Source organism: Dama dama, chromosome 25 (genome assembly GCF_033118175.1).
Source record: "Dama dama isolate Ldn47 chromosome 25, ASM3311817v1, whole genome shotgun sequence".
Classification (NCBI taxonomy): domain Eukaryota; kingdom Metazoa; phylum Chordata; class Mammalia; order Artiodactyla; family Cervidae; genus Dama; species Dama dama.
Genome location: NC_083705.1, coordinates 40,398,982 through 40,687,339, shown reverse-complemented (window position 1 = coordinate 40,687,339; position 288,358 = coordinate 40,398,982). Strand labels below are relative to the sequence as shown.

The 288,358-nt window shown below is 39.0% G+C and overlaps 2 protein-coding genes and 1 non-coding gene across 3 annotated transcripts; 1 reads left to right on the top strand and 2 right to left on the bottom strand.

The window, feature by feature from the left end:
- Window positions 1–75,440: 75,440 nt before the first annotated feature.
- On the bottom strand, window positions 75,441–254,516 carry PLCXD3 (phosphatidylinositol specific phospholipase C X domain containing 3). Its single transcript, XM_061129595.1, has 3 exons — window positions 254,361–254,516; window positions 140,551–141,259; window positions 75,441–75,594 (listed from the first exon to the last, which is right to left on the bottom strand). Exons 1-3 carry the CDS (start codon window positions 254,461–254,463, stop codon window positions 75,441–75,443), a joined length of 966 nt encoding a protein of 321 aa, XP_060985578.1. The 5' UTR covers window positions 254,464–254,516.
- LOC133046458 (ATP-binding cassette sub-family E member 1-like) lies at window positions 82,279–91,430 on the top strand. The gene is made up of 4 exons (XM_061129295.1): window positions 82,279–82,304; window positions 84,190–84,381; window positions 87,135–87,370; window positions 90,026–91,430. The coding sequence occupies exons 1-4, from the start codon at window positions 82,279–82,281 to the stop codon at window positions 91,087–91,089; spliced, it is 1,518 nt and encodes a 505-aa protein (XP_060985278.1). The 3' UTR covers window positions 91,090–91,430.
- Window positions 254,517–270,746: 16,230 nt separating the features above from the next.
- On the bottom strand, window positions 270,747–270,835 carry TRNAY-GUA (transfer RNA tyrosine (anticodon GUA)). Its single transcript is given in 2 exon segments — window positions 270,747–270,782; window positions 270,799–270,835. It is a non-coding gene; the product is annotated as a tRNA-Tyr (tRNA).
- Between the last annotated feature and the right edge of the window lie 17,523 nt (window positions 270,836–288,358).

The window sequence follows — 288,358 nt, the reverse complement described above, 5'->3', positions numbered from 1 at the left end:
AAGCTTAGAATCTTTCAAGAAGATGAACAGTAAACATTCTTGAAAAAACAAATTAAAATACTTTAGAAGCAGTGGAGAAGTATGGGCGGAGGAGCAAATTCTGTAGTTATGCTACTTGAGTTTGATACGGGACAGGTTCAAGGCTTTCTAACTGTGATGCTGGCAAATTTCTTAACCTTATCAAGCCTTACTTTCTTCATTTGTAAACTTGGAATAAATTTGGTCATCATGAAAGTCAAATTCAAAAAATGTAAGTTGCTAGAGCTTAGAGGGCTCTCTAAAGTACTGACAATTAAGTTGAGTAGATACATTTGGAATTTTAATAACAGTCACTAACAGGGTAATGCAGAAGTGCAGGGGGGCGACAGTGGTGGGGCAGAGAGAGTCAGGGACGTTTTCCTTAGGAAGTGAGAAAAGGAGGGACTTAAAAATTAAATGATGGGATTGGAGGTGGAATTAATCTACAGAAGATAGAATTTTACAAGAAGAGCAAGAGTTATGATCTGGAAGAAGAACAGAGGGAGTCAGGAAAGCAGGAGAGGAAGAAAAACACTAAGTTCTATTCCCTGACCTTCTTCGAAAGTCAGTGAGTAGCAGCTATGACCAGGGAAAGGTCAGGAGAGAGCCTGATTTTATTAAGGACAGGGGATAACGAAGCTGTGAGAGGCTTGTTTAAAATGGGAAATATTTAACCTAAAACATATGAAGAACTCATCTTTGAGTACCACGTATCAATGAGTGATGGAAAAGGAAGTTACTTAGGATTCAGGCAAACAACTAGACTAAGTGTTGTTTAAAAAATATATGGAATGGCTTTTATGTGGATACGTCTTATGATTTAAGGGTACATTGTTTTTCTATTTTTGTAGCATTATAGGCTTTACAAATAACTCCTCATTTGATGATCCATTGTGTTAAAAATAATTCTTGTCCTTGGCCCTTTTAAGCTAGTATCATGCCTCATAATAACACATTAGCTTTTAAAGTAAAATTTATTTAATTTAGTTTATACATTTTTAAAAACTTCTTTTTGTTTTATAAAGCTCTTTTGGGAAAAACAGGACCAGTTACTGAATTAGACCATTATTATTTAGTATTTCCTATCTGGAGTGTGGGTGTAGCAATAGCTATGTAGGGCCAGCCATATCCCCTTAGCTCCGCACACCAAAACCTTCTTAATGAATTTTCTGCTACTTTCTGCTGGAGGGCTCTTTCTAATCCTGGGGAAACTCTTAGCCTATGCAAAAGGCAAGGCAGGAATGCCCCAGAAAATTTATGCTGCTGGAGTAGCCCTCCACCTTGGACAGTGGGGGGAGTTGATGGAAAGATACTCTAACTTTCTCTATTCTCATTTGGGATAATCCCAAGATGTGTTCCACATTGTTTTCTAGAGATCCAAGGTGGAATTAAATCACATTTGTTCACAATGCTAACAAGATGTCCAGATGATAGTGACCTAATTCCTTACTCTGTTTCACTCTTAATTGCCCTACCAATGTTTCTTGGGATCACCTCCCGAGTAAATTATGTGCACTTACTTCCTCGTCACTGGATCTGCTTCTGAGAGAACACAATCTAAATTGGTGGGGAAATAAAAACTATAAAAAGATGCTTTTGACCTCAATATAGTAAAAATAGAGTTTTATAATAAATATGCAAAAACAATGTTATAAATGTGAAAGTTCTAAATCACAGGACTTTCAGGTCCTCTCCATATTTCATGCTCTTTTCTTTTTCTCAAATAACAGCAGTAATAGCAAAAACTAAAGTTTGTAGAATTAAAAAAAAATTTTTTTTTCATTTCTTTTTTTAGTTGGAGGCTAATTACTTTACAATATTGTAGTGGTTTTTGCCATACATTGACATGAATCCGCCTTGGGTGTACATGTGTTCCCCATCCCGATTTTCCCTCCTGCCTCCCTCCCCATCCCATCCCTCTGGGTCTTCCCAGTGCACCAGCCCTGAGCACTTGTCTCATGTGTAGAATTTTTTAAATTAGACAATAATGAAGTTAGCATATGCTAGGCCATTTTTTAAACATTTGACACATAAAATTCCCATAATTCTCGTAACATCCTTGTAGTATTCCCTCAAGTAGATGTATTGTAATGATTGGTATATCATCATTCTAATTTTAAACAAGTAAAGTTAACAAAGTGAACTACATCAGAAAAAGAGAAACAAATATCATGTATTGATGCATATATACAGAGTCTAGACAAATGGTATAGATGATCTTATTTTCAAAACAGGAATAGACAAAACACATAGACATAGAGAACAAATGTATGGACACAAATTGGGGCAGGGGGTAAGATAAACTGGGAGATTGGGGTTGACATATATACACTATTAATACTATATATAAAATAGATAACAAATGAAAACTTACTGTATAGTACCGGGAACTCTACTTCATGTTCTGTGGTAACCTATGTTCTGTGGTGATCTAGTGAAAGTTGCTCAGTCGTGTCCAACTCTTTGCGACCCCATGGACTATACAGTCCACGGAATTCTCTAGGCCAGAACACTGGAGTAGGTAGCCTTTCCCTTCTCCAGGGGATCTTCCCAACCCAGAGATCAAACCCAGGTCTCTTGCATTGTAGGCAGATTCTTTAACAACTGAGCCACAAGGAAAGCCCGTGGTGACCTCAATGGGAAAAAAATACAAAAAAAGGGGGGGAATATATGTATGCACATAGCTGATTAACTTTGCTGTACAACAAGAAACTAACACAATATTATAAAGCAACTATACTCCAATAAAAATTAATTAAAAAAGGAACTAAAGTGAGAAGTTGAATTTCTTGCCCAGAATCTTAATGCTAAAATGTAGGAATGACTCAAACAGTGAGATTCCAAAATGTGTGCTCATAAACACCACACTATGAAACCTCTGTGCAACCAACCATGTCTGTAACCATCACCTCAATAATCTCTTATCAACCATGACTCCAACATTATGGCCCTATTCATACCTGTTTATAACCTCCAGAAATACCAACCATCTGTCCCCTTGGATTCTCTTCTTAGATGAGAGAAAAACCAAAGCCAGAGCACTTCAAATCAGATATATTAGATATATTAGAAATCAAACAAATGATTTTTCCCTCCAGATCTAATTTTCTTCTACATGCCAAATTTTAGTTAGTATTGCCAACATTTAACCAGTGCAAACACAAAAATATTGAGGATATTACCTTCTATTTCTATTATCTGAGCTTTAATCATGAATTAACGTTGATTTGTTTTTAGATGTTTTTCTACATCTAACGCAATGATCATGTGGTTCTCTCCTTTATTCTATCAAAATGCTGAATCACCTTGACTGATCTTTTTAATACAATGTAGTTGATGTACAATATTATATTAGTTTCAGGTGTACTATCTAGTGATTTGACATTTGCATACATTATGAAATGATCACCACAATAAATCTAGAAACCATCTGTTCGGCTGAAAAATTATTACAATATTATTGACCATATTCCTTATGCTCTATATTACCTCCCTTGGCTTATTTATTTATAACTGGAGGTTTGTACATCTTAGTTTCCTTAATCTGTTTCACCCCATCTCTCACCTCTCTCCTCCCATGGCAATTACCTATTTGTTCTTTTTATCCACGAGTTCCTTTCCATTTTGCTTTGTTTGTTTGTGTGTTTTTTTCAAGATTCAACATGTAAGTGATATCACTTATTTCTCTTTCCCTGTCTGATTTATTTCATTCTGCATAATACCTACTAGGTCTATTCATGGTGCCGCAAATGACAAAATTTCTGTTTTGGCTACTGCAAATAATACTGCTATGAACATGGGGTGCATATTTTTTTAAATAATGTTTTTGCTTTCTTTGTGTGTGTGTGTGTGTGCTCACTTAGTCATGTTTGACTCTTTGTGACCCCATGGACTGTAGCTTACTAGGCTCCTCTGTCCATAGGATTCTCCAGGCAATGGAGTGGGTAGCCATTCCCTTCTCCAGGGGATCTTCCCGACCCAGGGATGGAACCCATATCTCTTATGTCTCCTGCACTGGCAGGTAGATTCTTTACCACTAGTGCCCTGTTTTCTTGATTTGCACTTATTTAGCTATGTGTGCAAAGCTGATTTCTTTTTCACCTTGTAGCCAACAACTTTCAACCAGGGGCTAATTATCTTTAGCTAATGTTAACAGAAACACTTAATATATGGATCTGGCTTTTTTTGGCATTTTGCCCTATTTAACAGTGCACTCCACAATGCCCATTTCCAATCCTGCTCACACCTCAGGCTTGGGGTGGATGGGCAACTTGAAGTTATGCTCTCTGATAGAAAAACCACCAACATGTGGATCTCAGCCTCCCAATCCTTAAAATTAGCTGGAAGGTTTAAGTGACCTCTAAGAACTATTTTAGAGTTGTTGTTTATCCATAAATGGCCCTGGTACCCCACTCAGCTAACATCTTTTAATCACTTAACTTGTACCAAGTTATATTCGAGACTCTGAGATAAAAAAATAAAAGGACTTGTCTCTACTTATTGGTAGCCATGATAGATTGTATTACTAATGAGCAAATAATAAAAATAATAAAAGTGGACCCACTTTCCCCTTCCACCACTCTGTATAAGGAGAATGCCTCCCTGACCCGTTCATGTTCATGTCCCATTCAGGAGGAGGTCACTGAGGGGATGTGGTCACTAGTTAATCTATGAGCAGGATCCAGGCAATCAGAGGCCCCTCACCCTCCTTTTTCATCCCTGAAATGTGCTTTCTGCCCATTGTTCCCACAGTGGGAACCATTTTCAAGGATGCAAGCTTGCGGGAGCAATCTAGTGTTGAGAGACCACCTGGATGATATATGTGACTGAACCCAGTGAAGGCCTTTATGCAAACTCTTAAGATGCGATGGGCAGGTATGGAGACTGACTCATCTTGCAGCCACCTATAACAAGCCTCCCATGTAAGTTCCCTTGCTTATTAACCCTGCCATCTACTGGTCTAGAGTGGTCTGCCTCTTTCCTCAGTCTCTTCTTGTTCTCCAGGTACAGGGGTCACTTTGTGTACCCGCATCAGTGGGATGTGAACTGACCTAAAGTACGCAGGCTTCAAGTATCATCCATTATTCAAAGAGAACCACTGCCCTCTAGCTGGACCCCAGAATAAGAGAGCATGGAGCATTTCTGACTCGATCAGATGACCCTGGTGAGTCCAGCCAAGCCACAGTCAACTTTCAGACCTAAGAAAGAGAAATAAATGTTTACTGTTGTTAGTCATGAGATTTTGTATTTGTTTCTGGCTGTAGCAGACACTGGATAATATAGTAGTTTATAATCTAGTAGGGAGGAATATCATCTTCCCATAAATAATTTTAACCTAATATGAAAAGATTTTTTTTATATTTATAGCCTTTAAAGATCTTAATCTGAACTGCTTTACTACATTAGTTGATTTAATTCCTCTGATTATACTATTATGCTTTTCTTCTACTTGATACCTGAAGAACTTGAAACTCAAAAAAGATGCATTACTTGCCTCAGATTCCCCAGTTAGAGTGGGAGAAGGTTTGTTTTGAATTCAAACTCTGGGTTCATATTATATATTATCTTTCTGCTTCTGGCATAAGTATTTTAGTTGTTATATATTCAGTTGGGTTTATACATGCAGGCTCTTAGAGAAACTAACAATGGCTGATTTGGGTCAAAAGAAATTTATTTTAAAGAGACTTGAATAACTCAATTAAGCAGTGAGCAGACTGAATTGTCAAGCCCAGAGCAGCCTGAATCCGTATCTGAATTACCTCCAGAACCATGTTTTTGCTACCATGCTCCAGATGCAGTAGATTGGGCCTGGTGAACTCTGCTGGCCTGACATCTCTGGACTCCCAACTCTGTTTCCTGAACTCTGGGAGACTGCCAGTCTTCACTCGAGTTTTCCTCTCTGTCTTGAGGCCAGAAATTTTTATCCTGGCTGTAAACTGGGCTCGCCTCATTTACTTTTCCTCTCTCAGTTATGCTCCTACCTTGCCTGGAATCCAAAATCTGAAGGTCTGTTGTTTTATTTAGTTGGTCTGTTTTTCAGTTGTTTCACATAGGCCCTGTTTCTCCTTCTGGGCCCCAAACTGAATGTAATTGTAATTCTGCAAATAATCTGTATTATTGTCTTTAACAACAACAATGAAAAGTGTGTGTTTTAAAAATACATTGTTGCTGTTTCTCCGAAGCTGTAATTAAATTATGTGCTTCTTGACAGTGTTTTAGATTTGTGAAAATCCATTGTATGCAGCAATGAAAAAATGTATTTGATGACTATACCCAAAGGCAATGTGTGTAAGAATTTTGGAACATTTCTATTATCTAAGCATAGACCCTCACCATCACCCTTAACAGTTGCAGGATGGGGAAATTTCACACAGTTGGCTTTATTTGACAAATGCTTCTAGGGATGGTTGGTATATGCAAATAAATCTCTGTATATATTACATAAAATAGAATAGCTGTATGACTTCTTTCTCTCAACCAGTAAAATAGAGTTTCTGAAAAAGTACACAAATTTATAGGCTTAATTTCTTTATTTTAAATTTTTTTATTGAAATATAGTTGATTTGCAATGTTCTGTTACTTTCAGGTATATAGTGAAATGATTCAGGTATATATTAATTCTTTTTTAGATTCTTTTCCATTATAGGTTAAGATAACTAGTACAGTTCCCAGTGCTATATAGTAGGTCCTTGTTAATTATCTATTTTATGTATGCTGCTGCTGCTGCTGCTAAGTCGCTTCAGTCGTGTCCGACTCTGTGCGACCCCATAGACGGCAGCCCACCAGGCTCCCCCGTCCCTGGGATTCTCCAGGCAAGAACACTGGAGTGGGTTGCCATTTCCTTCTCCAATGCATGAAAGTGAAAAGTGAAAGTTAAGTTGCTCAGTCATGTCTGACTCTTCGCAACCCCATGGACTTCAGCCTACCAGGCTCCTCCGTCCATGGGATTTTCCAGGCAAGAGTACTGGGGTGGGTCGCCATTGCCTTCTCCAATTTTATGTATAGTAGTGTGTATATTTTAATCTCCAACTCCTAATTTATTCCTCCCCTTCCTTCCCCATAAGTTTTTTTTCTATTTCTATGAGTCTGTTTTGTAAATAAGTTCATTTATATTATTCTTTTAGATTCCACATTTAGGTGATATCATATGTTTGTCTTTCTCTGTCTGACTTACTTGACTTATTATGATAATCTCTAATCCATTCATGTTGCTGCAAATGACTTTATTTCACTCTTTCTCATTAGCTTCAATTCTTAAGTTTAATTAAGATATTACTTATAGATTGTATCTCTAGCCTCATTATATATTTACCAAGAGCAGACAATCTTGATTACTCCATTCACTGCATCTTTAAAATTATTTTGATCATTGGCTGATGGATCAGAGATTATCACTGAATATTTTAGCTCAGTATGAAGTTCAAAAAATTTCCCTTAGTAAGATAATCATAACATAGTGTTGGAATAGACTTTATTCAATTTAATAATGTTAAATTTTCAAGAATTTTTGACTAAGAGCTGCAATCTAGAAAGAAAGTTATGTAAGGAGTAAACAATGAGAAGACCTGTCACAGGCTTATGTAATTTTGTACTTTGGATTCTCAGTGACAGCATCTTAGTGTCCTAGAATACTTTTACAACAGAGTAGACAGTATAGAAAGAATGAAAGAAAGTCACTCAGTCATGCCTGACTCTTTGCAATTCCATGGGTTTTACAGTCCATGGAATTCTCCAGACAGTATAGAAAGAATGAAAGAAAGTCGCTCAGTCATGCCTGACTCTTTGCAACTCCATGGGTTTTACAGTCCATGGAATACTTGAGTGGGTAGCCTTTCCCTTCTCCAGGGGATCTTCCCAACCCAGGGATCTAACCCAGGTCTTCTGCACTGCAGGCGGATTCTTTCCCAGCTGAGCCACCAGAGAAACCCAAGAATACTGGAGTGGGTAACCTATCTCTTCTCCAGCAGGTCTTCCTGACCCAGGAACAGAACCAGGGTCTCCTGCATTGCAGACAGATTCTTTATGAACTGAGCTAATAGGGAAGCCCATAGAAAGACTGGTTTACTTCAAATTTCACAGAAAATTGTGGAACCATTTAGAGTTTCATCACACAGATGTTTGCCTCCTGGTTATCTACACCATTTTTCCAGAGAAGGGATGCTTTGAGGGGCTTATGAAATTATGCTTAACAAAGAATCGATGTCGTGAGATGATCCTAAAGGATACACTTTCAGTATTTCACACTCTTGGAAGAAGGGAAGTTGGACTCTGGTTTACAAGTAACATAAGCAATGGCTATTCAGAGGAAATTGCATATGATGGGACAAGAACATTGATTCTCATGGAATCAACAGCAGCCATGAATCCAGTACACATTTCCACTTCTAATGGCAATCCACCCCAGTATTCTTGCCTGGAAAATCCCATGGACAGAGCAGCCTGACAGGCTACAGTTTATGGGGTCACAGAGTCTGACACAACTTAGCAAAGAAGTTCAGCTATCATATGTATTCTCATACATCCACAGACTGGTTTACCCTGTTCAGTCTACGAAGAGGAAGGCAGCATTCCATAACTGAACTCATATGATACAAGTCACTCAAAGACAAGGACAGATTGACAGTCCCAAGTCTTAATTCCCAGAAGAGAGAATGTCAAATCCCAAGTCTTAATTCCCAGAAAAGAGAATATGAGTAGCTATCTTTGTCAGGAGTTCACTTACGGTCCCATGAAAGTGAAATGAAGTCGCTCAGTCGTGTCCGACTCTTTGCGACCCTGTGGACTGTAGCCCACCAGGCTCCTCTGTCCATGGAATTTCCCAGGCAAGAATACTGGAGTGGGTTGCCATTTCCTTCTCCAAGGGATCTTCCCGACCCAAGGATCAAACCCGGGTCTCCCACATTGCAGGCTGATTCTTTACTGTCTGAGGACCAGGGAAGCCCAAAGTGAAAGTGTCGGTCATGCAGTTGTGTCCAACTCTTTGTGACCCTGTGGACTGTAGCCCGCCAGGCTCCTCTGTCCATGGGATTCTCCAGGCACAAATACTGGAGTGGGTTGCCATTTCCTTCTCCAGGGGATCTTCCCAACCATAGGGGATTGCATTACTGTGAAGAGCTCATCCTTTCAGATTATTATCTGTAGAGAGAGTAGTTCCTGAAGGAAAGATCATTGTGAAGAAAACGTCTCTGTGCCTATGAATCGAAATGTATTAACGGAAAGGGAAGAGGAGGGTTATATTATCAATCTGAAAAGTTAATGTCATGAGGATGCTGTGCAGTAAAAATAAATAATCTGTTAAATTTGATTTAGGGCTAAGAATCTGACAATTCTATAAAGTCCTCAGACTGGACTATATTATCCAGTCAGCCAAGGTCCTCTCATTTCTCACCCCTTCAGTGACTGAAATCAGAGGGCTTCTCTGCTGATGAAATGTTGTGGTTTGGCAGCAGCTAATCTGTTTATCATTATCATTGTTTTTGTTTAGTTGCTAAGTCATGTCCAACTCTCTTGCAACCCCATGGATTGTGGCCTGCCAAGTTCCTCCAACTGTGGGATTTCCCAAGAATACTGAAGTGGGCTGCCATTCCCTTCTCCAGGGAATCTGTATGTGATACACTGGAGTTTCTCAACCTTGAGTTTAAATTGTCTGGCATTAAGCTTGTCTGGTTTTATGCTAAGATATCATGCCTCTAGTGACATTGATAATCTTAGCATACTCCGTATGAGTCCTTTTTTTCTTGAGCTTCTGTCCCTGTGAGCTGTTATTAGAGAAACTGAAGGCTGACCAATTCCTTGATAAAAGAGTACAGGTTTGGCAAATGTGCAAAAAGTTGGACACGACTGAGCGACTGAACTGAACCGAACTGAACTGAAAGGAACTCTTACCTCATGATGTGGTATCAGTGGTTTCCTATACCCCTTCCCGCTCAGACCAGCTTCAATTTTTTTCTTTTGGTTGTCTAGATGAGCTAGGCTTTCTGGAATTCAAACGAAAGCTTTCATCTTTACCCAACAAATACTTCACAGACTTTTAATGAGTTTTATACTTTCATGTTGCAGAAGAGAAAGGCTACCCACTCTAGTATTCTTGCCTGGAGAATTCCATGGACAGAGGAGCCTGGCAGGCTACAATCCATGGGGTGTCATAGAGTCAGACGTGACTGAGCAACTAACATACACATATACTTTCATATAAATAAAATATCTGAGAGCAGACTTCTTTTATTGTAAGGAAGAGTTACCACTAAGAAAATCTTAATAGAAGTTACCAGCATTGAATTGTCCACAAACAGCTACCACCCCCTCTACCCACCTGTCTGCAGCTGTGTGCCCATACTCAGCCCTCACTGCTCTTGATGGTCTTGACAGTTTATTTTCCCATTTAGGGTCAGATTTAACTTGCTCTTGCATAATCAGGAAGATTCCTTTGAGAGATCTACCTTCTTTTTTGCTAATTATTAAATTTTCTTTCTGTTGGATAGCTCCTATCAACACATATACATACTCTCATTTCTCCCAGTTTAAAACCAAAACAAAATAAAGCAATCACTCTAATTTTAACCTCCAGCTACCCTCCCATTACTCTGCTTGTGTTTTTGTCAAAACTTGACATCACCTATTTTTCCACAAGTTTTTCTCTTTTCATCATTTAATCTCTTCTTTTTCTTTGACAGATACAATGATTAAAAATAACAAAGAAAATATTGTCAGCACAAAAACTTTTTAATCAAATTGAAAACTTCACACAGGAAAACGTTTTTACATAAACATTAGCATTTTGTTTTCTATAAAGCATATGCTTCCACTGAATTATAAAACTTGATATAATTTTGAAAAAGAAAAACACCAGAGAGATGGTCCACAAAAGCAAAATTTTAAATTGCTTTACTTCCCCTGATCACTCTATAACATATTTGTGGTGTCATCCAAATCTTGGTTGAAAGTTCTTACTAATGTGTTAGGGCTTCCCCAGTGGCTCAGCAGCAAAGAACCCACCGGCAGTGCAGGAGACGCAGAAGACACGGGTTCGATCCCTGCATTAGGAGGATCCTTTCGAGAAGGAAATGGCAACCCACTCCAGTATTCTTACCTGGGAAATCCCGGGGACAGAGGAGACTGGAAGGCTACAAAAAGTCAGTTGCGAAGAGTCTGATATGACTGAAGCGACCGAACATTCCCACGTACACTAATGTATTAACATTAGAAAGAGAAATAAGTGGGATGATCTGAGAGAACAACATTGAAACAAGTATACTATCAAGGGTGAAACAGATCACCAGCCCAGGTTGGATGCATGAGACAAGTGCTCAGGGCTGGTGCACTGGGAAGACCCAGAGGGATGGGATGGGGAGGGAGGTGGGAGGGGGGATCAGGATGGGGAACACATGTAAATCCATGGATAATTCATGTCAATGCATGGCAAAAACCACTACAATATTGTAAAGTAATTAGCCTCCAATTAATAAAAATAAATGAAAAAAATAAAAACAGAAATAAAAAAAATTGAAAATCAGTATTTTTGTATTGCCTTACTGTGTCTAAATGTCCAAAAGAGAATTATGAAGTCAAATTTTATAAATTTCCTTATTCCACATGGAATGGATAAGGATTTTGCTCCTCATTCCATTTTTTTAGTGTGAAGTCTGCATTGTAGTAGTTTCATCATTTTATTTAAAGCTTTTATTAGCTAAAATATAAGGTAATTGCATTTAAATGAAAGTGGGGAATTTTCTTTGAAATTATAAGAAAAGCTTCAGGTTGGAAGGCAGATCTGTGCCTTTCCAAATGTTAGATCTGGGACCCAGTCATTCAAGTGTTACAATGATGTTTTTGTTTGGTTGCTTAATTGTGTCCGACTCTTTGCAAATCCACGGACTGCAGCACACTAGGCTTCCCTGTCCACCATCTCCCAGAGTTTGATCAAACTCATGTCCATTGAATCAGTGATGCCATCCACCCATCTCATCCTCTGTCATCCCCTTATCCTCCTGCCTTCATTCTTTCACATCTTCAGGATCTTTTCCAATGAGTTGGCTCTTCACATCCAATTGTGTAGCTTGGAAATAATACCATCAACCAAGAAGTATTAAACCTAGATAGGTTGAAGAACCTTCAGTATTATTGCCTTGAGAACCGCGTGAACAGCATGAAAAGGCAAAAAGATAGGACACTGAAAGATGAACTCCCCAGGTCGGTAGGTGCCCAATATGCTACTGGATATCAGTGGAGAAATAACTCCAGAAAGAATAAGGGAATGGAGCCAAAGCAAAAACAACACTCAGTTGTGGACGGGACTGGTGATAGAAGCAAGGTTTGATGCTGTCAAGAGCAATATTGCATAGGAACCTGCAATATTAGGTCCATGAATCAAGGCAAATTGGAAGTGGTCAAACAGGAGATGGCAAGACTGAACATCGACATTCTAGGAATCAGTGAACTAAGATGGACTGGAATGGGTAAATTTAACTCAGATGACCATTATATCTACTACTGTGGGCAGAAATCCCTTAGAAGAAATGGAGCAGCCATCATGGTCAACAAAAGAGTCTGAAATGCAGTACTTGGATGCAATCTCAAAAATGACAGATTGATCTCTGTTCGTTTCCAAGGGAAACCATTCAGTATCACGGTAATCCAAGCCTATGCCCCGACCAGTAATGCTGAAGAAGCTGAAGTTGAACAGTTCTATGAAGACCTACATGACCTTCTAGAACTAACAAACAAAAAAGATGTCCTTTTCATTTTAGGGGACTGGAATGCAAAAGTAGGAAGTCAAGAAACACCTGGAGTAACAGGCAAATTTGGCCTTGGAGTACAGAATGAATGAAGCAGGGCAAAAGCTAATAGAGTTCTGCTAACCAGTACAGAATGCACTGGTCATAGCAAACACGCTCCTCCAACAACACAAGAGAAGACATTACACATGGGCATCACCAGATGGTCAATACCGAAATCAGATTGCTTATATTCTTTGCAGCTAAAGATGGAGAAGCTCTATACAGTCAGCAAAAACAAGACTGGGAGCTGACTGTGGCTCAGATCATGAACTCCTTATTGCCAAATTCAGACTGAAATTGAAGAAAGTGGAGAAAACCAATACATCATTCAGGTATGACCTAAATCAAATCCCTTATGATTATACAGTGGAAGTGAGAAATAGATTTAAGGGACTAGATCTGACAGACAGAGTGCCTGATGAACTATGGACGGAGGTTCATAACATTGTATAGTAGACAGGATTCAAGACCATCCCCAAGAAAAAGAAATGCAAAAAAGCAAAATGGCTATCTGAGGAGGCCTTACAAATAGCTGTGAAAAGGAGAGAAGCGAAAAGCAAAGGTGAAAAGGAAGGATATACTCATTTGAATGCAGAGTTCCAAAGAACAGCAAGGAAAGATAAGAAAGCCTTCCTCAGTGATCAATGCAAAGATATAGAGGAAAACAATAGAATGGGAAAGACTAGAGATCTCTTCAAAAAAATTAGAGATACCAAGGGAACATTTCATGCAAAGATGGGCTCAATAAAGGACAGAAATGGTAAGGAACTAACAGAAGCAGAAGATACTAAGAAGAGGTGGCAAGAATACACAGAAGAACTGTACAAAAAAGATCCAGATAATGGATCTGGATTAATGACCCAGATAATCACGATGGTGTGATCACCTAGAACCAGACATTCTGGAATGTGAAGTCAAGCGGGCCTTAGGAAGCATCACTATGAGCAAAGCTAGTGGAAGTGATGGAATTCCAGTTGATCTATTTCAAATCCTAAAAGATGATGCTGTGAAAGTGCTGCACTCAATATGCCAGCAAATTTGGAATACTCAGCAGTGGCCACAGGACTGGAAAAGGTCAGTTTTCATTCCAATCCCAAAGAAAGGTAATGCCAAAGAAATGCTCAAACTACTGCACAATTGCACTCATCTCACACGCTAGTAAAGTAATGCTCAAAATTCTCCAAGCCAGGCTTCAGCAATACATGAACCGTGAACTTCCAGATGTTCAAGCTGGATTTAGAAAAGGCAGAGGAACCAGAGATCAAATTACCAACATTCGCTGGATCATCAAAACACAAGAGAGTTCCAGAAAAATATCTATTTCTGCTTTATTGACTATGCCAAAGCCTTTGACTGTGTGAATCACAATAAACTGTGGAAAATTCTGAAAGAGATGGGAATGGCAGACCATCTGACCTGCCTGTTGAGAAACCTGTATGCAGGTCAGGAAGCAACAGTTAGAACTGGACATGGAACAACAGACTGGTTCCAAATAGGAAAAGGAGTACGTCAAGGCTGTATATTGTCACCCTGTTTATTTAACTTCTATGCAGAGGACATCATGAGAAATGCTGGACTGAAAGAAGCTCAAGCTGGAATCAAGATTGCCAGGAGAAACATCAATAACCTCAGATATGCAGATGACACCACCCGTATAGCAGGAAGTGAAGAAGAACTAAAGAGTCTCTTGATAAAAGTGAAAGAGGAGAGTGAAAAAGTTGGCTTAAAGCTCAACATTCAGAAAACTAAGATCATGGCATCCAGTCCCATCACTTCATGTCTAATAGATGGGTAAACAGTGGAAACAGTGTCAGACTTTATTTTTTTGGGCTCCCAAATCACTGCAGATGGTGATTGCAGCCATGAAATTAAAAGACACTTGCTCCTTGGAAGGAAAGTTATCACCAACCTAGACAGCATATTAAAAAGCAGAGACATTACTTTGTCAACAAAAGTCTGTCTAGTCAAGGCTGTGGTTTTTCCAGTGGTCATGTATGGATGTGAGAGTTTGACTATAAAGAAAGCTGAGCATTGAAGTATTGATGCTTTTGAACTGTGGTCTTGAAGAAGACTCTTGAGAGTCCCTCAGACTGCAAGGAGATCCAACCAGTCCATCCTAAAGAAGATCAGTCCTGGGTGTTCATTGGAAGGACTGATGCTGAAGCTGAAACTCCAATACTTTGGCCACCTGATGCGAAGAGCTGACTCATTTGAAAAGACCCTGATGCTGGGAATGACTGAGGGCAGGATGAGAAGGGGACAACAGAGTATAAGATGGTTGGATGGCATCACTGACTCAATGGCATGGGTTTGGGTGGACTCCAGGAGTTGGTGATGGACAGGGAGTCCTGGAGTGCTGCGGTTCATGGGGTCACAAAGAGTTGGACACGACTGAGCGACTGAACTGAACTGAACTGAGATGCTTGTTGTGAGGATTAAGATAATGCCAAAGAGCTTTCTAACACAAAACCAAAATATGTTTCAACTAACTGTAACAAAATAGCCAAAACGCAGTTTAAAGTCAAGTAATTATTTTATCTACTTTACTTTCCAGCATAACTCAAACAATTGAGAAATACACAACTAAACCCAACCTCATGGTCTTCTCTGGTGGCTCAGACGATAAAGAATCCACCTGCAATGTGGGAGATGTCTGGGTTCAATCCCTGGGTTAGGAAGATCCCCTAGAGGAGGGCATGGCAACACTTACGAGAATCCCCACGGACAGAGAAGCTGGCAGGCTACAGTCCACAGGGTCGCAAAGAGTCGGACACCACTGAGTGATTAAGCACATGCACAGACACTAACCCAACCTCACCATAAAGGATTTACAAAAATATTTTTGAAAGCCTTCACAGGGGTCTATTTACATGAAAGAGTTTTAAGGATGGAGACTTATTGGGTAGAAGTACAATATCTAAACAGAAACAAGATTAATCAAGATGTTCATGAGCTTTAGTTCAGTAATAAAGAACTGGATTCTGGGTTACTATCACAGGTGAGAAATTGCATCTTAAAAGCTTATAAAAAGAAAGAAGGTAATAGATTGATGTTGCCTTTATGGGATACTGCTTTAATGGACTTGAAGATGTTAGTTATTTACTTTACTTGAAAAACCATTAAGTCAAAGATTTGATGAAATTTTTAAAAATATGAATCCCACGTTGGTTCTTAATGGAGGAAAGAAATGATAAAAATGCTTACTTGGTCAAGAATGAACTAAATACATGGTTTATTTTACCCTTGGCTACCCAGGTGGTGCTAGTGGTAAAGAGTCTGCTTGTAATACAGGAGTTGCAAGACACTTGGGTTCAATCCCTAATCACTCCAGTATTCTTGCCTGGAAAATCCCATGAGCAGAGACACCTGGTGGGCTACAGTCCATGGGATCACAAAGAGTCATACATAACTCCTTGGTATATGTATGGAATTTTAGTCTCATGTTTACTCCATCATCAATGTAAACAGTGGTATCTGGGCTCTTAACAGGGTTAACTTTAATTTTAAATCCTGTTTTTCAGGTTCAACAATATTAAACCTTCACAGTTGTCTCAATTTTGAGCACTTGGAATCACAGAAAATCTTTTGTTTTCTGAGATATTTTTACTATTTTCCTATGATAAGATGAGCAATTTTCAGTGCATCACCACCTTACACAAGCAAACCAGCAACCCCCTTGGCACAACTCTTGAAAATTTAAATTACCAATTGCTTACAGTGGTTATTAACTATGATTTAGAAAGAGGAAGTTTCTTTTTCATAATTAGTTCATTGTATCTGCCTGTGGCTGCATGCCCCGCCCCCCCCCCCACAAAAAAAAAGAAAAGAAAGTGTTATCCATTCTAGTTTCCTAATATCACCCATATGTCATACCTGTAAAGATGGACGCCAATGGTTCTCAACAGAGGTACTGTTGGCATCATGATGTGACAGTTCCTCATTAAGCCAGAATGCATTGTATGCATTGGGAGTTATTTCCCGTCTCTGACCTATACTCACTAAGTGCCTGGGGCTGTCTCCAGTCCTTATGACAGAAACCTCCTCCACACATTTCCAAGTGTCCTCTAGTGAGCAAACTACCCCCAGCCGGAAACTGAAATCTCAGAGGAAGAAAAACTAATTTTTTTTAATGTGTCTGTTTATTATTTACTTATGAATAAGGATTTCTAGGTTATTCACAAATTACAACCAAAATTTTCTATAGTTTAGTATTTTTGTTGAAAGTACTTCAGGCTAGCATTTTGTTTTTATTCTACTATGAGCTTAATATAAACCCTAAACTCAAGTTGAATATCTTTTAAATTCTCATCCTGGGCAAATGAAGTGGTTACCAAAGGTAAGCTGATCGGGCACACCTAAAAACTCAACTTTGTGACTCAGTTACATAATACCTTTCAAATTCTGTGTTTCTGACAGGCTTTTGAAATACATAACATTTGAATTAAAAACATCCCATTGAGTGCAATATGCTAAATGCTGTAAGAAGCAAAACACCTTCTTTAGAGGTGACAAGAACTGCTACCAAAAAACGTTCCATCAATATAAGTGAGCAAGCAAATTCTTTCTTTTAGCCTTCTTTCTCATTCCCTTCCTTTCTTCCTTCTTCCCTTCCTTCCCTCCTTTCTTTCTTCTTTTATCCTTTCTTCCTTTCAAAATCCACTTTTCCTAAAGTATGTTTCACATAATTGGAATTGAAGAAGTAAGGTGGGCAGAGAAGGAGGCGGAAAATACAGTCAGAAAATAAAGAGGGATAAAATTGTAGCAAACAACTTCTAGACTCCAGCTGTAGTCAAGGTGGGAGAGGCTGCTTGAAGACATTTAAACTGGAGAGGAGCTCTGGTCTGTGCTGTGGGATGCAGACCAGGGAAGAATTTGCCCCCTGAAACTCAGGAAACTTAGTGTGGAAACTTCTAATCCCACATCTTGCTGCCTGCTCCATCCTCACCTCTGTTCTACTGCTTCACTCTTTTGAAGCACTTCCTGATACTCAGAGAGAGCAGCAAGTTCGAGTTTTCTGGGATAATTTAAAAGATCTTTTTAAAGATGGTGTGTGTCTATGGGTAGTGCTTATGTAACTCATTTTTCAACTTTGGAACCAATTTCAATCATTTTTTAATATTTTCTTTTTCAGTCATCACCAGAAACTTGGAAGGCATTCTTTGATTTAGGAAAACTGAGATTATTAGAAGTTTTACTCTTCTGAGTACTGTCACCTGTTTTGGGAATGAACTTGATATGTTGCTGCCGTTTGAGTCACTCTGAAAACTGTCATTATGATATTATGAAAAGACTTATTGATGATAAATATGTTTGAACACCCAATAGAAGGTATAAATGTGAAATGACTTAGTTTTATCAACTATCTGAAAGATATTCTTGTAAACAAGGGGCTTTTCTAATAAACTTGATTCCTTATCCATGGGCCAGGAGGTAAAGTAACCAATTTTATTTTTCAAATAATTTTGGCTAATTGCATTTTTCTGGTGGTCCAGGGTTTAAGACTTCACCTTCCAATACAGGGGTGTGGGTTCCTTCCCTGATCAGGGATCTGGGATCCCATGTGCCTCTTGGCCAAAGAACCAATGTGCAAAACAGAAGCAATACTGTAACAAGAATTCAATAAAGACTTTAAAAATGGTCCATATTTTTAAAAAGCTTTAAAAAATTATTTTGGCTAAGGTGCTGTCATTTGGCCACAATCTGAGGAAGAAAGGAAAATTATTGCAATAAGAAATGCTGGAGTATAAAGGTCATTGTTGCTTTTGTTTTTGTAGGTGGTCTTGGGTTGAAGCATGAAGTCATTCACAGGGATGTAATTTTGAAGAGACCAAGATGGAGAATTAGCAGAGGAGCAGAAGATGATTTCATGAAGATGGCTCCCTAACAACTGACCAGGGAAGAACTTATAGTTCTTGCAGTGACCTATAGACCAGGTGACCATGTACTGATCATTTATAGGTCAATAGTCCCACTCACTGTTCCATTTGAAAAGGATAAATGAAAACTTCAGGTAAGTTGGCTGCAAGATGTTTGTCACTTTAAGTTTATTCAACTTTTTAAAAAGTGTACATACAAATTTCAAATAATCTATCTGAAAAGATTTATTCTTTTTAAGGGCATTTGAATTCCTCAGAGTTTACATTCAAATCAAAGGTGAGCTTTCCTTAAAATTGGTCTGTGGCACCATTTTACCTTATCTGTCATCACTATCATACCTCCTCTCCCAACTTTCCCTATGGTTTCCCCTCTCCTGGACTTCTAGTCATTTCTCTCTAATATCACGTAGGCATTCAGACCTTGAGTGATAAACCCTGAGTATGTATATAGTGCCCTTATTTTACAGCCTAAAAGATCTGAACTAAGAAATCTTTCTTAATTTCCTTCTCTATCAAAATATCGTGCTTTTCTTTACGGATTTGGATGCAAGCTACCTAATCTTAACCAAAACTGCTAAATTGCTCACTGGGAGTCAGTGGGTCAGTATATCTTTATTCCAGGTAACATTCCTGTGTTTTCATGGAGTTCACTTGGAACCATAACACATAAACTCAAATAGGGATGGGATTTCCTTCTCTCATTATCATGGCCCAAATGTATAACATTGGTCTCAACAAGGACTAATGGCAGTAATATACATAGTTCTATTATTCATCTACATCACTGGAAAACAGTATGGAACCCGTGCATTTTCTGTTGTATGATTGTGAAGTTATGGGGAGGGGCTCAGCAATTGCATTCGTATCCAAGAAAGACAGACCAGTCATTTTCCTTTCATAACATTAACCAGAATCAAGTCTTTGCAGGCCAATTTTGAATTTGAGGCAGATTATGTTTCCTATATCCTGCCACTATTTTTCTCCCCAGCATGTGCTCAATGAAGATAAGTCCTATGAATAATTATCTGACTGCATAAAACCATTAGGCCAGATTCCAATGAGGCACCACAGCTGTGCTAGGGACCAGATAATAGAAGCAGTCAGAGCTTCTCATATCATCTGTCTCTGCCACGAATAGTGTAGTGGAGAGAAGATAGGACCCAAAGTGGAGTGTTCTCAGCTTCCTAAGGGGCTTTGAGACACCAGACACATGGGAGCCTGCAGGTGAGGAGAGCCAAGGGACTGTTCTCGGCTATATATCTCCTAAAATCTGGAGCCTGGGACAATTCTGTCTTTCAGTCTATCCTCATGCAGATAGGATGCAGCCAAGATATTACAGTTAACTTTCGTCTCTAAGGTAATGCCCAAGTATAGGATGAGCTCAATGATTTGGAAATATATACTCTGAAGTTCTATCTCTGGAAGTGATTGTGGTGGGTAAATCCAAACCAAATCTTTGGAACATGCATAATTATTTCCTAAAAAAAGCTTAAATTTGGCTAAGGTGATATTGACTGTATTGCCTCCTCTGATCAAACTGTGATGTTTTGTTTATTCAGTTAAAGGCTTTCTTTCTCTTTAGGCTTGTTGCCACAACCAAATGGAGATTTCTCAGTCTGCCAAAAAGATGAATTAGGCCTGTGTGCTTATATCCTTGAGGCTAACTTTTTGCTTTCTCTGTCTAACTTTTTAAAAGCTGTCTTAAAGACATGACTCCAGGCTACATTAGAACCATAGGAAAGTATCAGCAAACCCCATTGAGAAGAGCAAGTGAATAGACTCCAGGGTTTGTACCCAAAATGTAAGATTTAATCCAATAACATTTCTGTCTGAGAGTCAGAATTAGATTATTTTTGAAAGATCTAGGTGTTTTCTTCATAATTAGGTAAAAAACGTTGAATCCACTCACTGGGAGCCTATTTTTAAAATAAACTAAACACTTCCTATCCAACTCAAAATACAGGTAGAGTCTGGCGAGGTCTATATAACGTCAATACATACAGAATAAAAGTGAGCTATTGATTTTTTTTCTCAGATGATTGTTTTATGAAATATGAACATGTGGGATGCCTGAACAATGTCCTATCTTAGATTTATGCTGATACCTGCAGAAAGGAAAACATGAGAAAGGTCACAGGAAGGTGAGAAAGGTCACAGTAAGTTTAGAGGGAAGAGTGAACAAGAGTTACAGAAGACTTATGCAGGAAGATTTGGTGGTCTCTGGGGCTAAAAGATGTCCTTTTCATTATAGGGGACTGGAATGCAAAAGTAGGGAGTCAAGAAACACCTGGAGTAACAGGCAAATTTGGCCTTGGAGTACGGAATGAAGCAGGGCAAAGGCTAATAGAATTTTGCCAAGAGAACACACTGGTCATAGCAAATACCCTCCTCCAACAACACAAGAGAAGAGTCTACACATGGACATCACCAGATGGCCAACGCTGAAAGCAGATTGATTATATTCTTTGCAGCCAAAGATGGAGAAGCTCTATACAGTCAGCAAAAACAAGACGGGAGCTGACTGTGGCTCAGATCATGAACTCCTTGTTGCCAAATTCAGGCTTAAACTGAAGAGAGTAGGGATAATGACTAGACCATTCAGGTATGACCTAAATCAAATCCCTTATGACTATACAGTGGAGGTGAGAAATAGATTTAAGGGACTAGATCTGATAGACAGAGTGCCTGATGAACTATGGACGGAGGTTTGTGACACTGTACAGGAGACAGGGATCAAGACCATCCCCGTGGAAAAGAAATGCAAAAAAGCAAAATGGTTGTCTGAGGAGGCCTTACAAATAGCTGTGAAAAGAAGAGAAGCAAAAAGCAAAGGAGAAAAGAAAAGATATTCCCATTTGAATGCAGACTTCCAAAGAATAGCCAGGAGAGATAAGAAAGGCTTCTTCAGCGATCAATGCAAAGAAATAGAGGAAAACAACAGAAGGGAAAGACTAGAGATCTCTTCAAGAAAATTAGAGATACCAAGGGAACATTTCATGCAAACATGGGCTCAATAAAGGACAGAAATGGTATGGACCTAACAGAAGCAGAAGATATTAAGAAGAGGTGACAAAAATACACAGAAGAATTGTACAAAAAAGATCTTCATGACCCAGATAATCAAAATGGTGTGATCACTCACCTAGAGCCAGACATCCTGGAATGTGAAGTCAAGTGGGCCTTAGAAAGCAACACTACGAACATAGCTAGTGGAAGTGATGGAATTCCAGTTGAGCTATTTCAAATCCTGAAAGATGATGCTGTGAAAGTGCTGCACTCAATATGCCAGCAAATTTGGAAAACAGCAGTGGCCACAGGACTGGAAAAGGTCCATTTTCATTCCAATCCCTAAGAAAGGCAATCCCAAAGAATGCTCAAACTACTGCACAATTGCACTCATCTCACACTCTAGTAAAGTAATGCTCAAAATTCTCCAAGCCAGGCTTCAGCAATACATGAACCGTGAACTTCCAGATGTTCAAGCTGGATTTAGAAAAGGCAGAGGAACCAGAGATCAAATTACCAACATTCGCTGGATCATCAAAACACAAGAGAGTTCCAGAAAAATATCTATTTCTGCTTTATTGACTATGCCAAAGCCTTTGACTGTGTGAATCACAATAAACTGTGGAAAATTCTGAAAGAGATGGGAATGGCAGACCATCTGACCTGCCTGTTGAGAAACCTGTATGCAGGTCAGGAAGCAACAGTTAGAACTGGACATGGAACAATAGACTGGTTCCAAATAGGAAAAGGAGTACATCAAGGCTGTATATTGTCACCCTGTTTATTTAACTTCTATGCAGAGGACATCATGAGAAATGCTGGACTGAAAGAAGCTCAAGCTGGAATCAAGATTGCCAGGAGAAACATCAATAACCTCAGATATGCAGATGACACCACCCGTATAGCAGGAAGTGAAGAAGAACTAAAGAGCCTCTTGATAAAAGTGAAAGAGGAGAGTGAAAAAGTTGGCTTAAAGCTCAACATTCAGAAAACTAAGATCATGGCATCCAGTCCCATCACTTCATGTCTAATAGATGGGTAAACAGTGGAAACAGTGTCAGACTTTATTTTTTTGGGCTCCCAAATCACTGCAGATGGTGATTGCAGCCATGAAATTAAAAGACGCTTGCTCCTTGGAAGGAAAGTTATGACCAACCTAGATAGCATATTAAAAAGCAGAGACATTAAAAAAAAAAAAAAAAAAGCAGAGATATTACTTTGCCAACAAAGGTCCATCTGGTCAAGGCTATGGCTTTTCCAGTGGTCATGTATGGATATGAGAGTTGGACTATGAAGAAAGCTGAGGGCTGAAAAATTGATGCTTTTGAACTGTGGTGTTGGAGAAAACTTTTGAGAGTCCCTTGGACTGCAAGGAGATCCAACCAGTCCATCCTAGGGAGATAAGTCCTGGGTATTCATTGGAAGGACGGATGCTGAAGCTGAAACTCCAATACTTTGGCCCCCTCACGCGAAAAGTTGACTCATTGGAAAATACCCTGATGCTGGGAGGGATAGGGGGCAGGAGGAGAAGGGGTGACAGAGGATGAAATGGCTGGATGGTATCACCAACTTGATGGGCATGAGTTTGAGTAAACTCCAGGAGTTTGTGATGGACAGGGAGGCCTGGCGTGCTACGATTCATGGGGTCACAAAGAGTCGGACACGAGTGAGTGACTGAACTGAACTGGGGCTAAATGAAGAGGAATAACAAAGAGACTGGTATGCCACCACTGAGCACAGATGTGCTCACTGCAAGGCCTAGCTATTTCCAGATAGTTTCTGCTCTGCTTTATCATTTGTCCACATTAATCTTGGCTAAAGTTATATTTACCATTATATATGATGTTAACAATTTCTTAATTTGGAAAAATTTGATGAAAACATCTGTAACAAATAGCAATGGCTCAAGGAATTTCCAAAGCAAACCATTTTGATGTCAACAAAGCATTTTTTGAGGCAAATGTGAAACTCCTCCCCTTTGTCTTACTTGTATTAAGACAAATTACTGTTTGACTCTCATCCAGGGCTTATCTATATAGATCATTTGAATCGCTTGAGAAGAAAATGTTTTTGTGAATGAGAGGGAAGGGTAGATTTCCAAAGCTTTTCTCTGATGTATAGCAAATATTAGCATTTCTCTGGGGAGGAGAATAGCTTCACTTACGTTTCTTACATGCATCAAAAATTACACATGTAAATCCATGGCTGATTCATGTCAATGTATGGCAAAAAACCACTACAATATTGTAAAGTAATTAGCCTCCAACTAATAAAAATAAATGGAAAAAAAAAAAAAGAAAAAAATTACAATATAATCTGAGGATATTCCAGCAAAGTTGCTTCATTTAGACACAGGCAATGCTTAAGAATTAGAAAGCTGGACTCCAAGCTCTCATGTGCGTCTATGTGAACGTAGTAAAGGCTGCTAAGTTCTGGTCTCAGCTTTCATATCTGGAAAATGTAAAGGCTGACTTAGAAGTATTTTAAAATTGATTCCAGTGCTGCAGTCTGGAAATCTATGCTTTTCCCTAACAGCCCGGAGGAAGAAAACAGGCTCAGAAAAGCCATGTCTCTAGTACCTGTCTTGTTGATTATGAGTAAGAAAAAGGTAGTCTAATAGTATGGTTGGGTAATAAAGGAGCATTTGTGAACAACTGTATTTTCTAAGGGCTTCCCACATGGGATTCCCTGGCAGCTGAGTTGGTAAAGAAACCGCCTGCAATGCAGGAGACCCTGGTTCAATTCCTTGGTTGGGAAGATCCACTGGAGAAGAGATAGGCAACCCACTCCAGTAGTCTTGGGCTTCCCTGGTGGCTCAGGTGGTAAAGAATCTGCCTGCAATGCGGGAGACCTGGGTTTGATCCGTGGGTTGGGAAGATCCCCTGGAGAAGGGAGAAGCTACCCACTCCAGTATTCTTGCCTGGAGAATTCCATGGACTGTGCAGTCCATGGGGTCACAAAGAATTGGACATAACTGAGTGACTTTCACTTTCACTTTCCCAGGTGGTGCTAGTGGTAAAGAACCCGCTTGCCACTGCAGGAGATGTAAGAAATAGGGGGTTCGATCCCTGGGTCAGGAAGATACCCTGGAGGAGGATATGACAATCCACTCCAATATTCTTGCCTGGAGAAGTCCATGGATAGAGGAGCCTGGCCGGCTACAGTCCATAGGGCTACAAAGAGCTGGACACAACTCAAGTGACAGAACACATGCATGCATATTTTCTAAGCTCACCCCAGTTAGGAATTACAGTGCAAGTCAAAGCAGAATTGGTGATCATGTGTGTTAGTGTGTGCACAGTTAGGGACCTCCCCCAATGGCCAAAGAAGTGTTAACATATCACCGTGTGAATTCCAGGAGTTCTAAAGTGGAGAGATTCAAGCTCTTTTCATCAAAGCAATACAAGAATTCTGGAGCAGGTGAACAAGATGCAATACAACTGGCAGAGCTCTAGCATCTCAGTAGGTAAAGAGATAATGGAACTAAAATACATCTTTAAAGGCAAGTAGGTCTGTGAAGGGCAGAACACACTGGCCTGGCCTCTTTGCCACGAACAAGCTGTGTGATGTAAGGCAAGTCCCTTCACCACTGTGTCTCAGTTTTTTGGTCTATAGAAGAAGAGGTTAGAGTGAATGCATTCCTAACCACTTTCAGTTCTAGATTCTTATGACTCTGTAAGAAGAGATTCAAATGCAGTCAACCACAAATTAATAATGTACACACTACAGATACATATTTTAAATCCTTAAGGGAATAATTTCTTCAAAGACACTCATTTACATATAAATTACTTATAAACTAATTTAAACTCATAGAGTCATACAAGTTTAGATATGAAATAGACCTAACAACCAGTACTGTTGTAAAACTGTGCATTATAGTTACATACAATGTGCCCCTTTCCTTGTGAGTTCTTTGAGGCATGAATCATCCTGTGTTTGTTTCTATCATTAAAACTTAGACCAGAACAGATATAGAGTAGATACTAAGACTAGTTAAATAAAATTTTCAGATAAAGAAACAGAAACTCTGAAAAGACCTGCTAAGTTGTCCCAAATCCCACAGGTAGTTAGAATGAGATGTTGCTTTTTTCTAAGACTCAACCCAGGAAAGGAGTTTTTTTACAAAGGCCAAACTGAGATGGTTTTCCCCAAAAACATCAGCAATAACATCTATTTCATGTAAAGAGGACTTCTAAGGGCTTTAAGGCAGGCCAAATAAATTGAACAGAGGGTAAGGCCTATAATGAATATTCAGTAAATAATCACTGACTGATTTAAGCCTGAATCAAGTTACCTATCTTCTTAAAAGAAATAAAATTTTACTTCTGTGCTTAGCTATCCCCAGAATGGCAACCTTTATTTCTTCTCTGCCTTTGTTTATTTCTGCTACTCCTGATGGAGTAGTGTCAGGAGATGGAGTCTATTCCTCCACACCCTTGAATCTAGCCCAGCCTGTCGCTGCTCTGACCGATAGAGCTTAGTAAGAGTACGCTAACTACAGCAGTTCTGGTCCTGATCTTTAGAAAGATATCAGCTTTTGACTTGGTCTCTTGGAGGTTGGAGCTGTTATTTATAAAGTTCAGCTTCACTACTGAAGAAGTTCTAGGACTACGTGGAGACCAGAAGGAGCCCAGCTGGGTTCAATCTCCCAGCCACCCCTACCCAGGCATGAGGCATTTCTGAGAAAGCCATGTTGAATTATCCACCACAGCTCAGCTAGCTAGAAAGCTAAATACCACAAAGCAACCACAGCCGATGACACATGGAGTAAAGGACACAGCTGAATCCTAGGTGACCTCCTGGCAGACAAAATTAAAGGTGGTTGTTTCAGGTCACTTAGTTTGGAAATAGCTTATTTGCAGCAATAAATAAGTGAAAGAATTCCTTATTTTAAAAGTATATAATTCTCCATTCTCCATAAATGAAAAGTTTTCTTATCTCTTACTCTTATCCCAGAATAACACACGTTGTAAAGACTTAATAGGGCTGACCATTTCAAGTTCTGCTATTTTAAGAATTTGTACAGGATGTCAACATTAAGAAAGCTATTATTTATATTATAGAAAGGGAGTTTCTAAATGGTATTCATGATATATAAGCTATAATTTCAGTTTCTTTCCCCATAAATCTAGGCTTACCTTTTATAAAGAAGTCAACTGATGCAGCAAAAATTTGCCTTGCACAGGTGTATTTGTTTGGCAAAAAGGATTTTTAGAGGATGACTGTCATTTGATGGTTCAGTGGGTAAAGGATCTGCCTGCAATGTAGGAGACACAGGTTCAGTCTCTGGGTCATGAAGATTTCCTGGAGGAGGAAATGGCAACCCATTCCAGTATTCTTGCCTGGAGAATTCCATAGACAGAGGAGCCTGGTGGGCTACAGTCCAGGGAGTAACGAAGAGTCGAACATGACTGAGTGACTAAGCAAGCACATCATTTATAGTCTGAGCACTATCATTTTCTTTCTTCCTCTTTTACTAATCTCTGATTTACTGTTTCTATTTTCATTCCAGTTGCTTCCTTCACTTACATATGGATTCTTTCAGAAAGCCTTTATTGCCTCCCTTCTGCACTCCTGACATATTCCAGGCACTGGTGAAGAAGCCATGATGACTAAGAGATAGACATGTCCCTCTAGGGGCTCGCATCCTATTAGGGAAGACAAGTTCATAAACAGGGCCCATGGGGTAAAGCAACTACTAAAATGTACTAAAATAGAATAAGTACAAAGGAGAATAAGAACTTAAGAGATGACTACAGTGCCTACAAAGGTAAGGAAATTCTTCCAGAGAAGGTGAATTTAGATCTTAGAAAATAAATTTTGCAGACAAAGAAATGATAGAGGACATTTCAGGGAGAGAGAATGACATTCGCAAAAGCTTGAAAAAATAAGGCAAAAAAGGCAAAGCTCCCATTGTTGATGTAGCCAAGGATCGATGGGGGAGGGCAGGGGTTGTGCTTAGTCACTCAGTCATGTCCGACTCTTTGTGACCCCATGTACTATAACCCACCAGGCTTCTCTGTCCGTGGAATTCTCCAGGCAAGAATACTGGCATGGGCTGCCATGCCTTCCTCCAGGGGATCTTCCCAATCCAAGGATCAAACCGAGGTCTCTCACATTGCAGGTGGATTCTTTACCATCCTAGCCATCAGGGAAGCCCATGAATACTGGAGTGGGTAGCCTATCTCTTCTCCGGGGGATCTTGCTGACACAGGAAGCGAACCAGGGTTTCCAGCATTGCTGGTGGATTCTTTACCAGTTGAGTTACCATGTAACCAAGGATTAATGGGAGAAGGCAGGAGGAGGGAGAGATAAATAATGGATTATAGTAGACATGGCCTGGAGGCACAGAGTGGAAAAACTCCTATGCTGTAAACTTACAGCAGTTGGCCTTTGCCCAATGCTCCCTCTGGGGGCTTACTGAGTGGGTAGCATACTTATCACCATATACAGCTGATTAGACCAGATTGTATACCTACTGAAAGTCAGTCCATCCTTTGGCTTGGTTGTGATCAAGCAGATTCTGTCTCAGACATCTGCCTTAAGAGATATGGCCCGTGACTCTGCCTGACGATATAGTACTATACACTGGATCAAATGATCATGGAGACATGGGGTCAGCTTTGACCTCATGGCAAACTAAAACCACAAGTAAGTTGGTGCTACAGGGCAGCAGAAATGCTACAGGCCTGACAAAGTCTGCGGATAAGAAAATGGAGCTGTGATGCTGAAAGAGGCAGAAATGAAGGAGCGTGAAGTCAGAGCGAGAGTGAGAGTGAGGAGGTCATTGATGGAGACCCACAAAAAGTATCATGGGGAGAAGATCACTCCTGAGAGGAGGATATGGGACTGGACAATTAGGTCAAATATAATACAAGCATCAGCTAAATGGGGACCTGATTTTATCCTTTGGATTTGGGAATGATTACAGACCTCAGAAAGATTGTAGTTTCTGGGCATATGTGGCCCGAATACTAGACTCTACTATTAGGAGTTCTGAGTCTACATGGAGGGTCTGGGAAATAAGATGGATGCAGTGTAATGGATGCTGACGATTCATTCAACCAGCTGGTGAGGCTGCAGGCAATGGCTGCAAGGATGACAGGTTTCAAAACATGTTCAAAAAGGCTACCCCTCTCTAAGTATATTAAAGGTGGATGATCTCCCCTCTCCTCCACTCAATATCTCCTAATTTGAGGAGGAATTGAGCTCTGCCTTCTCCTGAGATGTGTTGTCTTCTTTATAGTTCATAGTCACAACAAATGTGGGTGCTGTTCCATCCACTTTATCCATGTAAAACTCAGCAAGTCCCCACTTTAGTCTGACTACTGTGCATATGTGGGCTTCCCACGTGGTGTTAGTGGTGAAGAACCCACCTGCCAATGCAGCAGACTTATGACATGGGTTTGGTTCCTGGGTCAGGAAGATCCCCTGGAGGAGGGCATGGCAACCCACTCCAGTATTCTTGCCTGGAGAATCCCATGGACAGAGGAGCCTGGTGGGCTGCAGTCCATGGGGTCACAAAGAGTTGGACATGACTGAAGCAACTTACACACACACGCACACACATGCACACTCTGCATATATTGAAAGATTAGGTGCAGGACCTGAGGAGACTTTACCTTTCAAAGAAACTTGTGTAGCCTAGGGCTGCAGAGAGATGGACTGAATGAATGTGAGCTGTGCTCTGCATTGTGATTTTTATACTACTGGGTTCCTTAGAGGGTAGCTATATTCTCTGTAGGCTGTGGCCTCATATTTAGTAGAACAAATGCCAAAAACATAATAAAACCTATTTTCTTATTGCTGGTGCAGCAGTTGATGCCTTGTCCATAGCAATTCTTGGCTATTTCTTCTGGTGATATCATTCCCCCAAAAGAGCAGGATGAGTGGATGTGACAAGGAGTGTAGAGGAGCATCTGTTATCTTGAAAGGATCCACAAGCCATTTGAGAACTGCTGTTTGCTATAATATCACATTTCCCATTAGTTACCCACAAAGGATATAGGAGGTAAAATCTAGGAAAATAGCTCTTATGTTTAGAATAACAGTAGCAATCTACTTATTTTCCATCTCAGTTTTGAAGGTTAAATGAGAAAGGAAAACAAAACAAAACAAAAGACAAGCAAGGAATGATGATCAAAAGAATGGGGAAAAAAAAAACCCAACAACAAAAGAATGTCCTCTGAGAAAGCCTGGAGTTGAGTTTTATTGGTTTGTTTATTCCTGGCTGCAATATAAAGGAACTTGAAAGAATAGAACTGCCTTCTTTGGTTAATATATTAGCCAAATATAGCAAGTCTGACCATCCTTTGCTAACCACCAGGGTGTACCAGTGCTTACCTTGTGGCTCAGTTAGTGAAGAGTCTGCCTGAAATTTGGGAGACCCGGCTTCACTCCCTGGGTCAGGAAGATCACCTGGAGAAGGAAATGGCAACCCACTCCAGTATTCTTGCCTGGAGAACTTCATGAACAGAGGAACCTGTGGGCTACAGTCACAAAGAGTCAGACAGAACTGAGCGACTAACGCTAAATAGTGCACTCTATGGAGTGCAATGGTGTTCTGGAAAGAATAAGGTTGTGGGGGGAGGGGGCAGGAATTGGACCTCTGAGGTTGTTGTTTGTTGTTATTTAGTCACTAAGTCATGTTAGACTCTTGTGTGCCCCTATGGACTGTAGCTCACCAGGCTCCTCTGTCCTTGGGATATCCCAGGCAAGAATACTGGAGTGGGTTGCCATTTCCTTCTCCTGGGGATCTTCCCGACCCAGAGGTTGAACCTGTATCTCCTCCATTAGCAGGTGGATTCTTTATCACTGAGCCACCAGGGAAACCCCCACCTCTGAGGCTCTGTCTATCGTAGCACTATGCTCGACTTCTTTGGATTTTTAAAATTACATCTTATAGTCTGTTCTGCTGCTGCACATACTTCAAAATGCAAACCAACTCACATTCAACCAGTAATTAGGGGAATGATGTCAGCATAACACAGAAAACAAATTGGACCAAACATGATTTTTTCTAGTGTGTTCATCATTGGAAGTGATTAAATTTCAACTTTTTCACAGTGCAATAAAATACAAACTTTAATAATATTTGAAGAGATTTGAACAAGACAAAAAGCTGAGAAATCTCCAAATGTTTTCCTTTAGTAGAAGCAGTGGCTGCTTCAATGGCATGAAGACCTGCTCTACTGTCCATTATGTTAAGTTAGCTGAGAAAGCTGTAAATGCAGGTTAAGAATCTGTGCAGACACTTCTGTGTGTTAACACAAGAAAATCACAACAAAAGGACAAACTTCTGAATTATGCTTTATTTTGGATATAACTTTTTTTTTTTAAGTGGCTGTTGTTAAAGATCTGTATCTCTAAATGGAAGTTTGAGTTCCAGGGTTTAAGACGTCAAAGGGGAGACTGACTTAGACTGTGAGGGCAAAGGTCAGTGGAGATATAACTCTGCTACTTTCTTCAGAAATCTTATAGTTTTTGTTAGTGTCCTGGTTAAAAAGTGCCGTAGGTTTTGTGGTATCTGTTCCTGACCCTATTTTTCCCATGAGTGCTATTATGTTTAGTGTGTGATTTTTCTAAAAAAGTGAAAAATGGATACATATGGTGGTATGGCAGAAACAGCTGTGCTTAGTATTTTTCTTGAACCACATTTATGTAAGACTTACAAAATGCCAGACATTTTCCTGATCATTTTACATATATTATCTCATTTAATGCTCCCAACTGATAATTCTATTACTAGCCTATCTTTGTGCTTCCCAGGTGGTGCTAGTGGTAAAGAACCTGCCTGCCAATGCAGGAGACAATAGAGACATGGGTTCAGTCCCTGGGTTGGGCAGATTCCCCTGGAGGAGGAAATGGCAACTCACTCCAGTATTCTTGCCTGGAGGATTCCATGGACAGAGCAGCCTGACAGGTTATAGACCATAGGGTTGCAAGAGTTGGACAGGACTGAAGGGACTTAGCACCCACGCACACATCCTGTCTTTACAAATGAGGAAACTGAGATTTAGAGAGAATAATGGAAAGCAAGAGAATCAATTTTTAAAGTGGATATGCATCTGGATGCAGAGAGGGGGAAGTCCTAGTCTTTAAGTTATAAAGAATAGGAGTTGAGGGCTATCTTAAAAGGTGAGTTTGCTGGGGAATAAGGTTCTGTTAGAATGAAGCTGTCATGTTAAACATGTAAAACGTAGCATGTAACCTTACTTGATGAAAATTTGCTTTCAAGTTTTGCCACATGTTTATATGCACAGCCAGTTTCCCTTTTAACTCATTTTTTCAAGCTTTCATTCAAATTGCCAAAAGATATTCATATGGAATAACGCTGTGTGTGATGCTTTGTAGCCATTATACAGGCTCATATCACTAAAACAGGTTATTCTGGTCCACTAAAGTTTCTCTCTAGTGGATTGCAATCTAGTGGATTCTCTCTAGTGGATTGTAGATGAACTGCAATCTCTTATTCTTTCCTTCTCTTATTCTTTCCTTCTCTCTTTCTTCCCTTCCTCCCTCCCTTCCTTATTTTTTACAAATTGATTGGATTAGCTACTGAGGTTAGCTCATCACAAAATGATGCCAAGCATGGAATGTGGAGTCCCCATAAACCTCTTGTATACAAGCTTCTGAAAGGCTCAGTTGCTTACTTTCCCATATATGAAACTGCTGCCAATAGAGAAATTCCTGCAGCAACTGATTTAATAGGAGTAAATGAAATTTTACTGGTAAACAGGCATTTGTGAGCTGCCTAAGGCACAGGCTTCAGGCACTAGCAGAATGTAGTAGGTGATATTATCATCAGCTGCCTTTCTGTGCATCTGAAGATTGATTAAAACCATTCTTGTTTTCATAATGTGTTCATAATGCAACAAAGTACTATAGGAGTTTGCTGTATCACCTGTTAGCTGCATTCCAGGCTCTGAAAGGAAAAAAATGTCATCACTGAATTAACATTTTATTTAAAATTTCACAATGAGGAGAGAATGTATAAAAGTACAGTAAATAATGCCTATAAATTTATAAGAAAATAAAAATGTGACTTTGCCTTTTATAATTCTCCCTTTCATTGCTTTATAACAGAAATGCTTCTCCTACTTTTTTCTTCAAATTTTGTTTCCAGTGCCAACTACTTAGGCTTAGTTGTAATTCCTCTTTTGAGAACAAATTTGGATTTTAAAACATTCCAGTAGATGTAGATCAATGTTTAGCAAAGTGTGGGCTGAGGACCACAGAATTACCTGAAGTGCTTGTCCAAAAAATGTGATTTCTTGGATCCAAGACCTATTTTCTGAATTAGAATATTTGGATGTAGGGTTCTGGGCCTCTACATTTTTAACCTGGTCTTCATGGTTTTTATACACACTAAGATTTAGTGTGTGTAAAATTTAGTTTTAAATCACTGATTTAGAAAATTCAAAGGATTCACAGTAGGTGTAATTGTTTCAACCAGGCAAAACAGCCATTGATTGATTGATTCACTGATTGGTTGCTTGATTACTGTAGACCCCAAGTTTTTCTCTGACAGCTTGAACAGGCTTTGTGTTGTCATCCAAATTGAATCAGAGTTAAATAATCTGCTCCATTAGTTGAACACTGAGGATCAAGTCAATAAATCAAAATCCAATCATGTAGCCAATCTCTGAAGTCTTATTTGACTGAAAAATGACATTGAAGACATCTCATACAAAGTTTATCAAAACAGTCAAACTGATTTATGAGTGCAGAAACAATCTCAAAACAAGAAGCTGGCTATATTTAGATTTATTCTAAAATCTTCAGTTGCAAATATTGTTACATGCAGGTCACTTAGGACCTATTTGTTGCTAAATCTGAAAGTCTCTTTCTAGTACTTAACTTGCTTGATTTCTCAGAAGTCAGTTGACATTATTGAATTCTCCCTCCTTTTCAAAATAGCCTCGTCCCTTGGATTCTATGATTCAACGCTGTGGGACTGAAGGGCATGCTTCTGCCTAAATCTAGTGGCTTAACACAAAAGAAGTTTATTTCTCACCCTGTAAAGTTGAATAGTGCTTTCCCTCAGAGAATGAGAAGGATTTCTGACTTTTTCTGGGTGTTGACATTGAGCCACTTGTTGGAGAAGAGAGAGATCATTATGGGAGATTTTTATGCATCAGCTTTGAAAGTGGCCTTCAACCCTTTGTTCCCATTCCATTAATTATGGGTTAATCATATGGTAACACTGAACTTCCTGGGAGGCTGGGAAAAAAAGGCCAGGAAAAAGAGGGAGCAGATTGGTGCTCAGGTATCAATCTATGCCAAACAAGCTCTTCTTGTTTTCTTCCTAAGATTTTGCATGCTATTTTCTCAGATGCATCTGTGACTTTGTTCTCTGCCCAATCCTTCAACATTGATTTTCCTCCTGACTAGAAGTCTGCTACTCTTTTTGTCCTTCAAACTTTCCCTGGTCAATATCATTCTGTCTCATGGCTTTAATGTACATGTCTAGCCCAGGGAGCTCCCAAAGCAAAGTCAAATTGCTACTGAAACTCTATCCCTCAGAATCTCAAATGGGCCTCAACCTCAAATGTGCCAAATCGAATTTGTCAGCTCCATCCTGAATCTTCTCTCCCACCAGCCTTCCTTGACATAGTAAATGGCACTTGTTGTTCAGTTGCTGAGTAGTGTCCGACTCTGTGCAATCCCATATCCTCCACCAAAATTGCCCAAATCAGGGACGTGGGAGTGCTCCTTTATTACCATAGCTCTTCCCCTTATCACCCAGTCTCTAAGTGCTCATAATCTCTAAGTGCCAAATATCTCTTACATTTAATCATATCTCTCCATCTCCAATATCTGAGTCAAGTCCATCATCATCTTTATCTCCTTCTTGGTTTCTGTCCCCAGTCTGGCTCTCCCACTGCTACCAAAGCCATTTATATGAAATTATCTTATGTTTACAACTTTTCTATGCTTTAAATCTTTCAATGGCTTCCCTATGTCATCACAATAAAGTCCAAGCCCTTTAACACGGTTTAGTGTTCTTCATAATTTCCTGTCTCTCTCCCCCTTGACCTCTAACTTCTCCTCTCTCATTATTTCCTTTAAACATGCAATATTATTTTATTTTCTAAGGTATACCATTCTCTTTTTCTTCTGAACCTTTTAGTACACTGTTTCCTGTATTCAGAACACTTTCCTTAACCTCTCTGAGAGTCTAAATCCAACTCAGCTGAAATGTCACTTCCTTTTGGAAATATAAAGAAATTCTTTAGATTAGAAGCTCTGCTTATGTTCCTATGATGCCTGGAATTTCATTGCATTTTCTAGGTTAGAGTGTTTATTTCCCTCACTATTCTACCATCTCTGTGAAAAAGTAGCTCTAGCTTTTGTACTCACTACTGTATCTCCAAGGTTCTTCATGGGCTCACAGAAATTTGTTGATGAATGAATAAAGCAATTGAGAAAAAATAAAAAATTAAAAAAAAATAAAACAGTTGAGAAATTCAGCCAGCCACTATCACATTTCTGCACAGTCTATGACACAAATGGTTGCTTATGTATCATAATTAAGCCTTCTATGAAACAATTCTCCACAACTTCAACTTCTAAGGCATCTTGATGCCCAACTCCAATCACTTTCTCTGATCGGAATTTAAAAAAGACAAGAACTACTCTTTGTTTTCATGCACTTGCTCATTTCCATTATGATCAACCTCCTCAAGAAACTCTGGCCAAGCCAAGGAATGATTTCCATAAGACCTCCCTGAGGAACACAATAAAGGAAATCAGACAGACATCTGTGCATTGTTTATACCTCCATTAGCCTTTCCTGAATTGTAAATTACTTAACAACAGCTGGGCAAGAGAGAAGGGCAAGATATTCTATTTGAAAAAGGAGGTATGAACATAACAACCAGTTCAGTGCTTTCAAGTTTTATTATCCACAAAGTTATGGTACTTTTATTACTTAGAATTGGTAATTATACTCCAATCAGGAGACATCAGTATATTGCACACATGCATAAAGCAAGTGAAGAAAATTCTAAAAATGTCAATCAACTTTGGGAAGTTAAATGGAGAAAATGTGTACCCTCTGCAGATGCTGTGATCCTCCTCTGGGATGAAAGCTCTTCCCCAGCTGGAGAGAGCTCTCTGCCTCTTTGACTGCCTTGAGGGAAGAGAGTCAACCTTGCCCAAGGTCACAACACTTTTGCAAAGCAACTTGCTCCACTGACTAGGTGACTTGGAGAAGAAAGAGCCAGGCCTATTGAACCAACTTGAAACAACTCTTAAGGATTCTTGGGCTTCCCTGGTGGCTCAGACTGTAAAGAATTTGCCTGCAATGCAGGAGACCCAGGTTCCATCCCTGGGTTGGGAAAATCCCCTGGAGAAGGGAATAGCTATTCCAGTATTCTGGCCTGAGGAATCCCATGGACAAATGAGCCTGGTGGATTACAGTTCACAGTGTCCCAAAAAGTCGGACACACCTGAGTGACTAATACTTTCACTTTCACTGAGGACTCCCAGTAAAATTTGGAGCTTCCAGTGGGCTGGCTGAGGTCTTGATGTGAACATATCAAAGCTGCAATGCTCCCTCTATCCAATACTAATTTCTTTTCTTTCCCTACTGCTGATCCCAGGAATATTCCCTAATAAGCTTCCTACCTGTTAATCTTCATCTCAGATTCTGCACACATAAGCTTTCTATTCTTAGGCTAGAAATTTAGCCTCAGATATGAATTTGTTTATTTTATTATGCCATGAGTTCTAGAAGGTATACTGGGTAGATTAAATATGAATTGTTTAGTGAGATTGGCAAGGAAGTAGACTAGTTTGGAGATGGAGGTGGGAACAGGAGCACAAGGCAGAAGAACAGACTGACTCCCATAAGCTTAAGCTTTCTAAGTGACCTGTGAGTTTTGCTATTAAAAGACACCTTCTCCTGTCTCTGACCTATGGGAAGCTTTGTGGTAATTCCTATAACTTTGCTTTTATATTTTACCTATACTTTGTTCACTGACATGTCTGAGCATAACAATTCCCATTTAATATAAAACTGATTACAGTTTAGAACTTTCTGTGTTCCAGGGACTCGGGAGAATGGTCCATGTACAATCTTAATAGAATGTCTGGATTTTGAAAAAAAAAAAAAAAGCACAACATGTTTTTTCTGTTTACTATATTTTGTTGTGCTTAAATTCTTTAGAAATTGGCAGTCCATTTAAGGACTAATTATACTATATTTCTTAATTAGAGTTATTGATTAATAACAAAAACTTAGGCCTTATACTCACCATATAGCAGGATGTCTAGTGCATCGTGAAGTCAGTGTTTAGGCTCAAGTGTTCAGCAGTGAGACCAGGTCTCATGGGAGAGAGCTGTCTCTGCCAGCCTGCTGAATCTTTTTTGACATTCTAATCAGCATTCCCTAGAGTCATTGCTGTTGCAACTACTTCTGGTTTATTGATGAAGGAAAGAGTTAGTTCCCCTTTCATAAAGGGAAGGGGAGCAGTCAAAAGACCAAGAACCACATCAAACTAGGAAAGGATTACATGTTTAAACAAACATGGATGGCTTGGCATGGAGAATGTAGAGGGGATCGCAAATCTTCAAATAAGAGAATAGATTAAATGTGGGTACGAGCTTCCCTGGTGACTCAGAGGTAAAGAATCTGCCACAATGCGGGAGACCTGGGTTTGATCTCTGAGTTGGGGTGATCCCCTGGAGCAGTGCTTGGCAACCCACTCTGGTCTTCTTGCGTGGAGAATCCCCACGGACAGAGGAGCCTGGTGGGCTACAGTCCACAGGGTTGTGTCTAAGCACAGTACGGTATGAACAGATCTCTCTGGGAAGAACAGGGAACTGGCAAGAGGAACTTAAATCAGCAACTCACTTCATTTTGGCATTTGTCAAGTCACCACTATCCAGATTCCTGGAACCATGCTCTAGTCTCTGCCCCAGGAGTCAACAGTGGGGAACCAATGGATACAAACACAGCATCACTATCCTAAGGCACGTACTGACCAAGAAGCGAACAGAGGGGATCAATACAATCCTGGAAGCTATAACCCATGTCCAAAAGCAGTTAAGCCAGTTCTCTCTCTGAGTTTTTTAAAAGGTTATTTCAGGATATTTCTTAAGGAAAAATATACCCTTGCATTGATCTATTGAGTTATATTTTCCAAACAATTTGCCTAAGAAAATCTTTGTCTTTAAGTAAGAAATTGCTGGGAGAAAATAAAATTTTCTTCTCCTACTGACAGTAGGTTTACCAAGTCATCTACTGTGAGCACAACTTTATCCACTTAAAAAAGAGATTACAGTCAGAACTACTTTTCAATAAAAACAAGGCTTCTATTTTCTGCATTTATTTATATAATGTGGTGAAAACCACCCCACACTTCTCTCCAATGTGTTTACACCTGCAGCAAGTCCCTGCAGATCTGAGAAGCTTCTACCAGTCTCAGAGGACGTAGAGAACAGGTAGAGGAGGGGCAGGAGGTGTGTCGACATAAAGTCATTGATTTCAAGATGCTCGCAACTCAGAAGGGAGGCAAGGGTGCAACTGTGGGATTTGTGAGCCTTACTTTCTGTTATCCATTCTTCTAATTATAAAAAAAAAACAACCTTTGGAGAGGGGAGGAGACGATGGCTCCTAGCAGATTAGGATTTTTTTCTTTTTTTTTTGAGACTGTGCCTTATAAATAATATTTCCACACATAGGAGTCAGTGTGTACAAAGAGCAAAGGCTTGAGATGTACACAGAATTGGGTTTCGTTTATGGTTCTGTCACTTACCAGATGTTGCTATAAAAGTTCAGGTGTGTCCGACTTTTTTTTACCCCAGGGACACTAGTTCGCCAGGTTCTTCTGTCCATGGGATTCTTTAGGCAAGAATACTGGAGTGGGTTGCCATGCCCTCCTCCAGGGGATCTTCCCGATCCAGGGATTGAACCTGTGTCTCCTGTGGTTACCACATTCCAGGCAAATTCTTTACCACTGAAACACCAGGGAAGTCCCATAAAAGTTCACATCCAACACCAATTAATTTAGTACCTATAGCCATCTGTCAGATTCCTTAGTTCTATGTGTGCAAAGAAAGCAATGGCATAAGAATTATATGTTTATTTATAATCTGAATTATTTTTGTAAATATATATACATATTTCCATATATATGTATTTCCATATATATATATATATATATATAGAGAGAGAGAGAGAGAGAGAGAGAGAGAGAAAGTAAGAGAGTTTTTAGTTTTTGTTTGGGTTTGGATTGTTTCGACTAAGTAGTTTTAGGATTTAAGTGTCAATGATTTAAGTCACAGTGGCCCTTTCCTATATTATTCCTTTTAAAAATGCATTGTTGCCTAATCAGCAAACTATACTAAATCCTGTAATTATATTTTTCAAAAAACACTTTTCTAAAAGTTTATAAAAAAAAACGTAACTGTAATGTGGTAATGGGTTAGTCTAGGGTGTAGAGAAAGGATGGCAGTCATCATGCCAGCAGCCTAGGGCAAAAGTCACGACTGCAAACAACCACTAAATCTTCCTCTGCTCCTCATGGTGGCGATTTAGTCACTAAGTGATGTCTGACTCTTGCGACCCCATGGTAGACCAGGCCAAAAGAAGCAAAGGCGGTGTGATACAAAGTAAACCTATCAGAGAAATAGTCTTTCTTGACAGTAATGCTACAAGAAACTTGTAATACATATCTTTATATAAAAGACAGGCAGTTAGATTTGCTACATAAAACAGGCAAAACAGCCAAAATAAAAATGGGTTAAACAAATTAGCTGCTATTTCTCTCCTATGTAAAGTGAATCTCAAGCTTCTTTGGAGAATCCTTATGGATTCACCAAAGACTCAGGCTCCTGTCTTCTGATCTGTGATCCTCAAGATGTGTGGTTTCCATCTTTTTGTCCAAGATGGCTGCTGGAGCACCATCCATCACATTTGAGTTCCAGGCTGTCAGCAAAGAGTAAGGCCCAAATTGTCCTTTTCTATTTATGAAAACTTTCCGAAAGTCTCACAGAACAATTCCTTATTTATTTTATTGGCTAGAATTTAGTCACCTCAAGCTTTTCCTGGATTGTAATGAATCCAGAATGTGTCTTTTTCTGGATTGTAATGAATACTGCTAAAAATATTTGAGACAACTAACTGGTCATCTCTGCCACAGAGAACAATAAAATGCACAATGTTTTCAATGACCACTTTACAGAAAATACAAATAGAATTTTTATAGAAATGTGCTATCAGAGACAAGGGACAAAGTCCTTTGTCCTACAAGAAAAAGTCCTACAAAGTCCTACAAAATATGGGTGCATATACACACGCTTAGCCCAAGTCTCTGGAAGTTCAGGAGAAATGATTGCTGAAACTCCAGAGAAATAATTACATATTAAACCAGCTGCCTCTAGTTCAAGTGGTCAGTTCTCTAGCGACCAACCTACTTTAAGAAAAATGAAATCTTATAGAAAAAACAGAAATATCTCTCTTTTTTTTTTAGAAATCTCATTTTTATTAAGGAGATGCAATCAATATATAGCTTTCTATTCCTTTAGTCTTCTAACAGGCATAAGATACACAAAACTTTTGCCTGCAGTCTAAATAATAATGTAATTGTAAGGGAAGTGCTTTGCTCAAAGCAAATGTTTATGTAGTCTGTGTGTATCTAGAATTCTTTCTATCCCCTAAGATCTAAAGAAGAATTATTTGGGCCTCATTCCCTGGATTTTGATTGACCAGAGCCCTTTCCAAGATGGCCATGAGCCCCAGAGGGACTTGTGTCTTCACGGTCACCTCTGGCTTGAGACACCTGCTTCCACCCCTAGGCTCTAATTTTATGAATCGGCTTGCTCTCTTGCTCATGTTGTTCCTCTCCCACTATGTCAACTCTGAGGTAGGACATGGATATTTTTCTTATTTTTTCACATACACAAAAAATACAACTCTGTTCCACCAAATGAACCAACAAAAATAAGCAAATTCCCACACAAAGTAATTTCGTGTGAGTAGGACTTTTCTGGGTTGTGTCAAGGTATACATCATATACACATAAACAAGTTCCAATTAAACTGTAGATATCTCTGGATAAGAGACCTTTACACTTTGCCGATAAAGGTCCATAAAGTCAAAGCTGTGTTTTTTTTTTTCCCAGTAGTCACATATGGATGTGAGAGTTGAACCATAAAGAAGGCTGAGCACTGAAGAATTGATGCTTTTGAACTGTGATGCCAGAGAAAACTCTTGAGAGTCACTTGGACAGCAAGGAAATCAAACCAGTGAATCCTAAAGGAAATCAATCCTGAATATTCATTGGAAGGGCTGATGCTGAAGCTCCAATACTTCGCCCACCTGATGTAAAGAGCCGACTCATTAGAAAAGACCCTGACGCTGGGAAAGATTGAAGACAGGAGGAGAAAGGGACGACGGAGGATGAGATGGGTGGATGGCATCACTGACTCAGTGGACATGAGTTTGAGCAAAGTCTGGGAGATGGTCAAGGACAGGGAAGCCTGGCATGCTGCAGTCCATGGGGTTGCAGAGCGTTGGACACAACTTAGTGACTGAACAACAAGCCCCCACACAGCTGGGGAAAGCTTCTTGGTGGCCTCATTCTCATTTCTAATTCATCCAATCCCTTTTTAACCATACACAACTTTGCTGGATTTTTGGCTCTCAAATATGGAGACATAAAGCTCTCTTTGGTCCTTATTCCCAAGTTTACTCTTGCATATTCAAGCTAAACTTGCATATTCAAGTTCCATAGAATGGCACAGCTGGACACAGTTATGGTTACATGTAGTGGGTTTGTAGGCATCTTAACTGCATTGGGTTACCTTTGGCCCCTGACCTGGTTTTAGGATCATAACAGTGAAAACGAGAGGATGAATACAAAAGGCAAATCACAGCGTCCATTAGTGAATACCTTGTAGTCATTTAATAAGCATTAGGTACTACTATTATTAGAGTAGCAATCTTCAACTGATACTGATTTTCTTACTGACAAAAACGTGGAGTCTTTCTATTCCTTTAATGCAAAATCATTTTAATTCAAACATAGGAGCCTCTAGAATCTGGATTTGGGGAAGGAGACTGTCAGGGGTCATATCCTGCTGGTTGTTAGGATAAGATGATTCTCTGAGTGATTTCATAGAAACACTGGCTGTGTTTCTCTGTTACCATACAACAGTGGTGGAAAGCAGCAGCTAAGCATACAACAGTCAAGCACATGAGCACTGGACAGCAGTCAAAAAACCAATTCATCACTAAGGAAATGAAATAACTAACATCTAAGATATCAAATAGCTAACTAAACTGATTGATGGGGCTTCCCAGGTAGCGCTAGTAATAAAGAATCTGCCTACCAATGCAGGAGACTTAAGAGGTGCAGGTTTGATCCCTGGATCAGAAAGATCCCCCAGAGGAGGAAATAGCAACCCACTCTAGTATTCTTGCCTGGAGAATCCCATGGACAGAGGAGTCTGGTGGGCTACAGTCCATCAGGTTGCAAGAGTTGGACATGACTGAAGTGACATAGCATGAAGCTGATTAATAATTTATTCTGAGCTTCATAACCCAAATAAACAATAAATGTACAACCAACCAACATCTTGGGAACAAGCCCTTTGAATCTTCACATCTGTCCTGCAGTCTTTTGTCTCTTACTCCTTTCATTCATTTTCTCCCTTAACCTATCCTGCTTTTCTCCCCCTCCTTCATTTTTTTAAAAATTCTTTGCCTCTTTAGATCCCTTGCTTTAATTGATTATGAGTTGAGAGCTCAGTTCAGTTCAGTCACTCAGTCATGTTCAACACTTTGCCACCCCAGCATGCCAAGCTTCCCTGTCTATCACCAACCCCCAGAGCTTACTCAAACTCATGTCCATTGAGTCAGTGATGCCATCCATCAATCTCATCCTCTGTTGTCCCCTTCACCTCCTGCCTTCAATCTTTCTCAGCATCAAGGTCTTTTCCAATGAGTCAGTTCACATCGGGTGGCCAAAGTATTGGAGTTTCAGCTTTAGCATCAGTCCTTTCAATGAATATTCAGGACTGGTTTCCTTTAGGATGGACTGGTTGGATCTCCTTCCAGTCCAAGGGACTCTCAAGAGTCTTCTCCAACACCACAGTTCAAAAGCATCAATTCTTCAATGCTCAGCTTTCTTTATAGTCCAACTCTCACATCCATACATGACTAGTGGAGAAACATCGCTTTGACGACATGGACCTTTGTTGGCAAAGTCATGTTTCTGCTTTTTAATATGCTGTCTGGCTTGGTCATAACTTTTCTTTCTTTCGTTCTATCTTTTTTACCGCTTTTCAGGCAGGCTTTTAATGACAACAACAAAAATGAACATCTGTGATATCTTTTATATTTTATAAAATATGAGCACATAGATGATGCTTTTATTTCCCGGGTAATAGAAATGATTCCATAATTTTTCACCTGTTCTAAAAGAAGTCTATTTGCTTCTAACACAGTTAAGGGCTTATGTCACTGAAATTTGGTTTTATCTTTTCAAAAAAGAGGTTTCTATATTGTGTCTGGAAGCAATGCTTCTACTTCCCAACTTCGATTAATGACTATTACCCAATTCTGAAGGGAGAACTCCGGGAAGAGGACATTTTCACAGTGCAGGACTTTTCAAAAGCAAAGATTCAGGGAATTGATTTTGTTTGGTTGGGAGAAGGTCAGGGGCAGGATGCAACTGTCCATAATTGCTACTCCTCCCAGCCTTCCTTCAGAAAAGCCTCCACTTGCCCAAACCCATGGGGGAAATACACAGAATGTCCCAGAGCTGAGCCATCTACCCCTTTGGGATAAGAGAAGAATTAGCTCTTGATTCTTGGACTGCAAATGGTTGGTAAGCAGCCAACATGGTTTCAGGGCTTGCAAATTACCATCTTTCAGGGGCATTTAGGCAGGAGTTAAGGAAGCTCTTAAAGATATGACATCAAGAAGTCAAATTTTTAAAAACTTAAAAAAGTCAAACTTGCTTCCCATCACCCCCCACCAGTAAGCTTAAGCCTGCTCCCATAACTTTTCTTTCAAGGAGCAAGCATCTAATTTCATGGCTGTAGTTGCCATCTGCAGTGATTTTGGAGCCCAGAAAAATAAAGTCATCCACTGTTTCCACTGTTTCCGCATCTATTTGCCATGAAGTGATGGGACCCGATGCCATGATCTTAGTTTTCTGAATGCTAAGCTTTAAGCCAACTTTTTCACTCTCCTCTTTCACTTTCATCAAAAGGCTCTTTAGTTCCTCTTCACTTTCTGCCATAATGGTGGTACCATCTGCATAGCTGAGGTTATTGATATTTCTTCCGGCGATCTTGATTCCAGCTTGTGCTTTCTCCAGCCCAGCGTTTCTCATGATGTACTCTGCATATAAGTTAAATAAGCAGGGTGACAATATAAAGCCTTAACATACTCCTTTTCTTATTTGGAACTAGTCTGTTGTTCCATGTCCAGTTCTAACTGTTGCTTCCTGACCTGCATACAGGTTTCTCAAGAGGCAGGTCAGGTGGTCTCATATTCCCATCTCTTTCAGAATTTTCCACAGTTCTTTGTGATCCATACAGTCAAAGGCTTTGGAGTAGTCAATAAAGCAGAAATAGATGTTTTTCTGGGACTCTTGCTTTTTCAGTGATCCAGTAGATATTGGCAATTTGATCTGTGGTGCCTCTGCCTTTTCCAAAACCAGCTTGAACATCTGGAAGTTCATGGTTCATGTATTGCTGAAGCCTGGCTTGGAGAATTTTGAGCATACTTTACTAGCATGTGAGATGAGTGCAATTGTGCAGGAGTTTGGGCATTTTTTGGCATTGCCTTTCTTTGGGATTGGAAAGAAAACTAACCTTTTCCAGTCATGTAACTACTGCTGAGTTTTCCGAATTTGCTGGCATATTGAGTGCAGCACTTTCACAGCATCATCTTCTAGGATTTGAAATAGCTCAACTGGAATTCCATCACCTCCACTAGCTTTGTTTGTAGTGATGCTTCCTAAGGCCCACTTGACTTCACATTCCAGAATGTCTGGCTCTAGGTGAGTGATCACACCATTGTGGTTATCTGAGTCATGAAGATCTTCTTTTTTTATTTTAAATTTTTTTGTATAGTTCTTCTGTGTATCCTTACCACCTCTTCTTAGTATCTTCTGCTTCTGTTAGGTCCATGCCAATTTTGTCTGTTATTGTGTCCATCTTTGCATGAAATGTCCCCTTGGTATCTCTAATTTTCTTGAAAAGATCTCTAGTCTTTCCCATTCTATTGTTTTCCTCTATTTCTTTGCATTGATTGCTGAGGAAGGCTTTCTTATCTCTCCTTGCTGTTCTTTGGAAATCTGCATTCAAATGGGAATATTTTTTCTTTTCTCCTTTGCTTTTAGCTTCTCTTCTTTTCTCAGCTATTTGTAAGTCCTCTTCAGACACTGCATTTCTTTCTCTTGGAAATGGTCTTGATCACTGCCTCCTGTACAGTGTCATGAACCTCCATCCATAGTTCTTCAGGCACTTTGTCTATCAGATCTAATCACTTAAATCTATTTTTCACTTCTACTGTATAGTCATAAGGGATTTGATTTAGGTCATACCTGAATGGTCTAGTGGTTTTCCCTACTTTCTTCAATTTAAGTCTGAATTTTGCAATAAGGAGCTCATCATCTGAGCCACAGTCAACTCCCAGTTTTCTTTTTGCTAACTGTATAGAGCTTCTCCATCTTTGGCTGCAAAGAATATAATCAGCCTGATTTCGGTATTGACCATCTGGTGATGTCCATGTGTAGCATCTTCTCCTATGTTGTTGGAAGGGGATGTTTTCTATGACCAGTGCGTTCTCTTGATAAGCCTTTGCCCTGCTTCACTCTGTACTCCAAGGCCAAATTTGCCTGTTACTCCAGGTATTTCTTGACTTCCTACTTTTGCATTCCTGTCCCCTATAATGAAAATGACATCATTTTTTGGTATTTTAGAAGATCTTGTAGGTCTGCATAGAACGCTTCAGCTTCTTCAGCATTACTGGTTGGGGTATAGACTTGGATTACTGTAATATTGAATGGTTTGCCTTGGAAATGAACAGAGATCATTCTGTCATTTTTGAGACTGCATCTATGTACTGCATTTTGGACTCTTTTTTTGACTGTGATGGCTACTCTATTTCTTCTAAGGGATTCTTGCCCACAGTAGTAGATATAATGGTCATCTGAGTTAAATTCACTCATACCAGTCCATTTTAGTTCACTGATTCCTAAAATGTCTATGTTCATTCTTGCCATCTCCTGTTTGAACACTTTTAATTTATCTTGATTCATGGACCTAACATTCCAGGTTTCTATGCAATATTGTTCTTTACAGTTTTGAGAGCTACAGTACTTTATTTTCCTTCAAATTAGTTTCACATATTTAATAAATAAGCATTTCCACTTTTTGAAGCAGACAATATTTTCCTCTCTAAATAAAATAAAACTTCTTTTTTTTTTGCAGTTAATTGATTTTCCTTTTGAGAATTCTAATCCTTAGGAAAATGGTTTATTCATCCTGGTCCAAATGTTTCTCCTCCAGGCTGTATCTTGCTCCCTCCTTGTGGTTTCTTGACTCTAGTTTCTCAAATTATTTATTATTCAACCACTTCTTAAGACTTATTATCTGTCAGACACTGGGACGGATGCTGTGGATTCAATAAACTTTGGCTCCCTTTCTGAAGGAGCATGTAGTATATTTGGAGACAAGCTGTAAAAACACACAGTGCATAGTTTAAGTAAGAGTTTCAAAACATTCTATATACATATCCATTATATGTCCTGTTAAGAGGTTTAACAGTTAAATCACACCAGAACCAGTTTAGTGATACAATTATATTGTTCTTAGCTCAGCTGGTAAAGAATCTGCCTGCAATGAAGGAGATCTAGGTTCGATCCCTAGGTTGGGAAGATCCTCTGGAGAAGGGAATGGCTACCTACTCCAGTATTCTGACCTGGATAATTCCATGGACTGTATTGTCCATGAAGTCACAAACAGATGGACACATCTGAGCAACTTTCACTTCACTAATTTTCTAGCTGCAGACTAAATTCTAACAAAAGATATCTACCACTGCTCTTTTAAAGGAAAGCAAACAAGTACATTCATTTTCTTTTAGAATGAGATCTGAAAAGGTAACACGGTCATGAATTGTATAAGCAACACTATTTTCTCTTTTTTGAGGATTATTATATCAGATATACTGCATATTCTACATTTGCTATTACTGGCACTCACTCAAAACAGAGTATCACTAAAAGGAAGACACTTCTTTCTTGAAATATATGACTAATATTGCACTTAAAATGTCATTTTAGATGTAATAGTCAAGTATCTGGATTCAATCAGGCAAAGATAGCAGTATTCTCTTTCAAAGGAACTTCAGGAAGGAAAACATAGGTACTTCTTTTTTAATGTAGAAAGGAAAAAATGCTTTCTTAGGTTACTCACTGGTTGTTGGAGATGGTGAATTAATTACATGACCTCAAAAATTCCTTAACCAGGAAGAAGAGAGCATCTTTCCTTTCTGACATGTTGGGGGCAGGTGAGCAAGGCTGACCTCTCTTTTCAAGACAATGTGTATTTTATGTGATCTTTGCACCTGAGAGACTCACAGAGATGTGACCTCATTGAGCTCACTGATCATTCTAGTGAAAGTCAGATAAGAATTAACAAAATTTCATGTGTTTTTCACTTATTCACTTGCATTTTAGCTTTTATTTATTTAAATTAATTTTTATCAGAGTATAGTTGATTTACAATGCTATGTTAGTTTCTGCTGTGTAGCAAAGGGAGTCAGTTATACATAAATCCACTCTTCTTATATTCTTTTCTATATAGGTCTATAGTTCCCTAAGCTATGGAGTAGGTTTTTGTTAGTTATCTATTTTATAAGTAGTAATGTGTCTAAGTGAATCCCAATCTCCCAATTCATCCCTTCCTTCTTAAATTATCTTCTAAGAAAAATATAGTTCTATATGGAGAAGAGGATCAGGAGTACAAGGTAGGAGAAATCGGTGTCCATATATTACCTGCTGGTCCTCAAAAATATTTTCCCCCCAACTTAGTTAACAAAGACAGCTCCCCAGAGACTTTATACTATCCTGAGCATGAGGGGAGAAGAGGTAGGAGAAGAGGGGTATAGCAAACAGAAAGCTGGAGATTGTAGGTATTTCAGATGCTGAGAAAGATGGTGCAGAAAAGGAAAATGGGATGAAAAAGAGAATGCTGGCTTGACTGGGAAGAGGAAATCATAGAATTTCAGGATCTCTGGTTTAGAGGGGAGCTAGATCAATGAAGGATCTTGAAACTAAGCAAGAATATTCTGTTTAGTGGGTGTGAGAAGTTTCTGATCTCTAGCATTTCTGCATTGTGTTATTCACAATTTGTGAAAATTACACATTTGTGAAAATGTCCCTATGGTCTCTACCTATGGTGAAAATATTCCTACAGTTTCTACCTCTAGCTCCTCCAGATCCCAATTCAGGAGGCAACTGATATTACCAGTTTCTTGTGTATATTTCTAGAGATATTTGATCCATCTATAATATGACTATATTTTTTCTTTGTTGTCAATATGGAGGAAGGATTTTTGAGTCTACTGTGTTGAAGATTTTTCTTACCAATTATGCCATCTAAAAGTCTATATGCTCCCTCTATAAAATAACAGGCAAGCTCAGGACCATTAGAACTGACTAGAAGGCCAACTCGTTTTTCAGAAAGATAATACAATAATTGGAGAAGTTTTTTTTTTTTTTTTTTTCTTTTCCTTTGCTGAAAAAAGAGCAATACGTGCAATTAGTTTTTCATGAGGGAGGGTCACTGTTAAGAATTTGTATTTGTCTATATTATGGAAAACATAAGGTCTCTGCGCCCTGAGTACTATTATGTATTATCACTGAATACAAAGGTAAAAGTGAAAAGGTAATGTGATCTAAGCAAAAAGGGGATCTCCTTCAGAACTATGCTGGATTATAGTTTAGGTAAGTTTTTCAATAGTTACTGTGTTATATTCATTTTCAGAAATTCAGGAGCATAATTTTGAAGTCATGTCCAGAAGAAGAAATGATTGCCTTGGACCTATTGAATTCTCACTGTCTATGGCTATGGTATAGCTTGTTCCCACCTTAAATTACACTCTTTGAAGCCAGTAGGGTGCTTTACTTATCCCTGTATTTCTTACCTAGCCTAATGTTTAGAACCTAGTAGGGTTAGTCGCTCAGTTGTGTCTGACTCTTTGTGACCCCATGGACTGTATCCTACCAGACTCCTCTGTCCATGGAGTTTTCCAGGCAAAAATACCAGAATGGGTAGCCATTCCCTTCTCCACAGCATCTTCCCTACCCAGGGATTGAACCTGTGTCTCCCGCACTGCAGGCAGATTCTTTACCTGTCTACTCTATAGATATATGTTGAATGAATAAATAGATGAGAACATTTATAAGTAAATCATCCATCCATCAAACAATCTATGATTTAATTTCTGCACTTTTCAACAATGAATATTTCCATTTAAGCTTTGATGAAAATAGAAAAAGAAGGCATAATAGTCCAGTTTTAAGAGCTCTTTATAACAACATTCCATGAACTATAAGGTGCAATTCTTATGTCAGTTTTGCTAAATTAAGATGTTAATGAAGAAAACTTCATGAGCCTTGAAATTCTTTATTTAGTTACCCTACCTTCACTTTCCAAAAGGGCAAATTAACATCTGTGTGTCTGGAACAAAAGACAAATTAAATAAGAGATTAATTAAGGATTGGATTGACATTTTAAAAAATTTAGTACTATAGAAGTGGGGGAAATCAATCATTTCAAAGTGTTAATTGAGGGTGTTGAATTTTATTGATTAATTTACTTAAAACCTGACTCGGTCTGAACAATTAGAATATCAGGCAAAGAACATAGGCTTTTACATATAAAACAAGCTTTGGAAGGGTTGTCCATTAAATACTATGATTGTTGCAAGAAGTAATAATCACATGCTTTGCACAGCTTTGTTATCAGGAGCCTTTGTATTTGACATTTTGGAAGCAAGGAAAGTGAATGTCTTGAAAAGTTGAAAAACCAATTCATCATGATGCCTGACATTTGGGAGCTGATATTATCGTCTGCGTTATAAAATTCAGAATTTCTAAAGTGCTGTCATATAATAGAGGCCAGAAAACAAAGGGTCTTGCTGAACTGTCTGCTCTTATCTGGGAAAGCAACATAATCACAAAAAGTTGATGGTTTTGAATTTGAATATTTATCCCTCCTCGTCTCACCCCTCAATTTTAGGAAATAATGAGCTGCTGTCTTCTGCAACCAACAAAATTCCATGTACAAGAGACAGATTTTATATAGGGAAACCCAAACATCTACTACAGGACCTCTGTTATTATAGTTAAGAGATTTTTCTTGATAATGCATCGTGTGATGTTTGTTGATCATTGTTTTCTTTATTTCTACTCAAACTATGCAAGCATATGAAATGCATGTGAAAATACCCACAGCTACTCTGGGCATTCTGCTTAGAATACCAATAGTAGTCTTGCTGCTGCCATTTATGCTGTGTTTATGCGTAAGCTTTCCTAGTCCAGAGATTACTGTCTGGTAACAGCAGAGGTTATTTTCAGTAATGTCTGCATCAGAATACATCCAGTTGGATATATTCAGATCAGCTTCAAGAACCATAGTCTCAAAGTCACAGAAGGTGCCCCTCAGAGTCTTGGGGACCAGATAATCTCCTTGGCCCTGAGCCTAATTATCCATTTTCCTTTTCATCAAGGGACACAGCAGTAGGAAGAGGAGAGGGATGTGAAATGCGCTCACTCCTTTCCTTGTCTGACATTGACAATCTTGGCACTTTCTGGGTTGCTCTGTGTACTGTGCTAGAGTTTTTTGTAGTTACTCTCAGATCAACAGAGCAAAATATTCCCTTTCTTCTTTCCTTACAAAAACATCAGGAAAAAGCACCCAGTGATTTGTACAATTGACAATGGCGATCATTGCTCCAGGGCAGATGGAGAAAAACTCATATTCTCTCGAACATAACCCAGAAGTGCCTGTTCATCTACCTCATGGCAGAGGCATGTATTTCATTGCTGCTCTGTGATCTAATTCAGAGGAGAGATAGTTGCTGCATTTTCAGTTGGTATATAAAAATAGCTGGTTGCACTAGACACCGTCTGACGTCAATGGAATCATTAAAAAGCAGTGACAGGTCTGCAAAACATCTCTGCAGAAGCCATTGAAGCTCAAGGTGCAGATACTTAGGCCATATCATTTTTCCTTTTGACAGACAGCCATCTTCTACTGTTGTAAGGTAACTTTCATCAGTCATTTAGCTAATATGTGGTCAAAGCTCAAGTTCTTTCTACTACACCACGGTGCATAATCCTGTATAAATTGTCAGCCACATTTGAGAATAGTTCATCTCCTGTGGAGATGGTGGGCATGGATAGTGAGAACCTCAGGAAATTTCTCTGTAGATGCTTAAATAAACTTGAGACCACAGCTTAACTCTTTGTATTGGTGTCCAACCCAGGCTTTTGTGCTAAAACTTAAAGGTGACAGATGCAGGAGGCCACTGACAACAACCAATACTGCAGTGGCCCAGATGGTAAAGAATCCACCTGTCAATGCAGGAGACCTGAGTTCGATCCCTGGGTTAGGAAGATCCCCTGGAGGAGGGCATGGCAACCCACTTCAGTATTCTTGCCTGGAGAATCCCCATGGACAGAGGAGCCTGGCAGGCTACAGTCCATGGGTTCGCACAAAGTCAGACATTACTGAGCAACTAAGCATAGCACAGCGCTGAGGACCACTTATAAATTCTTTCCAAGAGATGGAGCTCATACCAGGAATCTGATATGAGAATCAGTATGCCAGATGGGGTCAGGCTTGGGAGTCTGCCAAATCTGCTCTCCTGGAAAAACTTCTGCTGTCTTTCCTCCAATACCAAGTCCCTTTCCCATTTTCTAATTTCAAGCTAAATTCTACCCACCCTGCAAATGACCCTGAAGTCTGAGCAACCACCCTCGCATCATATTTTCTTTCCCCTTCCTGATCAAACTACTCATGGCCACTGCCCTACCTCAGACCTTCATCAAATTCTCTCTCTTTCGCTGTCACAAAAGAATACTCTCTCAGCTCCATCTTTCATCATTCTCAGGGCAATCCTTCTGAAATACCTTCTGATTATGATAGCCCCTTGCTCAACAACTGTCAGTGTCTCCCTATGTGAGAGCCCCCATCTAGATTCCCTTTCACACTTCAAACTCACCTATGTCCTAGCAAGAGGCCAATTAAACAAATCATTGGTTCTCTTTAGTTTCCTGGGGCTTGATGTGTACCCTATTCTTGCTTTTTGTTATTTACCTGTTCCTGTAACCACTTGCCTTGTGATATTCTTGACTTGGTTTAGAGTATTTACTCCTCACACTTGATATATTTGTGTTTGTTAATGTTGAGCAGTTGTGTTCTCTTTTGAACATAATTTGTCATAGTCCTGTGACTACTCAGGTAGCATTCTGTTCAACCAGTGTTCAGACCTAGGCCTCCTGATAGAATATCCCTCATCTCCCTCTTGGGAATAGGTCATATTCTCCCTCACTGTTGCTGTTGTTGTTTAGTCCCTAAGTCATGCCTAACCCTTTGCAGCTCCATGGACTGTAGCCCCACCAGGCTCCTCTGTCCATGGGATTTTCCAGGCAAGAATACTGGGGTGGAGGGCCATTTCCTTCTCCAGGGGATCTTCCTGACCCAGGGACTGAACCCACATCTCCTGCATTGGCAGGCAGATTCTGTACCACAGAACCACCAGGGAAGCCCATCCTTCCTCATAAGCTGCAGGATAGACCCCATGGCCCAGTACACAAAACTGCAATTCATTATTCCGGACTCTACTACCAATTCCCACCATACCTCTGCATAGCAGTCACTGTGCTCAGCACAATCTTTCATTCTAATATTCTTCCATTCTTTTGTCATGCTATGCCTTACATTTGTAAAACCCTTCTACCATTTTCCATTTGGCACATTCACCATTTAATATCCCTTGCCCCCACCAATATAATTGGTCCTATAGAAATGCATATTTATTACGCTTGTAATTATTTGAGTTCATCTAGTTTTTCCTCCACAGAATCAGACACGACAGAAGTGACTTAATAGCAGCAGCAGCAGCAGTTTTTCCTCCCAAACTTGACTTTCTGTAATGAAACTAATAACTTTTTTCATGTCGGTATCCTCAGATCCAGATGCAACCCAGTCTGTCAAATGACAGTTTCTTAGCAAGTGTTTGTTGACTGAACAAATAATCTACACCATATGTTTGAACATATCTTGATTTTTAAGTTTGCATCATTTAATACTTAAATATCTTTCATCTATGTATCATTAACTTTGATTACTCACAAACATGAAGTATAGCAGGCATTTTATTTATTGATTTAAATTTTTTATCAGAGTATAGTTGATCTATGACGTTGTGTTAGTTTTAGGTGTGCAGCAAAGTGAACCAGTTGCACACACACTTATATCCACTGTCTTTTAGATTCTCTCCCCAGGTAGGCAATTACAGAATACTGAGTAGTTTCCTGTGCTATACAGTACATGCTTATCAAGCATTTAAAAAGTACCCCATAGACAGCTATGTCGGTATTGAGAATTTATACTTGATGAACTGAATTATCTTCCTCGATATTAGCCCCTGATTTCTGTTTAATATATATTGTGATATTTTCATCTATGAATATATTCTTCTATACTTAAAAACCTAGCCTTTACCATTTTTTAGGGGAATAAAGTTCTTGACAATGTTGCTTTCGTGTCTTCATTCCTATTTGCTAATTGCTCAAATCCTATTCCAGTAGAACTGGAACACAAAGAAGCCACTTACATGATGGTGGATTAATATTGGTTAGGAAAGTTAACTGGAGATCTCATGTGGGAGGAGAATACTTGTTGCAAAGGATATTCATTAATGGTATTATCTCCTTTGTTCATGTCTGTATTCTGCTGTCATCATTCAACACAGCCTTAATGATTGAGAGGGAGCCTTGTTTCAATCCAGGTTCCATTCCTAAATGCATCTAGAGAAGTTCATCTTGTTCTTCAATTTATGTTTTCAGCCAGTTTACCAGCTATCTTGTTAAGAGCTACCCACTGCATCATACAGTACCTAAAATTCATTATGCCCCAAATTTGAAACAATGATCCAATTTTCCAAACGTGTGTGTCTTAGAATCGCTTCCATTTTCATAATTAGCACACAATTTCTTGATTTTCTCCAGCTAGAAACCTGAGAGTACTCTTAGACCCCTGTTTTTCTGACCCTCATACTGAGTCAAAGACCAAATCCTTTGTCTTTAAACCCACCTACTTTTCTCCACCTCCACTCCCGTTATTCTAGTCCAAATCATTATCACCTCTTTCCTGAATTCTTGCAAAATATTTTTATTTAGTTCTTCCAATTTACTTTCCATATAGCCTCCAGGGAAGTCTTTTAATAAGCAAATATGACTATTGCTTAAAATCCTATAACGTCATGAGACTGCCTTTAAAATACAGTCTGGAATGATGCTTCTTTCAGTTCAGAAGACCTTGAATAACCTCTTTAGCTCCATCTCAGTCTTCCTTCTCAGTCTTCATGAGCTTCACTGGAATTCTTTCTGATACCTAAGCGTTTCATGCTTCTCCCCAAGCTTCCCCTGAAACTTTATTCCTCTTTACCTAGCCAGCACTTACTTATCCTTGAGAACTCAAATAAAGCATCACTTCTAGGAGCCTACTATGATGCCCAGATTAAGTCAGGTAATTCCTTTGTATGTATATTTGCTTAAACTCATTACTTTCACTTCATATATCATATCCCACTTGTGAGTATGTAACTATTTGTGTGATACTTAGTTTTCATTTTCCTTGCTATTATGTAGCCTTTTCCTGGGAGGACAAGCAGGCTTATATTTGGTCTACCTTTATAGGATATAGGAGAGTACTAGGAAAATAGGGGTGTTCTTTGATAATTCAATCAAAGATAGATGAATGACTATGTCTACACTTTGAGGGTTGCTACTTACTGAGATTCTAGATTTTTAATTTAGGCTTGGGTGTATGGCTGTTATCTCTAAACTGATGAAAACAGGTAAAATGTTGGACTTCACATTACTTTTTGGCAAAATTGCCTTTTTTAAACTGCCTAGGTAAGAAGGTCTTCACACTTGAAAACAGCTTGTACAGGAATATAGCAGGCTCTACTGGGAGTTTCTCAAGACAAGAAGAGGCCTTGTGATTCTGAACTTGTGTTAGTTAATTGTGTAGCTTGGCGCATCACTGGCGAGTCAGACCTTGTCCTTTTGTTTGAGTGCCTCAATAAGCATGTGTTTATAACTTGTTGGGCAGACACACATTGTGGATAATCATTGAGAGCTACCACTAAGCAGCTGCCAGTGGAAAATGCATGACAATCAAATCAATTCAACAAGGATGGCTAAGAGCAATTGCATGAAGAGTTAGAATCACATTGTCTGGCTGTTTTCAGGGCAAGTAAAATGTGTTTTTAGCATATATACATTTACTGTAAGCTTATTATAAGTAAGTATTTCAGGACTCTTGGGAATAGAATAGACTTTGTGCTTTCTCTCTTATGACTTCTATTTTAGTGCAAAGAACATGAACTTTGGTGTCAGGCAGTTCTGGGTTGAAATTCTATTCACAAATTTTGCAATGCTTGGAACATTATCATCCTTTGAGAGGTCCTGCTTCTTCTACGTCACAGCTGTCAAGGTTGAAATAAGCAACATGTTAAAAGGGCTGGCAGATAGCAGAAGCTGGGTAAATGTTAATTTTCTCTTCCCACACATCAGTCCTTTGTTTCTCCCTTTCTCTTTCTTTACTTCAGTCCTTTTATCTTGGTCTTCCTGGTCTTTGAGGATTTGGGTGACTGTCTTTAATTCCCAGAATATTGGATGGCTAAAATATTCCCTTGAAGATTCTCCAGAATTCTATACATTAGGAAAATTTAAACCATCCTTAAACACATTAAGCAACTAGTGAAAAATTTCTCCTTCTCTGTCTTTACTGATGAAGGGTCTATTTCCATTAACTGAAGAGTGTAGGATCTTTCATCTGTATGCTATATGTCTGCAGTTAATCAATTTAAATTTTCCTGGGGCATAGCCATTCTAAGTTACACTTTTCTGGTAGATGCCCTGGAGGGAAGGGAGAATACTTAGGAGTAATCCAGCATCATCAAAATATCCAGAATCCCCTGAATGTCTACCAAGAAAATTTGGCTCATCTTTTTTCTTAGGCCATCTCAAGCAAGAAAACAATGGTCGGCCCAACCCCTAATCCACAGAACTGATCTGATGGCTATTAGACCACTGGAATTATGTGTGAAGTTGGATGAGCTGTTGCTAAAAACATTTTAAGAGACAGAAACAGAACCCACTGTTAGCCCCACCCCAGTGGTGCATTCCAAACAGAGGAACTGATTGAGCAGTGGTTTACCTCATCAGATTCTGCTATCTATGATACCCTTCCCTGAATTATTCTGTTCTGATTTATTCTGGTTACCAGTAAGCCTTGGTAATTGGAGTAGGTGAGATAGGAATCAATGTCTTAGACTAAAAGAAATCTAAACTTTTAAACAGAAAGGATGATTGATGACTATTTCATGCCCTCTTCTTTCTCTCTTTACCTTCAACACCTCCCCACTCATCCTTACTCTCAGCTGATGAATTTGCTTTCAGATTCTGTGAGTGGCAATCATAGAAGGTCCACAAGTTCCCACACTACATTTATCCACTGACCAGCACCTGCATCCTTATGCTCTGTCTTCCCTCTTGCTATTATAGATGAAACATCTGTGCTCCTCATAAGAACAACCTCTTCTTTTTTAATTTAACATTAATAGTGATTGTCTTTTGTTTATTCAAACTGCAGCAGGTCTCAGTTGTGGCATGTGGGGTCTTGCCTTTTGGCCTGAGGGCTTCTTCTCTAGCATGTGGCTCTGTAGTTGTGGTGCACTGGCTTAGTTGTCCCGAGACATGTGGCATCTTAGTTCCCTGACCAGGGACTGAACCCGTGTCCTCTGTATTGGAAGGCAGATTCTTAACCACTGGACCACTAGAGAAGTCCCAAGAACAATCTCTTCAATTATCCACTGCCAGGGTCCAGCCCCGGAGGAGTCCAGGGGTTCCCTTCGGATGAGCGGTGTCAGTGAAGAAAAGAAAGCGAGTCTTGGTTGAGTGCAGAATCAGAACCAAAGCCTAGGTTCATCAGAGGCTATAAGACCTTTCATGAACTTGAACTTTCATTACCTCATTGACTTAATTTCCTTTTATTCTTCCTATTGCCCCATCTGGCCTTACTACAGTGGCCTTCTTGCTGTTCTTTAGCTTACCAATTGGATTTCTATCTCAGGATTTTGTACTTCTTCCATTTGTAATACTTTACTTCCACTTGTATCTTAACTTTACCTACCCAGAAACAGGTGTGGAGCTTGTGTGATAATCAGTGTCCAGGCAAGCTCAGAAGTGGGGAGAACCAACGCAAGGACACAATGAGCTGGTTTCCACTGACTGCTATCAGTTGTTCAGTTCGCTGACTGCTCTTTGAGCAGCCATGTTCCTGGATGACCCAAAGAGAGAAGAATTTTTGTGTATGGTGTTAGAAAGTGTTCTAGTTTCATTCTTTTACAAGTGGTTGACCAGTTTTCCCAGCACCACTGATACAGATGGCTAACAAACACATGAAAAGATGCTCAACATCACTCATTATTAGAGAAATGCAAATCAAAACCACAATGAGGTACCATTACACGCCAGTCAGGATGGCCGCTATCCAAAAGTCTACAAGCAATAAATGCTGGAGAGGGTGTGGAGAAAAGGGAACCCTCTTACACTGTTGGTGGGAATGCAAACTAGTACAGCCACTATGGAGAACAGTGTGGAGATTTCTTAAAAAACTGGAAATAGAACTGCCATATGTCCCAGCAATCCCACTTCTGGGCATACACACTGAGGAAACCAGATCTGAAAGAGACACGTGCACCCCAATGTTCATCGCAGCACTGTTTATAATAGCCAGGACATGGAAGCAACCTAGATGCCCATCAGCAGATGAATGGATAAGGAAGCTGTGGTACATATACACCATGGAATATTACTTAGCCATTAAAAAGAATTCATTTGAACCAGTCCTAATGAGATGGATGAAGCTGGAGCCCATTATACAGAGTGAAGTAAGCCAGAAAGATAAAGAACATTACAGCATACTAACACAAATATATGGAATTTAGAAAGGTGATAACGATAACCCTATATGCAAAACAGAAAAAGAGACACAGAAATACAGAACAGACTTTTGAACTCTGTGGGAGAAGGTGAGGGTGGGATATTTCAAAAGAACAGCATGTATACTATCTATGGTGAAACAGATCACCAGCCCAGGTGGGATGCATGAGACAAGTGCTTGGGCCTGGTGCACTGGGAAGACCCAGAGGAATCGGGTGGAGAGGGAGGTGGGAGGGTGGATCGGGATTGGGAATACATGTAAATCCATGGCTGATTCATATCAATGTATGACAAAACCCACTGGAAAAAAATAATAATAATAAAAAAAAAAAGAGAGAAGAATTTATCCACAGAATTCTCTTTTGCACTAGTTGAAATGTATCCCCTTGGATAGCAATTCCACAGCACTTCAAATGGCGCATGTGTCGGTTTAGGTGCCCCAGGGTCTGCAGTGGTGAAAACAGAAAGCCTTGGGGCAGAAGCAAAGAAATTAAATCAGTCCAATCAGTTACAGTTCAGTACAGTTACAGTTCCCTGTAACTGTAAATCAGTTACAGTTACAGTTACATTTCCCTGTAACTGTAAATCAGTACAAGACATGAATGAAGCCAAGAGCATCTCAGGGATGCATAAGAGATGCCTGCAAAGCCCTGCCTGGAGTGCATTTTTCTTCAGACATTGCCATGGCTTGCTTTACTCTTAGCAAATGTGGTCTTTGCTCAGATATCACCTTCTCAGTGAGACTTTTCTCAATTTCCCGTTTACAGTTATAGTCACCAAATATTCCAAATCCTCCTTCCCTGGTTTATTTAAGTCTCACTAGGAAGGGCTTCCCTGGTGACTCACTAGTAAAAAATCCACTTGCAATGCAGGAGATGCAGGAGATGAGGGTTTGATCCCTGGGTTGGGAAGGTCCCCTGGAGGAAGAAATGACAACCCATTCCAATATTTTTGTCGGGACAATCCCATGGATAGAGGAACTTGCTAGGTTATAGTCCATGAGGTCACAGAGTCAGATGAGACTGAGCAAGCACAAACAGAAATCTGTCCTAGAGCTTAAAGTTTGTGAAGTGAAATTGCAAGTTTTCCTGATATACATGAATAAAATATATTCAACATTCTAATCAAAGCATAGGTCATGTGTTTACTTTGTCAAAGAATCAAATATTCTAGGCATTAAAAAATAGGATGGAGGTATTTCCTAGGTAGGTCTTAAAGCAAATTGCTGAATTGCTGAAAAGAATCATTCATGTCTAGTCATCAACATGATGTTTGCTTGCATAGCTTCCTTATTCTTCCAAGTTGCCTTTCAATAATTTCCTTTTTTGATCTGTTCCAATAAATCTCTATGGTAATAAGTGAAGCAAGTCAGACACAGAAAGACAAGTAACATATGATATTCCTTCTATGTGGAATCTAAAGAAAGGGGCAGTACAAATGAACTTATTTACAAAACAGGAGTCACAGATATAGAAAACAAAATGATGGTTATCAGAGGATAAGGGACAGGGGAAGAATAAATTGGGAAACTGGGACTGATCTATACATACTACTATTTATATAAAATAGGTAACTAAAATAAAAAAAAAAACCTACTGAATCTCGCAGAGAACTTTACTCAACACTCTATAGTGGCCCATGTGGGAAAATAATCTTAAAAAGAGTGGGATGCTCAGTCACTTCAGTCATGTTCGACTCTTTGTGACCCTATGGACTGTAGCCCACCAGGCTCCTCTGTCCCTGGGATTCTCCAGGCAGGAATACTGGAGTGGGTTACCATGCCTTCCTCCAGGGCACCTTCCCGACCTGGGGATCAGACTTGTGTCTGTCTGCTTCTCCTGCAGTGCAGGCAGATTCTTTACCCACTGAGCTACCCGGGAAGCCTGAAAAAGAGTGGGTATATGTATAAATTAAATAAAATCTGGCCCCTTGGGGAAAAAATGAGCTGAATCCATATCCATCCATGTGGATCACTTTTTTTAAAAAATTGTTATTAAATGAAGCACAGAGACCACGGTATCTTTCAAAAAAGAAAATAATTGCAAGGATTAGAGATAAGCCTATTACTTGTTTTTCCCTCTCCCACATGTTAACAGGGATCCCTGTGAGTCAAACAATGATAACAGAAGGCTTATGAACACTGTTTCTGAACAAAACAGAATGTGGAAACAAAAAGCTGCAGTGGAAAAAATAATTCCAGTTAGTCTCTATAAGCATACATAATAAGCATCGTGAGTTATGATGTGTGCTATTAGACAATAAACATTCTTGATCTTCTTTCTCTAATCTAACTCTTCTCTGCCATTGTTATTGCAGGGGAGGGGAGCTAAATAGTAGCAATGGCACAACTATTTTATATCTTTCTTATCATTAATATTATTTTATTCAGAGGGCTTTACAGGAGTCTGACAAGTTCTTGATCCAGAAATGCCTGCATCTACATTCTGGTTCAGTTGTCTATTAGCTTGTGTGAACCAGGGCAAGTTATTAAAGCCTTGGTTTCTTTAAATAAAGAAAGTAGAGATAATAAAAGTTAAACTCCAAGGTAGGTATTTGACAACTACAACTAAATAAGATGGTATGAAAAAAGCACTGCTATATACAAAATTTAATACAGGTTTAATCTTCCTAGTGTCAACATTTATCAGAAAGCAACAATGTAGTCATAAAGATCAAAAGACGCATAAAGTAAGAAGAAATAATTTAAAGTAGCTATAATACCGATTAGATTTCTAAATTAAAAATAATTATTTTATGTAATGATTTCAATGCTATTCATATTAAAGATAAAAATGGTATAATAGCCTAAGCATTGCAACACTGCAGGACACTATGTTGAAGTCTTACATACATCAGAAATTAATGTTTTTGGTCTCTAGTGTTACTATGTTCCCTGAGCATTTATATAGTTTAGAGAACCTCTTTCTTCTCTCTAACAGTTAGTTAGAGGTTTAGAATATCTCGTTAAGTAATAAGAGTTGTTAGTCTAAAAGTTGTTAGTCTAGAACATTTCACTAAGCAATAGATTCGGTTTGCAAGGTAGATAATTGATGTCCAGATGAATACATTTTTCAGAAGAATTGCCTGTCCCTTCCCTCACAGTAAGAATTTCAGCATATTATCCAAGCTAAATAGCATGACTTACTCCCTCCCACGTATACATTTTAGGTATGTATCATTTATACGTTTTCATATTTTCTTTTCTCCTCTTTTTATATGAGCTATTGGTTGTATTTTTATATTCCCTGTGGTGCTTTAGAATGTTGTGCATTTTGAATGAATGTTATTATATGAATGTCTTCAAGGATGTAGATTTTAAAGTTTTCAGTTATGACATATTAATTGCTTCTGGAATGTGAATAATAATTTAAAATACTATTTTATAGAATATTGAAAAGTATTAATTAACAAATGACTAAAAGGAAAATATATGTGGCAAGTTTTCTCCAATACTTCTGCAAATTTTCTAGAAGTTTGAAATTATTTACCATAAAAACGTTTTTAGAAAGACCCCATAAGATTAAAGTTAAAAATCTACTTAGCGTTAATTTTTACTTTCTTATCTCTGGAATTCAGAACTGAAGTCAAAGCAATCCAGAACATTTGAGTAAAGGAAAGCAGTGCCCCCTACAGGTCATGATATCAGGGTGTTGGGAATGTCTGTAAAGGACATCAGTAATTGACTCCTCACATCTAGTCATGAACTTCAAGTTTCCTTGCAAGCCACCGCTCTCCCGTTCTCCACCATTATCACTTGACTGGGAAGGTGACTTCAGACCCAACAGAGACCAATGAGACTCAAAAAAATTTTTTTTAAGTTGAAATTATTGGGAAAAAGAAACACTCTGTGGTTATCTTGCCTCAGTGTGAAAAAACTACTTAAACATAGTCATTGCAGAGGCAAGTTAAACAGAGATAGAGAAAAAAAATCAAGTCCTATTGATATTCTGTGAGAGCTTAGATCCAGTTATCCCTAAAGCTACTTATTTTTTCGGTTTCAATGAGCTTGTAAAGTACTCTCCTCTTTTTTTTGGCTGAAATTAACTTGAGTTGGATTTCTATCACTTATAAACTGGGAAAGTGAAAAAAAAAAAAAAATGGCTTGGGCTAAGAAAGTAAAAGCTGTCTGGCTATTCATCAGGCTGGAATAACAGGCATAGGTAAAGTCAGCTTGGTTTTCTTCTTTCTTAATAATAATTTCTCTACCCAAATTGTTTGTTTTAAAATGAAAAAATTGTTCATTTACTCTTCCCCGAAATAAATCTCATGGAAAAGCCAAGGCTTAGCAGGTGTTCTGAAGTTGGGCTCCATAGCCTGGCTACTCACAGCGGGCTGCCTTCACAGCAGCAGGAGCAGAATTAGGAAGTTTGTCTGAAAGTTAGAATCTGGGGCCCTATCCTTGTCTTCCTTATTCAGAATCTGCATTTTATTGAGATTCTGGTAATTGTGTATACAGTAAAGGTTGAGAAGTGCAGTTCAGAGGAGTCCTAGAAATTTCTCTAGGGATCCCCAGGAGATCTCCTAGAAGGGAGACGCAGAGCCACTGGCCTTTCCCTTATGAAAGCCATCTGGAATACACTGTTTTGTGAGTTTCACGTTTCTTTTTTTTAAAGTATGTAAATAAAAATGTTTAATTGGAGTTTCAATTTCAAACTCTTAAAAATTAATACAGTGAATAGATAGAAAAGTAGAACGATGTAATAGATCTGAAAAGCACTATGAACCAATTCAATGTAATTAAGGTTTATACAATTTTCACACAACAGCAGGATACAAATTCTATTCAAATTCGCATAGACTATAAATCTGGAGACACTGGAACATATCCAGGGACATAAAGCAAGGTGCAAAAATTTCATAGTCTAAAGATCTTGAAATCATCCAGAGTCTGTTCTTATTACCATGGAATTATGTTAGAAATCAATATCAAAAGCTATTTGAAAATAACCCACATATTTTCAAGTGTAATGTGACAATTACCAAGAGAGATCTTTAACTTAGCTATTGAAAGCCTCAATAAAGTGAAAAGATCAAAACAAAACAAAAAAAAAAGAAGGTGATTGTAGAGAAGAAAGCATTTGTATGAGAAATTAATATCAAAATTAGAAATTCATATCAAAGATAATTTTAAAATCACATATATTTAGAAATTGAATATATACTTCTAAATGATGTGCAGACATCCTGGAGTGTGAAGTTAGGTGGGCCTTAGGAAGCATCACTACAAACAAAGCTAATAGAGGTGATGGAATTCCAGCTGAGAAATTTCAAATCCTAAAAGATGATGTTGTTGAAGTGCTGCACTCAATAAGCCAGCAAATTTGGAAAATTCAGCAACGGCCACAGGACTGGGAAAGGTGGGTTTTCATACCAATCCCAAGAAAGGGAAATGCCAAAAAATGTTCTAACTATGATACAATTGCACTCATTTCACATGCTGGAAAGCTAATACTCAAAATCCTTCAAGACAAACTTCAACAATATGAGAACTGAGAACTTCCAGATGTACAAACTGGGTTTAGAAAAGGCAGAGGAGCCAGAGATCAAGTTGCCAACATTCCTTGGATCATAGAAAAAGCAAGAGAATTCCAGAAAAACATCTACTTCTTCATTGACTATGCTAAAGCTTTTGACTGTGTGAATCACAACAAACTGGAAAATTCTTCAAGAGATGGGAATACCAGACCACCTTACCTCTCTCCTATAGCAACAGTCAGAATCAGACATGGAGCAACGAACTGGCTCAAAATTAGGAAAGGAGTACATCAAGGCTGTATATTGTCACCCTGCTAATTTAATTTATATGCAGAGTACATTATGCTAAGTGCTGGGCTGGATGAATTACAAGCTGGAATCAAGATTACCAGGAGAAATATCAACAACCTCAGATATGCAGATGACACCACCCTAATGGCAGAAAGTGAAGAGGAACTAAATAGCCACTTGATGAAGGTGAAAGAGGAGAGTGAAAAAGCTGGCTTAAAACTCAGCATTCAAAAGTGAAGATCATGGCATCTGGTCCCATCACTTCATGGCAAATAGATGGGGAAACAATGGAAACAGTGACAGATTTTATTATCTTGGGCTCCAAAATCACTGCTGAAAGTGACTGTAGCCACAAAATTAAAAGACGCTTGCTCCTTGGAAGGAAAGCTATGACAGACTTAGACTGTATTAAAAAGCAGAGGCATCACTTTGCCAACAAAGGTCCATATAATCAAAGCTATGGTTTTTCCAGTAGTCATGTACGGATGTGAGAGTTGGACCATAAAGAAGGCTGAGTGCCAAAGAATTGATGCTTTAGAACTGTGGTGCTGGACAAGACTCTTGAGAGTCCTTTGGGCAGCCAGAGTGCCAAACACTCTTATAAACCCTTCTACATATACTAAGTTAGTTCAAACAAGTCAATCAACCCTTAATATTCCTTGGAAGTACCGATGCTGAAGCTCCAATACTTTGTATACCATATGTGAAAAGCCGACTCACTGGAAAATACTCTGATTCTGGGAGAGATTGAGGGCAGGAGGAGGAGAGGGCCACAGAGGATGAGATGACTGAATGGCATCATCAACTCAATGGACTTGAGTTTGAGAAACTCTGGGAGATAATTAAGGACAGGGAAGCCTGGCGTGCTGCAGTTCATGGGATTACAAAGAGTCAGACATGACTTAGTGACTGAGCAAGCAACAATATAAGCAGCTATAACAAGGAAAATTAGAAAATATTTGTGACAGAATAAAAATGAAAAGAAGGACCTCCCTGGTGGTACCGAGGATAAGAATCTGCCTGCCAGTGCAGGAGACACAGGTTCAATCCCTGGTCTGGGAAGATTCCACAAATTGCGGAGCAACCAAGTCATCCACCAAAACTACTGGAGCCCATGCTCTCGAGCCTGGGAGCCACAGCTTCTGAGCTGGCATGCTGCAACTACCAAAGCCCACGCACACAGAGCCTGCTCTCCGTTAACAAGAGAAGCCACCGCAATGAAAAGCCCATGCACAGAAACAAAGAAATAGCCCCTGCTTCCCACAACTAGAGAAATCGCCAGAGCAGCATTGAAGACCCAGTGCAGTCAAAAGTTAATTAAGTAATTAATTTTTTAAAAAATGGAAAGAGAATTTATCAGATTTTTTGTTGTACCTGAACCTTCTTCAGTGCAACTAAGTACAATGTGTAATCTTGAATAAGGTGTGAAAGTAAACAGTGGACACTGGCATACAATTCTGGAGTTTCAATTACCTATAAGTGCATTTTTAAAGTAAAAAAGATTGACAACTTGTTATTTTCATCCCCATGAATACTTCATTGTGAATTAGTGCATTAGCTTGTTTGTGAGGGAACAAGTTTTCTCTGAAGTGGACAGGAGAAGGAAGCATGCCAGTAAGGAGAAGCTAGGCAAGTGTGCACAAAGTCCCCTGCCCAGCTCGGCCATTTGCTCATCTAATAGACACGGCTACAAGCAGGAGCTGCTGGTCTTTTAGGCCACATGCATGTAGGGTCCTAGAATGAGACTAAGTAACAGAATTGGGAGTGGGTCTATCAGAGGACTATTTGTATAAGGACTAAGGAAAACTGTAAGATGACTTTTTGAGAGAAGGAAAAACCAGGAAGATAGATTTGACCAGGACAAATGCCTTGGTCCTCAGAGGGGAGTAGAGATTTTGAGAACAGTATAGTAGCTGTCAATGGAATTAATTTCTGTCATAATTCCTTGGGATGGGGTGGAAGTAGGGAGACAGAGACAGGGAGTTGAATAAGCTCTTTGCCTCTGATCTTGGGGAATTAAGTATTGGGACACAAGAATGTAACATAAAGAGAGAAGCATTTCCTCGTCTCTCTTTGCTTGGCAGCAGACCACTCACCACTTTAGCACCTGAGGACTTTGCCTCTGTTCTGTTCAGTTCAGTTCAGTCGCTTAGTCATGTCTGACTCTTTGCAACCCCATGAACTGCAGCATGCCAGGCCTCCCTGTCCATCACCAACTCCTGGGACTTGCTCAAACTCATGTCCATCGAGTCGGTGATGCCATCCAACCATCTCATCCTTTGTCATCCCCTTCTCCTCCTGCTTTCCAATCTTTCCCAGCATCAGGGTCTTTTCTAATGAGTCCATTCCTCACATCAGGTGGCCAGACTATTGGCATTTCAGCTTCACATCAGTCCTTCCAAAGAATATTCACAATTGATTTCCTTTAGGATTTAATGGCTTGATCTTGCAGTCTAAGGGACTTTCAAAAGAGTCTTCACCAACACCTAATGCACAGCCCAGGGAAAGCAGTGCCCACTGAGAGGACTGCTGGTTCTGATGGAGATATGGGGGCTTCCCTGGTAGCTCAGCTGGTAACGAATCTGCTTGCAATGCAGGAGACCCTGGTTCAATTCCTGTGTCATGAAAATCCCCTGGAGAAGGGGTAGGCTACCCACTCCCATGTTCTTGGGCTTCCCTGGTGGCTCAGATGGTAAAGAATCTGCCTGTAATGTGGTAGACCTGGGTTCGATCTCTGGGTTGGGAAGCTGTCCTGGAGGAGGGCATGGCAACCCACTTCAGCATTCTTTCCTGGAGAATCCCCATGGACAGAGGAGCCTGATGGGCTACAGTCTATGGAGTCACAAAGAGTCAGACATGACTGAGTGACTCAGCACAGCTCATGGAGAAAGGGCCATGACTGGAGACCGTAGAGGACATGAGACCAGAGTGTAGCAGCAGCCAGTAACCGGAGGCCCTGGATTTCTGCTTGGCACACAGAAATCACCTTCTGGGGATGCAGGAAAGTGTAAGGAAGGAGACAGACTTCCCAAAGGGCATGTGACCAGATCTCTTGTGTGGAAAGAAGAGCCTGTGGACTTTTAGTTAATGTATTCATGCAACCCCACTTATATCTGCAAGTGGATGAGGAATAGGAACATTTAACAAGAGGTTTGTTGAAGTTCAAAATTTAATCCCTCTCATACCCTTTCTCAGCTACTTTTAAACAGATGAATCATAACACAAGTTCCCCTGGGCACATATTCTGCACAAAGATTTGGAGTTGACTTTACAGCTAAGATAAGAGGTCTTAGTGTTTGAAGAGAACACCATGCAGGGTATTTCCCACTAAATTCTCCCAGTGTTTTCAGTATTTCTCCAAGGAATACAAGAGGCGGAGGATACTGCCTGCTACTTTTTTGATGCCTCATCACCATTCAACAGTGTTCCATGTGTGCACAGCCTGATCAAGCACTTGTCTACCCTTCAATTGGGTCATAACCCGTCATAGTTTCATTTCATTGTTTTCAAACATGTTTTAATAACTGCTGTCCCCTGAGAATACAAAAATAGCAAACATGTGCCTCTTACGTTCAAAGCTGAAATCAAAGATTTATAACCTTTAGTCCAATGAGGAAAGAGTTATTGGTTCAAAATTAATATTTTCTGCCTTTTCCCCAGGCCAAAATAGAAACAGGTCTGCAGGCACAGTTTTCTTTTTCCATAATGAAAGAGTACAGTTTAATAACAGCTTAGCGGTTGTGTTGAGGCAAAAGATTTTTTTTTTCTTCATTATTTCTCAGTGAAACCCCAAGAGGCCAAGCTTACACATTCCTCTGAGGGAAAAAGTGTGAGTGGAGGATAATCATTTTGCCAACAAATGCTTGGAACTACTAGCACTGGTGCTCTCCCCTGCCCTCCTGGGCTTCTCACTGAGGGCATTAAATCCCACTTTGTAGAATTTAATGTGGATTTTACTATGTTTCACCTTTGCCTAAAATGCCAGATGTTTCCAGGAATATTAATATTTCTATCCACAGGACTGAAAGATGAACATGGTAGAAGAGGCCCAGTTTTTAAGTTCACCTCCTGCCACTTAATTCCAGGGCGGCCATTATTACAGCTCACTGAGATGACAAATATTGAACCATATGTTGACAGCCAATGTTGAAATGGCACCATCATGCCACAATATTACTTTTCACAAAAAGAGAAATATTTGCTCCAATGCCAAGTGATATGCATACTCCTTTCATTTTAGAAGTGCCAACTTCTTTAACCTGTGGAAAGGAGATACTTCTTTAATTTCTGGGGTCTGCTCTGCTTCCCCAGTGCCTCAGAAAGTAAAGAATCCCCCTGCAACACAGGAGACCTGGGCTTGATCTCTGGGTTGGGAAGATCACCTAGAGAAGGGCATGGCAACCCACTCCAGTATCCTTGCCTGGAGAATCCCCATAGACAGAGGACTCTGGCTGGCTACAGTCTATGGGGTCTCAAAGAGTTGGACATGACTGAGTGACTAGCACTTTCACTTTACTTTTTGAGGTCAGTCTCTGCTGTTGGGAAAAAGTAGTTTCATCTGAAGTTCTGAAGGTGAGGGGAGCAAAAAGAAGGGATGGGACCTCTGTTTTTAACTGCTTTTGTGATACAGATATAATACGGCACCCATGCTTATATACAGCATTCTGTACACGGTGTCAGGATGGTGTTTTATAATGCTAATATACTATATTCATCAGTACGGTATTGCTATAGTGATATTGGCTTCTGTGGCAATACCAGAAGCTAAAAGCATCAGACTTTGAAGATGCCTAACTTTGATGCAATGGAAGCAATCATGGCATTGCCTTTATTGGTGGAGGATATATAGTCTTTCACAGAGGAAATCCTAATATGGTGATTTATATTTTTTAAAAAGAATGACATTTTCTGTTGCTCTGAGTCATGTCTTATTTAAAAGATCCACTTTGGGGCTGTAATAAAGCGCTGATGAATATGAAATAAAAAAATTAGGACAACTGGTATCAGGACTTTATTAGGCTTTTCACTGGATACAAAGAAACTTTTTTTAACATTAAGAACACAATCTTATCAAAAAAATTTCATTTGCTAAACAGAACTGTAGGCATGTATTTTCTTTACATCACATTTATTAAAGTATCAATGACCAGATCCTAAAAAGAGAAGGCACAGGTCTGTCTCCCGCTGGTGAATTTCTCGTGTCTAATGAAGGAAATGTCACCAGCTCTGCAAATTCCCATCCTTTAGACATGAAGTAAATCAACAGAAATGTGTGAAAGCAGGGCCATGAGATGGAAATGTTACATTAAGAGATCTGGATTTTCCTATCACTTATATAAGTTTCAAGAGAGGAGGAAGCCACCCAAATGTCCTGAAACTCCATCCCCATTCAGGCCTTGCCAAGGAGTCACTGTTGGATTCAGAAATATTTGAAAACTCTATTTTAGGAATTCCAACACATTCTACACTTTGCAAATTTGTCTAGAAAATGGCCTTAGGTCTCATGGTTCTTACTCTGGGATGGGTTGGGTTTCCAATTCTTTAGAAAAAGTGTTGGTTGTGATAATCTGCTTTGATGAGTCTCTCTGGCAGGTGCGGCTTCATTGTCAGGAACTACATTCCCACCTGCTGTCTCTTCCACCCAATCTCCTGAGTAGGCACAGACAAAGCTGTGTCCATACCTCAGACACTCCTCTCTTTCTCCAGCAGTCAAGAGAGTTCCTTTCTATGTCAAATTTTCTACAACTCCGTAGATGACCAGGTCTAATCTGATAAAACTTATTTGTGCTAAGTTGTTAATAAGAAGAGTAATGGATTCATTTGTTACCTCTCTGAAAGAAAAAGATAACAAATTTTAAAAGCGGTCCTGGTATGAATTAGAAGGTGCTTCTCACCAGGGGCATTTTTAATGGGTATGTTTAATGGGTATGGGTATGTTTCAGGTTGTCCCAATTATTGGGGAATGTTACATAAGGGATTAATTGTGGGGATAGAGACTTGGATCTCACAATAGACAAGTGAATGTGGCATTCATCTTATGAAATTTCTTGCCTGATTATTCTTCCTGTACTTCAGTTGGCCCTTCATAACACATTTCTGGGACTTGTCATGGGCCAATATTTTCCTTCATGAGGGGTATTAAGACTACTGATTTTCATGAGCTATCTTAACACAGGAGTGTGGAGAGAGGTAGGATGTTATCTCCTATAGGTAGCCCTACTGAAAAAGACAGTCAGGATTCATAGGGATTTAAGATTAGAAAAAAATGCAGACACACGCAATTAAATGTGAATTTCAGATAAACAATAGATAATTCTTAATATAAGTACATCTCATGAAATATTGGGAAATATTATACTAAAAATATTCATTTGTATCTGAAATTTGAATTTCACTGGGTGTCCAGTATTCTTTCTAGCAACCTTAAATATGGGACAAAAATAATTGAAGATGGAGAAAAAGAAAAGAAGGTAGATTAATAACCTGTACCAAGATCCCAGACCTAAAGATTACAGAGTTTTGCTTTGAACATGACCACCAGTGCAGATCCTTAAATTAGTATTTGAATGCACTTAGGCAGATAGCAAAAATTCAGGAGTGTTGCTTCCTGCTTTTTTTTAAAGGGAGCCACATCGGTACCACCTAATGTTGATGGGTCTTTCATGACTCTCACAGAGCCAAGGCAGTTCATCTTACTTGAGAAGGCCCCCCCCGCCCTTTTTTTAAGTAATGGTTTGGAGAAACATTATTTTATGGAAAACTTGGGTTCCCTAAATATGGGTTCCATGTTTGGAAGAACAACTTTAGAAGTGCACTGGCTCTCTTGTGGATGGAAGTGAGTCTGAATTTAAGTGTTTTGCCCATTAATGAAGTTAATAAAATAATTGATGTTTGAAACTTAAAGAGCATTGGGTATCCCACAAGCTGCATTATTTGCTTGTGGGAACTCAAATAAGTACTAAAGCACATTCCTCATGTGATTAAGAAAAGGCCATTTTTAACAAAAACATAATCTCCTTTTAAATTTTAATCCTGAATTGCAACAGTAACAAAAATGTCAATGTATTAAGGCTGGTCATAATGTGCCCTTTTTCTTTAGGATAAGTTTGATTTTGTACAAGATATAGTACACTTACACACACACCACATACAAGCACATACTTCTGACTCATACAAATACACATTTAGAACTAATACCTATAAAAGAGTATCACAAATGAAATAAAAAGTGCACAATTTTCAATAGACTTAATCAACATGTTTTACAAATTCTACAGAACATTTTATCATTGTCATTGGGAAAACAAACAATTTAGAGCATTATTTAAAACTGTATGTAACACAGGAGCCACCAGTAAGTTATGGCAAATACAGCATTTACACCATTGTGTCACTGAAATCTAGTTGAAAAGACTAAAGTGCTATAACATAAAATACTTTTAAAAACCTTGTTTAGCATATCTTGAGGGACACTATGCATTATTTTCTATTAGCGATTCAGAAAGCAGCACTCTACCTGTGAAGCTCTGATCTGGAGAGCAACCAAAGGTCAGAAGTTTGTGTCGCTGGATCATTAAAATTGCAGAACTGAAAAACTGACAAAAACATACATTTCCTGAGACGTCCAACTTTCCAGTCTGGAGTTCTAACAGAGGAGATCCTGAATGGGTGACATTGGCTAAAACATCTTATAGCCTCAAAGAATTTAAAACAATATTAAGAAAAGATGTTAAGAGAAGATGTGCGTTTGCTTGTTTGTGATTTATTTTTAAGTTCATCTTCGATTCTCCAGCTTGAAGTGTTACTGACAACATAGTTAGACTATTACTGCTAGGCATTTCTTATTTATGACGGTCTTATTTTTCACTGGTTTCCTAGTGATTTTTCTCCTCTTAAATATTTAAATATTTGAATTATGTTTGTGTCTACTTTTGTAGGAGATATTGATTTTAAGAGTTAAAACTTCAACAGAATCAGTTGATTGATTAGAGTGGTTTCCACTTGAATAATGTGTGAGATGTTCATGCTGTGTGTGTGTGTGTGTTTATGTGTGTACACACATAGGTGCATACATACCAAACACTTCATGCTCTAATACATTCACTGTTAGGTGGTGCTCCATGAAAAGCAAGTTTTCCTAGTATGGCTGAAAGTGAATATTGAGGTCATCATATAGAGTATGTCCTAAGGCTTTTAAAAGATGCCTCCTCATTCTCTGCATTCATATGACTGTGTAGTAATAGGGAGACCTAAAGGATGAAATGGCAGGAGTCATCACCATATTGGGCCTTCAAAATTACAGACAGGAAAGCAAACCAAAAAATGATACTCTTTGCATATTTTCCCTCCTCAGCCACTCACCCCTTTGATTTCCTGCTATAATTGGATAAAAGTTGGATTTTGTTTATTTGTTTTTTCTTCCTTGCAGGACTAGTGATGGAAAAGTCTTAAGAACTAAGCAAAACAAAATGTGCACCAAGATGTATCTCCTACCAGTTGGGGGTTTCTTTATAGCCCTTATGCTTAGATACTCTGGAAACACAATGTCTATCTAAGACAAAGGAGCTTAGGCTGATGGTAAATGCTAATCACATACCACTAGTCCTCACCCCCACCTCTTTATTTAAGGCCCACAGCCTGCTCCCCAAGTGTGTTCCAGAGTTGGGCCAATGGACAGAAGACAGCCAAAGCCATCTTCTCTGCATTCTTCTTGCAAAGGAATCCCTTCTAGTGAACTTTTCCTCTAGCTGGAGGACCCGGGGTTCACATCTGCCTGTTCCCTCCTTTAGAAATTAAGGCAAGTCCATGTACTCCCAGTGCCTGCTACATATATACTGTATATCCATATGGAAACCAAACACTGGTTTGGAAATATCACTTGTCAAACAAGGTCTCTATGTGCAGATTATTAATAGCAATTAAATGCTTTCTCCAGTTGAAAAACTGCACAATTAATCTAATGCTTCAGCATGTTAATTTTTTTTTTCCAGCACCCGAATGATAGATATGACAATGCTAATTCTAAGTGAATATTATAGGAAAGCATCTAAGTTCAAGAAAATACAACATAGTTACCTCTATATTTTACTCATTTTTCATTAATATGTTGAAAGATCTATTTTCTCATACATTTACAAGTCAAATCCTTGTGTCATTGTAAGTTTGCTTGGCTAAAGGTCCTCCTGAGGGATGAATAATGAATAGTCAGAGAAAACCTGCCCAAAAAACAACTTCACAGGACATCAATTCCAATAAGCTATAGTCCTTATAAAAGGAATCATATTCCATTGCACGTAAAGAGCAGGTAAAAGATATAGAAAGACAATAAAACTGCAAGGAGAGAGGAAGCGGAAAGAAAACTATATTTGTAGATAATATTATCTATTCGTACAAAAATATTTGAATATAATCAGCTACTCTACTTTCAAAGTTCTCGTCAACTCTTTTTCATACATTGTTAAGGGTTTTGGTCTTAAAACTAAAGTATTTAATATCATCAAAGTTTTCACTTGAAAAGAATTGTCACTGTGTCCGTGACTGTGTGTGTTTGTGTGTATTTGTATGCGTTCGCCTGCAAGGAGTAGGTACAGATTGGTTTATTTTGTTTGTTGATACAAATTCACACAACTGGAATGGAGAATATATCTGTTGCATGTATATATGCACACTACTTGGTCAACAAAACACAGCTGTACACTTTTCATAAATGTTCTCTTCAGTCTAAACAATTTCTCTCCCTTCCCCAGAGTGGTTAATAAATACTATTTTCTGACAGTGAGTACTTATAATCTTTTAATCAACTCTTGATTATTTATAATTTTAATGTACATAAACTTGGAATCAAATCCCTTACCTAAGACTCAGAGATTAAACCACATGTTGTATGTTTAAATTTATTAAAAACTGAGAGCATGCTTTTATTTCTCTATGGTCCCACTTTACATGGATTATGTCGTTTTCCCCCAGGAAACTATTGAGGTGTGGTTATTTCTAAACATGAAGATAAAATAATTCAGAATTTTACAAATTTCAGCAAATCTTATAGATTTTTATAAATGCCTCAAAATAGTCCTGTGAGGCATATAGGAAAGGGTTATTGTGCTCTTTTAAGGTTATTTAGAGCTGTCAAATATCACAAAGACACCGAAGGGGAAGCAATGCTTAAAGTTGTATTGCAGTTTTCTTCCTCATACATGTGGACTATCACATGGTAGAAGGCAGAAACTTTCTGTGAAACTTTGGCCTCTGCCTCAAAATTAACCCTGGCGTGAGATGGACGGAACCCAAAAGTGATTTTCAAAATCTGTTCAAATCACATGTACTTAAGAATCTCCTGAAGATGCTTCATGGATCCTTGAGAGGTCACAGTCGTAGTTTCAAAGACATTGTTCTCATTCATTCTGTTACCCTTCTTTCTTCCTCAACTTTAATTTAAAAAACTCAAATTGAAGCTTCTCAGAATATGTTCCTTAAAATTTGGGATGCAGAATGACATGTTGGGAAATCTTAATTTGGTAGCAAATCTTGCACAACCTTTCACTTCTTTCTTTCTTTTCTTATTTTAATTTTTTTAGTCAAATTAATTGTTAGAAGAACTTTTGTAAGTGTCTTTTCAGAGTTTTCTGGTCCTATTTTTTCTGTTAAAATTTTTTTCTTTTATAATTTTACTTTTATTTACTTTTTCATGGAAAGTCATTTTATTTTAAATATAGTGGTATGTACATGTCGATCCCAAACTCCCAATCTATCTATCCTGTCCCTCACCCTTTCCCCTGTAACCATAAATTTGATCTCTTAGTCTGTGTACCTTTTTCTGCTTTTTTAAGTTCATTTGTATCTTTTTTTAAATTTCACATATAAGAGATATCAAATGTTATTTGTCTTTCTCTTTCTTATTTTACTCAGTATGATCATCTCAAGGTCCAACAGAGTTTTTTGATTTTAACACACATAATTTTTCATGTACTGGGCATTCAAGACAATATTTAAGACATTTCTGAATTAAAATGACGTCCATCTCCTCACCACCTCCATTTTTCAATATGGAGTTGGCACTAATTGTTCTTCCATAAAAGTTTTTTTATTCTATATTTATAGCTGCCTTCAATAGGAATACTGTGAAACACTATTGTTTTTAGATGACACAAAATTTACTGATTATGGCCTCCAATATTACTGATGCAGGGAAATCGATTTGATGCATATTATCTATGACCAAAAGTTAGCAAGATTGCAGACTACAGAATATTATACCAAATCCTACAAAACAAGTAAATTTCAGTACAACAATGTAATACACACTATGCTGGGCATTCAATTACTTTTAAGTCCCATATAGCATCAGATTAAAAGGAGCGAGCGAGACAGGGAGCAGAAAGTTTCATTTGGAGGAAAGTGTAGGAGCCCTAAGTTGAAATCAGAAACACAATCAAGTAAACACCCATAAGTTACAAAGACTAATTCTGAAAAACAAAATTTACTAGTCTTTTTTAAATCCCTAACACTAGAAGTAGGTTTTGCTTATCAAATGGGAAATGAAATATTTATAGTAATGAAGAATATGATAATCACTGAAGAATTGGTTTCCCCCTTTCCCACCCACTTTCAGCCCTTATCCCTTCAGAAACTCAGTGGAATAGGAAGATCAGAGTGTTTATAGATAATACATCTAATACAGTGAATCTTCTCCTTCTTATTCACTGATACTCCAAACAGTACCATCAAGTGTTGGCTTCCCCTTCATCAAAGACATAGTTGAGCTTTATGACAGTGCTGATGAAATCACCAAGTTCTACAAAGTCGGCAGTGACAATATTGATGCCACTCTCTCCTGGCTTCTGTGTGCGGACCCACTGCATCATGGCAGGAAGAGCTCTGAGAAAGGAAAGAAAAAGAGATGTTAGAGAAGGAAAGATGTTATTTTTCAAGCTTGCAATCCCCAGGACTTCCTTCAGTTTTCTAATTTACTAAAATAAATGCCCCAATTGCAGATACATAATGGAGGAAAAAAAAAACAAAAACAAATGGACAATGGTAAATTCTTAACCTCTGTGACTCTGCAGGAGAAATACAGTTATCCTTGGAGGGTGGCTCAGATGGTAAAGAGTCTGCCTGCAATGCAGGAGACATGGATTCACTCCCTGGGTCAGAAAGATCCCCTGGAGGAGGAAATGGCTACCCACTCCAGGATTCTTGCTGGAGAATTCCATGGACAGAGGAGCCTGGTGGGCTACAGTCCATGGGATCGCAAAGAGTTGGACAAGACTGAGAGACAACACTTTGGAATCCACGAGGGATTGGATTCAGGAATTCCCACAGATACCAAAGTCTGTGAAAGCTCTTTCACAGTGTCTTACATAAAATGAAGCTGTAAAGTCAGTCCTTTTTATCCATGGTTTCTGCATTCATGAATTCAACCAACCCAGGATTGATTTTTGTGGATATGGAACCCAAGCATATGGAGGGCTGACTGTAGTCACTATATCAGTCAATATTGGACTCCGTCTTTGGAGATCTCAGATGCCATGAGAATTTATAGTGAAATTTCTCCACTAAGAAAGCAACAATCTTGCACTCATTTTCTAGTCTGGTATGGTGTGATTGCAAACCCTGGAGAGCTATGGGTTAGTGAGGTCAGGGATGAGTACATGCACTTAGCAAACATTTATTACAAACCCACTATTTTCAGGAAATGTGCTAGATTTTATAAATAGACATACTAGTGAAACTCCCTGCATTTAAAGAGTGCATAGTTTGGTGGCGGACCAATGGACAAGAAAGACAATTTTAATATAGTACAATCAGGGCTCATCCTTGAAACTTATTTACTGATCACCTCTTCTATTCCAGACACCGCTGAAGGCACTTGGAAAACTTGAGTGAGCATAGCAGATAAAAATATCCACCTGTGAGGAGCTCACAGTCTAATAAGGAAAGACAAACAATGAATAATAATCATCAATTAATTACACCATTTGATAGGAAGGAAGAAGTGCTATTAAAATGCAGCAAAAAAGGGAAGATTTGAAGTGTGCAGATAGAGAGGAGTGGAGCAGATTACAATTTAAAATAGGGTGCTTACACAAGTGCATTGACAAGGAGATATTTGTGCAAGGGTTTGAAGGAGACAAGGCAGTTAGTCACGTATATAGCCAGGGAAAACATTTCAGCTGCTGCCATAGCATTACATAGGTAGCATGCCTAAACTTTGTAAAAGAAAGAGGAGACCTTAAAAGATGAAGTTAGAGGAATTACGGCACTGTAGGCTATTACAAGGGTTCTGAGTGTTACTTTGAGTGGAAAGGGGAGTCTTTGGAAGATCTTGAGCAGAATAGTGTTGTGATCTGACTTAATTATAAAAGATGATTCATTACCACGAGAGCACAGTGGAGAGTCACCTAGCCTCGTTTGCAAAATCAGGGAAAACTTTTCAGAGGAGCACTCCCTGAATGTTGAGAGATTAGGAAGACTTAGACGGGAGAAGTGGGGAATGGGGGATGGAGGATGATGTGGTATATTTTCAGACAGAGAAAATAACATTTCTACATTCATTAACAGAGGTATGGTGTGCTTAGGAGTAGGGCATTTGGACAGACAGATCCAGCTATTAATAAGGATGCAATATCCTATGATAGCACATTGAAGAGAAACCACTATGGCTTAAGCAGGCAGGAAGGGAGGCTGAGAAAGCGATAAATGAACCGAGGTCTTAGAGATGGCAGTGCAATAACAATGAAAGAGTGAGGAAGTCCATGTGGATGTCAAATTCCTGGATGGGATGGAGAGAGAAGGAAAGATACAAAGGTATGAGTCGAGAGATCATGAAGAAATTAAGAATCTCAAAGAAGCTATAAAATTTAAGGAAGCCTCAAAGTGCTGGAGAAATAAGAAGGGACCAGAAGACAGAAGGTTTTCAGAATGTAAATCAACCTAAAGCTGTCAACCAGGGAAATAATATGTTTAGATTTGTGATTCAGAGAGTGTGGTTTGCCTTCAGTGTGAACAAATGAAGAGAAAAAGGCAAGACTAGGATCAGAACTAACAACCAGAGAGCTGTGGAAGGAATCTAGACCAGAGATAATAGGAACTTACATTGCAGGGGCCACAATAAATATATTTGAAAGGAACTACGGAGCGCCGAAGAATTGATGCTTTTGAACTGTGGTGTTGGAGAAGACTCTGCAGAGTCCCTTGAACTGCAAGGAGATCCAACCAGTCCATCCTAAAGAAGATCAGTCCTGGGTGTTCATTGGAAGGACTGATGCTGAAGCTGAAACTCCAATACTTTGGCCACATCATGCGAAGAGTTGACTCATTGGAAAAGACCCTGATGCTGGGAGGGATTGGGGGCAGGAGGAGAAGGGGATGACAGAGGATGAGATGGCTGGATGGCATCACTGACTTGATGGACATGAGTTTGAGTAAACTCCGGGAGTTGGTTATGGACAGGGAGGCCTGGTGTGCTGCGATTCATGGGGTTGCAAAGAGTTGGACACAACTGAGAGACTGAACTGAACTGAACCGAAGGAGAAAAGGTGGCACTAGTGGTAAAGAACTCACCTGCCAAGGCAGGAGACACAAGAGATGAGGGTTTGATCCCTGGGTGAGGAAGATCCCCTGGAGGGGGAAATGGAAACCCACTCCAGTACTCTTGCCTGGAGCATCCCATGGACAGAGGAGCCCGGTGGTCTATAGTCCATGGGGTTGCAAAGAGTTGAACATGACTGAAGCGACTGAACACACACACACACACACACAAGGAGATAAAAGGACAACATCTGACTGGTGTGGGATTAGATATGATGGAGATGAAGAAAGAGGCCATGGATGATGCCTAGATTTCTAGCAGTATTCTGGCAGGTGAGTATCATCTACTAATTTTGGAAGGATAGGACTGAAGGCTTCCCAGTGGATGTACTAAGTTCAGTCTGAGACCTGTTGATTCTGAGGTGACTTTGGGACATATGGATTGAGATTTCAATTGATTAAGTACAGGTCTAATATTCAGGACATAGAGCTGGTCAAGGGCTATCACATAAAAAGAAAAGAGCTATGAGAGTGGATAAAATTACCTGGGAAGATTGTATAGAGAAGGATGAGAAGAGAAAATCTGAATATCAGCTACATGGGCAGAAAAGTTGATTCAATTAAAAAAGGGAGAATTAGGTGTAGAAGTAGGATGAAAATCAGGAGCATATAGTATCATGAAATCAGAAGAAAAGAAAGTCATGCTTCTTTTGGTTTGTGAGGTTGAAGTACAGAATGTAATACAGTGCCTTTATCCAGATCTCATAAAGCACATCTAGCCAAACTTGACCCATCTAGGCAAAACTGAAATAACTGCCTTGGGGTCCATTAATCCTGAGGGTAGTACCTTAAAAATTCTGATCCATGTTTTCCAGCATTTACCTTTGTTTGTTAGATACAGATAGAGGAGAACCCAAAAAGTGCTTCTAAAAGAGGATAGCATGGATCTAAAAGACCCATTGTCATCAGAAAATAGACTGGCAGGTGGAGGAATTTGGTCTTCATAGCCACAGTTTCTGAAGGGAATTCTATCTCGAATTAAAAAAACTGTGGATCCCTAGAGCACAGACACAGGGGCATTCAAGTTCATCAGAGAGACAGATGCCATGGCAGTGTGTGTGCAGCCACTGGGGTTTGAATTCCATTACTTTCTCTTCTGGGCTTGCTCGGACAGATGGCATTATCTCTGTTGTGAACACAGTATCACCTTGGCATTTCAGAAAAAGCAGACACTCTTTGGAAAAAGTATCAAACCAGCTCATTTCCTGGGAAGATGGTTGCTTAGCAGATACACACACCTTGAGAGGTGAGAGGTGGGTAGAAGAGTGATGCTGAGGTTGGGGCTGATTCTGTATTAGCTTTAACCAAGTAGCTCGTTTGCCAGATCCCTAGGGTACTAGGTTATGGAAGGTTCCTGAGCAACAAAATTCCCATCTGAGAACCATGACCATCATGAAAACAGAAACTCAAATGCCTGCTACTACTCCAAGATTGATATTCCTGGGCCTGAATTTAGAACAACTAATTGTTATCCCCATGGAGAGATGTTAGGATTGTTCTTCTCTGTTTCACTATAAAATAGATTACTTTGAGGATTGATGAAATATCATTTTGGAATAGCTTGTAGTCCTCAGGTGAAATGAGTTTTACATTTAAAATGCCATTTCTCTGAGTCATGGAAATATTTTTCTTTTTCTCTTCAAATATACTTTTCTCAAGTCAATATGATACCAAAAACAAAATAAGCAATAATGCCAAATTGAATCTCAAATACTCAGATGGACTTAAGTAGAATTATATTAAACAAAAAGACTCAGTGTTCTAAATTAGAACAAACAAATGCTGTTGAAATTACAATAATTATTTAGAGTGGCATTTCTTAAACTTTTAAAATTTTTTTCCTACCATGGAACCCTTTTACCTTTTTTTTTTTTTTTACCCTTTTACCTTTATTCCTTTTTTTTTTTTTCATTTATTTTTATTAGTTGGAAGCTAATTACTTTACAATATTGTAGTGGGTTTTGTCATACATTGACATGAATCAGCCATGGAGTTACATGTACTCCCCATCCCGATCCCCCCTCCCACCTTCCTCTCTACCCTATCCCTCTGGGTCTTCCCAGTGGCCATGGAACCTTTTAAAATATTTTCCTTCCTCACTCTCTTTCTCAATAAAGTTTTAATACCACAGATGGGCTTTAAATACGTTTATATATTGTTTGTATATTCCTGTGCTTTTTACATAAAAAGAGCACATTTTTTATTTGCCCTCCTGAGAATCAATTCTTATATTAGATAAATAAATTGAAAAGCCTACTCTGGTGGTAATAAAATATTGTCTCAATGCAATAATTTTCACTGTGTAAGACAAATTGGTTAACAAAGACCTATTGTATAGTACAGGGAACTCTATTCAATACTCATTAATAGTCTAAATGGGAAAAGAATTTGAAAAAGAATAAATGCATGTATATGTATGGGCTTCCCAGGTGGCACTAGTGGTAAAAAAAAAAAAAAAACAAAAACAAAAAAAAACCCATCTGCCAATGCAGGAGACATATAAAAGACAGGGGTTTGACCCCGGGGTCAGGAAGATCCCCTGGAGGAGGGCATGGCAGCCCACTGCAGTATTCTTGCCCAGAGAATCCCGTGGACAGAGGAGCCCAACAGGCTACAGTCCATAGGGTAGCAAAGAGTCGGACATGACTAAAGAGACTTAGCACACAAATGTATAACTGAATCACTTTGCTGCTGCACACCCAAAACTGACAAAACATTGTTAATCAACTATACTCCAATATAAAGTTTAAAAAAATAATTAAAGAAAAAGCAAACTGGTTAAGCTTTAATGTTTTAAAATCACCCATTCATTTATTTGGAATTCCCTGATAGCTCATTTGGTAAAGAATCCGCCTATAATGGAGGAGACCCGGGCTTGATCCCTGGGTCAGGAAGATCCCCTGGAGAAAGGAAAGGCTACCCACTCCAGCATTCTTGGGCTTCCCTTGTGGCTTAGCTGGTAAAGAATTTGCCTGCAGTGCAGGAGACCTGGGTTCGAGCCCTGAGTTGGGAAGATCCCCTGGAGAAAGGAAAGGCTACCTACTCCAGTATTCTGGCCTGGAGAATTCCATGTACTGTATAGTCCCTGGGGTCTCAAAGGGTCGATCATGACTGAGCCACTTTCACTTTCATTCATTCATTCAACAAAGATATATTGTACCTACGGAAGACAGTGTTCTAGGTATAGCTCCTTAGAGCATTTTGGGGTTTGAACCTTCCTCACCTCTCTCTAAGAAAACATTGCTGTAGTCCTGCGCCCACCCTCGTTTTCTGTGACTTTTCTACACTACAGTCACAATAACCTTTCTCAGAACGGAGTGCATTATTCTTCTACATGAACAACTGCAGTCTCCTCTCATCTAGAAGGTACACCCAGTTTTGAATCAGTCAGGATGAGTCTCTGCAGCCTCCCTCACACACTAACCACACACACAGCTCTCTTCAGCCTCTGGGCTAATTTGTTCTCTGGTAATACTGAAATTCTTGTGTGTTCTCCCAAACACATCCTGTGGTTTCACACCTCAGTTTTTTTTTCAAGACTTCTCTCTATATGAAATACCATTCCTTCTTCAGTACCCTTCCTGGTCTAACTTTCACTTGCCCTTCAAGACTTGGCTGAGGCAGTATTTCCATCCTTTCAGTTCAAATCTGGGTGAAGAGCTCTCTTCTTGATGCTTTATACTCCTCAAGCACAGTCTGTAACTACACATTGCACATGGTGTTCAGATTTTCCACTTCCATGCCTATTTCTATCAGTGCTTGCACCCTTTCCAAAAAAAAAAAAAAAAAAAAATCATATCGTAGTCATCAATAGATCCCCTGTACTTATCACAATCCCTGGAACCCAAAAGGGAAATAGCACATTTATTGAACTCAGATATTGAACCAGAAATCCTGGTCCCACCTGTCTCAAAGTCCAACAAGCAAAGTAGATGTGAATCAATCGTGATAATACAATATGGCGCAACAGACATGGGCATAGGAGCCTATGGGAGCAAGTAGGTAAAATAATTTATTTCACTTGGGAGAAATTTAAGGAATGCATCACAAAATAGGTGACATGTTGAGGTTGGTCAAGACTCTTTAGATAAAGAAGCCAAGTATTTCAAGAAAAAGGAACAGCACATCCAGTCGAACATGGACTGTAGAGGAGATCACCAGAACTTACTTGTGTAACTCAAACTTTGTACATTTTAATCATTACTTCTTCATTTCTCCATCTCTCCAGCTCCTGGTAAACACCATTCTATTCTCTGCTTCTATGAAACTGACTATTTTTTGATTCCACATAGAAATGAGATTATACAATATTTCTCTTTCTGTGTCTGGCTTATTTCACTTAGCATAATGCCCTCCTAACAAAACAGTACTATATCCTAAAATTTTCTAAGAAGGTAGATTCTGTGTTAAGTACTCTTACCACACATATACATACAAAATAATAAAAATAATAAAGGGTGCAGGAGGAAATTTTGAGAGGGGATGGGTATGTTTATGGCCTTAATTGTGATGGTTTCATGGGTATACATGAGTTTGGTATCTCCAAACTCATTGAGTTATAGACATTAACTATGTATACCAATTTTATCATCTATCAGACCTCAATAAAGTGTTTTTTTAAAAGTATATGGGTATGAAAGAGATGGCACGATTAAGAAGGATGAGGTGACCAGAGAGTATGTGCCGTGGTGTGGGGACACTAGAGGGGGTGACTGGAGAAGGGGAGGAACAAGAAGTTGTTTGGGCCAGATTGTTAGGGACCTCCTTTGACCTGTGGAGACAGAGCTTCCCCTTTACAAGCTCTCAGGTTTGTTCTTGATTTTATCCAAAGAAGAGTTCTTTGATTTTCTCATGCAAAGAATCTAATATTAATCCTATAGTAAGTCTACTGCCTAATGACACTGAAACTAGTATTCAAGACCTTAGGGAGTTTCCTTAGGAAGTTCTCAGATTGCTATGAGATTTTAAAAAGCCCTCATTCATTCATTCATTCATTTATTCACATTAGCGCCACCATTAGAACCAAAACGGCGCTAGCAGAAATTTGAATAGCATTCACTAGTATTATGAATGAAAATATTTCTTAGTGCAATTATGCAGCCTGAAGAGATGACTAAATTCTCTTTGAATCTGTATGTTAATACTTTAGTATCTATTTATGGAATAGTCTCTTTTGGTCTCCTATAGTCACATAGAAAAATGTGACTATGCAGATATTGCAGTGCTGTCTTTTAAATGCCTCTCTTTTTCTTAATCTCTCATTTTCATTAGATTCTGGATTCATACTGTGGATTTACACTGTTTATTCACAAGACCTCACTGAAAACCAGGAGAATCACATCACTTCAAGATAAATAAAAACATAAATAAAATCATAGTCCTAGTGTTAAACACAGAGCCAGACTGTTTCTGCTCAAGTCTCAGCATCAGCATTAATTATGAGCAAGTTGATTAACACTCTAAGCCTCAGTTTTACCATCTATCAAATGGGCATATTAATGAGGATTGAAGTAGTTAGTGCATATAAAGTGCTTAGATGAAGGCCTAGCTCTCTCTAAGTGGCAATGTATTGAACATTCATTGAATTACAACCAAGGCAATGCTCTGCTCCAGAGTCTCAAAGAAGGACGTCAGCAGGGAATTCTGAGAGCAGCATTCAGCCACAGTACAGGGGGATGTAAAAATGAGCTTATGGGATTTTTTTTCCCCAACATTCACCATTTTCTAACAGTGATAGAAAGCAGGTGGGGGAGATGTCCTGGTGTAAAAGGGCAAGACTGGTGATGAGACTTGAGGGAAGTATCCTTGGAAGTGCTTTCTTTGGGGCACACAGTTATAGGGAAAAAACCAAGTACACTTTCCCCATCATAGATTCTAATTTAGGTTAGTAAAAGAACAGATCCAGCGCCAGAATTTGGTACAGGAAGCCTCACGGCTCTTCTCCGGAATATGGAGCTCTCCTTTGGAAAGGCATCTTCAAACAGACTGCAGGCTCCTTAAAAACAGGCAAGTCTACAGGAATCAGAAACCTTCCTCCAAGGAAGCAACGGGCGGGCAGCGATGTGGGAGCCGGAGGTCTTCTGATGTGCTGGCTTTGAGAACCGATTTTGAAATGACTTAAAGGAAAAAATAAAGAAATTGGAGGTGCTAAGTTCAGCAACCCTCGATGTGCTGACCTTGACTTACTAATTCATGGGAGCTTCCTATTTAGGGTGCTTCCATCACTTCTTTTAGCACAAAGATAAAAATTCTTAACTGGCCTATTGGCTCTGAACAACGGCCAGCTGCTCCTGTGGTTTCATTTCTGTCACTCTTCCCCCCACTGAAATCTAGACACATACTCGGCCTTGCTTATCTTGACCAGACTAATTTTCCCCAGGGAATTTTGTAAATGCTGTTTGATTGTTGTTAGTTTGCTATTTTCTTTTTTCACCAAGAACACCTTCTTTCCTGCCTCTTCACTTGCCTCACTCACTCCTTTTTCTGGAGATAGTTTAAATGTCACTGCTTCAAAGCACTAGACAAAATTGTAATTATATTTATGTGTTTGATCAATACCTCTCTCCAATTAGACAGCAATGACTTTGAGGGCAAAGATTTTCTGTTTTCTTACTGTTGTAGCCCAAGTGCTTAGCATAGCACCTGGCATAGACTAAGTACCCAATAAATACATATTGAATAAATAGGTTTTATTTTTAGAAATATCTTTCAAAGGATAAAGTTTATTAGAATTAAGCTTAATTAATCAGGTTTATGTACTATCAATTTATTATTAAATTATTAGTTTTAATTTCTTGTCATTTAATTAGATTTAAATTTGTTAGGGATCCATGTCAAATTCATATTCAAGTGTGTGCGTGTGTGTGTATGTATGTGTGTACACAGTATTTTTACAACAAATGCATTTTATATATACTACTCCTGTAAATTCTCTAAACTTCTGTATTTTGTGATTATGAATGAACAATTGTGGATAATAAAACACATGCATCTTTCAGTGAATTTTATTTGAATATATTTAATTTTCAATGAAATGTTTCTTTTGTTGAAATGAATAGAATCTCTGAATTAAATTATTAATTTTTACAGAAAGTAAAGGAAATGGCAACCCATTCCAGTATTCTTGCCTGGAGAATTTCATGGACAGAGGAGTTTGGATGGCTACCTGCCATGGGGTTGAAAAGAGTTAGACACAACTGAGTGACTAACACACACATTCCATTTTTACAGAACTCTCTGATGCCCTTGGAAATAAAGATTACAATGAAAATGTCAGAGCCTTGTTACTGCCTTTCCCAAACCCAGCCTCCGTTGAGAAATGGAGGCCTCCCTGATCTGCAAAATTTAAAATAATGACCACAGGTCTTTCCTCCTCTGGGCAACTGAGTCACCCAGGAGCAACTAATTAAAATCAAGTCGGACATATTTTAAAATGTGATTTCTTGTCAGTCTGGCCACTTCTAAAAGCTTAGAAATTTCACTTGAAAATGTAAAGAGAAAGATGAAACAAAAATAAACTCTTTCGCCCAAAGGTTGGCATTTCATGCACTGAATCATACAACGATAAAAGGCAAGGCCTTTGCATCTGTAGGTTTAAATCCCAGAAAGGGCTTCAAAACAACCTCAGGTAGACATTTCATGCAAAGACGGGAACAATAAAGGACAGAACCAGTACAGACCTAACAGAAGCAGAAGATAATAAGAAGAGATGGCAAGAATACACTGAAGAACTATACAGAAAAGATTTTAATGACCCAGATAACCATGATGGTGTGATCACTCACCTAGAATCAGGTACCCTGGAGTGCAAAGTCAAGTGGGCCTTAGGAAGCATCACTACAAACAAAGCTAATGGACATGATGGAATTCCAGCTGAGCTATTTCAAATCCTAAAAGATGATGCTGTGAAAGTGCTGCACTCAATATGCCAGCAAATTTGGAAAACTCCATAATGGCCACAGGACTGGAAAAGGTCAGTTTTCATTCCAATCCCAAAGAAAGGCAACACCAAAGAATGTTCAAACTCCTGCACAATTGCACTCATCTCATTTGCTAGCAAAGTAATGTTCACAGTTCTCCAAGAGAAGCTTCACCAGTACGTGAACTGAAAACTTCCAGATGTTCAAGCTGGATTTAGAAAAGGCAGAGATCAAACTGTCAATATCTGTTGGATCATTGAAAAAGTAAGAGAGTTCCAGAAAAACATCTACTTCTGCATTATTGACTATGCCAAAACCTTTGACTATGTGGATCACAACAAACTGGAAAATTCTTGAAGAGATGGGAATACCAGACCACCATACCTCAATCCTGAGAAATCTATATGAAGGTCAAGAAACAACAGTTAGAACTGGACGTGGAACAAGAGACTGGTTCCAAATTGGGAAAGGAGAATGTCCAGGCTGTAGATTGTCACCCTGTTTATTTAACTTCTATGCAGATTCCCTGGGTCAGAAAGATCCCCTGGAAAAAGAAATGGCAACCCATTCCAGTACTTTTGCCTGGAAAATGTTATGGACAGAGGAGCCTGATAGGCTACAGTCCATGGGGTCACAAAGAGTCAGATACAACTGAGCAACTGAACTGAACTGAGACAGACTGCTGTGTCTCAGAGATGGTAACCTGCATGAAGGACACATTAGCTGCTATCACACCAGGACAATCAGAGGACTGAGTGACCCTCGCCTTCACCCTAAACATCCAAGCTGCTTCCAGTTTTCAAAGGGACGGATTCCAAGTCCTCAGGAAGACAGGGGAACCATCTCCCTTCCCTCCCTTGCCTGGAAGCTTGTTAGTTTAATTTGGTTTTATGTTTGTTTAACAAAAAGTAATGCAGTCAAATCAAAGCAAAAGACGCCATCCGATTCCTTTGATGATGGCAACTGGAGCACTTTTTTTACTGTGGCAAGGAAGAAAACTGTTAAAAACCCATTTTCAATTAAAATAAAATCATATAAACTGCAAGAAGAAGGGCGTTTAGAGTTCCTAAAGTGTGCTGTGTCCTCAGGCGCATCGTTCACTCCAGCCCCTGTTTCAAAAGGAGTCATAAACCAGAAAAATGAATGTGAGCATGGCCAGCCCTCAATGGAGCCCCAGCTGCCAGGGGAATATTCTGTCTGCTGATTTTCTAAGGGAGGGAAGGAAGAAAACAAGCTTTGTACACTCTAAACAAAGAGTCCCTTCAGTGTATTGACAAGATTTAGATTGCCAGGAGGCAGACAGTGGGTTTTCTTTCAAGGGTATCATCTCAATATAATGAAGACTTCTGTGTGGGATCAAGTGTTCTCACCTCACAGACTCTTCCTGGAAACCACATAACCCCTCACTCAGTGCCAGTGCTTGGGGAATTCGGGGACTCAAAGCTCAGAAGCGATTTACTTTATTCAAAGTTTACAGTTTCTATTTATTGGCACCCGCCTGTCCTTTCTCCCCTTTGGAAAGATTTCCATTTGCAAAAAAAAAAAAAAAAAAGCTGCAGCTGAATTTGTGCAGAAAGGAAGTTTTAGCATTTCTGATTTTTTGCCTGGAACAAATACATCAAGGACTATCTAGGTTTATCCCTTCACTCTCAACTGTTCCCATCTTGGGATTCCAAGATCTTGGGATAGCAGAGATAGTAATGCCAAAAGCCATGAAAGAAATTGGTCAGCCACGAACCGTGGTCACACACATTCACTGAAATGTTGCCCTTTACTATTGGCAGAATCATTTTACCAATTCAGATTTACTATTGACTATTTGTGGTTTATTGGAAGTTCTAGTGGAATTCTGTATGCTTTTAATTTTAACAATGGAGACATGTTATTAGTTATAAAATATACATTTATTAAGAGAAGCTGGTCTCTGTGAGGGGAAATGGTATACAAGACTATTTTCTAAAATTGAAGTGCAGTTGATGTATAATATTATATAAGTTACAGGTGTACAATATAGTGATTCACAGTTTTTAAAGATTATACTCCATTTATGGTGGTGGTTTAGTCACTAAATCATTTCCAACTCTTGCGACCCGCTGGACTGTAGCCCTCCAGGCTTCTCTGCCCATGGGATTTCCCAAGTAAGAATACTGGATTCAGTTTCCATTTCCTTCTCCAGGGAACCTTCCCAACCCAGGGGTCAAACCCACATCTCCTTCATTGCAGGTGGATTCTTTATCAGCTGAGCCACCAGAGAAGCCCATCCTCCATTTATAGTTATTGTTAAACAATGGCTACATTCCCCGTGTTGTACAATATATCCTTGTAGCTTATATTATACATAGTAGTTTGTACTTCTTACTCTCCTACCTCTATATTGCTTTTCTCCCCTTACTTCTCCCCACTGGCAGCCACTAGTTTACTCTCTATATCTGTGAGTCTGCTTCTTTCTTATTATATCCAGTAACTTGTTGTGTTTTTTAGATTCTGTATATGAATGAAATCATACAGTATTTGTCTTTTTTTGTTTTATTTACCTCACTTAGCACGATACTCTCCAAGTCCATCCATGTTGTTGCAAATGGCAAAAATTGCATTCTTTTTCATAGCTGAGTAGTATTTAATTCCATCAAAAAGGACAGAAATGGAAAGGACCTAACAGAAGCAGAAGAGATTAACAAGAGGTGGCAAGAATACATAGAAGAATTATACAGAAAAGGCCTTAATAACCTGGATAACCATGATGATGTGGTCATTCACTTAGATCCAGACATCCTGGAGTCTGAAGTCAAGTGGACCTTAGGCAGCATTACTATGAACCAAGCTAGTGGAGGTGATGGAATTCCAGTTGAGCTATTTCAAATCCTAAAAGATTATGCTGTGAAAGTGCTACACTCAATATGCCAGCACATTTGGAAAACTCAGCAGTGGCCACAGAACTGGAAAATGTCAGTTTTCATTCCAATCTCAAAGAAAAGCAATGCCAAAGAATGTTCAAACTATTATACAATTGCACCCACTTCACATGCTAGCAAGGTAATTCTCAAAATCCTTCAAGCTAGGCTTCAACAGTACTTGAACTGAGATCTTCCAGATGTTCAAGCTGGATTTAGAAAAGGCAGAGGAACCAGAGATCAAATTGCCAACATTCATTGGATCATAGAAAAAGCAAGATTATTCCAGATAAACATCTACTTCTGCTTCATTGATTATGCTAAAGCCTTTGACTGTGTGAATCACAACAAACTGTGGAAAATTCTTCAAGAGATGGGAATACCAGACCCCCTTACTTGCCTCCTGAGAAAGCTGTGTGAAAATCAAGAAGCAATAGTTAGAACTGGATGTGGAACAATAAACTTGTTCAAAATTGGGAAACGAGTATATCAAGGCTGAATATTATGACCCTGCTTATTTAACTTCTATGTAGAGTATATCACGAAAAATGCTGGGCTGGAAGACTCACAGGCTGGAATCAAGATTGCCAGGAGAAATATCAGCAACCTCAGGTTTGCAGATGATACGACTCTAATGGCAGAAAGTGAAGAGGGACTAGGGAGCCTCTTGATGAGGGTGAGAGAGGCGAGAGAAAAAGCTAGCTTGAAACTCAACATTCTAAAAATGAAGATCATGCCATCCAGTTGCATCACTTCATGGCAAATAGAAGGGGGAAAAGTGGAAGTAGTGACAGATTTTCTTTTCTTGGGCTCCAAAATCACTGCAGAGGGCCACTGCAGCCATGAAATTAAAAGATGCTTGCTCCTTGGAAGGAAAGCTATGATAAACTTAGACTGTATAATGAAAAGTAGAGACATCCAAGCAGCGTTTAAAGGCTGCTATTACTATACGATCTCTAATAAATCCAGACAGATATATCATTGTAGTGGAGCATGATCTAAGTGTATTAGACTATCTCTCTGACTTCATCTGCTGTTTATATGGCATACCAAGTGCTTATGGTGTTGTCACTATGCCTTTTAGTGTAAGAGAAGGCATAAACATTTTTTTGGATGGCTACGTTCCAACAGAAAACTTGAGATTCAGAGATGCATCACTTGTTTTTAAAGTGGCTGAGACAGCAAATGAAGAAGAAGTTAAAAAGATGTGTATGTATAAATACCCTGGAATGAAGAAAAAGATGGGAGAGTTTGAGTTAGCGATTGTAGCTGGAGAGTTTACAGATTCTGAAATCATGGTGATGTTGGGGGAAAATGGTACTGGTAAAACGACATTTATCAGAATGCTTGCTGGAAGGCTTAAACCTGATGAAGGAGCGGAAGTTCCAGTTCTAAACGTCAGTTATAAGCCACAGAAAATCAGTCCCAAATCAACCGGAAGTGTTCGCCAGCTACTGCATGAAAAGATCAGAGATGCTTACACTCATCTACAGTTTGTGACTGATGTAATGAAGCCTCTGCAAATTGAAAACATCATCAATCAAGAGGTGCAGACATTATCTGGTGGTGAACTGCAGCGAGTAGCATTAGCTCTTTGTTTGGGCAAACCTGCTGATGTCTATTTAATTGATGAACCATCTGCATATTTGGATTCCGAGCAAAGACTGATGGCTGCTCGAGTTGTCAAACGTTTCATACTCCATGCTAAGAAGACAGCCTTTGTTGTGGAACATGACTTCATCATGGCCACCTATCTCGCAGATCGAGTCATTGTTTTTGATGGTGTTCCATCCAAGAACACAGTTGCAAACAGTCCTCAAACCCTTTTGGCTGGCATGAATAAATTTTTGTCTCAGCTTGAAACTACATTCAGAAGAGACCCAAACAACTATAGGCCAAGAATAAACAAACTCAATTCAATTAAGGATGTAGAACAAAAGAAGAGTGGAAACTACTTTTTCTTGGATGATTAAAGTGAATCTGAGAATATTGATAAGCCATTTATTAAGAGAAACATTTATTGGAATTTTTGTCATATAAAATTTAAATCAGGTTTTATACACCACATGCTCTAGAGCTTGAAGTATAATTTACTTACTGTAACATCAAAAGCCAGTTGTGTTGTAAATGGTAGTCTGAATACAGAAAATGCCACTTTTCTGATCTTGATGATAGAACCCTTTTTGTGCATAACATTGTAAAATGAAGACATTTCAAGCATACAAATTACCTCCAGGTTTCCATAATGTATAGAAAGATTTTCAGTAGGTTTACTATATATTCATGTACTAAATGCTGAGCAGTGTTGCCCCTTTTAAAACTATAAAACACTGATGAAAGAAATCAAAGAGGACACAAACAGATGGAGAAACATACCCTGTTCATGGATTGGAAGAATCAATATTGTCAAAATGGCTATTCTACCCAAAGCAATCTATAGATTCAATGCAATCCCTATCAAGCTACCAACGGTATTTTTCACAGAACTAGAACAAATAATTTCACAATTTGTATGGAAATACAAAAAACCTCGAATAGCCAAAGTAATCTTGAGAAAGAAGAATGGAACTGGAGGAATCAACCTGCCTGACTTCAGACTATACTACAAAGCCACAGTCATCAAGACAGTATGGTACTGGCACAAAGACAGAAATATAGATCAATGCAACAGAATAGAAAGCCCAGAGATAAATCCACGAACCTATGGACACCTTATCTTTGACAAAGGAGGTAAGGATATACAATGGAAAAAAGACAACCTCTTTAACAAGTGGTGCTGGGATAACTGGTCAACCACTTGTAAAAGAATGAAACTAGAACACTTTCTAACACCATACACAAAAATAAACTCAAAATGGATTAAAGATCTAAATGTAAGACCAGAAACTATAAAACTCCTAGAGGAGAACATAGGCAAAACACTCTCCGACATAAATCACAGTAAGATCCTCTATGACCCACCTCCCAGAATATTGGAAATAAAAGCAAAACTAAACAAATGGGACCTAATGAAACTTAAAAGCTTTTGCACTACAAAGGAAACTATAAGCAAGGTGAAAAGACAGCCCTCAGATTGGGAGAAAATAATAGCAAATGAAGAAACAGACAAAGGATTAATCTCAAAAATATACAAGCAACTCCTGCAGCTCAATTCCAGAAAAATAAATGACCCAATCAAAAAATGGGCCAAAGAACTAAACAGACATTTCTCCAAAGAAGACATACAGATGGCTAACAAACACATGAAAAGATGCCCAACATCACTCATTATCAGAGAAATGTAAATCAAAACCACAATGAGGTACCATTACACGCCAGTCAGGATGGCTGCTATCCAAAAGTCTACAAGCAATAAATGCTGGAGAGGGTGTGGAGAAAAGGGAACCCTCTTACACTGTTGGTGGGAATGCAAACTAGTACAGCCACTATGGAAAAAAGTGTGGAGATTTCTTAAAAAACTGGAAATAGAACTGCCATATGTCCCAGCAATCCCACTTCTGGGCATACACACTGAGGAAACCAGATCTGAAAGAGACACGTGCACCCCAATGTTCATCGCAGCACTGTTTATAATAGCCAGGACATGGAAGCAACCTAGATGCCCATCAGCAGATGAATGGATAAGGAAGCTGTGGTACATATACACCATGGAATATTACTCAGCCATTAAAAAGAATTCATTTGAACCAGTTCTAATGAGATGGATGAAACTGGAGCCCATTATACAGAGTGAAGTAAGCCAGAAAGATAAAGAACATTACAGCATACTAACACATATATATGGAATTTAGAAAGATGGTAACGATAACCCTATATGCAAAACAGAAAAAGAGACACAGAAGTACAGAACAGACTTTTGAACTCTGTGGGAGAAGGTGAGGGTGGGATGTTTCGAAAGAACAGCATGTATACTATCTATGGTGAAACAGATCACCAGCCCAGGTGGGATGCATGAGACAAGTGCTCGGGCCTGGTGCACTGGGAAGACCCAGAGGAATCGGGTGGAGAGGGAGGTGGGAGGGGGGATCGGGATGGGGAATATGTGTAAATCTATGGCTGATTCATATCAATGTATGACAAAACCCACTGGAAAAAAAAAAAAATAAATAAAGGAGAGAAAAAAATGAAAATGAAAAAAAAAAAAGAAAAGTAGAGACATCACTTTGCCAACAAAGGTCTGTCTCATCAAAGATATGGTTTTTCCAGTAGTTGTGTATGGACATAAGAACTAGACATAAAGAAGGCTGAGTGCCAAAGAATTGATGCTTTTGAATTGTGGTGCTGTAGAAGACTCTTGAGAGTTCTTTGGACTGCATGGAGATCAAACTAGTCAATTCTAAAGGAAACTCAATCCTGAATATTCCCTGGAAGGATCGATGCTGAAGCTGAATATCCAATACTTTGGCCACCTGAAAGAAAATGCTGACTCACTAGAAAAGACCCTGATGCTGTGAAAGACTGAGGGCAGAAGGAGAAGGGGTTGACAGATGATGAGATAGTTGGATGCCATCACTGACTCAATGGACTTGAGTTTTAGCAAACTCTGGGAGATAGTGAAGGATAGGGAAACCTGGCTTGCTGCAGTCGATGGGGTCACAATGAGTTGGACAAGATTTAGGGACTGAACAACAACAATCACATATTCCATTGAATATACACCACATTTCTTTATCTCTCCATCTGTATAGAGTCCTGGAAACTATTGGTCTTCATTATGTTCATATATTTCCTCTCAGTTTTAATAAATTTTATTGGGTACCAGTCATGTGGCATTTGTTGAGGTGGGTACAGGGATGAATCCAACATGGTCCTTGCCTTAATTATGGGACTAATTTTGGAAATACCTGAATTGTTATGAATAGAAATTGCTTAATTGCTCTGAATAGACTTGCATGAAAACATTGGACAATAATGCCCATGTAGCCTCTTTCAGCCTCACGAACTGGCTGCTGGCCTGTTTCTTAGCACACTTTCCAATTCCAAATGGAAATATTCTATGGAATCTTATAAATTCATAAGGCTAAGTAAAGACTACTCTCTAAGGATTCATAAGTTAAGTGAGTATTTATCAAACTTTGATGAATGGCCTATAATCAATACAGTGGCAGTAGAAAGAATAAGAGTTTTAGAATTAGAGCCTTGTTTGAGTTACTAATAATATGTGACCTTAAGAAAGGCTGTGTAATCTCCTTTCTTCACTGCAAATGGGGATAAAAATGGTATGTAAATTATAGGATTTTCACAAAAATAAAACAAAACAACACAACACAAGATGGATAGGTGGTAGAAATTAGAGGTTAAGAAGGAGGACTTTGAAGAAGACTGAATTCATATCCTGACACTCTCACTTCCATTTGTGTAACTTTAGTCAAGTCACTTAAACTTTTCTAGTTTCAGCTTTCTCATTTGTGAAAGGGAATAAAAAGAGTAAATTAAGTGAAAGGGTTAGTCACTTAGTCGTGTCTGACTCTTTGTGACCCTGTTTTCTTTGTAGCCCGCCAGGTTCCTCTGTCCATGGGATTTTCCAGGTAAGAATACTGGAGTGGGTTGCCATTTCCTTCTCCAAGAAGAGTAAATTAATGTGGAGGTTAAATAGAATAAGATTAAAATAAATAATATAATACTTGAGATATAAGAACTCAATAAATGATGGCTGTTACTCCATTCTTAGTGTTCATGCTTGAATTAACTAGTACATTGTAGACAGTAAATAAAAGTTAGCAAACTTCATTTTTCCTACTTTTAGATTATTGAAGGCAAATGACTGGAAAAGTTGCTCTGTGCATAGATGTGTAGTTCCTGCTGTGAAGAGTTGCCCAGATCCTCCTTTTCGGACTGAGAGTACTCATCTCAACAAGTGCTAGGAATGTTGTTTACTATCAGCTCTTAGCCTGAAAATTGCCTTCTGCTAAAGAGCTAATCATACTAGTCAAGATCACACACCACTCAAGGTCGTACACCCTCTCTGGGGACAACCAGCATCTAATGACTGATCTTTGGGAAGGGTGCAATATAAACACTTGCCTTAAGGCAAGACAACTCAGAAGGTTCAGAGCTTCCTATAGGCTTGGCTGAGACCTTGTGGTAACTGTATCAAAGCCCAGCTCTCCATCTACTCAATCCTCTTCCCTTCACTTGCCCATAGGCATGGATTCCAAGGGAACTCCAGAATAAAAGTGCACACAAATCTCAGAGAACTAGGGTCTATTTCTTGGGAAATTTAATCTCTAAGTCTACAATTTAGGTGGCAAGAAATTCTGCAATCAGTAGACTTTCACCCAAATAACAATCAGGGGTAGACTTTGGTAACCTTAAGGAGAGAATAAGAGCTTTAGAATTAGAGCCTTAGAGAAACTAAAATTACATTTCCACTTCTCTCAAGCAAACAGGGTAGGTCTTAGGCTGGTTTGAGGGTATTTTTTTGGAGGCAGTGTCGGAGAGGATCTCAGGAAAGCTTCCTTTATGCTTAGGGCCACGTACTGTGCAGAGTCATGCAGAACCTTTATATCCTCTGGCACAGCAGAAAGGCCACCAAGTCTAGACTACTTATAAATAGTGACCACATAGTCTTACATCAGTCACCTGTTAGGATTTCCCTCTGGATACCATTATGCTAAGAATAATGTATCAAAAGCTTAGAAGATCTAAACTTACTTCTAAAGAAAACAGTTGCTATGGTCAGTCTAATGGGAGAGTATTTCAAGTCCAAATTCCCCAGCAGAAAGCTGGGGTCGGGGGCAAGGTGGTATTTATTACATTATTACAGCCTTCTGTGTATTGTACTTTGTGCATCTCCATGTCCCTGACATGTTCTTTCTTTTTTTTTTATGTTCTTTCAAAGATGAATGTAGCATCCAAATCAGATGTTCAATTTTTTTTTTTAAAAAAGTCAAATTCAGAGATTTTCCATTCCTTAGAGAAAATGCTAACAGGCAGAATGAACACAACCAGAATTTAATTTGATATAATATCACAGGTGCTAATGTGTCTGTGTGCCTATGGACCCATGTAATCATGCATAATTATGAGGGGGTGATTTCTTTGGCCTTTCCCTTTTAATCAGTGACAACTGCAGGTGCAAAGGGTAGAGGAATATGTCATTTGTTCTGCAAGAGAATAAGATTCATTATGCTGTTAATTCTATAATTTCCTCCTGACAGCGGTCTTACAAAGTTGGAGTCTTAATAGTACCAAAAGAGTGCAAAATCTTGAGTCAATTAGTCTTAGAAGAGTGTTTTCCATTGTGTTATCTATTGGTTATGCTTTTGGGAAATTGTGTTACCTGACACTTTAAAAATACTCTGCTTTAGCATTCTTTCACAACATGAAAACTTCCTAGGGACTTAATAACATACAATGAATATTGCCAAACCATATTGGTGCCATATCCGTTATCTTATTTGTTAAGGTACCGTCCTCTTTCTTGTATATTTCCTCTTTGCCACATTTAGAAAAGCACCAGAGCATATCCAGTTTGAAAATGTCCTTAAGATATTTATAATCAGTGACCACATTCTCTAAAAATAAGTTACCTAAACAGAGTTCCATGGTACAATAGTCATAAGCTAAATGAAAGACATTCCTAAGACAAATAAATACTCTTTTGGTAGAATAAATTTAGGTAATATTAAAGCCTCTTTAATGTTCACAATAGACATAGTAGCATATTAAACATATTACCATGCTAAGGACATGGAGATGTTACTGAAATAAGAATGTATTTCCCTATTCTCAAACTGGTATTTTCCAAACTTATTTGACCCAGGAATAGTCTCAAAACTATTAACACACAGGCATGCATACACAAACACACCTTTTAATTTTCTTCCCACAAACCATCAAGAGACATCTACCGTTCCCAATGTTCTACAAAACACTGTTCTGGAATTATTGTAGGAGAACATCCTTTTCAAAGGCTCAACTCTGCCATATATTTCAGGGACTTGAAATTCTCACAGCCTCCTAAGTCAAACCCTCCCATCTTTGGCCTGCTCCCACTATTAGAAGGTTCTTTCTGACCACCCATTCGTCTTTCTTTGGTTTACCCAGAACAAGATTATCCCTCTGTGACATGGTATTCCTTTAAATATTTGCAAATGATTGGGGTCCTCCTGCCCCACTATCTGTATCTGCCCTTCTCCATCTTTAACATCTCATTTTCTCTCCTTTAGATGATCAATGAAGATCTTTCTTATGGTCCTTTCACTCCCTTCTGAACACTTCACTTTGTCTATACTCCCTCCAAAAGAGGTACCTCTGGAAAATCATGCAATTTTCTAACTTGGGTAGAGAGTATCACAGAGTATCTCCACTCTTATTCTGGGTACTATGCCTCTCATTACCACCTAAGATTCTTTTGACTATTTCTCTATTCATGTTTCCCAGTCATTCCATCATCTATTGGGAATTCTTTAACAGTGAGCAGGAATGTATTAGGCATGTATTACCCCCTAGAGCTAAACTTCTAGAAGAGTCACCACCAGCTTGTTTCCTTATGCATTCTTCTTCCTCTTGAGTTCAAAAATATCTCTCTGTCACCAAAAAAGATACCAAGTATGCATGAGGTATGGTCCCACTAGAAATGTAAGAAAAGCCTTCAAGAGTTGTCTGAGACTGGATGGTACTGGAGACTAAAATATGGCAGCAGATGAAAAATATGGAAGTCTGGATCGTCTAGGAAGTAGCTCCAGCTGGCAGTAGCAGTGGTGTTGTCAGGGGATGTTAGACATCCAGATGAGTCTCCTCTGGGTTGTTTTAGAGTAAGAATGGCAATGAATACAGAGAAATGTATTTTCCTCTGAAACTTGAAGTCATATATGCATGTAAACATTGGGCCATGTAAATTATCTTACTGCCTGTTTGAATCTGCACTTAATGAGTACAGAAGCAGGGTTTGGTCAAGTGACATAATGACAATAATGCTGCCCTTCCTCACTGCAGTTTTAATTAAGTCATTAATTACTTAGCTATTGATTCTAAAAGTCATTGAGCATAGAATGTACCACATAAAGGAAGAGCATTATTTGCAACTCTGTCTGGTTATGTTTTAGGGTGGCGTTTGATAATGTGGTCCTAAAAGCACTTGCTATGCTTTTTTTCTTAATTAAAATCTCCCTCACATTTATCTAGAATGCAATCAAAATGATTCCTAGAAAGGTGAAATAAAATGCTCCCTCATGGCAGACCATATCCAGTCCTGGATGATCTCATGGGAGGTTTTCAGGGTTAGGTCTTCACAAGTTGTTATAGGATTGTTTCTGGCTGGAATAGAAGAAAAATCGCTGGTCATAAAGCAGGCCAAAGGAGCCTACAGGTGGGCACATGTAGAGCAGTTGGAAATTCAGAAAAGAGGCTCTGGTGTGTGTGTGCATGTGTTTTATGGAACCTCAAGTTCAAAAATTCTATAAAGTCACATCTACAATTGCATTAACTGAATATTTTCATATAGATGCTGCTCTCCTGAATTCTTCTGTCAGCAGTACCTCTGTGAGATATCAATAATAAGGGAGAGACTTCCCTGGTGCTCCAGGGGCTAAGACTCCATGCTCCCAAGGCAGGGAGCCCAGGTTTGGTACCTGGTCAGGGAACTAGATCCAACATGCTGCAACTAAGAGTTTGCATGCTGTGACTAAAGATATTGCATGCCTTAACTAAGACCCAGCAGCCAAATAAAGAAATAGCCAAACAAATAAATACTAAAAGTAGAAGAAGGAGTCTCATTCAGAGAATGCAATGGCCAGCAGGCACCACAGTCAGCCTTACATCAAGGTATTTGCCTGCAACTGAATTTTGAAAATGACTGCACAGTGTCCTGAAAACAGGTAACATGATCTTATGAAACAACTTAATTAAATAAATAATATACTGAAATATCAAAATTACCCCAGAGGCAACAAAATATACGATATATAATTGATAGTACATATAAATTATCTGAAAGTCATAAAATAACACGAAGGCCAAGTGTTCTCAGTCTCTCAGTTCTAGGCTAGAAGTACAAAGATCAAAAAATTGAGTGTATTGTTTTCTACTCTAGACTGGGAACTTTTCTTTCAAACAACTGGAGTCCAAATTTGAAAAGGAACCCACAAAGTAAAGTCACTGGGAAACTAGATGGAAGCCCCTGAAATGGGGACTGTCTCAGAGGGCTCTATGGGTCAGCTTCTCAGCGTTGTGAGGCCTGCCCTCAGGGGACAGGCTAAGACAGGGTAGAATCTTCTCCAAGGTGTAAAAGTCTCTCTGATAGGGAACTGTTTCAGAGGGCCAGTGCTATTTTCAAGTTAAAGAATTAAGGAATACGTTTCAACTAGAAGTTGAAGTTAGCTGGAAAGAACCTAGAGTGTTGCTTCTAATTTCATTAGGAATTCATGTCTAACTGGAAGTCATTAAATAGAAATTAATTGAAAATATCATCAAATGTGTGGCTTTCACAGCTACTAATAATAGAATATAGTTTATAACAGGTTTTATTCCTGGTATTCAGTTCCATTTTAGGGGATGGAAAGGGTTTGCTATTTAAAAAACAAACAGAAACTTTCGATAATATCCACCAAAGTAAGGCATTTTACATAAATGTAAAAGATGCTGCTGCTAAAATATTCCCCATTTTTGAATGACACGCATTACTATTTTCATAAAGGTCCATAATGATGATTTACTTTGGTGGCTCAGTGGTAAAGAATCTGCTTGGCAATGCAGAAGATAAGGAGAGTCCGGTTCAGTCCCTGGGTTGGGAAAATCCCCTGGAGAAGGACATGGCAACCCACTTCAGTATTCTTTCCTGGGAAATCCCATGAACAGAGGAGCCTGGTGGGCTATGGGGTTGCAAATTCCATGTCCATGGGGTTGCAAAGGGTCGAACACGACTATGCACACCCGCTGATCTGTGTCTCAGCTACATCATATGATTATATCCAGCAGAATTGAGTGGAAAACAAAATCATGAAGACTGACTTGAGAATTGTAAATCTTTGGTCTTCAACCTGGCTCAACTACTAAAGGCTATCCATGAAAGACAACAGCATCAATTTCACATCTCTAGTCTGTGACATGGAGAAGGCAATGGCGACCCACTCCACGGCTGAGCGACTTCACTTCCACTTTTCACTTTCATGCATTGGAGAAGGAAATGGCAACCCACTCCAGTATTCTTGCCTGGAGAATCCCAGGGATGGGGGAGCCTGGTGGGCTGCCGTCTGTGGGGTCGAACAGAGTCAGACATGACTGAAGTGACTTAGCAGCAGCACAGCAGTCTGTGACATCAGTGTCCAGATGGACAGCTTTCTCCCTGCCTATGAAAAAGTCAGTCTTGAAACCAAGACTGCGAGCCTGCTTTAACCATGTCTGCAAGTCACTGACTCTCTCTGTGCAAAGTGCAGAATAGAAATAGATCACTCTACCTCAGGGTTATTGGGTAGCTCAGATACATTCATGACTGTGAACAAATCTCGAAAATGACAACACGTCCTACAAATTTAAGGTTTTCTAATTAAACAAACTATTTGAAATTATGTAAAATGAAAATCCTTCTGCCCTCAGCCGAACTTTTCACTTGTAAATGGGTTGGACTGCCATTGAGTTTTCTGTGTTTATTCACCTAACCTGCCTTGGTTATGCATCAACCCTTTCACCTTATTAGAGGTCATGAAGGATGGCAGAAAATAGTCAAGGTCATGGAAGAAAAGGGTTTCTATCACTAGTGTTACATTTCTTGGAGTCTTCCCCATGTTGCTGATCTCAAATGATTTGAATCTAAAATGAAGTTGGAGTCATCTGCTACAATGTACCTAAAGATTATAAACTGAAATTCTAGCTTCATGCTTGAGACCAAGCCACTCAAATGGGCAGCAGAGGGGCACACTCTTAGTCATATTTTCTTGCTCAAGATAGTCTACAGTCCCCCTCTCAATTTCTACCATCCGCAAGAAGACTTTCTTCCAATTGCAGTAAATGAGACTTGATTATGTAGCTGAGGTCTGGTGAACTCCTGTCTTATCTATCTACTTAAGAATAAACCTAGGTAGCCAGGAAGAAATGTGTCCATTTTGGAAACGAGGCACTGCAGCAAGCAAATAAGACTTGGAAGGTACCATCCCTTACAGAGTAATCCATATAGCCTCCAGCTAATCAAGGCATGGAAATACCAGCTCGACCAGATCATTCTGGCTAATGATGCCATAGTTTTCATTTGTTCCTGTCAAACCAAATGCCATTGCACATCAGGCACTGTGTTAGGTGATGGAGGCATCACTCTAGGTGTTGAAGAGTGAGCTCAGAAGAGTATGTGAAGATAAGGCCTTAATGTTTGGTTTCTAGTTTAAACCAAACATTGGATCATAAACTCAAGAAATGGCCCTAGCTTTACCATCTGTGAAGTAGTTAGATGTTATTAACTCTGTCCACCAAATTCCCTAATGATGGTACAAAAAGTTTGATACCAAAGAGTTTGAGCCAAAAGGTAGCTCAATGATTTAAGATGAAGGTTCACAAACTATATTTTTCTAAACATACAATAAAAGATATCCAGAATGGCTTGTACATTTAATGTCAATATTCTATTACCAATTTTAGCATCTCATTCTTATTTTGTTTTAAAAGATATCAATAGTCAACTGTAGTAGGAAAAATTTCAAAACAGAAGTGAAACACCCTAGTGTAGCATAAAAATAAATGTAAATCAATAGGAAAGAAGTAGCTGATTCATCCCCAAATTCACATATAAGATTTTGGATCGTAGTTACTTATTTCAATGAGCCGATGCTCTTTCTTCACATATAGAAAAATATGAGCAATGGTGTCTCTCTTTTCTTTTTGGCTCCCCCCCGCCATTTTATCTAAGAAAGGTACAATTTGGACAAAATTAAGAATAGTGATGGATGACTGGATGGGTCCTAGAAGTCTTCATATTCTTAGAATTGGAAATTTGACAGTTTTGAAGATCTATACTTATCTGAATGTGAATATAGAGTGAAGACGGATATTCTTTTCATTGTTGTTGTGTTGCTCAGTTCTGACTGACTTTCTGTGACCCTGTGGGCTGTAGCTCACCAGTTTCCTCTGTCCATGGGAGTTTTCAGGCAAAAATACTGGAGTGGGTTGCCATTTCCTTCTCCAGGGGGTCTTCCTGATCCAGGGATCGAACCCACATCTCCTGAATCTCCTGAATTACGGGTGGATTCATTTACTGGTGAACCACCAGGTTAAATGCTTTTCATTAGAAGCAAGTAAAAGTTCAATGATAATTAACTCATCAACACACTTCTGCTGTCAAGGCTGCTTCAACTTCACACAAGCTGTAGGATCCTTAGAGTTAAACCCAGGTAGCTCGATCTTTTGCTGCCCTGCACCCTCCACTTACTGAACTTCTAAGGGTATGGAAATACTTAATACGCCACAATGATTTAGGGAAACTGGACCAAAGGTATTAAAAGCATGTTCTTTCCTTCAAACAGGACTACTCTTTATTATGCAATCTGAAGATTCTATGTTACTTGGAATCTATTGTTTTGCTTCAAAAATATTTTATATAAGCAGAAAAAAAAAATCCAAAGCCAAAACAAATTATCTCCAAGTAGCCAATGAGTATTTTGAAAATGAATTACTGTTAGGCAAAGGAAAATGAACTTTGCTTATATACAAAGTGCCTTCCTTTCAGCTAAAATAAATGGCTGATTTAGTTTCAAAGTAAAAATTTCTAACCCCAGTAGGTGGTTCTATGTTGGACTACCACAAAAATCACTAAGCTCAGTGTGTATCTACAGCCTGAACAATAGATTGAAATCATTTAAAACCACCACACATGTCTAGACTGAGAATATTTTCAGTCACAATGAAAATCCGATATGCTTAAACCTAGGAAAAATAAAGAATGACATCAGCTAATAGTGCATTCTGACATTTTTCTGATCTTAATGAAAATGTTTTCCAATGTCAAGTCACAGTCATATTAAAACATTTTCCCCCAAAGCCAAGGTCTATATTTGCTATATACACAAGGCAAACGTTTTCATGAATTGTGTTATTTACTTGTTTAAGCTGAACTGGATGATTTGTTTGTTTGAAAAATTCTTTACACCTCAGGCATCTATTTCAATTTCAGATAAGTCATAAAAAACTGTATTGTGTTTTTATCATCTCATATTTGTTCTAAGTTTTAAATCTATGGTTCTCCATTTGCCATAGAATACTCTCTTGGACTAAACAAATAATCCTTGTAAATTGATGTTTTGAATTATTGGGCATGTTATTAAATGAATTAAAGGGGTGATTTTAGATCGACTTCTAAAACATTAATAAATTGGCCATAAAGGGCAAACATTAAACTGGTGTTTAGAATCATCTCCACGAACACAGGGTAAAAGAAAGCAAAAGATAGTCTGCCCAATAGCTTATTGACGTATCTGACCAAAAGAAGTACCAAGTCAACCATGCAGAAATGTAATTTATTTTTAGAAAGGGTAGACTAAGTAATGAAGACTTCAGATTTCTTCAGCTATTATTCAAATAAAATAATAGGACTTTTCTTTTTTTACATTTTTTCAGTTTTTTTTTTTCACAGCAAATGAAAATGTAAATTCTAAGTGACCAAATCATCAATTGAAGAAATATTTGAATCTAAAATGAAAAATCTACTTCCATTTTGTTACTTAAGAAAATAGTTATTTTTGTTCTAACATTTATACTGAACATGGTGGTGGTGGTTTAGTCTCTAAGTCATGTCCGACTCTTGCGACCCCATGAACTGTAGCCCGCCAGGCTCCTCTACTCTCATTAATTTTCTCTTATGACAATTTTAATTCATCCATTTGCCTAAAAACTACTTTAGATGAAAACTGTATAAATGTAACTGATGCCAGTGACTCACATTAATTAATAGCATATCAATAAAGTCAAAGAAATTACTACTGATTCCTAAATATTAAAATTACTCAGTTGCTGTTATTTCAGCTTAAGTTTGCAATCTATGTTAGATATCATTTAGGAAAGGCTTCCTAATTCATGTAGAGTAAGGCATGCCTTAAAAATCATAATTTTATTTTTCTTCACATAAATTGAAATTTATATTTGTGTTACATTAAGCTAATATCTTCATTCATTTTCTTATTTACTTATATATGCATTGTCCACCTACTTTGGGCTCCAGGGACTAGAGAATTAATGGTAAATAAAATAACTTCTTTGCCTCTTATATATCTCACAGTTTAGTGATGGGTGTGTACATGTGCAGGCATTAAAGATAATCATAAAAATAAGGGTTTAATTAAAAACTGTGGCAAGAGATATAGAAGGGAGTTAAATGGTTCTATAAGAGCATGGAACAGAGCAACTCTGACCCAGTCAGAGTAGTCAGGATACCGATGTGGGTATTTTCTTTTTCAAAGTCCAAATAGTAATTGATGAAGTAAGTCAACATTTGATTTGTCTCAAAATGAAATTATCTCTGCAGACATGGGCTTTGTTTGAGATTCTCCAAATTATGTCTTGGCTAAATTTAACCAGACAAGACAAAAGAACTTGAGAGCAAAAGTGGAATTCAGAGAACTTGTCGTCCAACCCTCTTATTGGGTAGATGGGGAAACTATGCTTGTGGAAGGGTGAATAGCTTGCCTGTTTGTTTCCACTCAGTGGTAGAGATGAAATTAGAACCCCATTATGCTAAAATCCTATCCAGCGTGCCAGCCTCTCATCCATACCACTCTGCATCTGGTTTACCTAATGTTATCTAATGCACTGAGGCAGTAACTGAAATAGCAATATGGTAAGAAAGCTTAGAAAATGAGAATATTCATGAAGGAACAATCACTTTCTGAACACAATCTGTCACTCAGCTCAAGTCACAGCTGAAAGAAAACTATAGCTATGCATACAACCAGATACCTTGTAAGTTTCCAGTTAATTATCATGCTTCATTCTTTTCCTTAAATTGTGTGTGTGCGTGCATATGTATCTTTAGGTTTAAAGCCACTAACAACACAGAGAGCGCTGAGAGCTTCCATATATATCCTCTCTCCACATACACAGTTTCTCCTATTACTAAAATTTACATGAGTATAGTACATTGGTTACAATCAAAGAACCAATATTGATACATTATTATTAACCGAAGTCCATAGTTTATATTTTACTCTTCGTGCTGTCAGTTCTTTGTGTGTGCCTGCTAACTTGCTTCAGTTGTGTCCGACTCTTTGCAACCCCATGAACTGCAGCCCGCCAGGCTCCTCTGTCCATGGGGATTCTCCAGGCAAGAATACTGGAGTGGGTTTCCATGCCCTCCCCCAGGGGATCTTCCCAACCCAGGGATCGAACACATATCTCTTATTTCTCCTGCATTGGCAGGTGGATCCTTTACTAATAGCGCCACCTGGGAAGCCAGTCAGTTCTATAGATTTTGACAAATGAAAAATGTCCTGAATCCACCATCACAGAGTCATACGGAATAGTTTCACTGCCCTAAATATCTTCTGTGCTCCACCTATTCAGTTATCCTCCCTTTCTTTAAACCCTTGGCAACCGCTGATCTTTTACTATACAGACTATTTTGTATGTGTGTAGTAAAATATGCAGAATATAAAATTTACAATTTTAACAAGTTTTAAGTGTACAATTCAGCAGGCATTAAGTGCATTCACACTGCAAGCATCACCACTATTCAACTCTTCTTCTTTTCCTTTCCCCAAATGCCATGCCTTTTTAGACTGACTTTTTAAACTTATTGTTAAGCATTTAAGTTTCCTCCATGCCTTTTTGGGGTTCATTTCTTTTCATACTGTATATTATTCCTTTGTATTGACATATTGGGCTTCCCTGCTGGCGCAGGTGGTAAAGAATTTGCTGCAATGAAGACCCAGGTTCAATCCCTGGGTTGGGAAGATCTTCTGGAGAAGGGAATGGCTACCCACTCAAATATTCTTGCCTGCAGAATTCCATGGGCAGAGTAGCCTGGCAGACTACAGTCCATAGAGTCGCAAAGAGTTGGACCCAACCAAGTGACTAACACAAACACACACATGGTTGCATCAGAGTTTGTTTATACATTCAGGTATTGTAGGACATCATGGTTGCTGCCAAGTTTTGGTAATTGTGAATAAATCTCCTAAAAGCATCCATGTGCAGGTTTGTGTGTGGACAGATCTTCAATTCATTCTGATAAATACCTAGGAATGAGGTTTGCTGGATAATATGGTAAGCCTAGGTTTAGCTTTAAGAAGCTGTCAAACTGTCTTCCAGAATAGCTGTTCCATTTTGTATTCCCACCTAGAAAGAATGAGAGTTCCTGTTGCTCCAAGTTTGGTGGAGCATTTTGTGTTGTCAGCATTTTGGATCTTAGCCATCCTAACAGATATGTAGTGGTATCTTACCACTTAAATGGACATTTTAGAACTTTCCAAATTACAGTGTTGAAGAGAATCCTCAGTACAGTAAAAGAAAATGCTTCACCTATTCAAATGACCTCTGATCCACTACTGGCAAAGTTTGCCACTCTAAAATTGGTCTGCTTTAGACATTTACTAGATCAGTTTTTTTTTTTTTTCTAGGTCTTCAGCAACGTTTCAGTTCAAGATGAAATGATTGATCCCTTTTCTGAGCTCTTATAGCACACTGTTAATTCTTATATTACTTGCTTATCACACTGCACCATAAGCATCTATTGCTATGCCACACTTTCCCACTGGACTTTGAGGTTCTAAAGGCAGAAAACTTGAGGTACATGAGTCTGCAGCCCTGTGCTGAGCACAGAGTCTCTATGTGGTGGTCATCAGCTTAGAGTTGTTCCTGATTATGACAGATATTAGTAGAGAACATGTGCATGTGTGCATGCTCAGTAGCTTCAGCGGCATCTGACCCTTTGCTACATGATGGACTGTAGACCACCAGGCTCCTCTGTCTGTGGGATTCTCCAGGCAAGAATACTGCAGTGGGTTGCCATGCTCTCCTCCAGGGATCTTCCTGACTCAGGGATCAAACCTTACATCTCTTGCCTTGGCAGGCAGGTTCTTTATTCACTAGCACCACCTGGAAAGCCTAGAGGACATGTGAGGTCAACTCAAATCCATCCTGGCCTCAGCCTCACTAACTTCTAACAATTTTGCCCTGAGTTGCAGTTATGGCCTCTCCCTGTTCTAAAACTAGATCAAGTAAAGGTACTATTACTCAAAAAATCAAGTAAAGGCAAGAAAGAAAAGACAGAAAAAACAAAATAGTCCCCAACGGGGCAAGTAGTCCACTAAAAATAAAAAGTTGCTGGCTTTCTCCCTCTTTCTCTTGCCCCCCGCCCCCATCCTCTCCAGGGGCAATGTCACTGTTCTAGCTTAACCAGTTAATTAACAAGGTCAGGTGGCTTTTACAAATATAACAAAAGGTCTTCCAACTTTGCAACAGATTTTTTTCAGGAAATGTCGTTACCATCATATAAAAATGATGACTTGAAAACAGAACAAATTACCAGGAGGTTTGGTCTAGTTTTTGATTCCAAAGCCATTGGACCAGAGGTGATGGTGAATACATTAGGTGGCTGGCAGTCCACACAATGCAAGCTCACTAAGTAGAAAGGCATTGGGATCAAGACCTGCAGTTGACCCAAGAGTACTTGGCAAGGAAGAAGAGAGACTTTAAACTGCCTGAGAATGAGAACAAGCCCTCACTTTCAGAGAAAGCATAGAAACACTAAGCTCTGCAAAGTCTACCCAGGATAGTGTAAAGTGCCAAGGTTTAACAAGGTCAAATAATAATCACACATTCAAGTACTTGCTCCAAGTACCCAGTAACTGAATCTAAACCATGTAATTCAAAATCCCTAGATGACTGTAATGTGATTTGCTAATCTTTCCTATGAATTATTGACAATATCCATCAATAGATAAGGACTATAAATAACTAAATGCAAAGTATTAGAGATTCTAGGTACTTATATTTTACCAGTCTGGCATCTGCAAGAAAACTCCTAACTCTCTCCAGGAGTTGTTTAAGCAGCCAGTATTTCCAAAGCAAACTTCATTTTTTAAAAGGATAGCTGGGCTTATTAAAGGTCATTAAAACACTACAGATGATTTTAGGCACCAAGGAGCAATCAGAAGTTCAAAGTGTTGTGTCTGGATGAAAAAAATGTCAATTTGAGAATCAAACATCTCCTCAGGAGGGTTGTCATTCTCAGGGAAATTACTTTTCCCAAATTCAGAGATGTCAAGTCCTCTTGTTAGGAAAAGTGCATGGCATTCTTTAACCTTTCGTTGTACTAAATTCTGCCTCACAGTGTGATGAAAGGACAGTCTCCTGGAGAAATCAATATTCTTTTAAGCAGCAGCCACCAGGGCACACCCCACTCCATGGCTATTGTGGAGATGGAGGTGAGGGATTGTCAAAAACATCCCGTACTTTTCCCACATGAAATGGACCAAGAAGTGAGTCTTGTCCTTCGGAGATTTAAATGGCACTTTAAAATGCTAGGTGTTTTTGGCTGCACACTTGAGGAGATTAGCAGACTCAAAAAGGCACTACGCAGATGAGTAATTATTACAACACAAATGTATGTAGCACAGTGCATATAAATCCCCGGGGTTATGGAGCACTCACTAGCCCCTTGGTGGTCCTTCGGTACTGTGTTTATTGCTTTTACTGCCCTGGATAAGCCTGTGAACTCCCAAAGCCAAGCTGGAGTGTCCTGGCGAGCACACAAGTTTCATTTTTTCCCTTACTGCTCCACACCATGTTGTTGCAGAGAACTGTATCCAGGTCTATCCAGTGCTCCCAGGCTGTGCAGGGAGGCTAATACCTGTCCTCAGATGACCCCACAATGGCTGAAGTTGATGACGACTCTGCTCACCTCCTGTGCTAGAAGTTTCCAGTGTCCCCTGTGTCACGAGAGACACATGACACATATCTCTCACTTGCTCAGGCTTTTAAGTAGTTCTACTTACAACATTTTTAACGTCAAGGTACTGTGGAGCTTGGAAAGCCGTCGTTCTCCTCTGTGCTGAGTATCTGCTGAGTGTTTTCTTCTTCATGTACTAAACATCAGGGGCAATCTGCGGGCTGCTTCATTTTCACAACAAAGCCTAAATAAATTCTACACATTGATCAAAATTTGACAGCTCAGCGTGTGGTTTTGCAACATGCTGCTTGGGTAGCCGTGCTTTAAAATACTCAAGGTCATTTCCACAGTGAAAATCTAGGCTTGAAACACCTTATGCCCGGCTTTGCCTCACCTCCACTCCCTTTCTTTAAAAGCCCAATTCTCTTACTCTTTTAGCTTCTCCTCTCTGTTAACTCATTGAAGCAAGAGGCATGGTTGATTTCAGGCAATTCTACAGCAAACTCCATAAGAAAGATCCTGGGAGAACTCTGTTTGCTACAGCTCTCACCACCTGAGAACCTTTTTTTAAAAAATCTATTTATTTATTTGGCTGTGTAAGGTCTTAGTTGCGTTATGTGGGATCTTTTGCTGCAGGGCACAGGCTCTCTGGTTGTGGTGTGCAGGATCAGTAGTTTGGCACAGGCTTAACTGCTCCATGCTGGCTGAGATCTCAGTTCCCCAGATGTGGGATTGAACCCACATCCCCTGCATTGCAAGGTGGATTCTTAACCACTGGACCACCAGGGAAATCATTTGCTGCACACCCCTGCTCTTTTTAAGCCTCTCTTCACTTGCTCTTCTCCTCTATTATTTTCTTTTATCGCCACCTGAAGCTTAAGTAGGGGGATTAATCCTAGGCTATAGGTCCTAGCTCCATTATGTAGAGGATACTATAAATTTTCATGGGATTTTTGTCTTCTTAGGGTTTAGATACATTCCATTAGAAAGACTGTTAAGGCAGTGGAGAACTGGGCAACTAAATAGAAATTTCATCTTTCTTGAATTATGCTTAAAGGAATACAATAACAATGTTCTGAGCATGAAACATTATATCAGGAAAATCAGGTGCAATCCTGTCCAAAGGGAAGGTCAGTACAATTTTTCTAGGTTATTTTAGAAGACTCAGTATGGAAAAAGGCCAGTGATCTGTGAAGTAGGGCAATTATAGACAATATCATTTTCCCCAGAAAATTGCTTCTTAAAGTATGACAAAAATATTGCACAAACAAATCAAAAGCTCTTGTTCTTTGAACTGCTGTTTAGATCTTATCTTCCTTTTAATATCTGTATCTAGTTTTGATGACTTTATTTATACCTTTACCACCATCTTGAAATGAAAAGCTCTGTAAAGAAGTGATTCTTGCTCCTGCAGTGGGCAAAATTCACCAAACCATACTTTATAATATTGCTTGTGGAAAAGATTGGAAAAAATTTAAATTAGGTGATGATATGTTTCATAAACTATCAAAGAAATCCCAAGAATTCAGAGAAGATACTTTTTTTTGAAGAACTTTACTTTAACCTTTGGTTTGCTTGGTTTTCTAAGAAAAAACAGCAACAACAAAATCAGGGCAAATAATCTGACTCACTAAGTCTCTGACAAATGCTTTCACTAGGTCATACATTTTTCCACTTAACATCACTGTTGCTTTCAATTTCACATCAATGTGACTTCATTTGTAACATACTAGTCACTATTCCTTCGTTATTATGTTCTGAAACATGTGAGAAATATGCCATTTATTTTCTTGAGGGAACATTTGAGAAAAAAGCAAAATAATTGCAGTGTCCTGGCATGATGAATATTACATTTCATGATGATTATTAGATTTCAGAACTAGGCCATTTTTACCCAATTTATCTATTGCAACATTAAGTTATGTGGATTTAATGAGGCCAGAAATGGCCTGTTCCCTAAAATGGCCAGATCCTGAGAAGTTTAATCAATGAACTTGACTGAAAATAAAACTGGTCACAGTATGTATTATAACCATAGATATTAACACATTCTCCCTATGCATATGTGTGTTTTAAGTCATAAAATACAGAACCATGTCTTCTTGTCACTTTAAAAGCTTGACATACAAGGGAACCACCCCATTGTCTGATCTCTTTTAAGCTTCTAGTTACTTCATCTGGTCCCTCCCACATGAATTTAGGCTCAAGACCCATTAAATACCTGAGGGTCTTGAATTTGTACATAATAGTCCTTCTGCCTCAAAAGTTCTTTTTCATCTGGGAAATTCTTAGATCAAAAATCACTTTCTCTACGAAGTTTTCCTGAAAACCTCTGGGATCATGAAGGCAGAGACAATGCCTTACTTAACTTCAAATAGACAATATGTAGCAAATCCTGGAAAAGCAGGTGCTTAAGATATGGTTTTTCCAGTGGTCATGTATGGATGTGAGAGTTGGACTGTGAAGAAAACTGAGCACTGAAAAATTGATGCTTTTATGGTGTTGGAGAAGACTCTTGAGAGTCCCTTGGACTGCAAGGAGATCCGACAAGTCCATCCTAAAAGAGATCAGTCCTGGGTGTTCATTGGAAGGACTGATGCTGAAGCTGAAACTCTAATACTTTGGCCACCTCATGTGAAGAGTTGACTCATTGGAAAAGACTCTAATGCTGGGAAGGATTGAGGGCAGGAGGAGAAGGGGACGACAGAGGATGAGATGGCTGGATGGCATCACCGACTCGATGGACAGAGTTTGAGTAAACTCTGGGAGTTGGTGATGGACAGGGAGGCCTGGCATGCTGCGATTCCTGGGGTCGCAAAGAGTCAGACACGACTGAGCGACTGAACTGAACTGAACTGAAGATATGAATGAATGATAATTATTCCAGTCTTAAATATTTGCCTATTTTTCTTCATTTTCTTAATGTACTTGATTAGAAAAAATGTAGTAATCCATTATACAAGCCACTTTTTCTATTTTGAAGTATATCTGAAAATTTTAAGACCCAGCTGTCTTCAAGGTATTCAAGCAAACAACAAACATGCATCTGAATAATTCTTGACAACTGAAAAATGCTTTGCTTAGAGAGCTTAAAATAAAACAAAATTTTAATAAGTCATTCTTTTAGAGTTATGGAGTTAAGTTTCAGGTAATTTTCTCGGAGAGTTCTATACAAGTAGAATTAACTTGACAAAAAAAGACCCAAAGTATCTTCACTAGCTATAGAATACTTCCCAGAGATAAACCTATCTGAAGGAGAATTCTCTTAGTGAGCATTTTAAAGAGCAAGATACTATGAAGATTTCCTCATATGATTTAGACGTGCACATCATGCTAAGGAGCTTTACTAGAGGCAATGAATAATTCTCATGACAGTGAACTGTTAGTTACCTAAAGTACCGTATACCCGAAATTTCAATCAAAATAAAAATTTTGAACACTCAGCTTTCACAAGAAGAAGCCAAACACAAGAAAATGAACTCATATTAGGAATTTTATATAAGCAGACTTTCCTAGATGGCTTCCCAAGTGGGACAGTGGTAAAGAATTTGCCTACCAATGCAGGCGACGCAGGTTTGATCCCTGGACTGGGAAGATCCTGTGGAGTAAGAAATGGCAACCCACTCCAGTATTCTTGCCTGAACAACCCCATGGTCATAGGAGCCTGGTGGGCTACAGTCCACGGGGTCGCAAAGAGTCAGACACAACTGGGCATGCCTGCACCCTTTCCTAGATATGGTCTGAGGTCAGTATACAATTGGTCCAGAGGTATGATTGACAGTTAATTCATTCAACAAAAAAATTTTTTTAACATCTTCTATATGCCAGGCACCATTGTTGGCACTGGGGACACAAATGTGATCAAAAGAGACAAAAATCCTTTGTGGAGTTTCAATGCTATTAAAGAGACAGGTAATAAACTGTCAGGTAAAATATAGAGTTATGCTGTGCTACACAACCACTCCTTCAGTAAGCAATTATTCAGGATTCTTCAACTTCTGAGTTTTAGTTGGAAACTCAGAGTCAAGGGATTGGTAGAGGCACTTTTCCTCTGGGCTCCAACCAGACTTTACTTCTTCATTGTGACTGTCGGTGGCTCTGTACTATCGGCTTGTTTCCCATCTTATCATAATTTGAACTGGTCCATGGATAGACTCTGTTTCTTTTGTCTTTATACTTTCAGTGCCTAAAATATGTGCTCCTTCCTATCCTCCTTTGGCTTCTATGAAACCATATTCCTTGAGGTGCTTTCTGCCAACCTTTGGCTCCTTCTCAGTTTTTCTGCAACTAATTTTCTTCTACCGCAAACTAAAATGTTGGTGATTGTGTTCTACTTTTTTTAAAAAATCAAAACCCATCTCTTAAGAAAAGAAAACTTTTTATTTTATATTGTAGTATAGTCAATTAACGATGTTGTGAGTTTCACATGGACAGCAAACTTGGACTCAGCCATACAGACACATGTATCCATTCTCCCCAGACTCCCCTCCCATCCAGGCTGCCACATAACCCAGAGCAGAGTCCCCTGTGCTCTGGGTAGGTCCTTGTTGGTTATCCACTTTAAATATAGCAGTGTGTACATGTCAATCCCGACCTCCCTAACTGGCCCTTCCTTTTTGGATTTTCATTCCCTCTCTCAACAATCTCAAGATTCCCATCTGTATGATGGTAACCACTCCAATACCTTTGTAGCCCAGACCTCTCTCTATCCAGGCTACCTTATGTTCCTCAGGACTTTCGGTGTCCTACAAACCACTCAAACGCCACATAGTTGAAACAAACTATCATCTTTCTTCCCTCAACTTGCTCTACATAAAATGTTTCCAATCTCTGTGAATAGCATCATTAGTGACCCAAGCCCAAAGACTCTCTTTTTACTCTGACTCCCCCAGTTCCTCCCCTCTCCCTATAAAAAGCCAATTGTTCAACTCCTGTAGATTCTACCTCACTAACATCATTAGAATCTCTGGCCACTTCTCCTCTTTCAATTCCTACTGCCATCACATTAGCTTAGTCCATCGTCACATGCTACCTATATTGTCAGTACTATCACAGCCTCATTTACCAACAAGCATTTATTGACTACCTATATTGTACCCTGATCCTGATGAACAAAATAGATCAAGTCCCTCCTCTAATGAGGAATTTGGCCAGGTAATGTTTCGCTGGTGTCCAGGGCTATAGTATTATTAAATTCAATTTCGTTTCCTCCACTAGAGAGTGATTTGTCTAAATCCAAATATGATCATATTCCATTCAGTTCAGTTGCTCAGTCGTGTCTGACTCTTTGCGACCCCATGAACTGCAGCATGCCAGGCCTCCCTGTCCATCACCAGCTCCCAGAGTCCACCCAAACCCATGTCCATCGAGTCGGTGATGCCATCCTCTGTCCTCTGTCGTCCCCTTATCCTCCTGCCCTCAATCTTTCCCAGCATCAGGGTCTTTTCACATGAGTCAGGTCTTTGCATCAGGTGGCCAAAGTATTGGAGTTTCAGCTTCAACATCAGTCCTTCCAACGAACACCCAGGACTGATCTCTTTTAGGAAGGACTCGTTGGATCTCCTTGCTGTCTAAGGGACTCTGCAGTGTCTTCTCCAACACCACAGTTCGAAAGCATCAATTCTTCGGCATTCAGCTTTCTTTATAGTCCAACTCTCACATCCATACATGACTACTGGAAAAACCATAGCTTTGACTAGATGGACCTTTGTTGGCAAAGTGATGTCTCTGCTTTTTAATATGCTGTCTAGGTTGGTCATAACTTTCCTTCCAAGGAGTAAGCATCTTCTAATTTCATGGCTGCAGTCACCATCTGCAGTGATTTTGGAGCCCCAAAAAATAAAGTCTGACACGGTTTCCACTGTTTCCCCATCTATTTGCCATGAAGTGATGGGACCAGATGCCATGATCTTAGTTTTCTGAGTGTTGAGCTTTAAGCCATCTTTTTCACTCTCTTCTTTCACTTTCATCAAGAGGCTCTTTAATTCCTTTTCACTTTCTGCCATAACGGTGGTGTCATCTGCATATTTGAGGTTATTGATATTTCTCTTGGCAATCTTGATTCCAGCTTGTGCTTCGTACAGACCAGCATTTCGCATGATGCAATCTGCATAGAAGTTAAATAGACAGGGTGACAATATATAGCCTGGACGTACTCCTTCCCCAATTTGGAACCAACTCACTGTTCCATGTCTGGTTCTAACTGTTGCTTCTTGACTTGCATACAGATTTCTTAGGATGCAGGTCAGGTGGTCTGGCATTCCCATCTCTTCAAGAATTTTCCAGTTTGTTGTGATCCACACAGTCAAAGGCTTTGGCGTAGTCAATAAAGCAGAAGTAGGTGATTTTCTGGAACTCTCTTGCTTTTTTGATGATCCAACATATACTGACAATTTGATCTCTGGTTCCTCTGCCTTTTCTAAATCCAGCTTGAACATCTGGAAGTTTTCAGTTCACGTACTGGTGAAGCCTGGCTTGGAGAATTGTGAGCATTACTTTGCTAGCAAATGAGATGAGTGCAATTGTGCAGGAGTTTGAACATTCTTTGGTGTTGCCTTTCTTTGGGATTGGAATGAAAACTGACCTTTTCCAGGCCTGTGGTCACTGCTGAGTTTTCTAAATTTGCTGGCATATTGAGTGCAGCACTTTAACAGCATCATCTTAGGATTTGAAATAACTGAGCTGGAATTCCATCACCTCCACTAACTTAGTTCCTAGTGATGCTTCCCAAGGACCACTTGACTTTGGACTCCAGGTTGTCTGACTCTAGGTGAGTGATTGCACCGTCATGGTTATTTGGGTCATGAAGATCTGTTTTGTATAGTTCTTCTGTGTCTTCTTGCCACCTCTTCTTAATATCTTCTGTTTCTGTTAGTTCCATACCATTTCTGTCCTTTGTTGTGCCCATCTTTGCTTGAAATGGTCCCTTGATATCTCTAATTTTCTTGATGAGATCTCTAGTTTTTCCCATTATATCGTTTTCCTCTATTTTCTTTGCACTGATCACTGAGGAAGCCTTTCTTATCTCTTCTTGCTCATCTTTGGAACTCTGCATTCAGAGGGGGTTTATCTTTCCTTTTCTTCTTTGCCTTTAGCTTCTCTTCTTTTCTCAGCTATTTTAAAGGCCTCCTCAGACAACCATTTTGCCTTTTTGCATTTCTTTATGGAATCCCTTGCTATTTTCTTAATGCATTGTGTATATTCTCTTAACTCCAGATACATGCAGGTCTCTATGTCTAAAGAAAAAATTCCCAGCAGAATACAGGCAGACACACACAAAGCTTCTGATATGCAAATTGTGTTCATGGGTTACTCTAAGACAGACCTGACTGCACCACCATCTATTCCCTCCCCTAACACTGGCCTGACTCTGGGTATCAGTCTACTAAGAGTATAGAAGCAAGAAACCTCTTACAACTAAGACAGACAGAAAATACCCTTGGAGTTCTGGATATCACAGTTCCTAATCCAACGGTTGATTATGTGATGCAAATTATTTTTCTGTCTTTGGAGATTGTATTATTATTATTGGCCACACTGCATGGCATGAGAGATCTTAGTTTCCTGACCAGGAATCAAACCCAAGTCCCCTGCTTTGGAAGCTCCGAATCTTAACCACTGGGCCACCATGGAGCCCCATGGAGATTGTACTTTAAAACGCATGGAGCCACAAAGAGCCACACAGCACCTGGAGCAACACTTTTCCAAACACAACAGGGATGGTGTACCCTAGAACACTTTTCAGCTTGCATAATTATCTTCCTAGGCAATAAAGCACTTATTTGAAATAATGACATCACAACCCACATCTACTACAACCTCCATGCTCCTGCTTCAGCCTGAAGCTCCACCTTTTTTTGTACTCTTAACAGAGTCATCCATCAAGTATCAATGTCCATTTACGCTTGGTCCAAACTTTCCCTGCCACCCCTGGGGAGAATGTCACTGGCAGCTGGGGCAGCTGGAAGACTGCCTAGGGATTTTCTTGAATTCCTTTGACACAGTAAGGAAATGAGTATCTTTGCATTGTTTTCATTTACCAAATGATGTTTTCCTCTGCATCCATGCATCCATCTCACAAGACTGGGTTGCATATAAGACATGGAGAGTGAGCGTGGGGGAGTGTTGGTCAGCCTGAAGCTTAGATTGGGACAGGTGAACTTATCAGGAGAAGAAGAAAATAACTTCTGCTCATCCTACTTCAGGGCTTATTTATTTTTCAACTAGATTATTTTTTTCCTTTGGGCATAAAATAGTTTCCTTTGGCTTCAATTTTTAACTTATATGACATGATTGTTTGCAAAATTGGGCCATTTATCTTTGCTACCCAGTCACTTCTCCAGAACACTGAGCATCTTGATGTCCTTGTCAGATTTACCTCAATAACGGACATTATAACCAAAAGACGGTCTTGTGGTAGTGGGAGGAAAGCTAGGCATGATTATAGAAGATTTTAATCTAGGTGAAAATCAGTAAGTGACTCTGGGTAAGTCTTTACATCTGTGTGGATCTAAAAGCACAGGCATCAGAATTTTTTTGTTGTTTTGGAACATAGTTGCTTTAAATATTGTGTTAGTTTCTGCTGTACAGTGAAGTGAGTCTGCCAGATGTATGCAAATGTCCCTCTTCCTTGGATTTCTTGCCCATTTAGGTCACCACAGGCACTCAGTGAAATTCCCTGAGCTGTTCGGTCTGTCCTCATTAGTCCCCTAATTTACACATAGCAGTGTATACATGCCAGTCCCAGCCTGCCAATCTATCCCAGCCTTCTTTTCTCCTTAGTAGCCATACATTTGTTCTCTACATCTGTGTCTCTATTTCGGCTTTGTGAATAAGATCACCCATACCATTTTTCTAGATTCCACATATGTACATTAACATATGACATTTGTTTTTCTCTTTCTGATTTACTTCACTCGGTATGACAGACTCTGGGTCCTTCTAGGTCTCTGCAAGTGACCCAATTTTGTTCCTTTTTATGGCTGAGTAATATTTCATTGTATACAGGTACTACACCTTCTTTATCCATTGCCTCTGTTGGTGGATATTTAGGTTGCCTCTAAGACATCAGCAATTATTGAGATACTATTACTATTAACTGAATTTTGGGTCACAACTTTTAACTGTCCCTTCATTAGCATAAGTGTTAAGCTTCTTATCATTAAGCATATCAACAATTACCAAGTTATGTAGATCCCTGTTTTTAAGAATGAAAATGGCATCTCACTTTAACTCTATTTACATATAACCCAGTTTACAAAGTATCACATCTGAACAAACCTTTATGCTATTAATGTATATTTGAAACACAGGCTGTAAACCCTTGTCAAAACTTCTTGGGGACTCAGCTCCAGAGATAGGAGAAATCTTTCTCCTCTCCCATCTTTCTGCTGATGGGGCCAAAATGGGAACAGCTCAGTAGGCCATGCCATCTGGAGGGTCACATGGTGTTACTGAAAGCTACATGGCAAACAGGGAGAGCTGCATGGGACTATGGAAAATTCAAACATCCCAGGGGTCCACATTAGCTCCCCAAATTAGCTGCACAATTACTCCAGTCACACCAAGTTGTCACCAATGGTGACAGAGATCCTAGAATCAACTTAATGAACCATTTTCAGCTTTACTGTAACAACCCTGTGTATGCAGACACGCTTGATCTCTCCCTGGGACAGAAACATGCTTACTTGCAACAAAATCTGCTAGGTTGGTTTATATATTTAAATAAAGGAAATGTGATTAACGACAACAATATGTCTTCCTCAGAACACTGCTTTGTCAACATTATTCAGTCAATCCAACCTATCAAGAGATCCCTGAAGAACAGGTATTTAAACTATTTATTCATATGACTAGTCTTTGCTCCTTGGAATAAAGCAATATAGATGTCAGAAAAATATTAGAGATTTAATTTTAGAAAACAATGTTGTCAATTAAAAAATTGTTATTGTCATATTTTAAGGTGAGTGAAGGGAGTGAAAGTCACTCAGTTGTGTCGGAATCTTTGTGACCCCATGGGCTGTAGCCCACCAGGCTCCTCTGTCCATGAAATAAGGTAGCACTGGCCAATTATAAATTCATCATATATTAACTCATTTCTTAAAACATGAAGACTTTGTTTCTGTTTAGAAAATGTAACTTAATTTCTCTTTTATCATATTCTACAGCATCTGACTTCCAAAACTACTCACAAAATATGTAATAGTTATTTTAAGCCACTTTAGGGATACAAAACTGAAAAGGTGGTGGTTCATTTCTGCAGGGACACATATAGATTGTAAATTTCCACTGGTAATTCTGATGCACAAAATCACTGTAACACACTTCAGCTTAGTTCTCAAAATGATTATACCAAGATAAGATAATAATAAATATAGTAGAAATCTATATTAGTATTAGAAACAAAATCCCAAGATATCTCTCACAAATTGCCACACAACATCTAATAGTTACTGTATGGAATTGTTATATGTACTCACATCTATTGAAAAATCCAAATCATCATAATAATCTCTATACAATAAAGTTCTATCTAAAGTAAACTTAATTAGTCTCAATAATGAAGTATCTTCCTGGGAAATTAGGCTCTCAAAAAGGCGGATTTACTCTTTTGATTTAGAAGAGCACCGCTGGGTGTCCTTTCAAAATTGTTGTTAATAATAATAATGAAAGTCAACACTTATTGATCACTCACTGTGTGCCAGGTACTGAGATAAACACCTTGAGTGATTATTGTCTTATATAATATATTCTTCACAATGGCCCTATGAAATAAGGCTTCATTAGTGGCTCAGTGGTAAAGAATCTGCCTGCCAATGCAGGAAATGCAGGTTTGACCCCTGGGTCATGAAGACCCCCAGGAGAAGGGAATGGCTACTCATGTCAGTATTCTTGCCTGGGAAATCCCATGGACAGTGGAGCCTGGTGGGCCACAGTCCCTTGGGGTTGCAAGACTGGGACGCGACTGAGGGACTAAACACCACCAACAACAATATACACAAGGCTCTCACAAATGAAAGTTAAAAACTAGAGATAGAGGTGGGCAGCCATCCAACAGGATAGCACACTTATTTTCGCGTTACCATGTCTGGTAGTACACTAACCAAAGGGATAACCTTCAGACTAGCCTGCCTTTACCCCTGTCCCTGAAGCACTGGAAATTTAAAATATGCTGAATAAGAATTAACAACATTCCTTGGAAGTTGTTTTCACTTGTTGGGGAAATGCAAGGACTTTTACATTCTTCATCATTTAAAAATCTCTGAATTTGGAAGTAGATATAAACATTTCCTTCTCTTTCTCTTGAAGTTAGTAAATATGGGATACTTTCACACTATTGCTTTAGATTACTTGTGAAAAGAATTATATAATTTCAGAACTGAACTGGAGACAACCCCACAGGTGGAGGGATGTAGGGGGGTAAAAAAAAAAAAGAGATTCTGAAACCAGACTGACATAGGATTGACTTCTTGCTCTGTTTCCCAGGTGGCTCAGATGGTAAAGAATCTGCCTGCAATGCAGGAGACCTGGGTTCTATTCCTGGGTCAGAAAGATCCCCTAGAGAAGTACATGGCAACCCACTCCAGTATTCTTGCCTGGAGAATCTCTTGGACAGAGGAGCCTGGCAGTCTACAGTCCATGGGGTTGCATAGAATTGGACACAACTGAGCAACTAACACATTCTGCCATAGACATTGTATAAGGCAAGGTGAGTTGGTTTACTTTGCTGAGCCTCATTTTTTTTCCACATACAAGATAAAAGTGAAAATATCTGCATCATTCAATTGCTAGGAGGTCTAAAATGAGAATGTGTATTATATGTCTATTGTAGCTACTTAGAACATATTATTATTATTATTTTTTAGAACATATTATTTTTTATCTCAATCCCTTCGTCTTACAGTTGAGAATGGAAAATTCTGTTGAGGTCAGAAACTGACATCCTGAAAGCTATAAAAACTTGAACCTAGGTTGATGGATGCAAATTATATTTTTTTCCAATATTATACATTAATTTAACAAAGAATTTGTGGATTGTTTCAAATACAGACATTTTACTTCACTTCTGATTTCTTGCCATTTTCCTAGGATACAGCAGCTTCTGGTCCACCAAGGATACATATAGCTCATTATAATCCTACATAGTCCAGGAAGAAGAAAGTCAGCATAATTCATTTGGCTTATGATCATTCTTTTATAATGAACTATTAGTAACAGGCCATGTCTCTTGACAGCTGGTGTTCATCTTACGGGGCATTTCTTCCTCTTTTGGTAATGATTCAAATGCAACTGATGGTTAATATTTAGATACCATGTGATAAGCTTTCCTTTACAAAACACTGTAATACATACACACTTGGGAATTGTCATGGTTGCCATAGGCTCAGATTATTGCTGCTAGAAGAGAGGACAAAGGTTAGCAATGGTTCTCTGCACAAGATCAGGAAACTGAAGGCAGGTACAATCGACTTCCTTCAGTTTATCCAGTGTCAGTGCTGAGTTGAGAAACCAGGTAAACACCTGCTTCTGATTTAGCTTAGCACTTGCTACACTCTGTTGAAATTAAATGTTCCTATTAGAATGTCTAATTAAAATGTCTATTAAAATGTCTCCCTATTAGAAAGCAATCACCCTGAGAATCAGTGAGGGTCTGCATTGTAGTCAATTTGAAGTTCAGGCACTTTGCACAGACTCAGTAATAAAAGTTCTGTAAATATCTATTGTTTAAGTAACACAAATAATAATAAATATATTTAAGGAAAGACTCTTTTTTCAAAAATCAAGAACATTTTTTCGTAAGCTTTTTCTATGAAGTATGATTCTAAAGTAGTGGGATTTTCTTTTTATAACAAACACCCCCAAAGGTACAGGCTGAAAGTGAGCCATCATTCAGAATTGTTACCTGTGGAGATGATTGTTCACTGAACCTATCAGTGGCAGGATGACTCAAAAGCTTTTTATGACTCCTCTATTGAGATTGCCTTCAGGGTGTGTTCACAAGGCACATTAGAAAAATCAATCTTATTATTGTTCCACTTGTATTTTGTCTCCAAATAGCATTCATCTGTTTTACTTACCCACCTTATTTACTTGGCTCTGAACAAGTTTAGGCTGCTTCTAAAACCAATTCACCTAGAAAGGATCAAGATTTACCCCTCACTAAAATTCTTCTTAAAATTGCTTCAGGATCACTTGGATGAATGAACAAATTCCCAGGCTGACTAATCTGAAAGCAGCAGAAACTAAAGATGAATAAATTTTGGCATATTCGTTTACACAAAAAATAAGTCATACGACCAAATATTTTATGTTTCCTTAATCCCTGGGCAGTTGGTATCATCTATCTAACAAGGAAAGAAATCGAGCTCCAGGCAAAGTGATTGTCACAAGACCTTTTGTGTGCTGGCTGCTCTAAGCCACTGGTTTCCAACCAGAGGGATTTTTTTTTTTCTCACACGTGGCCCTAGAGGGTGAATATTTGGCAATATCTGAAGACATTTTTGACTGTAATGACTAGGGGGAGGCGGGGAGTGCTACTGGCATTCAGCAGGTGATGCTAGGGGTGCCCCTGAACATCCTATGGTACATAGAAAAGCCCCCCCAAAACAAAGAATTATCCTACCCAAAATGTTAACCATGCTGAGGCTGAGAAACCCTGATCTAGGCTGAGAGTTCTGACTCCCAGGCTCTTCGGGAGCCTTTGCTAGTATCAATATTAAAATGAAGTAGAGACAGATGCAGACAACAAACCTATGGCTAGCACGGGGTAAGCAGAGGGAAGGGATAAATTGAGAGACCGGAATTGACATGCACACATTACTACATATAAAATAGAGAACTAATAAGGACCTACTGTATAGCACGGGGAACTCTACTGAATATTTTGTAATAGTCTATATGAAAAAAGAATCTAAAAAAAGGAATGGATATATGTATAACAGATTCACTTAGCTGTATCCCTAAAATTAACACAACATTGTAAATCAACTACACTCCAATAAAAAACTTAAAAAAAAAAAAGTATCCCCATGTCCCCATGTTTCCCTAAATAAAAGCATGCACATGAATTTTTCTTTGGTGATGAAAGAATAATTTTTTTCCACGCTGTTTTGCCACTTGAAAATTTCTCTCTGCCTTAGGCTCCTTTACCAAAGAGTACTAAATTGTCAGAGAGGTTGCCTGGAGATGTATTTGGCATCTTAAAAGTCTAATTGGCAGGAAAATTAAAGCAACTTAAAATGTGTGTGCTCTTCCGAGAGATGTGCTATTCCCACCCTATATTATTAGATCTCAGAGACAGCTGGGGCAAGAGCAGCTGGGACTTCCTGCTCTGCCGTTTCATCAAGTTACTATAAAATTGTCCCCTCTCACTGCAAAACTGAGAAGGAAGACAGGAAAAAAACAGGGCAAAGGCCATCCACACTTGGCAAAAGGTTGCTCCGCAGATGTCTTTCAGGAGTCCCAAAGGTGGTTTCCCTTTTGTCTATTCAACAAGTGAAGGAATGCACTTTGTTGGATACGTACTTTTGAAAATAAAATAAATAATCTGTCTTGGCATATACATTGTATAGGACAGAATGTCAAGCCTAAAAGCATTTTTTCCACTTCAGGTTTTAAATGAAAAACATGTAACATGTAGTTGTCAAATTTTCTCAGAGGACTTGCTGAATTTTATGGTTAAAAGAGAAACCTTTCAAAACCAAAAATAAATGGATGGGACCAAATGAAACTTATAGGCATTTACACAGCAAAGGAAACCAGAAATAAGATGAAAAGACAACCCTCAGAATGAGAGAAATTATTTGCAAATGAAGCAACTGACAAAGGGTTAATCTCCAAAATATATAAACAGTTCGCGTAGCTCAATATCTAAAAAACAAACCACTCAATTAAAAAGTGGACAGAAGACCTAAATAGACATTTCTCCAAAGAAGGCATATAGATAGCCAACATACACATGAAAAGATGTTCAACATCACTAATTATTCAGTTCAGTTCAGTTCAGTCACTCAGTCGTGTCCAACTCTTTGCGACCCCATGAATCGCAGCACACCAGGCCTCCCTGTCCATCACCAACTCCCGAAGTTTACTCAAACTCATGTCCATCGAGTCGGTGATGCCATTCAGCTATCTCATCCTCTGTCATCCCCTTCTCCTCCTGCCCCCAATCCCTCCCAGCATCAGCGTCATTTCCAATGAGTCAACTCTTCGCATGAGGTGGCCAAAGTATTGGAGTTTCAGCTTCAGCATCAGTCCTTCCAATGAACACCCAGGACTGATCTCCGAGATGCAAATCAAAACTACAACGAGGTATCACCTCACACCAATCAGAATAACCATCATCAAAAAATCTATAAACAGCAAATGCTGGAAATGGTGTGGAGAAAAAAGAACCTGGATGCACTGTTGGTGTGAATGCAAACTGATACAGCCACTCTGGAGAACAGTACGGCGGTCCCTTAAAAAACTAAAGCTAGAACTACCATATGACCCGAGAATCCCACTACTGGGCATATACTGAGAGAAAATTATCATTCAGAAATACACAGCACCCAATGTTCATTGCATCACTATTTACAATAGTCAGGACATAGAAGCAACCTAAATGTCCATCAAGAGAGGAATGGATAAAGAAGATGTAGTACATATATACAATGGACTATTACTCAGCCATAAAAAGGAACAAAACCGTGTCATTTGCAGAGATGTGGATGGACCTAGAGACTGTCATAGAGTGAAGTAAGTCAGAAAGAGAAAAGCAAACAATGTATATTAACATACATGTATGGAATCTAGAAAAATGGTATAGATGATGTTATTTGCAAAGCAGAAATAAGGACACAGATATAAAGAATAAATGTATGGATACCAAAGGGTAAGTGGGCTGGAGATAGATTGGAAGATTGGGATTGACATATATACACTACTATGTATAAAACAGGTAACTACTGAGAACCTACCATGTAGTACAAGGAGCTCTACTCAATGCTCTGTGGCGACCTAAACAGGAAGGAAATTCCAAACAGAGGGGATATGTGTGTGTGTGTACATATATATATATATGATTCTCTTTGATGTACAACAGAAACTAACATGACATTGTAAACAACTATATTCCATTAAAAATTAATAAAAAAGAGAACCATTTCACCTAATGTTTTGCTTTCCCCCCTCCCTCACATAAGCCGTTGTCATTAACACCAGTGAGAACACAGAGTGTTGAATGTCTGCGGCTGGATCTTTCAAACCTCCATGAAACTCTCACTCATTGGCCTAATCAGAACTTTATTGTCTACAAGCAATCCCCAAACCAAGCACAATTTTCTACCGTAGAAGAGATGCTTTTTACTATTTTCAGTGGTCTATGACTGGACCACTGAATCCACATGGATCTATGACTGGATCTACAGAAGTAGATCACATTTAAATAGAGAAAATAGATGTGCTCTTCATATTTGAGCAAAACATTACAATGGTTTGAGGAAAGGTAAGGAAATGGCATTCCAGTCCAGTATTCTTGCCTGGAGAACCCCATAGATGGAGGAGCCTGGTAGGTTACAGTCCACGGGGTCGCAAAGAGTTGGACACAACTGAGCGACTTCACTTTCACTTTCACTTTCAAAGGGTAGAGAAGGTCAGGGTACTATTGTCCTGAGATATTAGATAAGTCACTTTCGTCATTTTTCCTTTCTTTGAGTGCCAACAGCATATGATGTCTACAAGTCAAAATGTTAGTACTCGGCTGCAATCTGTCTTATACCATTCTGTAACTGTGTCTCATAAAAATCTCACATTCCAAGAAGACTGCCCTGCAAATCAAGGACAAGGATCAAGAGGAAAGTGTTTTGACTCTACACCATGCCTCTCCTGTCCCCACTCCAAGCCCACAGCATGGTCTTGTTACGTTCTTGTTGCTGAGGTACTGGCTGACTCAATAAATAGATGGATTCTTATGCTGGGGCACTGGGGGGAAATGCTTTGGTTCATTTTTAAAAAGAAAAATTAAAATTCTTTAAAGGCATAGCACAAATAACATCCTAGTCACCAATTGGTTACACTACATTTTCCCCTCTCCACCTCACCATGTGTAAATTTTATCTGAATTTTTAGCAAGGATTGCAGAAGGAAAAGCCCCCCAAATGTCACAGAGATAAGTCATGCACTCTTGGGGAAGAAAAAAAACTTTCCTAAGTACAACCACCAAAGAAATCCCTCAAGAAAAACACTAAAGAAGATAGAAGATCTAGAGCAAGCTAAAAGAATGTAAATGCTCATTCTGAGGCAATCATTAAACCAGGTAAGAAAGTTCCACACTGGGCATTTGAGCACTTTTTTCTCTATCCTCTATTGGAAGATAAAGAAAAACTGGATGTAAAACTCTTCCTTCCTGATATGTGGTACATCTATACGGTGGAATACTACTCAGTCATAAAAAAGAATGAAATAATGCCACTTGCAGTAATATGGATGGAACTAGAGATTATCACACTAAGTGAAGTAAGTCAGAAAGACAAATACCATACGATTATCACTTATATGTGGAATCTAAAATGGGATACAACAGGACTTCTATGAAACAGAAACACACTCATAGACATAGAGAACAGACTTGTGGTTGCCAAGGAGAAGGGAGCTGGAGGAAGGGTGGACTGGGAGTTTGGGATTAGCAGATACAAGTTATTATATATAGAATGAATAAACAAGGTCCTACTGTATAGCATAGGGAATTTTATTCAATATCCTCTGATGAACCATGATGGAAAAGAATATTTTAAAAGAATGTATGTATATACATGTATAACTGTTTCACTTTATTGTACAGCAGAAGTTAAAACATTGTAAACAACTATACTTCGATTAAAAAAAAAACTTCCTTCCTGCATGAGCAGGAGTAAAGCGATGTACTCTCATGGAGGCTAAGAGAAGACTACATTTCTACTTCCTTTAAGCACTTCTCTCTTTTCAACATACACACACTTATAAGGTCTAAAGCTGTCCACCTAGTGCCAGTTGGAGCAGTAAACAGTAACTCCTTGAAACAGCATTTATATGCAGAGCTTATGTCACAGAAACATCAAGATGCCCCTGAACATGGTTTGTGGCTTTAAGGAGTCTCTCAGTCTTTATCAGATTCAAGAGTCTGTGGCCATATCTATTTGGAAGATGCTTGGACACATCGTTGAAGTGCAACACAGTGGTCAATGAGTTGTGTGCTTGAAAGGTGTGAAATTTTAGCTCACCAATAAATTCATGTCATGTCAAAGCATGCAGATATGCACGAGGTAGCCTGCTCTGCCTGTGAGGAGCAGTAAGAGTCAAGTTCATTAAATAACCCCCTTGAGTGCTCACCAATAAATTTAAAACTGGGGCAGGAATAGCACTAATTTTCCTGGCTATTTCCTAGCAACAGATCCACCATATCTTCCCTGAATCCACATATGGTTTCTGTTAACAGATTGAACCATGCTCTTGACAAAGTTTCCCTACAGTCTATCCATGACAAGGTAAGTATTACAAATATTTTATTTGGAGAAATAGGAAATATAAATTAAATCCTTCCAAAATGAACCCCAAAGATCTGAAAGATGTATTTTCATGAATCACTTTTTGTGGTATTATGGTGTTAGTTATTTTCATGACTGGTTCATTTTTGAACCTGAGCTAAATCATAAGAGCAACAGCTTTTCTGTTTAGTATTCTAGATAAGCAGCAGTTATTTGATGAATTTGCTCAGTTTTACATTGGCCAAATCTCACATACATTTCCAAAGGGCAGCCTGTGCTTTTAGCATCCACTAAGGAAATCACACATTACAATCTCACCTCCACATGCTGCTCCTTCAGGGTAGGAAGCCACAGTTCCAGAAACAACTTGTAAGCTTCTTTTCTTTTAACAGCTGAGGCCACAGGGAAATAAGTGATGAGTGGGTAGGAGGAAGGAATATTTTAAAGCCAAAATTCAAGGTATACTTGTGATTTCTGGGATAAAAAAGTCAATTATGGCAAGCAAGTCTCTAGCTAGTCCCATCTAATTATTTTTAGTACTTTAAAATAAGTTAATTAGAAATAGGCTATAATCCCAGACATACAGGGCAAGAGCCAGAAGATTTGCGCTTCATATAATAAAGTCAAAATTAGTGTCTTCAGTTGATATGTGTAGTATTTTCTTCTGAAGTCCTCCCAGGCCAGATAAACTGAGAAAATTTCATATATCCAACTTTTTAAAAATTGCTGTTATATTGAAAAGATTATGAAAGAAAACATTCTGTCAACTGAATATAAGTTAAAAGCTGAAATGTCATTGCCTAGAGTGATGTTAGCAAGTTATTAGAGATTATTTAACAATTTTGTTAGGGGGAGCCCACTTCTAGCAGGGAAGATTTGGCTTATATTATCTCACTTAAATAAGCACTTATAGTTGTTGGGATCACCCTTGGCAATTAATAGATCAGTCATCCAAAGCTACACTGCAGACAGTGACCGCAGCCATGAAATTAAAAGACGCTTGTTCCTTGGAAGAAAAGCTATGACAAACCTAGACAGTATATTAAAAAGCAGAGACATTACTTTGCTGACAAAGGTCCATACAGTTAAAATTATGGTTTTTCTAGTATGTATGTACTGATGTAACAGATGGACAACAAAAAAGGCTGAGTGCCGAAGAACTAATGCTTTCGAACTGTGGTCCTAGAGAAGACTCTTGAGAGTCCCTTGGACTGCAAGGGGATCAAATCAGTCAATCCTAAAGAAAATCAACCCTGAATGCTCATTGGAAGGACTGATGCTGAAGCTAAAGCTCCAATACTTTGGCCACCTGATGCAAAGAGCCAGCTCACTGGAAAAGTCCCTGATGGTGGGAAAGATTGAGGGTAGGAGGAGAAGGGGTCAATAGAGGATGAGATGGTTGGATGGCATCATCGACTCAATGGACACGAATTTGAGCAGACTCCAGGAGATGGTAAAGGACAGGGAAGCCTAGCATGCTGCAGGCTACAGGGTTTCACAGAGTAGGCAGGACTGAGCGACTGAACAACAACATCCAAAGCTGTGTCTTCCAAGTACACCCAACACAAACAAGCCTTCAGGGGCACTCATTCAACCAAGACTGAGAAAAATATAGCTCCCCTGCCAAAAGGGCAAAACAAATATTCAGTTGAAAACATGACTGTTGGCCACCTCACCTTCTGCTTCTTTCTTCCCTGAATAAGTTGTAATACCTTGAGGAAGAAATTGGAATGTTCACCAATATCAAAGAATCAGCAATTCCGTCTACAAAATGCTGTGTGCTCACATTTCTTTTCCAGTCTCAATCCCTCTGGCCTCTACCACCTGGAATTCCTTATACTCATCGTCAGTCATTTCCAATCCCTGTCCAAACAAATAGGCAGAAACCTAAGCCACGGAGAATGCCGATTTTCAGTATGGCTCAATCTGATAAACTTGCATTTCAACAGACAAGCCTTGGGCTAGTTTTTCACTAACTCTTTGACTTGTCTCATTGTCAAAATGGTCCGGGAATCTGCACAGATACAGTCTCAGCTGTTTTAATGAGAAAAAGAACAACAAAAAAAGCACATATAAGCCTAATTCACATCAGAGGTTTTTGAACAAAATGGAAATAAGTGCACTTAAAGGGGGTAAATGAAAAGAAATTTAAAAGCAAATCCTGACATCTGGAAGCTGACCTGACTTTCACAAGGTCATGTTCTCTTCCTGTTGGACATACTCTCCCAGAATACCAACCCCAAACAAGATTACTCCAGATCATAAGGAAGTGAGATAAAAAAGATATTTTGTAGTTTTGTCTCAACACAGAAACATCACCCACAAAATATGAAACATTGACCTCACTAGACTAAAACAAACTACTATGACTTCTTTACCAGTTATAGTTTATCCTCACTCTAGTCCTATAGATGAGACATATTGAGATAGCCAATTATAGATTTGCTCTGATAACTTCCAACCTAGAGAGGACATCTGCTTCCTTTAAACCTTCCCATAAGTCACCAACAAGTCCTTCCTATCCTCTCTTACTGGGATGTTCATGGTTTCTACGGTGTGTGTCTTGCCTAAGGCCCCCTCCTCGCAGTCTCTGAATGTGATACAGATATGGTCCATTTTAATTCTTGAATCAGAAACCTCTTACTCACTCAATTGCTTGACAGTTCGCATCACAGTTCTTTTCAAGTCCCAAATAAGCCTCCCCTCCCCTTAGTTGCTGGCTGAATGTCCACCCTACTGTGCCTTGACCTGGCTGACTAAACATCCCTGCTGCCTGGACATTTCCTCTTTATTCCTTCTACCACCATCAGCCTCCCTGCTCTTACCTCTTTGTGAATGCCAGCTATACACTAGGTTAGTTTTTCTTTAGATATTAAACTCTAGCAACTCCATCTAAGAAAACAGAGCTCCAGAGAGATTTACTAGAGTGAGTAGACCTCTACCCTAAGCTGTGTTTTTTGGAAAAGTATGTTTTTTCTCTCTCTTTCTCTCTCTCTCTCTCTCTCACACACACACTCAGCTGGCACTCTCTCCACACACATACACACACACACGCACACACACACACTCAGCAGGCACTGAATGGGCATCTGACTTCTCAGTAGCTTGGCAATTCTCTCTAGTCTTTGGCTCTCCTGCTACAGATAATGAAAGGTACCTATCTACATTTGCCTGTACTTTAATTTTACAACATCAGCAGAATGAAGGATAGCAAAAGCTTTTATGTGCATGCCTGCTTCAAAAACTCTTGGGTCAAAGTTGTTAAGAAAGAGTTATAGACAGCCCTCCCTCCTTCCATACCCCAGCATGACCTGGGCTAAAATCACTCTTCTGTCACAGAGCCTCATGGTTGGAAGCTGTCACAGAATCTTTTTCCTTTTTTTTCTACTGTTTGAAATCAGAGCTGGGGAGGCCATTGGGTTGCAAAGAGTCGTGATGTTAATTGGTGCTGAAATATTAATTGGTTTCGGTGAAAGACACTGAGTCTGGAAGTTACTAAGGCTTCTTCCATGAGGTGTGCTTTAGAGCCCAAGAGAACAAAGAATCCCTCCCAGGAGCTTTTGCTTGTGTTTTTGAAGCACAATCATCCATGATGTGGGAGAGAAGATACAAGGGAGAGAATAGCAGAGGACCATCATTTGGATCATGATGGAGGCTGAGTGCCAAAGAACCAATGCTTTCAAACTGTGGGTCTGGAGAAGACTCTTGAGAGTTCATTGGACTGCAGGGATATTGAACCAGTCAACCCTAAAGGAAATCAACCCTTAATATCCATTGGAAGGACTGATACTGGAGCTGAAGTTCCAATACTCTGGCCACCTGATGCAAAGTGCTGACTCTTTGGAAAAGACTCTGATGCTGGGAAAGACTGAAGGCAAAAGGAGAAGGGAGTGACAGAAGATGAGATGGTTAGATAGCACCATTGACTAAATGTACATGAATCTGAGCAAACTCCAGGAGACGGTGGAAGACAGAGGAACCTGATGTGCTGCAGTCCATGGGATTTCAAGGAGTCTGATATGACTTAGTGACTGAACAACAACTACAACAATTATTTGGAAATTGATGATGGGCAGCTCTACCTTAGTGATAGGACAAGAAAATTTGACCTTAGAGGAGTCATAGCTTAGATTTAAGGAAGAAATAACCTGAACCTGGGGTGGGGAGGGACTGATAGATAAATCTTGGAGTTGACTATCTTTTTAGATTGCTTAAAACCAAGTGCATCTGTGGGTGGGGACAGTTGAGGCACAACTTGTGTGCAAACAAGAGCTGTGTTACTCAAAGTGAGCCTCATGTGTTAGAAATCAAACTCTTTGAGCATCAGACTCATGAATCACAACCTCAGAGAGTGGCAGAGCACTGCTCAGTCCGCCAAGACCTGGGCTAGAAGAAAATTTGCTTTCTGGAGCTTCCTTCTGATTTACAAGCCAGATTCCTTCTTCTGGTGGTTCAAAAGACCTCGATTCTTTTTTCAAACTGGAGTATAATTGATTTACAATATTGTGTTAGTTTCAGGCATACAGCAAAGTGATTCCATTATGTATATAATTTTTTCAGATTATTTTCCATTACAGGTTATTATAATACATTGAATACAGTTCCCTGTGCTTCACAGCAAATACTTGTTGCTTTGGGCTTCCCCGATGGCTCAGATGGTAAAGAATCTGCCTGCAATGTAGGGAGACCCGGGTTCGATCTCTGGGTTGGGAAGATCCCCTGGAAAAGGAAATGGCAACTCACTCCAGTGTCCTTGCCTGGAAAATCTCATGGATGGAGGAGCCTGGCAGGCTACAGTCCATGGAGTTGCAAAGAGTCGGACACAACTGAATGATTCCACTTCACTATCTGTTTTATATATAGTAGCTTGTACCTATTAATCCCATACTTCCAATTTATCCGTCCCTCTCTTTCCCCTATATTCTCTTTGGAAACCATAAATTTGTTTTCCATGTCTGTGAATCTATTTCTGTTTTGCATATAGGTTTATTTGTATTACTTTTTATGTTCCACATATAAGTGATATCATACATTTGTCTTTCTCTGTGGGACTTTCTTCAGTTAGTAAGATAATCTCTAGGTCCACCCATGTTGATGTAAATTGCAACATCTCATTCTTTTTATGACTGAGTAATGTCCCATTGTGCATATATATGGCTTCCCCAGTGGCTCAGCAGTAAAGAACTCGTCTGCAATGCAGGAGACACAGTTTGATCGCTGGGTTGAAAGGTCTCTTGGAGGAGGAAATGGCAACCCACTCCATTATTCTTGCCTGGAAAATCCCATGGACAGAGGAGCCTGGCAAGCTACAGTCCATAGGGTCACAAAGAATCTGATATGACTGAGCACATTTGCTCAAGTGAGCATGCGTGTGCATGCACGTGCACATGCACACACACACACCCCTTATCTTTCTTAAACCAATTATCTTTTGATAGGCACTTGGACTGTTTCCTTGTCTTGGTTATTATAAATAGTGCTGCTATGAACATGAGTCTATCTTTGCAAATTAAAGTTTTTTCAAAATACCAGATTCTGATTTGATCCCAGGACTAGCTCACACCACCATCTGAACAAATTATTTAGCCTTTTTGACCTCTGGTTTTCTAAATTGCAAATTGGGAATATCATCTGTTGAATAAATGAAGCTTCTGATAAATATATGTTGAAAAATGAAACACGATGCCAGCATCTTGTAAACAATGACTATTCTAATACTGATTTTACATAATGTCCTTGATAGTCTTTCTCCTTAGGCATATGTAGCCTGAGAAGGCAACTTTTCCTTTTACAGAATAGACTGATATTAGATCTGCTCTACCAATGCTCTGAGCATTGAAGAATTGATGCTTTTGAACTGCAGAGCTGAAGAAGACTCTTGAGAGTCCCTTGGACAGCAAGGAGATCCAACCAGTCCATCTAAAGGAAATCAACCCTGAATATTCATTGGAAGGACTGACGCTGAAGCTGAAGCTCCAATACTTGGGCCACCTGATGTGAAGAGCTGACATTTTAGGAACGACTGATGCTGGGAAAGATTGAAGGCAGGAGGAGAAGGGAACAACAGAGGCGTGCTGCAGTCCACAGGGTCACAAAGAGTCAGACACAACTGAATGAACAACAACTAACGCTCTGACATACTTGGCCACGTGGTCTGGAGATGGAGCCAGAAAGTTGTTCTTCATGAAGATTGATGTCACCTGTAGCAGCTTTTGAACCATTCTGATTCCCATTCCCTCAGTGAGGTGTTTCTTTGCTCCTCAGAACTGCTATGTTGAGTGATGCCGCAAGGGAACAACTCCTCAGAGACCAGCCCATACCTGCTGAGTCCAGGCACTGACAGGGTAAATCAAGCAGCAGGGGTGTTCTCTGGGGAGCTGTTGTGAGCTGGGGTGTCTCCACTGAATGGAAAAAAAGTTCATTGTGTTTTCGAAGTGGAAAGAGAGAGGGCCCCATGAAGGTCAGCCAGGAACAAAATCCATAGAGCATCCCAGGCCCAACCTCTGACCCCCTCCATTCAAGGTTCCAGGAATCGCAGCACGCCAGGCCTCCCTGTCCATCACCAACTCCCGGAGTTTACTCACACTCATGTCCATTGAGTCAGTGATGCCATCCAACCGTCTCATCCTCTGTATTAAGCCTACACTTAATATCTGCTCTTTCATAGCCTTGTCCACTCCACTTCCAGTATACTTTACCTTCCCAATGCCTCAGATCTGATTCTGCCCTCCAGGATGACAAATGATGTACTATATGCACTCACTGCTAAGAAATTTGAATCTCACCTAATTTATAGAAGTAAACATGGGACTTGGAGTCAGACCCAAATAATAATCCTGACTTTGCTAAACTAATATGTGACTTTGAGCAAGGTGCTAGACATTTCTCAGGCTGCGTTTTCCATCTCTAATAGATGTGATGCCTAATTTGTAAGGCTGCAGGGAAGATTAAATGGATACAATTAATGTAAAACACTTAGCACAGTGCCTGGCACAGAAAGAGGGCTCAACAAATGTAGTTGCCTTCCTTTCCTCAGCTGGATGAAAGTGGAGCTTATTAAAACCTATCCACATCCTTCTGCCTTACCTTCAAGGCAATGACTGTGATCATGAGAATCAGTGGGCAGGGCAATTAGTATTGAACAAGTGTGTGTTTCTGTGTGAGTGTGTTTAGTCACTGAGTTGTGTCTGACTCTTGTGACCCCATGGACTATAGCCTGCTAGGCTCCTCTGTCCATGGGATTTCCCAGGCAAGAATACCGGCTCAGGTTGCCATTTCCTTCCTTCTTTCTAGCACATCTTCCTGACCTAGGGATTGAACCAGCATCTCCTGCATTGGCAGGCAGACTCATTACCACTGAGCCACCATAGAGAGTACTTAATAAATCATCATTACTATTACTGTTATCTTCATCATCATCATCTAAATTGTTGACTTGTATAAACACTGTCTAAATTAATCCGGCATCAATTTATTTACAAAAATGCACTGCTCCTTAAATATTCTGACAGGTGGTCTAATGAATTTTTTTAACTAAAAAACCTATGATTTAATAAACTTCCACAAATTAGAGAAGGACTTGACTCAAGTTATGCACCTTCTTTTTAAGAAGGTGTGAATTCCGTGGGGGTGAGGTGCAAAAGCTGGTGTTTGAAAAATAAATTAAAAATAGGTCTTTAAGAAATTAAAATCTGTGTCTTCTGGCATTACTAAAATGTAGAGAACGCATCTGCAGTATTTGGAACCGGTGGCCAGATTGAAAGTTATGGTACCTAAATCCAAGCTGGATTTAATTTCCCTGAAAGCCACCCACATCTTAAAACACTGTTTTCTAAATTCATGTGCTCAGAGTTTTGTTAACCCAAATATTAAACATAATAAAAAATTATAGAGAAACTTTTCAGGTGCAGAAATGTAGGATTTTAGAACCCAGAAAGATCTTGGAGATAACTGAATTCAAACTCCAAATTTCACAAATGAAAATACACCAAGGTCCAGAGAAGTCTTAACATTGCCTAGAGACTTCCTCTTTGGTGGCAAAGGACTTTCTGAATAAGCAGCTTTGGCACAATAGCAAAAGAAAAGTTCAAAAAAAGTCTCTTTTGTGGGCTTCATCACTTGGTGAAAAGAGAAAGGAAATATGTTTTCAGAGAGTCAAGTCACTTTTGCAAGGCATCATCCGAGGACTGACAATGACATTTCCCTATAGAAAGTGAAAGTGTCAGTTGCTTAGTCATGTCAGACGGTTTGTGAACCCATGGACTGTAGCCCACCAGGCTCCTCTGTCCATGGAATTCTCCAGGCAAGAATACTGGAGTGGGTAGCCATTCCCTTCTCCAGGGGATCTTCCCAACCAGGGATCGAACCCAGGTCTCCTGCATTGCAGGCAGATTCTTTACTGTCTGAGCCACCAGTGAAGCTCTATCCTAGGCATACCCAGATAGCGGAAATACGTCCAAACCAAACTAAACCTCTGGATATCACATTAACACCATAGGCAAACACAGGCTTTGCAATTGGTTTAAAAGAAGGTCTTTGAGTACTGAGACAACCTCCACTGAGAATGCTTCTAGCACAAGTATTATGGTCAGGTTCACACATATTCACAAATCATTTGCAAGTCATATGCATAATTCTAGAGACAAAGGTTGACTCTACCTATAGGGTCTTCATTTCTACTTTTTAAATTCTTTTTCCACTCCCTCTTTTCATTGATTTGCTGTTGTTGCTGTTTAAATGCTAAGTCATGCTGACTCTTGTGACCCTGTGGATTATAGCCCACCAGGCTACTGTCTGTGGGATTTCCCAGGCAAGAATACTGTAGTGGGTTGTCATTTCTTCTCCAGGGGATCTTCCCGGCCCAGGGATCATTGAGCCAACAGAGAAGCCCCTTTTTTACTGATGTGCATGTTGCATGCTCAGTTGCTTCAGGCAGGTCTGACTCTTTGCAATCCTGCGGACTGTAGCCCTCCAGGCTCCTCTGTTCCTGGGATTCTCCAGGCAAGAGAACTGGGGTGGGTTTCCATGCCCTCCTCCAGGGGATCTTTCTAACCCAGGGATGGAACCCACATTTCTTACATCTACCTGTAGGTGAATTCTTCACCACTAGCCCTACCCGGGGAAGCTCCCTTTTTACTGAAACAGCTCTACTATTCCAGATATATAAGCCAGAGGCAAATGAGAAGTTCTGAATCAGAGCAGATGGCTGAGGACATTCTGTCCAAATTAATTCCATGGGGTGTTAATAAGTGTTATCTGGAAAAAAATTAAGTGCTTGGAAAAAATTGTATTAGTTAAATTTAAATAGGATTATTCACTAAAATATTGGCTAGTGCCTTTTATATGCTAATGTGCATTGTGATTCTTTTGGGAGAGTTGTGTAGATATACATGAATATTTTCAGTACTCTCCTAACTTTTCTAATCTTTACTCTATAAATCGTATTTTGTTAATGCTGTACTAGAGCATATGTAACCAGAAAGCAGTTCAATTTATAACTTGTAAAATCCTACGCTGCATGAAAGTCCATAAGAGAGAAAAATGAAAGTCTTTTGTTCCTAGAGTAGATTTTCCTTCGTGGCTTCCCAAAGGCTATTCCCCACCCAAGTATGGAATCAGGGTGTGGTTGCTGGCCAAATGCAAAGTAGGCAAATTGTATGGAAAAGTGTTTTCCTAAACTTCGACTAAAACAGCAGAAGGTAAAGCTGAAGGGAAGATTCCTTTCAGGCCCAATATGTAAATGTTGGAAGTAAAGGTTTTTATTTCTTAATTAAAGTTGCAGCAAGAATGAAGAAAATTGGAGAGGGAGGTGGGAGGGGGTATCGGGATGGGGAATACGTGTAACTCTATGGCTGATTCACATCAATGTATGACAAAACCCACTGAAATGTTGTGAAGTAATTAGCCTCCAACTAATAAAAAATAAATTGATCTGCTTAGAAAACAAAAAACAAAAAAAAAGAATGAAGAAAATTAGAGTCAGTCACCCTCTCCAGCCCCTTCCCCACCTCTAGTGGGGATTTCTCAAAATCTCGGGGCTCTATGGGGTAAGTTTGAAAACAACACATTTTTCTGTATATATAATGCCTTCATTTTTAAATAGGTAAGATAAGTGGTAAGTTGTTATTTATGAGAACAATTAATTTTTATAGAAAGTGGTTCTATTAAAGAAAAAGTCTTGTTCTGATGAACACATTGATGGGACTAACTGGATGTAGGCTTAGGTCCAGGGAGAGAGGTGGATAGTTTGGTGTAATAATCTAGAGGAGAGTGTAGTGTCTCCACTGCAATATGGGGGTAAGGGGAGAAAACAGGCGAGAAAAGGATAAGGAGAAGATTCTGTCAGAGGGCATGAGTCTAGGGTGAAAAGTGGTACAGATGTCATCAGAAGATATTCCAGGTCAGGAGATTCGTAATTCCAGATGAATCTGAAGATCAACTTTAAATCACCTACATTATGATTATACTACCTCCCTTGTCTGCTCAGATCGTTAGTAAAGTCTGAATAAACCATTATATAGAAATTAAGCAAGAAGCAAGTTTCACGTCTCAGGTTATAGAGGGTGGAACATGGACAGGTCACCTTGGACAATCAATTCATAAAATGACACAAATCCAGAAGAGCAAGGGCTCATTATGTATGAATGGAAGAAAACTAGACATCAGCAGAAATTTTAGGGAAGGCTTTATACTTTCTTACAGTGTACAGTAAAGGGTTGGGAATCTTATTTGTATCGAAGGAACAGGGAGATCCTAGCAAATATCTGAACAACAGAAGGAAGTTATAATTTTGTATGGAGGAATTCTTCCTCTCCAAGGTCCTGTGCCTGTTATTGCCAAAAAATATATTTCCCAAAGAAGTTAATGTATATTCCTAATGATCAACTGGCCACCTCTACTTGGATGTCTTTCTAGCACTTTAAATTTGGCATGGGGCTTCCTAGGTGGCACAGCGGTAGAGAATCCACCTGCCAATGCAGGAGGCACAAGAGATGTGGGTTCATTCCCTACGTTGGGAAGATCCCCTGGAAGAAGAAATGGCAACCCACTCTAGTGTTCTTACCTGAAAAATTCCATGGACAAGGAGCCATGGGTGGGCTACAATCCATGGGATCCCTAAGAGTTGCATATGACTGAGGGACTGAGCAAACCAATTTAACATAACCCTGATTGGATCTTTCTCATGCTGTAACCAAGTCCCTGTATCTTTGTTTTTTGCTTCTGCGAATGCATCCATCACTCATTCTACTTCTCTTTTCTCTCAATCACACCACATAGCCAAATAGTCATTCTAACTTTTGCTGTGGCATACTGTCCCCTTCTCCATTTTCTCACTTCCTCACTTGAGCCTCCATATGATTGCTAAAACAGTTCCACGCACTTCTTAACTGTTGAGTCTCTCCATTCCATTTACCCACCATGCTTTACCTATTATCCACTACAAATGCAGGCCTGGTCAAGTCACTCCACTGTTAAATATCATTTTCTAGCTCCCCATGGCTCATAGGATGACATTCCCTGTAGCCTGCCTAAAAGCCTTCGTACAAATCTGTTCCTGCCCTGTTACAAATTTCACCTCCCACTTCCCACCATCTAGCATTTTCACCTCTAAAGGCCATCCATAGCATTTTCATTGCTCAGTCTTTTCATTTTCTTGTTTTCCCTACAAGACCTTGAGCAAAACATTCATTCTCTGTCTCCTCATCATAATTCAAAGTACCAATTAAAGTTAAAAGTTGTGATAAGAACCGTGTTTGCTTTTCAATGTTTGCCTTGTTTAATACTTTAACTCAAAAGAATAAGCAATATGTACAATGATACATGTTGTACTGCAGAATGAGTTACAGACGTCTTTAGTGATTGCTAATTGTGGCTCACAGGTGACCACTGCCCTACAGGTGTGTAGGGGCTTGACCAGTGGAATGCTCACTCTCTAGAGACTGATTGTTGCTTTGAATAAAGTGTAAAGACATAGACCCCAACTTGGGAAAAATGGGGTTTGAGTCTTTGGTTCACTATTCATTGCTCAAGTGGCTTTAGGCAAAATATTTCATGTCTCTGAAGTTTTTTATCTGTAATATAGTGTCTACTTCCCAGGATTATTATGCAGGTCATTTGGAATCAGGTATGTAAAAATACTCTGAAAACAGTAGAGAAACAGCTTTGTCATCTATATAATTCTAAGCACATATGAAAAGGAGTGCTATGAAAAGATAACTAGATATGGAGTCAAAATGCAAAATGTGGGACTTCCCTGGATGATCCAGTGGTTAGGTTTCCACACTTCCACTGCAAGAGGTCCAGGTTTGATCTCTGGTTGGGTAACTAAAACCCAGCAAGCCATGTGGTGCAGCAAAAGCAAAAAGAAAAATACATGTTCCTGTGGGTTGATCTGTGTCCCCACAAAATGACATGGTGTTATTGTTGTTGTTTAGTTGTAAATTGTGCCCGACTTTTTGCAACCCCATGGACTGTAGCCCACCAGGTTCTACCTCCTCTGTTCATGGAATTTCCTAGGCAAGAATACTGGAATGGGTTGCCATTTCCTTCTCCAGGGGATCTTCCAGACCTAGGGATCCATCTCCTGGATTGCAGGTGGATTCTTTACTGCTGAGCCACCAGGAAAGCCCACAGAATGACATACTGAAGTCCTAATTCACAGCATCTGTTAAGTGTGAACTTATTTGAAAATAGGACATTTACAGATGTAATTAAGTTAAGATGAAGTCACTAGGGTAGGCCCTAATCCAATATGAATATTGTCCTTATATGAAGAGATGACAGAGAAACAGGGAAGAATATCATGTAAAGATGGAGGCAGAGATGGGAGTGATGCACCTGTAAGCTAAGGACCACAAAGGATGCCAACTATCACCAGAAGTTAGGGGAGTGGCATGGAAAAGATTCTCCCAGAGCCCTCAGAAGGAATCAGCCTGCTGACACCTGGATTTCAGACTTTTAGCCTCTGGAACTGAGGGGTGGTAAATTTCTTCTGTTTTAAGCCACCCAGTTTGTGGCACTTTGTTGTGACTGCCCTGGCAAACTAACATACATGGGTGTGAATCAGCTCCATCAGTTGGGTTAAAGTGCTTAAACATTCCCCCTGAGAACTTAAGGACACTTACCTTTCTGTGATAGTTTCTCTGAGACCACTGGCCACCCCTTTGACCACGGTGCTTGCTTTGGGAGTCAGCACCACCTGAGATATGAAAAACGACCCCTTCTTCCTTCTCTCAGTGATGGACGCCTGGAGAAACTGGATCAGTTTTTCCGGGTCTGTGGTGTTAGCCCAGGGTGCTGGCATCATCTGCCCAGGCCAGAGAAAGGGCACTTCCAGAGCCACTGGACTGTGGTAGAAGACCAGCACTTGGTAGTCCTTCTCCCACAGGTACTTCAGACTCACTTCCTGGGCAAAGATCGCTGGGCACATTTTATTTCCATAGATGTCTTTCAGCATTTGGACCAGTTTTTCATGGTGATATTTCTGCATCCCATAAAAGTGGTTGAAGTCCAAGAATACTACCTCCTTATGGTGATCTGTGAGGAATGCATTGATCTCCTCAAGACCTTCATTGACTTTGGCACTGAACAAACCGTGAGCAAAGTAGAGTTCATTGTCGGGGTCTCTCGGCTTAGTGGAAATTCGAAGATCAAAGTAACGGATCCCAGCTCCTAGCTGACCGGTAAAGTTCATGGTTTGAGTGGCTAGCCATTTTCGCATCAGCTTTTTGGCCACAGTTCCAAATACAGAGACAAAATTCTGGACAGTTTCTGGCTGTTCAGGACCCACTGGAGAGGCTTCATCAATGTAGAAGCTGAAGGAGTCATGAGATCCTAGAAGAATAAGAAGGCACAACATGGTTATATTCCAGTCCTTTGTCTTACCCAACTTCTTTCCCTCTTGCTGAGTCCATATTTCTGCCTCAAATGAGCCAAAGGAAACACTAAGGAACATTTACCTAGTACATCCAAGTGTCTTAGAAGGGTCTTTTTTTTTTTTTGTAACCTAGTATGAGATGGTTGGATGGCATCACTGACTCAATGGACATGAATCTGAGCAAACAAAAACAGCAGATGTTAAGAAGAGGTGGCAATAATACACAGAAGAACTATACAAAAAAGATCTTCATGACCAAGATAACCATGATGGTGTGATCACTCACCTAGATATCCTGGAATGCAAAGACAAGTGGGCCTTAGGAAGCATCACTACAAACAAAGCTAGTGGAGGTGATGGAATTCCAGTTGAGCTATTTCAAATACTAAAAGATGATGCTGTGAAAGTGCTGCACTCAATAAACCAGCAAATTTGGAAAAATCAGAAGTGACCACAGGACTGGAAAAGGTCAGTTTTCATTCCAATCCCAAAGAAAGGCAATCCCAAAGAATCCTCAAACTACCACACAATTGCACTCATCTCACGTGCTAGCAAACTAATGCTCAAAATTCTCCAAGCAGGCTTCAACGGTATGTGAACTGGGAACTTTCAGATGTTCAAGCTGGATTTAGAAAAGGCAGAGGAACCAGAGATCAAATTGCCAACATCCGCTGGATTATCAAAAAAGCAAGAGAGTTCCAGAAAAACATCTATTTCTGCTTTATTGATTACACCAAAGCCTTTGACTATGTGGATCACAACAAACTTGAGAATTCTTCAAGAGATGGGAATACCAGACCACCTGACCTGCCTCCTGAGAAATCTATATGTAGATCAAGAAGCAACAGTTAGAACTAGACATGGAACAATGGACTGGTTCTAAATTGGGAAAGGAGTACATCAAGGCTGTATATTGTCACCCTGCTTATTTAACTTGTATGTGGAGTTCATCATGAGAAACACGGTGCTGGATGAAGCACAAGCTGGAATCAAGATTGTTGGGAGAAATACCAATAACTTCAGATATGCAGATGACACCACCCTTATGGCAGAAAGCAAAGAAGAACTAAAGAGCCTCTTGATGAAAGTGAAAGAGAAGAAGTGAAAAGTTGGCTTAAAACTCAACATTCAGAAAACTAAAGAAGAACTAAAGAGCCTCTTGATGAAAGTGAAAGAGAAGAGTGAAAAAGTTGGCTTAAAACTCAACATTCAGAAAACTAAGATCATGGCATCTGGTCCCATCACTTCATGGCAAATAGATGGGGATACAGTGGAAACAGTGGCTGACTTTATTTTGGGGGGCTCCAAAATCACTGCAGATGGTGACTGAAGCCATGAAATTAAAAAACACTTTCTATTTGGAAGAAAAGCTATGACCAACCTAGACAGCATATTAAAAAGCAGCGACATTACTTTGCCAACAAAGGTCCATCTAGTCAAAGCTATGGTTTTTCCAGTAGTCATGTATGGATGTGAGAGTTGGACAAGAAAGAGAACTGAGCAGTGAAGAATTGATGTTTTTGAACTGTGGTGTTGGAGAAGACTCTTGAGAGTCCCTTGGACTGTAAGGAGATCCAACCAGTCCATCCTAAAGGAGAGCAGTCCTGGGTGTTCATTGGAAGGACTGATGTTGAAGCTGAAACTCCAATACTTTCCACCTGCTATGAAGAACTGACTCATTGGAAAAGACCCTGATGTTGGGAAAGATTGAAGGCGGGAGGAGAAGGGGACGACAGAGGACGAGATGGTTGGATGCCATCATTGACTCTATGGACTTGAGTTTGAGCAAGTTCCAGGAGTTGGTGATGGACAGGGAAGCCTGGTATGCTGCTTTCCATGGGGTCACAAAGAACTGGACATGACTGTGCAACTAAGCTGAACTGAATGAAGGACGGGGAAGCCTGGCCTGCTGCGGTCCAGCAAAGAGGGGTTGCAAGGAGTCAGACATGACTTAGTGATTCAACAATAATAGTACACAGAGGAGTCCAACAGACCAAATGGTTTGTATGATAATAATTTTTAAAATCCCATTTAATCAGTATTTTAAAATTCAAAAGATCATCTTCTACTTCTGTAAACCAAGAATTTACTCTACTAATTAGCACAAGTTTTCTCTTTTTAAAAAAGATTTTTGATGCAGACCATTTTTAAAATCTTTATTTTGTTGCAATACTGTTTCTGTTTTATGCCTTTGGTTTCTGTAGCCCTGAGGCATGTGGGATCTTAGCTCCCCTAGCTAGGGATCAAATCCACACCCCTGCATTGGACAGCAAAGTCTTAGACACTGGACCACCAGGGAAGTCCAAGAACTGGTTTTCCATGTAGGTGGCATAAGTGACCATAAAGTAGAATTTATAGGGACTCATCACTTCCCAAATGCTGCGTCTAAATCTTTTCCTTTTCCTCTATTTTGGGTTGATTTTTAAGCTTCGTGGGCTTATTTCAATGAAGAAGCCTGTTTCATAAGTAGACAATCAGTATTACCACCTATACTTTGGAAAGCACAGGAGGTCACAGGAATAGAGGAAAAGAGAAATAAGGTAAGAGAGAAGTACAATACTGGTATTTTAACATTAAACTTGACCCTGCATTTGGGCAACTGTGAATGTATATGAAGTCAGGTACACTTTACATATTGAATAAACAATTACTTTTTCTTGCAGGTTAGCACAATTAATAGTATTTAATAATTAGCTAATAGACTATTTTCTTCACAGATATTTCCTCTCAAAAAAAGTGAAAGCTCTCTCTAAAGTTACTTCCAAATTTAGTAGAATTTCTTTCTAGGGAGAACATATTTAATTATTTATTTTTAGCAGTTACAAATATTAAACCTCCATAAATGTAGCAATGAACACGTGTATGATTTATCTGTAAGTACAGATTGCCATTTAAAATATTATTGGAACCAAAAAAGAAAAATTATTTCAATTTTATTTTTAAAGCCTCCTTTAATTCTTGGCCATGACTTATTAAATAGGTAAAATTAAATTAATATATTCTGGACTTTACACGCATGAGAAAAGGCAGATATTATTATTTCCCATCTGTTACTCAGGCTTTCTCATACATTGTTGCTCACTCTTAATCTACATGCATTGAGGTACAGCTTTTTCTAGATTTTTCACTCTTCCAACCCAATATGTGCACATACACACACACACAAACACACAAACATCTCTAAATTTATTATCATCACCTCAGGACCTTTAATAAGCTATTTAAAGCAAATTTTATCAGTGATGCAACATTTGTCTTTGTCTATATTCCATATATATGTCAACCTGTATTTACAGGCATCTACATATATCTTTGTCTAGCATTAAACAACCCACAGGAATCACAAGAGTATGAATTTCAGATGCCATGGTAGGTTGTTAGAGAAAATATTTTGAAAAATACTTTGATATCCTGAAAATCATTACCTTTAAGATTTGGAACAGAAAACTCCTCAGAATTAATGGAATTTTTCAAACAATGAGTGGTAACCAAAAAAATATAGAAATCCACATTAATTTTATCTGAAACTATCTGATCTATTTATCTTTGGTAGATGGTATGGGAAGAAAATGTCAACACTTTCTGAATAAAGAAAACTGTCTGTTTGGAGCTGGTACTGACAAATTTTAATAGAGATTTAAATTACTGCATGTTGACTTATTAGTTATTGTTCAGTCAATGGCTAATATAAATGAAGAAACTAAATTGTACTATGGTTTAATACACAGCAAGACTATGTTTAAATAAAGAAAAAAGCAAGCTTAAGAAGAGTTATAATGAAATGATCTAAGATTGAAATAGGTACAAATAAATTAATAAGCCCTCAAATTAAGGGTTAATTTATAAAACTTAAAAAATTAATAATTGATTTGCAGGCATGTGAAGAAAAGGTGGATGAAAGAAATTGATTACTTCTCTAATCAGGTAGAAGACATAATTGGAAGCAAGCAAAAAGGGAATTAAATATGACTAGATTTGTTCTTTCAGAAATGAGCTGTTATTATTTGCAACATGTTAATAAAAATACTAATTTGTTGTGTGTATGTGTGTTCAGTTGCTCAGTCATGTCCAGCTCTTTGTGACCCCATGGACTGTAGCCTGCCAGGCTCCTCTGTTCATGGGATTATCCTGGCAAGAATACTGCAGTAGGTTGCCATTTCCTCCTTCATGGATTGAAGGATCAAACCCACTTCTCCTAAGTCCCCTTCATTGGCAGGTGGATTCTTTATGACTGAGCTACTTGGGACTTATTATTAAGATCAAAATAAGGTAATGTAAAAATAAAAATTAAAAACAGCAAACAAGAAGAAACCATCGGCACCCCACCAGTATTTGTTCTAAGTTAGATGACTCTGACATGGAGAAAAAATCACCAGATGCAAATACTGTTTTAAGAGGGAAGAGAATTAAATTATCAATCAATACAAAACATTACCTGTGCATTTTGGGAGAAAATACATAATCTAATGTTGGCCAAGAAATAATATTTTCGGGGCTTTTAATTTCATTTGGAGTAGTAGTTCCTTGCAAATTTCAACATTTCCTCTAGACTGCTTTCTATTTATTTGAACATAAAACAAAAATATAGCAATACTACTTTGACATTCAATAACAAAGAAAACCTCTGGCCCAGCCCTTTGTCTTTAAAACCAGGGAACCTACCTATGAGCAAAACACTGCTAAGCACTATTTCTTTGTTCATGCCTAAATCGGTCGAATCCATGTCTCCTGCATTGCAGTCAGATTCCTTACCTGCTGAGCCACTGGGGAAGCCCTGAAATCTACAACCTGTCTGCCTTATCTGGTGTAATATTTTGTCTCTACACTGGCTCAGTATTCCTATCCTCTTGTCCTCTTACTCTTTTCTTATCTTAACTCATACCTTGGACATGGTATTTAATGTTTAACCTCTGATTCTGAACTTACCTTCTCAATTTTGATTTGTCCTCTTTAGTCAGACAAGAGCTGGCCACTCCCATTATGAACCCTGCCCAATCAAGAACCTTTGCTCTAGCTCTGAATAAGTGAATGGAATGAAAGAGTTTACTTTCTTTTGTTTCTTGGAAACAGGCATGAATAAGCTTGGAAGTACATCCTACCCCAGTGGAATCTTGACTGCTGCCTTTGAGAGATCTTAGGATACGGTGTATATTTGCCTAGATTCCTGACCCACAAAGACTGTGTTATAAGTGATTAAATTTTCATATAATTTGTTACATAGCAATAGCTAACTAATGCAGACTATAACAAGTTTTGGGGGTTAATGAGAGGATTTGACATCTACAGACCCAACTGTCTAATCTATTAACTTGAAATTTTAATGAACAGCACCTAAATATTTACATTCTGCCATGTTAAGAAAATTGATCTAATAAGTATTACCTCTTTTCCAGTATCTTTCTAGTATTTTCTATTAAAGTTCTTTGAGCTGAACTTATGATTGGTCTCTCTATTTGGCCATCATTCCATCTCAAATTCTACAAAATTATGGTTTAATAAACATCAAAAAAAATGTATCAAGTCAATTTCACCTGTGAACCTTCAGAATGAAAAGGCCCAAATGGCTAAGGTTTGATGTGCCCACAAGTGTGCAGTTTTAATATCTATATCTTGACCTTAGAATTCAGGCTCTGACTCCATCAATACAAGAATTGCTCCCCTCCTGGCCTCTGCAGGGCACTGAACTTACTTGCAAAAGCTTATGCATGACGCTCTGTATTCTTCTTTCCTTGCTTGTTCTGTGCTCATTTTATTTAGCACAGGGAAAGTGAAGGAGGAGAGGGAAAAGTTGGCTTAAAGCTCAACATTCAGGAAACTAAGATCATGGCATCTGGTCCCATCACTTCATGGGAAATAGATGGGGAAACAGTGGAAACAGTGTCAGACTTTATTTTTGGGGGCTCCAAAAATCACTGCAGATGGTGATGGCAGCCATGAAATTAAAAGACGCTTACTCCTTGGAAGGAAAGTTATGACCAACCTAGATAGCATATTAAAAAGCAGAGACATTACTTTGCCAACAAAGGTCCGTCTAGTCAAGGTTATGGTTTTTCCCGTGGTCATGTACGAATGTGAGAGTTGGACTGTGAAGAAGGCTGAGTGCTGAAAAATTGATGCTTTTGAACTGTGGTGTTGGAGAAGACTCTTGAATCCCTTGGACTGCAAGGAGATCCAACCAGCCCATTCTCAAGGAGACCAGTCCTGGGTGTTCATTAGAAGGACTGATGCTGAAGCTGAAACTGCAATACTTTAGCCACCTGGTGCAAATAGTTGACTCATTGGAAAAGACCCTGATGCTGGGAGGGATTGAGGGCAGGAAGAGAAGGGGATGACAGAGGATGAGATGGTTGGATGGCATCACCGACTCAATGGACATGAGTTTAAGTAAACCCCGGGAGTTGGTGATGGACAGGGAGGCCTGGCGTGCTGTGATTCATGGGGTTGCAAAGAGTCGAACACGACTGAGAGACTGAGCTGAACTGAACTGAACTGAACTGAACTGAAGGTTTTTAAGACTCCTGCTTTCTGGGAACAGGCTTCCTGCATATTTGATATCTTGGTACCATTTGTGATGATGAGGCCAACACCACAGGAGTACCGAAGCATATGTATCAGCAATCTGTGAGCCAAAAGGAGACTGCTGAGTGAGTAAGGAAGAGAAGATTTAGTTTTTGAGGCCCTTTTTGGTGGCTCAGATGGTAAAGTGTCTGCCTGCAATGCAGGAGACCCACGTTCGATCCCTGGGTCAGGAAGATCCCCTGGAGAAGGAAATGGCAACCCACTCCAATACTCTTGCCTGGAAAATTCCATGGAAGGAGGAGCCTGGTAGGCTACAGTCCATGGGGTTGCAAAGAGTCAGACACGATTGAGCAACTTCACTTCTCTAGAGTAGAAGATAGGCAGATGGTAGCATCTCCACTTTCTATGGAAAGAGACAGTTTTGGAGTAAAATTTACCCTCTTGTCTTCCCTTCATGAAAGTCTTACTCCTAGTCTTCTTTTGCAACTTACATGTATTTCTTTCTCTGTGGCAAAACCTTTGGGCACTCATGGTAATCTTCACTTCCCCTGAATTCACAGTTTGTTAGTTTATAGCTCCTTTTCATGGACCAGTAGTCATTATTAGATATTGTAATTAATGCTCATTATGTTCACTGAATTTTTATTCACTCTTTATATCTTGCTCTCCACCTGCAATCCCCTCACAAACATACACATTAATTTTCATCTAGATTGTTGTTCATTGTTGCTCAGTCTCTCAGGCATGTCCAACTCTGTGACTCCATGGACTGCAACACAACAGGCTTCCCTGTCCTTCACCATTTCCCAGAGCTTGCTCAAATTCATGTCCATTGAGCCAGTGATGCCATCCAACCATCTCGTCCTCTGCCATCCCTTTCTCCTCCTGCCTTCAATTTTTCCCAGCATCAGGGTCTTTTCTAATGAACTGTCCGTTTGCATCAGGTGGCAAAAATGTTGGAGCTTCAGCTTCAGCATCAATCCTTCCAGTGAATGTTCGGGGTCGATTTCCTTTAGGATTGAGTGGTTTGATCTCCTTGCTGTCCAAGGGATTCTCAAGAGTCTTTTCCAACACTACACTTCAAAATTATCAATTCTTTGGTGCTCAGCCTTCTATATGATCCAACTCTCACATCCATATAAGACTTATGGAAAAACCACAATTTTGACCATACAGACCTTTGTCAGCAAAGATATGTCTCTGCTTTTTAAGATGCTGTCTAGGTTTGTCATAGCTTTTCTTCCAAGGAGCAAGTGTCTTTTAATTTCATGGCTGCAGTCACCATCTGAATAATTTTGGAGTGCAAGAAAGTGAAGTACATCTAGACTGTAAGCTTCCTCAAAAGCAAAAAAACTATCATCTCCTGTGCTCACTACTATACCTAGCTTTATTAATAAATATTGGATTCAAGTCAATGCATCAAAATGAGTTCACATGGGATTAGGCCATTATTGACCCCCTGTCTTCTTTACCATGTCCTCTTGGATTTCTCAAAAAGTTAGGCTACACAGCTTGGCTCTCTCTCCTTAACTCTGGTTCCATCTTTAAGTGCTGTAACCAGACTGTCATGATTGTAACTCATATAAAACCTCTGTGAAATAGCCTCAATGATGACTAAAAATACTCATCAGACTTCTGTGGCCTCATTCTTGAATCCTAGCACAGAACTTAGAGGCATTTCATTACTGTTGTCAAATAAATGAATGAGTGAATCCTGCTCAGCCATTCTGGAATGTTTGACACTGCTGTACTTACTTCTTGAAATATTTCCCCCCTTTAGCTTTTTAGACATGACTCTTTCCTAGTTTTTCCACTTTCTTGTTATAGTCCCGTCCCAGCCTCCTTTGCTGCCTCTTGCTGCCCTTCCCGTTCCTAAATGAGAGTATTATCCAAAGTTCTAGTCAAGACTTCAACTTGCTCCATGATTATTCCTTGGGTGATCTCATTCATCTCTTTGGCCTCGTGCCTTATAATAGATACATAATAAATTGATACCATCTAATCTGACCTGCATTACAGATTCCCAGTCTACCTATCAGGTAACTAAATTTTATTGCTCCATGGGAACCTTAAACTTAAAATGTTTTAGATGAACTATCATATCCTCCCTTTCAAACCGGCTCCTTTATCAGTGTACCTATCATACTTATCTCATATTCCTTCCATCTCATTTTGTATTCACCTTGAGTTCTAACTCACCCCTCAAACCTCATGTTCATCAGTCTTCCAGTCCCATGATATTGGCCTTCAAATTCTCTCTCAGATATAGCCTCTTCATCTCCATTCCATTCCATTGCTAATGGCCTGGTTTCCTGTTGGGACCACTGACACAGCTTTCAGGTAATGTTCATGATACATTCCTAATATCCCTAATAAACATCCCAGCTACTACCATCCAAACCTCTTCTACAGGTATTACTCTGCCTCAGACTCTACAATGGATTTTTATCTTAGAAAAAAGACAGAGAATTGATTCCAGCCAATAGAGTGGCACATCTGAACAAATTCCTCTTGCATTCTGCCTCAGTATCATTAACAGGAATTTTACCTTGATAAATTATCTAGTATTTAAGTCTTCTAAGGGAATTATTTGCTCTTATGACACCTTCCCATCATTAGAATACCAAAATCTCACCACTAAATGTTACCCTGGTAAGTAGAACCTGGTTACGTGTTGAGTCTGGCTGCCTGTTATTATTCCTTCAGTATCACTGACTCCATAGCACTAATCAGCCAGCTCCATTCCCTGTTACCTTGTACTAAATCCCCAAACAAAGCTCTTGGTGTGGACTCTGGCCTTGTTGCTATTATTTAGTTGCTAAGTCATGTCCACCTCCTCTGTGATTCCATGGACTGAAGCCCACGAGACTCCTTCTGTCCATGGGATTTCCCAGACAAGAATACTGGAGTGGCTGCCATTTCCTTCTCCAGGGGATCTTCCTGACCCAGGGATCAAACCCGGGTCTCCTGCATTGCAGGCAGATTCTTTACCAATTGAGCTACAGAATCCATTATTATTTATTATTTGACAACCTACAATTAACCTCATTAATTTTTGTTTGCTCCATTGATTAAAGTGATTGGTTATTTGGATTTTTCAGCAGCAAAGACCAAATCTTGAAGAATAAGGATCACTTCTTATTCCTGGCACATAATCTTACCTCAGACCTCCAACATATGATCAGGGCTTTGAGGACAATACAAGAGATTTTGTGTCATCAGAAAAAAGGCACAATATGTATCACAAACCAAAACACTTCTAAAATTGAACAGATAATTAAAAAACTACATACTGGTAGTTGAATATTTGTACTTCACTTGACATAAACATACAGGAAATACAATTTTTAATATTAAATTAAACCCAACATATCTTGTAGAACACTGAGATTAATCATTTTGTAAAGGAAAAATCAAAATGATCATTCTGTGATATTTCTCCTTGGGTAAATCGGTGTCTTTCATATTGTATAAAGCCTTCTTCCTCAGCGCATCTCAGGGACAGTAAGCTGAAGTAAAGGAGGTTGGTTTCCTTATGTAAGTCTTTTGATCCAGGATCCCAGATGCTAAATTTGAGAAGCCCTATTACATTAATGCCTCCCAGTAGAGGAGTTCAATATTCATCACAATGTCTTTAAACTTGCTGGGTTGTTTCTTTAAACCAATAGATGAGCCAGCAGTGACTAGTTTAGAGCAGCAGCATTCCCATCAAGGAGCAGGAAAAAGAGATGTTCCAACTGCCCTCTTAGTGAAACTATTAAGCCTCTTTGTCATATGGATTTCCTTTTAAGGACTATCAGTAGGGCTGTCTGAAAAAATAAAGAGACCCTAAGAAATAAAGAAGTCCTAAATTACTGTCTATCTTCACATAAATCAGCTCAGACATGCATTCTCCCTTTCCTCTGCAGCATCTGTTTGGACCCTTCTCAGCAGAGAGTCAAATAGAATCCTTCCCTGAGGTCCTGCTCTGTACAGGAGCTGCTAAGCCAAGGATAACAGTATTCCAAAATGTCTACGTCCGCCAACCCCCTTCTTAAATGGGGAGGTCCTGGGCCTAGGAAAAATCTATGCGTGAAATGCAAAAATTTAAGAGGTAAATCAGTACAGCAGCGGTATTGTTAGGTAATCAGAAAGACCAATAGACCCATCTGTTACTATAGACAAGTGGTTCTCTACCAGAGTTTATTTTGACCCAGAAGATATTTGACAGCTCCTGCAAATGTTTTGTACTATTACAAGTGAAGGGGCAGTGTTCCTGGCATCTAGTGGGTAGAGGGCCAGGGATGCAGCTGACCATCCTACAATGCACTGGAGAGCTCCCACACAAAGAATCAACCAGCCCCAAATGTCTAAAAAGCAGTTCCCCTTACCTGCAGGGGATACGTCCTAAGACATCCAGCGGATGCCTGAAACTATAAATAGCGCATGTGTGCATGCTAAGTCACTTCAATCATTTCCAACTCTTTGCGACCCTATGGACCATAGACCGCCAGGCTTCTCTGTCCATAGGATTCTCCAGGCAAGATTACTGGAGTAGGTTGCCATGACCTCCTCCAGGAGACCTTCCCAACCCAGAAATAGACCCGTGTCTCATGTCACCTGCATTGGCAGGCAGGTTCTTTACCACTAAGCATCACCTGGGAAGCCCATATATACTGTTTCTTCCTGTATGTGCATGCCTATGAGAAAGTTTAACTTACAAATTAAGCAGCAAGAGAATAGCTGAATTGCTGGCATTATTGCCCTTGCACTTTGAAGCCATTATTAAGTAAAATAACAGTTACTTGAGAACAAGCACTGCGATACCGAGATAGTCCGATAACCAAGATGGCTAAGTGACCAACGGGTGGGATATCCTGCTCAAAGGGATGGTTCGCTACAAGGTGGGACAGAGCGGTCGGCATGAGATTTCATCACACTACTCAGAACAGCAAGCAACTTAAAACTTGTGAGTTGCTCATTTCTAGAATTTTCCATTTCATATTTTTGGACCAGAGTCAACCCCAGATAACTGAAACCCCAAAAAGCAAAACCTCAAATAACTAGGACTATTGTAGTAACAAGGTTGAGAAAGCCTGCTCTAGTGGAAACGGAACAGGCAGATTAATTTCCAGAAATAGAAACCAAACACTGAATTGCCTCTCTCCACCCGCATATACATTTTCTCACTGCAGAACTCATCTCTCACAAGCTTCTCATTGTGCCGTTCTACTTTGAAGCTGTTCTGAATACTTAGAGCAACTGAAACTATCACACATGAAGCATTGCTTTTGAGTTTGTTTGAAACCCTTATCAGACTATGTGGCTTAGACACTGATTTCTACCAATCTCTTGATTTTTCTTTAGAATTCCTTTCAATTGTTCTGACATTTCTCAAGATAATCAGTAAATCTTTCAGGCTAAAATTAAACCATGCAGATAAGTACTTTTTATTCATTGATCTCCGTCTCCACTGCTATGTTCTATGTGGCACAAGTTTTGTAGGGACTAGATTTGTCTAGTTCTTATTCAACTTATTTAATAAGTCAAGTGCCTGTTGTGTGCAAGACTGTGAAAGGGGTTCTGTGTGTGGCTGAGAAGAGGTGGGCAGTTGGGAGATTAAAATAACAGCACTTGTCAAGTAAAAGAAGAGAAGGTTGGTTTCTTTTGCTAAGTATTTCTCATGTCCTGCTGTATAGTATCGAGCATTTGGTAGCTATTTATTGAGTATATATTATATGCCATACATTGAGTCAAAGATACAGAAATAAAAGAGTACACAGCTGATCCTTAACAAGGCAGGGACGAGGGATGCTGACCCTCTGTGGAGTTAGAAATCTGCGTATAATTTATAGTTGCCTCTCTGTATATTTGGTTCATCTGCACTCTTGGTTCTGCATCTGCCAACTCAATCACAAATCATGCTATGCCATAGTATTTACTATTGAAAAAAATTTACATGTAAGTGGACCCAAACAGTTCAAACCCACATTGTTCATTCTTGTGGAATTCATATCATAGTAGGGTGAATTAGGCAAGAAAATCACCATTATCATAAAGTGTGATAAATACTGTAATAACTATATGTGATATCTTTTGATGAAACAATAGTTCAGTCCTGAGCTGAACATCATCTTCTAGAGATCATTAATAATCAAAGATAAAGGGTGAGAATAATACCCCAATCATCAAGGCTATACTTTCCAATATTAATGCCCATATGGATCACTTGAGGAAGTTAATATCTGGGATGGGCATGAAAATCTGCATTTGCAATAAGCTCCCAGGTATTATCAATGCTGTTTAAAGGGTCATTTTTGAATAGTGAGTAATTAATGTAAAATTAGCATCTCTTGCTCATCAATTACATACCCATTACACTGTCTTCTCTCCTCAGTTTCCTATGCTTCTGAACTCCTAGTTCCCATCTCTTTACACACACACATACACACACACACACACATATGCATAAATACATACACATCAATGCACACACTTGTGCTTGTGTGATTTCCAAGTTTGGGGAGATGTCATAAACACCTGTGTCGTGGGTTATTGGTTGAATACTTTGCTGTGTCACTCAGGTGGAAGTCTGCATTGATCTTTTTACTTATAAAGTTGGTGCTTCCCTGGTGGCTTAGATGGTAAAGAATCTGCCTCAGTGCAGGAGACCTGGGTTCGATCCCTGGGTCGGGAAGATTCCCTGGAGAGGGGAATGGCAACCCACTCCAGTAATCTTGCCTGGAGAATTTCATTGACAGAGGAGCCTGGTGGGCTACAGTCCATGGAGTCACAAAGAGTCAGACACGACTGAGTGACTAACACTTTCAACACTTCACAACATTTATTGATAATCTTTATAATAAAATATTTATTTTGGCAAGTTTTCTGAGATCACTTACATGTGAAGTTAATCTACTCATCCTAATTAATAAGCCAAACACAAGTCCCTGGCCACAAGAATGAGGCAGTAGCAGATCAGAACACAAGAAAGCCTCATTTCCTTTATCCTTAAGGACACCAAGCTGCTGTCCTTCAAATGTCTGTATTTCCGGATTCATAGTGGTCACTCTACCAGATGCAATGAGTCAGAGAGAAGAATGAATCAAGGATGACTATATCAGAAAGATGAGAGGTGGTGTTCCTGAAGGAACTGTGGCAAAGATTAGGGAGAAAATGGCATAGTTTGTTGGCCTTGGCTACTTTAGTAGAGCCTAGAGAAGAGTTCCAAAGGGACCTTGGTCTGCCGGTGAATAATGTGAGAGAGAACCAGAAGGAAACCATACTTTTCCTGATATTCTACTCTGCTTCAACCCTCAGGACTCAGTCTGTACCTTAGAGGTGCTTTACATAAAAGGAAACGTAAGAAAATCTGTTTTCAACTGTAGACAGGCTGGTTCTTTCTCCATTCAGTTCCCTCAAGATGCTCCATGAAGTCAAAAGAAATTGAACTCCCAGAAGCCTTAAGTAACATGTACTTGGGGTCCTAAGGCCACTCAGGATGAGACTCCCTTTTCTTGTTGCATTCTAGCAACACTGGACTTCTCTCTGCTAATCAAAAACACTACGCTCATTACAACTGAGCCCTTGTGAGCACTCTTCCCTCTGCTCTGTCCCCAGCTGTTTATGTGGCTGGCACCTTTTCATCCAAGTTTTCACTTAAATATCATCTTAAGTGAAACTTCTGGTAACTAAAGTATCTAACTCAACTCACCCTCCCTTGCTGCCTGCCAGCCTCCATCATATGATCAAATTTTATTTTCTTCATGTATTTATCACTAGCTTCAAGTTTCATTTTATTTAATTTCTTATTTGCTTTTTGTCTGTCTCCTCCCTCCACAAGTAGAATTTAAATTCCATAAGAATTAGAATCTAATCTGTCTGTTCACTATTATATCTCTAGCAAAGGGCACAGCACTGGCACATAAAAGATACTCAAATATTTATTGTATGAAATAATATCTTTCCACCTCTATAAATCTCAGTATCTACTAATATGTAAATGGACAGATGATGCCATCTACATATAAGATTGCAAAATAAAATAAATGATAACCACTAGACATGGATCACAGAAAATACTTCACAAATACTAGCTTTTATTATCACTATTATTTCTGTATTATTAACTCTGAGCACTAAGTGCCTGACACATAGTAGGTTCTCTGGATAAACCAATGAATGAGAATTGCACTGAAAAGCTCTAAACACTATGGCTGCCATAAATTCTTAGAACCACTCAGTGGATGAGTGGTTCATCATGAGGCACTCACTGATGAGTGCCTTAGATAGATAAATGTGATTCCCTGGACTATGAGTTCCCTTTCCTGTACCAGATGCAGCAATGCCAAGAGCCGCCATCTCTGGAAAGCTCTGCTCCTTACCAACATGCCATTCCAGAGTCTTACCGCAAGTGTAAGTTCCCCTGAAATGTGGAGCCAGAACCCACAACTCTCCTTCAACCAAGGCCACCCATATGGGGCTCAAGTGTAGGGTAGCTTACCCCATGACCACCTCTTCTCCCAGAAGTTTTATCCTTGGTACCTAAATCTAAGCATGTACAGCAGGCATTGAAAGAGAGGCAAAGGAGATTCAATCATACTCAGGTTACACGCATCATTTGTCATTGTTGTCAGTTGCTAAGTAGTGTTTGACGCTTTGTGACCCCATAGATTGTAGCTCGTCAGACACCTCTGTCTATGAAATTGCCCAGGCACAAATACTGGAATGGGTTGTGATTTCCTTCTCCAGGGGATCTACCCGAGCCAGGGAAAGGAAAAATGTTGGGGAAAGAGAGGTGGTTGCCACACAGTCAGCCCTGTCCTCCCATTTCTCTTTAGGAACTGATTGTTTAAGATGATGATTTTTTTTTTTTTTTTAATGCCACCTCCTTCCCTTGTTTCTCCACTAAAACCTCCCTATAGAGGCAGACTCCAGAATTTTGGGCAGATATTTGAACATCTGTAAGCACTGGAGCAATCTGGTTACCTGGACCGAAAAAAGAAATGAACTGGGGAAAGGGAGGCAGATTAGATAAAACCAAGATAAAGCCAAATCCTTATTACTAAAATCAACTATTCTGAATAAAGAATCTCTATTGTGTTTTTCCCTCTAAGAAGAAAACAAATATAAACATGGCAAATAAATAGTCTATTTATTGCATTCTCTTAGATTTGAGAGCCAGAAGTCCTTGGAAACCTATTTCGCTTTGTTCTTACATGTCTAGCACTATTGGTTTTTCTTTTATGATTAATGAAAATCTGAAACAACACATTACCCTTCATCATGTTTGTACCACGGAAAGAACATCTACTTGAAATACAAGCCTTTGATTCTGTGATGCCCCCATAAAACACCACTTGCCAACAGCTGCATCTTTTTTTATCAAAGAAGTGTTTGAGGCATGGGGATTATTTATTCCTCCTGTCTTCCTTCCAATCTCCCTTTGTCTTCCTCCAGCTTTTAGGTTTGGACATGTAAAGAAAAGTATACCTCCTCTTACTTTTCAAACTCAGGCAAAGCTAAAATAATCAGCAAGGTCTGTAAGTCTGGTGCACACACACACTGGTTTATAAAGCTAAACATGTGCCGTGCTGTGTGCTTGGTCGCTCAGGGGTGTCCAACACTTTGTGATCCCATGGACTGTAGCCCGCCAGGCTCCTCTGTCCATGGGATTCTCCAGGCAAGAATAATGGAGTGGGTTGCCATGCACTCCTCCAGAGGATCTTCCCAACCCAGGGATCGAACCCAAGTCTCCTGCATTGCCAGTAGATTCTTTGCCGTCTGAGCCACCAGGGCCATTATTCAGCCCAAGAGTATTCGGAATAGCACCAACTTAACGTTACATGGGCTTCCCCGGTGATTCAGATGGTAATGAGTCTTCCTGCAGTGTGGGAGACCCAGGTTTGATTCCTGAGTTGGGAAGATCCCCTGGAAAAGGAAATAGCAACCTGCTCCAGTATTCTTGCCTGAAAAATCCCATGAAAGGAGGAGCCTGGCAGGCTACAGTCCATGTGGTCGCAAAGAGTCAGACACGACTCAGTGACTTCACTTTTTTTCTTTCAATGCTACATGATATTTCATTCCATAAATCCAAGAACACACGTATATATTACATGCTATATAATCACTCCCAAACCACTTACCCCAGAGTACTTATTGTTTATAAGCGCTGTTTTTGGCGGCTTTCCCGGTGGCTCAGACAGTCAAGAATCCACCTGCAATTCGGCCGACCTGGATTTGACCCCTGGATTGAGAAGGTTTCCTGGAGGAGGGCATGGCAACCCACTCCAGTATTCTTGCCTGAAGAATCCTGATGGACAGAGGAGCCTGGTGGGCTATAGTCCACGGGGTTGCAAAGAGTTGGACACAATTGAGCGACTAAGCAAGGCACACACAGTTGTTTTTTGCAATATTGTTGGTTACATAGAGTGTTAAACAGGGATATACAGAATTGTCTTGCTTTCAAATGAAAAACCCATGTATCTAAAATGTGTAATGGATGTTGCTCCTTGTGAAATGAAAAAAATACTCAATGACACTCAAAATGTATTAACTGAAAACTTAGTATTTCACAAGCATCTAGTATATGTGCTGTTCCAGGCTAGTATGTATAGAGAAAGGAGATAGTTGTTCTGTGACATTCAAGATCTTTCTTAGTCTCTCACGGTAAAAATAAGACAACAAAGGAAACTTGGCGACAATGACAGCACCAGTCTTATCCAGGGGCTGGTCCTGCTTTCTACCAGCTTCCTTCATTGCCTCTTCCATATGCCAACATTATACATTGATTTTATTAACTGCAAAGCAAATGTGATAACATTAAGGGATAGGTTAAAAAATAAAAAAGATATGGAATTTTCCTACGCTAAGAGAGCTACTATAGAGAAAATTATCCACTTTTAGTCTGTGTTCACATACATTCATATTTTAATCATTTGACTGGTATATACCAAGCACACTGGATTATAGCATCAATGTTGTCAGTGGTATTACCGTCTTCAAACATTGTTTAAATGATTGCATCAAATTGTATGTGATGATACATACTTTAATAATTCTTCTATTAATATTTGTTTCTGAGTTCTCTCTCATATAAATTCTATAAAGGAAACTTCTTCCTTTTTTTTACAATAAAATTTCAGAAATTCAGGAATCTTATTTTTGGAGTTATTTAACAACCTTTCCTCCTCCTCTACTTTATCACTTCTTCCTGCATCCTCCCAGAGTTGTGTAACCTTAAGAGAAGTAAAGGACTCTCAGAGCTGGCTGTGGAAGTCATGACAGTTATGAGAGGGGGAAATTATGGTGGCAATGACCTCCTTTTCCACTTGCTTCTGATAATGACCTTCTTATAATCTTTGCCTTTCTCCATCAGTACCCCCTAGGACACAGGTACTTCTTGCTTCAGTTTTGATGCCTCACATCTCTGTTTCCTCATTTATCTTCCTTTTTGTCAGCTCTTACTTAAAGCATCTCACCACTCAAGATCTCACTTCAAAGATCTCCTCATGCCCAAAAGTCTTGATATTATCTGTATTGGAAAGCACACTATTTAGAACACACACAGAAACAAACAGATCTCAAACAGATGTTTTGCTTTTTTATTTTTAATTTTTTGGCCTGAGCCATGTGGCATGCAGGATGTTAGTTCCTTGACCAGGGATTGAATCCGTACCTCCTGCATTGGGAGCATGAAGTCTTAACCACTAGACCATTAGAGAAATTCCTCTTTTGCTTCTTAAGGAAACTGTTTTATTTGAAAAACCTTTTTATTGTGCCAGACTATGCATTGTCTTCTGGTAAGAACTGTTCAAACTGGAATTAAATTGTGGCCAAATACCTACTCCATGCTATTACCCAGTTTTGGCAAATGAAAGTTGAAAGAATTTCCCATGGTAACCAGTCATTTCCTAGTGATCTAAGATTGATATGAAAACAACAACAACAAAAGAAAAAAATAGAAAAAGTAATTATAATAAATCCTGCTATTTACAGTATTACACTCACTAGAGTTTAAGTTTACTTAGGGAGTTAACACTTGAACACAGAAGATTGCAAATAATTTAAAAACAACTCTCTAGTTAGAAGTTATTTATTTTACACAAGCCAAGCAAATACTCTGTAAGTGAATAAGCCCAAAATTAGATAATGAAGGTCACAGATTCTGTGCAACATAAGGAAGGGATTGCTGTGAGCTCGTTCAAGTTATGCATCAGAACAAGAGGAAATATTAAGGCCATTTTGTTTTTGCATTGGACTTGGAAGAGTCAATTCAGATCAACTCAGCAAATACATTTTGAAAACCTGCAATGTGAAAGGAAACATACTAAACACCATGAGAGAGAGAAAAATAAATAAGACAAGTTCTAGCTCCAATAAGCTGAAATGAATATTTTTAAAAGAATGGTCCTTACCTTTAAGACTTTAAATTAAACATTCTATAGAATACTGCCAAGAAGATTATTATTTTACTTTCCACTATTCATTTCTCACTATCAATGTACTTGAATTGCAGCAGATTTGAATTAGCTGAATTAGCTACTTGGCTATAAAAATTTTTCTTTATAAATAAAAGTTATTTTTTAAATTTATTTCTTTCTTAACTGCAGGATAATTGCTTTACAGAATTTTGTTGTTTTCTGTCAAACATCAACATGAATCAGCCATAGGTATATTTTTATAATTAGTTTAGGCAATAATCATCTTGCTTATGGGGCTTCCCAAGTGGTTCAGTGGTAAAGAAAGAGTCTGCCAATACAGGAGCCGCAAGAAACTTGGGTTCAATCCCTGGATGAGGAAGATCCCCTGGAGTAGGAAATGGCAGCCCACTCCAGTATTTTTGCTGGGATAATCCCATGGATAGAGGAGCCAGGCGGGCTACAGTCCATGGGGACACAAAGAGTTGGACATGACTCAGCAACTGAGCAGTCATGCACACATCTTGCTAATGAGATGAAAGCAGGGTTTTCAAACTTCCATGATAAGTAGTCTTTGAATCAAAGTAGAGTGCCTTGTTTCTGAATTTTAAAATATGATAAACTAGACTTTTTTTTAAAGTCTCCTACCACAAGAGAAATATGTGAAAATATTTTCAAATATTCAAAAGTATTTTATTTAAAAGATGCACAACTAAGCTAATAAGGGAAATAAGGAAAATCCTTAATGGTTAAAACCAAACCAGAGAGTAGATAAAATCCATTAGGCTAAGTCAACCTGTACTGTCAGGAAGCTGATGAGATGTAGACACATATTGATAGAAACACCCGAGGTTTTGGGTTTTTACTGGTATGCAGGAAAAAGGCCTGGGCCTGAGCAAGTAGTATTCACATAAATCTAAAATCCTCTGAGACTATAGCATAATCTTATACTCTTAATGAAAATGAGGCTACTCGACACAAAGGGAGTTGGCTAAGCAATTTGTCTGTCTTGGCCTTGGCTCTAGTTTGGGAGGGTTGGAGGAAGACAGGGAGAAGAAATTATCTCTGGTGGAAAAAAAGATGTATCCAAATAGGAGAGGATATGCTATGGACGTCAATTGTTTGAATAATATTTTATTTCTTAACTTGTACAGTGGATATGAAGGTGATTATTTTATTATTCTCATATAAGTGTGGATGTCTTCAATATCGCTGAATCAAAGAAAAGGAGCCTATACCAAATTAAACATAGCATTGTTTTCAGATTAAAACACATTTAAAGGTACATCTTCCCCAGTGGCTCAGTGGTAAACAGCCAACCTGCAATTGAGGAGATGTGGGTTTGATCCTTGGGTTGGGAAGATCCCATGCAGGAGGGCATGGCAACCCATTCCAGTATCCTTGCCTGGAAAAATCTCAGGGACAGAGAAGCCTGGAGAGCTACCCTCTACAGGGTTGCAAAGAGTTGGACATGACTGAAGCGACTGAGCACAAAGGTATAGCTAACTAATGACAATTAAAATTAGACCTGTAGCCTCTTCAAAACTTTTTTTTCTTTCTTTTTTTTTTATTTTTTTTCATTTATTTTTATTAGTTGGAGGCTAATTACTTTACAAAACTCTTTACTTTAGAAAATTCTTTCCTTTACAAAACTCTTAATCCCCTCACTTTCCTATATTTTTTTAAAAAGAATACTTCAAGAAATCCTAGAAGCTTCATATTTTATTGAGAGATATGACTGAGTCCACTTTCAAGAATAAATCATTTCCAGCAGGTCTCATCTAAGATTTACTAACACAGTCAACCCTCTATATTTTCAGGTTCTGCATCTACCTGCAGTTGACTGAATCCACCGGAATTCACTGGAGAGCTGACCGCACTTTGCCATTTTACGTAGGGGACTTGAGCATCCGCGCATCCGAGGATTTTGGTATGGGAGGGGGGCCCCGGAACCATTCTTCCATGAATGCTGAGGGCCGACTGCACTGTGTGGGATCTTTGGTACAGCTCCATAACTGGCTTTCTGCCTGGTACAGCCTTGACTACACAATCCATCATGGATCTAAGTTAGAAAGCCTACATAGATGGGTTTTTCTGGAGTTCTTACCTGGGGCAGACTTTATTGGCAGAGCCACATGTTTCCTTTAACCATTCAGTTTATACTGACCTTGCCCATCTCTTAATTCTTAGTGCACTTATGCATCATCATCACTTGTACACTTAGTTTTATTCTGCATTTCATAGGTATATGCATTATCTCCTCAATGAGACTGGAAGAAGATATTTCTTTTGCAATCCCTGCATTGTCAAACAGATTTAAAGCTGGAGGGCATGGAACCTGCTTGACGTCTCTCATACTACATATGAGGTAACTAGTCCTATGAAGTGACTTGCCTGAAATCACACAGTGTATCTCTCAGAATGTCAACAGAAAACAGATGGAAAAATCCAATTAGGATAATTCAAAGAGAGTTTACTTATACAGGGATTATGTGGATGTGATGTAGAGAAACCATGGATTGTAATGCAGTGTCTCAAGGCTAGTAGTACATGAAAAACCATTACCATTTCTAGGCTGCAAAGAATAAGGACAGGAGTTTTACCAGAAACTGGTAGATGAGGGCTATAATGAAGGCTGCCTTGAGAAGAACAAGGACCTTCAGTGAAGGGACTTACTTGTCCCAAAGCAAGCTCAGAGAGGGATGCAGAGCAATAAATGCCCCAACATCACTTTCCTATAGCCACTTGAGGTACCTCCAGTGGTTAAGCCTAACTGTAAGCTTGAGAATATAGAAACCCATTAATTAATTCCCTACTCGTGAGCCATTCTGAAGCAAAGGGCAAGGTGAAGGATGGTGGAGAGATCTGGAGGGAAAAAGAAACACTATTTGGGACATATAGCCTTGGCTGTAATAAAGTTCTCCTAACTCTAAGACCACTATCAACTAGAACATAATTCTTCTCATATTACTCAAGATACTTCAATGCATTGAGTTACTGAATTGAATGATAACTTCCCAATAAGAAGGAAGCACTGGGCATGTAATGTTGAATCACAGCCCAGTGAGGGTGAGTCTTCTACCATCTCCTACTGTCAGAATTTGAGTCAGAACCAAGAACTATACTCAGAAACAGATGGGAAGCCCAGGGCCAAGTGAGTAGAGTGTTCGAAACAACCAGATCCATTCAGCATCCTCTTTTGCTAAACAGTGACACAGCTTAACATATGGCAGGCCGGACACTGTGTGAAGTGTGGGACCATAGCCAAAGGCAGATCTGGTCTGGCTTAAAAAAGACATGTCAGTTTTCAGAATTTGAGAGTTAACGCTAGGAAGCGTCTTTCCATGTGAGAAGAGACAGGGTAGGTTGAAAAAGTTCAAAAACCATCGGTCCTTTGCACTAAAGACCCATGCTGCAGTCAGAGGTTGAACTGAACTCCAGAATGATCTCAAGTGGCCTCTGCCTGCAACATTTTGGAGTGGAGCTTGGGTTCCCAGCCAGAGACTGGGATGGGTCATAGGAATGAGAGCACCAGATCCTAGTCACCAGACCAGTGGTCAGTGACAAGGGCCCTGGCCCTTCGGCTTTGCAGAAAAGAATTCCCACAAAGACAGAAAGTGGTAAAACAAGTAAGGTATTTATTAAGAGGAAAAAGAATACAGTGCATGTGGATAGAAACATTGGCAGACTTAGGGAAAGAGTGAGTCACGAAGTCACACCCTTTTGATGGCTTGAATTTCTTTTATGGGGTATTTCTTCTGGGTTTCCTTTGGCCAATCTTGATTTGCCTGGCTCACAGTCCATATTTGGTATATCTCAGGATCCTCCTATGTGAGTACACACATCTCTTAGCCAAGATGGATTTTACCAAAAAGGTATCTGGGTAGAATATCCCTTGATTTAACTCCCGCTTTAGTCTGCAAGGAGCCTTTTCTGCGCATGTGTGGTTAGGCGGTCTCTTGATTTTGGGAAAAGAAATGTGTGGTCAGGGCAGGACCCAGCCTTCTCCCTTAGATGTCCTGCTATTCTCATCTTGGAGTTTTGATTCACAGGGAATGAATCTCCAATCACTTTACCCTGGGTTGGGAGGCCCATCTGCCTCCTGCCTCAAGAAGACAGGAGTAGATGCACATCTCTTTGTAGATTTAAAGGCAACTCCCCTAGGAAAGAGAGCCCTCCTACACTTTCAGTGGAAATGTAAGTTGGTGCAGCCACTGTGAAAAACAATATGCACTTTCCTCAAAAAAACTAAAAATTGAGTAGCCATATGAATCAGCAATCCCACTCTTAGGCCTAGATCCAGACAAAACTATAATTCAAAAAGATACATGCACTTCTGTTTGCTGGCTCAATTGTAAAGAATCTCCCTGCAGTGCAAGAGACATAAGAGTTGAGGGTTTGGCCCCTGGGTTGGGAAGATCCCTTGGAGGTGGAAATGGCAACCGACTCCAGTATTCTTGCCTGAAAAAAATCCCATGGACAGAGGAGCCTGGCGGGCTACAGTCTACAGGATCACAAAGAGTCGGACACGACTGAGCAACTGAGCACTGTGTTCACAGCAGCAGTATTCGCAATAGCTAACACATGAAAACAACCTAAGTGTCCATTGACAGATGAATGGATAAAGAAGATGTAGTACATATAATCCCAGGGATGGGGGAGCCTGGTGGGCTGCTGTCCATGGGGTCGCACAGAGTCGGACACAACTGAAGCGACTTAGCAGCAGGAGCAGCAGCAGCAATACATATAAACCATGGAACACTACTCATCCACAAAAGAGAATGAAATAATGTCATTTGCAGCAACGCGGATGCAGCTAGAGATTATCACACTAAGTGGAGTACGTCAGAATGAGAAAAACAAATACCATATGATATCACTTATATGTGAAATCTGAAATATGACACAAATGAATCTATCTATGAAACAGAATCAGGGACCTAGAGAAGAGACTGGTGTTTGCCAAGGAGGAGAGAGGTTGGGAGAGGTTTGGATTGGGAGTTTGGGATTAGCAGATACAAACTGGTATATATGGAATGGATAAATAACAAAGTCTTACTGTATAGCACTGGAGGAGGAAATGGCAAACCACTCCAGTATCCTTGCCTGGAGAATTCCATGGATAGAGGAGCCTGGTAGGCTACAGTCCATGGGGTTGCAAAGAGTCAGACACCACTGAGCAACCAACACACACTGTATAGCACAGGTAACTGTATTTATATCCTGTGATAAGACATAATGGATAAGAATATGAAAAAGAATATATATATATATATGTATAACTGAATCAATTTACTGTCCAGCAGTAATTAATGCAACATTGCAATTCAACTATACTTCAATAAAAAATAAATTAAAAAAGAAAGGCAACAATAATATGCATGGGCATGACAAGAGCAATGGTGGGATCATTTCAGGATGATATATTAATACTAGATATCTACTATTCCTCTTTCTTTCTCTAATCTGTATTTAATAATAATGGTACCCATTTTTACTTTCTACACATATCTCATTGGGCTATTATGATAGTCAAGTGAAAGAACAAAATAACACTTTTAAACTATAGGGATTTCTACATATAACAGTTGTTATTATTACCCATTTTGTGGGCTGTCTAATTCTCAAGAAGGAATACCCATTTCTACCCCGTAGGATGGCTATTATCCTGAAAAACAGTTCCATTGCTGACTGCATTACAAAGTGAGTTTTCCCATAGCAGTTGGGTAGATAAGGTGATGGAGCATGCCTTTTCAGGGTCCCAGCTAAAATCCTGAGTCAGAAAAAGTGAGTCAGTTTCCTCCTTCCCACCCCAGGAACTAGTAGCTAGAAGCAGAATATAATAACTCTTAGCTCAGTACCAAGAGAGGGGCTCAGGGTGCTGTTTGATTAGACCATGAAGAAGTACTCCTTTGTTCTTGTTCTAGCTAGTAAGGCAAAAAGACAGCAAGTGACTGAAGGATCAACAGGAGAGCGGCAATCAGGCCTCTGAGAAATCCCTGGAGAAATCCCAAGGGAAGAAGAAAAAATCCTGGAACAGAATAGCACATTAATATTAACTACTCCCTGATTAGCTGTTAATTGTTGCAAATGAGTTTACCAACCTTTTCCCTGACGATTAGGAGAGTGCTGTCATCACAAAGCTGTCAAGCTATGGCACAAATCTATACTACACAGACCTGTGATGACTGGACTTCTATGAGGAAGCCACAGATATTTGGGTAAGGTGACTCTGCATACCAAGGGAGGTTGGCCAGGGAAATTTGCCCACAGTGGAGCCCGATCTGGTGCACATCAGACTAGCTGAACAGACTGAGCAGTTCTTTGGAGACTAGGATATATGGGAGAGAGAAAAGAAAAGAACCTCAAGTATTGTTTCATCTCACTACTTACTAACAGTTTGGAATTATCTATGGATTGGGTTTCAGAATTCAAATAGGATATTAAGGTTTCCAAACTTGAGCTCTATCAAATAATCAGACAACAAATGTAATTGTCTTTTCATTATTAGGGGGAAAATGTCCCGACTGACTCAGGATAGTCTTTTCAAATGGTAATAAAGTTATATGGCAGCGTAGTGTTCTAGAAGCCAATGCATAAACATGGCATCTATTTCTAGAACATCAACTTTACCTATTTGAAGAAGGAAGAGATTATTTTCATCAAATACACACACACACACACAGACATATATTTTAAGGAGAAGAGGACAAAATTTGCTTCTGTTTTTAAGATAAAACATGAAGCTTCCAAAACTGTCTTCTCTGTGCAAGCTACTCCAAACAACACACAGACCCACACCCTTCTGTTCAGGGGATGTGGGCCACATACAGCCATTAGAAGTACCTGGATGGAAAGTTCTAAGGAATTCTAGTGATGTAAAGCTCTACATGGAAGCAGAAAGAACCCCCAAAGTTTGTATAAACTTAGAAACTGAAGACAAAAAACATATGAGTTTTATTTCTCAGCAAACAATATTTATTGTGTGCCTGATGGTAGTCTAGGCAATATCCTAAAGCCCTCCAGTTTATGACTAAACTAGATCAAGGGCTCCTAAAGTGGACGTAATATCTTATTGTTCCCTCTCTTCTTCCTGTCACATACCCTCCCCACATATTCCACTCCAGCTTCTAGCTGAAAACACATTCACTCATAAACTATCTGAACCATCTGTTATTCTGACAGGGACACTAAGTCATTCATCACTCTCTGTCAGAATATGACCCCCAAAATTTTGTCATTTCCTGTGATACACAACCATTACATCCCGAAAGGTTACACTCTTCATCATAAAAGTCGCCTTGTGTGTGGAAAGCAGAAGAGTCAGAGAGGGGCCAAGACTGAACTGCAGGCAGCAGAGAGTTCTGGGTTCTGTCACCTTGGGGCAGTGACTGAGGCCATGATTGATGGACAGTGGATCTTGCTTTATGTCATTATTAGTTCCCTCTTCTGTGTTTGGAGAAGACTCTTGAGAGTCCCTTGGACAGCATGCAGATCAAACCAGTCAATCCAAAAAAGATAGGACACTGAAAGATGAACTCCCCAGGTCAGTAGGTGCCAAATAGGCTACTGGAGATGAGTAGAGAAATAACTCCAGGAAGAATGAAGAGACAGAGCAAAAGGAAATACAACACCCAGTTGTGGATGTGACTGGTGATAGAAGCAAGGTCTGATGCTGTAAAGAGCAATATTGCATAGGAACCTGAAATGCTAGTTCCATGAATCAAGGCAAGTTGGAAGTGGTCAAAAAGAAGATGGTAAGAGTGAACATCGATATTTTAGGAATCAGTGAACTAAAATGGACTGGAATGGGTGAATTTAACTCAGATGACCATTATCTATTACTGTGGGCAGAAATCCCTTAGAAGAAATGGAGTAGCCATCATAGTCAACAAAAGAGTCTGAAATGCAGTACTTGGATGCAATCTCAAAAACGACAGATTGATCTCTGTTCATTTCCAAGACAAACCATTCAATATCATGGTAATCCACTTCTATGCCCCAACCAGGAATGCTGAAGAAGCTGAAGTTGAATGGTTCTATGAACTTACAAGAACTTTTAGAACTAACACCCAAAAACGATGTCCCTTTCATTATAGGGGACTGGAATGCAAAAGTAGGAAGTCAAGAAACACCTGGAGTAACAGGCAAATTTGGCCTTGGAGTATGGAATGAAGCAGGGCAAAGGCCAACAGAGTTTTGCCAAGAGAATGCCCTGGTCATAGCAAACACCCTCATCCAACAACAGAAGAGAAGACTCTACACATGGACATCACCAGATGGTCAACACCGAAATCAGGTTGATTATATTCTTTACAGCCACAGACTGAGAAGCGCTATACAGTCAACAAAAACAAGACTGGGAGCTGACTTTGGCTCAGATCATGAACTCCTTATTGCCAAATTCAGACTTAAATTGAAGAAAGTAGGAAAACCACTAGACCATTTAGATATGACCTAAATCAAATCCCTTATGGTTATACAGTAGAAGTGAGAAATAGATTTAAGGAACTAGATCTGATAGAGTGCCTGATGAACTATGGACGGAGGTTCGTGACATTGTACAGGAGACAGGGATCAAGACCATCCCCAAGAAAAAGAAATGCAAAAAAGCAAAATGGCTGTCTGAGGAGGCCTTACAAATAGCTGTGAAAAGAAGAGAAGTAAAAAGCAAAGGAGAAAAGGAAAGATATACCCTTTTGAGTGCAGAGTTCCAAAGAATAGCAAGGAGAGATAAGAAAGCCTTCCTCAGTGATCAATGCAAAGAAATAAAGGAAAACAATAGAAAGGGAAAGACAAATTAGAGATACCAAGGGAACATTTCATGCAAAGATGGGCTTAATAAAGGACAGAAAAGATATGGACCAAGCAGAAGCAGAAGATATTAAGAAGAGGTGGCAAGAACACACAGAAGAACTGTACAGAGAAGATCTTCACGACCCAGATAATCACAATGGTGTGATCAGTCACCTAGAGCCAGACATCCTGGAATATGAAGTCAAGTGGGCCTTAGAAAGCATCACTGCAAACAAAGCTAGTGGAGGTAATGGAATTCCAGGTGAGCTATTTCAAATCCTAAAAGATGATGCTGTGAAAGTGCTGCACTCAATATGCCAGCAAATTTGGAACACTCAGTAGTGGCCACAGGACTGGAAAAGGCCTGTTTTCATTCCAATCCCAAAGAAAGGCAATGCCAAAGAATGCCCAAACTCCTGCACAATTGCACTCATCTCACACGCTAGTAAAGTAATGCTCAAAATTCTTCAAGTCAAGCTTCAGCAATGCATGAACCATGAACTTCCAGATGTTCAAGTTGGATTTAGAAAAGGCAGAGGAACCAGAGATCAAATTGCCAACATCCATTGGATCATCAAAAAAGCAAGAGTTCCAGAATAACATCTATTTCTGTTTTATTGACTATGCCAAAGCCATTGACTGTGTGGATCACAATAAACTGTTGAAAATTCTGAAAGAGATGGGAATACCAGACCACCTGATCTGCTTCTTGAGAAATCTGAATGCAGGTCAGGAAGCAACAGTTAGAACTGGACATGGAACAACAGACTGATTCCAAATAGGAAAAGGAGTATGTCAAGGCTGTATATTTTCACCCTGCTTATTTAACTTATATGCAGAGTACATCATGAGAAACACTGGGCTGGATGAAGCACAAGCTGGAATCAAGATTGCCAGGAGAAATATCAATAACCTCAGATATGCAGATGACACCACCATAATGGCACAAAGCGAAGAAGAACTAAAAAGCCTCTTGATGAAAGTGAAAGAAGAGAGTGAAAAAGTTGGCTTAAAGCTCAACATTCAGAAAACTAAGATCATGGCATCCAGTCCCATCACTTCATGGCAAATAGATGGGGAAATAGTGGAAACAGTAACAGACTTTATTTTTGGGGGCTCCAAAATCACTGCAGATGGTGACTGCAGCTATGAAATTAGAAGATGCTTACTCCTTGGAAGGAAAATTATGACCAACCTAGATAGCACATTAAAAAGCAGAGACATTACTTTGCCAACAAAGGTCTGTGTCACCAAGGCTATGGTTTTTCCAGTAGTCATGTATGGATGTGAGAGTTGAACCATAAAGAAAGCTGAGCCCTGAAGAATTGATGCTTTTGAACTGTGGTGTTGGAGAAGACTCTTAAGAGTCCCTTGGACAGCAAGGAGATCCAACCAGTCCATCCTAAAGATTAGTCCTGAGTGTTCATTGGAAGGATTGATGTTGAAGCTGAAACTCCAATACTTTTGCCACCTGATACAAAGGGCTGACTCATTTGAAAAGACCCTGATGCTGGGAAAGATTGAAGGCAGGAGGAGAAGAGGATGACAGAGGATGAGATGGTTGGATGGCATCACCGACTCAATGGACAAACTCAATGAGTTTGAGTAAACTCCGGGAGTTGGTGATGGACTGGGAGGCCTGGCGTGCTGTGGTCCATGGGGTCGCAAAGAGTTGGACACAACTGAGCGACTGAACTGAACTGAAATGTTCCTCACCCTCAGAAACATCCAACTTCAGATGCCACATGAAACAAGATTATGATAATTACATTTTTTTTTTTTTTTTAAGCAAAAGCAAAGGGTAACATGGAGAAGGCAATGGCACCCCACTCCAGTACTCATGCCTGGAAAATCCCATGGATGGAGGAGCCTGGTAGGCTGCAATCCGTGGGGTCACACAGAGTCAGACACGACTGAAGCAACTTAGTAGCAGCAGCAGCAGCAAGGGATAACAAAATGCAAAGGAATTAAGCATGCCTACCTACCAAACTCCTCCTGCTAGTTGCAAGTGGGTTATATCTCTCAGGCTGGGTTTCTGCCAAAACTGCCAGGCTTAACAATCCAGTTCTTCCTGCTCTTCTGTGGCGAGTGACCCTACTAATGCTCAGTAAAGAATTTCTTTGCAAGCAGGATAATCATAGACAATAGGCCAGGCCATGGAACATTATTTCTGCATTTTTAGTCTTTCCCCCACCCCTTAATTTTGTCACATCACCTCTGTATTATCTGCAAGCTATTAGTTGTTTTCACTGTACTCTTTCAAGCAGCTTCTATCTGCAATCATGTGGTCAGTTAACTCCATTATGTAAAACTACAGGTAATCAAATGCAACCATTCGTTAAGCTCATAAATTAGGACATCTCTCCCTGCTGCATTCTGTGTTTTTTTCAGTTGAATCCTCCTCTCCAAATAGAAACCTGATCCCCTTCTGCTCTCCCGAGGTGAACAGAAGACCCTGCCAGTAACAATATCCGATTTCTGGAGTCCTAAGCAAGCTATTTTTAGGTAATATTAAAGATGGGGGAAAATATGCTTAATATCAACCCCAAACAGAATGTATAAATTCTTCCCTGCTTATATTTCTGTTGTGCGTCTCTTTCATAAAATTTCATCAGATTTACATTTCTCAACCCTTGATACCTTTTTAATTGGGTTCTGAACCATATCTCTTTAATTGAAATACAAAGAATATGAGGGTAGGGAGGGTCCATGAATTAGTGTTGGATGTTTAGCAGATCTTAAAAAAAAATACTAGTTGGCAGAAACAAGATGAATGCCAAGCTTAAATATATGCACATTCTAATTCCAGCTGACTTTAAGAAAAATTCAGACTCTAGTCCACTCAGGTGTCCTGAGCAGTGAGATCTCATATCCTATTTACCCATTAAAAAACCAAGTTGGATGGAATCACATGCTTCTCTTCACATATTTACCATAATTCTCAGTATCACTCATAAAATGATAAACGACCTAAGTTCTTCCAAATATACATATTTTCTATTGCATATAAAAAGCTATCAACTTTGCTTTTAAGAGTTACTTATATATGTATTTTTAACATGCTTATTGTAACTTTATCCATATTCTGTATCTTTATAGACAATAGAAAGTATATATTATTTAAAGGCTTTTAGAATTCTACACTCTTGATAATTATTCATAATGTATATTCAGTGTGGCCCATAGCCAAATTAATCAGCTTTGTCTTTCTTATAAATAAATCCATTATTCCTCACTATTCTTTCACATGCACACTCCCCATATTATCAGTTCCAGAAAGGACTTTAAGTTATAACTTATATGTCCTTGGAGGACATCATGTATAAGAGTGTGGACTTGGCAGCAACATGAACCATGGTTTAACCTTCCCTCTGCCTTTTTACTAAATTCTGCAGTCAGGAAATTTATCATCCATTGTCTTTGTTGATGTGGGTAGAAAGAGTTTCACCCTTTCTCTTCCCTTTCATGGTCAAAATTGACTTGGCTAATATTGGAGTTTCATACTTCCATATGAATTCCAGAATATACAGTTGGATCCATTGAAAAAACTTACGGAGATTTTGATTGGGATGACAATTGATCAGACAATTTGGGGAGAATTTTAATTTTTATTATTTTGAACTCTTCCCACCTTCCAACATTATTCCTCTCTTTATTTACTCAATGAGGCGTTATAATTTGTTCATGAAGTGTCTATGCCCCTTTTGTTAGACTCATTTTCAGACATCTCATAGTATGGTTTGCCACAAAAGTAGCAGTTTTCTTTCTTTCATTCCAATATGTGTTTTTATCAATTATTTCTTAATTTAATCAATTCTTAACTTAATCAATTCGTTCTTCATACTAGCTAGTCTTCCAACATAGTCCTAGTTGACAATAAGGATAGTAGGCATCTTTGCCTTGTTTCTAGATTTAAAGAGAAATAGTCACTTTTATTGTTCAATAGAATGATAAATTTATATATTTAGTAGATGCACTTTATCAGAGTAAGGAATCTCTTTTCTATTCTTAGTTTGCTAAAGTGTGTTTTCAAAAAATCATGAATTGGTATTGAATTTTATCAAATGCCTTCTCTATATTTCTGAGATGGTCACTTTTTTTTCCTCTTTTAATCTCTTGATGTGGTAAATAACATTTAGGCCTTCCAATTTCAAAATAGCCTTGCATTCTTGGCATAAGTCTTATTTTGACTTTGACTTACATTCTGCTCCAGAACAATTTACATGAAATAGGAGTTACATGTTCTTTGATGGCTTGGAAGATTATGCTTGGAACATATTCTGGCCCAAATGTTACATGTGTCAGTTAGGATAGATTTTTTAAGTATTTTTATGCTTAATCATTATAGCCCTTTGGTTTTCTATTTTTGATTAAATTATATTTAGTAAGTTCTACTTTCTAAAACATTAACTTTTTCAAGTGTATTGGCATAAAGTGGATGTCTCTTAAAATTCTACTGCACCAATAGTTATGACTTCATTTCTAGCATTATTTATTTTTATATTCTATATTTTCTTTGATAAATTTTTCTAGAGCTTAGTCTATTTCATTAGAAGAAATAGATTTTTATTATTGTTGCCCTTATATTTTTTTGTTTTATTTAATCTATTTGTCTCATTACTTTTTCCTCCTTTATTTCAGCTTAATTTCTTTTTTTTTTTTTCAGCTTAATTTCTTTTTTACTTTGTTCACTTCTTAAACCAACTGATTAGTTTATTCACACTTTTTTCTTCTCTAATGTATAAATAAAAGCTTCTGAATTTCACTGAAAGAACCAATTTAACTTCATTTTGCAAGTTTTAATACTGACAACTTTTATTGTCCATTACTTTTTCTTCAACCTAGAAAATATTTTAATTTCTAATTCCCTAATACTTCTTTCTTTTTCTTTTTCTTAATTTATTTCTATTTTTTGCATTGTAAATAACCTGGTGTATACAAATTTGATATTTAATCTTAGTATTTGTTGTGATCTACCTATGTGCTTAATATGGAGCTAACATTCAAACATATCCCAAATGTGCTTAAAAAATGAGTATTCTTTAATTTGGAGAGAACACAATTTTATGTACCTACTATATCAATCTTGTTTATTTTCTTGTCAAATCATACATAATTTTACCATTTTTTTTAACTGTGTGGGTCAAGCACACTATATGATAATTATGCCAAAAATGTTCCTCAGCTAAAACTGTAGATTTTTTTATCAAAGTGCAATAAAGTTTAAAATATATATATACCATTATTTATTTATTTAGCTGTGCTGGGTCTTTGTCTTGGCATGAGAACTCAGTTGTGGCATGTGGGATCTAGTTCCCTGACCAGGGATCAAACCCGGGCCCCCTGCTTTGGGAGTGTGGAGTCTTAGCCTCTGGACCACCAGGGAAGTTCCAATTTTCTTGTCAAATTATGTATAATTTTACCATTTTATTAATTACCATTTTATTGTGGTCTAGCACACAATATGAGAATTATGCTAAAAGTGAAAGTGTTAGTCACTCAGTCATATCTGACTCTGCAACGCCATGGACTGTAGCCTGCCAGGCTCCTCTGTCCATGGAATTCCACAGGACAGAACATTAGAGTGGGTAGCCATTCCCTTCTCCAGGGGATCTTTCTGACCCAGGGATCGACCCCAGGTATCCTTCATTGCAGACAGATTCTTTACAGCCTGAACCACCAGGGAAGCCCATACTAAAAATGCCCCTCAACTAATATTGTGAATTTTGTTATCAAAGTGCAATAAACTTTTACTTTGTATATTTTGAGGCCATTTGTGAGGTATATGCAGTTTTAGGGCTATTCAAGTTTCTTCATGAACTGTTCTTTTAATCATTGTATGGTAACTGTCTTCCTTTCATAACAATGCTCTCTGCCTTACAGTCTGATTTGTGTGATATTATCATAGCTAAATCAACTCCTTTTATTCATATTTACCTCATATACATTCTCCATCCTTTTGCTTTCAACTTTTCTGTGTCCTTTTGTCTCAGAGTCTTGCATGTCCTTATGTCCTCATTTCTCTCATGAAGATCATAAAAGAAGAATTTTTTTGAAACTGTCTCATGTCTTTTTTAAAATCAGATCTCATTTTTTAGAGCAGTTTTAAGTTCACAGCACAACTGAGTGGAAGGTACAGTGATTTCCCACACATCCCCTACCATTATACACATGCAGAGCTTCCTTCATTGTCAACCTGCCCCTGCCAGAGTGGTATGTACATTTTAGAGCATATTCTTGTTTATGCATAATTATCAAAAGAAACAATTCCACTGCCCTAAACATTCTCTGTGTTCTACTTATTAACTCGACCTCTTTCTAACGCCTGGAAGTCACTGATCTCCATAGTTTTGCCTTTTCCAGAATGTCACAGAGTTGGAATCACACAGCAAGCAGCATTTTCAGGTTGACTTCTATAAGTAATACACATTTAAGTTTTATGCAAAGATGGGTTCGATAAAGGACAGAAATAGTATGGACCTAATAGAAGCAGAAGATATTAAAAAGAGGTGACAAGAATACACAGAAGAACTGTACAAGAAAGATCTTCATGACCCAGATAATCACGATGGTGTGATCAGTCACCTAGAGCCAGAAATCCTGGAATGTGAAGTCAAGTGGGCCTTAGAAAGCATCACTACGAACAAAGCTAGTGGAGGTGATGGAATTCCAGTTGAGCTATTTCAAATCCTGAAAGATGATGCTGTGAAAGTGCTGCACTCAATATGCCAGCAAATGTGGAACACTCAGTAGTGGCCACAGGACTGGAAAAGGTCCGTTTTCATTCCAATCCCAAAGAAAGGCAATGCCAAAGAATGCTCAAACCCTTGCACAATTGCACTCATCTCACACGCTAGTAAAGTAATGCTCAAAATTCTCCAAGCCAGGCTTCAGCAATACGTGAACTGTGAACTTCCAGATGTTCAAGCTGGATTTAGAAAAGGCAGAGGAACCAGAGATCAAATTGCCAACATCCGCTGGATCATCGAAAAAGCAAGAGAGTTCCAGAATAACATCTATTTCTGCTTTGTTGACTATGCCAAAGCCGTTGACTGTGTGGATCACAATAAACTGTTGAAAATTCTGAAAGAGATGGGAATACCAGACCACCTGACTTGCTTCTTGAGAAACCTGTATGCAGGTCAGAAAGCAACAGTTAGAACTGGACATGGAACAACAGACTGGTTCCAAATAGGAAAAGGAGTACGTCAAGGCTGTATATTGTCACCCTGCTTATTTAATTTCTATGTAGAATACATCATGAGAAACGCTGAGCTGAAGGAAGCACAAGCTGGAATCAAGATTGCCAGGAGAAATATCAATAACCTCAGATATGCAGATGACACCACCGTTATGGCAGAAAGTGAAGAGGAACTAAAAAGCCTCTTGATGAAAGTGAAAGAGGAGAGTGAAAAAGTTGGCTTAAAGCTTAACATTCAGAAAACTAAGATCATGGCATCTGGTCCCATCACTTCATGACAAATAGATGGGGAAACAGTGGAAACAGTGTCAGACTTTATTTTGGGGGGCTCCAAAATCACTGCAGATGGTGACTGCAGCCATGAAATTAAAAGACGTTTACTCCTTGGAAGGAAAATTATGACCAACCTAGACAGCATATTAAAAAGCAGAGACATTACTTTGCCAACAAAGGTCTGTCTAGTCAAGGCTATGGTTTTTCCAGTGGTCTGGGCTATGGTTTTCTCACATGTATGGATGTGAGAGTTGGAGTGTGAAGAAAACAAAGTGCTGAAAAATTGATGCTTTTGAACTGTGGTGTTGGAGAAGACTCTTGAGAGTCCCTTGGACTGCAAGGAGACCCAACCAGTCCATCCTAAAGGAGATCAGTCCTGGGTGTTCATTGGAAGGACTGATGCTGAAGCTGAAACTCCAATACTTTGGCTACCTCATGGGAAGAGTTGATTCATTGGGAAAGCCCCTGATGCTGGGAAGGATCGGGGGCAGGAGGAGAAGGGGACAGCAGAGGAGGAGAAGGGGACGACAGGGGATGAGATGGCTGGATGGCATCACCAACTCAATGGACATGAGTTTGAGTAAACTCTGGGAGTTGGTGACGGACAGGGAGGCTTGGCATGCTGCAATTCATGGGGTCACAAAGAGTTGGACATGACTGAGCAACTGAACTGAACTGAACTGAACTGAAGTTTCCTTCATGCCTCTTTATAGCTTGATAGCTCATTTCTTTACGGTACTGAATAATATTTGACTGTCTGGATATATCACAGTTTATTCATCTGTTCACCTGAAGGTAACGTTTTAGTTGTCTCCAAGTTCGGGCAATTATAAGTAAAGCTGCTATAAGCATCCAAGTACAGGTTTTTGTATGGACTTGAGTTTAAATTCCTTTGAGTAAATACTGAAGAGCACAGTTGCTGGGTGGTATGGTTTAAGGGTATATTTAGTTTTATAAGAAACTGCCAAACTGTTTTCCAAAGTGGATGTACCATTTTGCATTTCTACCACCAATGAATGAGAGCTCCTGTTGCTCCACAATCTCACCACAGTTCAGGATTTTGGCCGTCCTGATAGATATCTTAGTGTTTTTATTGCATTTCCCTAATGACATATTATGTGGAGCATCTTTTCAAATGCTTACTTGTTTTGTGTACATCTTCTTTAGTGATGTGTCTGTTAAAAGTGTAATTACTCTATGAGGTGGGTCATAGAGGATCTTGCTTTGATTTATGTCATCAAATGTTCTGCCTGTTTTCCTCTAAGAATTCTATAGTTTCTGGTCTTACATTTAGGTCTTTAATCCATTTTGAGTTTATCTTTGTGTATGGTGTTAGGAAGTGTTCTAATTTCATTCTTTTACATGTAGCTGTCCAGTTTTCCCAGCACCAATTATTGAAAAGGCTGTCTTTGCCCCCATTGTATATTCTTGCCTCCTTTATCAAAAATAAGGTACCCATAGGTACATGGGTTTATTTCTGGGCTTTCTATCTTGTTCCATTGGTCTATATTTCTGTTTTTTGTGCCAGTTTCACACTGTCTTGATGACTGTAGCTTTGTAGTATAATCTAAAGTCAGGAAGGTTGATTCCTCCAGCTCTATTATTCTTTCTCAAGACTGCTTCAGCTATTCAGGGTCTTTTGTGTTTCTATATGAATTGTGAAATTTCTTGTTCTAGTTCTGTGAAAAATGCCATTGGTAATTTGATCACATTGAACCTGTAGATTGCATTTTGTAGTATAGTCATTTTCACAATATTGATTCTTCCTACCCAGGAACATGGAATATCTCTCCATCTGCTTATGTCAGCATTTATTTCTTTCATCAGTGTTTTATAATTTTGTGTACAGTTCTTTTGTCTCCTTAGGTAAATTTATCCCTAGATATTTTAATCTTTTTGTTGCAATGGTGAATGGGATTGATTACTTAATTTCTCTTTCTGGTTTTTCATTGTTAGTGTATAGGAATGCAAGTGATTTCAGTATATTGATTTTGTATCCTGCAACTTTGCTAAATTCACTAATTAGCTCTAGTAATTTTCTGATAGTACCTTTAGAGTTTTCTATGTATAGTATCATGTCATCTGCAAATAGTGAGAGCTTTATTTCTTTTCTGATCTGAATTTCTTTTATTTCTTTTTCTTTTCTGATAGCTGTAGCTAGGACTTCCAATGATGCACTTTTTAATAGAGCTGCTTCTTAAAAAAAAAAAAGAAAGTGAAAGTAGTGCTCAGTCATGTCTGACTCTTTGGGACCCCACAGACTGTAGCCCACGAGGCTCCTCTGTGCATGGAATACTCTAGGCAAGAATACTGGAGTGGGTTGCCATTTCCTTCTCCAGGGGATCTTCCTGACCCAGGAATCGAACCTGGGTCTTCCTCATTGCAGGCAGATTCCTTTACTGTCTAAGCCACAGTGTTGTTTTTAAATTGTCCTTTATTTCTATTTGTTGTATTAATGAATTTGGATTTGCTCTTGTCATCTTATTCGCACATTAAATTTGCTAAACTTTTTCTTTCTGTCTTCTTTTATTTTTTGCCTTCTTTTGTGTTATCAAGTTTGCTTTAATCTCTTTTTCTTCTACTGGTTTGGAAGTTATGCATTCTATTAATATTTATATTTTATTCCTTATCCTTAAGGTTTAAACAAACATACTCACTCTATAGTCTAGCATCAATATTTCTGTCCTTCTCTTGAAAAACATAGTAATTTTAGAAAACTGAATATTCTTCCCACTTTATAAGTCATTATTGTCAAAATCTTATTTCTACCTTGATTTCAATCCTCTGTCCAAATTAATAATCACTGCTAATAGTTTTGTACTTAATGTTTATTTAGATTTACTTCTGGCATCTTTGTCCTTAAAATTTCATCCCTTTCCTTCTTAAGGTAGTTCACTTAAATGAGGGTCTTTGAGTAATCAGGCATGAGTGGGAGAGAGCAAGTGAGCTGGGGGACAGTGAGGTGGACAGCTCAGAACTGCAGCCACTTTCAGGTGGGGGCCTCCACAGCTCAACCTGCAAATAGAGGGCAGGACTCCAGAGCCAGACATCTCAGTGTTCTAAGGCTTTCACAGTCAGAAGTCCCTGAACTGGTTCTTTCTCAACATTGGGCTACCTGGAGCCTTTAGTGAGATGTGTTTTGTGAGAGTTTTTGCTTTTCTAAAAATGTCTTTAATTTTGATCTCATTTACCTAATTTATCTGAATAGACAATTCTGGTATGACTATTTTGCTATCAGTATTTTGAAGGTATTACTTCACTCTTTTCTGATCACTAATGATTTTACTGAGAATTCTGATAGTTGATTTTATTTTTTATAACATGTTAATCTTTCCTCTATTGCTATTAAGACTTTTGTTGTTTTTGCAATTACAGCACAATATGCTTACATATAGATTTATTTTTTGTTTTCCTATTCAGGACCTATGATTTTTTTTTTTTAATATGAGGATTCATGTTGCTAATCAAATTGAAAAATTCTTAGTCCTGATTTCTTTGAATATTTCCCAGTCTCTAGTCTCTTTACTTCTTTCAGAAATTCTGTTAGCTTTACTTTGTTTTTATTTTTCATATATTTCTTATTCTTATAAATAATGCCATAATCTTTTCTTTTGGCTTCCAAATTTTATTTTAATATTTAATAATTTTAGCTATACTTACATGAATGTCTCTTTCAGATGATTTGTCTATTATCTCAAGTGGTTGCTAATCCTCTTGCCAGTCTTATAAATTAATTATCTGTTGCCTGTTGTTTATGGTAATGTCCAGGTATGTTTAGGACCTTTCCAGTGGGGGATCATTTTAAGCAAGCAGTGTTTTTCCTAAGGGAACCTTGACTCCCTTTCCTCCACGTGTCTGGCTTGTTGAACTGTTGCTCTCAAACAATTTGGCATTTTCTTCCTCCTTTCACCCCATGAATATAATTCTCATGGAAACAAATTTTATGCCAATTTCCTCAGCCTAGGGCTTGAAGTAACACTTAGGTAGGATAAATTTGGGCTACAATCTAAGGGGATAAGGGAAACATCTTTTTTAATCCACTCAAAACAGTAAGAGAAACAAACATCTTGCACTTTTCCCAAGCCAAGTTGTGAATCCATTCAGTCCCCTTTTCTTGGGGTGGTAGTCTTTGAACCTTTTGATCTTTCATCAGAAGTCTCAGTAACTATTGATATTTTCACCTTCTATGGGATCTCTTTGGGTCAGATATTTTGTCTTCTATCTTCAGAAATATGTTCAAACCTAAGCCTCATCCCTTCCTCAACACCTGTATCCCAACTTGTCATGGCTTAAATGGAAGATAGTTCCTTTAGCCTTTAGCTCCGTCTTCATCTCTGGCTCACAGGAATTTCTGTATCTTTCTTCTAAGTTTAGACATATATTTTAAAAAGAATAAAAATATATATTTTAAATATATATTTTAAAATGTGTCTTCTAAGTTTAGACATATATTTTAAAAATTATATTTCAATCAGCATTCCTCAATGTTTGTTATGGAATGAATTGTGTCCCCTACAAAATATATATGTTGAAGCTCTAACCTCTAAGCTTTAAGCTCAGAATGACCATTTGGAGACAAAGCACTTAAAGAGGTTGTTAACTTAAAATGAGGGTGTTAGAGCTCCAGTGTCCTTATAAGAAGGGAAAATTTGGACACATAAAAGAGATACAATGGGTAAGGAGAGAGGCCTCAGAAGAAACCATAATCGGATGGCACCTTGATCACTGCACTTCTAGTCTTCAGAATTGTGAAAAAATAAATTTCTGTTTTTTAAGCCACTCAGTCTGAGGCATTTTGTCATGAGAGTTAGCAAACTAATGTAGTACTTTAGCATAAGAATCTTCATTCATCCTAGTCTACTCTGATATTTTTCAGAAATTATTTATCTTTTAAAATCAATACCATCATCTTCCCTACTACCATTGCATAAGAGTTACTGCATTTTTCTACACAAAGAAAATGTTTTATAGAAGCTTCATGTGTTACTTAAAACCAAACAGTTGATTAGGAAAGGTAGTTTAAAAAAACTGATGTCACAGTAAGATAAATGGGATGAGGTAAAACAAACACTGGTTTTAGTCATATAGTATTTCAAAGACTTCCTAAGTTCAGGTCATTTCCAGAAACTGGAATAGTCAGACTATGGACAGACTTAGGAGATCTGGAAGAGAGTGTTTCTTCCTTAGAGAAGTACAGAATTATTCCAGCTTTCTAGAAAATTTCTCTATGTCTATATTACTCAGGCTATTCAAGCAATATAAACTTTGGGATTTCATTCAAAAGGAAAATGACTCATTGAGCCTATCATGTTAAGCATACTGCCAATCACCAAAACAGTTACACAATATTACCTAGTGAAAACTTTCACCACTCAGAGAAGCCACTGGACTCATGATCTGTTTTCTACCAGGGCTTGGTTAGGAAAGACCAAGCAATTGTCCAATGGAGTTCGGAACGGATGAAACTGAAAACTAAAAGAAATAGGACAAAAAAGATACCACGACTGGGGGTGGGAAGTTGGACACTGGGGGTGGGCTTCATACCTGGAGATAATCTACTGCAGGGGGTTGTGGTGAATGAAGCATGGAAGATAGGAGGATGGGAGGAGAAGAGAGAAAATACTAATGATGTTATCTCTTGTTACCTTAACAACTACCTGGTCAAACTGAATTGATTAAACAGGAGTATATGCCGAATGATTTAAGGAATATTTTGTGGATTTGTGTCTTACAGGACTGGGATTTCTAATGTCATAGAACTTGGGTTCCCAATCATCTTGAACATGAATGTGTTAATATGATTTCAAATAATAAAAAAAAAAAGCCACAGTCAAGTTTATTGGATGCCGTGACTATGTGGGTGCCTTGGGAAATAAATGCCCATGAAAAAGAGGAACAAAAAAATATGATAAGGAAGGAAGATAAGGGGAAAAAAAAAAAAAGGAGACAAATAAGAATGAGGAAGGAAGTCAGATAGACTTTTCTGTAAGAGTTAACATCTATTCACATCCAGAAGATCCAAAAGTCATTTGAGGAGTCAGATAAGTTAAAGTTTTAACTTATGTTTGATGTTCTTGTTTAGCACCAATTAATTACAAGTATCATAATGTTAGAAAAATAAGCAGTCTCTCATCAACTTTGATGTCTATATCAGAGGAAAGCAAATGTCAAAGATGGGGCCAATGTCAAGTTGGTAAGGGATCTCCAGTGATCTAAATCAAGAGAGAATACTCTGAAGCAAGACTGTCAGAGTTTGAATGCTAGTTTCCTGCTGTGCAGCCTTGAGCAAGTTACTTAACTTCTGTGCCTTAGTTGCCTCACTTCTATCATATGAATAATAATACCTTTTATATTATTTTGGACATAATAATGGGGCTTCACTGATAGCTCAGTTGGTAAAGAATCCTGCAATGCAGGAGGCCACAGTTCTATTCCTGGGTTGAGAAGATCCACTGAAGAAGGGATAGGCTACCCACTCCAGTATTCTGGGTCTTCCCTTGTAGATCAGCTGGTAAAGAATCCGCTTGCAAAGTGGGGAACCTCAGTTTGATCCCTGGGTTGGGAAGATCCCCTGGAGAAGGGAGAGGATACCCACTCCAGCATTCCGGCCTGGAGAATCCATGGAGTGTATAGTCAATGGGGTCACAAAGAGTCGGACACAACTGAGCGACTTTCACTCACTCATAAGGTTGTTATAGATTAAATGAGTTAATCTTTATAAAACACTTTAACTTTTCCTAGACTACAGCAAATGCTATAGAAATGTTTGTCAATAAAGTAAATACACATATTTAATTAATTTGTTTTCCATGAGAAAGCAATGAACCAAAAACAGATTTGCTAAATTGAAATGAGTCCAATATTAGATTACAGAAACAAAATAGTGAACTTATAAAGAAATTGGGCTGTCTATAATTTTACAAGGTTAAATATGGGAACAGCAGGAATTCAATTTGTGGAAAATGCCATATCTTGAAGCAGCAAAAATTTCTACATCTTCCTTCAATAATAGGGTTTCCTGAGGCAGGAAATATAAGAAAGACACAAAATGCTTCACAAACATGGTTGGGTTTTAACTTTCCTCTCTGCTCAGCCTTTACCTGCCCCAATTTTTTCCTTTTTTTCTTCACTTAAATAAATTTAAAATCATTGCAAATGAAATGAATAAATTATAGTGGAGTAGAATATACAAATTTATTTATAATTTAATCATGTCATATAGAGTATATATGAAGTATTTTAATGTAAATTTTGAATGTACAATTTCATTTATAAAATACAAAAATGAGCACAGTTAATTTATAGATATCAGTATAGTTTTACCCATGAGGGTTGAGTGACTAGGTAAGGGAAAATGTGAGGTGCTTGTTTCTTGATTTGGGTGGTGGTTACATGGTTGGTAAAGAATCTGCCTGCAATGTAGGAGACCCCAGTTCGATTCCTGGGTTGGGAAGATCCCTTGGAGAAGGGATAGACTATCCACTCCAGTAATCTTGGGCTTCGCTGGTGGCTCAGACAGTAAAGAATCCATCTGCAATGCACGAGATCTAGGTTCGATCCTGGGTTAGGAAGATCCCCTAGAGGAGGGCATGGCAACCCACTCCAGTCTTCTTGCCTGGAGAATCCCCATGGACAGAGGAGCCTGGCGGGCTCCACTCCACAGAGTCACAAAGAGTCAGACACAACTGAGCAACTAAGCACAAACACAATTCTATCAAATTTAATTCAGCAAGCCTACAAGGGAATTCTCTGACCTGGCTACAGTCTGTGCTATGTGCTGGGGGTGGGGGGGGCGGCGGTTGGGGGGTACTCACTTATTCAATGACCTTCCCTAGTTTCTCTCCAGGACACCTTCAAGGGGGCCAGAGTAGTCCTTGAGGCTCTCATCATTTGAAGATATAGATTATCCAAAATCTTTGGGAAGGGCAATGAAATATTTAAATTGTAAAATCATCCTTAAAAAATATACTAAGTGTAAAGAGTCACTTAGTATATTTTTTAAGGATGATTTTACAATTTAAATATTTCATTGCCCTTCCCAAAGATTTTGGATAATCTATATCTTCAAATGATGAGAGCCTCAAGGACTACTCTGGCCCCCTTGAAGGTGTCCTGGAGAGAAACTAGGGAAGGTCATTGAATAAGTGAGTACCCCCCAACCGCCGCCCCCCCGATAACCCTATATGCAGAACAGAAAAAGAGACACAGAAATACAGAACAGACTTTTGAACTTTGTGGGAGAATGTGAGGGTGGGATATTTCAAAAGAACAGCATGTATACTATCTATGGTGAAACAGATCACCAGCCCAGGTGGGATGCACGAGACAAGTGCTCCGGCCTGGTGCACTGGGAAGACCCAGAGGAATCGGGTGGAGAGGGAGGTGGGAGGGGGGATCGGGATTGGGAATACATGTAAATCCATGGCTGATTCATATCAATGTATGACAAAACCCACTGGAAAAAAAAATAATAATAATAATAATAAATAAATAAATAAATAAAAAAAAAAAAAAAAAAAAAAAAATATACTAAGTGTAAAGAAAATTGAAATGTTCCAATGAAAGACAGAGGAAAATTTGGGCACATCAGAAGTCTGTCCCCTCAGTCCGTTACAGTGTTTCCATCTGCTACTTATCCAAACTGGCTCTAGGAACAACTGTTTTCTCCCAGCTTTGGCTGACCAATTGGCTGTCCTCTAATGGGTATTTGACCAAATTGCCTTCACTTGGAAATATGTGAGAGAGGAACTCTCTAGCGAGGAGCTCTGTGGGCAAGAGTCACAGAACAGATGCACAAAACATCAGAATTAGAGGAGATCCATGCCAATACTCTTGACTGGAAATCATCAGTCTATTTCCATGTAGGGATTTAATCTCTCACTGATGAAGTCCTGAATTCTAAGCACTAGATTTGGGGTTATCACCCAAAACCTTATTTAATTAAAGGATGGTCCTTGATAGAACTCCTGGCCTATTCTCTGGTTTGAATAGGAATGAGAAAAAATAGCTATTTCAGTATATTCTTCTCGATATACAAGAGATTGTGCTAAGAGTTTGTAAAGGTAAAAAGCACATCATGTATAGTGACTTCTTGGTCTTCTGGTGGTTAAGAATCTACCTTCTAATGCAGGGGACACAGGTTTGATTCCTGGTTAAGGAAGTAGGATTCCACATGCTGTGGAGCAATTAGAGCCCCACACACCACAACAAATAGCTTGTGTAGCAACAAAGACCCAACACAGGCAAATAAATACAATGAGTAAATGTTTCAAAAAGGGAAAAAAAGCACACCAAATGCATAAAATATACCTCTTTTATAGGATCTTTCTTTCTTAAATCACTTTACTGAGATATGATTGATATAAAAAAGCTGTACATATTTAATGTCTACATATTGATAAGTTTTGGAGAAGGCAATGACACCCCACTCCAGTACTCTTGCCTGGAAAATCCCATGGACAGAGGAGCCTGGTAGGCTGCAATCCATGGGGTCACTAGGAGTCAGACATGACTGAGCAACTTCACTTTCCCTTTTCACTTTCATGCATTGGAGAAGGAAATGGCAACCCACTCCAGTGTTCTTGCCTGGAGAATCCCAGGGACGGCAGAGCCTGGTGGGCTGCCGTCTATGGGGTCGCACAGAGTTGGACACGACTGAAGCGACTTGGCAGCATTGATAAGTTTAGAGATTGGTATACATCTGTGAAAAAAACACCACAATCTGTGTTGTAAAGATAACCATAAAATTTTTGATATTTAAACTTATAAATTCTTGCATATAACTTGGTGGTATATATTGGTTTGTATAACTTGGTTTGTATTAGGTTATAGGTTTATTCTTGTAACACACGTTTGTAAAATTTATCCTAAATTTTCTTGTCAAGGTAGCTAATTTTATAGAGAGGTTCTAGAAATTATACAACATGAATTGGGAGGGAAATGCTAGATTTTACACTAAAGGGCTGATTGCCTATCTGTGTATTTTACTTTTCTGTTCTTCACTTAAAAAGAAAACTAGCAGAACAAAGTCTAATCATCCTTTTTGTTTGATTGTTTTCAGACTAAATGGGAGTATTTTACATTAAACCCCACAGAGGGAGGTCTCATTGACCTGGCTGTCTTGCTGAGCTATTATTCACAAATCTCTACTAGAAACAAGGTTTTTGAAGGCAAGAGCAGATAATTTCAGATTTCAGGTAACACTTTGCTTTTAGAAATTTAGGAGGGGAATAGTAATGTGATTATCTCCAATTTCAAGTCACTGTCTTACAAATGGTGCATGATGGGTGCTAGGTCCATGAAACTTGTATGTGAAAAGCCCAGGGCAACCACATGGGATGAGCAAGAGAGAGAAGCCAGAAAGACGAAGCAAGAAAGATGAAACAGAGGTAAGAAGAGATCCCTCTGTCTGGAACATGAGAGAGACTTCCGACTACACAGTATCCACTTACAAATGACCCAACTCTCCCAGTTTCTTGCTCTCGAATGCTGTGAAATTGTTAAAATTTCTTTATAATCTGGTGTAGATATGAATACCTGCTCAATATAATCCAGACTGAATATTTCAAGCCCCTTTTACTTTGTAATTTAAAATACAAACAATTTTGCATAAAGTTCAATTGTCATACTGGCACTAAAAGTAGAGGAGTTCCTTTCTAAATGTTCCAGTTGTGAAATTTGGGTAAATTTATCAAAGCTGAAAGACTCTCATTTCTTTGGTTCCACTGTGTTTCTGGTGGCCAGTGTGAGTTTATTCAAAAGGTAAGAGAAAGTAAGAATGGAAAAGAAAGGGAGGAAAGGAATAAAGGAAAAAGGAGAGAGTAGATATAATGAAACAAGATCATTAATTTCTTCTTATAATAATTAATTCCTTATTTGTCTAATAAAGTCTTAAAATTTTCAGGGCTAAGCTGCATGTCGTGTTTTCAAATGTCTACTTATCCAGTAATTACTTTAAAACTCTCCTTTGCAGAGCACAGTTCAGTTCAGTCACTCAGTCATGTCTGACTCTTTGAGACCCCATGGACCGCAGCACGCCAGGCCTCCCTGTCCACCACCAACTCCCAGAGTTTCCTCAAACTCTCGCCCACTGACTCGGTGATGCCATCCAACTATCTCATCCTCTGTCATCCCCTTCTCCTCCCGCCTTCAATCTTTCCCAGCATCAGGGTCTTTTCCAATGAGTCAGTTCTTCACATCAAGTGGCCAAAGTATTGGAGTTTCAGCTTCAGCATCAGTCCTTCCAATGAACACCCAGGACTGATCTCTTTTAGGATGGACTGGTTGGATCTCCTTACAGTCCAAGGGACACTCAAGAGTCTTCTCCAACAGACAGTTCACCAGAGCACAACTTGCCATCAAAAAGCAAGTGAGAGAACCAAGTTCTAAGAGGAGAGAGATGCTGTCTGTGATACCTGAGTACCCAGCGCAGGCTACCACCGTCAGTGCAGGAAGGATATCTGTTGAGCAAATACATGGGAGCAAGAAGATGCTGCTTATTTTAATATAATAACACAACTCACAGATGCAAAAAAAAATGTACTCAACCAGTTGTTGTGTCTCAAATAAACAGCCATGCTCCAGTGGCTCTCTTAACATTTTTGTTGAAGTGATCTGCTCCCAAGTTGAACTGACTGCCGCATATTTTCTTTTCCTGTGAAAGGACGAAAGGGCTGCCTACTCTGTCCACATCTCAGTCTGCAGTTTTCATTTGGTCCAGAACTATTTTCTTATGTCGCAAGGAACTTGACCTTATTTTGAAGGTCTCGGAGCAGCAAGCTGGTGGTGATGGTGAGGTCAGAACATTGCCCTTCTGAAGTTCTATTCAATCAGCCTGAGAGCAGGGCTTTCATTGTTGCATGAAGGAGGAACTCGGAGGTAATCTGCACAGCACCAGCCTGTTGTTTGCCTATGTGTCTGCTCCTTTGTTGGAACCAGACCAGGATGAGAATTTGGACTCTGCTACTTAACAACCAGATAACTGGGCAAATTCTTTGCTCTTCTGAGCCTCAGAATCCATACCATAAGTAAAAATAATCAAACCAATCTCATTGCCCTGTTTGAAGATAAAATGATAGTAAGTACCTAATGTTTATAATGCCCAGTGTTCTTTAAGTGACATTATATCTTTACTTTTTGCCCCCTTCCCACCTTTTGTACCTGTGCTTAGTCACTCAGTCGTTTCCGACTCTTTGTGACCCCATGGACTGTAGCCCACCAGGCTCCTCTGTCCATGGGATTCTCCAGGCAAGAATACTGGAGTGGGTTGCCATGCCCTCCTCCAGGGGATCTTCCCAACCCAAGGACTGAACCCAGGTCTCCTCCATTGCAGGTGGATTCTTTATTTTCTGAGCCACCAGGAAAGCCCCGTTATCTACTAAGTGATACAAAAGAGAAAGTCAGAAAAGTGGCCTGAGGTTGGCTCCCATGACCCTCCCCATTGTAAAGAATCCCATTTAATCATTGCCAACACATCTTTCTTCAGTCTCAAGATGGAGGCAGCTAGGTTAATTTCTCAGTAACTTCTGAGAGCAATTTTATAGATTTTTCCATGTTTGCTCAGGCACAGGAGAAATGAGACCCGAGCTCTTAGTTCCAAAGTGTTTCTCCTATTACTGACTTGAAAAGATGAGTGTAAAAAACAGCAAATAAAATGCTCCTCCTAAGAATGATTAAAGTGGTGTAAACACAGCCTTGCTCAGCTCTGTTGATCTAATCAGCACCCTCACAGTAGGGAGAGAAAATTGCTGCAATATTAAGTAATCCATTAAAACTTCATGAATCGATTCTTAATGCACAGAAAAAAAAAAAAAAAATATGACGACTCCTCTCCCTTGAGGTGATATGATTTTTACCCCCTCCTCTTATCTCCTTCCCCCAAAAGCCTGGAGGTGGGAAGGGAAAATGAATGGACCACTGGAGTAACTGCCATGTGATATGATCTGACTGCAGCCAATGGGATGCAGGGTTTCAGGACAGGTGACGCAGGCACGCAGGACAAACACGTTCACCAGCAGCGCCTGAGCCATTCACCTCTCTCCTTCCGCAAAGGGAAACAGCAGGAGATGCTCTCACAACCACTGCAAAAAGATCCCGAGGCTTGTGAACCCTGTGGTTCTTGCACATATCTTTACCTGCCTCTATTTGCCCTAGTGGCTGCTACCCATGTTGCTATATTACAATGCACCCCTCCAATGTGATTTCTGTGTGTGATTTTGGCCAAGTCACTCAACCTTTCATTCATTTATTAATTCATCTGATGAACATTTATTGAGTACCTTTTATGTGGGTTTCCCTGGTGGCTCAGATGGTAAAGTGTCTGCCTGCAATGTGGGAGACCCAGATTCAATCCCTGGGTTGGGAAGATCCCCTGGAGAAGGAAATGGCAACCCACTCCAGTACTCTTGCCTGGAAAATTCCATGGATGAAGAAGCCTGGTAGGCTACAGTCCTTGGGGTCACAAAGAGTCAGACATGACTAAGCAACTTCACTTTCTATGTGCCAAACACTGTATGAGGGCTGGGGGTACAATGGTGGCCAAAAGCAGACCTGAGCCCTCTCCTCATTGGGTAATGAAGAGATGGGTATGGGTAATGTATGATTGCCAACTGGGACAATGACTAATAACAGTTAATAACCATGACCTAACCCAGTTAAGGAGGTCAGGGAGCCCAGCTTGGTGACCAGACTGCAATCTGGATTTTATTCTCCTTTCAGTTCTGCAGTCGCATCCCTTTATACAGGGTACAATGAGCCCAGAGGTCCTTATCTTGTCCCGTGATAGGAAGTCTTGTAAGAGTAGAAAAAAGAACACAACTGATAGGATGATTTCAAAGGCATCAAATTCCAAATTATCCAAAGTGAATCTTGGAATGGACCTTGAAAGATGGATAGAATTTTGGCAGATGGCGATAACGAGGTAAAAAGGGAAGAGGTGGGCATTGTCCTGAAAAGTAGAAAAGTTATTATCAAGGACCTGGGTGAAAATAGCCTGGTGAAAGAGGGGGCAGAAGGAACTGTCCAGAGAGAGCCCCTGGTGTCATGCCTATAGCTGGTATTACAGGTATTTCATTAAGAGAAAGTGGGTGGGATTAGAATTGGTAAATGGGAGAAAGAGGGGAGGAGCCTAATGTTTTGTTTTCCTAAATGAAAGTAGCTTCATAGCTTTTCCCTCTTTATTTTAATGGTATAAAACGTTTCCAGCAGTGTAAAAAGTATATGAATAAAACAGAAATTACATATAATGCCACCGTTCAAATAATTGTCTGTTAGTATTTTGATATTTAGGGTCTTAGATATTTTTCTTTACATACAGACATGTGTCTACATGATGCTGAAGCTCCAATACTTTGGCCACCTGATGTGAAGAGCTGACTCATTGGAAAAGACCCTAATGCTGAGAAAGACTGAAGGCCAAAGGAGAAGAGAACAGCAGAGGATGAGATAGCTAGATAGCATTACCACCTCAATAGACATGAATTTGAGCAAACTCCAGGAGATAGTGGAGGACAGAGAAGCCTGGTATGCTGCAGTCCATGAGACCACAGAGTCAGACATGACTCAGTGACTGAACAACAATATCTACACGTACAAAGGTACATATGGTATCACACTAAGAACATTACTTTGTAAGCTGTCTTTATCACTTTTTGATATTTCCTGGGCATCTTCAATTCAACAAATGTACAACTTTGTCACCCTATTTATAAAAATGGTAGATGTCACTAAATGGTTACACAACTTACATGACTAGTCCCACGTTGATGGAGATTATTTTTCAAGTTTGGACTATTGTAAGTCACCTTCTGATAAACATCCGTTGAGAAATCAGAGTGTGCTGACATCCTTTCAGGCTAGTTAGTTATCCACTCTGACCAGTTGCTTGACATTTTGAATATTATGACTGGTTAGGCTTATAAATGTCAATACTGACAGCTACCTTAGCAGTTATTTGGAATAGCATTTCCTATGTATCACTGAACGATGTCCCTGTAAATGCCCACTAATATGAGCATTTCAGTATTGTTTAGGAGAATGGGATCTGTTATATGATTAAATTGGATTCAGAGTCTGGCTTTGTTTCTTACCAGCTGTAAATCATTTGCAAGTTACTTAATATCTCCAAACCTTGATATACTCATCTACAACCAAAAACTTGGTTAAAAAAATTAGACACACAAATACAGAGTTTTCTACTTAACATGTTCAATAAATGTTAGCTCTTACTATCACTGAATTATCTGAAAAGTTACTAGACATTTTTTGGTAACAGAATCAGCAGGCATTCTACTAATAAATCCCAAAGTAGAAGGTTGTGACCCTCCAATACCACCTAGCATGACAAGAAACCACGAAATCTTTCAATTTAAACTACCCAACCCCTCTCACTAAGCACTTACTTAGCAGGTGCCTAGCAAGAGGGTAGAGAGAGCCAAATCAGAGCCTACAGAAAGCTACTTCACACTTCTCTGGAATGTAATGGACAAAAGATATAAACCTACCTCAGAATAGATTTCTTAAAACCAAACTTGGTGCATTAAAATTCAAAATAATTTATCTATAGAATTCAACTAAAGTTCTGTTCTTTTATTTCATGGATTCTGTACTTTGGGGTATTTAGCATAGTGAAGGAAAAAGTATGAACTCAGAGTGTCACCTTAATTCTTCTGGGAAGCTCTTTTACTTAAGCAGCATATGAACAAGTCTCATCACTGAATCTCATGAAGAGGGGAGTGATGTACAATCTGAACTTCTAATTGAAATGTTAGCCCTCTGGTCCAGTCTCTCCTTAAAAACTTCTGTATTGTTCCATTTTATCTTTCATTAAATAGATTCACCCTAGTGGGAATGTGCTTTTGAACTGTGGTACTGGAAAAGACTCTTGAGAGTCCCTTGGACTGCAAGGAGATCAAATCAGTCAATCTTAAAGGAAATCAACCCTGAATATTCATTTGAAGGACTGATGCTGAAGCTAAAGGTCCAATACTTTGGCCATCTGATGTGAAGACCTGGTTCACTGGAATGGACCCTGATGCTGGGGAAGATTGAAGCCAAAAGGAGAAAGGGGTGGCAGAGGATGTGATGGTTACATAGCAGATATGACCTGGATGGATGCCGAGAACTAAGGATGACAGAGTACAAAGATAGGAACCTTCATCTTTATGATCAATATGTCTTAAAACTACCATTTCAGCACTGGATTAACTTCTTCCAAACTTCCTTCAGGTGAGAGGAAACAAATCATCTTGTTTAAGCTACTGTTATTTGGATTCAGCAACATACAATGAAACTCACTTCTAAATTGACAGTCTCATATATATTAAACCTAATTACTAAAACCATCATTATCTCATTTCCATTGACTTGTACATTGGCCCCTTATCAAGTATTAGGTTCTCCAGAGACACAAAAGAAGCATATAACATTGGCTCCTTTGTACATTTTCTCAGACTAGTTGAGCAGGCAGAATTTAGAGAATAAAGAGTAAAAACAATAATAACTTTTCTAAATTAGATAGAAGTGACTGTGACTTTTAAGTGGAAAGGAGAAGTCAATCAGGGCAGGTGTAGAAGAGGAAGGATTCATAGACAGGTGGGATGTGTGCTTGGTTTGTATGATGGCCATTTATGGAATAGTAGAGGATAAGTGACTAGGTCTATGGATTCAGGAGCCAGACCATCTGAGTTCAGATCCTATTTCCACTACTAACTATGTAGCCTTGAGCATATTATATAATCTCTCATGCCTTAGTTTTCTAATTCATAAAGTAGAGGAAATAACACCTAATTTACAGAGTTATTGCAATGATTCTTTTGTTGTTGCAATCCCTTTGGTGTTCTCCCAGGCCCACTAGTCCTGCACATAGGGTGACCAGATGCTCTGAGAAACTCCAGGATTTGTGACTATATGATCATCCCAAGGCCCTATGCCCATGCCCTGTTTTATGCTTCTTCTGCCCACTGTGGTACTCTAACAGGATAAGAGGAGACTGGACTGTCAGAACAGGATGCCTAGGGTCACCCTGGAAGCCAACATACAGAGAGATGCAGAAACAAAAACAGACAATTCTGCTGATATTCCAGGTCCACAAACTCAGAGCTATCTGGTTATGGCAGCACTTCCTTTAATTTTGTGATCTACCCAAACAACTTGCCACTAAATTCTGTCCATTTGTCTCCTCATTCATTCATTTAGTTGGTTAGTTTTTGCTTAAAACAGTTAGAGCTGGGTTTTTGGTACCTGAAAAGAGGGCAGACCCCAAAACTACGGTCTTAAAGAGAAGGGCAATGAAAGGAGAGTAAAAGGGAATAGCACTAGCAAAGACACAGAGGAGAACTGGACTCGAAAACTCACTTATACCCTGTCAGTGTCATTACTCTCTAAAGGTAATGCAACTCTAGCAGAAACAAGGCGTCCCTTCTGCTACTGTTTGCAAGATCATTACTTCTCACAGGAAAGATGTACAAATACATCCAAGCCCATTAGTATTGCTCTGATTTTCACCCTTCTCCTCATTCTCATGAGAAGCCAATTTCTCTTTTGATGGCTAATAGAATTTCCTCACCTGTGATAGTGCCCCTAAGCACCCTCATAGGGAAACCTCTCTCCAGGGAGGAATGCAAAGTGGATCACAAGAGATTTCTCCAGAGCATCCCATTTGCCCACATGCAACACCACTTCTCTAGGTGGATTTACATATTCTGGACTCATCATGCACTCTAAAGTAGTTTCTTGATTCTTTTGTCTCCCTGGGTGTCTTTCATACCACCTGTGGTGATGATAAGTCCTGGGCAAGTCTTAGGGCTAATCTGGTCCCATCACTTCATGGCAAACAGATGGGGAAACAATGGAAACAGTGGCTAACTTCATTTTCTTGGGTTCTGAAATCACTCCAGATGGTGACTACAGCCATGAAATTAAAAGAAACTTGCTCCTTGGAAGAAAAACTATGACCAACCTAGACAGTGTACTAAAAAGCAGAGATATTACCTTGCCAACAAAGACTCATATAGTTAAAGCTATGGTTTTTCCAGTAGTCATGTATGGATGTGAGAGTTGGACTATAAAGAAAGCTGAGTGCCAAAGAATTGATGCTTTTGAACTGTGGTGTTGGAGAAGACTCTTGAGAGTTCCTTGGACTACAAGGAGGTCCAACCAGTCCATCCTAAAGGAGATCAGGCCTGGGTGTTCATTGGAAGGACTGATGTTGAAGCTGAAACTCAATACTTGGGCCACATGATTCGAAGAACTGACTCCTTGAAAAAGACCCCAATGCCGGGAACGGCGCAAGGTGGGAAGAGAAGGGGATAACAGAAGATGAGATGGTTGGATGGCATCACTGACTTAATGAACATGAGCTTGGGCAAGCTCCAGAAGATGGTGAAAGACAGGAAAGCCTAGCAAGCTGCAGTCCATGGGGTTGCAGAGTTGGACACAACTGAGCAACTGAACAACAACAAATTGTAAAACGAACATGAAGGGATCATCTTGCCTCCCTATGTTTCAAGTTCCTGCCTGTAGATGAAAATAAAACATGGTTCATACTATAAATGCAAATACCTAGAGTGTCTCCACACATAGGTCATAGAACCTTGCTTTGACCTTTTCTAAACAATCAGAAAACAGTTTAAATCTATATAAGGGCTAACTTTTTGGGGAGTCTCAGTGTCTGAATTTAAATTACTCTTTTTTTTAAAGTATTACCATAGTTGAAAAGCAAAATTTAGATTTGAGTAACAGATCATTTTAGATTCTCCCCTAAGTTGACTCAATTTTTGCTGCCCGTTAAGAAACATTATGTAGATCAGCAAAGGATTCCGGAGCATTATAATATGATCAGATTGAAATTTTGATCATCCCATGGAAAAAAATCATTCCATCCTATGGAAAGAAATACTATTAATATTAAAAAGAACAAACTTTGCATATTCCAGGATAACAATAAATTATTTTCTAAATCTGTATGTAATAATGAACAAACAACTCAAGTGTTAACTAACAGGTAAGTGAGCACACAAAGCATGCTGTATCATTTAGCTGAAAGTATTCTACACTCTTCCAAGTTCACTGGAAGCTTCCAGTGCCAAAGAGATTCCTTAAGTTTCCAGTGCCAGAGGTTCTGGTATGTTGGTAATCCCAACCCTTTACATATTAAATACACATTAAAATAATGCTAAATATATATATGAGGACTAGGCCACTGCCATCTTACCCAAATCACTATGTTTATAAGCCACTGTCTTCTCATCCATAAAGTAGAAGGAAAACAAAAGTCACTATTGTGAGGATTAAATATGATCATGAATGTGTTAAACCACACATAATAAATCATGGAGGTATTTTATGGTTTCCCTGAGCACAAGGCACGTTGAGAAGTGACACTTTTTCAATATCCCCAAATAATTAAACTAAGCAAGCTTTAAAAAATGGTGCTGCAGTGGCAAAAGAATGCCAAAGGAGAGTTCCACTCACCACACAGTCTGCTTTCCCCATCTCATGAGATGCCCCTAATCCCCATGGCCTTGCACAAACACCTCAAATCAAGCCTGACAGGATGACTCTCATCTTCCTTGTCTCTTCTCTCATCTCTGCCTGGATCTACCAAAGTGACTCAGTCAACTTGTTGTGGTTTGTTTTAGTCCTTTCCTTCACTCTTTACTCCAACCCACGCAAGTTATGAAAATGAGGGCAGCAAAGTCAAGATTCTTCTAATTGTGAGGAGGAGGAGAAGGAGTAGAGCCAGGGATCTAATATCTATCTATCTGTCCAGCAGAGAGAGGATACAAAGATAGATAAGTAGATAGATAAAATCAGTCATTACAGGGCCTAAGGTTTAGTAAACAGGCAATATATTGTCATGATGATGATGTTAATAATGATGATAATGATGACAATGATGTGAGAGACACAGCCTAGAGTATAGAAGAATGGGGCTGATAACATTTGCAAGAATCCCGAGAAGACTAGCTGTCTAAGGGAAGAAATCTAATCTGAGTCTCCCCTTTAGGAAACTTGGGATGTGTTGTTAAAATGATTGCCTTTCTTGACAAGCATTTCAGGGCCAACTGGACGAAATACAGGCAGACCAGACTTAAGTATAAGTACTAGGAGAACTTAGTGCTAAAAGAATAACAAATTTGTCTGAGAATCCATGTATACTATTCCTCATCTTTGGTTTTTGGTTTTTTTTAACTTTGTTCTGTCTTGATACTTTTTCTGAGTTATTTTGTTGGTAAGAAGCTGGAATCTGCCTCTTTTTTCCCTAGTTAAATTATTGTGGTCATTCTTTTAAATGAGAAGATCAATGAAGTGCAAATCAGTCTGAGACATATTTTTTTCTTGGGTTTTATGACTCATATCTAGGGGCTTCACAGGTGGTGCAGTGATAAAGAATCTGTCTGCCAATGGAGGAGATACAAGAGACTGAGGACATGGCAACCCACTCCAGTATTCTTGGCTGGAGAATCCCATGGACAGAGGAGCCTGGCGAGTCCATGGGGTCTCAAAGAGTCAGACACAACTTAGCAACTACACAGCAAATAATTAGTGGCCTTAATTTGAACAGTGATGACAACCAAATTTCTCACATAACAGTCATGTGGTTATTTGTCTGCTATTTTAAACATTATATCCCAAGTCTACACGTAGGTATCACTCTCAGCTTAGGGTTTCTTCATACATGTCTCCAGGATTCTTCAACCTTAGGAGTGTCAATATGGTGACCATTCTGTCTGAGGATAGCAAAGTTAGAGTCAAAGGGGAGAAATCCTAGGGATAGCACTTCAGGTGTCAAGAGAAACAGATGGAGTTGCAGTTTTGGTTGGGGGTAGAGGTGCTCACTCAGAGCTTCTCAGAAAGCATCAGGCAACATCTTCCACCTGAGCAGTAGCATCAACTTTGTCTGCCAAGATTAGTCTGTTTATCTATAATTGAACTCAATTCCTCCTGCTGAAATATAAGCCCAATTCTTGTTTTGTCCTAATTACTTAAACAAATGACTCAAGTCCTATAATAGCAGTTAAGCTGCAATACATGCTGGAAGGTTAATAATACATGAATTAATAAAAGATGACACATTTTAAGCAGCAATTTCAGAGCTGCAGATAATGATATTAATAAAAGTGAATAATCAAATGGCCAGTTCCATTTTAAATAGGTATCGTAGGCTGAAGCCCATTAACTGTGCATCAAAGCAAACAGACACGAGCAAATTTATCATAGCAAAGCTGTGCCAAGTTTATTTTATTAGCACCTGGTAGGCTTTCTGATTATGAGAGCATATTGTAAGCTCTATGTAAGGGTTTGCTGTTATGATGGCTATTAATTTTGGCATGAATTAGTAATAGAATGAGTCGAGTACTTTGGCGTATTATATTTTAAAAAAGAAAAGGAGAGAAGGAAGTAAAACACTGGTTCATCTTCTTGAAGTGAAAGGATGAGAAAGTGCTTGTCCAGTAAGCTTCTGTCACATAGACAGCTTGTAATAATGTGTAAATATGCAATATGCTCTCCCTGAATGTAGCTCCAAAAATAATCCTCCACTAAGTACGTGGCCCTGAAGAGAAACCTGTTTCTTCAATGTGCTGAATACAGTCTACAGGAGGAAGGTCAATTTTGATTTGTGACTTTGAGGATCCTGCCAACTGCATTCACAACAAGGCTGGTTTATTGCATTGTGGGGAGTAATTCCTGGTGACAGACTATTTTCAAGTAGCAATTTATTCATATCCAGTGTTCAGGGTCTCTCATTAAGGAAGGGCACATAGGGGCTCTCAAGCTAGGAATTATGCTGATTGGGACATCCTTACTATGCCACCTTTTACCCAGTGAGTCAAAGGAAAACTAATATCATACCTAAAACACATGACAGGACTTCAAAAAGCAAGTCATTCAGAAGGGAAGAATTGGGAAAATCCTCAGGTAGCCATCTGTGGGAATATGGCAATGATGCCGCCAATTCTCACAAGGAAGGGAGGGTTGAATTCAATGAGGAAAGACTTCTTTGAATCCCTCTCTGAAACTGATTAGCAGGGTCTTCTCTGTGGATCACAACAAACGTGGAAAATTCTGAAAGAGATGAGAATATCAGACTACCTTACCTGTCTCCTGAGAAACCTGTACGCAGGTCAAGAAGCAACATTTAGAACCAGATATGGAACAAGAGACTGGTTCAAAATTGCAAAATGAGTTTGTTAAGGCTCTATATTGTCATTCTGCTTATTCAACTTATATGCAGAGTACATCATGGGAAATGCCAGGCTGGATGAATCCCAAGAGTCAAGATTGCCAGGAGAAATATCAATAACCTCATTAATGCAGATAACACCGCTCAGAAAGCAGAAAGCAGAAGAATTAAAGAGCCTCTTGATGAGGGTGAAAGAGGAGAGTGAAAACACTGGTTTAAAACTCAACATTCAAAAAACTAAGATCATGGCATCCAGTCCCATCACTTCATGGCAAATAGATGAGGAAAAAGTGGAAACAGTGGCAGATTTTCTTTTTGGGGGCTTCAAAATCACTGCAGATAGTGACTGCAACCATGAAATTAGGTCACTTGCTCCTTGGTAGAAAAGCTTTGACAAACTTGGACAGTATGTTAAAAAGCAGAGACATCACTTTGCCAGAACAAAGGTCCATATAATCAAATCTATGGGTTTGCCAGTAGTCATGTGTCAATGTGAGTTGGACCATAAAGAAATTTGACTGCCAAAGAATTGATGATTTCGAATTGTGGTGCTGGAAAAGATTCTTGAGAGTTCCTTGGACTCCAAGGAGATCAAATCAGTCAATCCTAAAGGAAACCAACCCTGAATATTCATTGGAAGGACTGATGCTGAAGCTGAACTGCAATACTTTGGCCACCTGATTCAAAGAGCCGACTTGTTGGAAAAGACACTGATGCAGGAAGAGATTGAAGGCAGGAGGAGAAGGTGACAGATGAGAGGGTTGGATGGCATCACTGACTCAATGAACATGAGTTTGAACAAACTCCAGGAGATCTCGAAGGACAGGGAAGCCTGGCATGCTGCAGTCTACTGCATTGCAAAGAGTTGGACATGACTTAGCAACTGAACAACAACAACTCTGAGGAAAAGACCAATTAAATAATTTACCCCAAAATTTAGATGGAAGATAAATTATATTTGGGGGGGAGAAGAAGAAAGGTGAAACTATTTTTCAGGACAGTCAGAGAACAGTATATGGCAGGGAGGGCAGTGCTATTGTCTAGCTCCTTCCTACCAGTGAGTTCGCAACCATGAGCTATTTTAAGGTCTCCTTGGTTTTAGAGGCTGGATTAGCCAATCATATTCATCCCAAAGCAATTAACAAGTAATGGAAAGTATGGCTTCTATCCAGCTAGCTGTTCATTCTCAAATTGATTGGACTGTGATCTGACTCAACTAGTCAATTCTGAAAAGGAGCTTCACATGGGTGTTTCATACTGGCAAATAGAGCCTGTGTAAAAATCCCCATGGAATGAATAAATGCTAGTTTCAACCGAACAAGCTTTTTAATTTGAAAGTCAGTCTTCCAGATAAATGCTAAATTAACTATATAATTACTTTATTCTGAACTTAGCTGGGGCTACATGTAGGGGTGCTCTAATAATTGCTCAATAGTTGAAAAAGCTATTAATGTTCATAAATAACTTCCACCTACATGCCACCCATGCCAAAAGCTCTTATGCAGTGGCTGTATGTCTGGGGGTAGAGGTCAGAATACTTCATGAAGGTTGGTTTGGAAAATGGGCTGGAGAATGGTTCTATTAACCTTTAGTGCTTATAAAAAAAAAACCCTTACCCAGTTCCTGGTTCATGACTGATTATGAATCAATTTGGTTGTGTTAATAGGACTGTTGCCCTTTTCTTCTCATTGCTAAACACTAATAAGTTACCAGAAAGGCAGACTGGAAAAGAGGTGGTTGTTAGCCAGGGTTAAAGATTCAGTGGTAATTGAAGTGAATGGAGAAAAAGAATTTGAGAGGAAAAGGACTAGGCCAAAATATTTGAAAGAGCTAAAGTGTCATGCTAATTTCCCTTTCTTTGGGAAGCTTAGGTTCTCATGTCATATTATTTTCAGGATCATAAATCCTGCTGGATTAAAAGACAGAGGGAAATCAGCAGCAAAGAAGAAAGTAAGCAAAGAGACAGAGACACAGTCAGTACACTGACAGACCCTGTTTGATAACAGCATATTAGAATGAAGATGCAACTCCACAGATTATGCCACTTGAACAGCCTCCTCATCTAAGCCACATGGGTGAACAAGGGATGTTGCATTTAATTGCCAAGAATAGAGGAGAAAACTTGAAATGGCTCAAAGAACATAGCAGCAGCAGGAGGTCATAACATCTGTCTCTCTCTGCAAATGGACCTGACAATATGTCAGCATAAAGCTACAATTTTTTTCTTCTCTGCAGTTAGGTAAGACTGACAAATAAAACTAGCATAAACCTCTAAACCTGGGCGGCAAACAGTTATCTCATTAAGGCAAAGCCCATTAACTTGCCATCATCATCTGGCTGCACACCGTGCTGTGAATAAATTAAATTCGTTTTCAGAAGCATTCTGGCTGTTGGAGGCTGATATGCAGTTTAACAGTACAAACACCACCGATCATTCATATGCCAAAACGATGGGGCAGCAAGGAGGAGGAAAGAGGAAAGTCTACCCTAAAACACTCAGGCACTGGTGCAGCTGTAACTGAAAGCCTCATAAACGGTTCTTAAAATGCCATAAAGAGTTGGAATATCAACTCTATAGATCATATTTCTCCAGGTCTTCAGGACCAAAACAGACATCAAAGACTTCATGAAATCAATGCATCTGACAAGGTGTGCTTGCCTGGCACCTGGGGCCCATTTCTCCCCTCACTCCTGAAGCCTGCAGAACTGGTCCAAACCAGGAATTGTTTTGACCTCTAGGAGCCAAGAAGGATGAAAAGACCACCTATCCTTGAACAAAGGAGGTCTGGGGTCAACCTTGGGGTGCATTTACCAACTGGGCTGGGGTCTTCTTACTTCCCACCTCACAAACTGGCTACTAGTCAATACAGTAACCCTTTTGAAATACTGCCTTGAGAATTGGTACCAATTAAAGTTTTCCAAAAGTAACTGAGAAAATGGTTAGAATCAGATAAAATTTTGTAAGATGTCTCACTGGGTAAAACCTTTCAGGGCTGATATGTGGGTTCCGCATGGCCTGCCTTAAATATTTCCAGGAATTAATTGAATAAATAAATACACAATTTCTCTAAAACCAAAATCAATTCTCCCTTAATTTTCCTAACTTTTCAGTTATCCCCCTTCTGAGTCATCATCTTTTCCTTTTCTTTGTCTTTTTTTCACCAGGTAACAACACCCAGTATATGCCTTTAAGCAGAGCAGGATATCAGTATGTATTTAATGAAACAGATGATTGAGAGAATGAATGAATGCTAGTACTTTGTTAAAAAACAAGAAAAAAAAAAAGAGGGGACATATGTATACCTGTGTCTGATTCATGTTGATGAGTGACAGAGGCCAATACAATGTTGTAGAGCAATTGTCCTACCAAAAACAACAACAACAAAAAAGGTTAAAAAAAAAAAAATTATATTTACCTTCCAAACTCCTTAGCCTGACATTTAGATTGATTTTAACCTAAGGACAATATCACCTCATGTTTTTAATGCTTCCCTAAAAGAATCTTCCATTTCATGCAGACCCAGAATGCCACACATGCACACCTTGTCCTTCTCTATTCCTGTAAAACTCCTCTAGCCATCTGAGATCCTATTCTATCTGATGCTCTAGGACACTTTCCTAAAAATGCCTTCTTTTCTGAACTCCTCCAGTATATATTGTCTCCATTTTCATGTTAAATTTTGACATTTACTGCTTGGCAACATGCATAGTATTTTATCTATTATCTTTGTATGTTTATCTTTATCTTTGTATGTTTTCCCCTATTCTCTTCAAATGAACCAATATTCTTATAAATAGAAAAAGATTTCTATTTAAAAAGATTTCCTGTTATCCTCATAGCAATTTGCATTAATGCCTTTCCTATCAGAACTCAGAAATTGGCTTTAAAATGAGTGACTAATCAAGATTGTGCTGAGATTATAACACAGAAATCTTAGAGCATAGGCCCTGGTCTAATTTTGAAATAACTTTCTAATTTTCTAAACTGTATGCAGATATTTCTATTTATCAGTGACATCATACATTTTCATGTTCAAGGAATAAAATAAACGGTTTCTGTCTGTGGCTTAGTTTGACTTGACCAAAAGTAGATGCTGAGCCTAAGATTTTAATGCAAGTAGTTTCTTCGAGAGGTGATCCCTGAAGCACCAGTAGGATATTGGGCAAGTGACCCAGGAAAGGGAAGGAAGCCTATGCAAGACATGATGAGCAAGATATCACTGTGAGACTTGGGGCTCTCTCCCACTGAAAATGTCTAGGATATAATACTGAATACACCTCAGAGCTGTTTCACCAGGGGTTTAGGAGGCTGGGATATTTATCTATCAACTTCCTTTTGTTCCTCTGCCTTGTGTTTAGCACCATTGGCAGGCACGGGAGTGGGGAGTGCCAAGGACACCAACAGTGCCTGCTCTACTGAATATCTTAGACCATGATTATAAGCCTCACCAGAGAAATGGTGTTGACACCAAATACTTTTATAATTTTAATCCTAAAGGATATGTCAATGGCATTCTTTGGAGAAGTATGCAAGACAGCAACAATATAGTAAGTATGTCTACGTACAGAAATGGTACCCTGAAAACAAACTGAAAGAAAAGAAAGTGATTCTGTCCTATGGGACCTCATCCTTTCTTCTAACTTCAAATCTGCCCTTGGTCTTAGCTTGATTTCCCCAGGATCAAAATTGTTGAGGAGCTTGATGGAAGCAGGGACAAAGGAAACCCTGGAAAGATGCTGTACAAAAAATAATTGATGCCAGGAGAGCAGAAAACCTGCTGATTTTCTTTGCAGGTTGCAATTGATAGGAAATTAACATTTATAGCATCTTTGGCACAAAAGCTTCAAGCCAGGTGGTAGTTATGTTATCTCTAGACAAGCTTCTATACTCCATTTTTCAAAGGTCTTGGAGATAAAAGAACATGGAATTTTAATTAGCAAGTTGCAAATGACAGAGAATTAAAATTTAACCTTCTATTCATCAGTAGTTTAAAGATGAAGCTCCCCCGGGCGGTGCTTAGGAAAGGTGGCTGTCAAGACAGGGACTGGTAGTTTACACAGAGCTCACAAGACTGACGACACTGATTGAAGCGGGATGCAAGTTTCTGGAAAAGACATACCTGACTTCAGGTCTCTCCAGCAGCACAGAGACAGAGGCTAATGTACTGTTTTCCCATTTAACCCTTGTCTTCCTAAGAATGCTTTACTTGTTAAGACTTTCTACAGAATTTCCTTATCAGTGACACATTTTCTAAACGCAGGCTACCTCTGATACCAACACACAGATCCCGCTCCATGAGTAATGTAGAGGGTCTGACAGCAACTGACTCGCTCTTTGTTGTTCAAGGGATCCCCCAGATGGAGATGAATGGAAAGAACGGGGGCAGTAAGAAGGGGGTTAAGCAGATGAGCTGCAGCAAACAGTGGGGAGGACGGAGACCAAAAATATATATATATGTATATATGGAGGAAGAGAAATAGGAGGTCAATTAGGAAAGCTGGAGCTGGAGTCTCCTGCTGCCTCTATGCCAAATTATTGGGACCTTGGAGTCAGCTCTGTGTCCTCATCTCTGGTCTAGAGGAGATCTCCATATTAGGAGCAACTCTCCTTGCATATATTTCAGATGAAATTAATGGAATCTGGAAAAGCAACATTCTTTCAGTACATATTGATCAGAATTTTACTCTAAGGGAGACTTCAGAAGATACTGAGGAAAGGGGACTTCGCTGATGGTCCAGTGGCTTAAACTCTGTCGTCCCAGTGCAGGGGGCCAGGGTTTCATCCCTGGTCAGGTAACTAGATCGCACCTACTGCAACTAAGAGTTCAAATGACTCAACTGAAGATTACACATGCCACAACTAAGACCCAACACAGCTAAATAAATAAATAGGAGATACTGAAGGCTCAAGGGTTCCAAACACCTTCAGGTGTCCTGAGACGTCTCAATTAAAGGCAAAAATGTAAACCTAAATTTGTTTTTTTTTGTTTGTTTGTTTTTTTTTTTTTTTTTGGTCTCCTGAGCTATACACATAGAATATTTTGAAAGTTAGTGAAATTTCTAGATAGACAAAACATATGCACAGAATATTTGCCATCTGATGATCTTTGAGGAATGTTATAAAGATCTCTGCTTGAGGGGGGACATGGTGGGATTGATTGTATTTACAACTCAATTTGACAGACATCCATGTGCCTATTATTGCAAAAGTGAGCACAAAACCATTACTGATGCCATGAAGGACAGAGTCGGGCAGAAAAGGTAAGTACAGACCACTGAGATAACAGAGGTGACATGCTCCAAATGCTTATACAAGGGGGGAAAAAGTACTGCTTGGGCAAAGACATTTGAGAGAAACACCTCAGAAGAGGAAAAGTGATTATTTTGTCAGGTAGACCTGGGTTCTGCTTATTTTTCCTCAGGCATCAACTCCAGATCCTTGTTATCAGCAAAGGACCAGATGAACTCATCTAATGAAAGACATTGGAGGGAGTCTGTGCCCTAAAAACTGACTCTGCATGGCAGGTCTTCCTTTTCTCACATTTGTCACTTTATTCGAGAGCCTTCAGATAGCAATTTTCTTTAAACAATATAATCAACTGATTCACTGAACAGTAAGATAAAATATCTTCTTGTTGGTATGGAGGCTTCCCAGTGCCTGCCTGACTCTGGACACTTGGAGTAGAATATCTACCCAACTTTCTGAAGAAGATACTTTTGTGGCTGTGTTGGGCAAAGGTGATATCCTGATTGCCACACTGTCAGTCACGTCTTCCTTTCTTCTCATGGGGATTATGTTCCTTACTGAAATACAACCAATACCTTAGGTATCCATTCCTGAAGGAGGAATCTGAAAATCAGACTGAGCTGCCCTGGTTTTGTCTCCCAAATTTGTCCTTCCCTTGGTGTTTTCTTTTTAATTTTGTGTATGTTGGCTCCTATTAAATTGTTTGTCCGAGTTTGGACAAGATGATCTTCCTTTGGTTTTCTTTAGCACTGTACCATCAGGATTTCAAAGTGCAGAATTTTCATAAGTGTTAAGGAAGAGCAAAGGAGAAATGATCTAAGAAAAATAATCTGCATACATAAAATGAAGCTGGTTAGATTTTTGCCAAATTTAGACTACATGCTTGAAAGGCTCTAAACTTTATAAATAGAGGCTCTGAGGCTTTCATCCAAGGCAGCACCTAAAATAAGTAGGCAGTGATCTCCCAGAGCAGGTGAAACCAAGTCCAAGAGCCCTGGGTAACTGCCGATAAGGAGACATACCATAGACTGCAGAGCAAACAAACAAAAAAAATAGTGTCAAATATGACCTCTAAATGAAAATTCTCAAAAGCAAGCAGACATACACATACACAAGCAGTGATACACATTCAAACTGCTGCCCACACAGAGCATCCCTGTATAGTCTACTTCAAGGTCATTGTGGGCACAAACATATTTATTTAAACAACAATTAGGGATTTTCTTGAACAATGCTGGCCAGCCCAGCTAGTACCAGAAATGTAAAAGTATTTGCACTTAAAGGAACATATACACTTTTCATGCTCCCATAGCCAACTCCGACCTCAAAAACTGTGTGCCATTTCATTTTTTGAAATAGCCTATCAATATTTTTAGGCTTCCCTGATGGCTCAGTGGTAAAGAATCTGCTGACCAATGCAGGAGACACAAGTTCAGTCCCTCGGGGAAGGAAGTTCCCCTGGAGAAGGAAATGGCAACCCATTCCATTATTATTGCCTGGGAAATCCCATGGATAGAAGGAGCTTGACGGGCTACAGTTCATGGGGTCACAAAGAGTTTGACATGACTTAGCAACTAAACAACAAAGACAATCAATATTCTTATGCCAAAGAACTGATACAAGCGTCACCAACTCTTGACTGGATGTTTTGCAACTCTGCTGACTATTTCCTATTTTCTTTTCTCTACCATGTGGGAACTAGTCTCCTAGATAATTTTATTCTTTCATAAGCATGTCTCCTCATCCAGCCACTCACCCAAATTTGGTACATTTGGTTTTGCTTCTGTTGTATGACATAAGCATAGACAGATGTGGGCTCAAATCCTGGCTCAATGGCTCATTAGGACTATTTATCTTGGGCAGATTTTTAAACTTTCAAAATATCTTTGTCTCATCTGTAAGATGGGGGTAATAAGTATCATACACCTCTGTTTTGAGAAATAAATGAGTTACTTACATTTAATAGAGAATCCATCACAGCACCCAGCATGTAGTAGGTGCTAAATATATTTCTTCAATGAAATACAAATGTTGTTTCTGCACAGAGTTGTATAATCCCAGACTCTAAGGACAGTGGAATAAGTTCATATGCAGGAAATTTTTGTCTCAGTAACTTTTCCTCAGAGAGGCACATCCACTGAATTGCCCAGAGTCATTCACCTGGTCTCTAGTTTCTAGATTCCTGATTCATCATGTTTCCAGATTCACTCTATGTGCCGATGTTGGCAATGAGAAAATTCAGTTATAATACACAAGGCTTGGTTTGATTATGCGTCCTTCATAGGTTTTATCCAAACAATGATCATGACTTTTAGGCTTCCATGTTTCCATATTCCTAATACCTAAATCTGCACATGTTATTTCCATCTGACAAGAGAAAAATATCTTTATTGGCACGGGTACAGACTTCCAAGGCATCTGCTCAACCACCGATAAGAATACCTCATAATACCAGCACTCGTTTGAAAGCTAGAAACAGATCACAGTGTATACTAGGTTAGACAATTACTCTCCCAGATTCATGTCTACTCCGAACCTCAGAATGTGACTTTATTTAAAAATAGGGTGTTTGCAGATGTAAATCATTAAATAAAGATGACATCACATTGGATTGTTGTTCAGTTGCCCAGTCATGTCCAACTTTTTGCAACCCCCTGGACTGCAGCATGCCAGGCCTCCCTGTCCCTCACCATCTCCCAGAGTTTGCCCAAGTTCACATCCATTGCATTGGTGATGCCATCAAGCCATCTCATCCTCTGACATCTACTTCTCCTTCTGCCCTTGATCTTTCCCAGAATCAGGGGAAACACTGGATTAGGGTGAGCCTAAAACCATGACTGGTGTCCTTATAAGAAGATCATGTGAAGACATCCCTGGTGGCTCAGAAGGTAAAGAATCTGCCTGCAATACGGGAGACCTGGGTTTGATCCCTGGGTTGGGAAAATTGCCTGCAGGAGGGCATGGCAACTCACTCCAGTATTCTTGCCTGGAGAATCCCCATGGACAGAGCCTGGCGGGCTACAGTCTGTGGGGCCGCAGAGTCGGACACGACTAAGCAACTAAGGACAGCATATGTAAAGACACAGAGATACACACAGAGGGAAGACATTTATGCAATGATGGACTCAGAGATTAGAGTGATGTATCTACAAGCCAAGGAACATCAGAATATAGAAGGATATGGAACAGATTCTCCCTCAGAACCTCCAGAAGGAACCAATCTTGCACACAACTTGATTTCAGATTTCTAGCCTCCAGAACAGAAAAGAATAAATTTCTGTTGTTTTAAGCCACCCATGTGTGCATGCTCAAGTCATTTCAGTTGTGTCTAACTCCTTGCAACCCCATGGACCGTAACCCACTGGGCTCCTCTGTCCATGGGATTCTCCAGTCAACAATATTAGAGTGAGTTGCCATGCCCTCCTCCAGGGAATCTTCCCAACCCAGGAATCGAACCTGCATCTCCTGCATTTCAGGTGGATTCTTTACCTCTGAGCCACCAGGGGAAGCCCCCGTTAAGCCATCCAGTTTCTGGTAATTTGTTACAGCAACCCTAGGAATCTAATATATAAAGTTGTTCCTTTTCCCTTATTATTCTATGCCTTGACTCTCTTTTCCCAGTATCAACAGCCTAAACCACCATTTTTTCAGTTTGAACATGACTGAAAACTGCAAATGACATGAAATAAGGAAGCCTAGTCCAGCTCTCCCAGAAGGACAATGAAATCAGATGTCAGGCAGAAGTTAACGGGCAAGCCTTAACCATAAAGGCAATGGCTGAACAGCACTGGAGAGTCCAGAATCAGAAGAGAAAAGAAACATAACTCTGATGGAAAGAGGAACTGGAAGGAGAAAAGTTAGGTGGAGACCGGCATGGATTAAACTGCAGGAACACAGACTCCAGAAAATAAGTCTACGTACAAAAGGGCACAATCCTGCCACATGAGAGCGCGTGCATTCTGAAAAGAAACAATGCCTGTCTTAAAATATCTGTTCATAGTTTTAGAATATTTGTTTCTAGCAGATTCTCAAAAACCATTTTGAATCATTATCAATCTTATAATAAGCTCACAAGGGGAAGCTCAGGAACTATATTGTCTCTACTACAGTTTCAAATATGACAGTGCAGGCCCAGAGAGAACGAGAAACATATGAAGTTACTGTTCCATATCACCGTTTTAAAAATAACACATGTGAAAATTTGTTGCAAACTGTAAAAAGATTTAAAATATGAGATATTACCACTGCTACTGCCCAGTCTTTTACTCCTAGGTAACTAGGCAGCTTGGTACATGGAGTCTAGAGTCAGGGAAATAGAGACTCAAATCCTACTGTTCACTTATTAAGTTATGTAGAGTGACATAAATAGAATTGATGAGTTCTGAGGGAGAGAGGCTCAATTTTGTATGGGATGGTAGGATAGGCCTCATAATGAAAGTGATATTTGAGCAGAGATCTGAAAGAAGTACTGGATTTATCCCTGTAGTTAGACAATAAGCCGTTGTTTATTGTCCTCAATAACCCTAGAATTCTCCTGGCATCCCAGGTTCTGTTTAGTTTCATGGAAGCTGTCTGATTCTTTTTATGATCTCTGTACATAATTACCTAGCAAACAAAAATTTAGATAGCCATGAAAACCTATTTTTCCAAAGAATCTATGTGTTTCTCAGTATTAAATACAGTGTATATGCAATAGTGGGCTTCCCTGATAGCTCAGATGGTAAAGAATGTGCCTGCAAAGCAGGAGACCCCAGTTCAATTCCTGGGTTGGGAAGATCCACTGGAGAAGAATAGGCTACCCACTCCAGTATTCTTGGGCTTCCCTTGTGGCTCAGCTGGTAAAGAAACTGTCTGAAATGTGGGAGACCTGGGTTCTATCCTTGGTTGGGAAGATCTCCTGGAGAAGGGAAAGCCTACTCCAGCATTCTGGCCTGGAGAATTCCACAGACTGTATAGTCCATGGAGTCTTTAAAGAGTCAGACACAACCAAGCAACTTTCACTTTCATGCAATAGCTGATTTTTTTCTAAAGGAAAGAAATTCAGGATGAAAAAATGCTTCTAAGGATAAATGAAACATAAAATAGCCATTCATGTTGAAAAAAAGAGAGTTCTCAAAAATGGCAGTTATCCATCTTATTAAGTAAGATCATTTTTCTATTGTCTTAGAAAAGTGGATGGTATATTGTGTGCACAGTTACTCAGTCAGTCTGAATCTTTGTGACCTCATGAACTGTACCCCGTAAGGTTCCTCTGTCGATGGGATTCCTGGGCAAGAATACTGGAGTGGGTTGCCATTTCCTCCTCCAGGGAATCTTCCCAACCCAGAGATCCAACCTACGTCTCTTGCATCTCCTGTATTGGCAGGAGGATTCTTTACCACTGTACCACCTGGTGAGCCCAGGTGGCTTAAATTTTATTAAGGAAGATTACTTTTCTATTGTCTGAGAAAAGTGAATGGTGTACTATGAGAACACATTAGCACTAATGATAAAATGCACACATAAATCAGTAAGACACAAGAACTTTCTCCAAAATGCATTTGGGGAATGCTTTTGCCATTTCAGAAGCATAAAAGTAAGTAAAACCAATATAACTACTTGAAATATATAATTCAGTTTCATTGGATAACCAACTTAAGGGCCTGCTGACACCTGTGTAGCCTGGTATCTATCCTTGTCTACTCATCGGACAGTCATTAGAAAGTGAATGGTATGACACTCTGAGAACATTAGGCTTTTTTAAATGATAGGAAAATTAAATGCAACCACCACAATAGCCTACTAATAACAGAGGGAGATATTTGTACATATAAGTGACTGTGGTGGATGTAATCAGCTATCTACATGAAGCTCATGCACTTGGGAGATGGCAAGTCACTCAGAGAAGCTGACACTAGGGCTTAGTCTTGGTCAAGGGAGTGCCCAGTCTCCTCTCAGATAACAGGAACCCAGGAGTGTGCCTTCTCTGGTATAGCTTATTCCTGGGGAATTTGTATTTGTCCCAGGGTATAATATAGGCAGGACATTGACAACCCAAGCTGACTGCATTCAAGTTAATTTTGGTCCCAGAAAAGTATTAAAGTTCTCAAAGTGGTGCCCTTTAAAAAATAAGTCACGTAAATTCCTTTTGCCTATCTTTGTTTCAGAACTCTCTCATGGGACTAGGTTTCTTAGGAGGCACGTGAAAACTCATAATATAACAGATTACCCCCTGAGACATGGCAAAGTTGGGAAAGAAGATGCAAGAAGACTGGGTCTTCCCCATTCTCTGTCGACCATTGTGTTTCAGCTCATTCTCCCACCCGCCCATAATGTTCTGTATTTCTAAGAAAGAAAGTAGTTCATAAACCACAGAAAGATAGGGCTTCTTGTATATGGATGCAAAGAAAGGCTATATAGCTAGATGAGTGGAAAGAACCAACAGAAGCAGCAAATTTAACTTGGGGAAAAAATCAGTCATCATTACACATGCGGTGTGTTTGAGACACAACAACAATTTTAAAAGGGAGAGAACAAATGTGAATTGTCACTGGAATGATGTTTAATCACATAAATTGCTTCTCCTCCCTCACCCTGTTCCACACAACATCCATGGTGATAAAGATGAGTTTGGTCAGAGGTAAGTGAGTAGAGGGGTGAGTGTCATATTTTGTAAAACAGATTCAGATATGATCCAAGTAGATGAAACTTTAAGGATTTAATCTTTAAAGAACTGAATATAGAAGGATAAAAGATTTGGTGAACAGCCTGAGAAACTTAAATGAAAATTATAGGATAGAAACTGAAACTATAAAGTTGAAAATAAAACTAAAAGTAATAAAAACACAATTTGGGTAGTGAGAGAGAAGGAGAAATGTGACCAAGATGAATAATAAATTTAAACAGTCATTTTACCTTGAAGAGCAAAATTTTTCAGTGACAAAGAAAGTTGGACCAAATATAAGGACATCTAAAAATTTTCACTCAGTAAATGTTAACTAACTAGGCTTCCCCGGTGGCTAAGATGGTAAAGAATCTGCCTGCAATGCAGGAGACCTGGGTTTGATCCCTGGATCAGGAAGATCCCCTGGAGAAGGAAATGTTAATTGAATGCCAGTCTTGTACCAGGCACTGAGCTAATTGCTGGAAATGCAGGTCAAGAAGCAACAGTTAGAACTGGACATGAAACAATGCACTGGTTCCAAATTGGGAAAGGAGCACGTCAAGGCTGTATATTGTCACCCTGCTTATTTGACTTATATGCAGAGTACCTCATGTGAAATGCCAGCTGGATGAAGCACAAGCTGGAATCAAGATTGCCGGAAGAAATACCAATAACCTCAGACATGCAGATGACACCACCCTTATGGCCAAAAGTGAAGAGGAACTAAAGAGCCTCTTGATGAAAGTGAAAGAGGAAACTGAAAAGGCTGGCTTAAAGTTCAACATTCAAAAAACTAAGATCATGGCATCCTGTCCCATCACAAATAGATGGGGAAACAGTGAGAGACTTTGTTTTGGGGGGCTCCAAAATCACTGCAGATGGTGACTGCAGCCATGAAATTAAAAGATGCTTGCTCCCTGGAAGAAAAGCTATGACCAATCTAGACAACATATTGAAAAGCAGAGACATTACTTTGCTGACAAAGGTCCATCTAGTCAAGGCTATGGTTTTTCCAATAGTCATGTAGGATGTGAGAGTTGGACTATAAAGAAAGCTGAGTGCCAAAGAATTGATGCTTTTGAACTGTGGTGTTGGAGAAGACTCTTGAGAGTCCCTTGGACTGCAAGGAGATCCAATCAGTCCATCCTAAAGGAAATCAGTCCTGAATATTCATTGGAAGGACTGATGCTGAAGCTGAAACTCTAATACTTTGGCCACCTGATGCGAAGAGCTGACTCATTGGAAAAGACTCTGATGTTGGGAAAGATTGAAAGTGGGAGAAGAAAGGGATGACAGAGGATGAGATGGTTGGATGGCATCATCAACTTGATGGGCATAAGTTTAAGCATGCTGCAGGAGTTGGTGATGGACAGAGAAGCCTGGCATACTGGAATCCATGGGATCGCAGAGTTGGACACAACTAGCAACTGAACTGAAATGGCAGTCAAACAGTGGATTTAAAGCAAATGGGCATTCCCTTCTCCAGGGGATCTTCCCCATCCAGGGTTTGAACCTGGGTCTCCTGCTTTGCAGGCAGATCCTTTACCATCTGAGCTACCATTACGAAATGCAAAATAGATAGACAGTGGAAATTTAATGTTTGATGCAGATCTTCCTGACTCAGGAATCAAACTGAGGTCTCCTGCATTGCAGGCAGATTCTTTACCAACTGGGCTATCAGGGAAGCCCGCGATGTATGATGCAGGGAACCCAAAGCCAGTGCTCTATGACAACCTAGAAAGGTGGGCTGGGGAGGGAGGTGGGAGGGGGATTCAAGAGGGAGAGGACATATATATACCAAACGCCAATTCATGTTGATGTGTGGCAAAAACCATCACAATATTGTAAAGTAATTACCCCCTAGTTATATATCTATCTATTTACCTACCTACCTATACAGCAATAAAGCAAATGGCCAGAGCCAAGGATTGGGTCATTTCAGAGTAACACTGAACTCCCCCTGGAAATCAGTATGCTTTTCTCTGCACTGTGAGGCCAGAGAAAGCTAAAGCTGGAAGAATGGGCTAAAGTGAAAACCCAGAGTTCTGAGGAAGAATGTTAAAGGCATCTACATAAATTGCATTTATTTCGAGAACTATACACACATTTAACAGGGAAAGTACCCTATCTGACCCTGTAAGGTAATTTACACAGAAACATTGAATGGTATTATGCAGACACATGCAACATATGACCACATTTTAGTACTCACGTAAGGTATATTTACATTTGCTCAGAGTTTCTGTCCTATAACTTATTTCCTTATTAAAAAAAAAAAATCTTTTTTGTAGACATTTCCAGAGTATTGCTTGATTTTTCTTCTTGCTTCCTTAACTAACTTTTCCTAAGAAAAATATTTCCCTTAAAGGCCAAGTACTTTTTCAAATGGTTAAATAGAAAAATTGTAAAGTTATTGATTAAATGTTCTCTTCTCTTTCTGAGTCTTTTCACTTAGGTTCAAGGCTATAGAGAAAATATGCCTTAAGAAGACAAATGACAAAAATACATTTGCAGCCACTTTCATGTTTGAACAGGTTAGGAGAATTTTGTGTCTTGATTCTTCCAAATGTAAATGACATTCAGACTAGACAAAAGGGAAAAGGTAGTCTCCAGGATTTCAGAAATGCTATAAAAAATTACCCACATCAATGTGGCAGAGTAACTTGCTTAAAAGCCCTTCAACTAGATTCCATTGCTATAAATAGAGGAGGGGGGATCAATCAACACAACCGGGGACCAGATAATAATGCCATGATGAATAAAGACTGTTAAGTTCATCTTGATCATGATAATTTTCAAAGAATGGTAAATTCTTGAATGAATGGAGCATGTCCAATTAGCATCACGTGACTCAAGTCCTTTTAGCACACAAATGTCAAGTTAATATTCCTAAAATACCACATCTGTAGGGTTAATAACAAAATTTCATAGCCGCTGGTTTCAAGACTGCCAATCGGTTAGGTGGCTTTATCTTTTACTGCTTCCTAACACATTCCACTGCATTCCATCAGAGACTCCCCAAGACAAGCTCTCAGTCTACCATTAAGTTCTTTCTCTGCCAGCATCTCCAGTCATCATTCTCAGTCTACCTGTCAGATCCTGATCTCTTCCTAGCAATTTCTTTTTAAATATTATAGTTGCTGCACAATGTTGTGTTCGTTTCTTCTGCACAGCAAAATGAATCAGCCAAACATGAACACATATCCTCTCCTCTTTGAATTTCCTTAACCATTCAGGTCACCACAGTGCCTTAAGTAGAGTTCTCTATACACTATGTTCTCATGACTTATCTCATATACACTATTTTTTAAAATTTATTTTATCGAAGTATGGTTGATTTACAATGCTATGCAAGTTTCTGATGTGCAGCAAAGTGACTCAGCTACTCTTTCTGTTTGTTTTTCAAATTTCTACCATGTTGTGTTGGTTTTCACCACACAGCAACGCACATCAGCCACAATTATACATACATCTTCTCCCTCCCTAGCCGCCCTCCCCTCCCCTCATCCCATCCCTCCAGGTGATCACAGAGCTCCAGACTGGACTCCCTGTGCAACACAGCAGCTTTTCACCAGCTATCCATCTTACACCTGATTGTGTATATATATTGATACTACTTTCTGCATTCATCCAATTCTTTCCCTCTAGAACAAAAAATTTCAGTGTGTATGGAAACACAAAAGACCCTGAAAAGCCAAAGCCATCTTGAGAAAGAAAAACAGAGCTGGAGGAATCAACCTTCCTGACTTCAAACTATACTACAAAGCTGCAGTCATCAATACAGTATGGAACTGGCACAAAAACAGACATATGAATCAATGGAACAAGATAGAATGCCCAGAGATAATGCCCATGCACCTGTGGGCACCTTATCTTTGACAAAGGAGGCAAGAATATACCGTGGAGAAAAGACAGCCTCTTCAATAAGTGATGCTGGGAAAACTGGACAGCTACATGCAAAAGAATAAAACTAAGACACTTCCTAACACCATACACACACACTGACACAGACACAGACACACAGACACACAGACACACACACACACACACACACACACAACCACTCAAAATGGATTAAAGACTTAAATGTATGACCAGAAAACTATAAAGCTCTTAGAGGAAAACATAGGCAGTATACTCTTTGACATACATCACAGCAAGGTCTTCTTTGATCCACCTCCTGGAGTACTGGAAATAAAAACAAATATAAACAAATGTGGCCTAATTAAGCTTAAAAGCTTTTGCACAGCAAAGGAAACAATAAACAAGATTAAAAGACAACCCTCAGAATGGGAGAAAATAGTTGCAAGTGAAACAATTGACAAAGGATTAATCTTCAGAATATATAACTAGCTCATTCAGCTCAATATTAGAAAAACAAATAGACCAATCAAAAAATGGGCAGAAGACCTAAAAATACATTTCTCCAAAGAAGACATACAAATGGCCAATAAACATTTGAAAAGGTAAACTATTGGTACTATGTATAAAATAGGTAACCAAGCAATTTCTTCTGTGCCCAATTTAAGGCTCACCTCCAAGTATACAATCAAGTAAGTGACAAGTATTGACTGAGCATCTATTCTGTGCCTATCATCAGGCTACAGAGAAGCCTACGGAGAGGCTTCTCTTCATGGAAGAGAAAGGAAGGAAGAATGATTAGATCCATCAACACAAATCTTTGCAAAGTGCTAATGTTAAAGGTCAAGATGTTTCTTAAAGCTTTAAGAAACAATCCCAGTTCAAGTTCGTATAACCAAGAGCTTAACTATGCAGTGCAGAGAGAAAAGCAACTACAGTTTAGAAGACTTAATTAGCCTCTATTTTCCTACAAAGATATGTATAGATAACCTCTTCAGGGATCACAGCCTTGTTATGGTGAAGGGGCTTGCAGGGACACTTAAGATGGATGGATCATGGAGAAAGCAAAGGAATTCCAGAAAAACATCTATTTCTGCCTCATTGACTATGATAAAGCCTTTGATTGTGTGGATCACACTAAACTGTGGGAAATTCTTAAAGAGATGGGAATGCCAGACCACCTTACCTGTTTCCTGAGAAACTTGTATGCAGGTCAAGAAGCAACAGTTAGAACCAGACATGAAACAACAGATTGGCTCCAAATTGGAAAAGGAGTATGATAAGGTTTTATATTGTCACCCTGCTTATTTAATTTATATGCAGAGTCACCAACTTGATGGAAATGAGTTTAAGCAAGCTCCAGGAGTTGGTGATGGACAGGGAAGCCTGGCATGCTGCAGTCCATGGAGTCACAGAGTCAGGCATGTTTGAGCGACTGAACTGAACTGAACATCATGCGAAATGCCAGGCTGAATGAATCACAAGCTGGAATCAAGATTGCTGGGAGAAACATCAAAAACCTCAGATATGTAGATGATACCACTCTAATGGCAGAAAATGAAGAGGAACTAAAGTGTCTCTTGGTGAAGTTGAAAGGGGAGAGTGAAAAAGTTGGCTTAAAACTCAACATTCAGAAAACTAAGATCATGGCATCTGGTCCCATCACTTCATGGCAAACAGAAGTGGAAAAGTGGAAACAGTGGTAGATTTTATTTTCTTGGACTCCAAAATCACTGCAGACTGTGACTGCAGCCATGAAGTTAAAAGACACTTGATCCTTGGAAGAAAAGCTCTGACAAACCTAGACAGTATATTAAAACACAGACACATCACTTGGCCGACAAAGTTCTGTCAAATCAACACCTTGATCATGGACTTCTCAGTCTCCAGAACTGTGTTGCTCTGAGCCACCCGGTCTACAATATTTTATTATAGCATCTCTAATGGACTAAGACAGGTGCAACATTACATTTTTTTTTTTTTTAACTTGAAGAAACTTTGAAGTGAGGGCTATGAAATTCCAGCATGGAAATTCCAAGGTTTATTTCAACTCATCAACACCTGGACCAAAGTACCTTCTGGCACATGGAAAAAAAACCAAGCAATTGATGTATGCTTCTACTTTAGTGCCATTGTACTCTGGGTAACCAAGAAAATAAACATGTTTCCACACAAATAATTCCACCTACTGAATTCTCATGACTCTGCAAGAATTGAAAGATTCATTGCTATATTTATGAAAGATTTATAAAATAAAATTTTTATAATGTATTTATAAAATTGTATGTGTTTATATATTTATAAATTATATATATATTTATGTACTTATAAAGTAATATTTCATTTAAGATCTCTGATAATTAGATTTTATGTATTATTAGCACATGGCTTACAGTCTGCATCTGGAAGTAATTTGCAACTAGTTTATGAGTGTGTCCTTTGATTGTTTAGGTATTGTCAAGTTTTTCCCTTGTTGCTGTTGTCATTCCCTAAATATTTTGTCTTTGATCAAAATAATTATAATAAGTTCTGGGTTTCATTTTTGGTATATGATTAATTTTTTAAATACTTTAATCAGGAAATACATTCAAAATATTCTTAATAGTGTAAAATCTTTGTCTTCTAACAATTGACTTGTTATTTTCTGAAAGGACCAAAAGTTATCTGGACTATATCTAGAGACTGAAATGGATAATCTAATTAAGTATGATGTATACTATATTAGTTTATTAGTAAATAAACTAAGGCAAAATATTTCTCCCAGATATTGAAACAGACTATGCCATATAATCCATAAATTGACTCAACAGACAAAACCAGAAAGGATATGTAAGTGTGTTATGCATTGAGAATGAAGAGATTAGGATTCTGTTAGAGAAGCCTGGAGGAACAGTGTAACACATGACTGAAATAATTTCCTTTTTTTTCTATATCCTACAAAAGATCAGGAAGTTATCACTCCTACCTCAAAAATCTGTAAAAGAGGAGGAGGAATAATGTGATTTTTTTTAAAGTAATAACTCTCCACTAAATCATTGAAATCTGTTTCACATATATTTGAGGATTTTAGTTTTTTCTCCTCCATAAAACGTGCAACGTGGTGGTTTCTTTCTTTCTAAGACACTACGTTGGGGCTTCCCAGGTGACTCAGCAATAAAGAATCTGCCTGCCAGTGCAGGAGATGCAGGGTCGATCCTTGGGTCAGGAAGATTCCCTTGAGAAGAAAATGGCAACCCACTCCAGTATTCCTGTTTGGGAAATCCCATGGACAGAGGCGCCTGGTGGGCTGCAGTCCATGGGATCACAAAAGAGTCGAATATGACTTAGTGACTAAACAACAAAAAAGGCCCTAGGCTACAGAAGCATTTTTCATGACTGCCTCACTTGCTAACCTACACAGATATTTATATTTTTATCCTATTTTTACAGTATTTCAGAGGTGTCTGATCATCTTTCAAATGATTAAGTGATAAGACAATCGAGAAAGAAAAAGGGATGGTGACACCAGTCACAGCAGTTGCTTAAATGTGAGAGAATGAAGCAGCATCTTCTGTACCCAAATGATGGCAGCTGACCAACTCAGGGCTGTGGTCAGAACCCAACGGGGTTCACATCAACACCCAGTTAGGCTGACACCAACATGTCTGCATCCTATTCCCATCAGAGGGACAACTCTTGAGAAAATGAATTGTGATAATTTAGTCTCCCATATTTCTGTTTTCTGTTAACAGAATCAATTTTAAGTTAGGTATTAAATCCACCAAAGAAGTAGGTGCTTCATATTTGATATTTTGCTGTATCTGCAGTCCTTAGAAACTCCCAGGAGCCTGAGAGAGCTTCAGGGTCACATGTGGTGACTCTAGGCAGTAAGTGCCACAATCCTGCAGGGGACACGTCCAGTTACAGGAATCATCATCTTAGGAAAGCCCAAAGCTTTGATGTACACATCAGGTATGTATGTAGAGTTCCCCTAGCAAGATCCAGTTCATAAGGCCAGGGTCATTTTAGTCATAAGCAATTCTGCCTAAAAATCTGGTTGACATTTTACCCTGATCAGGTTACCAGTGGAACAAAGCTAGCAAGTTAACCACAGGTCAAATCCTGACACAGCAAAGGAAGTGAGTTAACAGCAGTAATGCAGTTCTGAACATATTTGCAACACCTGTGAGACAATCTAATGGTGATGGCATGTTGGTAGCCGGCCAGTCCTGGAACTCAAATGAAAGCTCTTGACTGGAAATATAAATTGGGGAGCTATTTGTATATAGATAGTGTTCAACAATCTCATCTAGAGTGAGAATACAGAGCAAGGAGAGAAGAGGGATCCAGGACAAAGCCTAAGTCTAATACTTAGGAAAGGTTGTGACATTGAATATGCTATTGTTGTTTAGTTGCTAAGTTGTGTTCAACTCTTTGCAACCCCATGGAATGTAGCCCATCAGGCTTCTCTGTCCTTGGGATTTCTCAGCAAGAATACTGGAGTTGGGTAGCCATCTCCTCCTCCAGGGAATCTTTCCAACCCAGGGATTGAACCTGTGTCTCCTGCATTGACAGGCGGATTCGACTAAGCCACCAGGGAAGTCCTTTGAATATGTTGGCAAAACCTTATATGACATGAATTTTCAGCTTGGATTTAATCTTTATTGATTAAAGTAAGCATATGTAAAAGTAATGTTTCCTGAACAAAATTTTAAGGGTTTTTCTAAAATTGATAGACTGTATATCCCTAGCATTTTTCCTTTTGTAGAGTTTCCAGCTGCCATCCTAACATCTCAAGAAACAACTTATATCCCAAGCACATTCTTTAGGCAGTATACATTTCCTGAATTTGACATTACATTTATGTGTCATATCTATAAGAGTTTTATATACATATATATATATAGTTTAGTAATATATACATATACTTGTCAAATAAAATCAGATGGTAGAGGAAGGCTGAGGAAAAATGGCTCAATAAGTAGGAGGAAAATCGATGAAAGTTCCATGTAGCAGAAGCCTGTAGAATAAAGGGTCTTCTTAAATAAACAAAATGTGCTCAACTTTGTGAAATGATGTTGAGATGCTGATTTTAAAAGTTATTGGTGAATTAGAATGGACATTTTTAATAGAATGGTGAGGCCATCAGCCAGACTGATTTGAGTAGGAAAAAGAATGGAGAGTCAAAGGCGTAGAACTCTGAGCTAAGCTGTCTTTGAGGAAAGTTTATATATTGTGCATCTTAAAACCACATGCGTAGAACTCTGAGCTAAGCTGTCTTTGAGGAAAGTTTATATATTGTGCATCTTAAAACCAACTGCTCAAAACAACTGTGGTTTCATTTAAACACCAATCCCACCCCCCCCAAAAAATTTGTCATATTGTACTTGATTTTGCTGCTGGGAGATTCACATTTCTGGTCTTTGTTCTAGTTAGCTTTCTATCTCAAACATATATTTGCAGCATTTTATGCTTCTTTCCAGAGCTTGCTATCTGGATGCAGACTCCATATTTTCCCCAGAATTAAAGTACCATAACTTAAGGCTTATATTCCTAACCATGACAGGTGTCTCTGTACTGCTGCTGCGCTATTGGCGTTAAACTTCTCTGAACTGTGCATTGGCATTAACCACTATCAGGTTTGGTTTTCCCTGGGCTTCCTTCTTTCCCACCCATCGTAGCATTCACTTTCAGAGTTACCTTCCTCTTTGGATACTTGTCCTGTCAAAGAGAATTAGGCTTCCTAAATCCTTGGGAACTCAACAAAATCAGTGACAACACTTTAATATAAATGTTTTATTAGCAATTATGCTATAGGCATTGTTCTAAACACATGCTAAAAATAGAGGTAAAACCATGAAATTTTTTAAAAAGCATGGGTAAAATCATATTTACTTCCAGTCTCTACTTTCAAAGTTTTTTCCTTTAGCCTTGCTGGCCATTATTCTAGCTCAGTACCCAGAAGTTGCTTCCAGTCTTAGATTTATGTCTTATATTTTGGGGAATTCTCAACCATAATCTTTTAAAGCACTATTTCTCTTTCATTCTCTATATCTCCTCCTTCTGAATTTGCAGCACATGTATGATGGACTTTCTAAATCTGTGTCCCCTAAGTTTCCTTTCACATTTTCTTTTCTATATCTTTGGGCTACGTTCTTCTAGTTCATTAGCCTCTTCTCACAACTGTTTCCAGTCTACTATTCAATGCATATAACTGCATTCCTTCTTATTTCAATAACTGTTTTACTAAGTTCTAAGAACTAGGACATGAGAGTTGGACTGTGAAGAAAGCTGAGGGCGGGAAAAATTGATGCTTTTGAACTGTGGTGCTGGAGAAGACTCTTGAGAGTCCCTTGGACTGCAAGGAGATCCTGAAGGAGTCCATCCAGTCCATCCTGAAGGAGATCAGTCCTGGGTGTTCATTGGAAGAACTGATGCTGAAGCTGAAACTCCAATACTTTGGCCACCTCATGTGAAGAGTTGACTCATTGGAAAAGACCCTGATGCTGGGAGGGATTGGGGGCAGGAGGAGAAGGGGATGACAGAGGATGAGATGGCTGGATGTCATCTCCAACTCGATGGACATGAGTTTGAGTAAACTCCGGGAGTTGGTGATGGACAGGGAGGCCTGGTGTGCTGCAATTCATGGGGTCACAAAGAGTTGGACACAACTGAATGACTGAACTGAACTGAAGAACTTTAATGGCAATTTTCAATACACCTGCTTTCTGTTTCACTATTTCTTATTCTTGTTTTATTATCCCCTGTACTTTCCTGGTGTTCCCATTCAATTCTTTATCTTTCAAAAGATATTAAAAGTATTTGCTTTAATTTTTTTCAGATTACTCAATGATTCCTGTGTTGGGAAGTGTAGATTCCTAAGTCTTCTCACAAACCCAAGAGATCATCATCTGTGTAAATCCAAAGTAGTTTTATGGAGGCCCCAGCATCGGTGGTGTGGTGCCCAGTATTCAGGCTCTGTTAGGGAAACTCAGGCTATTTAATGTTCCTAAAGTTCAGTTCCTACTTATTCCCATAGATTTCTCTCTTTTTAAAACAACATTTCTATTTGTGGTCTCTGAGAGATTTCCCTTTCCCAGAGTTTGAAATATTTATGTGTTTTCTAAATTTTTGTAAGTATTTATCCAGTATTTTTTAATGAGTTTGAACCAGATGGGAGAGGATTCAACAAGTACTCAATTCTCTATTCACCTTCTTGAATCAGAAAACTTGTCCTTGATCTTTGCCCCAGCTTTGCTTTCAATCTAATAATCAACCAAGGGAATAAAAAAAAAAAATTGTGGTTGAGTATGGAAGTGACTCACAGTCTCTTTAGAGATATTCAACCACTGCACATTCTAAAATGATGCTCTCAGCAGACTTGGGGACCAGAGGGCATGTGCCTGTGGTTGGAAAACTGGACTGGCCATTACGAACCTCTATTCTTAGCTCTGCTCTTGATTTTTGAAATAGCCTGGGGTAAAAGCTGCTGTCTCAGATCACTTATGGATGCTTCTTACTAACCTCAAAAGACCTTTCCCCTCAATTCAATTTGAAAATATATCTCTGCTATGAAATTGGCTAAGAGTTTTTAAGCCCCAAATTTTCCTATCCCACAAAATCAAGACCTTGAATTAAAAAAAAATTACCAATTAAGATTTCCCTTCCTTTTCTCCCCTCATCCTTCTATAGACACAACAGGGAACTCATTTGTTTCATCTTTCTCCTTCAATCTCATTAGCCAACACTTAAAATAAATAATGCTCTCTTTCATGCTCACTTTTTCTAATCTTCTAAAGTGTTGTAGTCTCCACATTGAATGAAAATTTTAATAATAATTTGATCTTAAAATACTATGTATATGTTTTAAGGGTCACAGAATTGTTTTTAAAGATTTCATAGAAAAGTATTTTCAAATATATAAGAAATTTGATCACTGGACAGAAAAAGCATAACTAAAAATGCTTACAAATTTCATAATTGAATCTAGCAACATGGGAAGAAAAATCATAGGTACTATAAAATTTTTACTACAGTTTCATCTTTATAAAAGTAATAATTTTTAAAAACTTACCATTGATGGAATATCAAGTGAGAAGAAATTAGGGTGTATTTTTATCCATGCCATACTAATATATAATTTTGGTAAGAAGATGTTCTTTTTGTATTAGAACATATGTTGTTTTCATTACTTTTCTCAGTGATGTGAGTCATAAATTCACCTACCATATTCTTTTACTCAACTGAAAGGTCTTAGACACCAGCAGAGTTTATCCACAGTTTCTATCTTAAATACCTTGCTTCTCTTGAGTGAGATGAAGAATGAGAATAATGGGGCCAAAAGTGATAATAGGCTGATAAAAGCTAGTTTGGAAAGAGTTCAACAATGGCCTCTTTCATGCGATCCAGACCAGTAGCTCTACTGACTCTGCTAGCCAAGACATCATTTAAAAATACATGATGTGAAATGATTTATATTAAATATATGTGCTGATCTCTATCCCCATCCCCAACCTAAAGAATGAGAGATTTAAAAATTATAATAATGATGAGAATATAAAAGGAAACTGAGATATCAATACACACCTTAACTGTTATATACCTAAATTTCCTCGTCTGTAAAATGGAGATAATAATAGTACCTACCTCACAAGCATTCAGTGAGTCCATGCATGTAAACAGTGCCAAATATCATTATCATCATGGAATATCATGGAAGATATGGGCTTATTATCCAGGATATAGGAAATTCTACACAGGGTCAGAAAATGTAAGTTCAGAGGACAGCTGCACATCAAATCTAGAGAGTAACCCATACTAGGGCAGGAGGTTGGAAGGCTCAGGATTGAGGTGTCCAGGGGGAAATGGATCTGATGCACTATTTGGAACTGTGAAAATTTAGAAAAATTATTAAAAGAAGATGACAAAATCTTTGCATTTGGAATATAGTATCCATAAGCACAAAGAAAAAAAAAACTTTTAAAACTGCAAATTAAAAAAATCTAACTTTAGTAAAAAATAAAAACTGTGTAAAATATAATCACATCATTACTTAACTCCATAGTAAAAAAATAGCTACCTAGTCATAGGAATGTAAATAGCAACTAATTGATTTAACTGAAGACAGTAATATAATTATAATGAGGAAAAGAGGTGGAGATGGGAATCAGTAGGAGTCAGTGAGTAAGTAGTCCTCAAGTACTATACCAAGAAGTCAACAGATGGTGACTGAAACTTGCAAATCAGTAAGCATCAATATAAGGTTATTATTTAGAGATATGGAGGTAAATATCAGAAGATATAGCTAAAAGGAAGAGTGGTTTTCTCTACAAAAAGGGACAGAAAGGGCACAGGAGACTTCTGCTTTTTGGTATATGCTTTTGTACTATATAAGTTAAAGCTATTACTTTATCTTGTTGTTTAGTTGCTCATGTCTGACTCTTGCCACCCTATAGACTATAGCCTGCCAGGTTCCTCTGTCCATGGGATTTCCCAGGCAAGAATACTGGAGTGGGTTGCCATTTCCTCCTCCACTTTGTTTATAAATTATCATAAAACAATAAAATAAAAATTAAAAACAGTAACTGAAGAGAACCAAGGCATATAAAAATTCATACCTTCATTCAGACATTATTGAACCCCTACCACATGCCAGATGGTGTAGCTCTTGAGTGTGCTAAAATGCGTAAAACAATTCTAGGCTTAAGAGGCTCACACACTAGTGAGGGGATTCAACAGAAAATCCTTAACAGGAGACAGTTTAGTAAATGTGGTCATAAAAATATGAAGAAAGTATTCTAGAGAACAGGTGACAAGTCCATTTGCTCTTCCCAGTGAGGTGAATTTTCTTAAAACAATGTTTTGAATAGATAATACATACACATTACAAAAGTCAAAAGATCTAAAATAACATATATGGTGAAATTTCAATCTCCCTGTCTTCTTTGGTCTTCAACAAATTTTCACCTCCCAAGGGCTAATAACTGTTACCAATAACTGTGTATTTTTCTAAAGATTACATAAAGATTATATGCATTCTGAGCATATAAATATATATTAGCTGTGTATTTTTCTAAAGATTATATAAAGATTATATAAAGATTATATGCATTCTGAGCATATAAATATATATTAATACATAAGTGTTAAAATAGACTTGAACACAAATGGCTGAATGTAATACAGATTTTTGCATAATAGTTTTCACTTAAAATATTATGAAAATCATTCTACATTGGACATATAGAGCTGTCTAAGTATTTTTTAATGCTGGCAGAGTATTTCATTGTACCACAAACTATTTAAACAGACCCCTCCTGCTACACATTTAGGTCATTTACTACCACAAACAACACTGAAACATCTTACTACATATACCACTTTGCAAATGTGCAAACATATCAGGACATGTTCCTAAAAGTGGACTTTCTAGGTGAAAGCAAGTATTGAGTGTTCATGCTGAGAGTGACAGATAACCTAATGTCAGATTTTAATTGGATAACTTAAGTGAACATTTGCAACAAATCTACATGGACTTTAATAAAATGAGTTTGATCTTGAATCTAGTTAAATCAATAAGGTAGGAACACTTCATTAAGTACATCTTTGAAGATGAATGAAACCACTCTCTACTTCACTAACCAAGGTTTTGATATTGAAATTGACCTTCAATTGCCTATGGGATTTAATCTGTCAGTTACAACCCACGTTAAATACCGATATGATCATTTGTCAAACCCAAAAATGACCTTTCCTATTACTACATATAGAAATCTTTGTCAGTAAAGCTAAAATATAATTTATTTTCTTACACCCAGGGGCACTTGCATTTCACATTACTTTACTTCCTGTTGCCCTCTCTATATAGTTGGGTTTGAATGATTATCACATCTCCTTCACTACTCCCTTGACAAGCAAGACTCCAAGTCCCTAGACCAATCTCAGAACAATGTCACAAGGTTAAAATCTGGATCTACTTCCCACTTAAAATGTAAGTTGCTAAATATAATTAGTTCATAACTGAAATTTTCAAGTTAAATGATATGCTTATGCAGGCCTCTGCATAAAGGATGCCCTATCTGGTTACAAAAGATTTATTGTTTCTTAATTTTTCAAATTGCATTGCTTCTGTCAGTCTGTACATTTCAGGAACAAGTAGTTATTTCTATAAGCATTTTTGGCTGTATCCAAGGTGCCCTGACTGGTTTCTGAACCATTTGGTAAGTAGAGTATGGTCTAAGAATTGGATAAATCATTTATTCTCTTCATTGTCTAATCAAATATTATTTTTATGATGATTAGATTTCCTTGCCTACAATTCAGTAAGAGATTTGAGATGATGAAGAAGCACGTAAACTGTGTTAAATTGTACGTCATAGAATTAGAAATGGCTATGTTAGTGAGTCTTCACTTAAGTGAATTTTTTTAAAGTCCTTGAATAATTAAAGCAGGCTCTTAAAAAGAAAATAATTAGCAATCTAGACCATAATTGTTATTTAGTAAAACAACACAAAATCTCATCCAGGACAGGAGGACCATATTACTATCTTTCTGAGAGGTAACAGTGCAATGGCTTAAAGCTCTGCCTTCTAAGAAGCAGTGAAGGTTTAGAAATTATTAGTTTTGTCAGAAATGCACTGGATTATTAGAGAGCTGATGATCTTTAGTTTGGTACCAATTTCTCAACATTTAGGAGATTCGTTAGCTGACCAAAGAAGGAAAAACTATTCATTGCAGATACTAATGTAATCTTAAGTTACATCTCATTATTAAAGGATAATTGGCTTATTAAGTGTAAATAACAGAATTTTTTGCTTTCTTTTAAGAATACATGTTTTTAGAAAAACTCATGGTTGACTCAAAAATCAGCATCAAGACTGTGGATAATCAAAATAAATAAATAAAACTATAAGCCTCTTCTGTCTATCTTGTTAATGACTTGTATGGTATGTTATGCCAAAGATTTATTTTAAATATTTTACTTCCTAAAGCATTTTCTATTGTCTAAAAAAATTTGAACACGATGGTAAATATTCTGATGGCAGGAGAAAATCTGCCTGATATCAAAAATTAGCATCTAATGTAGCCATAAATTGAAAAATGTCTTGGTGGGTAATTAAGGATTAGCAATATCACAACAGAATAAAGGAGGAACTTTGATATCTTGGGCCTTTAATGAATCAATTCAGAATCACTGGACTTTCTATAGCACAAAGCAATGGCTTACCCCCTCATACAAAGCACAGTAAGTGTGTAATAGTGCATTTGTATCATTTCTTGGTGCCAGTTATGAGCAATACAATGACTGAGCCAGCAGTAGAGCCTTTCCATATTCAGCCTTCCTTGGTAGAGAGAAAGGTACATAGTCAGAAAGAGTCCACAGAAGTAAACTTGTCAATTGCTATTGTACAATGATTTGGGTGTTCCCTTCAGTGGAAATTTAGAGCAAGAGGCCCCTTCTTCATTAATTTCAAACAAATCTTCACATTTATAGAAGCCCACTGGGCGTGAGTGTCCTCTACCATCATGGGAATTCTGTACATCAGGATGACATTGTCTCTTGTGTGTGAACCTAAGTATCTGGGCAATAAGGTATAACGCTCAAGAGATTTCTAGGGAGGTCATATCTTAATTGCTACAGCTTGACAGGTGGAATTAATGACATTTCCCATGTGGTTATATGGGTATAATAATTCATAACATGCAAATATATCCACAAAAGATCATGCCATATCTGCAACTCTGTGAAACTTTCTCTTTATCCCTCTTTGCCTTCCTGTCAATCTGCTGAGAGTAAAATATGCTGTTTTGTGGGTTCATTCTCTGCCAAGCATAATTTAAGCATAATACATTATCTCACATAATCCTCCCCACTTTGGGAGAGTATGCAGAAAAGAGGTAACTAGACATCTTCTTGACTGTTATTCTCTGAAAGGTCTACCTATAAGTTTCACCCTTGACTGGCATCTAGGAACTTGGATTTTAGGAGGGTTCCCACTATTTCCAGAATTGGTAAGGGTAGTTTACTGTGCCTAAACTGCTTACGCAATACTGTTTATGTTGACTGTCTGCTTTCCGTCTGGGTATCTGGAGCTTGATGCATGCCAGGCTGAGGACATCTACGTGTTATTTTAACCTCGAATTAAAAACCTAGGTATTGAGTCTCTTATTCACTTCCCCAGTGGGCAACTTCTCACATGTGTTGTCATAACTCACTGTTGAGAAAATTAAGCACGTCCTGTGTGACTCCACTAGGAGAGAAAAATGGAAGCACGTGCCTGGTTTTCCTAGACTTTGTGCCATGTGCCTTTTCCCTTTAGGATTTTAGTTTGTGTCTTTTTACCAGAGTAAATTATAGTGTGCGTATGAGCATATCCTGAGTCCTGTCATTTCCTGGTGGCTCAGACAGTAAAGAATTTGCCTGCAGTGCAGGAGACCCAGGTTTGATCTCTGGGTCAAAAAGATCCCCTGAAAAAGGGAATGGCTACCCACTCCAGTATTCTTGCCTGGAGAATTCCATGGAAGAGGAAGTCTATGGGGTCACAAAGAGTCAGACATAGCTGAGCAACTAACACACTAGTCTCAGGGAACCTGACACAGACAGTAAGCATTCTTATTGTCCACATTACATTAGGAGAAAACTAAAGTACACAAACATTTAGGAACTCTCAGAGACTTCCCTGGTGGCCCAGCGATTAAGACTTAATCTTCCAAGGCAGGGGGGCTGCAGGGTAGATCCCTGGTTGGGGAGCTGAGATTCCACATGGCTTGCAGAGAAAAAAAACAGAACATAAACAACAGAAGCAATATTGGAACAAATTCAGTTAAGACTTTCTAAATGGTCCACATCAAACAATATTTATAAAAATAAAATATATTAAAAAAGATTATGGAGATCTCAAAGTTTTCATCAAGGCTTTTAGTAAAAATCAAAAATTATTCTGGAGGACATAACAGTGCATCATACCCCTATCTTCTACTGATTCTGACACAGATACAAAATATAGTTTCCATAGATTTCCCTGTTTAACTAGTATTCAGTGACAGTGTTCTTTCCACTTTCTACTACAGAAATTTAATTAATTCACTCATTAAATATATACATATGTATACAAATTTACTGCTAGACACTCGACCAGGAGTCAGAAAACTGCAAATCACAAGACAAATTGAGCCTGCCACCTGTTTCTGTGCATCCTGCATCCTAAAAATGGCTTTATATTTTTAGTTTTAAAAAGGGGAAACAATAATAATACTCTGTGATATTAAAATTCTGATTAATTCAAATTTAGGTGTCCACGTATGATGTTCTGGGCTTTCCAAGTAGCTCAGTGGTAAATTGCATTGCCTGCAATGCAAGAGTCACAGTAGACACAGGTTCAATCCCTGGGTCAGGAAGATCCCCTGGAAGAGGGCATGGCAATCCACTCCAGTATTTTCATCTGGAGGATCCCATGGACAGAGGAGTCTGGTCGTTTACAGTCCATACAGTCACAAGGAGTTAGATATGACTGAGCGTCTGAGCATATGATATTTCATTGCAACCATCCATGTCTATTGGATTACACATTTGTGCCTTCATACTGCATGGCAGAGTTGAGTAGTTGCATCAGAGATCATATGGTTCTTGAAACCCTTTATAGAAGAAGTTTGAGACTCCCCCTCTAGACCCTTCATGGTCAAGTCTTCCCTCTCCTGGCTGACCTTATGCCACTTGTATTGTTCTCATCTCCCACGTATCATTTTTCCAATCAGCTATCCTGAGAAAACTCCCTTTTCTAAAAGCTAGGGCCCATGTGTGATGCTTCTGTTCCTGTGAATGTGAAAGAAAATCACTTTTTTCCCCCTACACTTCAGTTTCCTCATCTGAAAAAATGGAAAAAATATTATAGTAAAATTATGAAAATTAAATGAAATAATATAGATTAAAAATCATAAGAACTCATGAAATCATACTTGCTACCAGTAGTAGTTTCTATAATATTCAATCATCCTTTAATCTCTTAGTATACTACAGATCTTATTATAGCTGATCAATAAAAAAAAAATACTTTATTAGCATTGCAATGTAGAAAGTAGCCAGCATGTTACTGATTGGTGTAGGGAGAATGTCTGCCAATTTCTTCTCTTTTCTGAGTTTCAGCATCCTTGTTGCTAAACACACCTATGAAATTACCCATTTTTCCCTGAAGGGCACTTCAAAGAATCAGGTACACCCTTTCTCAGATCCTTGGTCTGAAATGGAACTCACAATCAAGATGTCTCTTCCATGATCCCTAATATCCAGCCTCCTTGTACCAAAACAGCTTCTAAACTCTGGTTACTCAGCATTGTCACTTGCTCAAAAAAAAAAAAAAAAAAAAAAAAAAACACTCATGTAGGTATTAGAAGTTATTTTTAAGAGACTGGCTTATATCTCAGTGCTATTTCCTAATTATCCACTACAGACTAACTTTTGCTTTTATCAGATTGTAACTGACCTAATTTGTGAAGACTCCAGTGAAAGAGTCTCATTAAAAGCCTTCATCTCTTTAGTTGCCTCTCTTTTCTCCCACAAATGAGCTGGGTCAGAATGGCCCGATACAGCCATCTGGGAAAATTACAACGTCACTTGAGAAACTTCTGAAGGGCCTTGCCTGGAGTGGAGTCTCTAAGAATTGGTGACAGACATGTACTGGCTAGGCATGGGGTTGGGTATGGTTGCAGGGCTAACAGTATTTTAGGAAATGTCTGACAAAATATATTTTTACTACTCCACTTTCCCTTACAGAAAAGCTTTAAGAATCCCTGGCCACTGCACTTTGGATAGATAATATTTTTAATCCATAAGACATTTTACTTTGACCCTTGTGTTTCATGTGAAACAGATACAATGAAACAATTCTCAGTAGCAATATCATTAAATCAGTATTTATCAAGTCTACTACATGCAAAACATTCCTACCATGGAGGCTGAAGCTGTTAGGTATTCCCATAATAATACTTCATAAAAACTTCAAAATCTCAGTACACAAAACAATAAGCATTGACTTCTTGTTCACAAATGTGAAGTGGCTGAGAAGGCTCAACTTCAGATAGCAGTGGCTTGGGTGGTGATACGCCACATATCTCTCTGCTTCCTCTTGGGACTGGCAGGTTACCCAGGGAAAACTATTATCACAACAATGGCAGAAATATTGGTTTGGCAAAAAAGTTTCTTTGGGTTTTTCCATAAGTTGTTGAATGAAAAACTTAAACGAAATTTTGGCCAACTCGAAGAAGGAGGCTTCTTCAAGACGCAGAACTGGAATACTATACCTTCTGTTCCTTTTCTCAGGAAGTCACATGACCAATTCTGAAATCAAGGGGTGAGGAAGTATTCTCTATTCATAATGAAACTATGCCCAGTGGATACAGGAGGGGGTGAAGATCTAGGACCAAAATTTCAAGCCACTACAGAGTCATAGGATAAAACAGTCTCCTAGATCCTAGGGATCATCTAGTCCAACTCTGAAATTTCAAAGACATGAATTTAAATATCAGACAAGTTAAACAGCAGCTAGCCCAAGGAAACCATGTTTTGGTATCCTGATGAATCATACATACCATGATCTTTCCTCTGAAGGAATAAGAGCTTAGATTGAATTAAATCACCCATCATAAACAATACTTGGCTATTAGGCTTTGTTGACAGGTTATGAAGCTGAGACAAGCCAGAAGGTAATAGGGGGAAGTTTAAATAGAAAACAAGAAAAGAAAGCTGAGATATGTGTAGTATTCTGGTGTCCAACTGGATAGCAGGATGAATCATGAGAACTATGATTCAAGGCATAACAAGTCCTTTGGAGGATTAGGGGGAAAGATAAAGCTGATAGTCCTGTAGTAAGTTGAGCAGAGAGTATTGAGAGGAGAAAAAACTTCTTCCCTTACTTCTGGGGCTCTGGGCCTCTTTCCATGTACTTACTTCTGCAGTCCTTCCCATGATGGGTGCAGTAATGACAATCACGTTTAGAATTCCCAGTGGACACCCCAGCCTACCAGAGAATGTGTTAATGCATCCCTTTCTACCAGGGGATGGCATTTAGAGTTCCTGAGGGTAAGCCAGTTTAACTCTAGGATTCTATATTAAGAAGACTTTTTATACCTCATATAAAAAGTTGGAGTGAGGTCACCAAATGAACTGAGAAACTAATCCAAAGCCACTCTTACAATGAAAAAATCAGTACACAAGAAAATGAAGCTAAATTAATGATAAGTAACTAAGCAATAGCTTATTGCTCTGAGTCAGCCATGGATGAAGTACCTGGAGCTGGGCACACTACAAAGGGAAACCTGAGAGGTCCCAGTTCCAAAGATCAAAGAATGCAAGGGACTTCCCTAGTGGTCCTGTGTTTAAGACTTGGAGATCCCAGTGCAGAGGGCCCAGGTTCGATCCCTGGTCAGGGAACTAGATCCTGCATGCCACAACAAAGATCAAATGATGCAGTGATATGGGACCCCCAAGACTTACAGCTATTCTATTTGTTTGTTGTTGGAGTATAACTGTTTTACAATGCTATGTTAGTTTCTGCTGTTTAGTGAAGTGAATCAGTTAAATGTATACATATATCCCCGCCCTCTTGGACCTCCCACCCATGTCCCCCCATCCCACTCCTCTAGGTCATCACAGAGCACTGAGTTCAGCTTCCTGTGCTTATAACAGGTTCCCATTAGCTCTATTTTACAGATGGTAATGTACTATTCTAATATGAAGTCTTATATGGCAGTTCTTTGCACCCTGTGATATTTTCATATTACCTTTTGTTAGCTAGGCATAGGTGCAAAGATGCTTCTTTCTCAGGTCCAGCTGAAGCTCTCATTCTCCTTGAGCTTTTGTTAACTGCTCTATTTCATCTCCAAATTACCTTGTGTCAAACAACTAATGATTCCTTGACTGTGCCATATTACTTGACAACTTGATGATTTTTGCACGTATTGACCCTTCCTGCCTGGTACTGCCCTGAATTTCCTTTCATACTAAGAAAACAAATTCTTTGAGACTCAATTTCAGCATTGCTTCTTATGGTTCAATCTCCTCTGTCTACTCCCCTCACTACTTACATTAATACATTTCAGAGAAGTTAGGTGTATCTCTATTTTGGTTTTGTTCATACTGTATTACCATTGTTTTAAATATGTGTGCTTTCTCCAGGAAACTATGAACTACCTCTATGGTGATCTTATTTTTTGTGGGCACAGAACCTAGCAGTGTCTAATAAGCTCTTTAAGGTGAATAAGTGGTCATTGAATGAGTGAAGGGAGAAGGGACATACTGATTTTCTGTGATTACTCCTCAAAAAAGTAGCTTCTCCATTTCAGGAGAAGTAAGGCTTTTTATATTTTGGTTTTGCTCTCTATAAAGTTTCTAAGGAAGATAATGATAATTCTTCCTGTATTATTTTGCAGAGGTCTGTTTTTCTCCGTCATCAAGTATGAGAGGGAAGTGGGAATGAGAGATAAAGCCAAATGGGTTAGAATCCAAGTAGACTTTGGATGGAAATATGGACCCAGAACATGAGTGGGAGTGTGGGAGTGAAGGAAAATAACCAGGAGCCAAGAGAAATGTCCTGATCTGAGCTGGAGTATGAAGGAACTGGCTGCATGGTCTCGCTTCCCTAGAAAAGGCAAGGACTCAGGGAAGACCATTTGCTGAAATGCTGCAGTGGTTAGTAATGGTAATTTCTCAAAAGTCTGAGGATGAAGACCACACCATTGAAAAATTCTCTAATTTCTTATATATCATGGTTTGCATATATCATGGCTAAAAATGATGTTTGATAATCATGACAAATTGATGATTATATTCCACTTCATGTGGCCATGGTATTTATCAGTATTTCTTTATTTTGAGTGAAATCACTGGCTATTATTAAAGCCATTTGTACTACCAGTAAATTATGCTTTGTTTGGTTTTTGACAGATGCACAAAGGCTTATATTTCCATTTTACACTCAATATCTAGACTCACCCACTATTCCTACATGTGGTTAGGGACTCACACAGATAGACAATAAGCATCTGTAACTAGTAATAATTCATGAATTTCCAAGGAACTTCTGCTATGAATAGCATCTGATGTTTGGTCCATTACTGAAACATATAACCACACACAGTATCTAAATTCGTTGTTATTTAGTTGCTAAGTCATGTCTTAGCTAAGTCATGACTCTGCTGTGACCCCATGGACTGTAGCCCACCAGGCTTCTCTCTCCATGGGATTTTTCCAGGCAAGAATACTGGAATGGGTTGCTATTTCCTTCTCCAGGGGATCTTCCTGACCCAGGAATCCAACCTGGGTCTCCTGCATTGGCAGGTGGACTCTTTACCACTGAGCCACCAGGAAAGCCAAATATCTAGATTAAGACATCTTAATTCAAGTAACTATAGCATCTTACTTACCTAGAAGTCACCACTTCTACTATCTTAACTAGCTAAAATGCCATTGGTAACACTCTCAACTATATACTTTGAATGTTTATAAAAGAACCTTTCAGTGATAAAATATATATGATAAAATTTATATACTAAAGCTGATGAACTTTAATTAAATGTCCCTCAGAGTCTACTTACTTCTGTTCTAGCACAACTGTAATCAAGTTAGCTAAAACCCTCTTCAGCTAAGAGAAAATAAACAGCAAAGTAGAAAGAGGTGTAATTATTTAGGTAAAGTTTCTTGAAAATAGGAACAATGAAAAGGCAGTGAGAGATCGAAACTATAAGAATAAGATACCTCAAAAAAATTAAACATAGAACTAGCCATAGAAACTAGCAATTCACTTCTGTGAATATATTCAAAAGAAGCAAAAGCAGGGACATGAACAGATATTTGTGCAACAATATTCATAGCAACATTATTCACAATAGCTGAAAGGTGGAAGCAACACAGGTATCCATCAACAAATGAATGAATAAACAAAATGTGGTATATAAATCTAATGCATTACGATTCAGCCTTTGAAAGGAAAGAAATTCTGACACATATTGTAACATGGATGAACCTTCAAAACATTGTGTTAGGTGAAATAAGCCATTCAAAAGAGGACAATATTATACAAGTCCACCTATATGAAGTACCTAGAGTAGTCAAATTCATAGAGACAGTAGGATGAATGGTGATTGCCAGGGAATGGGAAGAGGGAGGAAGGGGGAGGTTAGTGGTTAATGGGCTTCAGTTGAGGAAGAGGAGAAAGCTCTGTAGATGAATGGTAGTGATAGTTTGCAGAGTAATGTGAATGTACTTAATGCTACAGACTATACACTTAAAAATGGTCAAAATGGTAACTTTTATGTCATGTTAAAAGATTAAAAGTCAAAAAAACCCTAAAAATCAAACACAAAAACTTAAAAATATAGATGTCTAGTCCAGCACAGATACGCACAAACAGCTGCAAACATACCAATGGCTTCTTGGCTAAATATCTCTGTATGGTATGTAGTTTAATAAATGATGCTAACAATAATCATAACCCTGTATCATAAAATGGCTAAATTATACAGGTCCTTAGTACTCTGCTAAAAAAAGAGAGAGAGAGGCAAAATATGGTCCTTAAAAAACTGTTCAAATTATTTGAAATTAATCATGGTATTACCTTTAAAGGGGAAAATTCTATAACTTAAAAAAGTGACCCCATGAGTGCATTAATATAAATGTTAGCCGATATTTGCCAAAATATCTAACACACTCCCTAGAATTATAGAAACCAACTGTTAAATGTTGTTTCCACAAGTTATCCTTTTTAATGAAGGAAAAAAAGCTAGTGAAATGGACTCCTTTCATTTAATTTCCTATTAAAATGTCATAAAGTTTGGGAAAGTATATTTGTTATGACTGTCAGCAATGTCACAAACAGACCGGAGCCCAAACTTTGTCACATTCTATTCTGAATTCTGGTAGAAAAGAGGCCTTTCAGCAGGAACAAAAATAATTTTTACCCAAATATTAGCCAAGAAAAATCTCTTGAAAACAATATTCTGAGAATGACTTTAAACTCTCAATAGAAAAACAATCAAAATCAAAATGCCATCTCCCAGGGTCAAGGCCCAATGTGCCACCCATTGGGAGGCCTTCAGTGGTGTCCTTTTGAATATAACGTTGGGGTTTGAGGCTCCACTTAGGCCTTTGAGAACATTTTTTTCCACTTATAGGATTTGCTTCTTTCTCATTATAGAAAACGTATGATGACATTTTGCAGGGGTAGGGTGTGAAGGGAAAACATAACAGGGTTTAAGCTAAAGCAAATATTTAATCTCACTCTTGCTGAATTTAATTCCATTAGTCTTGGTGTTTTACTTGTTTAAGTGTTTAAGAAAATATCTGAGTACATTTTTAAAGTTTATTGCCTAATGGAAAGGTAAATTAAAACATTTAAATCCACAAATACCAATTGTTTTTGAAAGGGCTCAAATAAATTTGTGCTTAAATAAAAAGAACAGAGAAAAAGATCATTTATAATTGTCAGTGAAGAGAATCTTGGAAAAATGAAGACTGCTACTCAAGACCTAGGAGTTTTATTCTGGATATAAGACCTAATTTAAAAAAAAAAATTCTTAGGTTTTAAAACCTGACAGCTCTCTGTATTCATCACCTAATACATCTTTGAGCACAAGTACTTAATATCTCTGTTCACATGTCTGTAAAATGGGAACAGTATTGACTGCACAGGGTTATTATAAGAGTTAGAGTTAATATGTGTAAGTTCTTGTCAGAAGACAGGCCCTTGATAAATGGCAGTTATTCCTGTGATCTTTTCCTATGATATTACTAAATAGTACTTTCAGCTGCATCTCCTGAAACTGTAGTTCTGCCTGTGAGAGAGCTTTTCAGCCTACTGAAAATGAATCGGATTATACTTTTGGAATCACAGGTAAAAAGCAAAACCAACAACTGTCTTTTACCTCTGAAACAACTTCCTCAGACTCCCATAATACAGTGACCTTAAAATTCAGCAAATGCTCCCCAACTAGATCAATAGCTTCCCAAAGGGACAGGAAAAAGGATAAATACTTTTTTATTACCTTGGTCAGTGCCTGAAACTGAGCCTGAAACTAAGTCAAGAGTGTAATATGATTGCAAGCAAATTCAGGAGGCCTGGAAGGAGGCTGTATAAGAAACGAGGCAAGTGGAACAAGGTTAAAGAAAGAGAGAAATACTTCTATGATGAGCTCCTCAGCCACAGCCCACCTCCCTTCTCCTATGTTTTGACATGGAAAGAAGGGAATAAGTCTACAAAAACATCCCTGTGGAAGATGGTAAAGTCAGGCCTTCATCTGCTATAGGAACTACCTAGAATAAACCCTGAAAGCTGCTCTATTTAATTGGCTCTTCAGGGCCACTCCACGGGAACAATAGCCTAAGAGTACTTTGGGAGTATAGGATTGGTCCCAACCATTGTGCTTGTTTTCCACATTTTAATGTGAAAACAAAAATGAAGTCCTCCAAGGGAACTTACTAGAACCTAGATCTCAGGTATTTCAACAAAAATCAACATGATTCCCCTGGTTTAGGTAAATCCTACAAAAGGGTCGTTTTCTCTGAGGTTGCTCCCAGTCTCCTGTCTACTACTTGAATGGAATTATGCAATCAAGCTTGTCTACCTATTTCCAACCCCTAGAACAGCCTGGACAGGCTTCTCTGGTGGCTCAGTGGTAAAGAATTTGCCTGCCAGTGCAGGAGATGTAGGTTTGATCCCTAGCTCAGGGAAGATTCCCTGGAGAAGAAAATGACAGCCCACTCCAGTGTTCTTGCCTGGGAAATCCCATGGACAGAGGCGCCTGGAGGGCTAGAGTCCATGGGGTCTCAAGGAATTGGACATGACCAAGTCACTAAACAACAATCACAAACCACTGGTGTCTTCCTTCATGGCTCAGATGGTAAAAGAATCTACCCACAATGCAGGAGACCTAGGCTCGATCCCTGGGTTGAGAAGGTCCCCTGGAGGAGTGAACAACTACCCGCTCCAGTATTCTCGTCTAGAGAATTCTATGAACAAAGGCGGAAAACAGAGGGTGAGATGGTTGGATGGTATCACCAACTCAATGGACATGACTTTGTGCACACTCTGGGAAATAGGAAAGCCTCGTGTGCAGCAGTCCATGGGGTCACAAAGAATCAGACATGACTTAGCAACTGGATCATGAAAAACAACAGAACAGCCTGGAACATATTCCATATTTAGTATGAATTTCTGAATGAATGAATCCTATTCTTGTTCAAGTTATAATGTGATGTCACTGATGCCATCCAAGAAGAGAAATTGACCTTGGCAGGTAACTCTGGGCCATGTGAATCCTAAATTTTCCCAAACCCAGGGAGATGTTTCCAATATAAGGAATTTGAAAGCATCCGTATATTGTTTCATTAACCCTCACCAGCAGGGTACCTGAAAGGACAAAGTGCATTAGTCAGATATCACACTAAAGAAACAGACCTAAGAAGTTAATATGATTTGGCCATCTTCAATCAGTGAAATCATGAATGAAATACAAAGAGGGAAAAACAAGATTATTAGCCTCATAGCCAGGAGCAATGCTTTTTCTTGATGTTAGAGCCTTAACGAATTACAAACACTGCAGAAAACTGTATAGCAAGCCTCCAGGCACTTATGTCAAAAACTATAAAACTTGATCTGACTGCGCAAGTTTTTTTCTCAATTGTAGTTAAAAAAAAAAAAAGCAAACATAAACGTACAGCCTTAACCACTTTTAACTGTACATTTCAATACTGTCAAGAATATTCACACTGTTGTACAAAAGGTCTCCAGAACTTTTTCATCTTGAAAAACTAAAACTCTATTCACACTAAACAACTCTCCAGTGTTCCCTCCTCTGAACTAGCTCCTGGCAACCATTATTCTACTCTTTGATATTTATTGTTGCCACATTCTATAGTGCACCCCACTGAATTGTTGAAACAGTCCTTAGATGAACAGTCCATTAACATAACGAAATGCCTGGAGAGTGAGCTGGCTTTAAGGAAAAAAATAGTGTTCAAAACATTTTGTATCTCAAGCTTGTTGTTTTCGCCTTCAAGAACTTTGATGGAAGTCAGGTCCTTCGGGTCATTCTGGCATCTTGACTTTAGGAAAGGCTCAGGGGATGCCAATGTGTGTAAGGGTAATGGAATGGTTGCAGCTGGGAGTTTGCACCTCTTCTGTCACAAGAGGTCAGTTTCAGTAATTACACTGACACAAGAGAAAAATCAGTTCTACCTACTGATATGCCAAATTATTATTCTTAATCTAATAGCCCTGGAAATAATAGTCAGGTGTTAAAATAGGCTTTGTTCCTGCTGTATTCGATTTTCAGTTTATATGCTGTCTGTTAGGAGAGATTGCTAAATTCTACCAGGCAATTAAAACAATAAGTAAAATTTTATAAAAAATGAAGGGAAAAGACCAGAAACATGCTACACATAGAGAATGGGTTAAGGGAGAAATAGTGACCAGTGATTTGATTGGTACAATCATAAAAGTGAATACAATTCTTACTCATGTTTTCATATAAGAAACTGATGTTATGAGACATTGAGTAACCTATCCATGGGGCATTCCTGGTGGCTCAGTGATAAAGAATCTGCCTGTGATGCAGGCGATGTGGGTTTAATCCTGAGTTAGGAAGATCCCCTGGAGGAGGGCATGGCAACCCACTCCAGTATTCTTGCCTGGGAAATCCCATGGACAGAGGAGCCTGGCGAGCTATAGTCCATGGGGTCTCAAAAGAGTCAGACATGACTTAGCAACTAAACAACAACAACCTATCCATTATCACAGTGTCACAGAAGCAGAAAAGTCCTTAGAGGTCATTTGGATCAAATACTTTGTATTAATAAATGCAGATGTTCGGAAGATGACCATTCAGCCTCTTTTTACACACTTCTCCTAGAGAGGGTAAGTTCATTGCTTAAAAATCACATTGATAAAAGGTTTTTCCTTGTCTTTTAGCTTTCCAAAAGCATCATCCCTTTAAGTTCTATTTTTTGGTCGCTTTAATTTAGAACTTCATAGACCTCTCCGTGTGTCTGAAGAGAGTTGGCTATATTCCCATGTAAGGTGATTTCCAGAAACCCCCCACAATCCCAACCCCTTGCTCCTGCAAAACTCTGCAACTTTCCACAGTATCCTTGAAAGTTTGAGGCCCAGAACAGAGCTCCATGTTGCAGATGGCTCTGCCCAGTATAGGGTCAGCCAGGCTATTACACCCCTTGCTCTGTGAACTACAACTGGTGTAGCAGCCCACTTGTGCACACATGTGATTGTGTGTACTGCCACTGACAGTCAGCTCCCTGTTGATCCCTGTTGACTACATGCCCTAGGTCTTTTTATCACAGATCACAGTTAAGTCAAGTTTCTATGGACCTGCTCTTACATATTTTATATTTCAAAATTTTTTCAGTTTCACTCTTGTTAAAGCTTGTCAAAATAACTCCAATTAATCTTCAAGTTTAAAAATCAATTTAAAATTTAGGCTCTGTTGCCTCATGTATCAGCTTGTAACAACCAGGAGTTTTCTCATCAATCACAGTGAAAGAGAGCTCAGTCAGGCACAAGGTGTTCAGGGACCGGGTGGGACTGGGAAGAATCATACAGAATTTTTCTCCTAGGATCTGGGTATAGCCTGGGACTAAGAACTTAATCTTACAGTGAAAAGTCTAATCATCTAAGATGGCGTCCAAAGCTCTGACTTGGACAAGTAAACTTCATATGAGGAAGTTTCAGTATGTCTGAGGTTTCCCTGTGTTTCTGAGAAATCTGCTTGTAGGTTTCTTAACGGTCTCTATCCATATGTTAGACCCTCTTCCCTCTGCTGGATCAAAAGTATTGCTGGTCACTGTCCTCTCTGGATATGGATATCCTCCCAATCAGTTGCCACTGGGTCTACCTGGCCAACATCTCCACCTGTGGGAAGTTCCATTCCTCGCTCTGGGCTAATCATGTGTGCCACTCCCATGACAGTTGATTTTTCCGTATCCAGCTGTATCAGAAGCTGAGTTCTAGATGCAAGAAGAAAACTGATGAAATGAAACAGTCCTCTTCACATTCCCTGATCCAAAGGCTGGACTGGTTCTGGAGCCTAAGGCAGGGCTGAGCCTGCAAAGGAAAAAGTCAACAAGCTGTGACTAAAGGGAGGTGAGGGAAAAGGATCTTACAAAGAACCACCTTGTTAGCAAATAAATGAAGTGAATTATATACAATGGAATGATAAAAAAAAAAAAAAGTTACATTTATTGACCATTATTCTGTGACAAGTATACTACATATTTGATTGATTCCTCACAACAGAGGATGTGAGGTTGGTACTATCATCTCCATTTTGGAACTGAGGAAATTGTAACTCAGAGGGTTTTCAGTGGCTCCTCTGAGTCAGCTGGTAAACAGCAGAGCCACGGTTTGAGGCAAGTCTGTCCACAACACTAACTGCTGAGCAGTTTTACAGATGTAACACCACAGAACCAGTGGAGTTAACTGACTTGTCCAACACTTGGTTGTAGATCCAGGACTGCAGTCAGGGTTCCCTGCCTCCCAGCTGATGCACTTTTCACAGGAAGGGTGAGCCCTTATCATCACTTCCTTTTTTATTCACTTACACATCATTCAGATATTACCATACGAAGTTGTTGGGGTCTATTTTTCCTCTTTTGGACACTGACATTTGCATTATCTTTATACCTCCATTTTCACAATCTCTAGAAATGATTGCTTACGTCTGTAATATTTTATCATCTCCCCTCTTTAGTATCTAGAGATAACATTGCCTTAGCACAAAAGCTTGAACACACATTTGAAAACATTTTTTATTACAATCTTCTCTGTTTTCTTCTGCTTCCCTCGTGCCTCAGCTAGTAACGGATCTGCCTGCAATGTGGGAGAACTGGGTTCGATTCCTGGGTTGGGAAGATCCCCTGGAGAAGGGAAAGGTTATCCACTCCAGTATTCTGGCCTGGAGAATTCCATGGACTAAGTTCATGGGGTCACAAAGAGTTGGACATGACTGAGCAACTTTCATGTTCACTTTCTATTTTGTTCTGAAGATAATTCATCGGGATTGAAAATTACAAGTGAAACATGAGTAGGTAACATCACGTTTGCCAGGCCTTCTTAGACACTTTATACATATCCTTATTTAATCCTTACAACAACCTAAGAAGTATTATACCCATGAAGTACTCATAATAGCTTATGAAGCACTGTTATTATCCTCATGTTTTAGCTGAGAATACTGAAGCACAGAGCTAGTAAATGTCAAAGCTAGGCTACAAACCTCAGGTATTTGAAACCAGAGCCTGCATTTTTAAAGGATCTCCTCTGCCTAAATTAACAGTTCTTATTTCATTTTATCATTTGTTCATTTCACACTGTACACTAACACACAACAATGAAAACCTGTTATAATAAATGCATTTAGTAAAGTTTCAGGATCAAAATCAACATATGAAGATCACCTTTATTTCTATACACTAAAAATCAACACTCCAAAAGGAAATTAAGAAAACAATCTTAGATATAATAGCATCAAAAAGAATAAAATATTTAAAAATAAACTTAACCAAGGATGTGAAAGAATTGTTCTCACAAAACATGTATGAAAGAATTTAAACAAGACTCAAATAAAAGGAAACCCCTTGTTGGTGGATGGAAGACTTAGCATTGTTAAAGTGCCCGAATTATCTAAGGTAATCTAATAGATTTAAAGCAACTCCTATCAAAATCTCAATGGCATTTTATTTTTACAGAAATAGAAAAAAAAATGCTAAAATTAATGTGGAACCACAAAGGACTCCGAATAAACAAAACAGCCTTGAGACAGAAGAACAAAGCTGGAGGCATCACATTCCGCATTTCAAAACATATTACAGAGATAAAGTAATCAAAGAGTATGATGCTAGCACAAAGCCAAACAAACAGACCAATGGAGCAAAATGTACACAGAAGTAGACTCATACACGTACAGTCAACTGATCTTTGACAAAAGTGTCGAGAATACACAACGATGAATGGTTCGTCTCTTCAACAAATGTGTTGGGAAAAATGGGTATCTGCATGCAGAAAAATGAAACTGGACCATATACTAATAAGTTCAAAATGAACTAAAGATCTAAATGTAAGACCTAAAACTGTAAAATTTCTATAAGAAAACATGAGGGAAAAGCTTCTAGAAATTGATCTTGGCAATGTGTTCTTGAATATGATATAAAAAGTATAGAAAACAAAATAGAAGATAGACAAGTGGGACTATATAAAACTAAAGAACTTCTGCAGAACAAAGGGAGTAATCAGTAGAGTAAAAAGGCAACCTATGAAATGGGGGAAAATATTTACAAATCATATATCTGTAAGGGATTAATTTTCAAAATACATCATTGTCTTACCACCAAGTAGCAAGATAACAAATAATCCAATTAAAAATGCCAAAAGACTTGAAAGACATTTCTTCTAAAAAGACATACAAATGACCAATAGGTACATCAACAGATATACTATTCAAGGTCACAGATCATCAAGGAAATAAAAATCAAAACCACACTGAGATATAAACCCACACTTATTAGGATGGTAATTATTAAAAAAAAAAACACAAAAATAAGTATTGGTGAAGATAGGGAGAAATTGGAAACTTGTTCACTATTGGTAGGAATGTAAAATGATGTAGCTGCTACAGAAAACAATAATGCAATTTCCTCAAAATGTTAAAAATAGAACTGCTATGTGACCCAGCAATCCTACTTCTGGGTATTGAACCAAAAGAATTTTAAAAGGCTATTAAAGAGATATTAGCACCCCTATGTTCATTGCACCATTATTCACAATAGTCAAGATACAGAAACGACCTAAATGTCCACTGAAAGATGAATAAACATGCAATGGGACATTACCCAGCTGTGAAGAAAGAAAGAAATTTCTGCTATATATTGCAACATGAATGAACACCATGCTAAGCAAAATATCCAGTCACAAAAGGATAAATACTACACTATTCTGCTTATATGAGGTAGGTATCTATTTCATCAAAGTAAAAGGTAGAATGGTGGTTGCAGGGGCTGCTGGGAAGAGAAGTGATGAGTTGCTGTTTAATGGGTATAACATTCCAGTCATGCAAGATGAAAAAGTTATAGAGATTTTCTATACACCTTTGTGCTTAGAACTAAGAATACTAAACATTTAAAAAATCATTAAGAGGGTAAATCTTATGTCATGTGTTTTTTGACCACACATACACACACTCACACACCCAAGTGTCTTAAGGAGCTGAAAGAGGAAAATGTTTCAAGAAGAGTGTGGTCAGTCACATCAAATAATGTTGAAAAGTCAAATAAACTGATAAAGAATTAATTACTCATTACCTTTATCCAAAAAAAAAATCACTGGCAACCTTGACAAAAACAATTTTAGTTCAGTGGTAGTGAAATAACATTAATATGGGGTAGGCAAGGAAAGGAAATAACAACCTGAAGACAGAGGCAATGCTTTCACAAATATCAGAGAAATAGCACAGTGGATAGAGGCACAGATGTGGAGTCAAGGGAGATTTTTATTTCATTAAGAAAGGTAATAAAGTATGATTGTGTGGTGACTGGAATGATCCGGCAGTGGTAGAAAAAAATAATTATGCGGGAGAGGGAATAAACTGGGGATCAAACTTAGGAGATCTGAATGAAGGGGATCCAGACCACAAGTAGAGAGCCTGGATTCAGTCAGAAAAAGGTCCATGACTTCTTACCTAAAGAAAATGCAGAATGTACAGAAATAGATGCAAGTGGGTTGATGGGTTAATGGTGGGAAACTGAGAAAGTTCATGTCTGTTTGCATCTATTTTTTTCCTGTAAAATAAGAGATGAAGTCATAAGTTTAGAGTGGGGTGGGAAGGAGATACTGATTTGAGAAGTAAGAAGAGGTATGAAGTTATTATCTCAGAGAGTAGAAAATTGAATTTACTATTGATATGTAAGATTCATGGTGAGAGATTTCTAGTTAGTGGAACCATCCAGGCTGTGTACTTCAGTAATATTTAACCATTGGAGTTTTCTGGGATTGGAATATTTTTTAAAAAATGTTTTACTAAGTTGGACTTTTTTTCTAAGGAAGCAGAACAGAAAAGAGTAAGACAAGAGAATTAAGGACATTTTCAAGAGTTAAACTCTAATGCTGGATCAAATAGAACTGACGCAAATAGAAATGAGAACACGAGGGGTGACAGTTCCGTAGCCTTCCCTTCTAGCAACTCTCAAAGCAGAATCTTTACAACCCCTTGACCAATTTTCTTCTCTCAGAAAAGGCCAGGGCAGGTCATAGCAGGAGTGTGCTTAGGATTAATTCTGTATTAAGGCAGCCTAGGGCTTCCCTGGTGGCTCAGAGGGTAAAGCGTCTGTCTGCAATGCAGGAGACCCAGGTTCGAGCCCTGGGTCAGGAAGATCCCCTGGAGAAGGAAATGGCCACCCACTCCAGTACTCTTGCCTGGAAAATCCCATGGACGGACAAGCCTGGTAGGCTACAGTCCATGGGGTCCCAAAGAGTCGGACATGACTGAGCGACTTCACTTTCACTTTTTCACTTTCAAGACAGCCTAGGTCCTCCTTCTCCTCATCTTCCTCCTCCTCCTCCACATGGCAACAGAGGAATATATGTCAGAGATGTGCATTGAGATAGGTTCCCATTTGCCCATGAGGACTCCTTCAAGTACATCTTCCTCTGCATCAGCCAACAAGCCAAAGGAGACCTACAGGGAAGCCTCCCAGGCAACTAAGACTGTCATTCATTCACTGGAGTCCACTTTCCTTCATGAAATAAAAATTCTCCAAGTGAATCAAGGAACACAACCATCATTTACAATGTTGACCAAGGATAAACATGACTGCTTCATAAAAATTAGTTCAAAAGAAGAATTCTTTCATGTGAAACATAAAATTAGTTGACATTAAAGATGGAGTAGTCTAAGAGTCATCCACTTCCAGGATCCATAAAGAAAAACAGACACAAAACAAGAGCACATCTAACAAAGCAGTGGGCCATCTGTTTCAGTACCTGATCTCCGGAGGTGACTAATCCTGGCAGTTTCTCAAGAATGTTTAACCATCTCCTCCTGCCTCTCTTCCTGACCCATCTTCCTCTCTTAACAGAGCATAATAAAAGCATATGGTGCTGTAGAAAGTGTCTGGTTGCTGAATTTCATCTGAATCATGGTAAATTTCTCTCTCACATTTTCTTGCCTTTTAGAATATATGACTTACATATTTTCCTGGTCCCCAGTCTTCAGAGACTGATCCTAACCCTTGAGAGACAGGTAATAGAATCTATAAGCTTCTTGAGGATAATAAATTACATGATTATACCTAGAAGTTCCTCGAGTGTCCACGGGCAATAGTTATAGATAAGTCTCATTGGTGGTAACATTAATAGGTAAAATATCCATATTAACAGAGCTGATCCCTTTAACCAATGATAATTAAAATGCACACCTATGTGTATATGAGACTTAACCTTCTCTTGAAGGCTCAGAGTACATCAATTACTTTATTTATGTGCTTTAAAGCATGGAGGTGTTAGTAATTACTTTAGGTCTATCAGATGATTTGGCTCTATTTACACTGTTCCAGGTTGCTCACTGGGGACAGTATGGATCCAGCTGTGTTGTTACCCTGGATCTGCCTGGAGGAATGATTAATTAGGTAGCCCCAGAGGCCTACTTAGAGGATCTATTAAGAAGATTCTCAGAAAAGAAGTTATCTTAACAGAAAATTGATAGACCTATGGGCGTGCACACACACATACACGCACATGTACATGTGCATGCAGAGAGTGAATTAACACTGAGAGTGATGCAGAGTACAGAATAAAACCTATCCTACATATTGTCCTCTGCCTGGCCCTCATAAACTCATTCCTAAGTCCTAGGGCAAGGTGGCAGCACCAAAAGAATCAACATAAACCAAAGAACTCTTTTGCTGGCATCCATACAAAGCAAAAGGATTGACAGGAGCTGGCAGTGTTGGTACTCAGGGTTTCAGTGGTGATGGCAGACAGAGTCAGCAGTAAGATTGGCATCCACACTTTCCACAGCAGGGGACCCAGCTCTGGGAGCCTTTGACCACAGTGGAATCCTATCCAATGCCCTTTTCACACATTAATGTCCTCAATGCTGGGCCTTCGCAGACACAGCACAGGCTCTGGTGGGACTGCCAACAGCAGTGGTGTTCTGAGTATAAAACTACAGAAGTTCAGTTCCTCTACATGTCAAAGCAGCAAAAATGACAACTCCCAATAACCTCCCCAAAACAGGAAAGAAGGAAAATTGCAGTGTGTGATAGCCCATAAAATTGGTTTATAAAAACATATTTAAGAATTTGTCCAGAGATTTCTAGAACTATTTGGAAGTCCCTGCAGGAGGTACTTGAGAGGGATCAAAACTGACAATTAAGATAACTCTGATTTTACTTTGGGACTTATAGAGTTTAGGGAACATTACCTTTTATGTCCTATATCCTTATTTATTAATCTTCCCACAAAAATATTGCCTATTTTTATAGCTAATATATGTCACTCAACAGTTTTACTCTTCCTCTTTGTAACTTATTCTTTCTATTTTGATTAGGCAGGGTTAGAATTACACAGGAGAAAATAAACACTACATAAGGATATGAAAACTCTTCATATGAGTAAAGTGTGTGAGCTGTAACATATAAATGTATCTATTTTAGCAACTTGAAGTTTCTTTTTTAAAATTTAACTCTTTCAGAGCCTGGATTATGCTAAATAATTAAAATAAAGTGAGTTACAACCACAGTTATGTATGTTTCAAATTCATGTAAACCATGATTTAAATAAATGAGGTATGGTTTACAAATACAAAGACTGATCATGTTCTTCCTATTAAAAAACAATTCACCATTTACCTTTGTGCTTGATGGCTTTCTGGTGCTGACTGTTACTACAGTTTGCGTTTATGATGCCCCTATTACCTCAAAGAGGCTTGAAAAGTTGTGCTGTGTTGTGCTCAGTCACTCAGTCATGTCCAACTCTTTGCAACCCCATGGACTGTAGCTCACCAGGCTCCTCTGTCCAAGGGATTCTCCAGGCAAGAGTACTGGAGTAGGTTGCTATGCCCTCCTTAGGAGATCTTCCCAACCCAGGGATCAAACCCAGGTCTCCCTCTTGGCAGGCAGATTCTTTACTGTCTGAGCCACCAAGGAAACTTATAGATAAGGTGAACAAACCTGTGGCCTATAAATACAACAAAAGTAGCTGGTCCTATGACACAACAAAAGAGATATCAAATGGACAAAGAACCAATTTAGGAGTGTCTCCTAGATTGTCATTAGTGACCACCAGCATCACCAGATGGGCTGAATTTAAGTGCTGTGTACGGCTGGTATCAAAGAGCATCAGAACTTTAAGGAAACGAGGGGGAAGGTTTCACATTTATCACAATGACCCAATTTGAACACTTAAAAAGCAATTAAATCATTTTTATTGTTCAAGGTGCATGGTGAACTGTAATGTCAGTTATCAGAAATGTTCCCAACCTGGGCCATTAGTGTTGAGTCAGATATGGGGCTCTGGCTCTAAGCCTAAATGTAAATTTGAACATTCACAGATAGACTTCATGGTCCATTAGAAAGAGCTCAATCAAAGAAGTATATTTAAATTTGACTCTGCCACTTACATAAAGGTTTCCCTTAGAGATACCCTAAGCAGTGTTTCTCAAACTTTAAATGTGTATGCAGTCACCTGGGGATCTTGTTAACATACAGCTTGGGATTAAATCAGTCTGAGGGCTGGGGTCTGAGATGCTGTATTTCTACCAAGCACCCATGTTCGCCGATGCTGCTGGTCCCTGGATCAACTTTGAGCAGCTAAGCCTGAGGAGATTATTGACAGAACATGTAAAAGCATGTGTGTTCATGAGAAAACACTTTGTAAACTGTAAAATGACACAAGTATCACTTTATATTAATTAGTAATAGTTGGTGATTCAGTTCAATTCAACAAGGAAGAGCCCCAATAGGATAAATTAAGTTAGTTCTAATAAGGTGGATGAACCTAGAGCCTATTATACAGAGTGAAGCAAGTCAGAAAAACAAACATATATTAACACATATATATGGAATCTAGAAAGATGGTACAGATGAACCTTTTTGCAGGGCATCAGTGGAGACGCAAACATAGAGAATAGACTGTAGACACAATGGAAGAAGGAGAGGGAAGGATGAATTGAAAGAGCAACATTGAAACATATACACTACCATGTGTAAAATTTATAGCCAATGGGAATTAGCTGTATGATACAGGAAGCTCAAACCTGATACTCTGTGACAACCTAGGAGAGGTGAGAGGGGATGGGAGGTGGGAGGGAGATTCAAGAAGAAGAGGACATATGTAAACCTATGCCTGATTCATGTTGATGTATGGCAGAAACTAACACAATATTGTAAAGCAATTATGCTCCAATTAAAATTTTTCAAAAGTGTAAAAAATTATGTTCCAGATATTTAAGTTTTTTCTTTTTAGCAAAATCAAAACAAAACTGGGAACTGAACAGGCAGCACAAGAAAGCTAGTCATTTTAAACAATTTTGTTGCTTTTTGATTGCTTTGAATAAGATTAACTTCCATATCACTATAAGGACTAAAATGATGCGGGGGGAAATGCCCTGCTTTCTAAAAGAAACTTGTACAATTAGACCCAGTTCCAGATTTGCCCTGACAATTTTATCTCATCCTAATCAAAACAGAAATAGTAAATGACAAGGAAAAGGAAAACAGTTGGCTCTAGGAACAACAAGAAGAGATCACTGTGAGGAAAGAAATTAAAAACTAATAAAAGCCAACACAGGATCACAGAAGTCAGAGCTATTTTAAACATATCTCATTTCCCTAAGTAACACTTTCCTTTATCATTGGTGTTAGCATTTCCTGGAAGAGTGTACAAAATCTGCAAGAACATTGATTTCTAAAGCATTTCTGTGTTCTTTATCTAAAGTACAGTCAACAATTGCTGTTCAAGTTTTGGTTTGAAAACTGGCAAGGAGAGATCAAAGAAAGGCAGATGACTTCCAGTTGGTAGGGAAGTTTAATAATCAGGGAATGTACATAGGAAGTTTGTTTGGAAGCAGCTGCAAGATAAATGGATCTCTGTGCCTATTTAAAAGTTTATACAGAGGCCTTAACGAAGTTCAGCCATGTACACTGTCCAGATGGTCTCAATAACACATTGCTCTCTCAAGGCTGCTTCCTTGAAAATGGCTCCCACTGTGGAAATGATGGGCCAAAAGTGCATTTCAAGGACAGGGGAGAGGGTAAGCAAACTGACTGCCCAGGTCCCGCTCACAGGCCAACTGGTAGTCAACTCAGTAAACAACTCTGACGCCAAGGAAACATACACTCCTTCTGAGGCTCTAGTCCCACAACACTAGCCAGTCTTTCAGTATTACATGGTCAACTTACTGTATTATGTGAAGAAGACTTTCATCATATATCAGCAAATGCATAACAGACCCTTCCCATTAAAACAAAAACCCTTCCTGATCTTTTAGATTTCAGACAGAATGACTCCTTGTCATAGATCCAGATCACCAATAATTTACCCAGATTAAGCAACAGCTTGCTTGCTCCCATGATGGATCTTTTCACAATGGTTCTGGCAGCACTGTGATTATAAAAGTTAAAAGTCGGCTTTGAAGATGCCAGAAATTCATCAGACTCACCTTCACCTGAACTTGACACTTTGTCTCCCAGCTTCCACCCCTGTTTACCCTCTCTCACCTGTTTATGGTAACAGGATGGATCATTCATAGTCCAAAATGCCAGAATACTGTTAAGCAAGCATGTATGAATGAAAACTCAGTTTGGTGTCATCAGAGATAGGAAGAAAAGACAAATGAGACTGAAATCTGAGTAACTGTCAGGGTGTTTCAACAGTACCATTCCTCTGAAAAATAAAGTGAAAGTAAAACTACTAATACCGATTACTAACTTAATTCTTTAGGCCAGTCAATACCAAATCATGATGCCATTTAAATGCAAAACAGACACAGAAATTCGGATATGAAAGCATTCAATATGCAGACATCTTGAGAAACAGTTTAAAGATGCCAGAACTGCACACCTGGGGGGAATATCACACACCTGCAGATGGTTCTTTGCACTAGCTCTGGGTAATGCAGGTCAGCTGACCCAAGAGGATGGCTTCATAATTAGACAGCTCTTCACTCTCCAGTTGCTCCACCTAAGAAAACCTGAAGCTTAGAGGATGACTGAGCAGCCATTCCCTTCTACGGAAACACTTGTGTGTACCATCAGGAGTGGTTTTAAATGGTGGAGATAATTACTTAATTCAAGCTGTAGCAACTGGCCAAGTAAACATGTAGCAGCCAGGAAGCTATTAGCATGATTTTAAGGCAATTATTCCATTAGCGTTTAATAGCCTCCAATTAGTCTTCCCTGACTATCAAAGTTTGAACATCTTTTTTTTCCTCCAAAAATTCTCACAGTTTGAGTAATGCAGAAAGGTACCAAACCCATTTTTAAACCTGGATTTATATGTGTAGATCTGCCAAACCTACATTACAAAATCATGGGGGAATTGAGGGATGCAGATGGGCAAAATAGGGTTTTTATCTCAGAATTATTAAGGATGAGAATGGAAAGCTTTGCAAGGGATCCACTTTGAGTATAAAACTAAGAGAAGTTAGGCAAGCAGTGGAAATTCCCACTGTGTCAAGTGCTATCATCATCGTGTCTGTACTGTAGAACTATCAGAATATCGAAGCCTTTGAACATAGGTTTCCACCTTGTCCTGTGGGAACAAAAGAAAATTCCTTCCACTCCTGCCAATGCCTTATTTCCCTGTCCTTTCAGCCTGATTAGTACTTGTTGCTGCTGAATCATCCAGATCCAAACCACAAAGCATTTCCCTCCAAAATTCCTGGATAGTTTTTGTAAGGACCATATTTAAAGATCATATCACTGAACTGATAGCAGGTCATTTCCCTTCACTGAGATGCAACTTTCATATCTGTGAAATGGAATTAATACTTATCAGCATCACCTGCTTCACAAGGTTTGGGGAAGGATTATGTTATCTGGGTTATATGTTAGGGCTTTGAAAAGTGAAGTATTATAAAAATGTATGTTAAATTCAGGCATGATATCATGCCATCCCTCAGAAGTTGCAATGTGAGTTTGAGCTTTTAACCTCCCTGTGTCTCTGGAAAGTCACCTGTCAGGAGGCTGGCACCAGACTCTTGCCCTTCTTACCTTTTAGGCCTCCATAAATGCTCAGGTGAGACCATGTTAAAGTACCTGTCTAAAGACCAAATAAAAAGGAAGAAAGGGGGATAGGGATGCCTGCGGAAGTGAGAGTGGAATTTTGCCAACAAAGTTCTCTAGTTTCTACTGTCTCCTCCAAAAGAGCAATCCCTAGGCTCACCCGGGAGCAGGGTAAATGCAGAGCGGAGAAGCTGGCTTGTTCTCTTCCTTAGAGACACCTGGGCTCTTGGGAAATTCCCTCCTGAAGAAGGGCAAGAGGAGACAAACCCTTCCCTTCCAGGGTTGGCGCTCAGAGGGTAGCCTGTGTCTGTCATAACCGCCAAACATCCATTTGACTAAAGGCCATTGATTTCAGTTACTGATCAATTCCAGGGCTACTGGTTAGAGACTTTCAAGAAAAAAAATTTTTTTTTTCTTAAGCATGATTTCCCCCAGTGGCTGAGAGAGGGCGCCGGATGGGTAAGAGCTAGAGAAGGTAGACCAGAAGGTTGAACTTGATAACCCCGCATAGCTCGAGGCAAGGGACGAACTACCTGTAGGTATTTTGCCCTCTAGTCGAGTCCTGGAAGGGTCAGGCGGGTCAGGGAGATAATCTGCACTCTCGGCCCAAGCGAAAAGTCAACGAAGTATGGCTGTGAACCCAGCTGTCACCGTGGGATACCGTCCTGAAACCACCGAGCCCCTGCACATCCGAACTAGGGTCTGCTGCGCTCCCGCCCCCAGAAACCTGCCCAGTCCTCTGGCCCAAGGCGCGCTTCGTGTTGAAGCGTCTGACCCCTCCAGGCTCTTCCTCGCTTTGCTCAGGCTTCCTTCTTTCTAGCCTCCCTGGACACCAGCGCAATCATCTTTTCCCTAAGATTTGCTGTTGAAGCCCACCCCTCCGTCGCATTTCACGCAGGTTCCCCTGTCCGACTTCTGTCCCGAGCAACAAACGCACGGTCCACGAGGGTTCGCTTTCCTGACCCGCGCGCTGGACGCTGCTCACCGCCCTTGGACCAGAGTCCAGATGGTGACCACTCGGCCAGGCCGTCTAGGTCCACGCAGATCAGGAAACGGCTCCCCACATTCCTCTCCCCGCTTCGGCTCCAGGTCAAGGGCATCGATCAAGCCGCCGGCGGTCCCTGAACTTTCATCACTCTTCGGGAAGCGCTTTGTCTCTTTAAAGGAGACTAGGGACGAATATTAATGACTCGGGGAGCTTCTCACCGAGAAATCCACCAAATTCTCTTGATTCCGTGACAGAGATGGAGTCGGAGGTCCACGGGCCAGAGCCGAGCCCTTAGGACAGCGGCTCGCGCTCGCCGACCACCATCATCCCACAGCCCCAGAAATGGTCCCCAGACCCAAGTCTCCCGGGGAAATACTGGGGGGCCGGGGGCGGGGGGGTCGAGGGGCCATCCTAGAGTCAAGCCTTGCCGCTGCCCCAGCCCTCTTGACACAACCTGCTTCAAAAACCCATGGAAAAGCAGTCACCTTGGCTCCCCGCGCCACGGTCCCCAGAGGTTTGGGAAAGCGCTGGGAGGCCGGAGGCGCCCAGGCACGCACTCGCCTCGCCCGAGACCCACCCGTGGAGACGAGTTTGCCTCCCGCGGGCATCTTGGCAAGTTACCACTTAGCGGAGATAAGCAGGGCGGGGCAGGTGGAGCGGACGCCGAGCGCCCCGGCGGCAGCCTCTGAGCGCCTACCTGGGATGGCTAAATTGGTGAGGGGTATGCTGTGGATGCTCTCCGGCAGAGTTGCCATCCAGTCGGCGAATTTCAGCTCGTTCTTCCCTTGAGACGAGGCCATCGTGCGGTCGGTGTGCCGCGCGCTGGTCCTCACACTCCTCGGGCAGGCTGGCAGGCTGCTGCCGCTAATCCAATGTTTGCTCCCAGCCCCGCTAGAGTTTACACTCCGCTGTGCGCCACACCCACAGGATGGCGCAGACACATGCTAATTTTAATAATTATTCAAAACACCCCATGCTCCCTGAGTGCCTCCGCCAGACTCCGCTGGAGCTTTTGTTCCTGACGTCCGCACTCAGCTTTCTGCTCTCTCCGCTCCCTCCCCGACTCCCTCCTCCCGTCTTATCCCTCCTATGCGTCTCTGTCTTTTCTCGCCATTTCTACAGCATTCCTTGGCTTCTTATTATTTATTATGTGCTTTTTTTTAAACTTGGTTCACACAGCTGTTTTGCCCACGATCTTGTTCGGCCCTTTAATGTGACTTATGTTTGAAAGACATTCTTCTGGTTGAAGCTAAAATCCTAGAAGACTTTGGGATGCTATCACCTCCCTCGAGCAGACTCTCATACTGGCTTTCAGGACTTTCCATTCTTACTGAAGAGCTTTTCCTTTCGTAAGCTACAACAGGTTATTTCTTTCCTCAGCTGGGGACGAGAGCCCTGCTGACAACAAAATGGTGGTCTTTCTTCACCACTTTGCCTAATTTTTTGAGTAGTTGACAAGTGTGCTGTCAGAAAAGATCAGTTAAGTTCTAGGCGGTACCTATTCAATCCCTGGCATCCTGTTCCAGTCATTTCAAGGTAAAGAAGCACTTCACCCCCATTTCCCTGAATATGAGAGATGCGTGCTCTAACTATGGAGAACACAGTTTATGTCCTCCCTCTGTCATTTTTGTGACACTCAGGATAAGACTAAAGCCTGATGCAAGAAGGAAATCACCACATTTCCCAGTGACATGTTGTAATTATTGCCTACTGGCAATACTGCTGCGTTTGGTGGAATTTATTTGGCACCATTCAGAATGATCTGTGTGACTGTCTGAATTTTCATTCCTTGGCAGACTAGAGAGATGTACCTCTCTCAAGAGAAATCACCTGTCGAGCCTCCAAAGAACTGTCTTAGTCCACCTGCTCTCAGATGAGAAACAGGAGAGAAATCAAGTCTTACAAATGTGATGAGTCTAGGGGTGGCCTGGGTAGGTATGATAAGCAATAGACTGAAAATGTGCAGGGTCTTAGCAGCTCAGTGAATGTAGATGTAATACAGATGCCTCTGTTCTTTGATCCAGTGATGCAAAGTCCTTTTCTTAAAGTACAGGCTGTTAAGTTGGGAAAATGAAAACCCAGGTAGGAAAGAGCTATAAAACATGGGAATAATCAGTTTCAGTAAACTATATAGCATTAAAAAGAAAAAAAAAAATCAGATTTTCTATTCTGCCTTAGAATCAATTCACAGTTGAAAAAGGATATGATAGGGCTATCTTTAAGAATGAGAAAGAGATGTATTGGGATTTTTTTTCTTCCAAAGTAAATCTTAATATTCCTGTTAGCACAGTAGAACTCACATATCCTTTTGACTAGGGTAAGAATTCAGCTCACTGTGAAATTCCTGGTCAAGAGACCTACAAACATCACCCTTCTGGTTAATGCTGGTGCTCTGTAGGCATCATTGCAGGACAAGGAGGTGAGCTCAGATCTGGAAATCAGCTGCTCTGAGTCATTTAGGCAAGTCCCCTAGTTTCTCTCAGCCTTGCTTGTCTCCGTCATAAACTGGTGACAGTAACTCAGAGATTTGCAGTGAAGCTTCCAGAAAAGAGTACATATGAAAGAGTTTTGTTATCAGCAAAGCGTCACGTAAAATGTGTGATCTATGTTTATTAAAGTTTCCTTGGTGGCTCAGATGGTAAAGAATCTGTCTGCAATGCAGGAGACCCAGGTTTGATTTCTGGGTTGTGAAGATTCCCTGGAGAAGGGACTGGCAACCCACTCCAGTATTCTTGAGAAATCCATGGACAGAGGAACCTGGCTTTTTTTTTTTTTTTTTTTTTAATGAAACCACCTTCAATGTTGAGAAAAGTTGCCTCTCTCAAGAATGGTAAAATAGATAGCTGGTGAGAAGTTGCTCTATAACACAGGAACTCCAGCCTGGGGCTCTGTGATGACCCAGAGGGGTGGGATGGGGGAGGGGAGGGAGGTGATATATGTAAAATTATGGCTGATTTGCATTGTTGTATGGCAGAAAGTAACACAACACTGTAAGTCAATTTTCCTCCAATTAAAAAGTAAATTTAAGAAGAGGTACATCTTATCTTTTGTAAAGCAAATAAGCAATCCCTCCTCTATTTTATCTGCTTCAAACTTCAGATTTTTTCTAATGTATTGGTTTTCCATGAAACTTCACATTTCACTGCATGCAATCCACTAGAAAGAGCAGTGATGAAAGTGGATAGCTTATGAATTTCTTTCCCAGACTTACAATCAGTATTTTAGGCAATCTTATGACCCAGTTTCCCCATCTTTCTGCTATACCTCTGTCATCATTTACTAAATGATATTAGGAGTATCATATAATTTCTCTGTGCTTTTGTTTGCCCACTATATAGTCAGGGTTTCCAAGAGACACAGAAATATGGATATAAATGTAGATACAGATGTATAGCTCAGATGGTAAAGAATCTGCCTGCAATGCAGGAGACCCAGGTTCAATCCCTGGGTCAGGAAGATCCTCTGGAGAAGGGAGTGGCAACCCACTCCAGTATTCTTGCCTGGAGAATTCCATGGACAGGGGAGCCTGGAGGTCTACAGTCCATGGGGTCACAAAGAGTTGGACTTGACTGGCCTACTAACATATAGATGTATAGAGAGATTTATTTTAAGCAGTTGACTCATATAATTGTGAGATCTGGCAAATCTGAAAGGCAGGTCAGTAGGCTGGGAGCCCAGGTAGAATTTCTATGTTGCAGCTTTGAAACAAAATTCTTTGGGAAACCTGTCTGCTCTTATTACCTTCAACTGATTAGATGAGGCCCACCCACATTATAAAAAGTAATTTGTTTTTTTCAAAGTCAAATAATTGCACATGCAAATAATTGCATCCACAAATACCTTCACAGAAACATCTAGACTAGTGTTTGACAAAACTATTGAATGTCATAGCCTAGCCAAGTTGACACATGAAATTAACTATCACACCCAGTGACAAACTAAACTAGAAATTGTTACTAATCTTCTCTTTTGACTCTATTATTCCACCATTCTACTTCTTTTATGATTATATCTCATGCATATAGTTGGTGATAATAGCAAAAGGAGGAACGAAAATATTTAGTTTTTTTTTTACTCTATCCAGAGTATTCAAGGTTGTGGATCAACATTTTTACCATTACAACAGAGATGAAAAAATGCTAATCATTTTTAATTGTGGTGTTGAGAGTAGCCAACATTAAGAATTGTTAAGCATAAATGGAAAGAGGAGAATGACATTGCTGTGGTTTCTTGCCCCTATCAAAACTTATTTATATAATCCTCAGCTGTCCATCAAAACCACATTATGCAGTTTATAAACATGCTACTCATTTGGAACATTTTTTTTTATTTCATATCCTCCTCTACCCCTAAAAATACATGGCTCTTACTATGTATTTTCTTTCATTAGTTCATATTTTTCAGTTGTTGGAGATATATAGTTTTATGTTGAATTATGTTCTTCAAAACAAGAATTCTTATGGATCAGAAAACTTTAGAACACTTTTCAGATGAATAATGTTTAAAAAGAGGGGCTCTGTTTAAAACAACTCAGTCAAATCATTAAAAAACATGGTGTTCAGAAATATGTATTTATAGAGTTACAGTTAAAGAAAACACATATAAAAGGGGAATAAAGAATCTTTGTCAAAACTACTAATGATCAATGCTTCTTGATCATTCTCTACAACCTCTACCCAGACATTTCAGCAGAACTTAGCTGTATTTAGAGTATATAAAAACGCTTCTTACACTTAAATTTGAAATAGAAAAAAAGTGATAACTTTCATTTCTCGCTACCATTTTAACCCTTTAGAGTTTTCAGTTGTACCCCTTTCTCTTCCCTTATATCTACATCTTGTATGCCAGTCCAAAATAAGCTGATTAATACTATCTAGTATTTGGGCTCTGAAAGCCTGGATTCAAATTCAGATTTCCCTGTTTACTTAGTGTGTGTTTCTCAGTTTCCTTAATTGAACATGGATAATGATTATTCCCTCCTGGATGTGGGAAATGGAAGGGGCTATGAAACTTAAATTAAGTGAAGAATCTAAAGTGTATTGAACAGAATGGAAGCTCAATAAAATATAGTTTATGTTTCTTGCAACCACCATGCCTTAGTGCATGCTATTAACTCCACAAGGAATACACGTCCATGTTTTCACCTGAAAAAAATCCTTTCCATTCTAATTCTCTTTGGAAATTCTGTCGTTATTTGTACGTAGAAGTAACTTTTCCTTTTCCTGCACACCCATTACAGTTTGTTTATAGCTATCTTGCAGTGTGTTTCTAATTCCCTAGCTCACCTTCAAGCATTATGTGGACAGAATAGTGATATTTGATACCCTATGATGCCTCTCATAGTGCCTAAGACATAATAAGGCCTCATTATAATCATTCACTTACTTATTTCATAAATATTTATTGAGTGTCTATTAAGTGCTCTGCCCTAGAGAGAGAAGGCAGAACTCACTGAGTTTATGTTCCAGGCAGAAAGGGGCAAATGACAGCTTAATGACTGAATAAATAAATGACTTGGCTGTATCTCTGGCCTCAGTGTCAAAAACCCTTCTCTAGCATCCTTGTTTTTCTATACTTCACAATGTAGCAAACAACATATAACTTAGTTGTGTTTTTGTTTTGAACAAGTGAAATTTATTAAAGTTACCTAGAGGAAGAACACAAGAGAACAGGAAAAGGGAATGGCAGAATGTCTCAATAATAAGATGCTAGAAAGTACTTAATAAAAGATTCAGGGTCTAACTGAGAGATTTAAGGGTAAGGTCTAAGGAAGTGGGAATTTCTTATAAATTGGATGCTGTCAAAAGCTGGGACAATTTTGTGATGGAGGATCTCATTAAATCTTTTCTTTTTAATTTTTATTTTTAATTAGAGGATAATTACAATATTGTGTGGGTTTCTGCCATACATCAACATGAATCGGCCATAGATATACATAAGTCCCCTCCCTCTTGAACCCCTCTCCAACCTCCCTCCCCATCCTACTCCTCTAGGTTGTCACAGAGCACCAACTTTGGGTTCTCTGCATCAAACAGCAAACTTCCAAAGGCTATCTATTTTACATACGGTAATGTATATGTTTCAGTGCTATTCTCCCAAACATCCCACCCTCTCCTTCCCCCACTGTGTCCAAAAGTCTGTTCTTTATGTTTGCATGCCCTTTGTTGCCCTGCAAATAGGATCATCAGTACTATCTTTCCAGATTTCACATATATATGTGTGTGTTAATATACAATATTTTTTTTCTCTTTCTGATTTACTTCACTCTGTATAATAGGCCCTACATTCATCCACCCCATTAGAACTGACTCAAATGCATTCCTTTTTATATCTGAATAACATTCCGTTATATATATGTACTACAACTTACTTATCCATTCATCTGTCAATGGACATCTAGATTGCTAGATGTCCTAACTATTGTTAGGACTATGTTCTAACTGTTGTAAATGATGCTGCAATGAACATTGGGGTACATGTGTCTTTTTCAATTATGGTTTCCTCAGGGTATGTGCCCAGTAGTGGGATTCCTGAGTTATATGATAGTTTTATTCCTAGGTTTTTTTTTTTTAAAGGAATCTCCATACTGTTCTCCATAGTGGCTGTATCAATTTTCATTCCCATAAATAGTGCAAGAAGGTTTTTTTTCCTCCACACCCTCTCCAGCATTTACTGCATGTAGACATTTTGATGATGGCCATTCTGACAAGTGTGAGATGATAGCTCATTCTAGTTTTGATTTGGATTTCTCTAATAATGAGCAATGCTGAGCATCTTTTCATGTGCTTATTAGCCATCTATATGTCTTCTTTGGAGAAATGTCTGTTTAAGTCTTCTGCCCACTTTGTGATTGGGTTGATTGTTTTTCTTGTACTGAGCTGCATGAGCTGCTGGTATGTTTTGGAGATTAATCCCTTGTCTGTTGTTTCATTTGCTATTATTTTCTCCTATTCTGAGGGTTGTCTTTTTGCCTTGTTTATAGTTTTCTTTACTGTGCAAAAGCTTTGAAGTTTAATTAGGGCCCCATTTGTTTATTTTTGTTTTTATTTCCACTACTCTAGGAGGTGGGTCATAGAGGATCTTGCTGTGGTTTTTGTTAGAGAGTGTTCTGCCTATGTTTTCCTCTAAAAATTTTGTAGTTTCTGACCTTATGTTTAGGTCTTTAATATATTATCTGTTTATTATTGTGTATGGTGTTAGGAAATGTTCTAATATCCTTCTTGAACATGTACCTGACCAGTTTTCCCAGCACTACTTAATGAAGAGACTGCCTTTTCTTCATTGTATATTTCTGCCTCCTTTTTCAAAAATAAGGTGCCAGTAGGTGCATGGATGGACTTATCTCCAGGTTTTCTATGTTGTTCCATTGATCTATATTTCTGTTTTTGTGCCAGTACCATGCCATCTTGATGACTGTAACTTTGTAGTACAGTTTGAAGTTAGGAAGGTTGATTTCTCCAGCTCCATTCTTCCTCCTCAAGACTGCTTTGGTTATTTGGGGCCTTTTGTGTTTTCATACAAATTGTGAAATTATTTGTTCTAGTCCTGTGAAAAATACCATTGGTAGTTTGATAGGGATTGCATTGAATCTATAGGTTGATTGCTTTGTGTAGTATAGTCATTTTCACTATATTGATTCTTCCAATCCAAGAACACGGTATATCTCTCCATCTGTTTGTGTCATTTTGATATCTTTCATCAGCATTTCATAGTTTTCTGCATATAGGTCTTTTGTCTCTTTAGTTAAATTTGTTCCTGAGTATTTTATTCTTTTTGTTGCAATGGTGAATGGGATTTTTTCCTTAATGTCTCTTTCTGATTTTTCATTGTTAGTGCATAGGAATGCAAGGGATTTTTGTTTATTAATTTTATATCCTGCATCTTTACTATATTCATTGATTAGCTTTAGTAATATTATGGTGACATCTTTAGGGTTTTCTATATAGAGAATCATTTCATCTGCAAACAGTGAAAGTTTTACTTCTTCTTTTCCAATCTGGATTCCTTTTATTTCCTTTGCTTCTCTGATTTCTGTGGCTAGGACTTCCAAAACTATGTTGAATAATAGTGGTGAGAGGGTGCACCCTTGTCTTGTTCCTGATTTTAGAGGAAATGCTTCCAGTTTTTCGCCACTGAGAATAATGTTTACTGTGGGTTTGTCATATATGACCTTTATTATTCTGAGATATGTTCCTTCTATGCCTACTTTCTGGAGAGTTTTTATCATAAAAGGGTATTAAATTTTGTCAAATGCTTTCTCTGCATCTATTGAGATGATCATATGTTTTTTATCTTTCCATTTGTTAATATGGTGTACCACACTGATTGATTTGCATACATTGAAGAATCCTTGCATCCCTGGGATAAAGCATACTTGATCATTATGTATGATCTTTTTAATGTGCTGTTAGATTCTGTTTGCTAGAATTTTGTTGAGGATTTTTGCATCTATGTTCATCACTGATTGGCCTGTAATTTTCTTTTTTGTGGCATCTATGTCTGGTTTTGGTATCAGGGTGATGGTGGCCTCACAGAATGAGTTTGGGAGTTATCTTCCTCTGAAATTGTTTGGAAGAGTTGAGCAGCATAGATGTCAGTTCTTCTCTAAACTTTTGGCAGAATTCACCTTTGAAGCCATCTGGCCCTGGGCTTTTGTTTGTTAGAAGATTGTTTATTACAGTTTTGATTTCCGTGCTTGTGATTGGTCTGTTCATAATTTCTATTTCTTCCTAGTTCAGTATTGAAAGGTTACATTTTTCTAAGAATTTGTTCATTTCTTCCCTGTTGTCCATTTTTATTGACATATAGTTGCTCATAGCAATCTCTCATAATCTTTGTATTTCTGTGTTATCTGTTTGTAACTTCTCTTTTTTCATTTCTAATTTTATTCATTTGAGCTTTTTTTTTTTAACGAGTCTGGTTTACAGTTTGTCAATTTTGTTCATCTTCTCAAAGAACCAGCTTTTAGTTTTATTGATCTTTGCTATTGTCCCCTTCATTTCTTTCCATTTATTTCTGCTCTGATCTTTATGATTTCTTCCTTTCTACTTTGGGGGGATTTTTGTTCTTTTTCTAGTTGCTTTAGGTGTAAGATTAGGTTGTTTATTTGATGGCTCTCTTGTTGCTTGAAGTAGGTTTATATTGCTATAAACCTCCCTCTTACCTGTTTTCACTGCATCCCATAGGCTTTGAACTGTCAAGTTTTCATTGTCATTTGTTTCTAGGCATATTCTTATTTCCTTTTTGATTTCTTCAGCGATCTGTTGATTATTCAGAAGTGTATTGTTTAGCCTCCAAGTGTTTGTGTTTTTTATAGTTTTTTCCCCTATAGTTGATATCTAACCTTACAGCATTGTGGTCAGAAAAGATGCTTGAATTATTCACTTTTTAAAAATTTACCAAGGCTTGATTTGTGGCCCAGGATGTAATCTATCCATGTGCACTTAAAAAAAAAAAAAAGTGAAATCTATTGTTTTTGGATGAAATGCCTGTAGATATCAATTAGGTCCAACTTGTCCAATGTATCATTTAAAGCATGTGTTTCCTTATTAATCTTCTGTTTGGATGATCTGTCCATTGATGTGAATAAGGTATTAAAGTCCCTCACTGTTATTGTGTTACTGTTGATTTCCCCTTTAATAGTTGTTAGCATCTGGCTTATGTACTGAGGTGCTCCTAAGTTGGTTGCATATATATTTATAATTGTTATATCTTCTTTATGGATTCATTCCTTGTTCATTATATAGTGTCCTTCTTTGTCTCTTTTAACCATCTTTAGTTTGAAATCTAATTTATCTGATATGAGTGCTGCAACTCCTGCCTTCTTTTGATTCCCATTAACATGAATATCTTTTTCCAGCCCCTCACTTTCAGTATGTATATGTCCCTAGATTTGATGTAGATCTCTTATAGGCAGCATATATAGGGTACTTATTTTTGTATCCATTCAGCCAATCTCTGTCTTTTAGTTGGAGCACCTAACTCACTTACATTTAAGGTAGTCATCAATATGCATGATCCTGTTATGATTTATTTTATTCTTTGGGATTTGTTATGTATGCCTTTCCTTTTTGTGTTCCTTGTCTAGAGAAGCTCCTTTAGCATTTGTTGTAGAGCTGGTTTGGTGGTGCTGAATTCTCTTAAGTTTTCTTGTCTGTAAATTTTTGATTTCTTGTTCAAATCTGAAAGAGATCCTTGCTGAGTAGAGTAGTCTTGGTTGTCAATCTTCCTCTTTCATCACTTTGAGTGTATCCTTTCATTTCCTTCTGGCCTGCAGAATTTCTGTTGAAGACCAACTATTAGCCTTATGGGGGTCCCCTAGTATGTTATTTGTTGCTTTTCCCTTGCTGCTTTTTAATATTTGTTCTTTGTGTTTAATTTTGGTTAATTTGATTAATATCAAACTTGTCTTGGTGTGCTTCTCCTTGGGTTTATCTTTTATGAAACTCTCTGGGCTTCCTGGACCTGGGTCGCTATTTCCTTTCCCATTTTAGGTACTTTTTTTACTATAATCTCCTCAAATATTTTCTCATGCCCTTTCCTTTTGTCTTCTTCTGGGACCCCTATGAGTCAATGTGATTACACTTAATGTTGTCCCAGAGGTCTCTGAGACTATCCTCATTACTTTTTATTCTTTCTTCTTTATTATGTTCTGCTTCAGTTATTTCTATCATTTTATCTTCCAACTCATTTTCTGTTCTTCTGTCTCATTTACTCCAGTATATTTCTAATCTCAGATATTGTGTTGTTCATTATTGATTGTTTATCCTTTAATCCTTCTAGATCCTTGTGAAACATTTCTTGCATCTTCTTGACCTGTGCCTCCAGTCTATTTATCCATGTCTCCATTTTATGTTTAAGATTTTGGATCATCTTTAATATCATTACTCCGAATGCTTTTTCAGGAGAATGCCTATTTCCTCTTCATTTGTTTGGTCTTGTGGGTTTTTACCATGTCCCTTCATCTACTGCATGTTTCTGCCTTTTCATTTTGTTTAGTTTACTGTATTTGAGGTCTCCTTTCTGTGGACTGGAAGGTCGTAGTTCCTCTCAATTGTGGAATCTGCCCTCCGTGGGTGGGGTTGGACCAGTGCTCTGTGAAGGTTCTCCTGGTTGGGGATACTTTTGCCTGTGTTCTAGTGACTGGAGATGGATCTTGTCTCTCTGAAGGACAGTGCCATGTCCAGTAGTGTGTTTTGCGGTGTCTATGGGTTTGGTATGGCTTTGGGCAGCCCATCTGCTAATGTGCAGGGTTGTGTCCCTGTTTTGCTGAAGAATTAGCATGGGGCATCCGCCACTGGAACTTGCTGGCCTTTGGGTGGGGCTAGGTTTTAGTGTTGAGATGAAGGCCTGTCGGAGGGGTCTCACCTATTAATGTTCCCTGGAGTCAGGGGTTCTCTGGTGGATCAAAGTCTTGAGCTTGGGTCTCCCACCTCAGGAGTTAATGCCTGACCTCCACTGTAGTGCCAAGACCTCACAAACACACAGCACAGAAGACAAACCCCCAAGACTGTTGGTGAAGGCAACACTCAACAGTCCAGAACACCAGCACCATTCACACCAACACCCTCCAAGATTTCTAGAAAAGTCTCCAGACCTGTTGTAGGCAGGCTGGGGTCAGCTCAGTCTCAGACCTGGCCTTATTCCAGCTTGTACTTGCTCTTAAAGTTCACAGTTGCCCCTAGAGTCCACAGTCTGTTCCCCACCCAGACACAAGGGGGCTAAGGCCAAGGCTTACTGAGGCTCACTTCTTCACTTGAGCTGGGCGAAAGGGAGAATATGGCAGCCACAATTGGGATGTACCTATGGCACAATTGGGAGTGCCTGCAGCAGTAGAGACCTGCTGGATGCTGTTACAATCTGAGGCAGGTCCGGTGCTCTCCCAGAGGAATTGGTCTCAGGCTGTGGGACCCTAGGGAGAATCTAGCTGTTTAAGCTCCCAGGAGGGTGTGGGTAGTAAACCTGTGCCTGCTCACAGCTTGGTGGTATCTGCCACCTCTGGGGTCGGGATTGCATCAGCGGCTTTTTGTCTTCTGCCTCAGGCACTTTCCTGGCTTTAGAAGTGGCAGTTACATCTAATTTCACAACTGCTGCTCTGACCAGTTTTGATTTGGGGTTTTGGAGGCTGCCGGTGGGGACTCAGCCACTGTCTGTAAGTGTGGCATTAGTATCCCAGTGACAATGACTTCTTGCCACTCTGAGACACTCAGTCTTTTCTTTGGACTCCCTCCACTGTGTCGAAGCAGCCCCCTCAGAGTATCCTCATGGCAGCTAACCCCAAACCTCTTCCTGGGATCTGACACCTGTGCCTGAGCCTCAGCTCCCCACCCCTAGCCTCTGCAGTAGGTTGAGACTAGCAAGCCACTTCTCTGCTGAGAAGTGCTGTTTGGCAGCGATTTCTGTGATACATTTTCTGTTTTGGCCTCTAAGCCCCTACTGTTGCACTTCACTCCAGGGTTCCAAAGTTCTCCCCATCCCCATCCATAAGAGGGTTTCTGAATATGCAGAAAATTTTCCTCTTTCAAAACTCTCTCCCTTGGAGTACAAGTCCCCATCCTGAAATCCTTTGTCTCTTTCTATGTCTTTATCTTTTGCCCTGCCTCATTCTAAGGAGATTGTCTTGCCTTTTTGGAAGTTTGGGGTCTTCTGCTGTTGTTCAGAAGTTGTTCTGTAGGAGTTGTTCCATATTCAAATGAATTTTTGATGTATTTGTTGGGAGGAAGGCAATCTCCCCATCTTACTCTTCTGCCATCTTCCATCATAACTTAGTTTTGAAATATATTTTGAAACAAAAATTGTTTTGCCTCTCTAAATTCTTTTCCTCTCATTCTTTCCATCCTTATTTCTATCTTGGTGAAGTCTGTGGTCACACTTGAAAATAACATAATGTACACTTCTAGATTTCCAGGGGTCATCACTCAAAATGTTTGATTTCCCAGAGCATGCAAATTGCTGAGTGTGGAGGTTAGCCTGGGAGGGAAGAGGGAGAATGCTTTAGGTTTACATGTAGAGTCAGAAAAAATCCTGAAACTACTCTACTTCTCATTACTAAAATAAATATGTATATATATGACCATAACTATACCAGTGTTCATAGGAGCATTATACAAAATTGTAAAAAGTTGAAACAACTCAAATATCCATTGACAGATGAATGGATAAATATAATGTAGTATAATCATATAATGAAATATTATTCAACCTTTATTTTTAATTTATATATTTTTGGCTTCCTTGCATCTTCACTGCTGTGTGAAGGCTTTCTCCAGTTGCAGCAAGCAAGGACTTCTCTTCATTGTGGTGCCCAGGCTCCTCATTTCAGTGGCTTCTCTTGTTTCAGCTCATAGACTCTAAGCTTCAGTAGTTGTAGAGTACGGACTTAGTGGCTCCATGGCATGTGGGATCTTATGGACCAGGGATAAAACCCATGTCCCCTGTATTGGCAATCAGATTCTGAGCCACTGGACTATCAGGGAAGTCCCCAACCTGTAAAAGGAAGGAACTTCTGATATCATCTGCTTCAACACAGATGAACTCTGAAGACAATATACAAAATGAAACAAGCCATACATAAAAGGGCAAATATTCTATGATTTAACTTATGTAAAGTACCTGAAATAATCAAATTCATAGAGACAGAAAGTAGAACAGTGCTATGAAGGGCTGGAAGAGTGGAGAATGAGGACTGTTTAACTGATACAGAGTTTCAGTTTAGGATCATTAAAAAGTTGATGGATGGATAATGGTAGTAGTTGCACAATGATGTGAAAGAACTTAAGGCCACTGAGTTTTACACTTAAAAATAAATAAGATGGTAAATTTTATGTTATGTATATTTTGTCACAATTTTAAAAGCAAATGACAAATGATGGTTGGAGAGAAGAAACATGCTTGCTTCACCAATTATAAGGGTCCCATTGTAACCCTTTAATAATAGTTTATCCTCTAGCCAATGATTGCCAAGAACATATCTGAAATTATACAAGTTGGATTTATAGCTTTTTGTAGCAAGGGAGAATCTACATCATGGAAACCCTGGGCCATATAAGTAAAAGGGTGTTAGAAAGTACATATTATAGGACTTTCTCTTATATTTGGAGATTTGGGAAGGACTTAAGGAAGTTGGGCTTTGCTTTGATTTGGATTCTGTCAGGAAGTGGTGTAGGGAGTAATTCAATGAGTATCTTCTTAAATATTATCTAGAAGGAGGAGATACTAGACTAAGGCTAGAGCTATAAGAAATAAAGAAGCAAGAGTTACTCATTAGAGTAGGGTACATCAGATCATTTTTGTGACATATACACTACTAATGTTTTATCTGTTTTCAGGCATGATTACAGAGAGTTCATGTTCTTATTTGTTGCAGTTGCTCAAGGTCTTGCAGTGGCCTTGTCTAGTGTCAATGTTCCATGAATGTGTTTAACAGGTGAACACCAAGGCCTGGCTGATAATACCAGAAATCCTAGATGTCAGGGACTATTTTTCTCTCCCACCAATAAGTAGAAGGACACAGCCCAACTTGATTTATTTGGAGCTCCAAGAGTGCTAGTCTAGTAGACCTTTGCAAATGATTGATGACATTGAAAACTTTGATATGTACTCTTCATCAATAAAATTTTTGCTTACATTTTATGGGATAAACAGATTGATGCAATAAAGCAATTGTTATGCCTGCATGCACAAACTCATGTGTGTTCATGCACATGTATACCCTGCAAAACCTTTTCTATCCTGCCATTCTCAAATAGTTTCCAAGGTACACAGGAGCAATGATAATCCCTGCTGCAGAATAACTCACTCAATTTGCATTTCTTTTCAGTCTCTTCTTGCAAACCCCAAAGGCAATCATCTATATCTAGGGCTGTCTGACAGGCAAAGGTAATGCTGTGGGACACAAGTAACACCTTAGAGAAAGAGATTCTGAGAAGAAAAGTCAGATAATGAGCTCTCAGTCTAGCCTTAGCCCTAGAACTACAGATCAGCAATGGGAGATAGTGTCAGAAATTTGGACACAGTATGAGACACAGGAAGGACAAGTATCTGGCTGTTCTAGGAGCTCTGAAAAATGCTCAACACAGAAAAACAAAGAATTAGACTCAAAGACTATTTGTGCTTTTATTCATTTCCCTGACTACCATTCTAGCATCATTTAAGACTACACCTTTGGCTAAATCCTGTATTTGTCTTAGTAAATGCATAAACTTACAGGATCCTGTATCTAAGCTATAAACTACACTCAGAGTAGCTGTCCACAACTCTAGTGCTGAACGTGAACAGATTCATAATTTGCTCTGAGTGTATGTTTATGATGGCCAGCTTTTGTAAACCTATACTGCTCTGGTGGTAAATAACAAACATTTTGGTAATTTGCAGTCACAGCTATCTTATTACTTGGTGTCTTTTAATATATTTCATCATGAAAAATTTCACACACTTGCAAAAGTGCAGAGAACAGTAAATAAACCTTCACATACTCATTATTCAGACTCAATAACTATTAGCTCATGGGAAACTTTTATTTTTCACACACTGCTATTTCAAATTGAATGATTTTAGAGCAAATTCCATGTATGATAATATTTAATCCAAAATATTTTGATATATTAAGTTAATGATCTAATATAGTCAATCAATCAATTCAGATTTTAAAAATCACCAATTAATGAATGAACTGAGATTTTCTCAACTCACTGATTAGTATCCTAGATACAATATAAATGGAATACTTTAAATTCTGTTTCTTAACTCAAGTTGTATGTAGGGAAATATATGTGCACTTATTCATACAACTTGTTGGGAAATTGTAAAAAATGAAATTAAAACTTTACAAACATAGACCATCTTAAGTTAAAGGTAACCACACCCTCTGGTTCTGCAATTACTATATGAATACAATGTTGAAGAGAAAATTGATTTCCTTGAATCTATATATACTGTAATCACTGCATTTATTCTTTATAGCCTAAAGATCTTTTAAAAGGATTGAAGTTTGTGTACTTTTTTTTTTAATCAAAACATTAGTCTTTTGTGGAAAAAGCAAATGAAAATGCATACATCTTTGATTTAAAAAGTCAAGCCTAAGACCTAGGCCTCATTTTGTCTACTATACACTAAGTAAACCCAAATGATGACTAAATTATTTTATTATGTATCACACTTATACAAGACATATTTTTTACCTTATAGGCAATAATATAATTTCATTTCATTATTACATATGGTTTGGAAATGTCATTTGACCAAAATACTAAGAATATTTTCAGATATCTCTGAAAATACATATAAGGATTTTTTTACAGTTACTTTAGAAAAATAGCATAGTTCTAAGATATAAGAATGAAGGCTATTTAATAATTATATAATATTTGGACTGAACACTAAATGGCTATATATGGAGGCAGAGTATCTTTGATAGCTTGTATGAAAAACCTGTGTATAAACTTGCCTTTACATGCCCTACAGAAAGTGTTACAAAATGTTTACTATATCAAATACAGACAAACTGTCATCAACACAAAATGGTTAAGGAGCCAAACACAAAATGTCTTTCCTGGCCCAACAAAGACAATTGTGGACCAAGAAGAGATGAATGCCAAAATCTGTAATAAGTCACATAGCAACTGATGAAAAATTCTGAAAGGACACTAAAAATGCCTAGATGCCTTATTTCCCAGGTTGAGTGATTAATTTGTAAAGTGCAAGGAAGAGAATAAGAGCTAAGAAATATAATCCAAGAGGACACCCCACATAAATATTGCTGGGGGATGAGGACATTATGGAGCTACCTTCCTAAAACAAAAAAATTAGTAAGCACGCAACCTCCAAATTAATGAGTTTGGCAGAAAACCCATGGAGTCAGAACACTGAAAAATGGCACAGTTCTCAAAGTAAATAATGCTGGTTTGCAGACACAAAGAGTCATAAGACTAATCTTGAATTTGCATGGAAATTCAAAAATGCAGTATTTAAAGTTGTGGCTCCATTGTACATTCTTGTCTCCTTTGTCAAAGATTAATTGACTGGAGGCGTGTGAGTTTATTTCTGGGCTATCTATTCTGTTTCATTGATAAATATAAAACCTTTCTCCTTCGAGCCGGAATCGAACCAGCGACCTAAGGATGGCCACAGACAGGCATCTACAGTCCTCCGCTCTACCAGCTGAGCTACCGAAGGGAACATACATATGACTGAAAATAGAATGAATATACAATGGAGAAAAGACAGTCTCAGCAAGTTGTGTTGGGAAAACTTGACAGCCGTATTTAAATCAATGAAATTACAACATTCCCTCACATCATACCCAAAAATACATTCAAAATGACTTAAAGACTTATAAGACATGGTACCATAAAACTCCTAGAAGAGAACATAGGCAAAACATTCTCTGAATAGTAACAATGTTTCCTTAGGTCAATCTCCTGTAAACAATGGGATATAATCAGACTATTAAGCTTTTGCACAGCAAAGAAAACATAAATGAAACAAAAGACAACATACAGACTGGGAGAAAATATTTGCAAACATCGTGACTGACAAGGGATTAATTTCTAAAATATACAAACAGTTTATATAACTCAATAACAAAATAAATAAATAACCCAATTTTAAAAATGGGCAAAAGACCTAAATAGACATTTCTCCAAAGGAGGCATACATATTATCAAAAGACACATGAAAAGATACTCAACATAGCTGATTATTAGAGAAATGCAAATCAAAACTATAGTGAGGTATCACATCACACTGGTCAGAATGACCATCATCAAAACGTCTACAAATAATAAATGCTGAAGAAGGAGTGGAGGAAAGAGAACCCTCCTATACTGTTGGTGGGGATATAAATTGGTGCAGCCATCATGAAAAACAGTATGGAAATTTCTTTAAAAGCTAAAAATAGAGTTACCATGTGACCTAGCAACCCCAGCCTTGGGCATATATCTGAAAAAAAATCTCTAATTCAAAAAGATTCATGCACTTCTATGTTCATAGCAGCACTAATTTACAATAGCCAAAGTATGGAAGCAACCTAAATGTCCATCAACAGATGAATGTATAAAGAAGATGTGACTCTTATATGCAAAGGAATATAACTTCTTCATTAAAAAAAGAGAAATAATGCCACTTGTAGCAACACAAATTGACCTAGAGATGATCATATTAAGTAAAGCAAATCATACAGAGAAAGACAAATTATCATGTGATATCACTTATATGTGGACTCTAAGGAAACAGATACAAATGAACTTTACAAGATGGAAACAGACTCATAGACATAGAAAGCAATATTATGGTTACCAAAGAGGGAAGATGGGGTAAGGATAAATTAGTAGTTTGTGATTAGCAGATATAAACTGTTATTGTTCAGTCACTAAGTCGTGTCTGACTCTTTGCAACCCCATGGACTGCCACATGCCAGGCTTCCCTGTTGGTCACTATCTCCCGGAGTTTGATCAAATTCATTGAGTCGGTGTCACTATCTAACCATCTCATCTACTACTGCTTCCCTTGTGGCCCAGCTGGTAAAGAATCTGCCTGCAGTGCGGTAGACCTGGGTTTGATTCCTGGGTTGGGAAGATCCCCTGGAGAAGGGAGCAGCTACCCACTCCAGCAGTCTTGCCCAGAGAATCCCATGATCAGAGGAGACTGGTGGGCTACAGTTCCTAGGGTCACAAAAGAGTCAAACACGACTGAAGCGACGGAGCAGCGGCATGTATAACTGAATCACTTTGCTATAAACCAGAAGCTAACACAATGTTATAAATCAAGTATACTTCAGTAAAATGAATAAAGTTATGACTAGGTAATGTGGACACCTGCAGGTGTCAAGGAAGAATGTCCCAGTGTGCATGGGCTAGTAACAGGGAAGTAAGTTACTTTCTACTTTAAAGAATTTATAGCAAGGAAATTATAACCCAGCATTATCATATACTCTGTGTAGTTACAAAACTTAAATTCTTCACACATGGCAATTGTTGGTATAATTTCCCACAAGATATTACTCATTATTCCTCACTATTAAATTTATTACTGAGATTTAAAAGAATACATCTATTATGATTATTCATGCCATTCTTATTTTATTTGACCAATATTAAAAAAAAAAAAAACCTGAGATGTGGCTCCTAGTTTATACCTAAGAGACACAGAGTTTGGAAAATTCAGCATTTTAAGAGACTGCATTTGAATGGACTGCAGTTTCTTACAATTAGTCTAAAGGAGATTGGGAATCCTTCACCTAGTTAAAAATGATTTTAAAATAAACTATACAAAATACCTGTTGGAAATGATAGTAAGGCAATATGAAATAAGCACATTTCCACTTCTAGTTTTTTAGTGGTTTGATTTGATGGTAGGATGTTTGCTGGAGTTAATAGTTATAGGGGTAATTGAGATATAAATGATTTAGGAATTATGCAGATAGCTTTAATGTGAAGTAAATATTGTCATGTCAGCTAATTAGTAATATGGCACAATGTTTCAGGCTAACACAGGATAATATTAAGTATCTGTCACTGACAAATATTAACCATTTGAAGTTCAAGCAATAGACGAGTCTGTAAAATCTATACTGCAAGCAATGAGCAGAGAAGAAGAAGAGCAGAAACTATTATGTGCTAAAAGTAGGGAAAGCAAAGAAGAGAAACAAACAAAAGTTAGATGAAATTTGAAAATTATCCAGTTAATACAATGACTGTAAAAACCTTGACTGATTATTTGGATGAAGATACCAAATTTGGCACCTCTAGATTCCTCTTTATTTGACAACACTAATTAGCTTGTTCCTCTTCACTTCACTTTCTATTGTGTAGCTGTGCCTAAAACTACTGTTTGATACAACATCCAGATGAAAATGGGGTGATCCCTTCAATTATCCAGATGTTTTGCCTCTACTAGTAAGGTTTGACTTTTTTTCTTTTTTCATTAAGGTATTCTGGCAGTATATATCATTTCAACAGAAATCACACATAAGAGGGAAATTTTTGTTTAATCTTCAAAGACACATACCAGGGCAAAAGAGAATGAAAGATAATATTTTAAAATAATTAAAAATTTTAAAAAATAGTGTTGGAAAATATAACTTCATCTGACAATAATTAAAAGAGAACTTCATCAACCACATTTCACTCAGTGTTTCAGGCTCCCTATCATTTATTCTCTGAAAATCACTCCCGGAGAAGACTACAGACACACTAATAATGTTAGGTATAGTTAATCTCATGGACAGGGGAGCCTGGTGGGCTACAGTCCATTGGGTTGCAAAAAGTCAGACATGACTGAAGCAACTTAGCACACACCCATGCTGGGTCCTTAGTATATATACTGTAGGCACTAGGGTAAGCGACACATTGTGTATGTGATTCTATCAGATCCTCATATGAAGATTAAAAAGCATTAACCCATCAGTGCCCAAGGACCCCTCTGTAGGCTTGAACTTTCAATTGAGTCATCAGAGAAATGCAAAAATTTCAATGAATAAATTCTTAACCATTCAAAATGACTTGTCATTTGGCTATTTATGCTCAAATCTTCTTTCCACAACCATAGCCTTTTTCTATCCCTTAATAAATATTATTCCAATAATTTCATTTTTCCCATGCTCACTGTCTTATAACATTAAGATGAAGGAGTTATTGCAGTCTGGGCCCAGCACCAAGCTTGGCAGTTAGACCTTTGTCTATGGGTTTGAATCGTGAATCTGGTTTATAAACTTAAAATTAATTTGTAATGGGTTTTGCTCTTCTGTCTTTTGATTCTTTCTTTGAATCCAGATATTTTCAAGTTTGAAACCATCCCTCCCGAATTTAAACTCCAAGGACAGTCTTTGTTCTTCTATATTTTCAAACTAAAATTAATATTTATCCATAGAACTTTTTCTTTCTTTTCCAACTAGTATACATTGTGAATCTCTTATATTGCATAGTGTCAGACTGTCGAGTCATTTCTATGGTGGGTCAACATTTTAGGCAATGGAATAACTTCTCTTATCATGTTGCGTGTAGCCTCTCAGTCCTGTCCGACTCTTTGTGAATCCATGGACTGTTCCTCTGTCCACGTGGACTCTCCAGGCAACACTGGAGTGGGTTGCCATTTCCTTCTCCAGAGGATCTTCCTAACCCAGGGATCAAACCCAGGTCTCCCACATTGCAGGCAGATTCTTTGTCTTCTGAGCCACCAGGGAAGCCCAATTATATTCTCAGTAAACAAGCCTCTCTTATTGCTAAGGAAAACTCTGTTAACCGTGAGGCTCTGTGCTTCAAGGAGGAGGTTGCAGTTCAAGGTTGGGCAGTGTCTCAAGCAGCAGCCAGTGGGAAATACTCTATACAGTTGAACCTCTATTACAGTCCCTGGGTCTCTTATTACTAGCGCTAGACCGCAGATTGGAAGGCAAGAATGTTGGTGGTGGTTTGGTTTAATCACTAAGTCACGTCCAACTCTTGCGACCCCATGGACTATAGCCTGCTAGGCTTCTCTGTCCATGGGATTCTCCAGGCAAGAATACCAGAGTGGGTTGTCATTTCCTTCTCCAGGGAATCGTCCCAACCCAGGAATCAAACCCAGGGCTCCTGCATTGCAGGCAGCTTCTTTACCGACTGAGCTCTAGAGAGGCTAGCCCAGCAGGCTCCTCTCTCCATGGGATTCTCCAGGCAAGACTACTGGACTGGGTTGCCATTTCCTTCTCCACTTCTAATCTATACACACACATAAACACGCATACATACACACGCCACTTCAGTTTTTCCTTCTGGGAAATGCTGCTGCTAAGTCACTTCAGTAATGTCCAGCTCTGTGCGACCCCATAGACGGCAGCCCACCAGGCTCCTCTGTCCCTGGGATTCTCCAGACAAGAACACTGGAGTGGGTTGCCATTTCCTTCTCCAATGCATGAAAGTGAAAAGTGAAAGGGAAGTCGCTCAGTCGTGTATGACTCTTAACGACCCCATGGACTGCAGCCTACCAGGCTCCTCCATTCATGGGATTTTCCAGGCAAGAGTACTGGAGTGGGATGCCATTGCCTTCTCTGAAATACTTTCCCCTTTAAACTCCATTGTTCATGTAACCCACCTTTATATAGGTAACCCTCCAAGGGACTGGCTCTAGGTTCCAAACTCCTTCCACCCAGCTCCCAAAGTGTTGCTTTTTATTGCATGTGCACTGGATTGTTTCGACTTCTGTTAGATTGATATCACCTCATCTCCTCCCAGTGTCTCAATGACTTCAAAGAGCTATGCAGGCCACTGAGGTGAGCAGAGGGTGGGGGAGAGAGAGGGGATGGCCAGGATCTGGATATTTTAAAAATAATGATATTAGGTCCATTAAGAGAAGTGCACTCTTAGACAAACATCATTCCTATCTGATAAATAACCTCTTCAAAGACTGGGTGTGGAGGCTTAGAAGGGGCTCTGGATTGCTAATTAATGTCAGAGTATAAAAAGCAGATTTAAACAGGATTAAGATCACATTTCCATGATTGAAACATTACTATTTTATGTCAAGTGCATTTATCTCTGGTAAGAGTGTAATCTAAAGGATGTTCAAACATATGATATTGTAAATGAGGTCATAAATTGTGAGTGTGGTTTTACTATAATACAATCTAGAAATTCAAATGGATTGTTTCTTTTGGCAGCTTGTTTCAAGACTGTAAGACAATATAATTTATAAATCTCTCTCTTTTTCATGCATGTGTGCACAAATATATGTGTGCCTGTGAAATTTTATTAGTAACTTCACTGAGATGAACCATTAAACTACTGGCATTAAAAATTACATAAGTATTGAATTAAATCTTGCGAAACTAAACCATTTTTTATATATTTTAAGCTTTAAGATGTATCAAGACTTTCTAATAATCCTGTATTGTATTTCCTTAAATGATTTTTTCACTTTAAAATAAATCTAAACCAGTGTGAATGTCTTTTGGATTTTGCTTGCTTCATATTAAAAAGAAAATGTTAACCTTATAATGCTGTGAAATGAATTTGTTGGGAAGATAGATTTTTCTTTCATTACTATAATGTATCCTACAAAACAATCAGCATCAGTCAAACTTGAGATCATTTGTCTTCCCTCACAGCTATTCTTATTCATTTCTTTTAAGGCTACTATCACTCTTTAATTTTGTACCCATTTGTTAGGAGGTTTGAAAATCTGATTATACTGCAAATGTATCAGGGAACCAAAAGTATATTGGGTATTCCAACCAAGAGATTTTAATGTAGGGAAATGATTAAACAGATGTTGGAGAACTGAAAAGTCTAAAAATGAATACTATGGTAATTATTGCAAGAAACTGCTGTCATCTCTAGGGTTGAAGAAACAAATAAGTAATTTGAGGTTATCAGAGAACGCAGATGTTTGGAGCAGTGGCTCTAATGAGTGGAGATTTCAATTTCTCAAGAGGTCATTGCCCAGCTTCTGTGGGTAGTCTGAGGGTAATGAGACTGACTGTGAAAGTGTGGCCATTCTGGGAATCTGGTAAAAGGCTGGGCTCTGCATCATCTGCTATTGCCAGTGAGGACCATTGCTGGCGCAATGCCAGTAACAGCATCAAGATACACAGAAAGAATTCAATCCCTTCTTCTTGTCTTCCAATATCCTTTAATGCCCCCTATTGGCATAACCTAACATAGAACCAGTTACTAAAGCAAAAACACAGTTTGCAAAGTTCCATTATCTCTAATCAAAGAAATGGAAAAGTGGGTTTGTCACCAAAGAAAAACAGCTTAGCAGCTAGCATATGGGGTTGACACAATAATGGCGCCTCCAAAATTACCCACATCCTAATCCCTGAAACCTGTACATATATTATTTTACATGGCAAAAGGGACCTTGCAGATGTATGTATTGTTAAGGGGATGGGATGAGGGGATTATCTTGAGTTATCTGGCTGGGTTCAAGAGGAGTACAGGAGCATCAGAGTCAGAGGAGGAGATAGGAAGACAGAAGTAGAAGACTGAGAGAGCTATTTAAAGATGCTGAACAGTAGTAAATAAGGTGCTGGATTTTAAGTATACACTGCTGAGTAGTGAATGAAGTTTTCATTCTTTTCAAAACATATTTACTCTACCAAACATTTCTCTTATATTTTTAATAAGAGTTTTAACTCATGACAATTAAGAAAACGATACGATACTTTCTTTTTCCCTCTTCAAAGACAGGCAGGATAGAGCTTAGAGAAAATTGTACAGACACTGTCAATTATGTGCTCAATAAATATTGTCAGCTAACAAATATCTCTTTTTACATGGTCATGACTTCCTCTAAGAAGTTTGAGTTTAATGGATTTTTTTTTTTCAGGAGAAAACTGCTCACTGAACTCAACAAAGTTGTTCCTTGCTGTTGGGAGATCAGAAACATGTCCATAATCCTTCAGTTCTGTCACTTGTGTGGGCTGATCCTTGAGCAAACTCAGCTCTTAAAGAGAGAAAAAACAGTCATGTTATGGCCTTTAACTTTGAGAAAAAAAAAAAATGTGTCTGTGCTGGGGGTGGGAGAAATGCATGAGAACTAAAAAAAAAAAAAAAAAAAAAATAGTTTTTGTTCAGTCCCTAAGTTTTGTCTGACTCCTTGTAACCCCATGAGCTGCAACACGCCAGCCTCCTCTGTCCTCCACTGTCTCCTGGAGTTTGCTCAGATTCATGTCCATTTAGTTAGTGATAGTATCTAATCATTTCATCCTCTGCCATTCCCTTCTACTTTTGCCTTCAAATCTTTCCCAGCATCAGGGTATTTTCCAATGAGTCAACTCTTCTCATCAGGTGGCCAAGATATTGGAGCTTCAACTTCAGCATCAGTGCTTCCAATTGAATACTCAGGGTTGATTTCCTTTAGGATTAACTGGTTTGATCTCCTGCAGTTCAAGAAACTCTTAAGAATATTTTCCAGCACCATAGTTCAAAAGCATTAATTCTTCGGTGCTCAGCCTTCTTTATGGTCCAACTCTCACATCCGTACATGACTACTGGAAAAACCATAGCTTTTTCTATGCAAAGCAAAGATTATATAGGCCTTTGTCAGCAAAGTGATGTCTCTGGTTTTTAATACACTGTCTGGGTTTGTCACAATTTTTCTTCCAAGAAGCAAGCATCTTTTAATTTCAGGCTGTGGTCACCATCCACAGTGATTTCAGTGATTTGGGAGACCAAAAAAATAAAACCTGTCACTACTTCCATTTTTTCCCCTTCTATTTGCCATAAAATGACGGGACCGGATGCCATGATCTAAATTTTTTTCATGCTGAGTTTCAAGGCAGCTTTTTTCAGCCTCCTGTTTCACCCTCATCAATTAATATGAATTGAGGAATTCACTGGTTAGTCAGCAGTCTATGTCTTTTAAACGAGATGCTATTTTGAGTTGTTGGCTCTATGTTGCTTTCAGCCAAGATGATAAAAATGAAATAGGACACTCTGGATTTCTTCACCCAAAGAAAACAAAAAGAATAGATTTTGCTACATTTTTCTTTCCTCTCTTTTTGTCCAGTTCCCCTACCACCTGAAGTCCCGAGTAAAGTTGCTGATGAATACTAGGGTCAGTTTTCACAATCTGATATGGATCATTTGGAGTCTGAGAGAGAATTGGCTTTTCTGTATTCACGTAGGTCTCCTTTAAATTTTAAATTAGTCTTATAATTATCAGTGTAAACATTACATTCACAAAACAAAAACAGGTGACTCTACCTTGTGGAATTGATTAAATACCTATAAATTAGCTCAACTCATCTGCTAAGGCTGCATAACCTCATAAATTAGCTCAACTCATCTACTAAGGCTGCATAACCTCCTGCTTAAATGTGTGCTTTAATTATAAATGGAATGAGTTTGAATTCCTTTGAGTTTTATTTTTATTGTAAATCTCTTATCTTCTTTCTCTACTGATATCCAATAGATAACTATAATTTTCACTTCATCATTTTTATCATGTCAGTCTACCTTGGATCTAATGGAAATATTCAAGGAGGAAAAAAAACATGATATTAAATCTAACTTTCAGAAAAATTTGCTGTATTTTTAGCAGACAAGGGACGGTGCCTCTTGAGCACTTTATTAGCACTTTATTAAATATTGTGTAGTATGCCTTACTTTGAATTCTCAGTGTGTTTCTGCAGCTCCAGGAAACAAGAGCAGACCCCACAACAGCAATCCTTTTAAAGAGAATTTTTATTGATTAACATTCAATCAAGTTGAGTGTTCCCAGCATGTTAAAATATAATGATGCTTGCTATACACACAGTTGGAGGATGCCATGAGCAGGAAATTTTTACTTGCCCAATTAATCATCCCTTCTTCCTCTGTGAGGTTTCAGTCCAAGATAGCTGGGCTCATTGATAAAACTCACATCCCTTTATGATCAAGTTGCAGCTAGAATCACAGAATTGTGGAATTAAACATTTCTACAAGTAAAGCACAGTTCTGTAAATTACCTTCTTTAACAGATTTCTCCTGTAAAATCAGACCAGTGTTTATACAAGGGAGAAAAATCTCACACTGGGCTAAGTCAAAAATTATTGACGATGAAGGAGAGTTTGTGTTGAATAAAGAGAACAATCTATTTTTTTACAACCAGAGAGCTGTTTACTACCTCTAACAGGTCCCACTTTCCTGATAAAGGATCTTTCTTAGACTTCTTTATGTAAGTTAGGGTAATCCTTAGCTTTATAACTCCAAATCTCAAGTGCTGTGTGCCCAAGAATAATGATAAGAGTTGCAGAGTCTGACAGACATATAGCTCCACCAGTTAGGAAAATTATCTACATATTTTGTGTATACATATATAGCTTAACTTCTATGCTTCTGGATCATGATTTGTCAACACATGTTAGGTAATTGTAGAAAATCAGAAAACATATGATATAGGATTTGACGGGAATGATAGAATCATTAACTTGATCCAGTTCAGTTCAGTCACTCAACCGTGTCTGACTCCTTGCAACCCCATGAACCACAGCACGCCAGGCCTCCCTGTCCATCACCAACTCCCAGAGTCCACCCAAACCCAGGCCCATTGTGTCAGTGAGGCCATCCAACCATCTCATCCTCTGCCATCCCCTTCTCCTCCTGCCCTCAATCCCTCCCAGCATCAGGGTCTTTTCCAATGAGTCAGCTCTTCGCATCAAGTGGCCAAAGTATTGGAGTTTCAGCTTCAACATCAGTCCCTCCAATGAACACCCAGGACTGATCTCCCTTAGGATGGACTGGTTGGATCTCCTTGCAGTCCAAGGGACTCTCAAGAGTCTTCTCCAACACCACAGTTCAAAAGCATCAATTCTTCTGTGCTCAGCTTTCTTTATAGTCCAACTCTCACATCCTTTCATGACAACTGGAAAAACCATAGCCTTGACTAGACAGACCTTTGTTGGCAAAGTAATGTCTCTGTTTTTTAATATGCCATCTAGGTTGGTCATAACTTTCCTTCCAAGGAGCAAGCGTCTTAATTTCATGGCTGCAATCACCATCCTCAGTGATTTTGGAGCCCAGAAAAATAAAGTTAGCCACTGATTCCACTGTTTCCCCATCTATTTGCCATGAAGTGATGGGACCAGATGCCATGATCTTAATTTTCTGAATGTTGAACTTTAAGCCAAATTTTTCACTCTCCTCTTTCACTTTCATCAAGAGGCTCTTTTGTTCTTCTTCACTTTCTGGCAGGAGACTTAAGCCCAAAACCTGAGAACACCAGAAAACTCCTGACTACAGGGAATATTAAGTAATAAGAGACCATCCAAAAGCCTCCATACCTACACTGAAACCAACCACCACCCAAGAGCCAATAAGTTCCAGAGCAAGGCATACCACTCAAATTCTCCAGCAAGGCACGAACATAGCCCTGAGCATCAACATACAAGCTGACCAAAGTAACTCCTAACACATAGAACCATCTCAAAACTCACTACTGGACACTCCATTGCACTCCAGAGAGAAGAAATCCAGTTCCATGCACCAGAACACTGACGCAAGCTTCCCTAACCAGGAAACCTTGACAAGCCAATCATCCAACCCCACCCACTGGGTGAAACCTCCACAATAAAAAGGAACCACAGACCACCAGAATACAGAAAGCCCACTCCAGACATAGCAATCTAAACAAGATGAAAAGGCAGAGAAATACCCAACAGGTAAGAGAACATGAAAAATGCCCACCAAGTGAAACAAAAGAGGAGGAGATAGGGAATCTACCTGAAAAAGAATTTAGAATAATGATAATAAAAATGATCCAAAATCTTGAAAACAAAATGGAGTTACAGATAAATAGCCTGGAGACAAAGATTGAGAAGATGTAAGAAATGTTTAATAAAGACCTAGAAGAAATAAAAAAGAGTCAATTAAAAATGAATAATGCAATAAATGAGATAAAAAACACTCTGGAGGGAACCAAGAGTAGAATAATGGAGACAGAAGATAGGATAAGTGAAGTAGAAGATAAAATGGTGGAAATAAATGAAGCAGAGAGGAAAAAAGAAAAAAGAATCAAAAGAAATGAGGACAACCTCAGGGACCTCTGGGACAATGTGAAATGCCCCAACATTTGAATTACAGGCGTCCCAGAAGAAGACAAAAAGAAAGGCCATGAGAAAATACTCGAGGACATAATAGTTGAAAATGTCCCTAAAATGGGGAAGGAAATAGTTACACAGGTCTAAGAAACCCAGAGAGTCCCAAACAGGATAAACCCAAGGCGAAACATCCCAAGACACATATCAATCAAATTAACAAAGATCAAACACAAAGAACAAATATTAAAAGCAGTAAGGGAGAAACAACAAATAACACACAAAGGGATGCCCTATAGCTGATCTATCACTTTCTGCCTTAAGGGTGGTGTCATCTGCATATCTGAGGCTATTGATATTTCTCCCGGCAATCTTGATTCCAGCTTGTGCTTCCTCCAGTCCAGCGTATCTTGTTTGGGTGGTGGTTATACACAACTGCATGTGTTAGCCAAAATTTGCAGAACTGAGCACTTAAAAAAAGAGAGAAATTTTGTTAAATGAAAAATTATACCTTACTAAAACAATGGAGAAAAATAAAGCGAATAGTGTAGGAAATAGTGATAGTTCGTAAGATGCATTTTTAGTCATTTCGGATGCTGAGTGAGCTTACAGAGAACTGAATTTTTCTAATAAGCCTCCTTCTTAGAGTTAAGTCCTAAATGTTACACTTTTTAAGGGACACTTCCCAGGTGTTTGAGATGGCAGTTATGCACTTGTCTCCCTTCTCTGATGATTTAATAAGTTTGTCTGACATTCTCTAAACCTAAAGCAAATTGTGTCTACCTTTTTTTCATAAGCTCCCTGCTTTCATCACAGGGGTCTATTATTTGGGGGAAATATAGCAATATCTCCATGTAATCCTTGCCCATTGCATGACAAGGGCTACCGCATAGAATGGTGTGTTGAATATCTCCTGTATAAATGTCAAGAATTGCAAAGTTTTGGGCAAATATGAGGGGGAGAAAAAAGGGAGGGGAAAGGACACCTCTAGTTCAAAGTCTCAAATTTGAGAGTTCAAAAGCAAAAGATTGTGAAAGTCCAATCTTACCAACCATAGAAATTGCAGTAGAGAGACTAAAGCATGTGTGTTCTAATCCCAATTCCCCCACTTACTTGATGACCTTGAGTGGATCCCCAGTGGATATGGTGCCTGCTTTATAGAAATATACAGACTTCCCTGGTGGCATAATGGGTAGAAAGCCACCTGCCAATGCAGGGGATGTGGGTTTGATCCCTGGTCTGGGAAGATCCCACATGCCAAAGAGCAACTAAGCCCATGTGCCACAACTACTGAGTCTGCATGCTGCAACCACTGAAGCCCATGCACCTACAGACTGTGCTCCGCAACGAGAGAGGCCACCACAGTGAGAAGCCCGCACGCCTCAGTGAAGAGTAGCCCCCACTCTCCTCAGCTAGAGAAAGTTTGCATGCAGCCACAAAGACCCTCTGCAACCACAAAATATTCATGAGGATCAAATGAGACAATGTGTATAGAAACATGCTGAATTTTAACATCTCATATAAATATGAAGATAATATTAAGTATGAATGTACACTGGACAAAGAGTTACTACATTACTCTTTGCAATAACTCATCCCTAAAAATCACTTTTTTGCTTGCTTTTGAAAGCAATCTGTGAGATTTCAATTGGTCAACATATGATCACAAATACTAACGTGCCTCCCTTTACAATTTGAGATGAATAAGAGGCTGAGACAGACATGATCAAACAGAGCTCTTATTTTAATCGTTATAGGTTATGACACCAAAGACCAGAAGTTTATGATGATTTCTTAGTTCAGCTCAGCATCTGAGCCAGCATCTACATGGAGCAAGCTTAAGGCAACAGAAAGCAAAGACAGAGCTCTTTGGCCGTTAATCTCATCCATTTTACATAACAAAGTTTGAGAATGTGATAAAAATTTTAAACACCAGGGCTGAAATAGTCTTTCAGTTATTGAACACATTTTTCTATCTGAATGGATTACAAGTAATTTTCTAATGTCCTAAAATAGATTACTTGGACTTCCCAGGTGGCTCAGGGGTAAAGAATTTGTCTGCCAAAGCAGGAGCCACAGGAGACACAAGTTCTATCCCTGGATTGGGAAGATCCCCTGCAGAAGGAAATGGCAACCCACTCCAGTATTCTTGCCTGGAGAATCCCACAGACAGAGGAACCTGGTGGGCTACAGTCCATGACAGTCAGTCCATGACTACAGTCCATGGACCGTAGTCCAGTCCATAGGCTACAGTCAGTCACAAAGAACCGGAGAGGACTGAGCAACTGAACACACACACACACATACACACAGTGGTAGTCTATTGACAATGCCTAAAAACCTGTCATAAGAAAGAAGGGTGGAACTGCTTTTTTGTGAATAATGGACAAAAGGCAAAGGATGGTGGTTTTGTCAGTCCATGCCAGAGGCATCCTCCAGAGATCTGCTGGTGAGAAAGGGAAAGGCTCACTGCCAAAAGTTTTATTCTGGTTGCTATAGGCGACTGGACTACAGAGAGTTCAGCTGGGTGTCTGAGGCCGCTTAGAATTCTGCTGTCTTTAAGGTGTTAATGCCTCTTTGGTACCAGTTGAGCCAACCACAGGAGCTGAAAGCTGCTAGCTCTGAAGCCTGATGCTCAGAGTGTTCGCTGACCTCTAGTGAACCTAGCCCGGCACAGACCTCAGTATACACTGCCTGCCGTTTCACTGCGGAGAGCTATATCCTGGTGGTCTGCTCCAGAGATGGGAGAATTTGGGACTTGTGTTCTAGCTTTTGCCTTATATTATTTTACCCTATTTGATTATGTTCTTTTCACTGATGCTTTTTACTTTCACTAAAATCTAATTTTTAATTTTTCTTATTTTTGTATTGCAATACTGTAACACATGTAGAGTGTACTCATCTTGATGATACAGCTAGAAGTGTTTTTACACATGCATCTATGTGGATAACCACCACTGAATTAAACATAGAACAGTACCAGGATTGGAGGAATTTCTGTCAAGTTCTCCCAGTGATGACACTCCCCCCAAAAAATGCTATTCTGACGTCTGTTGCAAATATGTTGGTTTCACCAGTTTTGAACCAAATGTAAATAAAATCAGAACTATGAAATTTTTTGATCTGGTTTCTTAAAGCATAACTATTTTGCTTTTCATCCATGTTGTTCACCAGTAGTTGATTTTTTTTTTATTGCCTATATATATTCCATTGTATGAATGCGCCATGGTTTTTCATCCATTCTCCTGATAGATGTTTTGTTGCTTCTCATTTTTAGCAATTATGACTAGTAATTCTATTAATATTCATGTACAGATTTTGGCAAACATATGTTTCTATTTCTTGTATAACTAAGAGCAAAATTCCTGAATTATAGGAATGCAGATTTAGTAGAAACTGTAAGTTTTCCAAATATTTGCTTATACTCACACCAACAGTAGTTGACAATAAGACTTCATACTATAAGTCTTTTGACTTTTTACCATTTTAGTGGCTATTAAGTGTTATTCTATTGTTGTTTTAAGATTTATATTTTTTGGTGAGTAATAATGAGCGCTGAAAAATTGATGCTTTTTAACTGTGGTGTTGGGGAAGACTCTTGAGAGTCCCTTGGACTGCAAGGAGATCCAACCAGTCCATCCTAAGGGAGATCAGTCCTGGGTGTTCATTGGAAGGACTGATGCTGAAGCTGAAACTCCAATACTTTGGCCACCTGATGCGAAGAGCTGATTCATTGGAAAAGACCCTAATGCTGGGAGGGATTGGGGGCAGGAGGAGAAGGGGACGACAGAGGATGAGATGGCTGGATGGCATCACCGACTCGATGGACGTGGGTTTGAGTAATCTCTGGGAGCTGGTGATGGACAGGGAGGCCTGGCGTGCTGTGATTCATGGGGTTGCAGAGTCAGACACAACTGAGCGACTGAACTGAATTGAACTGAACCGAATGAGGAAGGCATGGCAACACATTCCAGTATTCTTGCCTGGAGAACCCCCATGAACAGAAGAGCCTGGCGGGCTACAGTCCAGGGGGTCACAAAGAGTTGGACATGACTGAGCGACTAAGCACAGCACAATAGTATTAATTAGATTTTTATATACTTGCTGGTTATTTGGATATACTATTTCATGATATGCTTGAAATTTTAAAAAATATATGATTGTTTAATGTTATATTAATTTGCAAGAATGCTCAATATATTCAGGATACCGGTCCTTTATCAGATATCTTCTTCAGTATATGGCTTGTCTTTTTATTCTCATACCAATTGATATCTTTCAATGAATCTAAAATTGTGATTTTATTGAAGTTCAGAGTATCAGGGTTTGAGGGATTTTTATTGAAGTATATTTGCTGTACAATATTAGATAAGTTATAGGCATGCAATAGAGAGATTTACAGCTTTTAAAGGTTATATTCCATTTATAGCTGTTATAAATATCAGCTATCTTTTCCACATTGTACAATATATGCTTGTAGCTTATTTTATACCTAATAGTTTGTACCTTTTACTCCCATACCCTTAAAAATTGTCCCCCTCACCTCCCCTCTCCCCACTGGTAACCACTAACTTTTTCTCTATATCTGTGAATCAGCTTCTTTTCTGTTCTATTCATTAGTTTGCTGAATTTTTTAGGTTTCACATATAAGTCATGTTATACAGTATTTGTCTTTCTCTGTATAAGAAATCTGGCTTATTTCACTTAGCATAATGCCTTCCAAGTCCATTCATATCCCTGCAAATGGCAAAATTTCATCCTTTCTTATGGCTGAGTAGTATATCATCGTGTGCATTATGTGTGTGGTATATATATATATATACACACATATAAATACCATACCACATATATATGTATACACACACACACACACACACATATATACCATACACACATACATACACACATATACATATATATCCCATATCTTATTTTTTAAATTTTAATGATACATTTTATTTAACCTACATATAAAACATGGTATTTCAACATGTATCAGCATAAATAACCATTAATAGTGTATTTTATATTCTTCTTTTCATTTGAAGTCTTCAAAATCTGGTGTGTATTTTACACTTTCAGCATCTCAGTTAATCCTGGCCACATTTCAAGTGATCAATAGCCACGTATGGCTAGGAGCTCATCTTCTTTAACCATTTATCTGTTGATGGACTCAAGTTGCTTCTACATCTTGGCAATTATAAATAGTGATGCTGTCTATGAACATTGAGGTACATGTATCTTTTCAAATTAGTATTTTGGGGGTTTTTTGGCTATATACTCAGGAGTAGAATTGCTGGGTCATGTGGTAGTTCTATTTTTTGGTTTTTTGAAAAACCTATATATGTGTTTTCCACAGTGGCTATATCTATTTACATTCCCACCAACAGCATACAAGGGTTCCCTTCTCTCCATATTCTCACCAACATTTGTTATTTGTGTTCTTTTTGAAATAGCCACTCTGACAGGTCTGAGGTGATATCTCATTGTGGTTTTGATTTGCATTTCCCCAATGATTAATGAGGCGAACCATCTTTTCATGTACCTGTTGGCCATCTACATTTTCTCTTAGGAGAAATGTCTATTCAATTCCTCTGACCATTTTTAAATTGGATTGTTTGTCTGGGGGTGTTTTTCCTTTTTTGGGATTTTCAGTGAGTGCTTTACCTTGTAAGAAATCTATGTCTACTTTAAGGTTAAAAACACATCTATTTTCTTCAGGAAGCTTCATCTTTCCTTCACATATAGACCTATACTCCATCTCAAATTAATTTTATTGTACACTGCAATATAGGGGGCAAACTTCATTTTCCATGTGAATATTTAAAACTACAGCATTATTTAATGCAAAGACTATCCTTCTCCCATTGTACTTCAGTGACACTTTTATAATAAATCAAGAGACTGTATACATGTAAGTCTATTTCTGGACTTCTAATTCTATCTAATTGGTCTATTTGTCTCTCATTGCATAATATCCTACAGTCTTAATTACTAGAGATTTATAGTAAGTCTTGAAATCTGATAGTGTGGAGCCCTCCAGCTCTGAAGTTCTTCAATATTGCCTAAGTTTTTTAAGGTCCTTTCATTTCCATATTAATTTTAGAATCAATTTGTCAATTTCTACACAAAAATTTGCTAGAACTCTGAATAGGGTTACATGGAATTAATAGATTGATTTACAGAAAATGATATCTTAAAAATATTAA

Bases quoted from the DNA above. Each gene is read 5' to 3' on its own strand.
- LOC133046458 (XM_061129295.1), top strand. From the start codon at position 82,279: ATGGGCATAGGAGCCTATGGGAGCAA. The intron at 82,305-84,189 runs GTAGGTAAAATA...ATTCTAATTTAG, and splicing joins ATAGGAGCCTATGGGAGCAA to GTTAGTAAAAGAACAGATCC. The intron at 84,382-87,134 runs GTCTTCTGATGT...TTTAACAAAAAG, and splicing joins CAGCGATGTGGGAGCCGGAG to TAATGCAGTCAAATCAAAGC.
- PLCXD3 (XM_061129595.1), bottom strand. From the start codon at position 254,463: ATGGCCTCGTCTCAAGGGAAGAACGAGCTGAAATTCGCCGACTGGATG. The intron at 141,260-254,360 runs GTAGGCGCTCAG...TTATTCTTCTAG, and splicing joins CACCAATTTAGCCATCCCAG to GATCTCATGACTCCTTCAGC. The intron at 75,595-140,550 runs GTAAGTGTCCTT...TTCCTTTCTCAG, and splicing joins AGAGAAACTATCACAGAAAG to AGCTCTTCCTGCCATGATGC.